The sequence below is a fragment of the Meleagris gallopavo genome, chromosome 31 (genome assembly GCF_905368555.1).
Source record: "Meleagris gallopavo chromosome 31, MGAL_WU_HG_1.1, whole genome shotgun sequence".
In the NCBI taxonomy this organism is placed as follows: Eukaryota; Metazoa; Chordata; class Aves; order Galliformes; family Phasianidae; genus Meleagris; species Meleagris gallopavo.
Genome location: NC_139434.1, coordinates 2232519 through 2469901, shown reverse-complemented (window position 1 = coordinate 2469901; position 237383 = coordinate 2232519). Strand labels below are relative to the sequence as shown.

General features: G+C 60.5%; 16 protein-coding genes and 2 long non-coding RNA genes across 41 annotated transcripts; 8 read left to right on the top strand and 10 right to left on the bottom strand.

Moving 5' to 3' along the window:
• Window positions 1–34810: 34810 nt before the first annotated feature.
• SMUG1 (single-strand-selective monofunctional uracil-DNA glycosylase 1) lies at window positions 34811–38024 on the bottom strand. Its single transcript, XM_085212094.1, has 3 exons — window positions 37877–38024; window positions 36904–37188; window positions 34811–36208 (listed from the first exon to the last, which is right to left on the bottom strand). The coding sequence occupies exons 1-3, from the start codon at window positions 37949–37951 to the stop codon at window positions 35618–35620; spliced, it is 951 nt and encodes a 316-aa protein (XP_085068220.1). The 5' UTR covers window positions 37952–38024; the 3' UTR covers window positions 34811–35617.
• Window positions 38025–38810: 786 nt separating this feature from the next.
• CBX5 (chromobox 5) lies at window positions 38811–44152 on the bottom strand. Of its 5 annotated transcripts, none has more exons than XM_085212099.1 (5): window positions 43934–44152; window positions 40660–40837; window positions 40368–40551; window positions 39621–39718; window positions 38811–39446 (listed from the first exon to the last, which is right to left on the bottom strand). In XM_085212099.1, exons 2-5 carry the CDS (start codon window positions 40794–40796, stop codon window positions 39296–39298), a joined length of 570 nt encoding a protein of 189 aa, XP_085068225.1. In that variant the 5' UTR covers window positions 40797–40837; window positions 43934–44152; the 3' UTR covers window positions 38811–39295. The 5 variants fall into 5 exon arrangements, with proteins under 5 accessions (XP_085068225.1, XP_085068222.1, XP_085068223.1 ...); XM_085212096.1 differs by having other exon boundaries at window positions 43966–44146; XM_085212097.1 differs by lacking the exon at window positions 43934–44152 and adding an exon at window positions 43763–43919.
• A 252-nt stretch (window positions 44153–44404) lies between these two features.
• Window positions 44405–53287, top strand: HNRNPA1 (heterogeneous nuclear ribonucleoprotein A1). 5 transcript variants are annotated; one of them, XM_085212090.1, is made up of 11 exons: window positions 44409–44580; window positions 45691–45807; window positions 46074–46220; window positions 46374–46584; window positions 46655–46747; window positions 46829–46921; window positions 47204–47275; window positions 47442–47615; window positions 52443–52653; window positions 52811–52875; window positions 52967–53287. In XM_085212090.1, the coding sequence occupies exons 1-11, from the start codon at window positions 44566–44568 to the stop codon at window positions 52978–52980; spliced, it is 1212 nt and encodes a 403-aa protein (XP_085068216.1). In that variant the 5' UTR covers window positions 44409–44565; the 3' UTR covers window positions 52981–53287. The 5 variants fall into 5 exon arrangements, with proteins under 5 accessions (XP_085068215.1, XP_085068217.1, XP_085068216.1 ...); XM_085212092.1 differs by having other exon boundaries at window positions 44412–44580; window positions 52443–52571; XM_085212089.1 differs by having other exon boundaries at window positions 44405–44580; window positions 46655–46921.
• A 2879-nt stretch (window positions 53288–56166) lies between these two features.
• Window positions 56167–59171, bottom strand: LOC146542462 (uncharacterized). Its single transcript, XR_014880247.1, has 3 exons — window positions 58687–59171; window positions 56907–56967; window positions 56167–56539 (listed from the first exon to the last, which is right to left on the bottom strand). It is a non-coding gene; the product is annotated as an uncharacterized LOC146542462 (long non-coding RNA).
• A 347-nt stretch (window positions 59172–59518) lies between these two features.
• COPZ1 (coat protein complex I subunit zeta 1) lies at window positions 59519–63756 on the top strand. Its single transcript, XM_085212100.1, has 9 exons — window positions 59519–59654; window positions 61036–61104; window positions 61385–61466; window positions 62238–62329; window positions 62727–62782; window positions 62898–62975; window positions 63125–63176; window positions 63313–63351; window positions 63656–63756. Exons 1-9 carry the CDS (start codon window positions 59637–59639, stop codon window positions 63701–63703), a joined length of 534 nt encoding a protein of 177 aa, XP_085068226.1. The 5' UTR covers window positions 59519–59636; the 3' UTR covers window positions 63704–63756.
• Window positions 63757–65567: 1811 nt separating this feature from the next.
• Window positions 65568–73788, bottom strand: ZNF385A (zinc finger protein 385A). 3 transcript variants are annotated; one of them, XM_085212401.1, is made up of 9 exons: window positions 73771–73788; window positions 73005–73092; window positions 69899–70006; window positions 68798–68896; window positions 68100–68253; window positions 67725–67949; window positions 67278–67444; window positions 66595–66687; window positions 65568–66118 (listed from the first exon to the last, which is right to left on the bottom strand). In XM_085212401.1, the coding sequence occupies exons 3-9, from the start codon at window positions 69995–69997 to the stop codon at window positions 65888–65890; spliced, it is 1068 nt and encodes a 355-aa protein (XP_085068527.1). In that variant the 5' UTR covers window positions 69998–70006; window positions 73005–73092; window positions 73771–73788; the 3' UTR covers window positions 65568–65887. The 3 variants fall into 3 exon arrangements, with proteins under 3 accessions (XP_085068527.1, XP_085068526.1, XP_085068528.1); XM_085212400.1 differs by lacking the exons at window positions 73005–73092; window positions 73771–73788 and adding an exon at window positions 71409–71914; XM_085212402.1 differs by lacking the exons at window positions 69899–70006; window positions 73005–73092; window positions 73771–73788 and adding an exon at window positions 68979–69762.
• A 2468-nt stretch (window positions 73789–76256) lies between these two features.
• ITGA5 (integrin subunit alpha 5) lies at window positions 76257–98892 on the bottom strand. The gene is given in 32 exon segments (XM_085212082.1): window positions 76257–77220; window positions 77782–77904; window positions 78330–78431; window positions 79273–79386; window positions 79505–79591; window positions 80681–80833; window positions 81438–81543; window positions 81620–81700; window positions 82644–82723; window positions 82824–82916; window positions 84056–84090; window positions 84093–84205; window positions 84314–84381; window positions 85074–85126; window positions 85129–85210; window positions 86155–86306; window positions 86393–86448; window positions 87797–87904; window positions 87992–88037; window positions 89763–89968; window positions 91791–92018; window positions 92134–92186; window positions 93366–93422; window positions 93533–93576; window positions 93677–93721; window positions 95289–95414; window positions 95656–95701; window positions 96005–96066; window positions 96456–96579; window positions 96680–96798; window positions 97586–97713; window positions 98546–98892. Coding segments are annotated over 32 exon segments (3171 nt in total). The 5' UTR covers window positions 98743–98892; the 3' UTR covers window positions 76257–77136.
• Window positions 98893–103546: 4654 nt separating this feature from the next.
• On the bottom strand, window positions 103547–108078 carry GTSF1 (gametocyte specific factor 1). 6 transcript variants are annotated; one of them, XM_085212140.1, is made up of 11 exons: window positions 107859–108074; window positions 107634–107760; window positions 107462–107551; window positions 107304–107379; window positions 107023–107221; window positions 106441–106587; window positions 105799–105846; window positions 105030–105119; window positions 104812–104897; window positions 104250–104434; window positions 103547–104013 (listed from the first exon to the last, which is right to left on the bottom strand). In XM_085212140.1, exons 1-5 carry the CDS (start codon window positions 107949–107951, stop codon window positions 107065–107067), a joined length of 543 nt encoding a protein of 180 aa, XP_085068266.1. In that variant the 5' UTR covers window positions 107952–108074; the 3' UTR covers window positions 103547–104013; window positions 104250–104434; window positions 104812–104897; window positions 105030–105119; window positions 105799–105846; window positions 106441–106587; window positions 107023–107064. The 6 variants fall into 6 exon arrangements, with proteins under 6 accessions (XP_085068266.1, XP_085068265.1, XP_031413553.2 ...); XM_085212139.1 differs by having other exon boundaries at window positions 106441–107221; XM_031557693.2 differs by lacking the exons at window positions 107304–107379; window positions 107462–107551; window positions 107634–107760; window positions 107859–108074 and adding an exon at window positions 105586–105674 and having other exon boundaries at window positions 106441–107068.
• Window positions 108079–108129: 51 nt separating this feature from the next.
• Window positions 108130–117828, top strand: NCKAP1L (NCK associated protein 1 like). Its single transcript, XM_085212136.1, has 31 exons — window positions 108130–109197; window positions 109293–109403; window positions 109623–109715; window positions 109795–109851; window positions 109990–110132; window positions 110214–110304; window positions 110404–110541; window positions 110641–110689; window positions 110766–110922; window positions 111023–111079; window positions 111328–111424; window positions 111638–111747; window positions 111834–111966; window positions 112048–112129; window positions 112422–112480; window positions 112741–112886; window positions 113115–113247; window positions 113483–113602; window positions 113755–113894; window positions 114060–114191; window positions 114280–114498; window positions 114606–114736; window positions 114820–114917; window positions 115147–115240; window positions 115327–115409; window positions 115502–115582; window positions 115783–115876; window positions 116089–116205; window positions 116336–116445; window positions 116530–116619; window positions 116997–117828. The coding sequence occupies exons 1-31, from the start codon at window positions 109096–109098 to the stop codon at window positions 117120–117122; spliced, it is 3393 nt and encodes a 1130-aa protein (XP_085068262.1). The 5' UTR covers window positions 108130–109095; the 3' UTR covers window positions 117123–117828.
• A 142-nt stretch (window positions 117829–117970) lies between these two features.
• On the top strand, window positions 117971–133913 carry PDE1B (phosphodiesterase 1B). Of its 3 annotated transcripts, XM_085212137.1 has the most exons (17): window positions 117971–118386; window positions 119757–120042; window positions 120553–120687; window positions 125549–125662; window positions 126633–126815; window positions 127528–127594; window positions 129385–129501; window positions 129584–129724; window positions 130114–130214; window positions 130742–130867; window positions 131126–131227; window positions 131309–131429; window positions 131507–131588; window positions 131678–131804; window positions 131976–132112; window positions 132362–132470; window positions 132553–133913. In XM_085212137.1, exons 3-16 carry the CDS (start codon window positions 120557–120559, stop codon window positions 132457–132459), a joined length of 1647 nt encoding a protein of 548 aa, XP_085068263.1. In that variant the 5' UTR covers window positions 117971–118386; window positions 119757–120042; window positions 120553–120556; the 3' UTR covers window positions 132460–132470; window positions 132553–133913. The 3 variants fall into 3 exon arrangements, with proteins under 3 accessions (XP_085068263.1, XP_085068264.1, XP_019466381.2); XM_085212138.1 differs by lacking the exons at window positions 117971–118386; window positions 119757–120042 and adding an exon at window positions 120825–120927 and having other exon boundaries at window positions 120552–120687; XM_019610836.3 differs by lacking the exons at window positions 117971–118386; window positions 119757–120042; window positions 120553–120687 and having other exon boundaries at window positions 125070–125662.
• Window positions 133914–134019: 106 nt separating this feature from the next.
• PPP1R1A (protein phosphatase 1 regulatory inhibitor subunit 1A) lies at window positions 134020–141520 on the bottom strand. Its single transcript, XM_085212144.1, has 7 exons — window positions 140794–141520; window positions 136540–136600; window positions 135766–135803; window positions 135624–135687; window positions 135175–135372; window positions 134999–135084; window positions 134020–134547 (listed from the first exon to the last, which is right to left on the bottom strand). The coding sequence occupies exons 1-6, from the start codon at window positions 140872–140874 to the stop codon at window positions 134999–135001; spliced, it is 528 nt and encodes a 175-aa protein (XP_085068270.1). The 5' UTR covers window positions 140875–141520; the 3' UTR covers window positions 134020–134547.
• Window positions 141521–144312: 2792 nt separating this feature from the next.
• TESPA1 (thymocyte expressed, positive selection associated 1) lies at window positions 144313–155791 on the top strand. The gene is given in 14 exon segments (XM_085212411.1): window positions 144313–144556; window positions 145088–145213; window positions 147037–147219; window positions 147484–147526; window positions 147865–147914; window positions 148010–148063; window positions 148277–148313; window positions 148428–148511; window positions 149715–149923; window positions 150852–151007; window positions 151010–151066; window positions 151069–151766; window positions 151897–151984; window positions 152074–155791. Coding segments are annotated over 12 exon segments (1722 nt in total). The 5' UTR covers window positions 144313–144556; window positions 145088–145213; window positions 147037–147053; the 3' UTR covers window positions 152154–155791.
• Window positions 154784–155791, top strand: LOC146542459 (uncharacterized). 2 transcript variants are annotated; one of them, XM_085212413.1, is made up of 4 exons: window positions 154784–154918; window positions 155050–155082; window positions 155355–155483; window positions 155598–155791. In XM_085212413.1, exons 1-4 carry the CDS (start codon window positions 154858–154860, stop codon window positions 155600–155602), a joined length of 228 nt encoding a protein of 75 aa, XP_085068539.1. In that variant the 5' UTR covers window positions 154784–154857; the 3' UTR covers window positions 155603–155791. The 2 variants fall into 2 exon arrangements, with proteins under 2 accessions (XP_085068539.1, XP_085068538.1); XM_085212412.1 differs by having other exon boundaries at window positions 155355–155791.
• Window positions 155792–168793: 13002 nt separating this feature from the next.
• NEUROD4 (neuronal differentiation 4) lies at window positions 168794–169786 on the top strand. The gene has a single exon (XM_085212163.1). The coding sequence runs from the start codon at window positions 168794–168796 to the stop codon at window positions 169784–169786; it is 993 nt and encodes a 330-aa protein (XP_085068289.1).
• A 10150-nt stretch (window positions 169787–179936) lies between these two features.
• On the bottom strand, window positions 179937–184111 carry ENDOU (endonuclease, poly(U) specific). Its single transcript, XM_085212164.1, is given in 7 exon segments — window positions 179937–180343; window positions 180540–180682; window positions 180969–181075; window positions 181286–181399; window positions 181478–181677; window positions 182414–182585; window positions 182865–184111. Coding segments are annotated over 7 exon segments (1359 nt in total). The 5' UTR covers window positions 183373–184111; the 3' UTR covers window positions 179937–180228.
• A 4809-nt stretch (window positions 184112–188920) lies between these two features.
• RAPGEF3 (Rap guanine nucleotide exchange factor 3) lies at window positions 188921–202470 on the bottom strand. Of its 3 annotated transcripts, none has more exons than XM_085212084.1 (27): window positions 201996–202470; window positions 197237–197290; window positions 196867–196973; window positions 196642–196763; window positions 196391–196565; window positions 196077–196161; window positions 195840–195900; window positions 195516–195592; window positions 195249–195395; window positions 194627–194736; window positions 194388–194476; window positions 193894–193972; window positions 193528–193678; window positions 193369–193445; window positions 193135–193174; window positions 192951–193032; window positions 192731–192877; window positions 192556–192653; window positions 191887–192012; window positions 191605–191786; window positions 191439–191529; window positions 190812–190862; window positions 190451–190598; window positions 190290–190354; window positions 190037–190091; window positions 189878–189949; window positions 188921–189241 (listed from the first exon to the last, which is right to left on the bottom strand). In XM_085212084.1, the coding sequence occupies exons 1-27, from the start codon at window positions 202299–202301 to the stop codon at window positions 189123–189125; spliced, it is 2916 nt and encodes a 971-aa protein (XP_085068210.1). In that variant the 5' UTR covers window positions 202302–202470; the 3' UTR covers window positions 188921–189122. The 3 variants fall into 3 exon arrangements, with proteins under 3 accessions (XP_085068210.1, XP_085068211.1, XP_085068212.1); XM_085212085.1 differs by having other exon boundaries at window positions 190451–190538; window positions 201996–202468; XM_085212086.1 differs by lacking the exon at window positions 190812–190862 and having other exon boundaries at window positions 190451–190538; window positions 201996–202469.
• A 2587-nt stretch (window positions 202471–205057) lies between these two features.
• On the bottom strand, window positions 205058–212181 carry LOC146542458 (uncharacterized). Of its 3 annotated transcripts, XR_014880245.1 has the most exons (3): window positions 212152–212181; window positions 205847–211109; window positions 205058–205372 (listed from the first exon to the last, which is right to left on the bottom strand). It is a non-coding gene; the product is annotated as an uncharacterized LOC146542458 (long non-coding RNA). The 3 variants fall into 3 exon arrangements; XR_014880243.1 differs by lacking the exon at window positions 212152–212181 and having other exon boundaries at window positions 205847–211751; XR_014880244.1 differs by lacking the exon at window positions 212152–212181 and having other exon boundaries at window positions 205997–211751.
• Window positions 212182–212228: 47 nt separating this feature from the next.
• On the top strand, window positions 212229–223611 carry SLC48A1 (solute carrier family 48 member 1). Of its 2 annotated transcripts, none has more exons than XM_085212087.1 (3): window positions 212229–212429; window positions 221192–221362; window positions 222205–223611. In XM_085212087.1, exons 1-3 carry the CDS (start codon window positions 212291–212293, stop codon window positions 222339–222341), a joined length of 447 nt encoding a protein of 148 aa, XP_085068213.1. In that variant the 5' UTR covers window positions 212229–212290; the 3' UTR covers window positions 222342–223611. The 2 variants fall into 2 exon arrangements, with proteins under 2 accessions (XP_085068213.1, XP_085068214.1); XM_085212088.1 differs by having other exon boundaries at window positions 212230–212429; window positions 221195–221362.
• The last annotated feature ends 13772 nt before the right edge of the window (window positions 223612–237383 follow it).

Here is a 237383-nt window from a genome sequence, read left to right as displayed (position 1 = left end):
TGTTGTTCCTCGCATCGCTTTGCCATCTTGCGGCTCTCGGGAAGGAGGGGCCTCACCCCGCGCTCACCCCCATCCATCACCCCGACAGCCCGCGCTCGTGGGGCCTCTCACCCTTTTCATCTCCCTGGTTGTGTGCGGCCGCCCGCTGCAGCCCCGCACAATGCGGCCCCGCAGCATCCCCAGCCCGGCTGCAGCCCAGATCCTGCATCCTGCATCCCACGTCCTGCATCCCACGTCCTGCATCCCACGTCCTGCATCCTGCATCCCACGTCCTGCATCCCACATCCTGCATCCCACGTCTTGCATCCCACGTCCTGCATCCCACGTCCTGCATCCTGCATCCCATATCCTGCATCCCACATCCTGCATCCCATGTCTTGCATCCCACGTCTTGCATCCCACATCCTGCATCCCATATTCTGCATCCTGCATCCCACATCCTGCATCCCACGTCCTGCATCCCACGTCTTGCATCCCACGTCTTGCATCCCATGTCCTGCATCCCACATCCTGCATCCCACATCCTGCATCCCACGTCCTGCATCCTGCATCCCATATCCTGCATCCTGCATCCCATGTCCTGCATCCCATATCCTGCATCCCATGTCCTGCATCCCACGTCCTGCATCCCACATCCTGCATCCCACGTCCTGCATCCCATATCCTGCATCCTACATCCCGCATCCCACGTCCCACATCCTGCATCTGACATCTTAGATCCCATATCCTGCATCCTACATCCTGCATCCTACATCACGAATCCCAAATCCTACACCCTGCATCCTGAATCCCAAATCCTAAATCTTGCGTTCTTCATCCTTCATTCTACATCCTGAATCCCAGACGCTGCCCTCCACACCCAAATCCCACATCCTGCATCCCATATCCCACAGCCTGTATCCCATCCCCTGCATCCCACATCCTTCCTCTCGCACCCCACTTCTCACACCCCACATCTCACATCCCACATCCCCGATCCCAAATCCTGCATCCCACATGCTTTAATCTACATCCTCGGTTCCCCATCCCATTCCCAACCCCACATCCCACACCCCACATGGGGAGCCATGGGGTTGCACATCCTCGCACCGTATTCCCACATCCTTGCACAGCTTTGCACGTCCTTGCAGACCTTTGGATGCAACCTTGCACACCCTTGCACACCTTTGCACACCCTTGCAAACCCCTATACACCCTTGCACACCCTTGCACACCTTTGCACACCCTTGCAAACCCCTATACACCTCTGCACACCCTTGCACATCCCTGCACATCCTTGCACACCCTTGCACATCCTTGCAAACCCCTATACAACCTTGCACATCCTTGCACATCCTTGCAAACCCCTACACACCCTTGCACACCCGTGCACACCTTTGCACATCCTTGCACACCCGTGCACACCTTTGCACACCCTTGCACACCCTTGCACATCCTTGCAGACCTTTGCACACCCTTGCAACCCCCTACACACCTTTGCACACCCTTGCACACCTCTGCACACCCTTGCACACCTTTGCACACCCTTGCACACCCTTGCACATCCTTGCTAACCCCCACATACCCTTGCACATCCTTTCACACCCTTGCAAACCCCCGCACACCCTTGCACACCCGTGCACACCTTTGCACATCGTTGCACACCCTTGCAACCCCCCGCACACCCTTGCACAGCTTTGCACACCTTTGCACACCATTGTCTGCCCTCACACACCCTTGCAGACCTTTGCACACCCATGCAAATCACGCACCCTTGCACATCTTTGCGCGGCCTTGCAGACCGTTGCGCATCACTGCACACCCTCGCACGCCCTTGCACACCTTCGCACAGCAGCGCGCCAAGGGCTCTGTGCGTGCACAGACTGCGTGGCTGTGCACAGATGCAATTCACCCGGGGGACTCACGACCAAAGGGGTGCGATTGGATGGGCTGGGAGTTGCCTCTCCGCAAAGAAGCACCGCCAAAGCTTTGCAGGCTCAGGAGCAGATTTCTGGGGGCACAGCAGCGAGCTTTGGCCTCATCGCTGGCCCAGAACAGCCTGGCCCTTTGCCTTTGCCGGTATCCAATTTGGAACAGCCCAGGGACCGCTCACCCTCAGCGTTTTGGACACCCCCAGCTGCAAATCCTCCTGCTCCGTTCTCCGTCCCCTCCACCACCGCATCCCAGCAGCACGGCGCCGCCGCAGAACAAAGCGCCGTCAATAAACAAACACCTCATTTCCACCCTCCTTTTTTTCCCATCATTTTTTTTTTTTTCCCCCAGAACCCCAACCCCCCAACCCCCCCTCCCCCATACCTTGCCTATAACCCCCCCCAACCCCCCCCCATCTCCATGCATTAACATGCAAGGCGCCCGCTGACCTTTCTTTGCACTGCGTGTTGGGGAGGAGCGCAGCGCAGCGCGGGCTGCGGGCGGAGGGGACGGCGATGCAGATTCTAATTTTGCCATTACTGTCACGGGGCCATTTGTCACCCAGCCCGGGGAGACTCCATGCATGGACAGACATCAGCCCTTCCGATGCTCCTGGTGCTGCCCTCATTGAAATTGGGTGTGTGTGTGTGTGTGTGTGTGGGGGATTTACCAGCGTGTGAAGGGTGGGCAGTGGGTTTCAATCACGGTGCTGAGCCATAAAGGGGAGAAACGACCCCAAAGCGCCGCCGACATCCACCCACCACCATGCAACCCGATTGCATTTTGGGGATAAAGCAAGACGGATGGTGCATCCCTGGGTGCCCCCCCTCCCCCGTCTGCAGAGCAGAAGCGATCGCCCTCCATCCAGATATTAATTCTCCTATTAAATTAAATAACGCCAAGGGTTGTGCTGCTTTCATTACGCGTCGTGGGCGAGCGAGCTGCCTGCAGCCTCTGCCTCCTCCTCGCCTCCTGCCAGCAGAGCACTAATTAGCAACAGGCAGGAGAGATGCTCGTCTGCCTCCTGCCCTTATTAATTGCTGTGAGTAATAAATAGACTTCTGGGGCTCGGGGCGCTGAGAGTTGCGGCCCCTCATCCCCGGGGTCCAGAATGGTGAGAGGAGGTGATGGGGCACCTCGTGGAGGAGAGGAGAGGTAACGGGGCACCCCATTTTGGGGGAAAAATACTCTCAAACTGGGGGTTAATTTGTCCTACTGATGAGGGTGGGATCAGTGGGGTGGGAGGGGGTGGGAAGCCCTGTCCTGGTGGTGCCGATGGAGGATTCTCTGGGGGGGCAACATGGGAATCTCAGTGCATCCCTGGGAAAGGCCATGTGGGGCACAACCCCCTCCCTGGAGTTGGATCCGATGCCATGTGGGGCACAAACCCACCCTTGGGGTCGGATCCGGTGCCATGTGGGGCACAAACCCACCCCTGGGGTCGGATCCGGTGCCATGTGGGGCACAAACCCACCCATGGAGTTGGATCCGGAGCCATGTGGGGCACAAACCCACCCTTGGGGTCGGATCCGGTGCCATGTGGGGCACAAACCCACCCCTGGGGTCGGATCCGGTGCCATGTGGGGCACAAACCCACCCATGGAGTTGGATCCGGAGCCATGTGGGGCACAAACCCACCCTTGGGGTCGGATCCGGTGCCATGTGGGGCACAAACCCACCCCTGGGGTCGGATCCGGTGCCATGTGGGGCACAAACCCACCCATGGAGTTGGATCCGGAGCCATGTGGGGCACAAACCCACCCCTGGGGTCGGACCCGGTGCCATGTGGGGCACAAACCCACCCTTGGGGTTGGATCTGGTGCCATGTGGGGCACAAACTCATCCTTGGGGTCGGACCCGGTGCCATGTGGGGCACAAACCCACCCCTGGGGTCGGACCCGGTGCCCTCTGAGGGTCCTTTGCAACCCAATTTGTTCTACCCTCCGCTCTCTGCCCATCCCGACTCCCTCTGGAGTCAATGGAGAGAACTGGCACAGATCCCCCACGGGTGGGAACCCCCCCAAACCATCCCGACCCCTTCCCACGATGTAACACTCAGCTCATCCCATCTGGAAGGACGCTGCTTAAAAGCACATCTCGAGGGCTCATTAAGCAGCATCGCCTTTCCGGGCTGCGCTCATCTCTCCATCCTTCACCACCACGAGATTGATTTAAAACCCCGAGCTCCGCACCCAGCATCCTTCCTACAGGAGCCACGCTGCTCGTTAGGTTAATTGCTTTTGCTCGCTCTGCTGGCAATCCCAGACAGGCAGCTCACAGCCCCAGCCCTGCGTGGGGGAACTCAGCCCTGCTTGTGGATTATTGGATTTCACACTGAACTTTAGGAGGGCTCAACTATTTTCCACCCTTTTCCTCACCGAGGTTTGGTTTCGGCGCCGTGCTGCTTTGCTTCATCCCTCCTTGTTTTTTGGCTGCTCTGTCCCAGAAGGGATTTGCTGCTGCTCATGCCCACTGGCTTTTATCATCAAAGGCCCAAATTCCCCCCATTGGCATTTCTCTGGTGGCAGAGAACAGCAGTGCCACCCAATGTGACACAGCTCCAAACCAGGAGGATTTTTTTTGTGGCATTTTGGCACGCCCCAAGCCACATATTTCAAGAGGGCACTCATTCCAAGCTCAGCTCTTTGGGCTTTAAGCCCAACTTGTGGCACTCAGCTCATTTTAACACCGCGCCTCTATTTTGCAACACCGGTGGGGCTCTGCAGCTCCTGCACGGCCACCAGCCCACCCTGCAAACAAAGGCTGCAGGACGCCGTGCGTTTTATCCAAGCAGACTTTTCCCTTCTCCTCCCATCCCTGCTGTCTCTCAGCATCTTGCACTGCACTGCCCGGCCTCCTCCCAGGGCTGGGAATTGCAGCGCTGCATCCCGTAAAGCCAAAGATGCTCTTCCCAGCTCGGTTCTGCTCAGCAACCTGCGGGAAGGGAGAGATGGATTCTGCCCCAACTGCCAAGGGAGCAGCAGTAAATCACCTCCCATTGACTGAGGAGTGCTTTCGTTCCGAGCAGAGTGCACTTTGCATGCATTTTGCATGCACTTCCAGTGCACTTTAAATTAATGCACTTTCAACTCAAAGCCTCCACTAATTCAGATTTCCCTGCACGAGTGTTCTCCTGTAGATGTGTTCCCGACCCAAAGCCCTTCGCAGATGGGCGGAGAGCCTCCACGTGGTCCTCTTCTCTCATCCCAGGGCTAAATTAACTGAGCTAATTGCCCTTACAGCCACGCATGGGGTGTGGGGGACGCAGCGAACGCATCCTGCCAGGCTGACCCACCCCAAAGCTCGCCCTATAGCACCCTGCCTGCGGGTTGCGGGGCAGCTCTGGGCTCTGCCCTCCGCCTCCCAGAGGGAAATAATTCATCTCGCTGCCCTCCTGCTGACTCTCTCCTGCATTGATCCATTGCCAATTGGCTGCTCTGCGAGAGGAGAGAGGATGGAGGCTGCAGGATTTCGCTGTCAGGACAGAGTCAAGGGGATGTGTTGTTCTGAGCAAAATATCCAGGCTGATTTTGGGGAGAGGGGATGTTTGGGGGCTGGACGCTGCGTGATCTCACGTGGATGATGCTCTAGATGTGGGATGTGTTGGAATTTCCTCTCGACCCCCCTCCGCACGTTGAGAAGGCTGGGAGGTAATGATGGCCCTGTCCTCATTTTGAACCAGAGGAGTGAGATGGAATGGCACTAATTAGTTGTGTGCACTTTCCATCTGCACAGTGTTAGCCATTCAATAGGTGTGCCTAAATAAGGAGCTTCGTGCCCCAAATTCTCTGCGCTCGGTGGGTAGAAATCAGCACCTTCAGGTCTACACCGCGGTGCTAATTGCAAACCCACCAGGAATCATCCACTGAGGAGAGGGGGAAACCTTCATGAAGTGCCCCAAATGCGTCTCCTCTCTTGAAACGGATCATTGGACTCAACCCAACGTTGGTTTGTTGGCAGAGCTGGGGAGGTGCTGCCCTTTGACCATGGGACGGAACAGTTTGACTCAACCCAACGCTTATTGGTTGGCAAGACCAGAAGGATGCTGTACTTCTATGCTGGAATGGAAAGTGGGACTCAACCCAGCACTGAGTGGTTGGTAAGATCAGATGGGTGCTGCCCTTTGACAACGAAACGGAGCTGTTTGACTCAACCCAATGCGTATCTGTTGGCAAGATCGGATGGATGCTGTCTTCAATACTGGAATGGAACATGGCACTCCACCCAACATCGTTTTGCTAGAAAACTGAACGGATGCTGCCCTTAGAGAAAGCAGTTGAAGCTCAGCTGTAGCATTGCCTGGGAAATGAGAGCTCGTGCTGCTGGTGCAGGTCATGAGGTGGATGGCTCTGGTTGCTGCCATGCCATAAATCCTCTCTGTGGTGCTTCAGCTGCCAGGCGAGCCCGGCGGCACCGAGAGGTACCCACAAAGAGACATCCATCAGTGTTAACCCAAATCAACCTTTAAAACGGATTAGCCAGAGCATAGAAAACCCCGTTCTGAACACTTATCCAGAATTAGAGTCGGTTTAATTCACTTTAGCTTAATTCGCAAAGCTAAACCGAATTAAGGCCGGCTGCGTTCGGAACGAGCAGCTCCACGCGTGGAGTTTAATGTGATTTACATCGCCTGCTCTCGATCCACACCTCTGGGTGATCTATGTGCCACCGGGGAGCAGAGCTGGCAGGGAATGCAGGGTAAGAATTACGGCTCCCAGCCGTGCTCGGCCGCTTCAAGATGCTCAGCTGCCAACCTGAGTTGTGGCCGCGCCGAGGGCTCCCGTGCCACATCCAGCAGTGATGTGAGAGCGGATGATGTGCAAGGACAGGGCTGGGGGAGAGAGCTGGGAATTCATCCTCGGGGTTCTGGTAGCGGCTGGGACCACCGGCGCAGCTCCTGCACCCGGTGCTGGGGATGGGTGCAGATGAATGGGGTGGGAAATGCGACGTCCCGATGGATTTTGGATCTTCGCATCCCGAGGTGGGGTTTCTAGAGCTGATCAGGATGGGACAGGAGTTTGGAAGTGTTGGTAGGAATGCATTCGGCGTTCCCCTCTGTCTCCCCAAGCAGAACGAGGCCCTGGGAAGCAGCCTGTGCTGGGAAGCTGACCCCACTGCAATCCCTGCCCGCAGTGCCGTCATGCGCAAAGCACGGGCTCTGCAGCACAGTTCCTCCCTCCCCACCAGTCCCGCTGCGGATCCGCCTCGCCAGACCCCCATTTCCTCTGTTTTCCTCCCAAGAATGTCACCGAACCGCTGCCAAACATCACTGCAGGGTCACCGAGTCCTGGAGCAGGACGGAGGGAGGAGACATTTCCAGATCTCTTCTCGCAGCGGCAGGAGGGATGGAAGGGACCCTCAACCCCCCGATGAAATTATATCTACGGCGGCGATCGCGCTGGAATTCGGCTCTCATTGACCCCATCAAACCAAGGAAATGCCTCCGTTGGGGCTTTGAGGAGGTTTCTTGTCTTCTCCTTATTAATCACAGGCAAGAAAGCAGGTCCCTTCCCCTCCCATAAATCTTGCTGCAGCGTTGGCCGGACGCTTGGCTCGCTGCCTCCGCGCTCTGCTTCTACAGGGGATGAACTGGGGAGGAAGAAGGGAGTTCCTGCACTGCTGTGTGCGGCTCTGGGCTCCTGCGGGGTGCTAAGCACACACTTAATGCTGAGCAAATGTTTCCACGCTTCGTTGAGCCCGGGCATTAAAATCGTAAGGTTTGCTTTAAACTTCTGCCCTGAATTTTCTCGAGCCTAAGGATTTATGGGTGGGGTTTGTGTAGATGAGGAGAAATTTTATCTGTTTGGGGAAAAATGAGGCTCTCGTCCTCCCCACTCTGACCGAAGCCCGCTGGTAACTTGCTGAGAAACCCCGAAACAATGAACCTGGGGGGAATTATGACCATTTTTGTTACCCACAAAGCCTATTCAGCATCTGTAACCCTGATGGACCATCCGAAGTGGAAACCCAACGACCACCAACCCGACCTCTCCCCGTTTGTCAGTGATGGAGGCGATGGTCTCCGCTTCCCATCAGCACACTTTGTCTTATGGCACGTTTGGCTTCCGTCCGTACCCACCTGGGACGAAAGGAGGGGAAAATGTGGGGCGTGGAGATGGGGAAGGGGCTGGCAACGCTCCCTGTGCCCCCACCTCTTCCAAATCATCTCCAATCCCTTCAGGTCTCCGAAACGTCTCCTTTCCATTAGTGGATGGGCACCTATTGAAGGATCTCAGCAGAGGGAATTCAAATGGTTCTAAGGCGAACCGCTCTCGAGGCAACCATTATGATCCCTTAAAAACATTTTATTATGAAGGTGTTTTAGCAATACTCAGATGGCTCCTTAGTGTCATGTTTATCCCGGGCCGGGCGCTTCTCAGAATGAATGAGTTGATGAGATCCAAGTTCTCCCTTTGTTTAATGGACTTTAAGTTGTTTAAATCATCGGCTTCACTTAAACCTCGCACTTAAAACAGGGTGGTCTATTTCTCTCCATTAAAAGGTCATCCATCACAGAGTGACTCTTTCCGGAAAGCCCCAATGGAGAACCAAAGGATCCACGCCACGTCGAAGCCCAGGTTGGGTGTTTTCACACGGAGTGAACAATTTCCTGGCAGAAGGGGCCCAAAATCACCACCTCGGGTAGCGGGGTTGGTGTTGCACCAAGTGGTGACACCCTGGGTTTTGCGTGGGTTGAAATGTGGGATAAGAGTTGGACCTGAGAGCACATGAAACCCAACCAATGTGACGACACGTGGTGGCTTCTCCATCCACAGTCACTGTTAAATCCAAGGGCTGTCTTCTAAAACATGTCCCCAACCATGAAACCCGGGGGCTTTCCTCTCAAATACATCCCCAACCATGAAACCTGAAGGCTTTCCTCTCAAATACATCCCCAGCCATGAAACCTGAAGGCTTTCCTCTCAAATACATCCCCAGCCATGAAACCTGAAGGCTTTCCTCTCAAATACATCCCCAACCATGAAACCTGAAGGCTTTCCTCTCAAATACATCCCCAGCCATGAAACCTGAAGGCTTTCCTCTCAAATACATCCCCAGCCATGAAACCTGAAGGCTTTCCTCTCAAATACATCCCCAACCATGAAACCCAAGGGCTTTCCTCTCAAATACATCCCCAACCATGAAACCCGAGGGCTTTCCTCTCAAACACATCCCCAGCCATGAAACCCAAGGGCTTTCCTCTCAAATACATCCCCAGCCATGAAACCTGAAGGCTTTCCTCTCAAATACATCCCCAACCATGAAACCTGAAGGCTTTCCTCTCAAATACATCCCCAGCCATGAAACCTGAAGGCTTTCCTCTCAAATACATCCCCAGCCATGAAACCTGAAGGCTTTCCTCTCAAACACATCCCCAGCCATGAAACCTGAAGGCTTTCCTCTCAAATACATCCCCAGCCATGAAACCCGAGGGCTTTCCTCTCAAATACATCCCCAGCCATGAAACCTGAAGGCTTTCCTCTCAAATACATCCCCAACCATGAAACCTGAAGGCTTTCCTCTCAAATACATCCCCAACCATGAAACCCAAGGGCTTTCCTCTCAAATACATCCCCAGCCATGAAACCTGAAGGCTTTCCTCTCAAATACATCCCCAGCCATGAAACCCAAGGGCTTTCCTCTCAAATACATCCCCAACCATGAAACCTGAAGGCTTTCCTCTCAAATACATCCCCAGCCATGAAACCCAAGGGCTTTCCTCTCAAATACATCCCCAGCCATGAAACCCGAGGGCTTTCCTCTCTGATACGCCCCCAGCCACGAAATCCCAGCCATGTCCTCACACGTACATCCCTTGGCTCAGACCTGGGAAGCCACGAAGCTCAACCACGACGATTACCATCACCCCTTCCGTTCCCTTTTACGCCCACGAAGCTCAGAGTTGCCCCCCACCACCCCCAGAGCCCCCGGCAGTGACCCATTGCCGGCTGACTTTGTGTTCTCCTTGCGATACCCGTGCGCGCGCGGCGCAGATGTAAATACATCCCTGCTGTCCTGCTTTGATTCATGCTTTGGTATCGGATGGCGTGTGCCTCCCTGGACGCCATAAATCTCCTCGGGGTAACTCCACCTGAATTGCTCTTTGTGTGCGTTGCAGGTCGGGATGAAGAACTGCTCTGCAGGGGAGCCGCTCGCCAGCGCCGTGTTTCCATTTGCCCGCACGGATCGACGTCTGCAGTGGGAGGGAATTGGGGTAGGGGCAGCCCAAGGTCTCCGGTGTGGAGCTTGGAGGGAGATAAAAAAAAGTGCTTTTTCGGGACTTGATGTGTTACAAATCAAAAATCTCATTGTCCCACCCTGGTGGGGAGCAGGAACGGGGTCAGAGCAGCGTGTGGCCGAATGTCTCCTTGCATTCGCCATCGCCCTGCAGCAGCTGGAATCATTTGGCTGAGCAGATGATGAGGCACCCACCTGACGTGGATGCTTGCGGTCCCACAAAGCCAACAAAACCCAACCAGCCCAGAGCCCTGTGAGCACCTCAGAGCCACCTCAGGGCTCGCACGGTGCCGTGGGAGCACCTCAAGGTGTGCCGGGATACCCTCACGTGGACACAGAGCTTGGTCTCGGTCAGCAGCGGTCCTCCAGGCTCGCAATGCCACGAGATGGGATGCCACATCTCCGGGATGTAGTGGGAGATCCTCCTACAGACATGGAACCCGGTCTTGGCCAACAGTGGCTCTCCAGGCTTGACACCATGGGAGCACTTCTGGGACATACTGGGACATCCTCATGTGAGCATGGGGACACTCGGCCACAGCAACCGGTGCCAACGTCCCCAACCCGGAACACAGAGAGAAGAGGCCACATCCCGCCTGAAACCACCACCCTCTCCACCCATCCACTCCTTCAGCTCCAGAAATACGCTGACACGGAGCACTTTGCATCCCAGAGCTCTGCCTCCAACCATCCACAACACCATGGAGCAAAGCCTTGCTGAGAAACACGTCCGGATAGGGCTGAGCTCACAGCTCAGGGAGCGTGCCAGCAAAAAGAAGGGATTATTTTTCGGAATCCTGGAGGAAAGAAGGGAACGCAGCACTCATGGACTCCTGAGAAGAGTGAGATCGGCACCGCACGAACCGATCACAGCGCACAAAGCCCTCAGTGCCTTTCATTGCATCCACAGAATTAAAAGACGTGGAGCGAGCGTTGAGAATCCACCGGCTTGATAACAGAAGTCAAAAGTTGTTAATCTGGCACGTGACCCTATAAAATAAAGGGAATAATTGAAAAGATATCTAATTTATCTATTGAATGCCTCCAACGCTCTCTTTATCACCGAGATGGACAGAATATAATTGGTGCGGTGAAAGCCATCAATCTTAGGAAGTGGGCTTTCTGTACAAGATACAACTATTACTGTCATATTATGACACCATAATATCAAGATCAATGACATTTTAAACGCACTCCAGTTATGGGCAATTGGTGACAATAAAAACAGTGACAAATTGATGAAACAAGCGCCAAATGATCCGGCGTCTAAAATAAACCATAAATAATCTTCTTAAAAATATATAAATACCCACCAAACCGGCTGTGGTTGGGGGCGGGGGGCGGTGATTCCTTCCACCCAAAGTCTCCAATGGGCCACGATTTCCTAGAAGGGGAAACTTCCCCCTTTTGATTTAGGGGTCATTCCCATGCGGTTTAATAATGTTATCGTTAGCATAATTGTTGCCATAAAAAGGAAGGTTATGGTTTTGAAGGGCTGAAGAGCCAAGGTGGTAAACAGCGGCACGATTTTTAAATCTTATGGAACCAGGATGGTGATTTTCCCTCAGGGCCCTCCGTGGTCCTTAAATAAAAATAATAACGACGACAGCCATTGTGTCTGGAGCTCTGCAGAGCGCTCTGCTTGCAGTCAGCCCCGCTATGGGGACAGCATTTGGGTTTTTCTTATAGAAGGGGGAGATGGGGGTCGGGGAGGCTGAAATCCTACGGATCCATGAAACCCGATGGAGTCGCTGAGGTTGGAAACGACCTCGAAGACCAACATCACAACCCCAACCCAGCCCCACCGTTGCTCACTCATCAAATCAAGGAGTCATTAAGGTTGGAAAAGATCTCCGGGACCAACAGCCCAACCCCAACCCATTCTCACCATACCTACTCATCAGATCATGGACTCGTCGCGGTTGGAAAAGACCCAACCCATGCCCCCATGCTCACTCATCAAATCGAGGAGTCATTAAGGTTGGAAAAGGTCCCTCATTAAGGTTGGAAAAGGTCCCTCATTAAGGTTGGAAAAGGTCTCTGAGGCCAACAATCCAACCCCAGCCCACTCCCACCATGCCCACCAAAACAAGGCTTTGTGTCTTGCTGCACCCAATGGAGCCGTGCGCTGGGGACGTGGCTCTGCCCAATGGCCTCCGTTCTCCTGTGGCTGAGCACTGAGCCCACATACTCTGAAAATAATGATGAAAATAGTAATAATTTTTTTTTTAAAGTGGAGAAAACGGGGAAAATCTCTCCAGTTTATGAATAAGCATCCCCCCAAAAGAGGAAAGCAAATGCAGAGGACATCCTCAGCGCTGCTGGGGTGGGTGTAGGGGAGTGAAACTGCTTGGTTCTGCCTCAGACTCGCTCCTTCTTCTCTATATTTGATAATAACCCCCAAATCAACACCACAATGCAGTGAAAAATGGCTCAGAAATGGAAAACTCCCCCAAAGCCACACTCTGCTGGGATTCTTTTGGGATGAATTTGTGCCAGAACCATCCTGGCTTTCAGCAGCTCGTTCCCCCGCGGCTCCACGTGTCTTTGCCAACCACTTGTGGTCCTCAGCCTCAGTCTGGGGTGAATTGTCCCAAAAAATGCCTGCAGGGACTCAGCACGGAGCCTCGGGGTGGGGAGAGATGGAAAATCCCACCTCTCTGAGCCAGAGGGGATTTCAGGGCTGGGTCGGTGCTGGGATAAGAATTGGGGTCTCAGCAGGAAGACGTGAGGTGGGGGAAAGCTGTGCTTTGTGTGCAGGGAGCAACCTGAGGGGAAACTGAGGCAGGGTTCAGTGGTGTTCCTAAGGGGAAACTGAGGCACAGCTGTGTCCCGCAGGGGAAAGTGAAGCAGGGAAGTGGATGGGGAGGATGAAGGGGGGCTGCAGCCCTCCACCCCACTCCTCTGCCTCACCTCCATCAGAAGCCCCCCCTGAGCTCCCCTCCCCTTCCCAGCATCCTCAATGACCATCCCTAAGGAGCAGCTGAAGCTCCAGCAGAATTAAACACCAGGAGACGGAGCACCAAAGCATCTCATTGCTGGCATCACTCAGCCCACGCTGATAGCGAGCGGCTCTAATACTGAAATATGCGCCGTTTAGGGAAGCCAACCCATCTCCCTGCAAAAAAAAAATAATAAATAAATAAAAATAATCCAACAACTTGCAGCTTGATAAAAGATACTCCGGGTAAATACATTAATAGGAGGTAATTGAAAACTGGTGGGTGATCTTTAAGCAATCACGAGGCTGAGCTGGCGGTGGATGTACGGACGGCGCCGTTTTACAAATCACAGCCCGGGTGTTTTATGGGGTTGGGTCTCCGAGTGGAACAGTGGTGTCATATTTAGATTTCTAATTATATTTCGAGATGCTCCAGCGGCTCTCCCCGCCGTGCAGCACGTGGGGCTGAACAAAGGGGGAATTGCAGCCATAAAAGAGAGAGAGGACAAGGCATCACCGGATGGAAGAGATAAAGATGTTCCCTCTCCTCTTCCTGAGCCGGCTGATATTAATAGGACAGGAGGCTCTCTGCTCCTGGGCACGGATGAGAAGGCTGCAGCGTGGTTTTTTAATGCTGCTTTGCAATTTGCTTTCATTCTCTGGCCCCAAAGCAGCCATCCGTGGCAGCTCCAGCGGTGCTCTCCTTGCTCAGCATCACCCGCATCCCAAATCCCATCCTTGGGGTGTGAGCCTGTGGGTCCTGTGCTCCCATTGCACGGGGGCGAGGGGATCCCACGGTGCTGCGCTCCTTTGCACGGGGATGTGGGGATGGAATTGGGGTGATTCGGTGCTGAGAAGGAGGGACAATGCACCCCACGCCCCCCATTGCTGAAGGGCATTGCTTTGGGGTCAGGGATGGTTGCGGTCCGTCTGTCCCCGCCGTCCATCTCTCCATCACCTCTTTCAGGTGACATTCCCCATTCCCACGCTGTGCCGATGTCCCACCCACAGAGCTGAGACCCTCGGACGGGGCTGAGCCCCCCTCCCCACCCCCAGACCATCCTCTCAGCGGGCTCAGATTGGACCCCAACTCCGACATCTCTGCTCTAGGGCTGCGGTCCCCGCCTGGACGGACAGACAGACGGATGGGTGCCCTCTCCCTGCACATCCCCTCCCCTCTCCGTGTGCAGGCAGCAGGATGTAAATCTCGAGGTCACATTTAATACCCACAAACAAGCAGTGCTGCTTGTAGGTGATTGCCAGGGGTTCTTTATAAGGCTCCTGCAGACGGATGGGCAGCCCAGGGCCGTAAATACACCCATCCACAGCCTTCTGCCTGCAGCACTGCACTCTGCTCGCCTGTGATTCCCCACCTGGGGCCGCAGGGAGGGAGGTGGGTGAGCTCAGAGCCCCCACTCTATTTGGGACATTGTGCCAATGTTGTGCTGGGGGTGTGCAATGCAACCCTCCCCCTGCGTGGGTACCGATTTCTCAGCATCCCTCCGGTGTGGGGCGAGGAAAACGCGATGGGGAAAACAAACCCAGCTCAGCTCGGGAATTCCCTCTGCGAAAGGGGTTTCTTCCCATTGGGTTTTGGTTGTAGCAAAATCGCACGGATTCTTTTCCTGTATTTTTTTTTTTAAATGATTTTCCCTAAATTTGGCCCGGGTTGAGCCCCCTAAGGAGCAGCAATGAAACGCCGTGCCCTGATTTGCATGAATGGAAGATTAGAGCTGAGCTTGGTACCCAGAGAGCCTCTTTTCCTTCTTTTAAGACACCCTGAAGAGATTCTCATCTATAGAAACCCATTACTACCTTTAATTAGCCTAAGCTTTAATTAACCTTAGGGTCCAGCACCCTGCTACCGTTATCCCACGGCTGGTGGCCCCTCCTGTGCAGAGTGCAAAAGCGTGGACAAGGAGAAGACGCAGGGATGTGGGATGCAGAGGTGGGAGGGGGGACCCCAAGAGCCACCTATGGGGGTGGGGAAAATGGGTCAAAAAGCAACAACCCTCCCTCCCCCCTAAAAAAAAACCCAACAAACCAACACACCCAGGCTGCTCCTTGTGCAGCATCTCCCCAATCCTCCCAATAGAAGGAACTTCCTTGGATGGGACCATACCTGCAGCCCCCGTGCTTGGGAATGAGGACACGGAGACCCAAAGCATCCCCCCGAACCCCCCCCAAATCCCCTCAGGATCACCAGACCCTGAGATTTCCCGTTGTCGGGCGGCCCCAGACGATTCCCTGCCCCACCGCCCGCCCTTTGAGACGCCAAACAAATAAATAAAGCCAAGAGAGAAAGGCTGAGCTGACAGATCGCCCCGGAGGGAGCCCAGCCTGAGCTCGGGAGCACAAAGGCGATATTCTCACCCTGTGCAAAATGCATTATGGCCCCGTGCAACCACTCCTTGTGTAAATACCAGCAATTTATGGCTGCTTCTCTCCCTGTAGCCCAACGGATGGTATTTGGATGGAGGAGAGGAGGGCAGAATGCGTCCCTGCATCCTCTGAACTCCAGCGAGGGCTCGGGGTGAAGCAGAGTTTGCGGTGTCTTTCCAGGGAGTGGGAATAAATACAGAAAGGTGGGGGAGGAAGGGATCGTAATTCTTTCGTGGGGATGGGATGGAGACGGTGGTTGGCGTGGGAGTGCTCTGTCCTCAGGGAAGAGAAGGGGAATGGGATGGGGGGAGAGGGGCTGGGGGCTCCGGATGGGGAATGAGGTGTGAGTATGGGAGAAATACTTGGGGTGGACGTGGGGATCTCAATGGGGAAAGGCTGCAGGCTTGGACAGATGGACAGACACAGGAAGAATTGGTTGGTGCAATCACAGTGATGCTTTGCTGGCTGCAGGGTTGATGGGAATGGTGAAAATCCTGATGGAGAGCCCTTGGGAAAGGGAAAACTGAGGAAACGTGGCTTCGTGCTCCAGGGCGGCCGCACCTCATTGGTTTCCTTGGGATGGTTGGGTGCAGGCTGGGGTTGGTAGGGCCACAGCCAAGCTCAGCTGTTGGGTTATGGCCAAACTCAACCACTGGGTTATGGCCAAGATCAAGCGTTGGGTTATGGCCAAGCTCATCTATTGGGTTGTGGTCAACCTCAACCATTGGGTTATGGCCAAGCTCATCTATTGGGTTATGGCCAACCTCAACCATTGGGTTATGGCCAAGCTCATCTATTGGGTTATGGCCAACCTCAACCACTGGGTTATGGCCAACCTCAACCATTGGTTGTGGCCAACCTCAACCATTGGGTTATGGCCAACCTCAACCATTGGGTTGTGGCCAACCTCCACCACTGGGTTGTGGCCAACCTCCACCATTGGGTTGTGGCCAACCTCCACCATTGGGTTGTGGCCAACCTCCACCATTGGGTTGTGGCCAACCTCCACCATTGGGTTGTGGCCAACCTCCATCACTGGGTTGTGGCCAACCTCCATCACTGGGTTGTGGCCAACCTCCACCATTGGGTTGTGGCCAACCTCCACCACTGGGTTGTGGCCAACCTCCACCACTGGGTTGTGGCCAACCTCCACCATTGGGTTGTGGCCAACCTCCATCACTGGGTTGTGGCCAACCTCCACCACTGGGTTGTGGCCAACCTCCACCACTGGGTTGTGGCCAACCTCCACCATTGGGTTGTGGCCAACCTCCACCATTGGGTTGTGGCCAACCTCATCCAGTGGGTTACAACCAAACTCAGCCGTTGGGTTGTGCCCAAGCTCAACCATCGTGTTGGACCCCAACCCAATAGCAAAGTCACGGCGTGAGGTGGCACCCAACCACCCAACCACCATCCGACCACACTGATGCAGACTTGCTCCTTGCTCTCAGCAGTCCAGCTTCTCGTTTCCATTGCTGAGGCTGCAGCCCGGTGCCCACGTTTGCCCTTTGGCTCCTAAGGATTTTGGGGACAAGCTGGGGAAAAGGACCTTTGTGCAAAGCGATCTTCCAGGTGGATTTTGCACGCAGAGATAACCAAGGGTGATTTCCAGCTCTCCTCCAGCTGTGACAAGGATGCAGCCAGCCGCAAAAAAAACGAGCGGTTGCTGTACGAGCAATCTGGAAGCTTGCTTGAATAAGGGAAAACGAGGATGCTTCGGCTCACGGGAAGACATGGGAACAGAGCTGCGATTGCAAATATGGCCAAGGTTGTAACAACAAGGCCGGCAAGTCGTTAGCGAGGAGGAGCAGGGAGCGATGCTGCAGTGGGGAGGAATTAAGGCAAGCAGCAGGCGTGACGCCGGCACCTGGGAGCCACTGGGGGTGTGCATGGGGAGGGGGTCCTGGCAGGGAACCCATTTGTGAGGATGCTGTAGGAGAGATGGAGCCGTCCTTACGGCGCAGCCGTACACTTGGGGAGCTGGGAGCACTGGGGGGTGTTTTTGTGTTTAATCCCCAACCCATCCTCTCTCGGGGCGGATCAGAGCCATTTGTGCACCATCACATTAACTTTTATAGGGGGAAATGTCTGCCTTCAACAGATTCCTTTTTCTGTACGCCGAGGATGCGCCGCAGCCCAACACTCCGTCAGCCCCTAACGAGGATGGGAAACCCTTCCAACACCTCCGCCAGCGCAGAGCAAAGCTACAAATAAACCACTCAAACGGACGGCTCTTCTCCTAATCACCCCATAAAACGTATTTAAGCAGCTAGCCTGAGACTTTCCAGGGCTTTATTTATCTCTTTATTATTGCAGCTGACCGGAGAATCCTTCTCCTAAAGAGCCTGGTGCCAAAAGCCTTGAGTTATGCAAAGGGGCGGTGGGGGATTGCTGTGCTGCCGCCCCCGTTGGATTTGGGGGGGCAATGGGGCACCCCAGGGTGGGCTGCTGCTCTCCGGGGGGGCTCTGGGGTTCCAAAATGGGGGTGACTGGGGGTCAGGTGGTTGTCACCTTGCTGATTTGTTTGCAGTTGCAAATAGGGGTGGGCTGCTGCAATTTGGAGGCGTCCCTCTGCCATTTAGGGGATAGGGCTGCAAGGTGGGGGCTGATGTTCCTCCCTCTTATCGGGGATACGATTGCAATGGTGGGGGTTTGGGTGGCAGACTGGGGGACGTGAGAGCAACGCGGGGGAGTGATGTTCCTCCCTCCTATGGGGGATGCAGTTGTAATTTGGAGGACGCAGCTGCAACGTGAGGTGATGCAGCTGCAACGTGAGGTGATGCAGCTGCAATGTGGGGCAATGAGCTGCAATGTGAGGCGATGCAGCTGCAATGTGGGGCAAGGAGCTGCAATGGGGGGCGATGCAGCTGCAATGTGAGGCGATGCAGCTGCAATGTGGGGCAATGAGCTGCAATGGGGGCCGATGCAGCTGCAATGTGAGGCGATGCAGCTGCAATGTGAGGTGATGCAGCTGCAATGGGGGCCGATGCAGCTGCAATGTGAGGCGATGCAGCTGCAATGTGGGGCAATGAGCTGCAATGGGGGCCGATGCAGCTGCAATGTGAGGCGATGCAGCTGCAATGGGGGCCGATGCAGCTGCAATGTGAGGTGATGCAGCTGCAATGGGGGCCGATGCAGCTGCAATGGGGGCCGATGCAGCTGCAATGTGAGGCGATGCAGCTGCAATGTGAGGTGATGCAGCTGCAATGTGAGGTGATGCAGCTGCAATGTGGGGCAATGAGCTGCAATGTGAGGCGATGCAGCTGCAATGTGGGGCGATGCAGCTGCAATGTGAGGTGATGCAGCTGCAATGTGAGGCGATGCAGCTGCAATGTGGGGCAATGAGCTGCAATGTGAGGCGATGCAGCTGCAATGTGGGGCGATGCAGCTGCAATGTGAGGTGATGCAGCTGCAATGTGGGGCAGTGAGCTGCAATGTGAAGTGATGCAGCTGCAGTGTGAGGTGATGCAGCTGCAATGAGGGGCAATGAGCTGCAATGTGAGGTGATGCAGCTGCAGTGTGAGGTGATGCAGCTGCAATGAGGGGCAATGAGCTGCAACGTGAGGTGATGCAGCTGCAATTTGGGGCAATGAGCTGCAACGTGAGGTGATGCAGCTGCAATGAGGGGCAATGAGCTGCAATGTGAGGTGATGCAGCTGCAATGTGAGGTGATGCAGCTGCAATTTGGGGCAATGAGCTGCAACGTGAGGTGATGCAGCTGCAGCGTGAGGTGATGCAGCTGCAATTTGGGGCAATGAGCTGCAATGTGAGGCGATGCAGCTGCAATGTGGGGCAATGAGCTGCAATGGGGGGCGATGCAGCTGCAATGTGGGGCAATGAGCTGCAATGGGGGGCGATGCAGCTGCAATGGGGGGCGATGCAGCTGCAGTGTGGGGCAATGAGCTGCAATGGGGGGCGATGCAGCTGCAGTGTGAGGTGATGCAGCTGCAATGTGAGGCGATGCAGCTGCAATGTGAGGCGATGCAGCTGCAATGTGGGGCAAGGAGCTGCAATGGGGGGCGATGCAGCTGCAATGTGGGGCAATGAGCTGCAATGTGGGGCGATGCAGCTGCAATGTGGGGCAATGAGCTGCAATGTGAGGCGATGCAGCTGCAACGTGGGGCGATGCAGCCGCAATTTGGGGCAATGAACCTCAAGCTTGGGGCCATTTCAACCTCACCCCCCCCCATTAGCAGAGGGGCTGCACGGATCCCCCCATACTCCCTCCCATCACACCCCTCCCTCCCCCCCCAGCCCAGCTCCCCACCAGGCCCTGCGGTTGCTCCAGGTTGTCCCCAGCAGCCAAACCCCAGCACTGCTCACCTCTGCTCCTTCCGCTCTTATCTCAACCCCCGCAGCCTCTGCAGTGCCTCCTTTGCACGCCCTTTTCCTCTGAACCCCTTCCAAGGCAGTAATTACACCCCTGCGAGCCTCTCAGCCAGGTGTGACGGCGCCAGGACCACAGAGGGAGAAGCAAAACCCCGTCAGAGCAGCGCTGCAAGGCAAGGGGTGGCAACAGGAGACCCCTCAGGGCTCCCAGAGCTGCAGTTTGCGGGGTCAGATTGCAATCTGTGGGATGCCAGAGCAAGCCAGGGGGTGCATTTTGGGGACGGGATTGCATTTTGGGGACAGGGTTGCAGTTTGGGGACGGGATTGCATTTTGGGGACGGGGTTGCAGTTTGGGGATGGGATTGCAATTTGGGGACGGGATTGCAGTTTGGGGATGGGATTGCAGTTTGGGGATGGGGTTGCATTTTGGGGACGGGGTTGCAGTTTGGGGACGGGGTTGCAGTTTGGGGACAGGATTGCATTTGGGGACGGGGTTACAATTTGGGGACGGGGTTGCAATTTGGGGACGGGGTTGCAGTTTGGGGATGGGGTTGCAGTTTGGGGACAGGATTGCATTTGGGGACGGGGTTGCAATTTGGGGACAGGGTTGCAGTTTGGGGACGGGGTTGCAATTTGGGGACGGGGTTGCAGTTTGGGGATGGGGTTGCAGTTTGGGGACAGGATTGCATTTGGGGACGGGGTTGCAGTTTGGGGACGGGGTTGCAATTTGGGGACAGGGTTGCAGTTTGGGGACGGGGTTGCAATTTGGGGACGGGGTTGCAGTTTGGGGACAGGGTTGCAGTTTGGGGACGGGGTTGCATTTTGGGGACGGGGTTGCATCTTGAGGGGGGGATGCACGTGCAATCTGGGGGATGCACTCGCAGCCTAAGGGACGCAATTGCAACCTGGTGAGGCGATGGCACTTTGGGGATGCAGCGATGCCACGGCAGCCCCCCCTTATCCCCAGCACCCATGGGTGGCCCCGGGCAGAAGCAGCTCCTGCTGCTGATCCAGCCGACAACGAGCCACGCAGGCGCCCCGAAAAAAAAGTGTGTTTTGAGCTCCATCCCCTCTGCTGAAGCTGAAGGATGGATAATTCGGGTGCAGGACGCGCTGCAAGGAGGGCGGGTTGTTAAAAAGCTGCCAGCTCAGCTCGGCTTCAAAGCCCTAAAAACATCATAGAAATGGGGCAGGTCCCCAAGCAGGGCAGGGAATGAGCTGAACCCCAGCAGCAAAAGGCGAAGAGTTGGATCTCAGAGCACGGGGTTCCCTTTCCCCCCCCCTTTCTCCGCTCTGCATACCCACAGCCTTCCTCCCACCCTCCTCATCCTCTCCCTACCCCCCCACCCCCCTCCCCCCGGCCCCATTTCGACCCCGCGGCCATAAATCAGAGCTCAGTGGGACGCTGACAGATGGGAGCAACGCCGTCCTGATGGATTCCGGCGGCGGAGCGACGCTCCATAAAATCAATAGAGGGGATGCGAGGTGTAAATCTTTTATTCGGGGCTCCGGCGAGGAGATAAAAGCGGGGGGGGGGAGGAGGGGGGGTTCCAATAGGATGGAGGTATTGAGGGTGCGATGTCCTGGAAAAGAGGGGGGAAAAATGGGGAGGGGATGGGAATGGAGGTGGGAATGGGGGGGGTCGGGGGGGGCGCAGAGCCTGTCCTAAAGGAGAAGCGCTCCTCTGCTCGTCCCACGTTAACGAGAAGGAATTGTTAGCGCCAATTAACCTGGAGTCGTTCCTTTATCGGTGGTAATTGGGATTAATTAGTACTCCGGGGGGGGGAGGAGGGGGGTTCAGCGCTGCTCAGCCTTCGCTTCTCCTCATTTTCCCGTTTCCGTGCTTTTTTAGCCCAAAATGGGGAGAAGGTTCCATCCTCTGCGGCGCCCACGGCTGGGATTCTGCATTGTCCCCCCCCCCAAATCCACTGCCCCCCTCCTTAAAGGCAAAGAGACCCCAATGGGAGCCCCCAGAGATGGATGGGGGGGGGGGGGGCTAAAATGCACTTTTTTGGGTGTTGTTTTCTATGCAGAGGTGGAGGGAGGAGCGGGGGGGGGAAGTTTGGTGTTTGGGATGTGGAGATGAGGGAAATAAAGGGGGAATGGGGGAAAGAGGAGGGGATGAGGGGAGGAAAAGGAAACGGGGGGGGAAGGCGAGAGAAAAGGAAAGAGGGAAAAGGGAGAAAAAAGGAGAAGGGCGGGGAAGAAGAAAAAAGGAAAGATAAGGGGGGAGAGAGGGAGGAAAAAGGGGGGGAAGGAGGGAAGAAAAGAGGGGAAGAGAGAGGAAAAGAACCAGAAAGATAAAGGAAAAGAAGAAGAAAAAGGAGGAAGGCGGCAGAAGAGCGAAAGTGAAGGGAAAAGAAAAAGAAAAAGAGAAACTGAGGACGATTCTCACCTGCGGCCGCGGCTCCGACGGAGCGGACGGACCTCGGGGGGGGATGCGGGGGGGTCCCGGCGGTGTCGCGGTTCCGGGCCATGCGGGGGGTGTGGGGGGGTTGGCGGGATGTGGGGTTGTTCCGCTGTGGGTCCCAACAGCTTCGGAGCGGAACCGCCGCGCACCTCCAGCGCTCCGCACCCAAACCCGCGGCGCTGCCCCCCCCCCTCCGCCCCCCCCCAACCCCGTGGGGGTCCCGTCGAGGACGGCCATTGGTCCGTACCGCCCACGTGACCACCCCCGGATCCAATTTCTTTTTTTTTCTTTTTGGCTTTTTCTGCCTTTTTTTCTTCTTTCTCCCCCCCCCCCCGCCCCCCCCCCCATCTCCATCCCATTCCCGTATTTTTCGGCCCGGATGAGAGAGAGCGTCCCGAACCCACGGAGCCCCCAGCCCCCCCCCCCCCCAATGGAACCCCCCCCCCCCCGGAACCGCCCTACGGAGCCCCCGGGACCCTCCGACGGACCCCCCCCTCTCCCCCCCCCACGGAGAAGTTCGAGAGGAGCGGCTGCAGAGAGGTGAGAATCAAAGAGCTGCGACCCCCGGAATGGGCTGAGCCCCCTCCTCACCCCCACACCGACCTGAGCCCCCCCCCCAGGAGGGATCTGAGCCCCCCCAGGATTGAGCTGAGACCCCCAGGAGTGGTGTGAATCCACCCGACCGACCTGAAGCCCCCCAGATCAATCTGAGCCCCCCCCCCCAGACTGACATGAGCCCCCCCAGGGGCGATCTGAGACCCCCAGCAATGATCCGAGCCCCCCCAGACCGAACTGAGCCCCCCCAGAGGCAGTCTGAACCCCACGAGTCATCTGAGTCCCCCTGACCCACCTGAACCCCCCCAGGAGATGTCTGAGCCCCCCCCGATCAAACTGAGCCCCCCCCGATCTATCTGAGCCCCCCCCCCCCCAGACCAATCTGAGCCCCCCCCCCAGATCAAACTGAGCCCCTCCAGACCGAACCGAGCCCCCCCAGAAGATGTCTGAGCCCCCTTCCCCCCCAGATCAATCGGAGCCCCCCAAGATTGAGATGAGCCCCCCCAGCAATGATCCGAGCCCCCCCCAGACCGAACTGAGCCCCCCCAGAAGCGGTCTGAACCCCACGAGTCATCTGAGTCCCCCTGACTGATCTGAACCCCCCCGGCCCCCAGATCAATCTGAGCCCCCCCAGATCAAACTGAGCCCCCCAGACCCAGCTGAGCCTCCCCCCCCCCCCAGACCAATCTCCCCCTCCCCCAGTAGTGGTCTGAGCCCCACAGACCAATCTGAGCCCCCCCCCCCCACCCCATCACTGTCTATAGGGAGGTGGAGTGGGGTGCAGGTACCTATGGGGCCCTATTGGTCCTATAGGATACATGGCCCTGTTGGTGTAGGGTTATTATGGGGCGCATGGGGGGGCAGAGCTGAGTCTACGGGGCTTTGATTAAATACAGCCCCTATATGTGATCTGATTCCCGGTGCTGTGGGCTGAGCTGGCTGTGGGGTTTGGGGATGGGCCATATGTGGTCCCTATAGGGTCCTTATAGGGCCTATAGACCCTGTAGGGGCCCATAGGCTTCATGTGGGTATATGGGTGCCTGTAGGGTCCCCCAGGATGGATCTGAGCCCCCCAGGAAGGGTCTGAGCCCCCCAAAGAAGGTCTGAGCCCCCCAGAATGGATCTGAGCCCCCCAGGATGGATCTGAGCCCCTCAGGAAGGATCTGAGCCCCCCCAGAATGGATCTGAGCCCCCCTGGAAGGATCTGAGCCCCCCAGAATGGATCTGAGCCCCCCAGGAAGGGTCTGAGCCCCCCAGAATGGATCTGAGCCCCCCAGAATGGATCTGAGCCCCCCAGGAAGGGTCTGAGCCCCCCAGAATGGATCTGAGCCCCCCAGAATGGATCTGAGCCCCCCAGAATGGATCTGAGACCCCCAGGACGGATCTGAGCCCCCCAGAATGGATCTGAGCCCCCCCAGGACGGATCTGAGCCCCCCAGAATGGATCTGAGACCCCCAGGAAGGGTCTGAGCCCCCCCAGAAAGGATCTGAGTCCCCCAGAATGGATCTGAGACCCCCAGGAAGGGTCTGAGCCCCCCCAGAAAGGATCTGAGCCCCCCAGGACGGATCTGAGACCCCCAGAATGGATCCGAACCCCCCCCGGATGGATCTGAGCCCCCAGAACGAACATCCCCTCGGGGATCCCCACCGGCCGCAGGTCCTGGCAGGTCACAGCAGCGATCCGTCCCGACCCCGTTCTGCCCCCCCCGCCCCCCCCCCCCGGTGCCCTTTTCACCCCAATCCGCCCGAGGCCAACCGTGACCCTTTCACCCCCCCCCCCCCCCCCAACCCCCCCCGGTCCGCTCCATCGCTGTCCGTCATTAACGCCGAGCGGCGGATCCGGAGCCGCTTTGATAAATGGGAATTTGGGGGGGGGGGGGGGGAGGAAAAAAAAAAGGCGCTGCGCCAACCGGGAGCGAACGGGGAGCGGCGATCCGTCATCAGAGCTGAGCCGTGCAGGAATGAGGGGGGATTTGGGGGGGGGGAAAGGAGGAAGGGGAAAAAATGAGGGAGGGGGGAAGGAGGGAAAAGGAGGGGGGAGAAAAGGGAGAAAAGGGGGGAAAAGGGGGAGAAATGAATAAAGGGGGGAGAAAGGGGGGGAGGATGGAAAAGGGGGGAAAAGGGGTGGAAAAGGATGGGGAGAAATGAGGGGAAATGGGGGGGAGGAGGAAAAAAGGAGAAAATGGGGGGAGAAATGAATAGAGGGGAAAAAGGGGGGGAAAGGATGGGAAAGAAGGAGGGGAAAAGGGGGGGGAAGGAGGGAAGAGGGAGAAAAGGATGGGGAGAAATGAGGGGAAATGGGGGGAATGGATGGAAAAGAAGGAATGAAAGGGGAAAGGAGAGAAAAGAGGAGAAAACGGAAAGGAAGGGAAAAATGGCTGAGGAGGGAGGAGGGAAAAGGGGAGGAAAGGAGGAGGAAATTGGGAGAAAAAGGGGAAAAGAGAAAAAATGGTGGGAAGGAGGAAAAAGGAAATAATAGGAGGGAAACAGGATGGAAAAGGAGGGAAAAAAAGGAGGAAAAGGGAAATAAATGAGAGGGAAAGGAGGAAAAAGGGGCAGAAAAGGAGCAGAGAAATTTGGAAAGAAATGGATGGAAAAGGGAGGGGAAAAAAGAGAGAAAAAAAGAATAGAAGAGGAAAAAAATGAAAAGGAGGAAATGAAACAAATGGGAAAAGGGGGGAAAAAAAGAATGAAAAAGATGAGGAAATGAAATAAGGAGGAAAAAAGGGAAATGAGAAAAGGAAACAAAAATGGAGACAAAAGTAAAGAGAAAAAGATGAAATAAGGAGGAAATTGAGGTAAAATAAAAAGGTCAAAACGGGGGAGAATAAAAGGGAAGAAAATCTAAAAAGAGAGGAAAAATATTTGAAAACATGGGATAAAAAGGGAGAAAAAAGGGGAGAGATTCAAAAAGGGGAAAAGAAGAAAAAAAGAATAAAAAAAATCTTAAAAAAACGGAGAAAATGTGTTGAAAGACGAAAAGGTGTCAAAAAAAGGAAGAAAATGTACAAAAAAAGGAATTTGGTTTGAAAAGGGAAAACAAAAACGAACGAGGAAAGGTTTCAGAAAGGAGAGAAATGGAAAAAGTGAGGAAAAAGATCCCAAGCCCCAAAGTGACCCCAAATCCCCCCCACCCCAACCCCACAGCACCCAAACCCACAGCACCCAAACCCCACAGCACCCAAACCCCACAGCACCCAAACCCCCCATCCACACCCTACAGCACCCAAACCCCACAGCACCCAAACCCCACAGCACCCAAACCCCACAGCACCCAAACCCACAGCACCCAAACCCCACAGCACCCAAACCCCACAGCACCCAAACCCCACAGCACCCAAATCCCACCCCACCCCAACCCCACCCCACCCCAAACCCCCCATCCACACCCTACAGCACCCAAACCCACAGCACCCGAACCCACAGCACCCAAACCCCACAGCACCCAAACCCCACAGCACCCAAACCCACAGCACCCAAACCCTACAGCATCCCCAGCCTCTTATTGTCCCAACCCCCAGCCATCCCCAACCCCAAAGCATCTCCAATCCCAAAGTTTCCAAACACCCACCCCAAACCCACGCCTTCCCCCATCCCACAGCATCCCAAAACCCACAGTGACCCCAATCCCACAGCATCCCAAACCCCACAGCATCCCCAGCCCCAACAGCACCCCCACCCCACCCCAACCCCACAGCACCCAAACCCCACAGTGACCCCAAACCCACCCCATCCCAAACCCCACAGCATCCCCAACCCCCAGACCACCCCAAACCCACCCCATCCCCATCCCGAAATCCCACAGTGACCCCAATCCCACAGCATCCCAAACCCCACAGCATCTCCAATCCCAAAGTTTCCCAACCCCCACCCCACTCCAAACCCACCCCATCCGGATCCCACACCACCCTATACCCTGCATCCCCCTCAACCCCCACAGCACCCCAAATTTCCCCCATCCCCAAAACCCAGCCCTCCCCCCCCCGAATTTCCCTCTCCTCCCCCCCCCCCCCCCCATCCCGGCTCTGTGCGGTCCCGGCTGCGGCTCTCTGCCTCCCCCTAGCGGCTCCTCCCCGCACTGCAGCTCCGGTACGGCCCGGTATGGCTATGGGGTGCGGGGGAGGAAGGAGGGATGTGGGGATACGGGGATGGGGGATGGGGGGATGGGGGATGGGGGATGGAGGATGGAAGGATGTGGGGATGAAGGGATTCGGGATGGAGGATGGAGGGATGGAGGACAGAGGGATGAGGAATGTGGGGATGGAGGATGGAGGGATGGGGGATGTGGGGATGAGAGGATACAGAGATGGGGGATGAAGGGATGGGGGATGGAAGATGGAGGGATGGGGGATGTGGGGATGTGGGGATGAAAGGATGGAGGATGGAGGGATGGGGGATGTGGGGATGGAGGATGCAGAGGTGTAAGGAAGGGATAAAGGGTGAAGGGAGGCAGAGAGACGGCATATGGGGCTGCAGGGCCGAAGGATGGAGGATGCAGGGATGGAGGGTGTGGGGATGGGGGATATGGAGATGGAGATGGAGGGATGAGGGGATACAGGGATGAAGGATGCAGGGGGGGAAGATATGGGGGTGAGGAATGTGGAGATGTGGGAAGGGGGATGGGGGGCAGGGAGAGAGGGAGGGAAGGAGGAAGGAAATAAGGGAGGGATGGAGGAAGACGCTTCGCTCCGGGGTTGCGCAGGGGGAGGAAGGAGAGGCCGAGCGCAGGGGAAGATTGAATTGAAGCCACGGGGCCATTAACCCGCTGCCCTGGCCCAACTCCAGCTGCAGTAATTACATTCGCCCTGATTAAAAATTTCCCCTTCGTTTTCAATTAGCTTCGTCGTCCTTCTTCGCTTCCCTCCTCCCGAAGCTCAGCGCTGTGCGGCTCCGCAGTGCGGCTGCTCCGCAAAGGGGAAACTGAGGCACGGAGAGCTGGGGGCTGGGGGGCTGGGGGGCCTGGTGGCAAACGTGGGGCACAAACAAGAGGGGAGGAACCACATTCTCCCAACCTGACGCAGCGATGAGGTTAATGAACCAAAAAAGGGGTTTTTGGTGTGCTCCAAAACCACCCAGGTGAAGGCGCAGTGCTGGCAGGAATACGGGGGTGTGGGGGGTGGATCTTATCTCACCCCATCAGTCTGTCTGTCCGTCCCGCTGGCTCCCCTGTGTTTATCTTTCCTATCTCCCAGCTGATCTCACTCCTTTCCGTGCTCTCTCTGTTCCCCACACTGTTTATTTTGCTGCCCATTGCTGTGCTTTCCTTGGGCCTTTCTGCTCCTCTGCCTCTCTCCAGTCAATGGTTTCCATTTGATGGCTGAAAGGAGAAAACCCACTCAGCCCTTCCTTTCCCTTCCCTTCCCTTCCCTCATGTTCCCTTGCCTTCCCTTCCCTTCCCTTCCCTTCCCTTCCCTTCCCTTCCCTTCCCTTCCCTTCCCTTCCCTTCCCTTCCCTTCCCTTCCCTTCCCTTCCCTTCCCTTCCCTTCCCTTCCCTTCCCTTCCCTTCCCTTCCCTTCCCTCCCCTTCCCTTCCCTCCCTTCCCCTTCCCTCCCCTTCCCTCCCCTTCCCTTCCCTTCCCCTTCCCCAAATGTTCAGCTCTCTTACACCCATGGTCTGAGCCACAAACCCTTCCCATCCCTCTTCCATCCCTCCCCATTTCCCCCTCCTTCCATCCTGTCGACCACCTCCGCCCTTCCATCTCTCTTCCATCCCTCCCACATTCTCTCCATCCTTCTATCCTTCATCCTTCCACCTCTTTTCCCTCATCCTTCCACCCTCCAACCTTTCTCCATCTCTCCACCATTCCTCCACCCTTCCATCCTTCCATCCCTCCTTCTTCCATCCTTCATCCCTCATCCCTCCCTCTCCCCTCCTTCTCCCCTCCCTCCATCCTCCTCCGCCCTTCCATCTCTCTTCCATCCCTCCAACCTCTCTCCATCTCTCCATCCTTCTCCCATCCTTCCATCCCTCCTTCCTTCATCCCTCCATCCCTGATCCCTCCACCGCTTTTTCCTTCTTCCATCCCTCCTCCATCCCTCCTTCTCCCCTCTTTCTTCCATCCCTCCATCCTCCTCCACCCTTCCATCTCTCTTCCATCCCTCCATCCTCCTCCACCCTTCCATCTCTCTTCCATCCCTCCAACCTCTCTCCATCTCTCCATCCTTCTCCCATCCTTCCATCTCTCCTTCCTTCCTCCCTCATCCCTCCCCCTTCCCTCCTTCTCCCCTCCCTCCATCCTCCTCCTCCCTTCCATCTCTCTTCCACTCCTCCATCCTTCCTCCATCCCTCCATCCTTCTTCAATCCTCCATCCCCCCCCTTTCCCTCCCTCACCTCCATCTCCCCACCGCTGCCTCCCTCTCCCCACACCCCCCACCCCCCCACCCCCCACCAGCCGCCCCCCCTCCCCGCAGGACCCGCACAAAACCCCAAAACTGAACACGGCCAGCCATCCTCATTTACCCCCCCCCTCCCCCCTCCCACGGGTTGGAGGTGGGGGAAGGAAATTAACGAGCCCCAATCCTAAAAGGTCTCCAATATTTGAGCAGCCATTTGGCGTCCTGACAGCGACGCGGGGGGAAGGCGAGGCGGTCAGATATGACAACAGCCTTGAAATACGGAGGCGCTCCGTAATATATGGACTGCATTCCCTGTAAAAATTATTTATTAGGAACTTTTAGTTACTAAGTGGCGCGGTGATGGAGTGCCCTGGGAGGGGGGTTGGTGGGGGGGGGGGATGGGTGGGGGGTGTGTGTGTGTGGGGGGGGGGAGGGGGGGTCCATCCCCATTGCATTCACGCTGCAGTGCAGCTCCGGAGCCGTCTGGGCGCACTCGAGGACGAGCCATAAAGCTGTCAGAGCTGCAGTAAATCAGGGATGCCTGAGGCTCCAGGAATTCCCTCCGACAGCTTTGGGCCATATGGGGAGAAATGGGGAAGGGGGGGGGAGGTTGGGGGTGGGGAGTTGAGGGGTGGGGGGTTGGGGGTGGGGGGGAAGTGAGATGTGTGGGGCTGGAGGGGGGTGGGGAGGGCTGAGGATGGGATTCTATGCATGGGGGGTTGTGGGGTATAGGGGGGGTCTGACATGTAGGAGTGACCCCCAATCACCACCCCCCCAGACTACATTTCCCATGCTGCATCTCGTGGTCATGTGGGCAGCCCCCTCCCCCCCCCCCCCCGGTGCATTATGGGAGATGTAGTCCCCAGCAGTGGAACTCTGGCACTATGAGGACCTTTTCTGACCCAAAAATGGAGGGGAAAAAAGAGAAAAGCAGAGCTGCAAGAAGCACCAAAATTCCTCCTGTGTCCCACAGCCCCTTCCTGCCCCACGGCTGCCCCCGGGGGGCTGCTGAGCCCCACAACCCCTCTGCTCACCACGTCCCCCAGCAAACATTCCTCTCCAAGGTGCACCCTTCCAAGTCCCCACGTCTCCATCCATCCCCTATTCCCCATCCATGCCCCACATTCCCATCCATTCCCCAATCCCACTTCCCCTTCCGTCCCCCATACCTCCATCCATCCCCCATTCCCCCTCCATCCCCAAATATCCACCTAACCCCCCCTCCATCCCCCATTCCCCATCCATCCCCCACATCCCCACCCAACCCCCATCCCATTCCCATTTCCTTTCCATCCCCACATCCCCATCCATCCCCCATTGCCCCTCCATCCCCCATATATCCATCCAACCCCCCCTCCACCCCCCTTCTCCCCTCCATCCCCCATTCACCGTCCATCCCCCACATCCCAACCCAACCCCCATCCCATCTCCATTTCCCATCCATCCTAATGCCCCCATCCATCCCCCATTCCCTCTCCATCCTCCATACCCCCCTCCATCCCCCTTCTCCCCTCCAAATCCCCCATTCCCCGTCCATCCCCCACATCCCCACCCAACTCCCCATCCATCCCCATTTCCCTTCCATCCCCATACATCCCAATGCCCCCACCCACCCCACGTCCCTCTCCATCCTCCATCCATCCCCCTCGTCCCCATCCATCCCCCATTCCCCATCCATCCCCCATATACCCATCCAACCCCCCCTCCATCCCCCTTCTCCCATCCATCCCCCCTTCTCCGTCCGTCCCCCACATCCCCACCCAACCCCCATCCCATTCCCATTTCCCTTCCATCCCCACATCCCCATCCATCCCCCATTGCCCCTCCACCCCCCATATACCCATCCAACCCCCCCTCCACCCCCCTTCTCCCCTCCATCCCCCACATCCCCACCCAACCCCCATCCCATTCCCATTCCCATCCATCCCCCATTCCCCCCTCCATCCCCCTTCTCCCATCCAAATCCCCCCTTCTCCGTCCGTCCCCCACACCCCTACCCAACCCCCCACCCATCCCCACCCCCCCACCCCCCATCCATCCCGATGCCCCCCCCGACCCCCCTGTCCCCCTCCATCATCCCCACCCCGTGTCTCTGTCACTGGTGGTGCCGGGGATCGGCGCCGGCCCTCGAGGTGTCCGTCCTTTGGGTATTTAATGGCCCTGTTACCGTAAAGATGCTGATTCATTAATGGCTGAATTAATTACGCCTCGTAATTTGTCAGGGACGTGTCGGTTGGTGCCCAGACACATTAGGGCTGGGAACGCTTTCCAAGTGCAAAAAAATAGACAAAAATCCAAGCAGGATTTTTCCAGAGACACCCGTCCCCATTGTGCCAAAGGACCCCAATGTCCCCCCCACACCCCAATACCCCCCCATGCTGGTCCCATTGGGTGATTTCTGCTCTGAGCTTCATTTTAGGCCAAAAAAAAAACCCCAAACCAACCAATTTTAGCCCCACTTTTAGCTCCAACCCCCCCATGGAGGCACTGCTGGGGAGACACCCCCAAAGCCACCCCTGCACCGCTCCCCATCTCCAACACAGGACCCCAAACCCGACCTCATCCCACCCGGGGTCCAGAGGCCAGGGGTCGCTTCTCGTCCTGCTCCAATTTAATTTAAAACCCATCTTTGCTTTAAATTCCCAAATGCAGCTCCCCGCCGTAATAATGATAAAGCAGGAAGCAGCCGAGCCGGACAGCGCAGATTTTTCTTGTTGACACCAAATTCCCGATTAACGGCGACCAAACATAAATCCTTCTTCAGCAGAGCTGCCCCATGCAGTGCAGGGACAAATCCCCCCCCCCCAGGGCATGGGGAGACCCCCGGGACCCCAACGGATGGGGCACGGCACCCACTGGGACCCCCATGTCCCCTGGGTTCCTGCTTTGGGATGTTGAGCAGCGTTGTGGGGTGGATTTGGGGTCTGAGTGCACACCCAGGGTTTGGGTTTGGGGTCTAAGTTCACCCCCAAGGTTTGGGTCTGGGGTCTCAACTGCACCCCAGGGTTTCGGTTTGGGGTCTGAGTGCACACCCAGGATTTGGGGTCTAAGTGTGTCCCCAGGGTTTGGGTCTGGGGTCCAAGTGCAACTCCAGGGTATGGGTTGGGGTCTCAGCAGACCCCAGGGTTTTGGGTTTGGGGTCTGAGTGCACACCCAGGGTTTGGGTTTGGGGTCTAAGTTCACCCCCAAGGTTTGGGTCTGGGGTCTCAACTGCACCCCAGGGTTTCAGTTTGGGGTCTGAGTGCACACCCAGAGTTTGGGGTCTAAGTGTGCCCCCAAGGTTTGGGTCTGGGGTCTCAAGTGCACCCCAGGGTTTGGGTTTGGGGTCTGAGTGCACACCCAGGGTTTGGGTTTGGGGTCTAAGCACACCTCAAGGTTTGGGTCTGGGATCTTAAGTGCACCCCAGGGTTTGGGTCTGGGGTCTTAAGTGCACCCCAAGGTTTGGGGTCTGAAGTGCACACCCAGAGTTTGGGTTTGGGGTCTAAGTGTGCCCCCAGGGTTTGGCTTTGGGGTCTCAACTGCACCCCAGGGTTTAGGTTTGGGGTCTGAGTGCACACTCAGGGTTTGGGGTCTAAGTTCACCCCCAAGGTTTGGGTCTGGGGTCCAAGTGCACCTCCAGGGTATGGGTTTGGGGTCTGAGTGCACACTCAGGGTTTGGGGTCTGAGTGTGCCCCCAAGGTTTGGGTCTGGGGTCTTAAGTGCACTCCAGGGTTTGGGTTTGGGGTCTGAGTGCACACCCAGGGTTTGGGGTCTGAGTGTGCCCCCAAGGTTTGGGTCTGGGGTCTTAAGTGCACCACAGGGTTTGGGTTTAGGGTTTAAGTGCACCCCCAGTGTTTGGGATTGGGGGTCAAAGCGCACCTCAGGATTTAGGTTCGGAGTCTAAATGCATCCCTAAGGTTTGGGTCTGGGGTCTCAGTGCACCCCCAGGGTATGGGATATTTTAGGGTGGATGTAGGGGTACAAAAAGCCCCATAGGATCCATCCAGCCCCCCCAGGTTCCCAAACAGGGACCCCAAAGGCTGCAGGAAGATGGCGCTGGGAAGCAACGCTGCAGCGACCCCAAAGGGAAGGGCAGAAGTTTCACCCCCCACATCCCTATGGGGTCCCTCAGGGCTGCTGCCCACCCCCACCCCATCCCCCCCCCCCCGAAGGAATGAAACAGTGGGCTGGGCTGGGGCTGAGCTGCAGGGGCAATAAATCAACACCTGGAGCTGCACGCTGGAATTATTTGGCTGCATCCACGCCGGGAAGCATCTGTGCTGCAGCCGCCCGGGGGCCCCCGCCCATAGACCCCCCCCCACCTCCAACCCACCCCCCCACGTCCCTTTGTCACCACGCAACCCCCTCTCAATAGTCCTGAGTTCATGAACCCGGCAGCAGCTGGGGAACCACACAACAAAGGCAGCCTCAGCCCCCCCCCCTCCCCCCCCAGGCCGCGTCGTTCTGGGGGTGGGGGTTTGGGGAGACCCTCCCTCCGTTCTGCCCCCCCCCCCCCCCCCCCAACCTTCCACCGACCCCAAAATGTGGGGTTGTTGTAGGGGAGGGGGGTGGGAGGGGTCCCCCCGTTCTTCCTTCCCTAAACGACACACACACAGCACGCCCAGGGCCTCTGGGGGGGGGGGGGGGGCTGGGTGGGGATACAGGGGTGCCCCCCACCCAACCCAAGTACCCGACGTGGGGGTAAATCAAGCTGGGGGGCAGAGGATGGGGGAGACGGGGGGGGAGTGATGGGGACTGAGGACCCCCGCGTCTTTATCTTGGGGTATTGCCATCGCCCGCCGCCCCAAAAAGGGGTGGTACCCACAAACAGGGCTGTACCCCATCCTATAACCCCAAACAAGGCTGTGCCCCCATCCTATAACCCCAAATAGGGCTGTACCCCCATCCTGTACCCGCAAACAGGGATGTACCCCATCCTATAACCCCAAATAGGGCTGTACCTCCATCCTATAACCCCAAATAGGGCTGTACCTCCATCCTATAACCCCAAATAGGGCTGTACCTCCATCCTATAACCCCAAATAGGGCTGTATCCCATCCTATAACCCCAAATAGGGCTGTACCTCCATCCTATAACCCCAAACAGGGCTGTACCTCCATCCTATAACCCCAAATAGGGCTGTACCTCCATCCCATAACCCCAAATAGGGCTGTACCCCATCCTATTACCCCAAACAGGGATGTACCCCCATCCTATAGCCCCAAACAGGGCTGTACCCCCATCCTGTACCCACAAACAGGGATGTACCCCCATCCTATAACCCCAAACAGGGCTGTACCCCCATCCTATAACCCCAAATAGGGCTGTACCCCCACCCTGTACCCCCAAACAAGGATGTACCCCCATCCTATAACCCCAAATAGGGATGTACCCCCATCCTATAACCCCAAACAGAGATGTACCCCCATCTTGTACCCCCAAACAGGGCTGTACCCCCATCCTATAACCCCAAATAGGGCTGTACCTCCATCCTATAACCCCAAACAGGGCTGTGCCCCCAAAACGTGGATACGCCCCCATCTTTCAGCCCCAAACCGAGCCCTGCCTCCATCCTGCACCCCCAGATCAGTGCTCCCAGCCACCCCACAACCCCAAATTGGGGGTGGACCCCCCCCAGACCATCACTGCAGGGGGACACACGTGGTGACATCCACACGTGGTGACATCCACACGTGGTGACATCCCAAGGATGACACGAAACCCACCGCCATGGGACACAGCGTTTATTGGGGGCGGGGGAAACTGAGGCACACGTGGGGACACGGGGAGCTGTCACCCTAACGATGTCGCTGTCCCCACTCCGCGTCCCCCCCCCGTGCCTCAGTTTCCCCTGCTAGGAGCAAGGGGGGCCGTTGGGCCCCTGAATGAAGTGTTGGCTAAAAAAAACCGTACCCAAAATCGAGGGATTTCAGTGGAAATAAAGGGGTGAAAAACCCCAAAGTTGAGCGGGGGCCGAGAGCTGGGCTGCCAGGCTGCTCGTGGGGGAAACTGAGGCACTGCTCTGTGTGTGGGGGGGGGCGGGGGGACACACACACACACACACACTCACTGCCCCCCCACTGAGCCTCAGCCCATTTAGTGTTACACCATTCAGACTGGGGAAACTGGAAGCTGCTGGTTTGGGTCCCCAGGCAAAGTCCATCCTGGGCTTGGGGTCCTCCCTTCTGTGAGGGGAAACTGAGGCGCGGGGTGGGGGCGCGGTGGGGCAGCACGAAATGAGACCCTGAGCTGGGGGGGGGAAAAGAGGGGGAGGATGAGTGAAGATCCGCCCCCTTCCCCTTCCTAAAGGGAACTCAGCCTTTCCTAACGAGGGAAACTGAGGCACGGAGCCGCCCTTTGCCACCCCCAAAAAAAAACCCCAACCCACCTCTTCACGGGGGCACACGTGAGGCTGCACCCCCCCCCCTCCCCCACCACCACCCAAGTGGAGAAACCGAGGCACAGACCCACACCCTCCCCCCTCCTAACCCAACCCACCCGGCCCTCCAGAGGGGAAACTGAGGCACGGACCCTCTCTAATCCTCCTCCACCTCCTCCTTTATGACCAACGGCCTCTCGGATCCGCCTGGCGACCCCCCCTCCTCCCGAAACAGCTCCAGCACCCCCAGCTCCCCCAGCCTCGCCCTCGCCTGCTCCTCCCAGCCCTTATTGGCGCGGGCGCTGCGGGGCGAAGGATGCGGGAAGCCTTCGATCCTTACGGTCACTCCGGCAGCAGCCAAAGCCCTGCGAGCTCTTTGCTCAGCAAAACGCCCAACGCCCACCACCATCTGCACCCCCAGCAGCCCCACGGCCCGTGCCAGAGCCCGGTCACAAAGCCCCATCAGTTGGACACGTTGGGCGGGGGGCAGCTCGCTCGGAGCCAGGTTGCGACCGCTGGAGGCGAGGAAGAGGAGGGGGCAATGATTGTGGACGAAGCAGTGACGAAAAAAGACGTGGGGGTCCGGGCAGAGGGTCCGAACCAGCCCCCAGAAACGGGTGCCGCTCACCTCTGCCCTCTTGCAGGTCAGACCCAACACCGGACGCTTGGGGTGCTCTGATGGTGGTTTCCCCACCTCGCCGCTGACACCCAGCCACTCGCGGACGTGCCGGGTTTCACCAAACGGGACCTGCGGGGACAGGGAGAGGGGTGAGAGGGGACAGGCGATTCCTGTGCTGCGCTGGTCCCACGTCTGGCTCCGGGAGGGGGGGCACAGCCGCCCCCGAAGCAGCACGGGGATGTTCCAGCTTCAAATCCCCTTCCACGTGAGTGCGTGGGGACGGCGCGCAGCACCCACTGGCACCCCGCAGCATCCCTGCGTGTCTCCTGGTCCCACCTTGCCTCGCTTTTCTCCCCCATAGTTTCTATTGGAGGCTCTGCACGCATCCCCCATGGGTACAGCCGCCCCACAGCGCCTCTGGAGCTGCCCCAGTCTCATCGTGCCTCAGTTTCCCTGCCCTCCGGCTCCACGGGGACAGCATGCAGCGCCTCTGTGCTTCAGCTTCTCCCTTTCAGCTCCACAAAGCCCTGTAAACACCACCCCCTTGGGCAGAGCCGCTCTCAACCAGCCCAGAGCTCTCCGTTTCCCCACCTGCACGATGGCAGAGGAGGACAGCACACACTGCACACCCCTCACGCTCATGCCTCAGTTTCCCCCTCATCTCCACGAGGACGCACAGACTCCCCATAAACCCCCCCCCCCCACCCCCACAGCCACATCCACACCTCAGTTTCCCCTTCCCACCAGCCCTCAGGCGGCACAGACGGAAAGCAAACCTCCTCCCACCCCCTCCCCACGCCGTGCCTCAGTTTCCCCAGCCGCACCCCAGTCTGGGCCATGCCGAAGGGGCCGGGGTTCATGCCGAGGAAGAGGACTCTCTTGGGGCCGCGGCAATAGCGGCGCACGAAGTCACGGTGAGGCTCCCAGGCGTAATCCAGGGGGCTGTAAACGTGGCTGACGGGGGCCCCGAAGGGCGGCAGCTCCCTCAGCAGCGAGTTGTGTTCCCGTTCCAGTTGTAGGAAACGCTCCGCTAATCCCTCCGCCTCCGTTTTGGTCACCGCCGATTCCGGATGCTCCTCCATGCTGCCATCAGCCGCCGGCTGCTGCGCCTGGGGACACAAAGGGGAGGTGACAGGGAGGTGACAGTGCCATCCCGACGGCGTCCCCCAGAGCCTGGGGGAGGGGACACGGAGGGGCTGCAGGGGGGGGTATGGGACAGGGCACCGTGGGGCACGTGGGGAGGGAAGAAGGAATGGGGGCAGCCCCAGAGGCTCAGAATCCTCCCCTTAACACAGCAGCCCCCACTCCTAATTGCCCCCCAGACCCCCAGCTGCCCCCCAGGCTCCTAAGTGCCCCCCTAAGATCCCCATAATTGCCCTCCCGGGCCCCACCAACCGTCCCCCCACCCCTAAGTGCCCCTTAATCGCTCTGCTAAGCCCTCCCACCCCCCAGCTGCCCCCCTCAGAGCCTCCCTACCCCTCAATCGCCCCCCAAACGCCCCTCAGGGCCCCCTAACTGCCCCCACGCCCCCAACCGCCGCCCTTAAAACCTCAGCATCGCCCACCTCGTTCCCCCCCAGCCCCCTTACCCCCAACTGCCCCCTCGGGGCCCCCTAAGTGCCCCCCCACCCCCAAACCCTCCCTCAGGACCCCCCCAGCTGCCTCCTCCTTGCCCTTAAATACCCCCCACACCCCCCCACTCCCCCCATCATTACCCCCTCGCCCCCCGCGGGACCCCCCTCCCCATGACGTCACGTTACGTCACGGCCCCCCCCCCCCCGCATCCACCCGGGCCTACCTGCGCCGCACCGGGCCCCGCTGCCGCCCCCTGACCCCGCCCCCTGACCCCGCCCCTTGACCCCGCGCAAGGCATGCTGGGACTTGGAGTTCCCGCCGAGCCTTTGTCTGCGAGGGGCGCGCGGTGCACTATGGGAGTTTTCCCGCCTGGCTTTGCGCCGCCCCCACCCCCTAACGCAAGACGTAGGGGGCGTGGCCTGACGTCGCCCCGCCCCTCGTGGGGGGCGGTGGGTGGTGCTGCGCGGGTTGCGGCGGCACAAGGGCGACCCCTGGCGGCGGAGGGCGGAACTGAGCGCCGTGTGTCACCCCCGTCCCCAAAGCCACCACAAAGCCACCGATATCCCCGTGTCACCAACGTCCCTAAGGCCACCAGGTGTCCTCTAAGCCAACACTGCCTCTGAGCCATCAGTGTTCCCCGGGCCAACAACATCTCTGTAATACCGGCATCCCCAGGGCCACCACGGATCCCCATAATCACGGCTCTCCCTGAGCCATTAGTGTCCCCAGAGCCACCAAGTGTCCCCAGCTCTATTGCTGTCACCTCCCCGGTGCCTGCAGTGCTTTGAGGCACACACACTGTCCCCAAGGGTCGCACCCCACGTGTCACCCCTCCACCTTGAGGCTGGGGACCTCCATTAAGGCACGTGCGGGGGTAGCCAGGTGTCACCACGCGGTGTCGCCCCCCCGTCTGGTGTCACCTCCCCCATCTGGTGTCACCACGCGGTGTCACCACCCCTTTGCTGTCACTCCCACCCCCCCTAGAAGCGTCCCCACACTGCAATACCGCGTCGCGACCACCAGGTGGCGCCAAAGGTGAGGCCACGGAGGGGACACCGCCACTCCCCTCCCCCCCGACCCCCCCCCCATTCAGGCTGTTTGCCCCCACCCCCCCTCTGTGTTTCACGCCCCCCCACCCCGACAAACCATCCGACTCCTGAAAAGTGACCCTTTATTGGAAGGAAATAAAAGGTAGGGGCACAGGGACACCCCGGGATGGGGGGAGGCCCAGGTTAAAAACATCAACGTTAGAAAAAGAGCAAATACAGGGTTTTTTTTTGTTTTTTTTTTTGTTGTTTTTTTTTTGCTCCCCCCCACCCCCCCCCCCCATCCCTTCACCCCTCCCTCCCTTCCCCCTCCCCTCAGACCCGGCCCCCTCCCCATGGCTAAAGGGGAGGACACAGGGCAGGGGGCAACGCAGAGACCCCACCGGGGTCCGTCCTTCACCAAAGGTCCTCAGTGTTTTGTCAGCGCAGGGACACCCCCCCAATTCCCACCCTCCCCTCCCCCAGGGTAGAACCGCATCCCCTCTGCCGCCCCCGGGGACGGGCAGGGCACACCCTGGGGACACGGAGAGGGAGGGGATGTGACCGGAGGGGCTGGGGGGGGGGTGGGCTATGTACAGCAGGGCCCCAGGGCTGCCTTAGCTCTTGGCAGCCTCGCGCTCTTTGCTGTCCGTGTCCTCGGGGTACGCGTGCCAGGTCAGTCTCTCCTCATAAAATGCGATGACAATTTGGGGACATTTCAGATTCGCTTCCTTTGCCAGCACCAGGTCGGCTTCATCCGTGTCCTTCCTGCAGGGATTGGGGGGAGGGCGGCAGAGAGAGAAGCTGTTCAGGCAGAACCCACCGCCCCGCACCAACTTCTCTAGAAATAACCCCCAAAAATCCACCCTGGATCTACAGGGAGGGGGGGGGGGACAAAGCAGCCAGGCATCCACGTGGGGGGGGGACACACAGCATCCTCACCACTTCATGAGGAACATGAGGTCTCCACAGGAGTCGGTGGCCCCGATGATCTTCTCGGGCTCCAGGCCCCGCTCAAAGCCCCTGGCGATGTCGTTGCTCTGTGGATTTGGGGTAAAAAATAAATAAATCAATAGGTTTCGAGGGGTTGTGGTGCTTCAGTCACGCTTGGGGGGGGGGCAGGGAGGGGGGTGTAACCCCACCCTGTGCCACTCGTAGGGTCGCGGGGTTGGGGACGCCCTCCTGGCTCCCATCACTCGGCTGCCTGGCCCCACTGGGGCGACATTTGGCGCCCGGCCCCATCACTGTGGGACAACCTGTCCTCGCTGTGCAGATGCCGCGTTCCCGTCCCCATCGCTGTGCGTTGCTGACAAGCTGCCTGTCCCCATCGTAAGGACATGGGGCTCCTGTCCCCACCGCTGGATTCCTGTCCCCACGGAGGCGAGATCGCATTCCTGTCCCCCTCACTGCTTTCCTGTCCCCGCCAAAGTGACACTGGGCTCCTGTTCCCACCGCTGGGTGCCCGTCCCCCGTGTCGCTGCCGCTTTCCATCACGGCAACGTCAGCTTTCTGTCCCCACTGAGGCGCCACTGCCTTCCTGTCCCCATCACTGGTCACCTGTCCCCATCCAGGCGGTGCTGCTTCATTCCTGCCCCCATCGTAGTGACGTTGGCTTCCCGTCCCCACCGTAGGGATGTCAGATTCTTGTCCCCATTGCTGCATTCCACCCCCCCCCCCACCCCCTCTCACCTCCCTCTTCTTCTTGGCCTTGATATCCTCAGCACTGGCGGGCAGCCCTTTCCTTTTGCCGCTCTCTGCCTTCTCCCTTGCTTTGTTTCCATCCCCCTCCTTCATCTTTTTGTACTTTTTCATAAACTCTGAGATAAGCTCGGGACAATCCAGGTTCTTCTCCGGCTCCCAGGTGTTGTGCTCCCTACAAAACCATCACCATCAGGCCAAAAACTCACCGTCAGTCAACAGAGAAAAAATAATAAAATAAAAAATAAAGTAGATTTCTAGAAGGGGGGAAAGAAAAACTTACTCGGAGAAGCCTTTCCACTTGAGCAGATACTCCACCTGGCCCTTCACCACTCGCCTGTCCAGCACTCTCTCCACCACATACTCCTCCTCGTCTTCAGAGGACGAACTGTCTGCTGTCCTCTTGCTTTTCTTGCCCATAGCGCAGCACCGGGCGCCCACGCACCGACGCGACCCAAACCCTGCGGGAGGCGAAGGGACAGCAGTCAGCGTGGATAAACCCCCCCCCCCCACACCTCCAGCTGAATTTGGGGTTAACCCCCCCCCCAAAGACCCCCGGCAGCGCCCGAAAACACCCCGACTCACAAAGGATCGGCGAAAAGCTCAGCCAACCCCGTGTTTCCTCCCCTTCTCCTCAAGGAGCTTCAAATCCCACGGAGGAAAAACGGGGGTCAAAACCCGCTTCCAACCCACCCCGGGGGGCTCACGCGACATCTCAGGGTTCGATTCGCTCTTTATCGGCACCGGCTTCTAAGTGTTGAATCCCCCCAAGTGTGGCCCAGGTGTTGGCCTCAGCGTGGGGGGGGGGAAGGAAAAAAAAACCCCAACCCAACCAACCCCAAAATAATCACTTGTAGGACGAATCCCACGCGGGGCACGCGGCCAGGAGGTGTTGTTGTAACCTTGGGTCGAAGGCTTTGCTTTTCGCACAGAGGCATCTATTACGATTTATTTTATTTTATTTTTTTTTCTTCTTTTTTTTTTTTTAAAGATTAAACCCAAAGAAAACGGAGCCCGAGCGAGAAGCCAGGAAATTCCTCGTCCACCCCATTCCCTGCTCGGTATTTCCTGCTGCTGCCCAAAGCCAAATGCATCACCTCTCTCCCACCCCCCCAAAGCCCACCCAACCCCCCCTTGTGACGGTGTGATTTCTTGGCGAAGGTTTTGGGTGGAAAAGGGGTGATTTTGGGAAGAAAAAACCCAGTGCCCCCATGCTGCTCGCCTCCCTTGGAGGGGCAGCGGTTCCTGGGAGCGCCGCGTGTCGGAGTTCTGTCCTGGAGGAACAAAAGAAAAGAACGGGGCTGGTTTGGAAAGGGACTTTTGGAGGCAAAAAGGGACGTTTTGAGGCAAAGAAAAAAAGACAAAAAAGAGGTGGTGCGATTTGCTTCGCTCTCCCGTCCTGGGGTGGGAAAGGGATTCGATTAAACGCCTCTGTTGTGACGGTCGGGGATGCAGGCAGACACCAAACAGCTCCAAAGGCACCAAAACGCAGCTTTTAACCCCAAAACGGCTAAAAAGGAGGAGGGGGAGGGGATGTGGGGGGGGAAGGGGAGGGGGGGGGGTTTGGAGCTGGCGCCACGAAGCCACAATGATGCCCCCCCCCCCGGAGTGATTTATGGAGCCGAGCTGGCGGAGCTGGGGGCCCTGGGAAAAGGCAGGAACAACACCGAGAGCTGCGGCGGACAGACGGACGCGGCTGTGGGTCCCAGGGGATCCCAACCCGCTGAAAATAAACCCACTGGCTCCTTTTTGGGGGGCTGCCCCACACGGGGGTTCCGCCTCGTTACACCTCTGCGTGTTCGTGATAGAAACCAGCCTGATGCTGGAGACGAAACGAAATGAACCCAAAACAGCCCCGAGTTCTCCTCCACTCCATCCAACTCGGGGTCTCCCTGGTAGCTCCGCTCCCACTCGTCCCATTCCCCTGCAATTCTTCTCCCCTGGCAATTTAAGAGCTGTAAAGGAACGCAGTGGGTGATGACAGGAGAAACAAACGGCACCAAAGCTGCTGAGCCTCGCTGGGGCCTCTGAGCATCCCCACCGACGGCTGAGGGTGAGTTACAGCCCCACATCACGGAAGCACAGAATCGCAGGGGTTGGGAGGGACCTCCAGAGATCGTCGAGTCCAACCCCCTGCCAAAGCAGCTCCCTACAGGTCACACAAGTCGGTGTGCAGGTGGGTGTTGAATATCTGCGCGGAAGGAGATTCCACAACTTCCAGCGTGGAGTTCCAGCGCTCCACCACCCGCACTGTTAAAGAAATTCTTGCCCACATTTGTGCACAACTTCCTATGCTCCGTTTCTGGCCGTTTCCCCTCCTCCTGACCCCACACGCTGCTGAGAACAGTCTGGCCTCGCCGCTCTGCCCCCCAACACCTCAGATATTTACAGACCTGGATCAGGTCCCCTCTCGGTCTTCTTTTCTCAAGGCTGAACAGACCCGGTTCGCTCAGCCTTTCTTCATAGGGGAGATGCTCCAGGCCCTTCACCATCTTTGTGGCCCTCCGCTGGACTCTTCCCAAGAGATCCCTGTCTTTATTTGTACTGAGGAGCCCAGAACCGGACACGGCACTCCAGCACATCGCCATCACCACACACTTGGGGGGGCCGCCCGGCTCCCAAACGGGTCCAGATGGACCCCAAATCTCAACCTCCCCTCCCCGAGAGGGGAAACAAACAGACGGGGGAAACAAGCAACGGGCGCGGGGTGAAGGGAAGCCTTGGGGGGGCTCTATGGGGCTGAGGAGGGGGTCACACCCCCACCCCCACCCCAGGGATGGGGCAGAGCCCTCCTAAGGCCCGGCTCGGCCTGTGGGGGCAGCAGCCAAGGGAACGCAGCCCGACCAGGCCTCGGCGCAGAGCTCAGGAAGGCCGCACCGCGCAGAGCCGGGCCTGAAGGGGGTTCCGGGCGGGCGCAGCCGCCTCGAGGCCCCCGAGGCTGCTCAGCGAGCTCCTGCCCGCCCTCAGACCGCCACCGCCGCCCCCCAAAGCCCCCTTAAGGCCGCCCTCAGGCCCGGCCCGAGCACCGCCGCTCCGCACACGACGCTGCCCTGAAGAGAAAGGCGGCGCAGCCTCAGCGAGTCCCCCTATTGGCTGCCGCCACTTTGCGCCTCCACCCCCCCGCGCTCCCATTGGTTGGGCGCGCTGTCACTCAGCGCCGACTGTTAACACCTGCTTATACGCCGCCACGCCCCCGCCTCGCTCCTATTGGCCGAGCGCGCCGTCGCTCCTCGCCGAAGCCCTCCCCTCCTCCGTCGCCATTGGATGAGTTTCCCGCTACTCGCCCCCGCCCCCCGCTGCTGCCATTGGTCCGCGCCGCTGCCAATTCCTTAGCCGGAGCCCGCCCCCAGCCTGCCCCCCATTCATCCGCCGCCTGCCGCCGCTACCTGCCCGGGGAGCGGCACCAGAGCGGCTCCGTCCGCCGCGCTCTCACCGCCCCTCCGAGCCGCCGCCGCTCCGCGCTCCGCCCGCCAAAACCCGGCCGCAGCGCGCAGGCGCCGCCAACCCCGCAGCGCGCATGCGCCCTTCATCCCCTCCTCGACTCCCCCCACCCCCACCTCAAGCTGCGCATGCGCTGAGCGCGGTGCACCTTGGGCGCTGCCGGGCGGGCGGCCCCCGCTCGCCGCCGATGCCGGGAGTCACCGCCGATGCCGCCCGCCGCGCTGCGCAGTGCTCGCTGACCTCCGCCGGTCCCGCCGCGGGGCAGCGCTGAGTGACGGCGGGGCCGGCCAATGAGAATCTAGCCGCCGCCGCGCTAGCCAATGAGCGGGAGGCGAGAGGTGGGACCGCCAGCGAGAGAGCAAATCGGAGGAGAGCTGGGGAGTCTCCGGGTCGGAGCGGGAAAAGGAGCGCGGGGCGGAGCCGTGCCAGCCTCGTCCAATCGACGAGGAGCAGAGGCGGGATCTCCCTCCTCCCCACCAATTAGAGGTGGCGGCGCAGGCGGAGCGACCGAACGCAACCAATGAGCCCGCAGCGCTCCCTCCTGCCGCCCAATGGGAAGCGGCGCGGGGGCGCGGGACGACGGGCGCCGCCCAATGGGAGCGGCCGGGGGGCGGGCGTTCGGCGGGGGCGGCGGAGTGAGGCGGCGGCGCTCGCTTCGCTCGGCCCCTTTCTGTGTCGGCGCCTCGCAGAGGGAGCATCGCGCGCCGAGCCGCCCGCCGCCCAGCCCTCCCGGCCCCGCACCGCCGCCATGGCCAAGTCGGAGGTGAGTTCCCCTCTTTTCTTTTCCCCGCTCCGCTCCGCCGCCCCTCTGCGGCCTTCCCCGCCCCCGCCGCTCCTCTCGGCGCCGCGCGGGCCTCGCTCACTGCGCCTGCGCGGGCCTGCCGCCCGTCGCCCCGTGCGCATGCGCTGACTGCCCGCCTCGCGCCGGGGGGCCTCGGTGGCGCATGCGCAGCGCTCTCCTTCCCTCTCTCCCCCCCCTCTCCCCCCTCCCCGACCCGCAGCGCCCCGCGCGCCGCGCCACGTGCGCGCCTTTGTGCTCGGGGTGGGCGATGGCGGCCGCTGCGCATGCGCGGTGCGCAGGTCGGGTTCAGTGCAGCGCCGTTTATTGGGGGGGTCTCGAGGGGGGGGCTGTCTTATAGGGCCCGGCATCACTAATGGGTCGGGATGAGGGGGGGTCTGAGCGTCCCCTGGAAGGAGTTGAGGGGGTTCGGAGGGGTGGGGTGGTTGTTTGTGGGGGTTGTGGGTCGCGCTGGGCGCTGGGAATGGAGGGTGGGGCTTTGCTGGGGTGTCAGGAGCCCCGTGGGATTCATCAGTGGGTGGGGGGTTAACGTGAGAGTTGGTGGGAGGTGTCTGGGGCTGGGGGGGCGGCTGTAGGAGTGGGTGGGACCGTAGGAAAGGTTTGGGGGATGTAAGTGGGTGAGGGCCACCCTTATAGAATTAATTTGGGGCTGGGAGATCTTTTGAGGAGTGAGTGGCATCATATGAAGGGCCTGGGGGGGGGTAAGAGAACGAGGATATGTGTAGAATTCAGTGAGGAGGGTTGGGGTGCCTGTAGGAGTGGGTGTGCCCATAGAAATGGTCTTGTTGGGGGGAGGACCCTCCCGTGGGGTTCACATGGGGGTCAGCAGTGTCTATAGGGGCGCTTAGGACTGTTGGAAAGATCTGTAGGGAACAGAGGAAGAGGGCAGCGCAGGGAGGCTCTCAAGGAGGGGATTTGGGTACAGAAATCCCCACTGGGGCTGTGGGGATAACGGGGCCTGTGTGAGGTGGGGAGAAGGGTGGGGGGTCCTATGGGATGGGGGGGGTGCTGAGGTGTCCCTTAGGGTTGGGGTTGCCCTGTGGCGCTCACCTCAACGCTTCTGCCTTCCTGCAGTCTCCAAAGGAGCCGGAGCAGCTCCGCAAGCTCTTCATCGGCGGCCTCAGCTTCGAAACCACAGACGAGAGCCTCCGCAGCCACTTTGAGCAATGGGGCACCCTGACCGACTGCGTGGTGAGCTCTGCGGGCTGCCAGAGGGGTGGGCAGCTTCCTCGCACCCCCCGTGGGGACACTGCGGGGCCGTTGTCACCGCTCAGCCTCACGGGTGACACAGCAGCGGGCTCTGAGGGGGTGGGGTGGGTTGTGGGGATGGAGATGGGTCCCCAGAGCAGCCCTGAACGTCCCCAGGATGAGGCGGAGGGGCACCCTGAGGTGTGGGGGTGGTCCGTGGGCCCCTCAGTTGCATTCTTCTGTGTTGTAACGGGGCTCTGTCCTGCCAGGTGATGAGGGACCCAAACACCAAGCGCTCCCGCGGCTTCGGCTTCGTCACGTATTCATCAGTGGAAGAAGTCGATGCTGCCATGAACGCACGGCCACACAAAGTGGACGGCAGAGTCGTTGAACCAAAGAGAGCGGTGTCCAGAGAGGTAGGGAGGGAGCTGCTGCCGTAACCGAAGCGTTCCAGGCCGAGCTGTGCCCGTTCTGCAGAGCCCAAGCAAAGCTCAGCCGTTGCCTCAGCTCAGCCACGCAGAGCTGGGACGCCCCAGGGCTCCAAACCCACGCCGCGTTCTCCCCCGCAGGATTCGCAGCGACCCGGAGCTCACCTCACAGTCAAGAAGATCTTTGTGGGCGGCATAAAGGAAGATACAGAAGAGCATCACTTGAGAGACTATTTTGGCCAATATGGCAAAATTGAAGTCATTGAGATCATGACAGACCGTGGCAGCGGCAAGAAGAGGGGCTTCGCCTTCGTTACCTTTGACGACCACGACTCTGTCGACAAGATTGTCAGTAAGTGCAGAGCTCTGGGGGGGCCGGGGCTCGCTCCCGTCGCCCCGTAACCCCCCCTCCATCCCTGCAGTTCAGAAATACCACACTGTGAACGGCCACAACTGCGAGGTGAGGAAAGCCCTCTCGAAGCAGGAGATGGCCAGCGCCTCAGCCAGCCAGCGAGGTGAGCGCATCCACAGCCTCGCTGCTGCCGCGGCTCAGCCCGCTCCGTTCCTAAAGGCCATTTTCTCCCCCCCCTTTTTAGGCCGCAGCGGTTCCGGGAACTTCGGAGGCGGCCGCGGAGGTGGATTCGGTGGCAACGACAACTTCAGCCGCGGCGGCAACTTCGGTGGCCGTGGTAAGTGGCTCGGGGGGGGGCAGCCCCCAGCCGCAGGGACGCCGTCGGCCCGACCCAGAGTTCACACGTAGCCCAAATGCCGCCCGCCGCTTCGGCTGCCACCACCACCACCACCACCACCACCACCACCACCACCCCCCCCGGCTGCCCGCCGGAGCTCCTCTCCTCCCTCCACGCCGAGATTTGGCCGTCCGAATTTTCACTCCGGCAACTTAAACCGCCGTCTTCCCCCCTTCCCCAAGGTTCTGGAACGGATTGAACACAACGGTTTGTTCTTTTCAGGTGGGTTTGGTGGCAGCCGCGGTGGCGGTTATGGCGGCGGCGGAGACGGCTATAATGGATTTGGCAATGACGGTAAGGCCAGAGCGGGATCTTGCCACGAGCCGAGGACGCCAGCCGGCCCCGTGGCCTGGCCCACACCGCGGACGCAGCCGACCGCACTGCCGAACCCGGAGCCCGGCCTCCAAGCGCCCGCAGGGACGGCCGGCAGAGCTCAGCGCCCTCCTTCCTCTCCCACCAGGTTACGGCGGCAGCGGTCCCGGTTATTCCGGTGGCAACCGGGGTTACGGAGGCAGCAGCACCTACGACGGCTACAACAACGGCGGGGGGGGATTCGGGGGCGGCAGCGGAGGCCGTCGTCCTGCCCGGGGACCCGCGCTGGCTGTGCGGAACGGCCTCTCTGAAGCTGGCACAGGTGAGCCCCGCAGCCACGCTCCATCCCTGCCTTCTGCTTTAAGGCATTAAGGCACCTCCGGCCCTGGGCTGGCTCTTCGCTCCCTGTTAAGCTCCAGCTATAGGGCACGGCTGCCTCTGCACTCCCTGTCGTGTCCCAGCTATAGGGCACACTGCCTTTAGATTCCCTGTCATGTCCCAGCTATAGGGCATGCTGCCTTTAGATTCCCTGTCGTGTCCCAGCTATAGGGCACGCTGCCTTTAGATTCCCTGTCGTGTCCCAGCTATAGGGCACGCTGCCTTTAGATTCCCAATCATGTCCCAGCCATAGGGCACGCTGCCTTTAGATTCCCTGTCGTGTCCCAGCCATAGGGCACGCTGCCTTTAGATTCCCTGTCATGTCCCAGCTATAGGGCACGCTGCCTTTAGATTCCCTGTCGTGTCCCAGCTATAGGGCACGCTGCCTTTAGATTCCCTGTCGTGTCCCAGCCATAGGGCACGCTGCCTTTAGATTCCCTGTCATGTCCCAGCTATAGGGCACGCTGCCTTTAGATTCCCTGTCGTGTCCCAGCTATAGGGCACGCTGCCTTTAGATTCCCTGTCGTGTCCCAGCCATAGGGCACGCTGCCTTTAGATTCCCTGTCGTGTCCCAGCTATAGGGCACGCTGCCTTTAGATTCCCTGTCGTGTCCCAGCTATAGGGCACGCTGCCTTTAGATTCCCTGTCGTGTCCCAGCTATAGGGCACGCTGCCTTTAGATTCCCTGTCGTGTCCCAGCTATAGGGCACGCTGCCTTTAGATTCCCTGTCGTGTCCCAGCCATAGGGCACGCTGCCTTTAGATTCCCTGTCGTGTCCCAGCCATAGGGCACGCTGCCTTTAGATTCCCTGTCGTGTCCCAGCCATAGGGCACGCTGCCTTTAGATTCCCTGTCGTGTCCCAGCCATAGGGCACGCTGCCTTTAGATTCCCTGTCGTGTCCCAGCTATAGGGCACGCTGCCTTTAGATTCCCTGTCGTGTCCCAGCTATAGGGCACGCTGCCTTTAGATTCCCTGTCGTGTCCCAGCTATAGGGCACGCTGCCTTTAGATTCCCTGTCGTGTCCCAGCTATAGGGCACGCTGCCTTTAGATTCCCTGTCGTGTCCCAGCCATAGGGCACGCTGCCTTTAGATTCCCTGTCGTGTCCCAGCCATAGGGCACGCTGCCTTTAGATTCCCTGTCGTGTCCCAGCTATAGGGCACGCTGCCTCTCCACTCCCTGTTGTGTCCCAGCTATAGGGCACGCTGCCTTTAGATTCCCAATCATGTCCCAGCCATAGGGCACGCTGCCTTTAGATTCCCTGTCGTGTCCCAGCCATAGGGCACGCTGCCTTTAGATTCCCTGTCGTGTCCCAGCTATAGGGCACACTGCCTTTAGATTCCCTGTCGTGTCCCAGCTATAGGGCACGCTGCCTCTCCACTCCCTGTTGTGTCCCAGCTATAGGGCACACTGCCTTTAGATTCCCTGTCATGTCCCAGCTATAGGGCATGCTGCCTTTAGATTCCCCGTCATGTCCCAGCTATAGGGCATGCTGCCTTTAGATTCCCTGTCATGTCCCAGCTATAGGGCACGTTGCCTTTAGATTCCCTGTCGTGTCCCAGCTATAGGGCAGACTGCCTCTACACTCCCTGTCATGTCCCAGCTATAGGGCACGCTGCCTTTAGATTCCCTGTCGTGTCCCAGCTATAGGGCAAACTGCCTCTACACTCCCTGTTAAATTCCAGCTATAGGGCAGGCTCTGCTCCTTCAGAATAGCTGGCCTTGTTCAGCCTGGAGAAAAGAAGGCTGCCTCTGCACTCCCTGTTATGTCCCATCTATAGGGTACACTGCCTTTAGATTCCCTGTCGTGTCCCAGCTATAGGGCACGCTGCCTTTGCACTCCCTGTTAAGTTCCAGCTATAGGGCACAGCTGTCTCTGCATTCCCTGTCATGTCCCAGCTATAGGGTACACTGCCTTTAGATTCCCTATCATGTCCCATCTATAGGGCACAGCTACCTCTGCATTCCCTGTTGTGTCCCAGCTATAGGGCAAACTGCCTCTACACTCCCTGTCATGTCCCAGCTATAGGGCACGGCTGCCTTTGCACTCCCTGTTAAGTTCCAGCTATAGGGCACAGCTGTCTCTGCATTCCCTGTTGTGTCCCACCTATAGGGCACAGCTGTCTCTGTACTCCCTGTTAAGTTCCAGCTATAGGGCACAGCTGTCTCTGCATTCCCTGTTATGTCCCACCTATAGGGCACAGCTGTCTCTGTACTCCCTGTTAAGCTCCAGCTGTAGGGCACACTGCATCTGCGTTCCCTATCACGTCCCACCTATAGGGCACGCTGCCTTTCCTCCCCCTGTCACGCCCCAGCTGTAGGGCGCTTCCATTCTACCCGTTTTACCCTTTTATCCACAGTCTTCTCCCATTCTGACCGTTGAATCCCTTCTAGCTGCAGTGTGCCTGCAGGTTTCTCCTTAAATCCCAGTCTTGAGGTGCCTCTGTGCTCCCTCTAGGCCCCCTGTGGCCATGGGGTGCCTTTGGGCTCCCTGTTAAGCCTTCCATCCATGGGGTGCTCCAGGTTGGCCACTGAACCTTTCTCCAGAAACAGTGCCTTTCCAGGCTCCCCATTAAATTGCAGTTTTGGGGCGCCTCCAGGCTTCCCATCCATCCTGGTCCCATTAAACTTGCAGCCCCGTGGTGCCTTTAGGCTCCCTCCTTAGCCATGAGGAATCTTTGGGATCTCTGTTAAACCTCAGTTATGGGGTGCCCTCAAACTCCCTATTGAACTCCCTCCAGCCACGGTGCACCTCCAGATTTCCCGTCACAGCCCAGTTGTGGGGCTGTGGCTTCATATTGCACCATGCTTGTGGGGTTGTGGGGTACCTGCAGGCTTACCTGGTACATCCTGGTTCTGAAGTACCTCAGGGCTTCTTCCCATCCCATCCCAGTTCTGAGGTACCTCCAGGTTTCCCATCCCACTTGTAGGGTGTCTCCCTGCTCCCCTCACCCCCTTGTAGGGGATCTCCCTGCTTCCCTCCCCCCCTTGTAGGGTGTCTCCCTCCTCCCCTCACCCCCTTGTAGGGTGTCTCCCTCCTCCCCTCACCCTCTTGTAGGGTGTCTCCCTGCTCCCCTCACCCCCCACTTGTAGGGTGTCTCCCTGCTCCCCTCACCCACTTGTAGGGGATCTCCCTCCTCCCCTCCCCCACTTGTAGGGTGTCTCCCTGCTCCCCTCCCCCACTTGTAGGGGATCTCCCTGCTCCCCTCCCCCACTTGTAGGGGATCTCCCTCCTCCCCTCCCCCACTTGTAGGGTGTCTCCCTCCTCCCCTCCCCCACTTGTAGGGGATCTCCCTCCTCCCCTCACCCCCTTGTAGGGTGTCTCCCTCCTCCCCTCCCCTACTTGTAGGGTGTCTCCCTGCTCCCCTCACCCCCCACTTGTAGGGTGTCTCCCTGCTCCCCTCACCCCCCACTTGTAGGGTGTCTCCCTGCTCCCCTCCCCCACTTGTAGGGTGTCTCCCTCCTCCCCTCACCCCCCACTTGTAGGGTGTCTCCCTGCTCCCCTCACCCCCCACTTGTAGGGTGTCTCCCTGCTCCCCTCACCCCCCACTTGTAGGGTGTCTCCCTGCTCCCCTCACCCCCCACTTGTAGGGTGTCTCCCTGCTCCCCTCCCCCACTTGTAGGGTGTCTCCCTCCTCCCCTCACCCCCCACTTGTAGGGTGTCTCCCTGCTCCCCTCACCCCCCACTTGTAGGGTGTCTCCCTGCTCCCCTCCCCCACTTGTAGGGTGTCTCCCTCCTCCCCTCACCCCCTTGTAGGGTGTCTCCCTGCTCCCCTCCCCCACTTGTAGGGTGTCTCCCTGCTCCCCTCACCCCCCACTTGTAGGGTGTCTCCCTGCTCCCCTCACCCCCCACTTGTAGGGTGTCTCCCTGCTCCCCTCCCCCACTTGTAGGGTGTCTCCCTGCTCCCCTCACCCCCCACTTGTAGGGTGTCTCCCTGCTCCCCTCCCCCACTTGTAGGGTGTCTCCCTGCTTCCCTCACCCCCCACTTGTAGGGTGTCTCCCTCCTCCCCTCCCCCACTTGTAGGGTGTCTCCCTGCTCCCCTCCCCCACTTGTAGGGTGTCTCCCTCCTCCCCTCACCCCCTTGTAGGGTGTCTCCCTGCTCCCCTCCCCCACTTGTAGGGTGTCTCCCTGCTCCCCTCCCCCACTTGTAGGGTGTCTCCATGCCTCCCCTCACCCCCCACTTGTAGGGTGTCTCCCTGCTCCCCTCACCCCCCACTTGTAGGGTGTCTCCCTGCTCCCCTCCCCCACTTGTAGGGTGTCTCCCTGCTCCCCTCACCCCCTTGTAGGGTGTCTCCCTGCTCCCCTCACCCCCCACTTGTAGGGGATCTCCCTGCTCCCCTCACCCCCCACTTGTAGGGGATCTCCCTGCTCCCCTCACCCCCCACTTGTAGGGGATCTCCCTGCTCCCCTCACCCCCCACTTGTAGGGGATCTCCCTGCTCCCCTCACCCCCTTGTAGGGTGTCTCCCTGCTCCCCTCCCCCACTTGTAGGGTGTCTCCCTGCTCCCCTCCCCCACTTGTAGGGTGTCTCCCTGCTCCCCTCACCCACTTGTAGGGTGTCTCCCTGCTCCCCTCACCCAGCTGTGGGGCTGTGGGACCCCTCAGCCCTCCCACGAACCCCAGTGGCCTCAGATTCCCCTATACCTCATCTCCCCCATGCCGTCGGGCGCCGGCAGCCCCGGAGACACCCTCCATCTCCTCCCACATCCCCAATCCTCCATCCCACCCCCTCCTAACCCTCCCTCCTTCCCCCCCTCCCTTTCCCCATTCCAGGCAGCAATTTCGGCGGCGGCGGCGGCGGCAACTACAACGATTTCGGCAGTTACAACAACCAGTCGTCCAACTTCGGTCCCATGAAAGGGGGAAACTTCGGGGGCCGGAGCTCGGGGCCGTACGGCGGCGGTGAGTCACCCCGCGGGCTCCGTGCTCCCCGGGGCGGGTGCACCCCGACGCCGCTCTCCTTGGAGCATTTCCGACCACCCAGGTCCGCGGGGCTCCTCGGCGGGGGCCGGGCGCGCGCCCCAAACCCTCCCGTAGTGCCGAGCTGCCATTGACCCCCTTTTTTTTGTTGTTGTTGTTGTTGTTCTTTTTGCCCCCCCTCCCTCCTTTCTATCCCTTCCCGTTCTGTGTCTCCTTGCCAGGCGGTTACGGCAGCTCGAGCGGCGGCGGCAGCTACGGCGGAGGGAGGAGGTTCTGACGCCCGCAGGTAAGCTTGGGGCCGACGCGGAGCCAAAAAACACCATTGGGGTCGGGCGGAAAGGCGCCGTAGCTTAACTCTATTCCGTGTTATCCAACAGGAAACAAAGCTTAGCAGGAGAGGAGAGCCGGAGAGGAGGGACAGGGAAGCTGCAGGTTACCCGAGTTGTGAACTCAGCCAAATCGCAGTTGTGGCGGGGGGTGGCTGCGACCCGAAGACATGTATTAGACAGAAGTCTCCTTTGCGAACAGGACTGTAATTGTGACTAATTGTATAACAGGTTCTTTTAGTTTTCTGTGCCGTGGAAGCATTCCTTAACGAGGCCTCCCGGGAGCCTCGGTTTTATTTGCGCACCCGTGCTGTCGATCGCTGACTGTAACAGAAAAATGACGCTGAATAAATGTGTCTTTTTTTTTTTTAACCTCTGCTGTCTGAGCCCCTCTGGTGTCGGTCGCTGCGGAGCCACCGGCGCAGCCCCACGGCGCAGCATAGCTCAGGTCCTCCCCCTCCCCATTTCACACGCAGACCCCCCCCTTCCTTTCCATTTCCCACCCCTCACCTCCACTCCAGCCCTTCACGGGCCGCTCTCCCCTCACTTTGCCCCCCAATTTGGGGCTCTCTCATCCCCCCCCCCGCCTGCCTGCCCCACATCCCGCCGCCCCCCTGGGGTGCTCCCCGTGTCCCGTTGCCCCCTTACCACCAGCCCCCCCAGGACCCCCCTGCGGCACCGCAGAGCACAGCTAAGCCAGGGCAGGGATGCTGTAGGTAAGAGCAGCTTTTTCCTTCCGCCCCCCCTCATATCCTCACGCCAGCAGAGGATGGTCCCCATCTCCCCCCACACTGCCCCTAATTCCCCCCCCCACCCACTAACGTCTGCCCTTCGCTTTTCTAGGAGCTGCTGGATAAGGGAGAGGAGCCCGTGGGTCACCATGGGGCTGCAGGCGGAGGTGAGCAGCGGGGGAGACGTGGGACCGTGGGGGTGGGATTTGGGAATGGCCCCACTCACAGCTCTCCCTTTCTTGCAGTGCCACGGGAGCCCCAGGAGCTCATGGGACGTGTGGTTGGCACCGGGATTTTGTAAATAAAGAAAAGGGTATTTTTGTAACCCGTGTCCCACGTGTGGCTGCAGGGGGGCGAAGGGGGTGGAGGACGACACAGATTGGTGGCACAGGGTTGGGATGGAGGGACTGCAGTGGGGTGGAGCAGAGTGGGAGAGGATGGGGACAGAGGGGAGCTGGTGGGGCTGGGGGACAGAGTGGGACTGGGGACAGAGCTGGGGATGCTGTGGGGCCGGGAGTGGGGACGGCACGTGGAGCAAAGTGATGGAGCTGGGGATGGAGACAGGAAGGGATGGAGCTTGAAGGGCACAGTCTGAGACCTCAGGAGTGGCAGCAGGGCTGCAGGGTGTCACCTTTGGGGTGACAGAGCACAAGGTGACAGATGTGGGGCTGATGGTGGCGCAGGGATAATGGGGTCGCGTCACATGGGGTTGACAGACAGTGGGGACAACGTGGGGTGACGGAGCAACGCGTGCCGGTGGCCTTTGCCTGGGTTTATTTCAGTGTACAGTGGTGGCAGTGGGGAACAGTGCTGTCCCCAGAGTGTCACCCATCGCCCTGGGTGACGGCACAGGAAAGGACACAGCTGGCACAGGGGCACTGCTGGGCTCTGTGGGGTGCAAAATGGCACCATGGGCACTGGAGGACCCCATAACTCTCTTAAGGGATGCAGGAGGTACCCAAGGGTGCCCTGGGGTGGCCACTGGCCCCGTTGCTCCCTATGGGGTGCAAGATAACTCTACGGCCACCCAGCAGCCCCACTGATCCCCATGGGGTTCAGGGATCACTTCATGGTGCCGTTGGGCTCCACGGGGTGCAGGATGGAACAGTGGCCCCCATTGCTCCCCATGGGGTTCAAGGATCACTTAAGGACCCCACTGCTCCCCATGGGGCTCAAGGATCACTTAAGGACCCCACTGCTCCCCGTGGGGCTCAAGGATCTCTCAGTGGCCCCACTGTTCCCCATGGGCTCAAGGATCACTTAAGGACCCCACTGTTCCCCATGGGGTTCAGGGATCACTTAAGGACCCCACTGCTCCCCATGGGGTTCAAGGATCACTTAAGGACCCCACTGCTCCCCGTGGAGCTCAAGGATCACTTAAGGACCCCACTGTTCCCCATGGGGTTCAAGGATCACTTAAGGGACCCCACTGTTCCCCATGGGCTCAAGGATCACTGAAGGACCCCACTGTTCCCCATGGGGCTCAAGGATCTCTCAGTGGCCCCACTGTTCCCCATGGGGCTCAGGGATCACTTAAGGACCCCACTGTTCCCCATGGGGCTCAGGGATCACTTCAGTCCCCCATTGGGCTCCACGCAGTGCAGAACATCAGCACCCCCCTCCTCGCTCCCCCCTTCCCCAAACCCCACGCCCTCTTCCACCTTCACCCCCAGCCCCTCAGTGGCTGCCCCATAGATATGGGGCTGATCCCCCCCTCCATCCCTCAGCGTTCCCAACACCTGAGCAGTGATGTGAGCCAGGTCCCTCCGTAACGCCCCCAGCGCCCGCTCAGCTTGGCCCCTGGCCCTCAGCAGCCTCTCTCTTTCCCTCCCCAGTCTCCCCAGTTCCTCCTGCAGCCCGGCGATGGCTTCTAATTTCCGACGTCGGCATTTTTGGGCAGCTACTTTGTTCTTGCCCCGACGGCGGATATCTCGAGCCAAAGCCAATTCAGCGCCGGACAGATGAGAGCGACCCAGGAGAGCGTTGAAATCCTCTGCTGGGAGGTTGATGATGGCATCGGGACCGATGGGCAACGAGAGAGCCAAAGCGCGGCGGGCATCGCGGCTGCTGCGGGTGGGGGGGACGGGGGGGGCGGGGGGAGGAGGGGCTGGGGGGTAATGGGGGGTGGGGGGAGGGCACGGAGGGGTGGGGAATGGGGGGAGGAAATGAGGGGGGAATGGGGGGGTTGGGGGGATGGGAGGGGGGAGGGGTTGAAGGGGGTAAAGGGGGGTGGGGGGGGGGGAGGGGGCAGAATTGGGGGTCGTAGGAGGGGTCGGCGGCCACGTCGAGGCCCTGTGAGGAGAGGGAGGGGTGTGGGGTGAGGGGTGGCACTCGACGGCCCCATTGCTCCCTTGTGGGGTTCAGGGATCGCTGAATGGGGACATCCTGGGGGGAGGAGGAAGGATGGAAGGGGGGGGAGTGACACTGGGAAGTGCTGTGGGGGTCTTTTGTGGTGGGGGGAGTGAAGATGGAGCAATGAGGGATGGGGCGGTGGGGGGGGGCGTGCAATGAGGGGGTTCCAGGGTGGAGAGATGTGAATGGGGGGGGTCCCAGGGCTGTGAGGTGCAATGGGAGAGTGCTCAGGAGGTCACCGGGAGGCACAGCTGGGATGGGGGGGGTCCCGGGGTGACGGAGAGATTATGGGGGGAGATGCGTCGCGTGCTGCCGGCAGGGGGCGCTGCAGCACCGCGCAGGTGGAGGGGGGCGTGGTCAACGAGGGGCGTGGCTTTTATACGGGGCGTGGCCTATAAGGGGCGTGGTCCACCTGCAGCTCGCTGAGCGAGAGGATCTCCTGCCACGTGACCTCCACCTCCGTGGGACCCGGCGGGGGCGGGGCGATGGGCGGGGTCAGGATGTGGCCCCGCCCCCCGAACTCTCCCAGCGTCGTCAGCGTCTGCGGGACAGCGCCTCTGATTGGCTGCGGGCCCTTAGCCCCGCCCCAACGACCCCCCCCCCAACCCCAGCATCCCTTATCCCCCCCAGGCTTCCCCATCCCCCCCACACCCTATTGGACCCCCAGCTCCCTCCCCTATCCCCATCCCTTGGCACCCCTCAGCCCCGCACTTTCCCTCCCCAGGACCCCCCCCAGCCCCCTAAATCCCCCCCCAACCCCAAAACCTCCCCAAACCCCTCACTGCCTCCCTCCATAACCTCCATGCCCCCCCCCCCTTGTCCCCATGATCCCCCTTTTGTCCCCCTTCCATGTCCCCACATCCCCCCTACGTCCCCACTTTGCCCACCCCCCTTCCCCCCCCACTCACCTCAGCCGCTCCCCGCATCCCTCCAGGTTCCCCCATCCCGCAGCCGGGGCTCCCGCTCCTCCTGCAGCCCCAGATAAAGGATTATCACCCACAGCAGCTCCGTGCCTCAGTTTCCCCATCCAAACTGTAGGGAGGAGCGACACCTTCCCACGTGACCCTTTTGGAGGGGGGCACCCCCAGCCAATCCCACCCCCCCACCCCCTTTTGGGCTCCCACTTCTGCTTTCAGGGTGTGGCTGTGGGTTCCCCCCGGTGCCCCGGCGTTGCTTCATCCCGTTGCCCAACGCTGCGGGGCGTTGCAAAAGGCTCAACTGGCACCTCTGTGGGGTGGGGGTCACAACACAGCGCCGGGGAGACCCTACAATAACACAAACTCCGAGAGACCCTACAGTAACGCGGCACTGGGAGACCCTACAGCAACACATCACTGGCAGACCCTATAAGAACGTGGTGCCAAAAGACCCTACAATAACCTGGTGCCAGGGTTCACACAATAACGTGGCGCCTTCAGGCCCTATAACAATACGGAACCAGGAGACCCTACAATAACGCAGTGCCAGGGCCGTACAATAATGCAGAACTTAGGGACTCCGCAATAACACAGCTCCTACAGACCCTATAACACCAGGAGGCCCTACAGTAACACAGCGCTGAGAGACCCTACAACGACAAGCTGCCCTAAAACCTACGTTATCGCAGCCCCTACAATAACACGAACCCAGGAGACCCCCAATAACAGCGGGACCCCACAGCAGCTCAGTGCCATCCGCTGTGGGGCCGTTGGGGCCGTTTCCGCCCATTCCCCCCCTTCCTCCCCCCCTTCGTTCCTGGAGGGGTCGAACCGCAGAGCTCTGGGGCCGTTATCGGCCCTACCGGCCCTGATGGCAGCCGGCCAGGGATGGCGTGCTGTGCCCTGCCCTAAGCCTGTCCCAAATGTGCCCCAATCCTGCCTGGATCCTGCCCCAAATCTGCCCCAGATCTGCTCAGATCCTGCCCCAATCCTGCCCCAAACCTGTCCCAATCCTGCCCCAGATCTGCTCAGATCTTGCCCCAAAACCTGCCCCAAATCTGCACCAGATCTGCTCAGATCTTGTCCCAAAACCTGACCCAAATCTGCCCCAGATCTGCTCAGATCCTGCCCCAGTCCTGCCCCAAACCTGTCCCAATCCTGCCCCAAATCTGCTCAGATCCTGACCCAAAACCTGCCCCAGATCTACTCAGACCCTCCCCCAAACCTGCCCCAAATCTGCTCAGATCCTGCCCCAAACCTGCCCCAAACCTGCCCAGATCCTCCCCCAATCCTGCCCCAGATCTGCTCAGATCCTGCCCCAATCCTGCCCCAGATCTGCCCCAATCCTGCCCCAAACCTGCCCCAAATCTGCTCAAATCCTGCTCAGATCCTGCCCCAGATCTGCTTGGATCCTGCCCCAAACCTGCCCCAATCCTGCCCCAGATCTGCTCAGATCCTGCCCCAAACCCACCCAAACCTCCCTCTCGTTTATCTACACTCGCAGTGGCTTCGCACCCCTACTTGCACCCACACGTGCACTGACACAGGCAGAAGCACACACAGCGACGTGTGTGCACCCACCCCTTGCACACGCACGCACGGATCCCCAGCTGTGCCCGCACACCGACCCCCAGGCACACAGGGATGTGCGAACACCAAGCACACAGCTGGCACAGAGAGCCCTGCGTTTGACCCAGGTGTGAACACACCAACACAAGTGTGTAAATACACACGTGCCCACCCCTTGCACACGCGTGTGCCGAGCACCCACCTGGTGTCCCTGCGCTCAGAGCAGGGCCATGCTGGGGATAAAGGGAGCGGGGATGGGGGAAGTCCCCACAGTGCCAACCTCAGGGCGGGGACACCCCTGGGAGGGGAAGAGCTGGGGGGGTGATGGGGACACAAGGAGGAGGGCACAGGGTTTGGGGACAGGAAATGGGGGCGCAAATGGGGTGCAGGGGGCGGGAACACACAGAGATGGGGACATTGGGGGGGGGCTCAGAGGGAAACGGGTGACGAATGTGACACCCCCACGGCTGGGTGTTATCAGTGGGGCACAGGACATCCGCTCCCGGCCGCAGCGGGCGGCCTGCTTCCCTCTGGGGTGACAAAGTGACAGCGCTCCCAGGGGGCACCCATGGACCCCCCCCCCCACCTTCCCTTGGGCGCCATGGGGGGGGGCTGTGTTTGTCCCCCTGCTCTGACCCCATCCCAATGTCTGTATTACACATCTCCCCGTGGCCCCTCGCTGGTCCCCATGTCCCCCACTGCGTCCCCAGGTCCCCAAAGCCCCGAACTGATTCTGGAGAAGCCAAAGGTCAAAGGTGATGACCCCAGACGGGGGTCATGACCCCATTACAGGTGAAGCCACGCACGCTGAGGGGACACTTCCGGTCATGTGGTTGCGGAGCCAGCCAATCACAGAGGGCGGCTAGAAGGCTGGTGACGTCAGCGCTTCCCCGGTCACCATGGGAACTGTGCCGGCCCCCCGACTTCCGGGAATGGAGAGCGGTGATGATTGACGGATCAAATATCCAGTCATCAGCGAGATAGGAAAAGATGGCACGCCCAATGAGCGAGGCCTCGCAACGATTGGTCAGTTTATCGCCAGGCGCACTCAATGAGACAGGCGGGGCGGAGCTCGGCGGCGTGATTGGCAGCGGAGCAGCCAATCAGCAGCGGCGGCTCTTCCGGCTCCACGTCGGCAGCGGCGAGCGCAAAATGGAGGCGCTGATTCTGGTAGGGGCGGCCGGGGGGGGGCGGGGGAGGCGGAAAGGGGGAAAGTGGGGGAAAATGGGGGCGGTTGGGGGGATGGGGAGCTGCCGTGGCTGTTAATGGGGGGGGATGGGAAGAGAGGGGCGGTGAGGGGGTGCGTGGAGGCAATGGGGGTTGCGGGGGGGCGTGGGGGGTTCTATGGGGGCACCGTTAAAAAGGAGGAGGAGAATTGTAGGTAAGTGGGGGGCTGTGGGGGGCAATGGCTTCAGTGGGGCTCAGTATGGGGGGGTGGGGGTACATGGGGGGCTCTAAAGGGGGGAGGGTCAGTGGGGCTCCATTGGGGGTCGGGGGCACCAGTGAGGGGTCACTGGGGGGGGGGGCTTTGGGGGCAATGGGAGTAAATGAAGAGCGGCAGTGGGGGTAAATGGGAGGGGGAATGGGGGGCTGCAATGGGGGGCAGCGGGGGGGTGGTGAGGGGTTCAGTACGGGTCTGTGTGGGGCAATGGGGGGTTAAAGTAGGGGTTAAAGTGGCTGCAATGGGGGTAACTGGGGAGGGGGAAAGGGGATAAAGTGGGAGGGGGCAGTGGGGGGAAATAGGGGTAAATGGGGTTTTCAGTGGGGGTTAAAAGGGGGGGCTCAATGGGGGGGCTTCAGTGGGATCAGTAGTGGGTAATGGAAGTACGCTGTGGGGCTCCTTTGGGGGATAAATAGGGGGTTCCTATGGGGTCAAATGTGGGGCTCTGTTGGGGGGGCAGTGGGGTCAAATCGAGCGCTCCAGAGGGGGGTTTAAACTGGGGGGGGGTCAGTGGGGATAACGGGGTCAATTGGGGGCTGAAACGAGAGGCAGTGGGGGGGGTCCTATGGGGCTGCCAGTGGGGGGCGGGCAATTGGGGGGGGTTCGTTGGGGGGAGCAGCCCCCCAGTGGTTAAGGGGGTTCAGTGGGGGGCTGTCAATGGAGGGCTTCAGTGGGGCTGCCAGGAGGGGTCACTGGGGGAGGTAATGGGGGTTTCTGTGGGCTCCATTGGGGGTGGGGGGGGGGCTTTGTCCTGTCCATGGGTGCCCACCCCCACGGCGGTGGCCTGGCAGCACCCGGGCCGAGGTTCTGTCCTACACTCCGGCTGTGGCTATGGGCAGTCAGTGCATCACAGAACTTGGTCCCGGGAGCTCGGCAGCGACGGGGACGACGTGGGGACATTGGCAAAGCTCACCTGTGGGCACAGCAGTGTCACCTCCACGGCCACCAGCGATGGCTGTGATGTCCCCACAGGGGGAGGGACAGCTCCCCCTCAGTGTCCTCGGTGCCACCGTGGTCCTGATGGGGTGGTGAGAGGTGAGGGGGTGCCACGGTGACCTCACGGTGTTGGGTTTGGGGTGGCACGGTGTGACGGTGGCTGTGCCCCCATAGGAACCGTCTTTGTACACGGTCAAAGCTGTCATCATCCTGGATAACGATGGAGATCGGCTCTTCGCCAAGGTGAGGGGGGTGGTGACAGGGATGGGGACAAAGAGGTGGGACTGGGGGGCGTGGGGATGGGGACACAGAACGGAGGGGAAGGAGTTGTGGACGCTGAGGGACAAAGGGACAGGGACGGGGAGGACACCAAAGTGGGGACAGATGTAAAGGGACAAGGATGTGGGCACGGGGAGGGCACACAGATGGGGACACAGGGCGGTGGGACACACAGACCCCTTTGGTGACCCACTGCAGGGTGGTTGGGCCCTTTGGGTGCTTCACATCCCCACTGTCCCCGCAGTACTACGACGACACGTACCCCAGCGTCAAGGAGCAGAAAGCCTTCGAGAAGAACATCTTCAACAAGACCCACCGCACAGACAGTGCGTGTCCTGGGGATGGGGGGGGAGGGGGGTCTGTCCCTCCCCCTGTGGGGACATCACAGCCATAACCCTTACCCTTACCCCATACCCCTAACCCTTACCCTTACCCCTTACCCCTAACCCCTACCCCTAACCCCTAACCCTAACCCCTACCCCTAACCCTAACCCTACCCCTAACCCTTACCCCTAACCCCTACCCCTAACCCTTACCCCTAACCCTTACCCCTAACCCTTACCCCTAACCCCTACCCCTACCCCTACCCCTTACCCCTACCCCTAACCCCTACCCCTTACCCCTACCCCTTACCCCTACCCCTTACCCCTACCCCTAACCCCTACCCCTTACCCCTAACCCCTACCCCTAACCCTTACCCCTTACCCCTACCCCTTACCCCTACCCCTTACCCCTACCCCTAACCCCTACCCCTTACCCCTACCCCTTACCCCTACCCCTAACCCCTACCCCTAACCCCTACCCCTTACCCCTACCCCTTACCCCTACCCCTTACCCCTACCCCTACCCCTTACCCCTACCCCTACCCCTTACCCCTACCCCTACCCCTTACCCCTACCCCTACCCTTACCCCTACCCCTAACCCTTACCCCTAACCCTAACCCTAGTACCCCTAGCCCTACCCTAAGTCAGTCCCCCTAACCCTACCCTAGCCCTAGTCCCCCTAACCCTAACCCTACCCTAAGTCAGCCCTAACCCTAAGTCCCCCTAACCCTAAGTCCCTGGTGGCCGTGGAGGTGACACTGCTGTGCCCACAGGTGAGATTGCTCTGCTGGAGGGACTCACTGTTGTCTACAAGAGCAGCATCGACCTCTACTTCTACGTCATCGGCAGCTCCCATGAGAATGAGGTGGGATGGGGATGGGGGGGGGGTGACAGGATGGGGGCATGGGGGCACCCAGGGGTGCTTGGACAGGAGGGATGTGTGGGGTGATGGGGGTCGGGGAGGACACTGGGTTGGCACATTGGGGGCATCTGGGGTGCCGGGGCAGGGTGGGGACAGTGGGGTGACAACTGGGGACGTGGGGAGGGGGCACAGAGGTGGGGGATGCCAGGGGAGGGGCTGACAGCAAGGGTGGGAGCTTGGGGTCATAGGGGACAAAAGAAGGGGACGTTTTGGGCCGCCGGGGCTGGGGGACACAGAGAAAGGATGCAGAAGGGGCCACCTTTGGGTGCCAGGCCCTGGGGGGGAGGGCGAAGGGGGGGTTCCCTTTTTGTGCCACCGTGTGACACCGCTGTCCCCACAGCTGATGCTCACAGCCGTCCTCAACTGCCTCTTCGACTCGCTCAGCCAGATGCTGCGGTATGAGGGGCCGGGGGGGGGCACCCATGGGTGCTGGGGGGGCTGTAGGGTGGGTTCCTTTTCCAGGGTGGGGGGTGCTGAGCCTGTGTGTGCCCCCTCCCCCCCCCCCCTTCAGAAAGAACGTGGAGAAGCGAGCGCTGCTGGAGAACATGGAGGGGCTCTTCTTGGCCGTGGATGAGATTGTGGATGGAGGGTGAGCACCTGTGTGCCCCCCCACCCCCCCTTGGTGTTCCCCCCTCCCCGGGGTGCCGAGGGCTGGTGGGGGGGGAGGTGGGGGGGGTGCTGACAGCGCTCTGCTCCCCCTCCCATCTTGATTCTTTCTTCTTTTTCCCCCCCCCCCAGTGTTGTCCTGGAGAGCGACCCACAGCAAGTGGTGCATCGTGTGGCAGTGCGGGTACGGGGGGGGCAGAGGGGTGGGCAGCACTGGGGGGGGGGGGGGGGGTGATGGGGGGGCAGTGAGGAAATGGGGGGCAGTGTGTTCCCACCCCCATCCCCCCCCCCCAGTAACTACAGCGTTCTGTGCACTGCAGGGTGAGGATGTCCCCCTCACGGAGCAGACAGTTTCTCAGGTAGGCCCCCCCCCGTGGGGCATTTCCCCCCCCCCCCAAGAAGCACCTCTGGGTGCCCCCAAGTCCCTTTGTCACCCCCTCCTCCGCCATGTCCCCCCCCCCCCCCCCAAAGGTGCCCCCTCAGTGTCACCTGGGAGCTCCCGAGGTTCCCCCCCTTGTCCCCAAAGCCATCCCTGTGCCCCCCATTTTCCAGAGACACCCCCAGGCCACCTCCCACCGTTTCTCCTTCTCCCCCCCCCAACCCCTCCCAGCACCCATGGGTGCCCCCATCTTGACTCTGCCCCCCCCCTCCCCATTTCCACAGGTGCTGCAGTCAGCAAAGGAGCAGATCAAGTGGTCGTTATTGCGCTAACGGGGCCCCCCCCGCCCCCTCCTGCACCCCAAAAAACACACCGTGCCCCCCCACTTCTGTGTGCTGCATCGTTTCTGCCTGTGCCATCCTCCCCCCCCCCCCCCAAGTGACACAGACTTGGGGCAATGGGGGCCACCACAGACCCGGGGGGGGCGGGCTTTGTGTCACCTCCTCCCCCCTCTCCCCTCCCCCCCCCCCCCAAAATACGAGTCCAGGCTCAAACCTCGTCCGTTTATTGGGGCAAAGCGGGGTGGGGGACGGACAGACAGATGTGGGGAGGGTGACAGCTGCTGTCCCCCCACCCCTGCAACAAAAAACAACCAACAACAAAACACCAAAAACCGTTCACTCCCCCCCCCCCCCCCCGCCCCCCCAGGCCTGCTATTGCTTTGCTTATATCACAGTATTGACTTAGAGGAGGGGGGGTGGGAGCAATAAAAATGGGGGGGGGGCAGTGTGCCAAGTGGGGGTGATAAGGAAGGGGGGAGCACAGTGAGAGTTGTGGGGCAGTAAGGATGGGGGGGGGGACAGTGCCAAGTGGGGGGCAGTAGTGAATTGGGGGGGGGGGGCACAGTGATGGGCAGTAAGGCTATGGGGGGGGGGGGGCCACAGTGATAGCAGGGAAAGTGAGAAGGGGGTGTTGGGGTGGGGGGGGTCACAGTGATGGGGGCACAGTGCTAGTGGGGGGCAGTGAGGGGTGGGAAGCAATGGGGTGGGGGGGGGGGGCACAGTGCTGGCGGGGCTTTACCAGAGCTGGGAACGGAATTATTTACAGGGTGGGGGGTGCCCCAGCCCCCCCCCGCATTATTGCAATGGGCTGTGCCCAGTGGGGGGGTCCTGGGGGGTAAGGATGGGTGCCCCCCTCCACCCCCCAGGGTGTGTGCGGGGCTCGCTGCCCTCAGTGCAAGAGGTCATGGCTTGGGGGGGGGGGGGTGGGATGACACCGTGGGGGGGTGGGAAGCAACCCGGGGCGGGGGGGGGCTCCCTTCCCTGCGAGCCATCACTGATTGCTTAGCGGTTCCCTGAGGTACCGGGGGGTGTTTTGGGGACCCCCCCCCGGACCCCCCTACCCTGCCCCCGGGGGGTGGGGGGGGTGGGTGCTGGGGGTCCCCGTCCCCATGGGAGTTGTGCAGTGGGGCCGGGGGGCTGAGAGGGGCAAGGGGGGGGGAGGGGAGGAGGGGGCTCATCTTTTTCCTGCCAAATATCCCGATTCCAGTTAAAAAACGATCGCTGAGCCCAAAAAGCAGGGATGGGGGGGGTTGAGGGGGAGTTTGCCAGGCGTGGGTGCTGGGGGCGGTTGCTGGGTGCAGCTCCTGGGTGCAGCCCGTTGCTATGGACCGTTGCCATGGAGATGGGCCGGATGCTGTTGCCAGGTGCCGTCGCTGTGGGGTGGTTGTAGGGCTCAGTCGCTGGGTGCAGCTGCCAGGGGCTGTTGCCAGGTCCCTTTGTCACGTGACGGTTGCCAGGCAACCGCTGCCGCGTACCACTGATGCGCACGGTTGCTAGGCAACCGCTGCCGAGTACCGTTGCCAGGTAACCAATGCCGGGTACCGCTGCAGGGTGTGCAGTTGCTGGCTCCCGTTGCCAGGTAACCGTTGTCACTGCTGGGTCCCGCTGCCGGGTACGGTTGCTAAGCAACCGTTGCCAGGTGGATTTGTAGGGTCTCGTTGCCAGGCAACTGTTGCTGGGTCCCGTTGCTGGGTAAACATCACCGAGGGATTCACCGGCCCGCGGCCAGGTGCTGGTTGCTGGGTAAACACTGCCGAGGGTTGCTAAGCAACTGTTGCTAGGTGCCGTTACCAGGCAGGATGCCGGTCCTGTTGCTAGGTAACCATTGCCAGGGAGGTCTCTAAGCAGGATGCAGGGTGCGTTGCCAGGTAACCGTTGCCAGGCAGCTTGCTGGGTTCCTTTGCTGGGTAACCATTGCTGGTTGCTAGGGAACCGTTGCTAGGTAACCGTTCCGGGGTGATTGACACATTCGGTTGCCAGGCAACCGTTGCTGGGTTGTGCTGGAGGAGAACTGCTGCGTGGGCGCCCGGTAACCACGGCTGAGCAACCATCGCCGGGTGGTTGCCAGGTAACGGTTGCTAGGCAACAGCCGTCGGGTGACAGCTGGGTACCAATTGCTGGGTGGTTGCCAGGCGACGGTTGCCAGGCGACGGTTGCAGGGATGGGGGGGGTGGGTCAGTATGGGGAGAAGAGGAGGGGGGCATGGGCAGGACGGAGGGGTCCTGGGGCGGGACGCAGCAGGGCGGGTGCCAGGGGGGGGCCGGGCAGGAGGGGGGGTCCTGGGGGGCGCAGTGCCAGCGGGGGGGCGGCCATGGCGGCGGCGGCGGCTGCCAGGGCCAGGGGGGGAGGCAGCAGCCCCCCGCCTGCCAGCGCCTTCGGCAGTTCCTTGGGGAAGGGCAGCGGCGCCTGCGGGGGCAGGGAGGGGGTCAGTACTGCCCCATACGCCCTCACGTGCGCCCCACAACCTCCCCCCCTCCCGCTTCCAACCCCTCCAGATCCACAGGGACACCCTGGAGCATCCCCCACCTCCAGGGTCCCCCCTGCAGACACCCTCCATACACCCCCAGGCCTGCTCCAAGCACCCTACGTAAGCCTCTGATCACCCTATAGGTAGTTGTGAGCACCCCTCTGCCCCACAGGGCACCTCCAGGGTATCCCCAGCCCCCTCAGCTCCATGAGATACACCCTAAAATACAGTGAGGCACCCTACAGACACCCCAAGGCGCTTCGCTCTTCCATAAAGACGCCCCCGCCCCATGAGGTACCTCCCAGACACATATGGATATCCCCAGACACTCCCCTGCCCCATAACACACTTCCAGGATGCCCTATAGACACCTCTGCCCCATAGCATGCCCCACAGATGCCCCCATCCCGCTCACCAGCTCTGGGGGGCTCCGGGGCTTCTTGTGGCGGCTCAGCAGTGGGTTGGGTTTTCCAGCCACCCCATCCCGGTGTCGCCGACTGGAGATGTGCTGGAAGGAGGAGGATGGGACACAGAGGGGCTGAGCAGCAATTATGGGATGTGGGACTCACGTCAAGGGCGTGAGGGGGAAGCTCAGGAGGCTCTGGGAGGCTTATAGGGGACGTGGAGCTGTCTGGGGGCAGCTCCAAAAAGCATTTGTGGGAGAGGCTGAAGTCTCAGGGGGAATGGGGATGGTGCTGTGGGGTCCTCAGGGATCACAATGGGCTCAGGAGAGCTTGGGGGAGATCCATGAAGGTCGAATGGAGCCCCAGATGGGGTCAGAAAGGCTTGAGGAAGGGTCTCAGAAAGGTTTGGAGTAGTTCTGTAGGGTCCTCGGGGGTCTCAATGGAGTCAGGAAGGTCTGGGAGAGATCCATGAGGGTTCAGGGGTCCCAGGGGACTCAGGCTGGGGAGGTCCTGGGGGGGGGGGCAGTCCTCAGTGTGTTCCTATGGGGTGTCAGAAGGGTCTGAGTGATCCTATGGAACCCTTGACCATCTCACAGCATTCTGGGGAGGGGCAGCGGGGTTGGGAGAGCATGAATGAATTTGGGAGGGTCCTGAAGGAATTGGGGGGGGGGGGCGCGTGGAGGGGTTGTTGTACCTGCTTGAGCTGGAGCTCGGAGTTGAGGCGGACGTTGCAGATCTGGCAGTGGAAGGAGCGCTCGGGGGCTTCGTCCGGGGGGGTCCCTGTGCCACCCCCCAGGCGTGGGAAGGCGCGGATGGGTCCCAGCCCACTGCGTGCCTCCACCAATGTCTTGTGCTTTGTCCCTGCATGCACACAGTGTCACCTGGGGACCCCCATCACCTACAGACCCCTCCCTGAACCTCTGAGACCCCCACTCCCCCACCAGTGCCCCCCCCCCCAAAGTACTACTTGATGTCCCGTAGTTCTTGTTTCTATCTCCATAACACCCCGATGTCACCACAGTGTCACTGTGCCCACGGGAGCCCCCGGGTTCCCCAGTGCCCCCCCAGACCTCCTGTGTCCCCACATCCCCCTCAACATCTTCCTGTCCCCCTCCCCATCCCTATGTCCCCCTTTGCCCACCTTTATTGTGTGCCTCGAGCTGGGACAGGGAGTTGACAGCCACCTTGCAGAGGGCACAGTAAAGCAGCCGCTTGGCCTTCGCCTTCTCCTCCTCCTCCTCCCCCTCCGTTGCACCCCCAGATCCCCCCCGTGTCCCCCCCGCTGCCTCTGTGGCCACAGCTGGGGGATCAGGGGGGGAAGGGGGCCCGGGGGCACTGGGAGCTGCGGGTGCTGGGGGCTGCTCGCCTGCAGGCACACAGAGAGTCAATCGGGACCCCCCCCAAACACACCTCACCCCGGAGAGGAGGGGGTTGGACAGAAGAGACCCAAGCAGGCAAACATCACCCTGGGTTGACACGAGGACACGCGGGGACACCTCGAGGTGCAGAGACCCACCTTTACGCTCAGGCGTCTCCCCCGTCGGGTTGGGGGTGGGTGCAGGGGGGTCCTGGCTGTCCCCGCCGTCCCCCCCACGACGAGCACGGGCGGCCTCCAGCCCCTTCAGGCGCCGTGCGTGCCGGTTCCCCTGGTAGTGTGCTGCTGCCTGGCTCTGGGGACACGGGGGTCAGCGCTGCAGCCACCCCTGGGGGGCACACGGCACCACCCCACACATCCCCACCCTGGGGACGTGGGTCATTTTGGGGACACGGTGTCTAAGGAAACCCCCACACAGCCCAGGAGGCGTGGGACGTCATGGTGACACCCGATGCTGGTGACAGAGCACCCAAAGGGCTCCCACCCCACAGACACCACACCCTTGGGACAAGGGATGCCCCAGAGATGTCCATGCGGGAGAGACACGGGATGCTCTTATGACATGGGACACCCGCGGACCTCCACTTTGGGGACACCCCGGGGACATGGAGCACCCCAAAGACCCCCACCCAGGGGGTCGCCCTGATGCGGGACACCACGGGGACACCCATCACGGGAACATGGGACGCCATGGGGACACGGGACATCCCGTGGATGCGGGTCTCAGCTGAGAAGCACACCCAGCTCTCGGCCACTGCGCCCCACAGTGGGGCAGGACCCGGTATGTGTGCGTACGGGGGGGGGGTCCCAAGTTTTGGGGGAAGGGGGGGGGGTCTCACCTCAGAGTTGAAGCGGATCTGGCAGACGCTGCAGGCGATGACAGGACGCCGGGGTTTGGCCAGCGCCGCTCCCAGCACCGCTTTGGGCACCGGCTCCATCTGCAACATGGGGCAGTGTGTGCGTGTTCGTATGGGGGGGGTCACATCCTGCACCTCAAACCCACTCTCAGGAATCTCTTACCTCCCGGACCACTCCTCCAACCCCTCCAAATCATCCTCCCTGTACTTTGGGTGCTCTGGGAGGGGCTGGGGGTGCTGTGGGTCAACCCAAACTGTGGGTCAACCCAAACTGTGGGTCAACCCCGTGCCGTGGGTCGGCCCAAACTGTGGGTCAGCCCAAACTGTGGGTCAACCCCGTGCCGTGGGTCGGCCCAAACTGTGGGTCAGCCCAAACTGTGGGTCAACCCCGTGCTGTGGGTCGGCCCAAACTGTGGGTCGGCCCCGTGCCGTGGGTCGGCCCCCCCATCAGCCACCCCCGCCCCATTCCGTAGCTCCTCAGGAATCTCTCCCAACCCAAACCCCGGGGATGGGACCCCGCCTGTTGTTCAGCCACAGCCCGGCCTTCGTGTCACTGCTTTGGGACAACCCCAAAATCGGGATTGCGGAGCTCAGGGAAGCCGTCCCTGCGTCCGTCCCACAGCCAAGGCCCGCAGCGGGGCAGCTGACCGGGATTGTCGCCAGGGCCATGGCTCCCATGGGGATGAAGGCGCGTGGCCGCCGAGGGCCGGCAGGTCCGGAGGCACGGAACGGCACGGGTCGGGCACGGGGCCCGGGCAGAGGCCCAGCGGGGACGCGGCCGCCCGAGGCCGCACTTGGAGCCGGGATTCCCCTTCCCCCCCCCCAACTTTCACCCCTTCGGGTTCCTCAAGGAACGGTGGTTATTGTGGGGGGCAGCCACGAGGTGCACAGGACCCCCCCGGCCGTACCCCCATAAGGCTGAACGGCCCCCCTGGGCCCACCGCGACCCCCCGGGCCCACCCGGCCCCTCCAGGCCCGTTCCCGTCACCATGGCAACGCCGCGGGGCTCCCCGTGTCCCCTCCCGGCTACCGTAGCGCGCTCCCCTCTCTCCAGCCGGTCGCCCCCCCCCCATGTCGGCTCACCCCCGGTAACGGCGGCAGAAGGCGGAGAGCGGCGGCGGCGGCGTCGGGCAGAAGGAGGCGGCCGTGGGGCGGCCCCAACGGGCACGGGGCCCGCAGCATGGCCCGGCCCTGGGGGAGGGAGGGAGGCGGGTGGGCCGGGGGCCGCCCACGGCTGAGGGCGACCTCTGACCTTTGACCTCTGACCTACCTGACCTCTGACCTACCTCCCCCCCCCCCGTAGAGTTCGGGGGTGGGGGGGCAGAGCCATGCAAGAGACACACAGCGCGTTATAGGGGAGGAGATTGGATATATGGGGGGGGTCCCGGAGGGGTCTAAAAGCACTGGGAGGGGTCCTAAAGGGGATGGGGGGGGTCCTAAGGGTGCTGGGGGGGGGGGTCCTAAGGCTGCAGGAGGGGTTCTGAAGGTGCTGGAGGTTCTAAAAGCACTGGAGGGGGGTCTTAAAGGGGATGGAGGGGTTCTAAAGGTGCTGGGGGGGGTCCTGAAGGTGCTGAGGGGATTCTAAAAGCACTGGGGGGGGGGTCTTAAAGGGGATGGGGGTTTCTAAGGGTGCTGGGGGGGGGTCCTGGTGGTGCTGGGGAGTATTAAAGGGGCTGGGGGGGTCCTGAATGTGTTGAGGGGAGTTCTAAGGGGGCTAGGGGGTCCTAAGGGAGCTGGGGGGGTCCTGAATGTGCTGGGGAGGGGGATCCTAAGGGGGCCGGGAGGGGTCTTAAACGGGCTGGGGGGGGTCCTAAGGGTGCTGGGGGGTTCCTGAAGGGGCTGGGGGTTCCTGAAGATACTGGGGGGGTCCTAAGGCTGCAGCGGGGTCCTGAAGGTGCTGTCAGGCACTAAGGGTGCTGAGTGGGGGGCAGGGAATTGGAAGGGGGGGGGGTCAAGACCATGCAGGAGAGCTGTAAGGACATTGGAAGGGGATGGTGGCCATAATGGGGGGGTCCTGAAGGTGCTGGGGGGGGGGGTCCTAAGGGTGCTGAGGGGGAGGGATAGAGAATTAGACGGGGGGGCCATAGGGATGCTCGAGGGGGGGGCCACGGCCATGCAGGAAAGCTGTAAGGACATTGGAGGAGGATGTTGGACGTAATGGAGGGGGGGTGGGGGGGGGGGTTGTCTGTTTGTGCTGGGGGGCAGCGGTCACGGCGAGGGGGGGGTCAGCCATAAGGGGGGGTCACGGGGTGTGTGTGGGGGGGGGGTGGTGATGCTGCAGGGCCACGGTGCTGCAGGAGACCCGTAGGCACGGTGCGGGATGGGGGGGGAGGGGGAAATCAGCCTTATGAGGGGGGGTGAAGGGGTCCCGGGGGGGTGGGACAAAGATGCTGGGGGGTCACAGCCGTGCACGGCAGCGGTGGGGAGGGGGGGATGCGGCTATAAGGGGGGGGGGGGGGGGGCCGGAGGCACTGCAGAGGTGGGGGGGGGGCACAGCGGCTGCGGTGCTGCAGCCACCGGGGGAGGAAACGCGGCAGGAGAAGGGAAGGGAATGGAGGAGGAGGAGGGGGGGGGAGAGGGGGGGAATTTTTACCTGCGGGGCCCCCCCGGCCCCGGTGGCGGCGGCTGTCCGTGTCGCCGTGCCCCCCCCGGTGTGTCCGTGTCCGTGTGTGTGTGTGTGTGCCCGTGTTCCCCCCCCCCCCCCCCGCACAGCGCAGCCAATGGCGCCGCGCAGAAGTGGGGCAGCCGCACCGCGGGGGGGCCCGGCCCCCCCAACCCCCCCCCCCGATCCTCCTCCCACGGGGTTTGGGGACAACCGGGGTCGGGGAGCGATTTCCCATTGGGTCCCGGGACCCCCAGGTGTCGGGTCCCCTCCTGGTGGCACCTGGGGACACCTGGATCTGCCCACCCCCCCGACCCCCCCTCCCATCACCGTGGGGGCTTCGGGGTACCCACGTCCCCTGTTCCCGGTGGGTCGGGGGGGCACCAGGATGCCCATTTTCCCTTTCTGGTGGTCCCAGGGGACACCTCTGTGCTGGGTCCCTTCTTCCCATAGGGTTTGGGGACACCCCCCCCTTCCCACCCCCCCCAAACTTCCTGATGGGCCCTAGAGCTGAAATCCCTTCCTGGTGGCACATGGGGACCCCCCCCCCCCCCCCCCCCACATGTCCCCTCCCAACGGATCCTGGGGACACCCAGACCGGGGTCCTTCATTGGGTCCTGGGGACACCGGGGGACCGTCCTGATGGGTCATGGGGACACCTGGATTGGGGACACCGGGATGATCAGGTCCCCTCCTGATGGCCTTTGGGGACATGGGGGTGTTGGGTCCCTCCTTCCCATGGGGCTGTGGGGACACCAGGACCTGGGTCCCCCAAGGGGTCCTGGGTCCTCCAGGGGGTCCTGGAGACACTGAGATCTGGGTCCTCCAAGAGGACTTAGGGACACCAAGACCGGGGTCCTCCAAGGGGTCCGGGGTCCTCCAAGGGGTCCTGGGTCCTCCAAGGAGTTTTAGGGACACCGGGGCCTGGGTCCTCCAAGGGGTCTTAGGGACACTGAGATCTGGGTCCTCCAAGGGGTCCTGGAGACACCAAGACCTGGGTCCTCCAAGGGGTCTTAGGGACACCGAGATCTGGGTCCTCCAAGGGGTCTTAGGGACACCGAGATCTGGGTCCTCCAAGGGGTCTTAGGGACACCGAGATCTGGGTCCTCCAAGGGGTCTTAGGGACACCGAGATCTGGGTCCTCCAACGGGGTCCTGGGTCCTCCAAGAGGTTTTAGGGACACCGGGGCCTGGGTCCTCCAAGGGGTCTTAGGGACACCGAGATCTGGGTCCTCCAAGGGGTCTTAGGGACACCGAGATCTGGGTCCTCCAATGGGTCCTGGAGACACCAAGACCAGGGTCCTCCAAGGAGTTTTAGGGACACTGAGATCTGGGTCCTCCAAGGGGTCCTGGGTCCTCCAAGAGGTTTTAGGGACAATGGGATTTGGGTCCTCCAAGGGGTCCTGGAGCCACCATGACGCCCACATCCTCCTGGTGGCCCTCGGTGACACCCAGACCTGCTCCCGCCCCCCCCCCATCCCTCACATCCCCCCACAGCCCCACGTGCGTGCGACACACGTGTGCAAGGACACACGTGTCCAAGGTGACGCGTGTGCAAGGCCTCGCACACTCCTCCCCGGTCACTCACGTGTCCCCGTGTGCGTCCTCCCCCAACTCGACCACGCGTGTCCCCGGCGGCTCCGGCCTCGCGCCGCACACGCCAGCAGCTCACACGCCTGCGCACACGTCAGGACACGCGTGTGCAAGGCGGGGGCGGGCGGCTGCCATGGGAACGGAGCCCCCACCCCGCCACGCCTGCACCCACGCCCGCCCCAGGGCCTAAGGTGGGGCACCAGGCCCCGTGCAAGAGCCTTGCACGACTGCGCCAACCCCGCACGCTGCCATGCGCATCCATTGCACGGATTTGCACCCGGCTTGCACGACTGCGCGCCGTTTGCACGCCCGCCGTGCGAAACCCTCGCGCCAACACCGCGCCACTGTGCTGCCCTCGTGCGAAACTTTTGCCCCCTCCGTTGCACAAGGGTCTCTCGTGCAAGACCCTTGCACCAACGCTGCACGCTGCTGCACGCACCCCTTTGCACACCCACCGTGCACAGCACCACGCAGCCCCCCCCACCTCCCAAGTGTTGCTCTTTGCACCCCCACCCCCGTGCAAAACCCCTATGGGCACAAACGCTCCTCTGCCTTGCACGCCTTGCACGCCTTGCACACCTGCACTCCCTGTTTGCACACCCCACCGCCCCCCCGGAGAAAAGCCGTGCACGGCCGCCCCCCATTTTTGCATCTCCTCCCCCCCCCTCCCCATTTTTCCCCGGGTGCTTCTCTCCCATTTGCACCCCCCCCATTTGCACCCCCCCCATTTGCACACACACACAAAAACTCCTCCGCCTGACCTCGGCCGGAGGGGTTGGGGTGCGCGCAGGGCTGCAGCGGGCACGCGCATTGACCCCCCCCCTCCCCAAGAAACCCTCCGTCTCTGCGCATGCGCCGACCCCCCAAAGCGCGCGCCCGCCAGCTGCTGCGTCACGTGACGGGGGAAGCGCGCACGTGGGGTTGGGGGGGGGGGGGCAGCATGGGGTCCTATGGGGGCTGTGGGTGCAGTTCATAGGCTGGGAGGGGTTGGGGGCGTAATGCGTGGGGGGGGACAAGGGGTGCAGTGATGGGTCCTATGGGTGCTGGGGGGGTCCTGTGGGTGCTGGGGGGGTGCTGAAGGGGGGGGGGGCTCTGCGGGTGCTTTTTGGGTAATGGGAGGGGGTCCTGTGCATGGGGGGGGGGGAGGGGGATGCAAAGGGGGGCAGCGTGCAGGGATCTCCATAGCAGGGCTCTTGGGGGGGGGGGGCGCTGGGTGTCGGAGTTTCCCCTCCCCTGTGCAGGATAAGCGGTGCAGTGAGGGGGAACGGGAGCTGGGGGGGGGGGGGGGGTGTTTGGGAGGGCGGGGGGGGGGCATAAATAATTGAGAGGCGACGCTTCCCGGCTGCTAATGGCCGCGGTAATGGATGTCACCGAAACCTGAGCCGGCAGCAGCGATGCCAGAGCCACCCGTGTGCACCCAACTGTGCACCCCCCCCAACCCCCCCCCTTACAGCACCCATTGCACGCAGCAGTGGGCAGGACGCGTTTATTGGGGCCCCCCCCCGTAGCCCCCTCCCCCCCTTAATTAAATACAAACCGAAGCTGCCCACCCTCCCCCTCCCCCGCCCCCCTTCTCAGGTCCGCCTGTGGCCCCCCCCCCCCCCTCCCCCCTCCGCGCTGCTGTAGTGCAATCGGCCCCCGGGAGGGGGGGACACCCCCGGGGGGGGGAGGATGGGAGGGGGGGCAAATCTGTGTGTGTGTGTGCCCCCCCCCCCCCCCCACCCAAGCTGTGGGGCGCGGGCTCAGTGCAAAGTGAGGTGCCCGCGGTGGGGGGCACCAGCAGTGCAGAGCGTGGCACTGTGACAACGTCCGGGTGGTCCGGGGTGATGTGGGGACAGGGTTGGCACAGCAGTGCCATTGTGGTGACATCCAGCACGGTGACAGGGTTGGTACAGCAGTGCCATCGTGGTGACATCCATTGTGGTAACAGGGGTGGCACAGCGGTGCCATCGTGGTGACATCCAGCATGGTGACAGTGTTGGCACAGCGGTGCCATCATGGTGATGCCCAGCATGGTGCTGGTAGAGGTACAGCTGTCGTGGTGACACCCGTCGCTGTGACACTGTTGGCACAGTACTGCTGTCATGGTGATGCCCATCATGGTGACAGCGTTGGCACAGAGGTGCCATCATAATGATGCTCATCGTGGTGACAGTGTTGGCACAGCAGTGCCATGGCGGTGGTACCCATCACGGTGACAGCATTGGCACAGCGGTGCCATCGTGGGGATGTCCATCACGGTGACACTGTAGGCACAGCAGTGCCATCACGGTGATGTCCATCACGGTGACACTGTAGGCACAGCAGTGCCATCACGGTGATGTCCATCACGGTGACACTGTAGGCACAGCAGTGCCATCACGGTGATGTCCATCACGGTGACACTGTAGGCACAGCAGTGCCATCACGGTGATGTCCATCATGGTGACAGAGTTGGCACAGCAGTGCCATGGCAGTGGTACCCATCACGGTGACAGCATTGGCACAGCGGTGCCATCGTGGTGATGCTCATCGTAGTGACAGTGTTGTCACAACGGTGCCATGGCAGTGGTACCCATCATGGTGATATTGTAGTCACAGTGATGCCATCATGGTGATGCTCATCGTGGTGACAGTGTTGTCACAACGGTGCCATGGCAGTGGTACCCATCATGGTGATATTGTAGTCACAGTGATGCCATCATGGTGATGCTCATCGTGGTGACAGTGTTGGCACAGCGGTGCCATGGCGGTGGTACCCATCATGGTGATATTGTAGTCACAGTGATGCCATCATGGTGATGCTCATCGTGGTGACAGTGTTGGCACAGCAGTGCCATGGTGGTGGTACCCATCATGGTGACAGCGTTGGCACAGCAGTGCCATCACAGTGATGCTCATCGTAGTGACAGCGTTGGCACAGCAGTGCCATGGCAGTGGTACCCATCATGGTGACAGCGTTGGCACAGCAGTGCCATCACGGTGACCCCCATCGCGGTGACAGTGTTGGTACAGTGGTACCATCATGGTGATGCTCATCATGGTGACAGTGTTGGCATAGCAGTGCCATCATGGTGACATCCGTCGCTGTGATCGCCTTGGCACAGCGGTGCCATCATGGTGACATCCATCACGGTGACAGCGTTGGCACAGCAGTGCTGCCACGGTGACAGCCGTTGCAGTGACAGTGTTGGCACAGCAGTGCCATGGCAGTGCTACCCATCATGGTGACGCTGTAGGCACAGCAGTGCCATCACGGTGACGTCCATCACGGTGACAGTGTTGGTACAGTGGTACCATCACGGTGATGCTCATCATGGTGACAGTGTTGGCACAGCGGTGCCATGGCGGTGGTACCCATCACGGTGACAGTGTTGGCACAGCAGTGCCATCATGGTGACATCCATCGCTGTGATCGCCTTGGCACAGCGGTGCCATCACGGTGACATCCATCACGGTGACAGTGTTGGCACAGCAGTGCCATGGCAGTGCTACCCATCACGGTGACGCTGTAGGCACAGCAGTGCCATCACGGTGACGTCCATCACGGTGACAGTGTTGGTACAGTGGTACCATCACGGTGATGCTCATCATGGTGACACTGTAGGCACAGCAGTGCCATCACGGTGACATCCATCGCTGTGATCGCCTTGGCACAGTGGTGCCATCACGGTGACATCCATCACGGTGACAGCCGTTGCAGTGACAGCGTTGGCACAGCGGTGCCATGGCAGTGCTACCCATCATGGTGACAGCGTTGGCACAGCGGTGCCATGGCAGTGGTACCCATCATGGTGACAGCGTTGGCACAGCGGTGCCATGGCAGTGCTACCCATCATGGTGACAGCGTTGGCACAGCGGTGCCATCACGGTGACCCCCATCGCGGTGCCGCTGTGGGCGCAGCGCTGCCCATCACGGTGCCATCACCCACGGCAGCGTCGTCCCCTGCACGGCGGCGGTGCCCAACAGGGACAGCTCTGGCGCTGCCGCTCGTGCCGGTGGTGCCCACCCCGGTGCCATCCAGCGGTGCCGCCGGGTTCGGTGCTCCCGGTCCGGTGCTGCCATCTGTCCCAGCTGTTGGCACCCGCTGTAGCCGTGCCCGGTATGACGGCGCCGTCCGGGTGACGCCGGCGGTGCGGGGACCCTTTCAGGCCTCCGAGGCCGCCTGGGGTTTCAGCTGTGCCTTCTCCATGGCTGTGCCGTAGGGCATCGAGCGCTTGAAGAAGCCCAGCTGGGGGGATGAAGGGGGGGTCAGGGGGTGGCCCGCGCCCCCACATCCCCTGTGCCACCCCCATGCATCCCCTGGTGTCGCTTGGAGACCCCACAGCCCCGTGCCGCCCCTATGCCCTGGGGTCTTCCCTGCCCCCGCGTCCCCCATGTTCCTTCCTGGCACTTGGAGACCCCACGACCCCCCCCCATATCCTGGGGTCTCCCATGCCCCTATGACCCCCAAATCCTCCCGTGTCCCCTGTGCCCCCCACATCCCCTGTGCTTTCCGTGCCCCTGCGTCTCCCATGTCCCTTGGAGACCCCATGTCCCCCCCAATGCCACCATCTACCCTGGGGTCTCCCGTGGCCCTGCGTCCCCCACATCCCCCCACGTCCCCAGTGCCACCCACATGCCCACCCATGGCCCCACGTCCCCCACGTCCTTCGATATCCCCCACGCCTCTTGGAGACCCCACAACCCCTATGCCCCCCACGTCCCCTGCTGCCCCCACGGCCCCATACCCTCTACGCTCTCCCATATCCCCTCTGCCCCCCGTGTCCCCCCCCCACTCCCCCAGACCCACCTTGTAGAGGCCGTAGCTGAGCAGGGCGAGCAGCAGCAGCCCCAGCAGCACCGCCAGCACCACCACCCACACCGGGACCCCCGCGCTGCTCTCGGCGCGCGCCCACTGCAGCCCCGTCACCACCTGCAGCCCAGAGAGACACCCGTGGGGTCACCCCACAGCACCACCCCCCAGCACCACCCCCGACGTCATCCCTGGGGTCACACCACGGCATCACCCATTGGGGCCACCCATAGCGTCACCTGTGGGGTCACCCCGTGGAGTCATCCAGCGTCACCCCACGGCATCGCCCCCGGTGTCACCCGTGGGGTCATCACTCCACAGCACCCCCCCCAAAGTGTCACCCATGGGATCGCCCCGCAGGGCCGTCTGTGGGGTCACCCTGGAGGGTCCCCCCCCAGCATCACCCGTGGGCTCCCACCCCCAGCCCAGCCCCAGCCTTGCATAGCATCACCCGTGGGCTCACCGTGGGGCCGCCCCCAACCCCCCACCCACCCCACAGCCCCATCACTGCCCCCCGACCCCCTCTCCCATGGGTGCCCCCTCACCTGCAGACGCTGGCTGGGGTAATGGGGGGGCCGCACCCGGTATGGCAGCCGCAGCACCCGGTACTCAGCATCGCAGCGCAGCGCCTGCGCCCGCACCTCCCGCTGCAGCAGCACGAGTGTCAGCACCCATGGGTGTCGCCGACACACGTGGGCACCCGGAACCTGCTGCCACCCGTGGGTGCCCACCCACCCGCAGCCACGGATTCCTACTGACACCCACGGGTGCCCACCCTCATCTCTATGGGTACCCACCCAATGACGCCCATGGGTGCCCACCCACACCTACAGGCACCCATGGGAACCCACAGGGAACAGTGGGGACCCCCCCCACCTGGCACCCACCCTGGGGTGCCGTGACAATGTGCTTACTGAGCACCCACAGCCCCGGGGGAGGGGGAAGGGGGGAGGGGGAGGCAGTGGACCCCCAAATTCACACCCACAGGAATCCGGGGGCACCCATGGGAGACCACGACGCCCCCAGGGGACTGTGGCACATGGGTGTTATGGAGCAGGGGATGCTGGGGGGGGGGGGGGGCGATATGAGGGTCCCAGCGAAGTGACAGGGTGCTGGGGGGGGGGGATAGGGGTGTTGAGGGTCCCTATGGGCAGATGGGCTGTTGGGGGGAGGGATGGGGATTGCAGGGGGCACAGGGGGACCCAGGGGGCTGCTGGGGGGCTCTATGGGGGTCCCTGAAAGGTGCCAGGCTGCTGAGAGGGGGGATAGGGGCACTGGGGGGGGTCTTGGTGGGCTGTGGTGCTCGTGGGGGGGGGGAATGGGGATGGGGGGGTCGTTGAGGAATCCTGGGGAGTCTCAGGGGGATCTGGGGCGTCTGGGGATCCCAGGGGGTGATGGGGGGGTCCTCAAGGGGAATCGTAGGGGGGGGGTGGGGTCAGGGGGGTTTTGGGGTATCCGGGGGGGGTTTGAGGGGGGGTCCCAGCTGACCTGCAGGAAGGATTGTGCCCACAGTCGGGCGCTGAGGTGCAGAATCGCCCGCTGCTGCTTCTCCAACCCCCCCATGGGGCAGCTCAGCCTGAAGCACTCCGCCTCGGGGCAGCCCTGCGGACCCCCCCCACGGTGTCACCGGCGACGGCACCCACAGGTGGCACCCGAGGACAGCACCCAAAGGGCGATGGCACGCGTCCCAGGGTGGGGACGTGGGGATGGGGGCACTCACCAGAGTGCTGGGGGGGCCGGGAGGACCGACCCCCCCCCGCGTGTCCCGGCGCTGCAGTGCGTGGCTGTGCTGGCTCTGCTCCTGCTCCTATGGGTGGGGGGCGGGTTGGGGACCGTGCTGCGTCCCCCCCCACCCCCCGGTGCCATCCCTGCCACCTCCAGGTGACACCGCTGTCCCCTCCCATGATGCTCCTCGTTTCCCACTGCCACTCCATGTCCCCAGTGCCACCCAGTGCCACCCAGGGTCACCCAATGTCCCCAGCACCCATCTCTCATTGTCACCCAGTGCCCCCCAGTGCCACTCAGTGCCCATTTCTCATTGCTCCCCGCTGTCACCACCCAGTGCCACCCAGTGTCACCCAGTGTCACCCAGTATCCCCAGTAATCCCAGTACTCAACCCTTGGTGCCACCCAGTGACACCCAATGTCCCCCGTGACCATCTCTCACTGCTACCCAGTGCCACCCACTGTCCCCAGCACTCATTGTCACCCAGTGCCACCCAGTGCCCCCAGTGCCACCCAGTGTCCCCAGGACTCACATCTCATTGCCACCCAGTGCCACCCAGTGCCCATTTCTCATTTCTCCCCACTGTCACCCAATGTCACTCAATGCCACCCAATGTCCCCAGTGCCTCTAGTGCCACCCAGAGTCACTTAGTGCCCCCAGTGTCCATCTCTCATTGTCACCCAGTGCCACCTAGTGTCACCCAGTGTCCCCAGTAATCCCAGTATCCATCCCTTGGTGCCACCCAGTGACACCCAATGTTCCCTGTGCCCATCTCTCATTGTCACCCAATGCCACCCAGTGCCACCCAGTGCCTCCAGTGCCACCCAGTGCCACCCAGTGTCCCCAGTGCCCATCTCCCACTGCTACCCAGTGCCACCCAGTGCCACCCAGTGTCCCCAGTGCCCATCTCCCACTGCTACCCAGTGCCACCCAGTGTCCCCAGTGCCCATCTCCCACTGCTACCCAGTGCCACCCAGTGCCACCCAGTGTCCCCAGTGCCCATCTCCCACTGCCACCCAGTGCCACCCAGTGCCTCCAGTGCCACCCAGTGCCACCCAGTGCCTCCAGTGCCACCCAGTGTCCCCAGTGCCCATCTCCCACTGCCACCCAGTGCCACCCAGTGTTCCCAGTGCCCATCTCTCTTTGTCACCCCCATCCCCACGGCCTCACCGCCAGCTGCAGTCTGTCCAGGCCGTGGCTGGCACTGCAGTTCCGTGGCCCCGAATGGCCGACGATGTAAAGCACGGGTCGGTCACCGAGCATCAGGGGGCAGCTGAGCTCCAGCGTGCCGTGGCTGATGGCACTGGGACCCTCATTCACCACCTGGGGACACCGGGGGGGGGGGGGACATCGTGGAGTTGGGGCTTGGAGACATCGCAGCTGGGGTCGGGGATATGGGGGACGTTGGGTTGGGGATGTGGGGCTCCTGTCTCCAACCGTGGGACCTGCAGGACTGGGGATACGGACACCATCGGGATTGGAGACATGGGGACCCGCAGGGTTGGGGACATGGGGACCCTCGGGGACGTGGATGCCACTAGGACTGGGGACGTGCGTCTCCCCGTGGTTGGAGACATGGGGACCCGCAAGACTGGGGACATGGGGACCCCCAGAGTTCATGGGGACACCTGTGGGATTAGGGACCCTCGGGGATGGGGACATGAAGGGTTGGGGACATGGGGGGCCATCGAGATTCACGGGGACATCCATGGAGCCGTGGAACATCTGTAGGATCGGGGACACGGGACCCCCAGGGTTGGGGGCATGGACACTACTGGGACTGGGGACACGGGGACCCCCAGGGTTTGGGATGTGGGGACCCGCAGGACTGGGGACGACAGTGGGACCACTGGGATCGGGGACACGGGGACCCAAAGGTTTGGGGACATGGGGGGCCACCCCTGGACTTGGTGACATCCCCACCCACCTCATAGACGAACTCCACCGGCGGTCCGATGTCCTCCAGGTGCCGGGGGGGCTGTGGGGGCACCCAGCCAGGCTCAGGGACGGTGACAACTTCAGGTCGTGACACCCTGGGGTGGGGGGGAGAGGCTCAGCCCCACGTCCCCCCCCCCGCCTTGGTGCCCCCCCCCAAATGGTGTCACTCACCCAAAGGCAGAGAGGCGCGTGGCTGCGCGCACCTCCAGCAGCAGTGCCACCACTTCGCTCTGGGAGTTGTTGGCGTTTTTGCTGGTGGCAAATTGGGGAGGGGTCACTCACAGCCCCCCCCCCCTCTCCCTGCCCCACCACCATCTCACCACGGAGAGCTGGGGGGGGGGTCACATCTACACCCCTGCAGGACCCCCACCCACTCAATGGCCGCGGATCGGAGCCCTCTCGGTGCGTCACCCCAACCCCCAAAAATGGGACCCCCCCCTTCTGGGGACCCCCCCCCCCACCCACCCACCCACCCTGAGGTGCCTCCCATGCAGGACCCCCCCCCAGAAATGGGACTCCACCCTTTGGGGACCCCCCCCCTTTTGGAGACACCCCCCCCCCACCACCCTGAGGTGCCTCCCATGCAGGACCCCCCCCCAGAAATGGGACCCCACCCTTTTGGGGACCCCCCCCTTTTGGGGACAACCCCCCCACCCACCCTGAGGTGCCTCCCATGCAGGACCCCCCCCCAGAAATGGGACCCCACCCTTTTGGGACCCCCCCCTCTTTTGGGGACACCCCCCCCCCCCACCCACCCTGAGGTGCCTCCCATGCAGGACCCCCCCCCCCCCACCCAATGGCTGCAGATTGGATTCCTCATCATTCCCCTCCCCCCCCCCCCCAAAAATGGGACCCCCCCACCTTCTTTGAGACCCCCTCTCCACAACCCCCGAGTGACCCCCCCCCCTCCCACCCCAAGATGCCACCAAATGAGACCCCCCCTCATTACCCCCAGTTGGGATCCCCCCCCAACCCACCCCCCCACAAAGGGAATTTTCCTGCCCCCCACCCCTCCATCCAGGACACCCCCCCAGGATCCTAAATGACCCCCCCACCCCAAAGCATCACCAAAAGGGACCCCCCCAACACCGCCCCCCACTTGGTGGGATTCTCCCCATCCCCCCCCCATCCCTGGGGACCCAACTGGGACCCCCCCCAAATTCCCCTCCCCCCCCCACAACCTCCCCCCCCCCACCTGCGGATCTGCAGCTCAAAGCGGACGTTTTTGCCACTGTCACTGAGGTGGGGGATCGTGAAGCGCAGCCCCCCCCAGATCTGTGGGGACAGAAGGAGGTCGCACTGTGCCCCCTGTACCCCCCCCCACCCCCCCTTCAGTGCCCCCCCCCCCACTTTCAGTGCCCCCCCCCCCACTCACGTTGGCCCCTGCCTTCATGGGGTTGCCCAGGTCGCAGACGAGGGGGCTCGAGCCGTTGCCCCCCCCCAGCTCACAGCTCAGTGCTGAGAAGTTCTGGGGAAAATGGGGTTGGGGGGGGGGGTGGAAGGGGGGGGGGGCATCAGCGGTGCTGCCACCTCAGGGTGCCGTGGGGCAGCCCCCCAACCATAGGCACCCCGCACCTGGGGGCACCCCCACGTCCCAACCCGATCCCTGGGGTCCCCTCCCCGTACCCAGAAACCCCCCACTCAAAACTCATGGACCCTCTTCTGCTCCCCCCCCCCCAACACCCAAAGATCCCCACCCCATACTCACAGACCCCCATATAAACCCACCCACACTCGAGGTGTCCCACCCCAGGGCCCCCCCCCCCACACCTTGGGGACATCCCTATGCCTCCCCCATACCCAGGGACCCCCACCCACACCCTCCGACCCCCCCGTGTCCCCCCCATACCCAGTGACCCCCACCCACACCCTCAGACCCCCCCGTGTCCCCCCCATACCCAAGGACCCCCACCCCACACCCTTAGACCCCCCCCATACCCCCCCAATACTCAGAGACCCCCACCCCCACCCTCAGACCCCCTCATGTCCCCCCCATACCCAGAGACCCCCACCCCCCACCCTCAGACCCCCTCATGTCCCCCTTCCCCCATACCCAGGGACCCCCACCTCACATCCTCAGACCCCCCCCATGTCCCCCCCATACCCAGGGACCCCCACCCCACCCCCTCAGACCCCCCTGTGTCCCCCCCATACCCAAGGACCCCCACCCCACACCCTTAGACCCCCCCCATACCCCCCCAATACTCAGAGACCCCCACCCCCTACCCTCAGACCCCCCCGTGTCCCCCCCATACCCAGAGACCCCCACCCCACACCCTCAGACCCCCCTGTGTCCCCCCCATACCCAGGGACCCCCACCCCACACCCTCAGACCCCCCTGTGTCCCCCCCATACCCAAGGACCCCCACCCACACCCTCAGACCCCCCCATGTCCCCCCCATACCCAGAGACCCCCACCCCACACCCTCAGACCCCCTCATGTCCCCCTTCCCCCATACCCAGAGACCCCCACCCCACCCCCTCAGACCCCCCCATGTCCCCCCCATACCCAGAGACCCCCACCCCATACCACGGGGACACCCCAACGTCCCCCCGTAGCCAAGACCCCCCTCAGCTCGGTGCCCCCCCCCCCCCCCCATTACGTACCCCATGGGGGTGCAGCACCCCGGTGTACTGTGCGTGGGGGGGGGCCGCACGTGCAGCTCGGCTTCGTAAGCCCCCCCCTCACCCTGGTTGCGGGCGATGAAGGTCAGGTTGAGGCTGTTGCGGTCCCCCAGGTACACAGCACGGCGGTCCCTATGGACACCCACAGCCCTTTGGGACCCCCCCCCCGCAGACGGACCCCCAGCCCATGGAGCCCTATTGCCCCCCATGCCCCCCCCCCTTTCCCCCCCCCGCCCTTACGTGAATGCTTCCAGCTGCAGGTCAGGCACGCAGACGTTGTCCTCACCGCAGTCCAACTGGATGTGAGCCTGGGGGGGGCAATGGGGACAGTTGGGGACAGTTGGGGACAGTTGGGGGCAATTAGGGATGGAGGATGAATAGAGGACAACAGAAGTAATGGGGCACAGTGGGGATGGGGGAATTGGGGTAGGGGGAACGAATGGGGACACGAGGACAATGGAGGACAGCGGGGATAATGGGGGGTGGGGGACGATAGGGGACAATGGGGACATGGGGACAATAGGGACAGTGGGGACGGGGGATGATAGGGGACAACGGGGGCGATGGGGACTGGGGGAAAATTGGGGGGATGGGGGGACAATGAGGACAATGGGGGACAATGAGGATGAGGGGATGTGGGGGGGGTGATAGAGGACAACGGGGCACATGGGGACAGTGGGGGACAATCAAGGACATAAGGGGACGTGGGGGGAATGTAGGGAGGTGGGGGTTGATAGGGGACAATGGGGGACACGGGGACAATGGGGATGGGGGATGATAGGGGACAATAGGGGACAACGGGGATGGAGGGGACATGGGGGGATAATAGGGGACAATGGGGGGATATGGGGACAATGGGGGGGTATGGGGACAATGGGGGATGTGGGCGATGGGGACACAAGAGGTGATGGGGACGATGGCACCATGGGGTGGCACCGGGTGCACTGGTCGCCGTGGGATGGCACTGGGAGCCGCGGGGTGACAGTGGGTGACAACACACCTTGGCCTCCAGGCGGGTCCGTGTGGTGGCTGCCAGCACTGGGTGCAGCCCGTGGGCATCGGGGGGGCATGGGGGTCCAGGGCGAAGCTCAGCCCCACAGTGATGGGCGACAGCTTATCTCGGAACTCCGACTCGTTCTGCGGAGGGGGGATGGGAGCAGAGCTGTGGGGTGCATCCATGAGCCCCCACCCCCCATCTGCGCCGTGCGCCCCACCCCATACCCAGGGATCCCCATCCCATACCCAGGGACCCCCATCCCGTACCCAGGGACCCCCACCCCGTACCCAGGGATCCCCATCCCTACCCAGGGACCCCCACCCCGTACCCAGGGACCCCCACCCCGTACCCAGGGACCCCCACCCCATACCCAGAGATCCACTCCCCATACCCAGGGGCCCCCACCCCATACCCAGGGGCCTCCACCCCATACCTAGGGACCCCCACCCCATACCAGGGACTCCCATATATGCACATCTTAGACCCAGGATCCCATCCCCAGGGATCCCCAAATGCACTGTTCCCATTCTCAGGGTCCCTGCCCCATATCCAGGGACCCCCATACGCACCCACCCCATCCCCAGGGACCCCATATGAACCAACCCCGTCCCCAGGGACCCCCACCTCCCACCTAGGGACCCCCAAACGCACTTAACCCATTCCTAAGGACCCCCACCCCATTCCCAGGGACCCCCATACGCACCCACCCCATACCCAAGGACCCCCATATGAACCAACCCCATTCCCAAGGACCCCCACCCCATACCCAGGGACCTCTATATGAACCAACCCCATTCCCAAGGACCCCCACCCCATACCCAGGGACCCCTATATGAACCAACCCCATCCCCAAGGACCCCCACCCCATACCCAGGGACCCCTATATGAACCAACCCCTTTCCCAAGGACCCCCACCCCATACCCAGGGACCCCCATATGCACCCACCCCATCCCCAGGGACCCCCATAAGAACCAACCCCATACCCAAGGACCCCCCCCCCCATCCCCGGGACCCCCATACGCACCCACCCCATCCCCAGGTACCCCACCCCCACTCAGGACCCCCAGCCCCCCCACCCCATACCCGTAGGAACACAGCCATGCTGTGGCACCGTGCGCCCGCTCCGTTGGGGACGGGGACAGCGAGGGTCAGGGTGGGCTCCCGGCCCCCCAGGAACAGCGCCCGCCGCCCCCCTGGAGCCTTCAGCCCGTCCAGGGTCAGCTCCACTGCAAAGCCTGGGGGGGTGGGGGGGGGACACATACAGTGTTGGGGTTCGGTGTCCCCCAGTGTCCCCTCAGCGCCCCCCACCCCAAGCACTCACCAATAGGACCGGGGACGTGGCGGCCCGAAGCGTTGAGGCAGAAGCTGACGTTGATGCTGGGGGGGTGGGACACAGCGGGGGCACCCATGGGACCTCCCCTCCCCTTCCTCACATCGTCCCCTGCGTGTCGGTGGTCCCCCCCCCAGAGCACCCACCCCACACCTTGAGACCCCCATCCCATACCCAAAGACCCCCACCTCACGCCCAGGGATCCCCATATGCACCCATTCCGTTCCCAGGGACCCCCATATGTACACATCCCATACCCAGGGACCCCCGCCCCATATCCAAGGACCCCCATATGTACACATCCCATACCAGGGACCCCCACCCCATATCCAAAGACCCCCATATGTACACATCCCATACCCAGGGACCCCCACCCCATATCCAAGGACCCCCATATGTACACATCCCATACCCAGGGACCCCCGCCCCATATCCAAGGACCCCCATATGTACACATCCCATACCAGAGACCCCCACCCCATATCCAAGGATCCCCATATGTACACATCCCATACCCAGGGACCCCCGCCCCATATCCAAGGATCCCCATATTTACACATCCCATACCCAGGAACCCCTGCCCCATATCCAAAGACCCCCATATGTACACATCCCATACCAGGGACCCCCACCCCATATCCAGAGACCCCCATATGTACACATCCCATACCCAGGGACCCCCGCCCCATATCCAAGGACCCCCACCCCTTTGTCTTCTGGGCATCCCCACATCCCCTGGGTGTCCCCAAGCCCCCCCACGCCCCCCAGTGCCACCCACTGTCACCCCACCACCCAAGACCCCCAAATACCCCTCACCCCCCATCTCCTGTGTGTCCCCAAACCCCTCCATGCCCTTCAGTGCCACCCACCCCTCTGTCTCCTGGGCATCCCCACTGTCCCTTGGATGTCCCCAAGCCCCCCATGCCCCCCAGATGCCTCTCACCCCACTGTTCCCTGTGTGTCCCCAAGTCCCCGGTGACCCCAGTGCCCCCCAGTGCCACCCACTGTCACCACACCACCCAAGATCCCCAAATACCCCCCACCCCCCATCCCCTGTGTGTCCCCAAGCCCCCCACGCCCCCCAGTGCCACCCAAATACCCCCCACCCCCCTGTCTCCTGGGTGTCCCTGCATTCCCTGTGTGTCCCCAAGCCCCGGTGACCCCAGGCCCCCCAGTGCCACCCATTGTCACCACACCACCCAAGACCCCCAAATACCCCCCACCCCTTTGTCTCCTGGGCATCCCCGTCTCCTGTGTGTCCCCAAGCCCCTCCATGCCCTTCAGTGCCACCCACTGTCACCCCTCTACCCAAGTCTCCCAAATGGCCTTCACCCCGCATCCCCTGGGTGTCCCCAAGCCCCCCCCCGCCCCCCAGTGCCACCCCCTGTCACCCACCATGGCACGTGGACGTCGGTGCCCTCCAGGACGCAGCCTCGCTCTTCGGGGTTGAACATGGTGGGCACAACGGCGAGCGAAGCGCCGGCATGGACAATGGGGCGACCCCTGGGGACAGCGTGTCAGGAACAGGGGGGGCACCCAAGGGACACCCAGGGGACGCCCCCCACCCCCCGGCTGGGTGATGGCACCCACCTGAACACCACGGCCGTGTCCACCCCAAAGGCGCCCACCAGGAGGTCTGTGGGGAGAGGGTGAGGTGGGGTCAGCATGTGGGTGGTGGCACTGGGCTGTGGGCACCCATGGGTGGCACTGCCGGGGGGTGGTGGGTGTCCCCAACCCATGGGGTGGCACTGCTGGGGGGTGGGTGCCCAACCCATGGGGTGGCACTGCTGGGGGGTGGGTGCCCAACCCTATGGGGTGGCACTGCTGGGGGGTGGGTGTCCCTATGTCCCTATCTATGGGGTGGCAACGTTGTGGGGTGGGTGCCCATGGCTATGGGGTGGCACTGCCATGGGGTGGGTGCCCCTATCTATGGGGTGGCACTGCCATGGGGTGGGGTGTCCCTATCTATGGGGTGGCACCGCCATGGGGTGGGTGTCCCTGTGTCCCTATCCATGGGGTGGCAATGCTGTAGGGTGGGTGCCCATGGCTATGGGGTGGCACTGCTGGGGGGTGGGTGTCCCTATGTCCCTATCCATGGGGTGGCAACGCTGTGGGGTGGCTGCCCATGGCTATGGGGTGGTGGAGTGGGTGTCTCCAGCCATGGGGTGGCAATGCTGTGGGGTGGGTGTCCCTATCTATGGGGTGGCACTGCCATGGGGTGGGTGCCCATGGCTATGGGCTGGCACTGCTGGGGGGTGGTGGGTGTCCCCAACCCATGGGGTGGCACTGCTGGGGGGTGGGTGCCCTATCTATGGGGTGGCAACGTTGTGGGGTGGCTGCCCATGGCTATGGGGTGGCACTGCTGGGGGGTGGGTGTCCCTATGTCCCTATCCATGGGGTGGCAACGCTGTGGGGTGGGTGCCCATGGCTATGGGGTGGCACTGCCATGGGGTGGGTGTCCCTGTCTATGGGGTGGCAATGCTGTGGGGTGAGTGTCCATGGGGTGGCAATGTTGTGGGGTCCATGGCTATGGAGTGGCAATGCTGTGGGGTGGGTGCCCCTGTGTCCCTATCTATGGAGTGGCAATGCTGTGGGGTGGGTGTCCCTATCTATGGGGTGGCACCGCCATGGGGTGGGTGTCCCTGTGTCCCTATCCATGGGGTGGCAATGCTGTAGGGTGGGTGCCCATGGCTATGGGGTGGCACTGCCATGGTGTGGGTGTCCCTATGTCCCTATCCATGGGGTGGCAACGCTGTGGGGTGGGTGCCCATGGCTATGGGGTGGTGGAGTGGGTGTCTCCAGCCATGGGGTGGCACTGCCATGGGATGGGTGTCCCTATCTATGGGGTGGCACTTCCATGGGGTGGGTATCAATGGCCATGGGGTGGCAACGTTGTGGGGTGGGTGCCCATGGCTATGGAGTGGCAATGCTGTGGGGTGGGTGTCCCTGTGCCCCTATCCATGGGGTGGCAATGCTGTGGGGTGGGTGCCCATGGCTATGGGGTGGCACTGCCATGGGGTGGGTGTCCCTGTGCCCCTATCCATGGGGTGGCAATGCTGTGGGGTGGGTGTCCCTGGCTATGGGGTGGCAATGCTGTGGGGTGGGTGTCCCTGTGCCCCTATCCATGGGGTGGCACTACAGTGGGGCGGATGTCCCTGGTCATGGGGTGGCACAGATGGGGCCGGGTGCCCCACATTACTGATGGGACAACTGGGATGGGACGTCCCCACCCACGGACACCTGTGGGGTGGCACCAATGGGGCCGGGTGCCCCCTAAGATCTATAGGGCTCCTGGAGCTGGCTGTCCCCGCTCATAGGGTGACAACCACGGGTGACGTCGCTTTACCCCACATCTCCTCACCCGGGTATCCGTTGCCATCCAGGTCGGTGTCCCCACGTAGGGCGGCCCCAAAGAAGTCGGGGTTCCGGCCGGGCGCCCACTGCCCCCTCAACACCTGGGCAGGGTGGGGGTGCAGCCCGGCCCCCCTCCCGCTGTAGATGTACACCAAACCCCGGCGATCCTCGGCCCCCAGCGGGGCCCCCACCGCCACATCTGGACACCCCCCCCCCCCCCAGCACCGTCAGTGGAGCTGTAAGGTGGGGAGGGGGTCCTCTGTGCCACCCAACCCCCCTGAGCATCCCATGCATCCGCCCCCAAAGCCCACGTACCCCATGTACACCCCCCCATGGCACCCTACAGCCCTGTGCCCCCCCCAGTAACCAAGGTACCCCATGAACACCCCCCCATGGCACCCTACAGCCCTGTGCCCCCCCCAATAACCAAGGTACCCCATGAACACCCCCCCATGGCACCCTACAGCCCTGTGCCCCCCCCAGTAACCAAGGTACCCCATGAACACCCCCCCATGGCACCCTACAGCCCTGTGCCCCCCCCAATAACCAAGGTACCCCATGAACACCCCCCATGGCACCCTACAGCCCTGTGCCCCCCCAATAACCAAGGTACCCCATGAACACCCCCCATGGCACCCTACAGCCCTGTGCCCCCCCCCAATAACCAAGTACCCCCATGAACACCCCCCATGGCACCCTACAGCCCTGTGCCCCCCCCAATAACCAAGGTACCCCCATGCAGCCCCCCCATGGCACCCTACAGCCCTGTGCCCCCCCCAATAACCAAGGTACCCCATGAACACCCCCCATGGCACCCTACAGCCCTGTGCCCCCCCCAATAACCAAGGTACCCCATGAACACCCCCCATGGCACCCTACAGCCCTGTGCCCCCCCCCAAATACCCAGATCCCCCCCCTGCAGCCCCCCCATGGCACCCTACAGCCCTGTGCCCCCCCCCCAATAACCAAGGTACCCCATGAACACCCCCCCATGGCACCCTACAGCCCCGTGCCCCCCCCCCCAATAACCAAGATACCCCCTGCAGCCCCCCCATGGCACCCTACAGCCCTGTGCCCCCCCCCAATAACCATAGTACCCCATGAACACCCCCCCATGGCACCCTAAGCCCTGTGCCCCCCCACAATAACCAAGGTACCCCTGAGACAACACCCCCCATGGCACCCTACAGCCCTGTGCCCCCCCCAATAACCAAGGTACCCCATGAACACCCCCCCATGGCACCCTACAGCCCTGTGCCCCCCCCAATAACCAAGGTACCCCATGAACACCCCCCCATGGCACCCTACAGCCCTGTGCCCCCCCCAATAACCAAGGTACCCCCTGCAGCCCCCCCATGGCACCCTACAGCCCTGTGCCCCCCCCAATAACCAAGGTACCCCATGAACACCCCCCCATGGCACCCTACAGCCGTGTGCCCCCCCCAATAACCAAGGTACCCCATGAACACCCCCCATGGCACCCTACAGCCCTGTGCCCCCCCCCCAATAACCAAGATACCCCCTGCAGCCCCCCCATGGCACCCTACAGCCCTGTGCCCCCCCCCCAATAACCAAGGTACCCCATGAACACCCCCCCATGGCCACCTACAGCCCTGTGCCCCCCCCCCCCATAACCAAGATACCCCCTGCAGCCCCCCCATGGCACCCTACAGCCCTGTGCCCCCCCCCATAACCAAGGTACCCCATGAACACCCCCCCATGGCACCCTACAGCCCTGTGCCCCCCCCCCATAACCCAGGCACCCCCACGAACCCCCCCCATGGCACCCAATGACACGGTCACCTCCCTGTACCACCCACAGCACAGGGACCCCTGCAGCCCCCCCCCCACCTCCCCCTATTCCCCCCCCCATGCCCCCAGCACTCCTTTATACCCCCCAGCCCCCCCCCAACCTGTGTCCCACTGCCCCCAGTGCCCCCACCTCCCCCCATCACCATACACCATGGGTCCCCCCCCGCCCCCCATCCCCCATCCTCCCCCCCCTTGACCCCCCACCCCCCCCCCCCCCCACCACCTGAATCCATCCAGGTCGAGGTCCCCCAGCGCAGCGATGGCGCTTCCAAAGCGCCCGAATTCCTGGGGTCCGGTGAGGGCCATGGTGGGGGTGGGGGGCATGGAGGGGGGGGTGGGCAGGGGTGGACCCCCCCCCTGCAGGTACAGGTACACCCTGCCCACCTCCTGCACTCGCCCGTCCCCCGTGCGCTCCATAAAGAGGGGGGCCCCCACCAGGAGGTCGCTCAGCCTGCAAGGGTCAGCGCTCAGGTTTTTTTGGGGGGGGGGGGGAGGGGGGGGGGGTCCCAGCACCCACATAGGGTGGGAGTTGGGGGGCTGGGGGGGGGGGGGGGGCCACGACTCACCCATCATTGTTCACATCTGTGGCTGCCACCGCGTAGCCAAAGTACGCTGCCATCTGTTGGGGGGGTGACGGAGGGGAGCCTAAGGAGTGCCCCCCCCCCACTATGCAGGGTGCCCCCCCCTGCCCCCCCCACTATGCAGGGTGCCCCCCCCTGCCCCCCCCCCACTATGCAGGTGCCCCCCTGCCCCCCCCCCACTATGCAGGGTGCCCCCCCCTGCCCCCCCCACTATACAAGGTGCCCCCCCTGCCCCCCCCCACTATGCAGGGTGCCCCCCCCTGCCCCCCCCCACTATACAAGGTGCCCCCCCCTGCCCCCCCCACTATGCAGGGTGCCCCCCCCTGCCCCCCCCCCACTATACAAGGTGCCCCCCCCTGCCCCCCCCCACTATGCAGGGTGCCCCCCCCTGCCCCCCCCCCACTATACAAGGTGCCCCCCCCCTGCCCCCCCCCAATATGCAGGGTGCCCCCCCCCCCCCAACTCTAATCTGCCCAGGGGGGTTCCCATTGTGCACCCCCCCCCCCCCCGGACCCCTATGGGTGCTCTCATCCTATACAGCTGCTCCCCAACGTGCATAGGTACCCCCCCCCGCCCCCCCCCCATGGGTGCTTCCGCTTCACATCGGGGGGTGACCCCAGACCCACATGGGTGCCCCCCCACCTTGCACAACCCACCCCCCTCCCAGCACTCCCATTCAGGGATCCTATGGGGCCCCCATCCCCCCCCCTCACCCCAAACCCCCACAACCCCAAACCCCCAGCATCCCCCCCCAGCACCCCCCCCAAACCCCCAACCCCCCCCAAACCCCCATCCTCCCCCCCTCAAACCCCCATCAACCCCCCCAAACCCTCATCACCCCCCCACAATCCCCCCCCAGCACCCCCCCCAACCCACACAACCCCCCAAACCCCCACCCCCCCCAAAGCCCCAACCCCCCCCCAAACCCCCATCACCCCCCCAACCCTCACAACCCCTCCCCCAGCACCCCCCCAAACTCCCACAACCCCCCCAAACCCCCACACTCCCCCCAGCCCCCCCCCAACTCCCCCCCCCCAAACCCCCATCACCCCCCAAACCCTCACAACCCCCTCCCCCACCATCCCCCCCCATCACCCCTCCCCCAAATCCCCCCTCCCCCCCCCCCCAGCACCTCCCTTACACCCAGGGATCCTATGGGCTCCCCCCCCCCCCCCATGGACCCCCCCCACCCCCAAAGCCCCCCCCCCCCCACCCACCTGCTCCCCTGAGAAGTTGTACAGCGACTTCATGTTGGTGCCATTGAGGATGGTGACCTGGGGGGGGGACACAGATGGGGGACACTGAGGCACAGGGAACCCCACAGCATCCCCTGTCCCGCCCCCCCCCCAAAAAACCCCCCCCCACGCCCCCCCTTCAGCCTTACGTAGCCATAGGTGAGGTTGCCCTTGGGGACACCGGCCACAAAGTCTGCAAAGGGACAAAGTGACAACATGAATCCATGTCACACCCAGCTGGGGGGGGACACTGTGCTGTCCCCCCCTCCCCCCCCCCCCATCACAGCACCCACCTTGCGTTGTGTCCCCGCTGAACTCCCCAACTGCCACCGAATACCCTGTGGGGTCAGAGGTGTCACTGGTGTCCCCACCCCTCGTGCCCCACAGCCCCCACGCCACCAAACAGTGTCCCCTCCCCGCCTCCCCACGTCCCTTCCCATCCCTGATGTCCCCCATGTCACCACGTCCATCTCATGTCTGTCTGTCTGTCCCCACGTCCCCATACACCACCCCGTCTCTGATGTCCCCCACGTCCATCTCATGTCCGTCTGTCCCCATGTCCTTGTCCCCATGTCCCCACACACATCTCTATCCCTGACATCCCCATGTCACCACGTCCATCTCATGTCCGTCTGTCCCCATGTCCCCACGTCCCCAAACACCACCCCATCAGTGATGTCCCCCATGTCACCACGTCCATCCCATGTCCATCTGTCCCCATGTTCTCATCCCCATGTCCTCGTCCCCATGTCCCCACACACACCCCCATCCCTGACATCCCCATGTCACCATGTCCATCTCATGTCCGTCTGTCCCCACGTCCTTGTCCCCATGTCCTTGTCCCCATGTCCTTGTCCCCATGTCCCCACACACACCCCCATCCCTGACATCCCCATGTCACCATGTCCATCTCATGTCCGTCTGTCCCCACGTCCTTGTCCCCATGTCCTTGTCCCCATGTCCTTGTCCCCATGTCCCCACACACACCCCCATCCCTGACATCCCCATGTCACCATGTCCATCTCATGTCCGTCTGTCCCCACGTCCTTGTCCCCATGTCCTTGTCCCCATGTCCTTGTCCCCATGTCCCCACACACACCCCCATCCCTGACATCCCCATGTCACCATGTCCATCTCATGTCCGTCTGTCCCCATGTCCTTGTCCCCATGTCCTTGTGCCCATGTCCTTGTTCCCATGTCCCCACACACACCCCCATCCCTGACATCCCCATGTCACCATGTCCATCCCATGTCCCCCATGTCCCCATGTCCCCAAACACCACCCCATCAATGACGTCCCCCATGTCACCACGTCCATCTCATGTTTGTCTGTCTGTCCCCATGTCCCCAAACACCACCCCATCAGTGATGTCCCCCATGTCACCACGTCCATCTCATGTCCGTCTGTCCCCACGTCCTTGTCCCCATGTCCCCAAACACCACCCCATCAATGACGTCCCCATGTCACCACGTCCATCTCATGTCCGTCTGTCCCCACGTCCTTGTCCCCATGTCCTTGTGCCCATGTCTTTGTCCCCATGTCCCCACACACATCCCCATCCCTGACATCCCCATGTCACCACGTCCATCTCATGTCTGTCTGTCCCCATGTCCCCATGTCCCCAAACACCACCCCATCAGTGATGTCCCCCATGTCACCACGTCCATCCCATGTCCATCTGTCCCCATGTCCCCCACCCCATCAGTGATGTCCCCCATGTCACCACGTCCATCTCATGCCCATCCGTCCCCACATCCTTGTCCCCATGTCCCCACCCCCCCCCCATCCCTGACGTCCCCATCTCCCCACATCACTGTGTCTGTCTCACACCCACCTGTCCCCACGCCTTCGCCTCAATGTCCCCCCTGTCCCCATGTCCCCCGTCCCCCCCCGCCCCCACCTACCCATATAACTGTCATCATAGGTGGCGGCCGCCTGGCGAGTCTGCAGCTGCCCAGCCACGTCCTGGATGAAGTATTCGGGGTAATGTGAGGCAGCAATTTGCTCCTGCGTCGCCGACATCACCTGCCCTGGGGGGGGACGGGGGGGACAGGACACCTCAGCACCCATGGGTGGTGGTGGTGGGGGGGGGGTATTTATTTGGGGGGTCATGAGGGCATTAAGGGGGACACGGAAGGGTACAGGAGGGGGTTTGGGGTGTGTTTCGGGGCAGCTGGGGGTGTTGGGGGGGGGTTGGGGGCAGGCAGGGGTACCTGGGGGGGTATTTAGGAGCTTGGAGGGGTATTTGGGGGTTTTGGGGGGGGGTCTCACCTTGCCAGAAGTAACTGCCAGGGCCCCCCAGGAGCACACGTCCAGTCTGCAGAGACACAGCTGCTCAGCCCAAGGACCCCCAGTGCCCCCCCACTATACGCCCCCCCACCCACATACACCCCAACACCCCCCTGCACCCCCCCACTGCCCCAACACACCCCCCTTTAACCCCATCACACTCTGCCCCCCCCAGAGCTGGGGGTCCAGGGACCCCCATCCCCACAATACCCCCCATATTCCCCTATAGCCCCCCACCCCATACCCCCCATATTCCCCTATAGCCCCCTACCCCATACCCCCCATATTCCCCTATAGCCCCCCATCCCCCCCCCACCCCCTGTGCCCCCACCTGGGTGAACTCCGCACTGAACCCCCCCTGGCAGTAGCCCTGCCCAGCTTCAGAGTTCAGGTCTGTGGGGAGAGAAATGGGGGGGGGGGGGGGGGGCAGTCAGGACTTTGGGGGGGGTGTTGGGGTCCCATGGGCCAGGAGGTGCCACCCCTCTGGGTGTGGGGCTGTCCAGGGTCCCATGGGTGTCACCCCCCCAAATCTCAGGCATAGGGGATACTTAGGGGGTGGTCCCACGGGTGCTGGGGGGGTCCCAACAGTGAGGGGTCACCCCAGGGTGGAGGGGGGGGTCACCCGTGGGTAGTGGGGATGCTTGGGGGGGGGTCCATGCGGGTGTCACCTCCTGATGTCAGGCTTGGTGTGGGGGAGGAGGGGAGGCAGCGGGTGGGGGGAGGGGTCCCATGGGTGCGGGGGGGTCCCATTGCGGGGGGGGTCCCATGGGTGGGGGTCCCACCTGAGCGGCAGGGCGCGTACTCAACGAACTTGGAGAAGTTGCCGATGGAAAGGAAGCAGGTGCCCACCGGGTCCCGCCCCCCCTCGTCTTTTATGGGACGCCAGCTGTACAGGGGGGCACAGGCCTGGGGGGGGTGGGGGGCGCAGGTAAGCGTGGGGCACAAGGAGGGCTCTGCATACGTATGCATACAGTGCCCCCCCCCCCCTTACAACCCCCCCCCATACCAGGATGGATGCGTTGTGCGCCCGCACCGTGGCCCCGAACCACTGCAGGGATTTGTACTCCATGGGGTCGGGGTTCTCAGTGTTGTTGCCCCCAAAATCATTGGGGTGGCTGCGGGTCCCTGCGGGGGGAGGGGGGGGGGAGCACACACATAGGGGTCAAACCCAACCCCCCCCCCCCCCCCTCCCCCCAGCTCAGAACCCCAACCTCAGCTGCACACCCCCCCCCCCTCCCGAAGTGCCCCTGGGTTTATGGTTAACCAAGCGGGCACCGCTCAGCCATGGGGCCAAGGCCACAGCAGGGGGGGGACAACGTGGGGGGCACAAAGCTGTGGGGGGGGGGCAGAGGGGTGCTGGGGTTACGTGGCTCTGCCCCCTGGACGCGCTGGCCCCGTGCCTGCAGCTCCTGCCCCCAGCTGCGCCCGTCCCCATACCTGGCTGTGCCCTGTCCCTCTATCCTGTCCCTGTGCCACCCCACAGCTGATCACATCCCGGCCCCACACCCAGTGTCTTCTGTCCCCAAACCCAGCTGCGCTCTGTCCCCTGTCCCCGTGTCATCCTCACAGCCATCCCCACCCCACGGCATTGTCCCATCCTTGTTCACATCTCCGTCCCCATCGCCAACCCCACACCCCCGTGCTCAGCCATCCCCATCCCTGCCCCCAAATCCTCTCCCTGTGCTTCGTCCCTCCCCACCCCATGGCTTCGTCCCATCCTTGTCCCCATCCCTGTCCCCATTGCCAACCCCAGATCCTTCTCCCCATCCCCATCTCTGTCCATATTATTTGCCCCCATCGCTGCCCCCACCCTCGTGCCCACCCCCATCCCATCCCATCCCATCCCATCCCATCCCATCCCATCCCATCCCATCCCATCCCATCCCATCCCCATCCCATCCCCATCCCTTACCAATATGGTCGAAGTCAATGGGGGTGCACTCAGTGCTGGGGGGCCACGGGCAGTGGTAGACGGCCCCCCCCTGGGTGACGTTGGGTTGGCTCGTGTTGGCTTTGGGGGCCCCCACCAGGATGCTGACACTTTGGGGGGGGGGAGGGGGGACAGGAACACAGTCAGGGAGGGTCACCGCATGGGAATGTGGGGACGTGGGAATTCCCATGGGAATTGTGGGGACCCGGGGGTGTCCCGTCGGGGGGGGTCACGGCTCTGAGTCACCAAAACCACCGACGGTCGGGGGGGGGGTGGGGGTGGGACGGGACACGTGGGGGAGGAGGGGGCACGGGGGTGGCTGGGACCCGCAAAGACGGGAAATGGGGACCCTCAGCACTGCGGTGGGATGGAGGAGAGGGGTCCCCAAAAACACCCGGGGGGGGGGGGCGGGTGGGATGTGTGGCGCCCTGAGGGCCCCATCACCGCCAGCCCGGGTCGGGGGGGTCCGGCCGAGCTCCTTCACAGCTCCCCCCCTCCCCGAGGCCGTTCCAGGCTCCGGTTACAGGAAGCGCTCCGGGACCCCCGGCGGGGGGTGGGGGTTCGCCTCGGTGGGGCCGCCGGGGGTCCGGGACGGAGCTCAGCCCCCCCGCCCTCCTTCCGTTTCCCGGTTCCCGCTCCCCATCCCGTTCCCGTTACTCATTCCCGCTTCCCCATCCCGTCCCCTTTTCCCGTCCCGTCCCCCGGATCCGCTTCCCGTTCCCCATTCCCCGTCCCACTCCCGTTCCCCGCCCCACTCCCGGTTCCCCATCCCCGCTCCCCGTTCCCCGCTCCCATTCCCCGCCCCGGGGCCGCCTCCCATCCCTTTGGGGCCGCTCCCTCCCGCCCCCGTTCCCCGTTCCCGTCTCCCCGTCCCGTTTCCCCCCGCCCCGTTCCCGCTGTCCGCCCCGTCGGGCGGTGCCGGTTCCGCCCCATTCCCGGTACCTGTGGGGTCGGGGCAGGTAAAAATCCAACGCGAAACCGAAGAGGGACCCGGGGGACCCCCGGAAAGCGAAGGGCCGCGACGTCTCCAGGTTGAAAGCGACGGCGGACGGCAGCAGCAGCGACAGCAGCACCGGGAGCAGCGCCCGGTAACGGAACCGGCAGCACCGGGGCCGTCGCGGCGGGGCCGGGGGGGTCATGGCGGAGCGGGGCTGCCCGGCTCAGCGCTGCCGCCCGCTTCGGAGTCCCCTCGGAAAGTGCCCGGGGGGGTCCGGGCCGCCCCCGCCCCGCCCCGTCGTGACTCACCGGGGAGGAGCCACGGCCCCAAAGCACCGGGACCGGCACCGGAGCGGCTGCGAGGGGGGGACGGGGACAGAGGGACCCCGGGATTGGGGACACCGGGAACGGGGACAGACCGGGGGGGAGGGGGGGGGGGCAGGAATTCCCCGGGGGGACACCGGGATGACGGGGCACCACGAGGGGACACGGGGATGGAGCAGCGGGATTCCCCGGGGGGGGGACGGACACTGGGAGAAGGGATACGGAGCTGGGACAGCCCGAGGGATGGGGAAAGTAAGGGGGACATCGGGAACGGGGACATCGGGCAATGGGACAACCCAGGGGACAGTGGGAAAGTTCGGTAGGATGGGGACAGTGGGATGGGGACACTTCAGTGTGGGGACGGGGACGTTGAGCACTGAGAACGGGGATATTCCAGTGGGACACTGGGGAGCAAAGGGGTGGGGAGACAGGAAATGGATGGGAATATGGGATGTAGGGACATTGGGACACGGGGATATGGGGACATTGGGGACATCGGGACGTGGGACATGGGGATATGGGGATATAGGGATGTGGGACATGGGGATACGGGGACATTGGGATCATTGGGACGTGGGGATGTGGGACATGGGGATATGGGGAGATGGGGATATGGGGACATTGGGGACACTGGGACGTGGGGATATGGGACACGGGGATATGGAGATATAGGGATGTGGGACATGGGGATATAGGGACATTGGGATCATTGGGACGTGGGGAGGTGGGACACGGGGATATGGGGATATAGGGATGTGGGACATGGGGATACGGGGACATTGGGGACACTGGGACGTGGGGATATGGGATACGGGGATATGGGGACATAGGGACATTGGGGACATTGGGATGTGGGGATATGGGACATGGCGATATAGGATATAGGAATATGGGGATATGGAGACAAGGGGATATGGGGACAAAGGGGATACAGGATATGGGGATATGGGATATGAGACATGGGTCACTGGTGGGGGGAGTGGGGCAGGAGGGTGAGAGCCCAGGGAACACAATGTGGGGACATGGGGGCACTGTGGCAGGGAGGGGACAAAAGGGACGCTGCAGCTGGGGGACAGTGGGGGGGGGGGGGGGGGGGGGGGCACAGGGCAGGAAGCAGACGTGAGTGGGACAGTGAGGGGACACCGCGCCGGGAGGGCCGGAGCCGCTTCCAGGAAGGAAATGGTGGAAACGGAGCTGAAGCCGTTCCCATACGACTGTGCTGGGGGGGCTGGGAACCCCCCCGGACCCCTCCCCAAAAGGGGGCAGTGCCCGAATGCAGGGTCGTTGTGCAAGGGGTGCCGTTACCCCTCTGTGCAAAGGGCGGCAGCTGGGGACCTGCGCTTGGCCAGTGTGCAAATGCGTCTCCCAGTGTGTGCGGGTGGGTGGGTGGGTGGGTGGGTGTGCAAATCCGCCCCCCCCGATGTGCAAGCGTGCAAATACGACCCCAACGTGCGAGTGTGCAAATGCCCGCCCGCCTCCCTCCGCCCGCGTGTGCAAATCCGCACGTTTCCCCACCGCGCAAAAAGCGCTGAGCGTCGGCTGTCTGAGCGTGCAAGGTTTGCACGTTTCTCCCCCCTCTACTCGTGCAAGAGGTGCCCCCCCCCCGCAGGGCCCCGTGCGAGGGGCCGCGGTGGGAGGGGGGCCGTGCAAGAGGGGGGGTTGGGGGGGGGGGTCGGGGCCTCGCACGGCTGCTGCGGGGCCGCCGCATTCCTGCGCCGCTGATGCAATGGCGGCCGGCGCAGCTGGGCAGGGGGTCCGGGGGATTTGGGGTCGGGGGGGGGGGGGGAGACACGTGAGGGGACGTGGGGGGACGTGGGGGTGTCCCTTTGTCCCCTGTGGTGTGGATGGGACGGGAGCCCCCTGCCCACTGCGCAGCAGTGCATGGGGTGCTGCTCCCACCTTTGGGTGCTGAGCGTGGGGGGGTTTGCACACGCGCGTGTGTGTGTGTGTGTGGGGGGGGGGGGTGTTTGTGCCCCCACGGTGCCTGTGGGGACAATGGGGACATTTCCGTGGTTGGGGACGGGGAAGTGACGGCGGGTGCTGAACAATGCGCTGGCGCCGGAGCCCTTCCTGCCCTCTCAACGCCAGGCCCCACGTTGGCCTGTGCCCCTGGTGCACACGCGTGTGCAAGGCACCGCCCGCTGTGCACGCTCACCCCGTGTCAGCACCGCGCATCGCACACAACGTGCCTCAGTTTCCCCTCTGTTCTGTTTCCCGTGGAGATCCTGGGCCTGGTGCCCCCACCCTTCCCCTCCCCCCCCCCCACAGTGCCTCTCCCTGCACCCCCAGCCCCATTTCTGCCCCCCATTCCAGGACACCCCCACAGCCCCCTCCGTCTCCACGGTCCCACCTCGGGGTCACCCCATGGCTGCCATCCCCCACAGCCCCCACTCCCTGTGCTCTCCCCACCCCCCCATCTCCCCACCCCCATCCTGCAGACACCCCACGGATGCCATCTTTGTGGCCCCCATCCCTCCACCCACCCCCCATTCTCAGAAAAGCCCTACACCCCTCCTCTGGGGGGGGGGGCACCCAGCGGCCTCCCACCTCCCCCTACCCCACTCCAGGACCCCTCATGGCCCTCCTGCCTCCGCAGCCCCCCTCCCCACAGACACCCCACCCTTGCATCCCACCCCCCCAAAGGACACCCCGTGGGTCCCCCATCTGCGCTGGGGACACCCCCAGCCCCACCCAGGGATGCCGATGCCGGGGTCAGGGCGCGGGTGCCCCCGGCTAAGTATGGCCAGGGCGTCCCTGAGTCACTGCAGGGCCTGGGGGGGGGGGGCCGTGGGGGGCCCCAAGCCTGACTCACCGCCGCCGCCAGCCCCTATATAGCCTGGGCCTGCAGCGGGGCCACGTCACCCCCTGCCCCCTCCCTCTGCTGGGGCACAGCAGCGTTTGGGGGGGCCGGGATGGGAAAAGCACGCGGGTGGCCGAGGGGAAACGTCCCCATGGGGAGCACAGGGAGACACGGGGGCACCTCAGGGTGGGGAAGGGGGTGGGAGTGGGGAGGGGGGGGCGCAGAGCTCGGTGACCCCGGGGGCACAGACGTGTGCCGGGGGTTCGGTGCTGCCGCGCAGGGGGTGCAGGGAACGCAGCCATCCCAGGGCTGGCGCGGGGCCCGGTGCCGTGCAGTGCAGCCCCACGCGCCGACTGCTTCCCAAAAAGGCACTGGAGCTGCAGGCGGTGGGGAGAGCACACAGCCGGGAAGGGGGGCAGCGGGTTGGGGGGAGGGGGGGACACGGGGACAAGCAGGGAGACGGGAATGCGTGGGGACACGGGCAGGGACGTGGGTAGAAATGCAGGTGGAAATGCTGAGGGACGCGGGCACGGGAACGGGCAGGGCTGCGGGCCAAGGGCTGGGGCACAGGGGCACAGGCAGAGCACGGCCAGAAGCAGGGATGCAGGGAGGGATGTGGGCACGGCGCTGAGCAGGGATCAGGGAAACACAGGGATGTGGGCACGGCGAGGACTGGGGACACCTGACGCAGCCACGGAGGTGGCACTGCAGGGACACACACACACGCACACACACACACACACACACGTGTACCCGGAGGCCCCACCGGGCCAGGAAAACACACACAGTGTGCAAACATCTGCACACACACCTGCACGCCGCCAGCCGTGCCCCATTTGGGTGCCAGCCCCCCCCCACTGCCAGCCCTCTCAGCTCAGCCCCACCGCAACCCTCTGACGTTGTGCAAAACCCCCCGGCACAGTGACACAGGCGGTCACAAAGCACAGAGGATGATGAGGGTGGCAGAGACGTGCCTTCCCAAGGCCGGTGTGGCAGCCCAGCCCCTAATTCCTCGGTGCATTGGGAAAAACATCCGGCCTCAATGCAGGAAAACCCCCCTCGCATGCACACGGACCCCCCGGAGCGACGCAGTGCTTGTGCTAAAACCACCCGTGAGCACTGGAAGGGCACGAGCTTCAGCTTCAGCACCGTGCGGTGACACGGACGCAGCGCTGCCCTCCTCACCCAGCCCCGCTGCTTTGGGCCATTTGTTGTTTTTCCACCCGATTTCCCGTTTTAACGAGCCCAGCTCGCCGCGCAGAGGCCAAGCCGTGCCCACGGAGCTGCGAGCTTTGGGGCAGGGAAAGTCCTCACCCCGAGCTCTGCTTTGTGCCCGGATTTCCCCCCCGTGTGGGGCTGTGAGCACAGCAGGGCACGCCCTGCAGGAGGAAGGAAGCTGCTCCCCGCTTCGTGGCCGCCCTGGCAGCGCTCAGCCCCGATTTTAGCAGCAGGAGGGGGACAGGTAGAGCTGCAGAACCAGCCTGGTGCTGGGATCTCATCACCGAGCCGAAAGCCAAAGTGCCAAAACTCCTCCAGAAGCTGCAAAGGGAGCGATTCCTTCGGGGAATCCCCCGGGGCTGAGCCTCACACCTCCCTGGGTGCCCAGCAGACACTCCGCAGACGCAGAACCTGCGGGATGCATCTCACAGCCAGCGACTTCAAAGCGCTCCCGGCCCTTCGGTGAGGGCAGACAGAGCTGCTTTATGGCCGGGGCCTCTTTGCTGCCATTTGCCTACAACTGCCAGACGTTCGTTAGCTGCTGCCCTCCTCCTCTTCCTGCCTCTTTCAGGAGCAGTTTGATGGGAAATTATTGGTTGATTTTTTTCCCCCCTCATCCGCCTTCACCGGGCCGGACGGCGGTGAATCACAGCAGGGAGATGGTGTGAGTTAAGGCGAGGGGAATTTTTAATGGCTGTCGTGCAGAAGAGCTCACGCTGCGCTGCCAGCGTGGCCAGGTACTCACTGCTCACATCCCCAGGGGGCCGCTGGCACCTTTGGGTGGGGGGCTCAGAGCCCTCGGTGCAGGTTGGGTGCCTCTGCTGGTCCAGGCGCTTGTGGCACACGTGGTGTTTCATCACCCCATGGAAGAGAACAGGGAGAAATGGTTGAAGAGGTTGAAGTACTCGGGGTTGGGGTTAGAGATATTGGGGTTGGGGACGGCAAGGCAACACCGAACAAGCAGGAAATCACCCCAAAATAGAGCGTAGAAGAGCCACCACGTTTTCTCCAAAGCACAGCAGGCTCCGTCTGCTCTACACAGGCGGTCACAAAGCACAGAGGATGATGAGGGTGGCAGAGATGTGCCTTCCCAAGGCCGGTGTGGCAGCCCAGCCCCTAATTCCTCCGTGCACTGGGAAAAACATCCGGCCTCAATGCAGGAAAACCCCCCTCGCATGCACACGGGAGCCATCTCAGCCATCCCAGCAGCTCCCTCCTGCCCTCAGCCCACAGCTGTCAGCTAGCAGCACCCTGCAAACGGCTTTTCACACCCTGGAGCGACCCAGATGGGAGCTGCAGAGCCTCTGCCTGCGTGCTGGAAGCAGGCGGTGATGCTCACTGTCCAAAACCCAGCCCGTTCCTCCCTACCTCCTCATGCCCTCCTTGGCCGCGGCCCAGGCAAAAGGAAAATCCGACGCTCCGACAGCTCTGCCAGGAGCAGCAGAAGTGGTGGCTGAGGAGCAGAGGCTTTGCAGAGAGGTGCAAAGGGAATTCTCCCTGCACGTGCGGGAGGAAACCGAGGATCCGACGCCGGATGGGCAACTGCTGCTTTGCTGCGGGGCGTCAAAGCGGAAAGCAAAGTCACTGCGTGCTGCTGCCTCCCCCAGCCCCACAGCTACACAGCTTCACCAAGGCCACGGTGTGGGGCGCAGCCCCGGGTGCAGTTCTGGGGTCTGCTGAGGGGTGGCTGACAAGCAAGCATCCCCCACGTGGGATTCAGAGCACCCCAGGGCGCCCCGTGGAGCTTTTTGGGACCCCGCTGCACGGCGAGGGCTGCAGTTCCCCCAGCATCGCTCCTCTGAGCGCACGGTGAGGATCCACAACTGCTTTCAACGGGGCAAAATAGGTGGAAAAAGGGGGGCGAAGGGGGGGAACGCCTGTCATTGACCATTCATTTCCCTGACAAAAATAACCCATTCCTTCAACCTACCCTGCTGGATCCACCCTCTGAGCAAAACTCTCGGCAAGTGTTGCAACGCCGTTGTTGGCACGGTTCAAAGCACACATGAAACTGCTCTGCAAAACCACAGGGGAGAGATGTCAAGCAAATCCGAAGCAGTCAGATGCTTTTAAACAAGCGAGGCACAAAGCCGGAGAAATTCCTCTTTAACCCTTGAGGAGCAGGGAGGGATTGGGTCGGATTTCCACCTGCGGGGCAGCGCTGTGAGGTGGGAGCAGGGGAAGAGGTTCCGCTGTGCGGCGTGGGATGGCAGCACGGGCAGCGGGGAGTGGGGAATGCTGGGGAGGAAAAGAGGAGATAAAGTCAGGAGGGAGGCCCGGTTCTCCCCGTGCAGGTGTTTATCAGAGAGTTAACCCCCCCCGTAAACTCAAAAAATAGGTTTTAAAGGCGTTCTCTGGGAAAGAAAACTGGGAGCTCAGGCGAAGGTAGGTTAAATCCTAACGAGGAGACGGGAGGAAGGAGCTCCTCCTGCTCAGCGATGAGGATTCAGACTCTGGATAGGAGATTGAGAGAGGAAAAGAGTCTCCCAGATGGGCCGAGCCCAGGATGTGCAGATTCTGCCAGATGTACATTAAAAGGAGTTATTAGCTGTATAAAAAGCGCTCTGCAGCTGCAATTCTGGCACCGGCGAGGGAGGAATTAATTGCAACACCAGATCACTCCTCCTCTGCCCAGCCAGGAGGGACGGACGCGACCCCGCCTGCGTGCTCCCCCCAGCCAAAGGGGGAAGGATAAATAGCTGACCTCTCTGTGAACTGCTGCAAAAAGCAGGATTTCCCCCCAAACTGAGCCCCGCGGGGTCCCCACGACTGCCTTCGGTGAGATTGTCCTGGCTGGCGTGGGTTAAAGCGTGCTGGGGGTGGGTGGGAGCCCGGCCAGGGGAGGCAGAGTGACACAGACATTCCCATTTCCATCCGTCCCGCCCCAAATCCGGCGCCTCCTCCGACTTCTCCTCACCTTCTGGCAGAGCCGGGGATCTGTGGGTTCCCCCCACCCAGAAACATCCTGTGTGAAAGAAAAAATAGAGGGGGGAGAAATTAGGGAGCGGGGTGGAGGATTGGGGGGGACACTCAGAGCTGCTCATGGGCTGGCTGGTGTCACAGGGGACGTGGGGGACACTCAGAGCTGCTCATGGGCTGGCTGGTGTCATAGGGGACGTGGGGGACACTCAGAGCTGCTCATGGGCTGGCTGGTGTCATAGGGGACGTGGGGGACACTCAGAGCTGCTCATGGGCTGGCTGGTGTCACAGGGGACGTGGTGACACATCTTTTGGAGGATCGTGCAGGGTGGGGGCTAACGAGGCTTCCTTCATTAACCCCCCCCCCCCTCCCCTGGGGTGGGGAAACCCATGGCCTGACTGCCCTGGTGATGCAGCCTGAGCACGAGGTGTCCAAATTGTGTAAGAGGCACTAAAAAATAAAACCCCGAGCTCAAAATCTGGGCAGCACCCAATGGTAGCAGGCTGCAAATGTTTCATTTGGTCCGGTGGGGGGGGGAGGCTGAAAGGGGGTGATCTGGTGCACCAAGGGGGGGTGGGCAGCAGACCCTACATGTCAGGGGAGGGGGTGCGAGTGGGAGCTGGGGGGGGTTGGGGTTACCTGGAGCCATTTTGGCCATGCCGGATGGTTCTGGACGTCCTTTTCAGTGCTGTCCCCATCTCAGATAAGGGGACAGGCTGAGGGGGGTAGCGGGGCACCAGTGACCTGGGGACACACTGCTGAGGGACTGGGATGTTATGGAGGCACCTGGGGACACAGGGATGCTATGGGGGGCAGTGTTGGAACGCAGGCTGGCCGTGGGGATGTACTGTGGGGGGTATGGAGACGTGGGCTGGCCCCAAAATGCAACTGCTGCTCCCCCTCCCCTACTGACTGTGCCACAAGCAGGAGCTGCACGGAACACACTGAGAGCACAGCCAAGCAGTGCAGGGGACAAGCAACACGGTGGACCCACGACATGCTCACACCAGGGGATCCTCTTTGTCCCCATCCTTCAACTCTCATCCTACTGGAACCCCCTTCCCCAACCCACCATGGTCCCCATTTTGCTGCTGTCCCCTATCAGCAAGGCCAAGCAGTTCCCCTCCCCAAAAGCGACAGGACACCATGCATGCTCACAAACCACATATTTCCAAAACGTTTTTAAAACCTATTCCTACAACCATTCCCTGCAGCGGATACCAAGCAGGCGCTGCCCTTGCTTGCACCGTGGTTCCCCTGGTCCTAGTGGGGAGGCGGGCACCACCTCGGCTGTGCCACCACCCTCCTTAGTCTGTTCTGCTCCTGCTGGCCCGGCCCCTTCACGAGGAGTCCTGTTGTCACCGTCGCTGCAGCAGGACCCACATCTTCGCTCCAGTTTGGGGGTGCAGTCAGAGCAGTGCTGGGGAGGAAAGAGAGCAAGACAAAGGGGTCAGGGTGGGCAGCACCTCGTGGAGGGCACTCTCTGCTCCACACACTCCTACCTGTCTCCTTGGAGGGGCAGCTCACTGACACTGGTGTTGAGGATAAAGGGTGCAGCTTCCTCCAGTTCACTGACCTCTGCAAAGGGTAACGAGACAGGGCTGTGCCAGCCTTGGGTGGGCCCGGGGGAGGCACCACTTGGCACCCTAAGGACACTCACCTGCCTCCCAGTCCTCTTGGCACGGGGGGGCCTGCCAGGCCACGGGGACCTTGGGTTGCTTTGCCTGGTCACCGGTGCACATAGACGACCCTTTGGACACAGAGAGCACAGTGGGGACGTGTGTCTGAGTGAGGGGGTCCGAGCTGCAGCGGGGGAGTGGCTGGCCGTGTACCCTGAGAGTCGAAGATCAGGCGCTGGTCGGGGCAGCAGGCAATGTGCCTCTGCAGCTCGGCCCGTGGGATCCTGTGCCTGGCGTTGAAAGGGCAGATCTCCATCGAGCGAGCCACCTGCGGGTTGTTCTGGGGGAAGCGAAGGAGGAGAAGGCGCTGAGCGCGTGAAGGGGGGCAGGGCCTACATCGCGCCTCACGGCCCCGCGGCGCCCCGGGGCCCCGCTCACCCGCTGGCACTTGACGAGATGGTAAGGCAGCCGGGACACCCGGATCTGGTGCGCCTTGTCGTAGGGACACTGGACGAGCGCCTCGGGGTCCATCTTTGGCTCCGCGTCAGACTCCAGCGGCCTCCTACCGGCCACCAAGCCCCGCGCTCCCACCCCCGAACGGCCCCGCTCATCGCCATGGCAACGCGGCCTAACTTCCGCCGCAGCCTGCGCCGCTCCGCTTCCGCCGCTGGGGTCGCCATGGCAACGCGGCCTAACTTCCGCCGCAGCCTGCGCCGCTCCACTTCCGCCGCCGCGGTCGCCATGGCAACGCGGCCTAACGTCCGCCTCGGCGCCGGGTGGGGGCACCTGAGCCTTGTCTTAGGGCTCTGGTGGGATTACAGGGCTCTGAGTAGTGCTGTGTAGGCGCTGGAGGGCGTTCTGCGAGTCTGCAGGGTGTAATGTGGGCCTGAAGGGTGTTACATAGCCCTGGGTGGGGTTTCTTAGGGTCTAGGTTGTGTTATGGGACCCTGTGTGGTGTAGAGTGGGCCCTGCAGGGTGTTACGGGGCCCCAGAGGGCGTTATGTGGGTGCTGGAGGGTCTTATAGGACCCTGTGTGGTGTTTTGTGCATCACATGTGTTGGTATATAGTGCTGGGCAGTGTTATAGGGCCCTGTGTGATGCTATGTGAGTCCTGGGTGGTGCCGTATGTATCCTGCAGGGTGTTGTGTGCAACCTACGGGTGGCTGTATGGGTCCTGGAAGGCTCTGTGTGAGCGTTGCAAGGAGTTATTAGGGCCTTGAGGGCTTAGTATAGGGGTCTGTGTAGTGTTATACGGTCCTGGACACTGTCCTATGGGCCCTGAATGGTGTTATATGGCTTTGGATTATGTCATATGAACCTACATAGGGCTCTGGATGTTACTGTATCGCTGTGAGCAGTGGCCCAGGATGATGACACAGGGCTGAGGCTGGTGTTAAAAGACCATGGCGGATGCCGTGTGGCCCTGGCCGGCGCTACGTGGCTGTGATCAGCGTCACACAGCGATGGCCTTCACTCAGGCAGAGTTACAGGGTCACAGCCAGTGCTACACGTCACCAGCTTTGGTGGCATCCCACAGCAGCGGCGTCACACGTCGGTGGCGTCACGTGGCCGTGGCCACAGCCCAGGAAGTTGAAGAAGGGGAAGTTGGTGCTGGGGGTGAGGGGCAGATCAGGGAGAAGGGGACACGGGGTGGCCCCCCCCGCACGCTGCCGGCATGTCGCTGCCCTCCGCCTACCAGAACAAGTTTGCTGAGAAGCTGACGATCCTCAATGACAGAGGCCGGGGTGTCCTCGTCCGCATCTACAACATCAAGAAGGTGTGGGGTGGGGCCGTAAAGAAATGGAGGCTGCTGGGCTGCGGCGGGGGGTGTGGTGGGGTTGTGGGGGCTCTAACTTTAGGATATCCCTGCAGACCTGCTCTGACCCCAAGACGCGGCCGTCCTTCCTGTGTGACAAAGCTATGGAGCCCTCTGTCAAGTTCATCAACAAGAAGTTTCCAAACCTGGACGTGAGGAGCAGCACGGTGAGGGACGCTGCTGCCCCAACCCTGTGTCACATCCATCCTGATTGTTCTTTTGTCATGTGTCACTTCCTTGTCGTGCCCCCGTGTCACCCTGCTTTGAGTCGCCCCGTTTTGTGTCATCGCTGCTTGGCTTCTCCTCCATCCCTGTCCCTGTGTCACCCCACCCTTTGTGTCCCCACTGTGTCACCCTACCTGGATGTTCCCTTCTATCCCTTGCAGCAACACCTGGGACCGGTGCACAAGGATAAGGGGGACATTGTCCGCGCGCTGGGACCCTATTACTACTCCTTTGTGGATGTCCTGGAATTCAGGGTGAGCTGTGGGGTGCTGGCGGGCAGTGCTGGCATTTCAGACTGGGGGGACAGCAGTGACGTTGTTGTGTCCCTGTCAGGACCACGTCTACGAGTTACTGAACACCATTGATGCCAACCAGTGCTTCTTTGACATTGTGAGTGCTACCCGGGGGGTGCCAGGAGGGCTCCTCAGGGGAGTTTGAGGTGCTCGCAGGGTTTATGGGGTGCACTTGGGGGGGTGATTGGTGCAGCCCGTAGCGATGGCCGTATCCTCACAGTTTCCTTGTCCCTAGCACGTCAACTATGACTTCACCAAGAGCTACCTGGACCTGATTGTCACCTACGTGTCCCTCATCCTGCTGCTGGCTCGCACCGAGGACCGCCGGCTGCTCATTGGCATGTACCACTGTGCTCATGAGATGAGCCATGGTGCCAGGTGAGCTGGCCGTCCCTGTGGGCTGTCCCCCCTGGGGCTGTCACTGAGGACTGTCCCCAACGTGTGTCATTATCTCTGCAGTGATTCCAGCTTTGCCCGCCTGGGCCAGATGGTGTTGGAATACGACCACCCCCTTAAGAAGCTGACAGAGGAGTTTGGACCACACACCAAGGTGGGCTGGGAGCTCCTGAGGGTTCTGCAAGCCAGCAGGGCCACATCCGTCCCCTACACCGGGCCCTGACCCATCCTATGATGTCCCCCTGTCCTCCAGGCCGTCACCAGTGCACTCCTGTCCCTCCATTTCCTCTTTGCACGGAGGAACCAGGGCTCTGAGCAGTGGCGCAGTGACCAGCTCCTCAGCCTGCTCAGCACTGCTGGCGCCATGCTGAGCCCTGCCAGCTCCGACACCGTGAGTGCCACCGCTCCGTGGGGACGTTGGTGCCATGGGATGCCACCTCGGGGAGGGTGCGGGAGGGCAGAGTGGTGACACCAGTGCCTGCGTCCCCAGATGGCCTGCGAGTACCTTTCCCTGGAGGTGATGGAACGCTGGATCCTGAGTGAGTCCTCGCAGTGCCCGCAGATCCCCCGTGTTCTCGTGGTGTCTGACTGTTCTCTGACATCTGTGCCCAACAGTGGGGTTCCTGGTGTGCCCGGGGGCTCTGGGGGCGTCCCCACAGTGCCTGGAGCTGTGGAGGTTGGCGCTGCAGGGCTCGCTCTACATCACTCTCCTCCGTGACGAGGCCCTACAGATCCACAAGGTCACCGAGGAGCTGCTCAGCAGCCTCAAGGGGTAAGTGGCTGCCCCCGGGGCTGGGGTCTCCAATGGGGGCTCTGCTGGGCACCAGAGGCTGTCTCGTACGTGGCACTGCCCAGCTGTGTTCCTTTTGCAGCTATGGGAAGCGGGTGGCTGATCTCAAGGAGTGCAAGGAACACGCCGTGGCTCACAGGTTAGGGGGCTCAGGGGGCTGGGGAGGGTCCCAGAGTGATGGAAGGCCCCATGACACCCCAAAGGTTTGGAAGGACCCGAGGGTCCCAACACATCCCAGAGAGCTGAGCGTGGCAGGGGATCACCGGGATCCCAATCTGTATTGACCCCATAGCACAGCTCCCACCTTTGCAATATCCCTGCTGGGTGAGCGGGGTGGCTGGAGGGGTGGTGGTGGGGGGTCTGAGCCCCACTGCGACCCTCCCACAGTGGATCCCTGCACCGGGGCCGGCGGGTTTACCTGCGTGGGGCCGTGCGTGAGCTTGAGGCACTGCTGGAGGATCAGCCTGGGCTGCTGGGACCCAAGGTGAGCACAAGGGGAAGGGGACAGCGTAGGGGGACGGGTAGAGGGGAACGCTGTCACGGAGATGGGTGGCTGCGAGGGACACGGTGAGGCACGGGGTGGGTGTCAGAGCTCTGTGGTTACATTTCGGGTCTGCGTGCAGCGCTGCGTGTTGGTAGTGCTCAGGGGTGTTGGTGGCAGCACCACGTGCCCCCTAACAGGGCCTGCTGTGCCCAGGCTCTCTTCGTCTTCATGGCACTCTCATTCTGCCGAGATGAGGTGAGCTGGCTGGTGAGGCACGCTGAGCACGTCACCAAAACCAAGACGCCGGAGGACTTTGCTGACAAGTAAGCGTGGTGCTGGGAGGCTGCAGGCAGCAGTGTGCGAATTTGGGGGTTTTTGCCCCTGTTCTGATGGGCATCTTTGGTGGCAGCCATATTGCAGAGATCCTTTTCCTCATGGAGCAGCTGCGGAGCCTGGTGCGGCGGCAGGTGGGCGTGCTGCGGCGTTACCACGTCCAGTACCTGGCCCGCTTCGATGCTCTGGTGCTCAGTGAAATCATCCAGGTACCACAGAACGCCATGCCTGGGGCTCTCCCTGCCCTATCCTGCTTGTCCCTGATCCAGCCCCTGTCTCTGTCCCTGCAGAACCTCTCTGTGTGCCCCGAGGAGGAGTCCATCATCCTATCGTCCTTTGTCAGTTCCCTTTCTTCTCTCTCTGACAAGGGAGGTAAGGACCCTGAACCTGCTGTGTGTCCCCGGGGACTGATGTTCTCCTGCCCTGCAGCCCAGCAGCAGTCCTGGAGCTATGCTGGGCACCCAGCTGCAGTCCCCTGGGGGCAGTGGGGAGACAGCAGCTCCTGGGGGTCCTGTGGGGTGGAACAGTGGCACCCCCAGCTGGCATCCACCAGTGTGATGCATCCAGACTGGCACCCCCTGGATCTATACCTCCCAGTCAGCACAAGCAACCTGAAGCTCACCCAGCCTGCCTCCCTCAGCAGTGTTTTCCTGTTTTCCTGCAGTCGATGATAAGGAGCAGTTTGATTTCACACCGCTCCGCCTGGACTGGTTCCGGCTGCAGGTGCTGTGCCCATCTCAATTCCCATCCCTGTCCTCGCTGCTATCCCTGTGCCAATCCCTCTCCTGTCTTCCCATCTCAATCCATGCCCCTATTTCCTTCCCTTCCCTACTGCTGTCCCCAGCCTTGTCCCTATCCCCGTCCTCATTCCCTTTTCCATCCTTCTCCCCATCCCTCACCATTCCACCATCATTGGACCCCATCCCTGTCACCCCCCCATCCCCAGTGCCCCCAGCTGTGCCCTGAGCCCTCTGTCCCCCTAGGCCTACACCAGTGTGGCCAAGGCTGTGCTGCCACTGAGCACCAACCCCGACGTGGGTCGCATCATGAACCTCATCGTCTTCCACACCAAACTGCTTGATTCCCTGGAGGAGCTGCTGGCCGAGGCCTCTGACCTCTCCAGTCTGTGGTGAGCTCCAGAGTTACAGGGGTCACCTTGGCTGCCTCCTGCCCCTCAGCACACGTGGGGAGATGCCCATGTGTTACGGGGGAGGCTGGGCAAGGTGAGGCGATGTGGACTCAGAGAATGTGGACACACAGGCGTGGGGGACGAGGACGACACACGCGATAGAGGAGCAAAGGTGCTGACAGACCCACTGACCCGTTTGTTCTGCCCCTCTGCCTCCCATCCCTGCAGCTTCTTCCCTCGCCCCATAGAGAAAATGTTTGTGGCAACGATGGAGGAGCCCTCGATGCTGCGTTACAGCATCGCCTTCCCTCTGCTCTGCAACCACTTCTCCCGCTGCGTCCACCCCATGTGTCCGGAGGAGGTGAGCCCTGCTGCCCAGGGTGACGACGTGGGGACGTGGGCACTGTGCCTGGATGCACAGTGGAAGGGGCCAGGCGCCTCTGGTGGCTTGTGGCATGGGATGGAGGATGGGGACGTGACCTCGGGTGACTGGTGGCACGCTGTGGATGATGTGACCGTGGCCTTTGTGCCGTGTGCCTGCAGGATGTCCCACGGTGGGGCCACGTTGTGACAATGCTGTGGATTTTCCTTTGCAGTATCCCCAGCTCCAGGCCACGGCGTTGGGGCTGTGCAACAAATTCCTGGAGGAGATGGCCCGGCAGGCCTGCGCCTGCATCATGGATGCCTGTGCTGAGCAGCACAACCTCAGTGAGCAGGTGAGGGCCTCCGGGGTCTCTGTCCACGTTCTCCTCAACCTTGGGACACCAGAGGCCGTGTGGGACAGATGCGATGTCCCTGATTCAACCTTGGGGATGGTGGCTGCTGGTTCTGGAGGCTCTGATCGTAACCTTCTGCCCGTGGCCACCAGCTGCTGCCCAAGCACTGCGCCTCCACCGTCAGCAAGGCTCGTAACAAGAAGACCCTGAAGCATCCATCCAAGAAAGGGGAACCTGAGCGAGGCAAACCAGGGGCTGAGAGCCAGAGGAAGGACCGGACCGTGACCACCAAGTGAGAGCAGGGCCGAGAGGGTGGGCACGGGCTGTGGGAGTGCAGAGCTGTGAGCACGGGGGTGGTGGGTGCCAGGTGTTGGGTGTGAGCGTGACGTGCCCACGATGGCGATGGGGACGGCCCCACGGGGCCGTGGTGAAGCTGACGGCATCTGTCCCCCCCCAGCATGGACAAGCTGCACCTGACGCTGGCCGAGCTGACCCTGAGCCTCAACCACGTGCCCAACTTCACTGTCTTCGAGCACACGGTGACGCCGGCTGAGTACCTCAGCAGCCACCTGGAGGCACGCTTCACCAAGTAGGCTGTGGGACACAGGGCCGCGTGCCGGGCAGTGGTGGGGAGGAGATCTTTGGGCCCGGATCTACAGCCCATCCTGTGCCTGCAGGGCCATCGTGGCCATGGCATGCTACAGCCAGGCCACGCAGGAGGTGGCTCGTCCCTCAGAGGTGCTGGCGGGTCTGGGTGCCTACATCACCTTCATCCAGTCACTGACACACTTTGTGGGCCTGGACACGGCGCGCATCATCCGCAGCGTCCTCCTGCAGCAGACTCAGCCCCGTGATGCCAGCGGGGAGCAGACCCTCACCACCATCTACACCAACTGGTGGGTGCCAGCACCCCCGGGTGCCCGGGTTATGTCCCACGTGGGATGTAGATCTCTGGTGCTGTGGGTCCTGGTTTGTCAGTGTCAGCACAGTTGGATGCTTGCAGGTACCTGGAGGCTCTGCTGCGCCAGGCCAGCACTGGGGCCATTGTCCTGGCACCTGCCCTGCAGGCCTTCACCACGGTGCCCCGTGAGGGCGAGCCATCCTTCAGTGCTGCTGAGTTCTCCGATGTTTCAGGTGAGGAATGTGGAGGGGACAGCGTGGGGGTTCATCCCCTCTGTCCCCCTATGATGTCCCCATCCTTGTTTCCATCCCCGCAGAGATGCGAGCGTTGGCTGAACTCATCGGGCCGTATGGCATGAAGTTCCTCAGTGACAATCTCATGTGGCATGTGAGCTCCCAGGTCGCTGAGCTGAAGGTAGGTTTGGGGCGTTGGGGCCAGGTTTGATGTGCTGACACCAGGCTTGTGGTCCTGGGACCAGGCTCAGGGTGCTAGGACTGGGTGTTGGAGCACCAGGGCGGGCAGTTCCACCCTGGGGACCATCCCAGCTCCTTGTCTACCCCTTGGGCTTGCTAACGAGGGCCAAGCTGGGGCAGAAAGCACCAGGACAGCGTTCCCACTGCTGTGAGGCCCCCGTCCATTGCAGAAACTGGTCAACGAGAACATGGACACGCTGGTCCAGCTGCGCTCCAGCTCCTGCAAACCTGAGCAGATGGCAGCTCTGCTGCCTCGGCTGACCTGTGAGTCTTGGCCTGTACGCAGACAGGCTTGCACGTTTGCACGCTTGTGCACACACACATCTCTGCTGACCCCTTTTCCCCCGCAGCAGCCGACAATGTCCTGAAGAGGATGACCATCATCGGTGAGATCCTGAGCTTCCGTGCCATGGCACAGCAGGGCCTGCGGGAGGTGGGTGCCCCCCGTGCCCCTCAGAATGGACGTGAGCCCCGCGGGCATCACCTTGGGTCCTACTTCACAGACTGAGCACTCTCTCCCTGCAGGTCTTCTCCCACCACTGCCCCTTCCTCATGGGCCCTATTGAGTGCCTGACAGACGTGGTCACCCCTGACACCGACATCCAGGTGGGCGCTGAGTGGGACAGGGACGGGGTGGCACCTCCTGTGCTTGGGACAGCTGTCCCCATGGAGGGCTTGGCTGTTTCTGCCTGGCACAACGCTGTCGGCACATCACGGTGCTGTGGGGCACTGCGTGGCGTTTCGTGAGACAGTGTGACTTTACATGGGGCTGTGTGCTCCAGCCTGGCATGTCTTTGTCCTCCCAGGTCACCCTAAGCATCTTCGAGCTGGCCTCGGCTGCGGGGATCCCCTGTGAGATCGACCCTGCCCTGGTGAACGTCCTCGCTGGCAGCAAGATGGGTACTGTGGGGTCTGCGGGGTCCTGGGGGGCCGTCCTTGAGATCCTCCACCAGCAGCATGTCACAGCCCCCCAGCTGCAACCACCCCCCCTGGGATGTCTCTCTGGGTGCCCGCTGTCTCCCCCCCTGGGACCCCCACCTTGTGTCACCTCCCTGGGGTCTCCGAGGTTTCCTCCTTGGACCCCTGACTGATGTCAGCTCCCTCTTGGGCAGATGGCTCACCCTCAGAGGAGGACTACAAAGTGGCCTGCCTGCTGCTGGTCTTTGTGGCTGTGTCCCTGCCCCTGCTGGCCTCCGACCCGGCGTCCGTCTACAACACCGAGATGGACGGTGAGGCTTGGCCGCGCCCAGCTGTGTCCCCACTCTCCCTTAGTGTGTGCCGAGACCCCCGAGGTCCCACAGCTGCAGCTGAAGGTCAGTGGGGACAGCAGGACCGTCCCCAACCCCGCTGTGTCCCCAGGCTACAACAACAACATCCACTGCCTGGCCAAGGCCATCATCCACGTGTCAGCCGCGCTCTTCACCCTCCACAATAAGAACATCGAGACCCACCTGAAGGAGTTCCTGCTGGTGAGGGAGGGAGGGAGGGAGGGAGAGCAGCCCTTCGTGCTGGAGGTGAACACGGCCCGGTGCTGATCAGGATCCATCCCTCAGTTGGCCTCCGTGAGCCTCCTGCAGCTGGGCCAGGAGTCGGACAAGCTGCGCGCCAGGAACCGCGACGCCGTCTCTCTGCTCATGCAGTTGGTGAGCGCTGGAAGGGACAAGAGGTCCTGGGGGGCTTCTGGAGGGTCCTTGAGGGGCCGCTGGGCTCCTGCTGCACCCAGCTTGCATGCAGCAGCCCCCAGCCTGCAGCTGCTTTGGGGTTCCGAGCCCTCAGCCCGCTCCTGTCTCCATCTGGGGGGCTGGATGTGGGGGCTGTGCACCCCCCGCCCTGGATTGGTATTCAGGGAGCGATCGCCCTGCGCTGCAAAGCAATTTAAATGCAAATGTTTCAATCTGTAGCTCGGGCTCGGAGGCATCCGGGGAGGGAGCACCCAGCTCTGCCTGCTTGGGGCAAAAGGAGAAACTGAGGCACGAGGGGAGGGAGGAAGCTGTTAACATCACATCCCTTACCTCTCCAGATTGTGGCGGAGTCGTCCTTCCTGACGGTGGACATGCTGGAGAGCTGCTTCCCCTACGTGCTGCTCCGCAATGCCTACAGGGAGGTGTGCAGGGAGAACCTGCTCAGCAGGCTCCCACCCCACTGAGGGCATCCCACCCATCCCCAGGGCTCACCCCCTCCCTCACACACCGCCCCGCCGCCCTCCGCTTTGCACCCACCTGCTGCTGGGTGCCCCCACATCCCATCCCCAGCATCACCTCCTTCACTGGGTGTCCCCACATCCCATCCCAGCATCACCTCCTTCACTGGGTGTCCCCACATCCCATCCCAGCATCACCTCCTTCACTGGGTGCCCCCACATCCCATCCCCAGCATCACCTCCTTCACTGGGTGTCCCCACATCCCATCCCAGCATCACCTCCTTCACTGGGTGTCCCCACATCCCATCCCAGCATCACCTCCTTCACTGGGTGTCCCCACATCCCATCCCCAGCATCACCTCCTTCACTGGGTGTCCCCACATCCCATCCCAGCATCACCTCCTTCACTGGGTGTCCCCACATCCCATCCCAGCATCACCTCCTTCACTGGGTGTCCCCACATCCCATCCCAGCATCACCTCCTTCACTGGGTGTCCCCACATCCCATCCCCAGCATCACCTCCTTCACTAAACGGTGTTTTCCTGGTGACTTCGTGATGCCCAGGCGGCCCTGGGGATGCAGGTCCTCGTGGGGGGCACTGAGAGGGGGATTCAATTGTGTCCCCCACTCTTTAGGGAACCCATCCACCGCGGGATCGATCAGCTTGAATTAAAGCTGCTGCTTCTTGCAGCCCCCAAAGCCCCCCAGCAGCCGATGCCTCAGTTTCCCTTTGTCTTTCCAGGCTGGCGACGTTTCAAATCACGTTTCATCCCCTCCTTCTCCCCATCTCACGGTGTTTATTTCTCGTTTTGGGAGGGGACTGGGGAGAGGGGGGGGAGGAGGGGGGAAGGAATTAATGGGGCGAGGGAAGGAGGCGCCCGGGCGGCCGTTTCCATTCAGCTCACGGCCGGCTGCTCCGGGATGAGTCACCAGGAGATGGCACCGGCAGCTCCGACACCCCGGGGGTTCAGCTGTGCCCACCCCCCCTTGGGGCTGTGAACGGCCCGAAGCTCCGCATCCCCACAGCCCCGAGGTGGCAGCGAACCTCAACCCGCCGTTAATTGCTTTATTAATTCAAGCAGGGCCGGTGGCAGCAGGGCTGGAGGTGACGTCTCCCCGCGGGTCTCATCCCCCCTCTGCTCTGCTCTGCTCTGCTCTGCTCTGCTCCGCTCCGCTCCTCTCCCCCGGATTCACGCTCTCAACGTGCCCAATTATTCCACATTGCTGCAAAAGTCTATTTTGGCGCTCATCAATCACGAGATGAAGCAGTAAGGAGCTGCCGCCAGCGCGCCTTTGTCTCGCACTCATCCCTGCCCACGGCCCCTCCCACCCCCCCCCCCCTCCAGACCCCTCTTTTGGGGTCCCCCCCCCCGTTCCATCCCTGCGCCCAGCTTCCCTCTAAGCCCCCCCCATAACTTTAGCCCCCTCCCCCCCCCCCCCGTTGCCCCCCTGCAGGGTAGGTTGCAGCTCTCCCTGCTGCACGTGGTGGGCCCACGCACCCAAGAGCAGCAGGGGACCCCCAAGGCTCAGCCCCCCCCCCCGCTTTAGGATGGGCTTCAGCACCCATGGGTGCAAGCACCGGAGAGGACCATCCCAGCAGGGCTGAAGCAGCCGTGGGTGCTGCGACCCCCTTCGACCCCCCCCCCCCCCACCAAAAGGACCCCCCCCTGTGCAGGTGGGCGCAGCGCACACCTCCAGTCCTTACGTAAGGGCTGATTAATATTCCCCGGGGGCTGCAGATCTGCGTGGGCTGTGCGAGGCAGCGTGGGGGCTGTGTGTTCCCCCCCCCCCCCTCCACCCCCCCCAACCTTGCCAGGGCGCACCTGGAGCTGTGACACCCCCAAAAATCCCCCTTGGGTGTACCTGGAGACCCCCAGACCCCCGGCGCTGGCTGCTGTAGCCCTGAGATTCATCTCAGTGGGGACGTGGATGGGGTGGGGGGGCACAAGATGGAGGCAGGATGTGGCCCCCCCCTCAAGATGGCTGCCCCCAGCCCCTTTGCCACCTGCATCACCTGTCCTGGAAAGTCCTAACGAGCACATAAACGCTCTGGCTGTGTTAGAGTAGGTCCTACATTATGTCCAGGGCTGCAGTTGCCTTGCAGTTTGGGGGGGTGGGGGGGAGGGAGGGGGGGGGGGTCTGCTCCTGATGCCCCCCAGCCACGCCTGGCCTTGGTGATGTGTTACAAATGGTGCAGGTCTCAGCTGCAGCCCCTCTGTGTGGGGCATTGGGGGGGGGGGGAGGGTCTCAGGCCTCTTCCCACACTGCCAAGCCCTGTGACCCCCCCTTAAGATCCTTGGGGGGGGGGGGGAGTTGCCCCCTTCATAGCCCCACCGGCGCCCACTCTGCCATTTCTACATAGGGGTCCCGGGATACAAACCCATATCCCTATGGGGGTAAACGCCCCCCCCCATAACCCTATAGGATGCTGTGTTCCCCCCCACCCCCCCCTCGGTCTATAGGGGTGGTGGGGTGGTGGGGTACCCCACCATAGCCCCACAAGACTACAATTGCACCCCAACCCCCACAGCCCCATAGTGGTCCTGGGATACCCCTCCCATAACAGCCCCACGGGGGCATGGATTGTCCCCCCAAAAAACTCCACGGGGGTCCACGAATACTTTCCCATAACCCATAGGATTCCAAGGCTACTCCCCCACAACCCCACGGGGGTCCCTGGGTTACCCCAACCCCAACGTGGGTCCGTGCCCGCCGCTGGGCGCGTCCCGGTGCCCCCGCCTCCGGTTCCCCCCGCCCCTCCCCGCCCTCCCTCCCGCCGGTGTCGGCTCCGGGAAAGTTGCGGCGAACCCCGAGAGCTCCGAGAGCGGCACTGAAGCGGAGGCAGCGCCGGGAGCTCCGGGGCAGCGGAGCACGGGGGCAGCGGGGCACGGCAGCAGCGGAGCTTCGCGGCTGAGCATCCCCGGGTAGGAGCGCGCAGCATCCCCAGCTCCTCCCCATCCCTGGCGCTTCCCATTCCCGGTGCAACCCCGCTTCTCCCCATCCCCTGTCCTCCCCAACCCCGCTTCTCCCCATCCCCTGTCCTCCCCAACCCCGCTTCTCCCCATCCCCGGTGCTCCCCATCCCCTCTTCTCCCCGCGCTCCCCATCCCCGTTACGTCCCCTTCCCGGTTCTCCCCATTCCCGGCGCTCCCCATCGCCGGTCCTCCCCACCCCCTGTTCTCCCCACTGCCCGTTCTCTCCATCCCCGGTGCCCCCCATCTCCGCTGCATTCCATCCCTGTTCTCCCACCCCCGGTACCCGGTGCCATCTTAGCTCCGTCGCCCGGACCGGTGTTGCTTTTCTTGCGCAGCCTCCGGGTACCGGGCGGGGGGAGGCGGCTGCGGGGCGGTACCGGCGCTGCTCGTTCTCTGCCCGCCCGTCGGGCCGGGCCCGGTGCCGGTAGGGCCGGGGCTGAGCGCGGTGCCGGTGCCGCAGGGCCATGGAGGCACCGCGGAGCCTCCCGGGGCTGCAGCCCGACCGCGACGCGCTGGACCCGGCCGGAGGATGCCCGTCCCCCCTGGAGATCAAATCGGCCCCCAGCAAGAAGATCTGGGTCAAACTGCGGGCTCTGTGAGTCACCCCATAAACCGGGACCCCCCTTATAAACAGGGACACCCCCTCCCCCCATAAACCGGGACCCTTTATGGACCGGACCCACCCCCCCCATAGCTGGGACACCCCACAAACTGAGACCCTTCCATGAACAGGGTTCTCCCCAAAGCCAGGAGCCTGCAACCCCCCTCATCAGCAAAGACAGGACCCCTGAAAAGACGGGGCCCCCTCCCAAAACCAGGACCCCATCCCTAAATTGTAAGTGCCTCTCACACACCAGACACCTCCCTCGAAAAGCAGAACCTCCCCCCAGATCAGGACCCCTTCCTCAATCTGTGAAACCCCCACATAAACCAGTTCCCCCCCCCCAAGAATAAACAAATCCAAACCGCCCAGGATGATCCCTCAGAAAATCAGCTCTCCCCCCAAAAAAAACCAATTAAACCACCCCATAAATCAGGACACCCCCCTATAAACCAGGTTATCTGCCATAACACAAAAACCAGGACCCCCCCCTCCTCCCAAACAAGAGATTCCCCCCCTGGAACCCTCAGCTGCTGCCCCACACCCCCCTAAATTCTCTCTACCCCCTTCTCCCAAACACCCCCCAACCCCAGAACCACCCTCAGCACTCAAAGTGGGGGCTCCAGGACCCCCCTTGGGGACAGAATACACCCGGGGGGGTGGAGGGGGGGGGGGGGGGAGAGTTGCCAGGGCTGGGCGAGGGTCTCAGGTGCCCCGAAATCCGTGTTTGTGGGGGGGGGGGGGTGGGGGACGCGTGGGGTGACAATGTCACCATCCCCACCGGAGGAGCCCACGTGCGGCGGTGCCCACGCGTGTGCTCACGTATGAGCTTCGAGCCCTCGTGCCCCCCGGTGCACACGTGGGTGTGCTCTGCTGCACGTGCACACGTGGGTGCGAAGGTGCTCACAGCTGTGCACGTGTGTGTGAGCAGTGGGGGGGGACGGGGGGGGGGGGGAAGAGTGACGGAGCCCTACGTTGCACCCCAGCTGGGTTAGAAGCTGCGGGGTGCGTGTGAGCACAAACGGCCGCGCGTGCAAATGGCTGCGTGTGCAAATGGCTGCGCGTGCAAATGGCCGCGCGTGCAAATGGCTGCGCGTGCAAATGGCTGCGTGTGCAAATGGCTGCGCGTGCAAATGGCTGCGTGTGCAAGCACCTGGCGGCAGCGGGGGAGGGCAGCTGTGTGCACTGTGCACACGTGGTGACGCGTGGGTGCGCGTGCACCTGAGCGAGCGCTGCGTGCGCACAGGTGTGCAACTGTGTGGGCTGTGCCACCGCCGCCCCCTCCCCAAATTGTCCCCTTCCCACCCCCCCCTCGTGTTCACTGCCATCCCCCCATCCCGGTGCTGCTGTCCCCTTGTGGGTGGTGGGGACACGTGGGTGTCCTCAGGGTGGGATGCAGGGGGCTGAGCTGCGCTGTGTTGGTGACACGGGGGGGTCCAGAGCGCTGGGGTGGCCCTGGGGACAGTGGTGTCACTTCGGGGATTTGTGTCCCTCCGGTGGGTGGTGGGCACAGGTTGTGGCTGTGTGACAGTGGTGGTGGCCGTGTCACATGGTGGTGGCCTTCCCTGTGCTCTGCTTGGGACGCTCAGCTTCGTCCACAAAGGGTGGTGACACGGGGGTCCCGCGTCGCCGTGCCACAACGACAGCGTGCGTCCCCAAAGGGAAGCGTCCCCAAGGCGGGGCGTCCCCATGGATCAGTGTCCCCGGGGGGGGGGAAGGTGCCCCCACAGATCAGTGCCCCCACATTTCAGTGCCCCCACAGATCAGCGTCCCCACATTTCAGCGTCCCCAGGGCTGTGTGGCCGAGCAGGGAAGGCGCTGCCTGCCGTCCCCAAGGTCACATTCCCCCGCAGCTCTCCAGCTTGAAAGCTCTGAGCGTGACGTCTGGCAGCCCCCCTCCATGCCCCCCCCCCGCTCTGTCACCGCCGTCACTGTCACCTCACAGGGACACGGTGGCCCCCACTGCTGGGCACGGGGCGCGCAGTGCTGTACGTGTGCATCGCACGCTTGCATTGACTCATACCTGCTTGTGCGTGCTTGCACGTGCACACCTGCAAATAGCCACAGCTGCGCGTGTGTTTCCACATGTATGTGTGCTTGCACACGCGTGTGTTTGTGCGTGCTTGTGGGCTCACACGTGCAGCCATCGGTGCACACGTGTGTGAGCGCAGGGGGGTGGGTGGCAGCGCTCTGCTCGTGCGCACACGCGTGTGCACGTGCTGTCACACCACAGGGAGGGGGGACACGTGCCCCCCCCCCAAAGCCGGGCTGGGGGAGGACGCTAACGAGGCTCCAAACCTCATTAAGAGCAGGGTGAGATGGGTGCGGGGGGGTTGAAAGGGGGGAGTGTGGGACCAGGGGGTGGCACTGAGGGATTTGGGGATGTGGTGCTGGGTCCCCCCCGGCGGTGCTGGCGGCGTCCTCGTGCTCCCCCCATGCTGTCCCACGGCCCCGATGGCCCCGCGTGGTCCCAGAGCTGGTGGCAATCAGTGTGGGGTCACAGCTCTGTCCTCCCTTGTGCTGCTGCAGCACACGTCCCTCCTGCTGGACTTGAAGCCTTTGCAACCTCGTGCGACCGCGAGCACGAGCAGCCTGGTGCGGCCTTGCACAAGCGCGTGCAACCCTGCGCAGCTTCGCACGGCCACGTGCGGCCTCGTGGAGCCTTGCACCACCGCACGCAGTCTTGCACACCCGTGCACAGCTGTGCACGCAGCCCCGGGTGCTGCCTCGGGCCGTGCCGTGCGCCCGCTGCCAGCTCTCATTAGAGCTAACGAGGCCGAGGGCTGCCAGGGAGCGGGCGGCCGGAGGAGCCGGCAGGAAGCTGCCACCGCTGCTTTCTTAATCAGCCTTTAATTAAATCGTGGCCATCCCTCGGGGCCGAGCTGGGCCCCACGCCAGGACCCACAGCCGGAGGTGACGCGCGTCGGGGTCCCCGTCTGGGAATCGTCCCCGTGTGACGGCCGTGGGAGCGGGGCTGCCATGGGGCGGTCACCTCCCCGAGGTGTCCCCAAGGCCTGGGGGGGGGGTGGCAGTGTCGTGGGAATGTGGTGGCCCTGGGGGTGGCTGTCACCTACCTTGGGGACCGCGTGCTGCCCGGGGAGTGGGGATGTGGTGGCATCGGGTGGTGGTGGTTGGAGATGTGGTCGGTGCCCCCATAGGGATCTGGTGGGTGGTGGGGGGAATGGTGGTCACCTGGTGGCACTGATGGGGACCTGGGGGTACCTGTGGGGTCTTGATTGGTGGCACTGATGGGGACCTGGTGGCAACCAGGTGGCACTGATGGGACCCAGGGCACCTATGGGGTCTTGATTGGTGGCGCTGATGGGAACCTGGTGGCACTAGGAGGCACTGATGGGGACCTGGGGGTACCTATGGGGTTTTGATTGGTGGTGCTGATGGGAGCCTGGTGGCACCAGGTGGTACTGATGGGACCCGGAGGTACCTATGGGGTCCTGGTTGGTGCCTGGTGGCACTGATGGGGACCTGGAGGGTTCCTATGGGTATTTATGGGGTCCTGATTGGTGCCAGGGAGCAGTGATGGAGACTTGGGGGGTACCTCTGGGTACCTGGTTGGGTGGCAATGGAGGGGGTGACATCAGGTATGGGTGACAGTGACGTGGTGGGTATCAGTGGGACCCTGGTTGGTGCTGGGTGGCACTGATGGGGACCTGGTGGCACCAGACGGTACTGATGGTGACCTGGGGGTACATGTGGGGTTCCTTGGTAGAACCTGGTGGCACTGATGGGGACCTGTTGGCACCGGGTGACAGCGATGGGGACCCAATGGGGGACCAGGGGACGCCAGGGGCAGCGACAGAGTGGCCGTGATGGCCAAGAGGGCTGACCCAGGGGCAGTGTGACGCGTCCCCCCCTCTGTCCCCATCCCCATCCCCGTGCCAGCAGACAGCGCAGCGCAGGCAGCGGATGGCAGATGGGATTTCCCCCCCCCCCCCCCCCCGCGCAGCACCGCCCCCGTCCTCACCACGACAGACACACGGACACACAGACAGACGGCCGGGGGCTGCGCGTGTGACAGACGGGGAGGTTTCACCATCTGGGGGGCTGGGGAGGTGCCACGGCTTTGTGCACGCACACGCGTGTGCTGCGTTGGATAAGCACGCCGTGCGTGTGCACCGGGGTGAATAATTAATTGCACGTGTGCACACGAGTGGTGAGTGGGTGTGCATCATACGTGTGAGTTTGGGCGTGCATGTGCCCACACACGCCTGTTTGCACGCCCATGGGTGCAGGATGCTGAGCCCTGGGGAGGGGGGGTGTTGAGGTTTTGGGGGTGCAGAAGTGCAGGGGGGTGGAGGTGCAGAGCTCCGTGTGCTGGGGCTGCGGGCTGTGGGGGATGCAGAGAGCTCAGGGGTGCAGAGTTTTGGGGTGCAGGGTTTGGAGGGATACAGACTTTAAGGGTGCAGATTTTGGGGCTGCAGGATTTTGAGGGGTGCAGGGTTTGAGGGTTCAGGATTTTGGGGGGTGCGGTGTTTGGGGGTGGAAGATTTGAGGGGTGCAGGGTTTTAGGGGTGCAGGGTTTGAGGCTGCGGAGTCTTAGGGGTGCAGAGTTTTAGAGGTGCTGGCTTTTAGGGGTGCAGGGAGTTGGGCTGCAGAGTTTTAGGGGTTCAAGTTTTGAGGGGTGCAAAGTTTTAGGGATGTGGGGTTTGGAGGTGCGGGGTTTTGGGGACGCAGGGTGCTCCAGCTCAGCCTTCACCCCCAGTACTCAGCACTGGGTGCCCCCAGGACCCCCCCTCCTATCCCCCCATCTCGTCCCATCCACGCCCCCTCTCACTGCCCCATTCGGTGCAGTGCTGGGGGTCACAGCGGGGTTCCAGCTGCCCCCCACCCCACTCAGGCTCCGCTACATGGTGAAGCAGCTGGAAACGGGAGAGGTGAACGTGGAGGAGCTGAAGAGGAACCTGGAGTACACAGCATCGCTGCTGGAGGCCGTCTACATCGATGAGACCAGGTGTGGGGCGAGGTGGGAGGGGAGACGTATGGACAGATGGATGGGTGCGTGGGTGGATGGACAGATGGATGGACGGGTGGGTGGACGGGTGGATGGGTGGATGAATGGATGGGTGGATGAATAGATGGATGGATGGACGGAGGGATGGATGGATGGACAGGTGGATGGATGGACGGGTGGATGGATGGATGGATGGACAGATGGATGGACGGATGGGTGGACGGGTGGATGGATGGACAAATGGATGGATGGATGGGTGGATGGATGGGTGGATGGATGGATGGACAAATGGATGGATGGGTGGATGGAGGGATGGATGGACGGAGGGATGGATGGACAGGTGGATGGATGGATGGATGGACAGATGGATAGATGGGTGGACGGACAGATGGATGGACGGATGGGTGGAAGGGGGAAGGATGGATGAATGGATGGGTGGATGAATAGATGGATGGGTGGACGGGTGGATGGATGGATGGACAGATGGATGGGCAGATGGATGGATGGGTGGATGGAGGGATGGATGGACGGATGGACAGATGGATGGACAGATGGATGGGCAAATGGATGGACAGATGGATGGATGGACAGATAGGTGGATGGATGGACAGATGGATAGACAGATGGGTGGACGGACGGATGGATGGACGGACGGGTGGATGGACAGATGCATGTATGGATAGACAGATGGGTGCATGAATGGATGGACAGATGGATTGGTGAGTGGGTGGATGGGTGGATGGACGGATGGATGGACAGATGGATAGATGGATGGATGGATGGATTGGTGAGTGGGTGGATGGGTGGATGGACGGATGGACTGATGGACAGATGGAAGTATGGATAGACAGATGGATGGACGGATGGACGGATGGATGTACAGTTATATGGACGAATGGTTGGATAGGCGGACAGATGGATGGTGTGGGGGTGCGGTGACGTCCCCCGATGTCACCTCCTGTCCCTGCAGGCAGATGCTGGACACGGAGGATGAGCTGCGGGAGATGCGCTCGGACGCGGTGCCCTCGGAGGTGCGGGACTGGCTGGCTGCCACCTTCACCCAGCAGGCGCGTGCCAAGGGGCGGCGGGCGGAGGAGAAACCCAAATTCCGCAGCATTGTGCACGCAGTGCAGGCCGGCATCTTCGTGGAGAGGTGGGGATGTGATGGGTGAGGGGGTGGGGGAGGGCTGAGCTCCCACGTGGGTCCCCAGAAGCAGAGCAGTCCCCACTAAACCAAGCGGGTCTCCAGGAACTCAGCTTGGACCCCAAGAAGCTCCACGGGTTCCCAAGAGCTCAGGTGGGTCCCCGAAGATCCCGTTGCCCAGGTGTGACCCCAAGGAGCCAGGTGACCCCACAGATCTGTTCCCAAGGATCCATGTGGGTCCCCAGAACTCAGGATGGTCCCTGAGTCTCAGCATCCATACGGGTCCCCAAGCACCAGATCAATCCCTAAGAAACTACAGGTCCCCAGTACTCAGGTGGGTCCCTGAGCAACCAGGTGTGTTCCCAAGCATTGGCTCAGTACCCAAGAACCTACGAGGGTCCCCAAGAAGCCAGGTGGGTCTCCAGTATCCAGGTGGGCCCCAAAGAGCCAAATCGCTCCCCAGTAGCCCAGATGGATCCCCAAGAACTCCACTGGGTCCCTGAGCATTCATGAAGGCCCCCAGTATCCAGGTGGGTCCCCAAGCTCCAGATCAGCCCCAAATGGGGCCGCAAGGAGCCATATGGATCCCTAAGAACTCAGCTGGGTCTTTTGGCATCCGCGTGGGTCCCCAGCACTCATGTCTGTTTCTGAGCACTCGGCTCAGTCCCTGTCCTCGTTGCTGTCCCCTGGTGCCCACCAGCCCTCTCCCTGCCCCTTGCAGGATGTTCCGCCGGACGTACACAGCCGTGGGGCCCAGCTACTCCACCTCTGTCCTCAACTGCCTGAAGGTACTGGGGAGGGGACAGCACCCCGAGGACCCCCACCAAAGGCGGCTGTGCAGAGGGGTTCAGTGTGGGATGTGTGGGAGAGGTGGCATGGTGGTGTCACTGGCATCGCTGGGCACTGCAGGGCATCACTGGGCATTGCAGTGGGCTTTAGTGGGCATCACTGGATGGCGCTGGGCACTACTGGCCATTGCTGGGCATTGCTGGGGATCACTGGGTATCACTGGGGTCACTGGGCATCACTGGGTGTTGCTGAGCTTTATTGGGCATCGCTGGGCATCACCTGCCATATTGGACATCTCTGGGCATCACTGGGCATCACTGCCATATGGGGCATCTCTGGGCATCGCTGGGCATCACTGCCATATGGGGCATCTCTGGGCATCGCTGGGCATCACTGCCATACGGGGCATCTCTGGGCATTGCTGGGCATCACTGCCATATGGGGCATCTCTGGGCATCACTGGGCATCATTGCCATATTGGACATCTCTGGGCATCACTGGGCATCACTGCCATACGGGGCATCTCTGGGCATCACTGGGCATCACTGCCATACGGGGCATCTCTGGGCATCACTGGGCATCACTGCCATATGGGGCATCTCTGGGCATCACTGGGCATCACTGCCATATGGGGCATCTCTGGGCATCGCTGGGCATCACTGCCATACGGGGCATCTCTGGGCATCGCTGGGCATCACTGCCATATGGGGCATCTCTGGGCATCACTGGGCATCACTGCCATATGGGGCATCTCTGGGCATCACTGGGCATCACTGCCATATTGGACATCTCTGGGCATCACTGGGCATCACTGCCATATGGGGCATCTCTGGGCATCGCTGGGCATCACTGCCATACGGGGCATCTCTGGGCATCACTGGGCATCACTGCCATACGGGGCATCTCTGGGCATCGCTGGGCATCACTGCCATATGGGGCATCTCTGGGCATCACTGGGCATCACTGCCATATGGGGCATCTCTGGGCATCACTGGGCATCACTGCCATATTGGACATCTCTGGGCATTGCTGGGCATCACTGCCATATGGGGCATCTCTGGGCATCACTGGGCATCACTGCCATATTGGACATCTCTGGGCATCACTGGGCATCACTGCCATATGGGGCATCTCTGAGCATCGCTGGGCATCACTGCCATATTGGACATCTCTGGGCATCACTGGGCATCACTGCCATATGGGGCATCTCTGAGCATCGCTGGGCATCACTGCCATATTGGACATCTCTGGGCATCTCTGGGCATCACTGGGCATCACTGCCATACGGGGCATCTCTGGGCATCACTGGGCATCACTGCCATATTGGACATCTCTGGGCATCTCTGGGCATCACTGGGCATCACTGCCATATGGGGCATCTCTGGGCATCACTGGGCATCACTGCCATATGGGGCATCTCTGAGCATCGCTGGGCATCACTGCCATATGGGGCATCTCTGGGCATCACTGGGCATCACTGCCATACAGGGCATCTCTGGGCATCGCTGGGCATCATTGCCATATTGGACATCTCTGGGCATCACTGGGCATCACTGCCATACAGGGCATCTCTGGGCATCGCTGGGCATCACTGCCATACGGGGCATCTCTGAGCATCGCTGGGCATCACTGCCATATTGGACATCTCTGGGCATCGCTGGGCATCACTGCCATATGGGGCATCTCTGGGCATCACTGGGCATCACTGCCATACGGGGCATCTCTGGGCATCTCCAGGCACCACTGAGTCCCTCTGTGTGCCCCTGGGCTGTGTCCCATCCTCCCACAGAGCCTCGACCTGTGGTGCTTCGACGTCTTCGCTCTGAACCGCGTGACGGAGGAGCACTCGCTGCGCACCATCGTCTACGAGCTCTTCACCCGACACAACCTCAACAGTCGCTTCAAGGTGCGCCCACCCCGTCCCCAGGCACGTCCCCTGGCTGCTATTCCCTTTTGCACGAGCGTGACACGCGCGTGTGTCCCCGCAGATCCCCGCCGTGTTCCTCACCACGCTGCTGGACGCGCTGGAGGTTGGCTACGGGAAGTACCGCAACCCCTACCACAACCAGGCGCACGCTGCTGATGTCACCCAGACTGTCCACTGCTTCCTGCTCCGCACTGGCATGCTGGTATGGGGACAGCGTGGGGACACTGTGGGGACACTGAGGGGACAGGGGTCCCCTGGGCTTTTTTGGCCCAGGGATGCTTGTTGTCACGGAGGCAGCACCGCCTAGCGACTCGGTTGTCACCGTGGAAACGCTGTGAGGATGCAGGGGGTCGGGGTCACCCCCGGTTGAGGGAGCAGGAGGGGACACCTCGTGCTGTCACCCCAGCTTGGTTGTCACGTGCACTTTGTGGGGTCACACTCTGCCACTGGGACACAGGCGTTGTCACGCGCAGCTGTGGGGTTGCACACACACTCAGTGTGCTCCCTGCCCCCTCGCTGGGTGGCACTGGGCTGTCCCTGTCCCTTTTTGGGGTGTGTGTCCCCTTCCAGCCCTCACCCCATGTCCCCCAGCACTACCTGACGGAGATTGAGGTCCTGGCCATCATCTTTGCTGCCGCCATCCACGACTACGAGCACACGGGCACCACCAACAGCTTCCACATCCAGACCAAGTGAGGGATGTGCACAGCACGGGGGTGTGGGAGGGCATGGGGATGTGGCAGAGTATGGGGACATGGCACAGCACGGGGGTGTGGGAGGGCATGGGGACGTGACGCTGCGTGGGGACACAGCATGGCACGGGGATGTGGGATGGCACAGGGATGTGGCACTGCCTGGAGGTGTGGCACAGCATGGGGACATGGCGTGGCACAGGGATGTGGGATGGCACAGGGATGTGGCAGAGTATGGGGACGTGGCACGGCACGGGGATGTGGGATGGCATGGGGACATGGCATGGGCACAGAGAGCAGAACAGGGGACCCATTGTGGGGACACGTGGGACACTTTGGGGCACGGAAGTGCTGCTCATCAACCCCATGGTCATGGGACATGCTGGCACCGTGGGGCCACCAGTACGGCCCAGATAGAGATGTTCTGACACTGTGGGGCCAGCAGTCACAGGTCACAGACGCACTGACGCTGCCATGCGGGACACCGAGCAGTGCCACCACGTGTCCCCACTGTCCCCTCCACCCAGGTCAGACTGTGCCATCCTCTACAACGACCGCTCGGTGCTGGAGAACCACCACATCAGCGCCGTCTTCCGCATGATGCAGGACGATGAGATGAACATCTTCGTCAACCTCACCAAGGATGAATTCGTGTGAGTCCCCATCCCCACCATCCCCGTTGTCCCCATTGTCCCCGCTATCCCCACCATCCCCATCATTCCCGCCATCCCCACTGTCCCCACTGACCCCCTTGTTTCCATTGCCCCCATTGCCCTCACCATCCCCATTGACCCCGTTGTCCTCATTGTCCCCGTTGTCCTTGCTGTCTCCGTTGTCCCCCTTGCCCCCACCATCCCCCTTGTCCCCGCTGTCCCCGTGATCCCTGACAGCGCCGTCCCCTCTTGGCACAGGGAGCTGCGGGCTCTGGTCATCGAGATGGTCCTGGCCACCGACATGTCCTGCCACTTCCAGCAGGTGAAGTCCATGAAGACGGCGCTGCAGCAGCTGGAGCGGTGAGTGCGGGCTCTGGGGACGTGGCACCGGGGAGGGGACACGTTTTGGGGCCAGTGTTGAGCCCTGGATGCCCTCCCCAGGATTGACAAATCCAAGGTGCTGTCGCTGCTGCTGCACGCGGCCGACATCAGCCACCCCACCAAGCAGTGGGCGGTGCACAGCCGCTGGACCAAAGCGCTGATGGAGGAGTTCTTCAGGCAGGTACGGCCCCCGTGTCCCCTGGGGCTGGGGGGGAGGACCCCCACACGGCTCTTTGGGGACACTTCGTGCCTCGGCAGGGTGACAAGGAGGCTGAGCTGGGGCTGCCCTTCTCGCCCCTCTGCGACCGCACCTCCACGCTGGTGGCCCAGTCCCAGATTGGTGAGCGCTGGTCGCATCCCCAGCCCTGTCCCCAGCCCTGGGGTGACGCAGCCCCCACCCCACATCGCCGTGCCCTCTCTCCACCCCAGGTTTCATTGACTTCATCGTGGAGCCCACCTTCTCTGTGCTGACCGACGTGGCCGAGAAGATGGTGCTGCCCCAGAATGAGGATGGCTCCAAAGCCAAGGGCAACCCGGCGGGCGGCCAGCAGGCCAGGTTGGGGGCCAGCAGCCACCCCTCATCTATCCACCAGGCTCAGCTGTGTGGTTGTGCCTCAGTTTCCCCTTCTCCTGAGTGGTGGGGCTCAGTCTGGAAGGGGGAACCCGTCGCATTTGGGGTACGGGGAGGCATAGGGTGGGGGTAACACTGGTGGCTCTGCCCCCACAGCTCACAGTGGCGACAGACATCCCTGGATGAGCACCTGGAGCTTGGGGACATCAAGGCTGACCTGGCCAGCTTCCGCTCCACCTGGACCAAATACATCCAGGAGAACAAGCAGAAGTGGAAGGAGAGGGCGGCCAGCGGTAGGTGACAGCTGACAGCCACCAGAGCCACCAAGCATCCTTTGGTGGTGTCCCATGGGATGGTGACCCATGGGGAGGTGACTTCCAGAGGTGGCCCGTGGGATGGGCACCCGTGGGATGGTGACCCATGGAGAGGTGGCCTATGGGATGGTGACCCACAGAGAATCAACCCATTGGAGGTGACTCCCGAAGAAGATGGGTTTTGCTCATCCTTGGGGACCCCCTGAGCGTCCCCGTGTCACCCCACAGGCATCACCAACCAAGTGTCCATCGAGGAGCTGTCACCCTACGAGGAGGAGCCCCCGGTGCCCCCCACCCAGCACAAGCACAATGGCGAGGTGGAATAGCACATGGCGAGGTGGGCACCCAAAGCATGGGGGCACCCTGGGGGGGCTGCAGCTCGTTTCAGCCCTGACCAAAGGTCCCCTTTGGGGTGGCAGGTCTTCATCCAACCCAGTGATGCCGTTCAGTCCAAAGTCTTTGATGCCATCGACTTCAGCACCATTCGCAGGGAAGGAGCCGCCGGGGTCTGTGCCAAGAGCATCCCCGATGGCAGCGCCGGGTCCTGGGGGGCCGGGACCCCTGGGATTCCCCCCCCATCCTGTGCCAAATCGTCCGCCAAGCCGTGTGGTGCTGATCCACGGGTGATGGTGATGCTGAGCCTCTCACTGCCGCGCCGGCGGGATTTGTCCTTATGGCTTTTTAGAAACCTGCTTCTCGCCCCACAGGGGATCCAGGTGTTGGGGAAGGGGGTGGCACTGTGGGGGAGGCAGGGGACTGAAGGATGGAGGAACTGTAAGGGGTTTGTTGTCGCTTCAGGGGTCACTGTGGGCCCCCCTTTTTCTCGCTGGGTCTGTGCTCAGGCTGCCGGGTGTCCCCAGGTGTCCCCCTGTGCTGTCCCCATCCCGCCCCACCTGTGGGGAGACGGCAGATGCTGAGATCTGTCCCCGCGTGGAGCACTGACGTGGCTTCTGAGTTATGGCTCTCCGCCACTCCAGGCTTGGGGACACTCCGCTGTGGGGTCCGGCCCCGGGGACACCCCAAGGCCAGGGAGCTGGGAGCTGGGGCCAGCTGAGGGAGGGCAAAATTGGTACCCACAGTGGCCCTGAGGTTCTTCCAGCACCCCCAGTTCTGCGCCTCCAGCCCCTATAGCTGCAGTGTGCTGCATGCACTGCTGCCCCTGGTGGATTTCCAGTCCTCCCCCTGCCCCCCAGCTCCAAAACACCCCCAGAAGACCCCACTCCCTCCGGCATCCCGGCACCAGCGTGCTTCAGCATCCTCCAGCGTCCCAAGCTCTGGCGTGCTCAAGCATCCTCTGCATCTGGGCTCCACCGTGCTCGAGAATCTCCAGCATCCTGGGTCCAGTGTGCTCCAGAACCCCAAACTGTTGCCCTCCAGAACCTGAATTGGAGTGCTCCAGCATCTCCTGCATCCTGGCTCCGGTGTGCTCAAGAATCTCCAGCATCCTGGCTCCAACATCCTCCAGAACCCCAAACTGGAGCTCTCCAGCACCCCCTGCACGGCGGTTCTGCTGAGCTCCGTTCTGCCCCATTTCCAGCAACCTGGAGCATCTTCCAGCTCTGTTCTCCTCCCCCTCCGTGGTGCCTGGATCACCCCACGGCTCCGGCCCAGCACTGTACATAGCCCAGCACACAGCTGTGTGTCTTTGTACTTTTCTACCATGCGGTCACGTCGTGCCTCCATCACTGCTGGCACAGCTCCGCCTCGCGCCCGCCCGCACACGCATGTGAAACCAAGAGCAGCTGCTAACGAGCAATTAATAAACCGTACGCCGCCGCCAGCCCGAGCTCTGAGCCGCGAGGGGAGCCGTGCTGAAGGGTTGGGGGTGCAATGGGGGGTCCTGGGCTTTTCATGCACCCACCCTGTGCTGAGCAAGGAGGAGACGCTGCGGAAAGGATCCGTTTAATGGTGTGGGTGCGCTCAGCTCTGCGTGCACTCGCGTGTGCACGTGTGTTCACGTGTGTTCACGTGTGTTCACGTGTGTCCATCCGTGCCCACGGCGGCGGCGCGCATGCAGAGCACGTGTGTAAAGTGCGCGGATGCGTTGCACGTGCGTGTGTGTGTGTGTGTGCACAGGAGGGTGGGTGTGCAAATGCCTGTGCGCAAAGCCACGTGCACAGCTGTGTGCGCAGTGCAGCACCGGTGTGCCGTCATCCTCCCCCCCCCCCCCAACAAGGAGCTGTGCCCCCAGAATGGAGCGAGGGGAGACCGGGGGGGGTCCTGGGGTCACCCCGGTGGTGGCAGTGGGGACACAGAGGGGGTTTTGTCCCCATTGCGGAGAGGGGTGGGAAAGGGGGGGGGTGGGGAGGGGGTGGGAGATAAAAAAAATCCGTCGCGAACGCCGTCGGAATCTTAGAAAATGATTGATAGAAAAAAAGCATGCGGCGCTTCGGCTCCAATGGGGACAGCAGCACCTGGGGACAGAGGGACAGAGGGACAGAGGGATGGAGGGGAGTGTGGGGACAGGGACAGCAGGGGGGGTGCAGCCACTTCGCTGTCTGCTGTCACCCCCCCCGCTGCCACGCTCTCCCTGTGCGCTGGATCAGTGTCCCCACAGTGTCCCCAGTACGGACACACAGCATCCCAGTCTGCAACCCCAGAGTCCCAGTACGCACCCAGAACATCCCAGTACGCTCTCACGGCATCCCAGTATGCACCCAAGTGTCCCAGTACACAACCCACATCCCAGTATGCACCCCCAGCCCCCCAGCATGCTACCCCACTGGGTGCCCCACTGTGCACCCAGAGCATCCCGGTATGCGCTCACAGCATCCCAGGATGCACCCAAGTGTCCCAGTGTGCACCCAGAGCGTCCCAGTACGCAGCTCACATCCCAGTATGCGCCCCCAGCCCCCCAGCACGTACCTACAGGCCGCCAGCAGCACCCTTTCCCCCCGGTGCTATATGAGTGCCCTCATCACCCGGACTTCGCCGCTCATCCCCGTGGGTCCCTGCGGCGCAAATTGGGGTGGGTGAGCGCAGACCCCAAACCCCCACCCCCTTCAGCTCCAGGGAAGAGGACGCTGGTGATGGCTACTCACTGTCACCGGGGCCTGGGCCACCCTGCTGTGTTGGCTGAGCCTGGGCCAGCGGGCAGCTGCCCCCAGGGCTGTGGCTGTGCTCGGCGTCACCGTGGTGGCAGCAGCCTGGGCTGTGCTCCTGGGCTCCAGCAGCCACCTCCTCGTCCTCCTCGCCCCGCGCCTGCTTGCACAGGTGGTGCTCCACCATCATCTGCAGCTCTGCGAGGCAGGGAGCGTGGCTGTGTCCCTGAGCCCTCACGATGTCCCCTCTCTGTCCCCACCGGCGAGCTGGGCAGCCACCTGCCCCCTTTGGTGGCACCTGCACGCCGTGGCCCTGCATCCCCGTGTCCCCAGCTGTGCTCCTGCCCCTTTGGATCCTCTGTGCCACCGAGGAGGTGGCATCACAACTTGGCCACCCACGTGTCCCCCGTGGCACCCAGGGAGATGTCACCTGATGTCACCTCAGGTACCTTTCACGGTGGGGGTGGTGCAGTACACCTTCTTCCTCTGCCGGGGGGACATGGCCAGACCCGACTGCAAAGCAAGCAGAGGGGGGGTGATGCGGTGGGGGGACACCTCGGGGTGTCGGGGACACCTCAGGTCATCGCCTACCTTCAGCAGGGCGTTGGGGAGTCGGTCCTCATCGATCTCTGGGGACAGCATAGGGACAGAAGGAGCGGGTGGTTAGGGGTGGTGTCACCCATGGGTGCTTGGTGACCCCTGGAGCACCCGCATGGGGACATACGGGGATGGGGACAGCGCTGCTCCGGGAGCCACTCAGCATCAGGAACAAAGCATAGTGGCAACCAACACCTCGTCCCCATCCCTCTGAGGGTGACACGGCAGGGTGGGGGTCCCACAGCTCCCCCCATGCTGTGGGATCGGGCTGGCAGGGGCCGCATCCTGACCCTATTTTGGTTGTCCCAGTGCTGTGATGAAACTCAGCCCCGTGGTGCGTCCGCATTGCTGTCCCCAAAGTACTCAGGGACAGCATTTGGGAACGCGGTGTCCCAGCCACCCCAAAACAAGAGAAATCGAGCCACCCCATGAGAAGAGACGGATGGGGCAGGAAGCCGGCAGGGTCACATCCCGTCCCCAAAGGCCAGGCGGGGGAGGGGGGCAGTGAAGCTCTCAAATATCACCTCTGCTCCGCCTCCCCCCTCCACGCCCAACCCCGGGGACGTGCGGGCATCCCGGGGAGGGCGCAGAGCGGGGGGGACGCGCGTCACCAACAGCTGCTTCCCCTGGAGATGGATGGGCTGAAGCCCGGAGCGCGACGCAGCGCAGCGCACGGTCACCGCTGTCCCCCCGCGGTGCGCCTTCATTGCCACCCGGAGATCCCCGGCCGGAGCCCGAGGTGACACCGCGACACAAACGGGGACCCACCTGGGGACGATTGGTCGCTGCTCAGCACCAGGCTGGCCGGCGTCGGTCGGCGTCGACGGATCTGTAAAGCGGGGACAAAAGTCGGGAACGCCCCAAACTCCATCCCGACCCACATCCCCCGGCACCGCGGCGTCGCCCGCCCGTGTCCTTGTCCCCAAACGGGAGGCGGTGGCTCCTTGGGGACGCTGCCCTGCCCGGCGGCTGAGGGACGCAGGTGGCTTTTACATCAACATCTCCTTAACGACAAACGGGAGCTAATTATACCGCCGTGCCGGGAAGAGCGTGGGGACAGAGCGGCCGTGACAGCGCCGGGGCTCTGCCCTTCCTCGGGGACAGCGCTTGTCACCGTGTCCTTGCCCAAGGTCACCTGCAGCATCCCGCCCCACGCATCGCGGGGTGCCCCCCCGGTGGTCCCGTTGGGGGGCTCGGGGGCCCTTTTGAGAGGGTTTGCTGACACCTTTGAGGGGTTTGGTGACCCCTTTTGGGGGGTTTGGTGGCCCTGTCACCCTGCTTGGTGCCATGCAGTGGCACCGTGTCCCGCTGCTGCTCGCCCTGCTTCCCCGCTGACCCACTGACTGAGTAGCACCGAATTTCCCGGGGAGGATTCCCTAATGAGCTGCGCCGCCTTAATGAGATGCTGATGAGATGCTAACGAACAGGCAGCGAAGGAAGCCCCCTCCCCAGCCCCAGCCCCGGCCCCAGCCCACCCTGCGGCCCCATCGCCGCTTCAGCCCCCCCTCCCCGCATCCTCCCGGTTGCCATAGAAACCCGCGATCTGGATTTTAAACGGAGATTAAAGGGAGACCAAAATCGCCCCCTCCCCATCACCCACCGCTCCCGGCCCACAGCCCCATCGCCGGTCCTTTGTCACCTCTACCCCCCCCCTCCCCCCCATCACCTCCTCTGCCCCAGGGCTCGGGGTGACAGCGATGGAGCGATGGGATGGGATCTCAGGACTGAATCTGGGTCATGGGATCCCATAGCGTAACCCCAAGGCACCCCCGGGCTGCTCGAGCACCCTAAACGCCCCCCATGGGGACGGAGCCACTGTCACCCCCAGGACAGGGCGGGGGACAGAGGGGTGACCCACTCAAGGTCACACAGACACAGCTGAGAACCACAGAGCGACTGCACCCCAATCCCTGCTCAGGGATGGACTCACAGCCCTCCCCATCCCAGCACTCTGGGGTGCTCCAGTCCCGAGTCCTGGAGGGTTCTCTGCTCCCCAGCCCTATAGGATGCCCCATTCCCTGACCCCACGGAGGGACACTCCGTTCCCCAGCCCCACAGAGGGACACTCAGGTCCACAACCCCATAGGATGCTCCATTCCCTGACACTAGAGGGATGCTCTCGTCCCCAGCCCTATGGGACACTCGATTCCCCAGCCCCACAGAAGGACACTCAGGTCCCAGCCCTATAGGATGCTCCATTCCCTGACCCCCAAGAGGGACGCTTCATTTCCCAGTCCCAAAGATGGATGCTCAGCTCTTCAGCCTTATGGGATGCTCCGTTCCCCAACCCCCATAGACAGACACTCCATTTCCCAGCCCCATAGAGGGATGCTTAGGTCCCAGCCCTATAGGATGCTCCATTCCCTGACCCCATAGACAGACATTCCATTTCTCAGCCCCACACAGGGATGCTCAGATCCTCAGCCCTATAGGATGCTCCATTCCCCACCCCCCACAAAGGGATGCTCCATTCCCCAGCCCCACAGAGGAACACTCATGTCCCGGCCCTATAGGGTATTCCATTTCCTGACCCCACAGAGGGACACTCTGTTCCCCAACCCCCACAAAGGGGTGCTCCATTCCCCAGCCCCACAGAGGGACCCTCATGTCCCAGCCCTATAGGACACTCCATTCCCTGACCCCACAGAGGGACACTCCATTCTCCAGCCCCGCAGAGGGACGCTCAGGTCCCAGCCCTATAGGATGCTCCATCCCCCGGCCCCACAGGGGATGCTGGGATCCCCCACCTCTCCGCTCTCCTACCCAGCCTATTTTTAGAGCATCGATTCAGAGCTGCAGCAGCCGAGCCCAGCAGCATCATCCCACCATGGGGACGGCATCGCTGTGGGGCTCAGTGGGGCCGGGGGTCCTTCGCACCCCTCCCATCCTATAGGGCTGATGTATGGGGGCTAAAGAAAGGGATCGAGGGGCAGAAAGGAGCCGGAAACCGAATGGGATTTGGGAGCAGCTCTACTGGGCGGATCCAGCCCAGCCCTGAGCATGACAGAGCAAAGCACAGGGACAGCCCTGCAGGGCATGGGGACACCCAGAGGAGGGCAGCCCCAAATCCTCCCCACAGACCCCACAGAGCGTTAAACCATTCCCTGAGGGGACACCCCCAAAAATTAACCCAAGGAGGTGATGCAGAGGGTGATGCTGAACCAGCAGGGATTCAGACATCAGTTGAAGAACCAATAGATGAGTTCAGCAAAAGGAATCCGTGAGTGATGGCCCTACAACTTTCCATCCCAGCTTTATGGGGTGAAGGCTCTCATTTCCCTCGATAATTTCGCACCGGGGACACAATAGAAGACTTTTATCTCCTGCACCCACCGTGGGTGTGGATACCTTCCACAGATCCCACACAGATTGCTTTAAAAGCTGTGGCCCAACGAGTGACGGGAGTGTTCCAAATTAAAGGAAAACTCATTAAAGGGGTCGGGAAAACGGGGAGGGGGGAAGCGAGCACCCAACCACCCCTAAAAGCTACGGGTCCCTATGGTGAAGAACAAAGGACCTCCTCCTGGATTTGGGGTGGCAGAGGGGATGTTGGCACCCCAAGCAGCGGTGCCGTGACCCCCATCCCTGCCCCCTCGCACCGGGATGGGGCACTGGGGGCATTGGGGGGCACTGGGGGCATTGGGGGGCACTGGGGGCAATGGGGCAGTGGGTGCAGGGGGGGCTGAGGTCAATTTTAGGTCCAAATAGGATCCAATGGGACGCAGCCAAACTCAGCTGGAAGGGCAAACTGAGGCAGGGATGGGCACTGGACTCCCAACCCCCCCCCCCTTCCCATTGTGTCCCTCAACCCAAGGTGGGTTTGGGGGCCCTTCTCTGAGCCCCCCCCCATCCCTGAGCTGCTGCTCTGCCCCCAGATGGTGCTTGGACCCCATTTATCTGGGGAGGGGAGAGGTAGGGACCCCCCCCCCTATTTATTCCAGTTGCCTCGCAGAGCTCCTCATACCCAGATGCTGAGGGCACGTGGTCACCCAAAACCCTTTATATGGTCCCCCCAACCCCTTCCATGGTCCCCCCCAACCCTTTCCATGGTCCCCCCCAACCCTTTCCATGGTCCCCCCCAACCCTTTCCATGGTTCCCCCCCAACCCTTTGCTTTGCCTTAAGGACTCCCAGCCCGACCCTAAGTTGGGACCCTAAAGTCTCAGCCCATAGGATTTGGGGCTGGAGGAACTCCTGAGGGCTGCACGGTGCTGGAGGTGTGTTTGGAGGAGGGGGGGGGGGTCAGGGGGGGGTTGTACCCACGTTGCCAGCTCTGGGACATGCAATACCTGCTGCTATTTTGGGGCCGCACGCTGAGCCAAAAAGGTTTGGCAATGTGCTCAGAACCCGAATTTGGGTTCTGGGTTCTGCCAGCTGTGGGGTGCTGCCGGCCAACCCGTGTCACCCCCCTCTCCCCCTCCACCGTGTCACCCTATAGAGCCAGAGGGCAGGCAAGGGGGGGTGGGGGCGGGGGGGGACACCGCCCTGCAGCCACCCCCCCTCCTGCTGGATCCCCTCCAGGGGTTGAGCAACACGGGGGTGGTTGTAGGGCCGTGGGGTCCGGGTAACCCTACACCCCCCCCCCCCCCCCACGGCAACCCAAAGGCCAACACACAGCTCCATAGCGGAGGGACCCCCAGTGCTGACCCCCTGCCCCCCCCCCCCCCCCGTGGGTCCTATGCCGGTATTGGGGTCACTGCACCCCCCTCCCCAACCCTGTGCACCCCAAAACGGTGCGGGGACCCCACGCAGAGCCCCCACCACGCTGCTGCACGGCATCGGGGAGGGGGGGGGGCTGTCACAGAGTGGTCCCCCTCCCCCCCACAGACCTCGGGATGTACGGATTACAGGGGGAGGAGGAGGGGGGGCGGCTCACCCCATACCCGTGCGGTTGCCCCTTGGGGGTCCCTCCCCTATTGCAAAGCCCCCCCCCCCCCTTTCCTCCCCTCGTTGCCCCTTGGGGGTCTGCAGAGCAGCATCCCCCCCCCCCCCCCCTCCTCCTCTCCCCTCCCGCTGTCCCCACCTGCTCCGCCGCCTCCGGGTCGAGGTGCGGCTCCAGCAGCGGTACGGTGAATTGGATTTTACGGGGTCCGTTGGGTTCCATGGCGGGCAGCTCCTCCGGTGCCGTTCCCGGTGCTCACCGGCGGCTCCCGGTGCCGCCCCGCCCCGCCCCGCCCCGGTTCTGCTCCGCTCCTCCGCCGCCGCCGCCGCTCCCGGTCCCGAACGCCGCACCGCTCCGCCCCACAGCGCGGCCCCATTGGTTGGAAGAGGCCCCGGGAGGGGAACGGGGCGGACGGACGGACGGACGGACGGACGGACGGGGAGAGGCAGAGAGCGCGGCGGGGATGGGCAGGTGGAGCGGAGAGCAGAGAGAGGGAACGGACACGTGGACAGAAGGACGGACGCACGGGCAGAAGGATGGGTGGATGGATGGATGGATGGATGGATGGATGGGCAGAAGGACGGACACACGGACAGAAGGGCGGACACACGGACAGAAGGGCGGACACACGGACAGCGGGGTGGACATACGGGCAGAAGGGCAGAAACGGAGGCAAAAAGACAGGCAGACAGAAAGACTGAGGGACAGACAGGCACACGGGACGCAAAGATGGACACACGGACAGACACAAGGACACACGGCACAAAGGCAGACAAACGGACTTTGGGACGGACGCACGGACAGGGTGACCCGCGGGGACGGGAGCGGGGGAGGGGGAGGGAGAGAGAACACAAGAGGACGCACAGCGCCAGGACGCACGGACACGTGGAGCGGACCCCTGAGCACGGGACGCAGGGACAGACGGACACACGGACACGTTGCACACACGTGGGCAATGCGCGTGCAAAGTCCGCACGTGCTGCGCCCCGGCACCGCTGCCCTCGGTGCAAATTCCCCCTCGCTGCATCGATCGCCCGCACCGCTCCTCCCCGTCCCCGCAGGGCACGGCGACCCACAGCGGCGGCCCCATGAGTTATAGGGCGATGTGGGGCGCGGTGTCGTCGTCCCCCCCCCAGCCCCCGTGGTGGTGGATGGGACGGAGATTGGCAGCTCTCCCTGGTTACAGCCCTATAAACGAGGACGGACGGTTCAAGGATGGAGACCCCCGGTGCCACCCTAATGTGGGCTGTGAGGCTGCCACGCTGCAGCCCCCCGCCCCCCCCGGGGTGGTGGTGGTGGGGGGGGAAGCATTTCCGTGTGCCCCCACCCCACAGGGGACTCAGTGACCCCCAGCTCTGACCTCCAGCCCGGCAGCTGCTGCTGTTGGGCGTTGGGGAGGATTAATCTGGAGCTGGTGAGAAAGAGCCCCTCCCGCAGCACATCGTAATTAAAACCCAACCCCCCCCCTCCAATTAATCCCCCCCCCCCCTCCATTAATCCACTCTGTGTCCCCAAACGGGCGCTGCCAGCCCCCCTGCTGCCATAGGACTCCACAGAACTCTGCACCCCCCCGTGCAAGGTGTGACACCCCAGGGTGGGCGCAGGGGCACGCTCAGGTGTCCTTTGCTCTGCATCATCCGTCCCTGGCATCTGGTGGGGTCTGTGGGGCACCAGGCCCATCCACTGGCCCTATTCCCACATCTCCCATCCCATTCCCTCCCCTTTGTCCCCTGTCCATCCACTGTTCCCTATCCCTTGTTCCCTGCCCTTTTTCCCCTCTCCCTTTTCCCCCTATCTCCTGTCCCCATCCCCTCTTCCCTGTCCCCTGCCCCCCGTTCCCCATTTCTGCCCCTATCCCATGTCCCTTTTTCTCTACTCCCTGTCCCCAATCCCTTGTCCCGTGTCCCTTTTTCTCTACTCCCTGTCTCCAATCCCTTGTCCCCTGTCTCCCATCCCTGTTCAGCCCCCCATCCCCTGCCCACCGTCCCCTTTCCCTGCCCCCCGTTCCCCATCTCTGTCCCCTGTTCCCTGTTCAGCCCCCCACCCCCTGCCCCCGTCCCCCTGCCCTGCACATCCCCTGTGCTTGAGCTGCTACATTTTGGTGTTCCACCACCCTCAGTGCCCCCAGGAGCCCATGGCCATATGGCTCCTTCCCCAAAGCCACCCAGGTCCCCTCCTGGGTAGCCCAGCTGCGCTCCTTCCACCATCACACCCCCATATGGGGAATCCCATTTCCACCTACTATAGGGCAACAGAGGGCCCTGAGGGACACAAACCCCAAACCGCGGCGATCCCAAAGGCCCCAGATCCTGGATCCCAACCTTCCAGGCTGTGGGGATGCAGTGGGGCAGTGCTGCAGCCGCCCGGTCTGTCACGGAGCTGCCATCACTTATTCATGGCTACGGCAGCAGGAATCTGTTAAGTAGGTCAGGAGGGGGGGGGTTGTGGGGCTGCTTAATCCCCCCCCGCCCCGCCGGGTGCTGGGCTGGGCTCTCCGTGTCCCCCAGGTTTGTAGGGTGATGGAACAGAGGTGGGATGCGTCCCCAAGGTGGGCTGTGTGACCCGGGGGGGACGGCAGTGGGGTGGATGCTGTGGGTCTGGGGGGAAGGGGGGGGGGGGGAGGTGATGCCGGCATCCCTTTGTCTCATGGGTTGTGTTCTCCACCCTCACCAGAATAGGGTGGGGAAAAAATCCGCCAGGATTGCCCAAATCCGCGTGTGCCCTCGACCCCCCCATTTCCTTTGGGACCGTGGCAGAGCCGTGTCCCTCTCTGATGTCACGCAGAGTGAATTATTGATGCCCAAAGCACCCGTGTGCCATCAGCTCCCCATCCCTGTGATGCTGCAGTGGGGTCGGTGACCCCGAGAGGGCTGTGCCCCATCCTGGGGTTCAGTGCTGCACCCCCACAGCGCTGCCCCAGATGTTATGGGGTGCGGTGTGTGATGCTCCTGCTGATTCGGGGTCCATCTCTCTCAACGGGGAACAACGGGTCACCCCCGTTGCACCCTGCACTCTTCTGCCCCGTAGGCACGTGGGTGCAGACCCACAGCTGGGGGACCTCGTTAGTGCTGTCGGCAATTAACTGCCAATCTGCAGGTCGTCCCCATGCTGCTCCTCGCCAGGCTTTGACTGGGAAACGCCGCCCAGCTTCCATCCATCCCATCAACCCAATGGGATCGGAGAGGATGCCAAGGCGTTGAGGGGGGGGAGCGAGGGGGGAGCGGGGATTGGGGCATCCCCAGTGGCGACGGTGTTGGGGTGGGACCCGGGGATGCCCTGCGTCCCTAAATAATTTGTCCCCATGCCCTGAAATCCCTGGGTCACCCCACACCGGGGTGGGGATGGAGGATGCTGGATGGGACCCAGGGCTGAAAGCTCTCAGAGTCGGTCGGAGCCGAAAGAGAGGAGATTGCTTTGTGCTCTGGGCCTGGAGAGGAGCCAGAGGAGGGACGTGAGCCGGGCAGAGCCATTCGCTGCCCTCCGCAGAGCTGCGCCCACTGATCCAAGGGCAGTGGGGCAGGGAACGGGGCTTGAAAACACCTGAAAACGGCGCTCTGGGGTGGGACAAAGCAATGGTTAAATCAGGGCTCCATCCACAAACAGTCCCGGGCTAAAAATATCCCTCCTCTGGGCAGCACCATTCCAGGAGAGCACTCCCAGAGCATCGACTCGTTGCCTTTTTTGAAGGGATCGTGGCTTTGATAGAGCCGCACGGGACGGGGTTCCCCCACAGCCGCTCCTCTCTTGGCTGGGAAAAGCCAGCGACGTGGAGCTGGGGAGGAAAGGGTTAAAGCCGTCTTCATCCCAGCGCTCTTCCTCGGCCCCTCCGTCCTTCACTTCCTCCATCCCGTTGGGTTTGGTGGTCCATAGGTCCGGATTGGTGGCTGCGGTGTCTGTATTAGAGGTGAGTGTCCCCATGCTGCCCCTGTCCCTCTGTCCCTCTGTCCCTCTGTCCCTGCGCTGTCCCCAGGTGCTCTCAGCCCAGCCCTGGAGAAGATGCTGCAAGGTGAGGATGTGGAGATGCTGTCAATCACACGGATCACGCCGGAAAAAAGGGATTTGGGGACCAAACCTGCGCTCTACCAACCACACCTTCACCCCCGTGCTGCTGATCCTGGTCCCCTCCCAGCCCCTTACTGGGGTTTGGGTGCTGATAACAGCCTGCATCTCTTTATCAGCACAGGGGCACCCGCAGCTTGGCACAGCACATCAGGCTTTAGGATCCTCAGCCTCCCCCAGACCCCAAAGCCATTTGGGTCCCCGGTTGCTCCATCCCCTTATGAAGCCCTCATTGAGTGCCGGGTTTTAATTAGCACCCCCCACGTCAGAGCCTCATTAAGTTTTTCCCGTTGCGGCGGCGGATGTGGGTCAACGTTTGAGGTTTGGCTGTTGATGTTGGGTTGTTGTTTTTTTTTTTATTTCCTCTTCCAAACAGATGAATTTCCTCCCTCCCTGCTGACGACAGATGCTGGCAGGGGCCGGGCGCAGTGGCGGGGCAGGGGGGACGCAGACGATGGACCCTCAGTAGGGTGAGGGAGCACCCTGTGCCCCCCCGGTGCGGGTGAGTGATGGGGGGATGGGTGTGGGGTTGTGGCCAATGGGGAGCCGGTGGGGGTTGGGGGGGGGTGCTGTGGGTTGGAGGGTGGGAGATGGGGGTGGGTGGTGGTGGGTTTGGGGGTGGAGGTGGAGGTGGTGGGTGATGGAGAGGTGCTTCCTTGGAGAGAGCACAGAGCTCTGTGCTGGGGGATGGAGAGGGGCTGGGGGACAGGAGGGTGGTGGGGACAGGAGGGTGAGGGGGACAGGAGGGGGAGGTGGGGACAAGAGGGGGTGGTGGGGATGGGGTCAGGGGTGGCACAGTTTGGAGTGGGGAAGCTCCGGCAAGCAATAGGGAGGAAGGAGCCACGTTGGACCTCCGATCTTCGTGCCATGTGCTGGAGATCCCTTCTGTGCCATCCAGTGCCCCTTTGTTCCATGGGGATGGGAAGTCTGGGGGCTGGGGGTGGTTCTGGAGGGGTTCTGGGGGGGTCACAGCATCGCCCTGTAGTTTCTGGGTGACTCGTATGGGGAAGGGCCCGGCCACGTGTCTCCGCTCAGGTTGGGTGTGCTGAGCCTCCAGCTATGGGGCTGCTGCTTGTGAGCCCCCCATCACCCCATCCCGTGGCCTGGCCCCATATGGGGGGGTCCAGGATCTGACCCTGTGCAGCTGGAGGTGCCTGGAGGGGGGGGGGATCATGCTGGCCCTGCACCCAGCCTGGTGGGAGGTGAAATGGGGAAATGGTGACATGGTGACACGGTGACATGAATGTGCTGCGTTCGCATCCTCCCTCCTCTGGGGACTTTCAGCACAGCTGCAGCTCCGGAGGCATTGGGGGGAGGGGGGGTACAGTTATTGCCACCCAGAGATGGAATCGTGGCTCCTTCACCCATGGGTGCAGGGAGATCAATGGCTGCTGGGGTGGGGGGGGCTGCTGGGGGGCTCTGAACACAGTCAGGATTGGTGCCATGGCAGAGGGAGAGGGGATGAGAGACCCTATGGGTGACGCAGTGGGGCACGGGGTGGGCAGCATCTGCAGGGCAGAAACAGCTGGGAACATCTGGATGGGAAATGGGGGAGGGGGGTAAGGGAGGGCTGTGGGGACACTGAGTGGTGATGAACACACAGGGTGGGGGTGGGGGTGGGGGTGGGAATGGGATGGGGGTTGGAACAGGGATGGGATGGGGTGGGATGGGGATGGGGATGGGGTGGGGATGGGGATGGGATGGGGTGGGATGGGGATGGGATGGGGATGGGATGGGAGTTGGAACAGGGATGGGGATGGGGATGGGGATGGGGATGGGATGGGATGGGGACGGGATGGAATGGGGATGGGGATGGGATGGGGATGGGGATGGGGATGGGGTGGGATGGGGATGGGATGGGGGTTGGAACAGGGATGGGATGGGGATGGGGATGGGATGGGGAGGGGATGGGGTGGGATGGGGTGGAACGGGATGGGGATGGGGATGGGGATGGGGATGGGGATGGGGTGGGATGGGGATGGGATGGGGGTTGGGATGGGGATGGGATGGGGAGGGGGATGGGGTCGGGATGGGGTGGGATGGGGTGGGATGGGGATGGGGATGGGATGGGATGGGGTGGGATGGGGATGGCAACGAGGGTGAGGATGGAAAGGGTGTTGCTTGAGGACTGAATGGGATATGGGTAGGATGGGAAAGCTCTTTCCTATGGGAAGTGCCAGGCTCTAAAAAACCCCCAAGGGGATCCCAAAAGAGTCGCTTTCTGGTGCTGTGCAGCTTACCTCAAGACGTTGCGCTGGTGCAGCGGGGCTGCTGTGCAAAACGGGTGAGGAATGCCCCAACTTCAGGGCTCCCCTCTCCCCGCAGGGTCTCCTGGTGCTGCCATGGAGGGGTCCTCAGTGCTCAGCCCCTCCTCGTGGGAGAAACGACGCGCCTGGGCCCGGCAGAGCCGCTGCTGGAGGACCACAGTGGTGGAGGAGGAGGCGGCTGCAGCCATGCAGGACATCCCGGAGCTGCAGTCACCCCACCTGGACGACGTCTTCCTCGAAGGTCCGCGATGCCCATGAGCATGCGTGCAAATGGGGGTCTGCGCACGGGATGTGTGCATGCAGAGGGATGTGTGCTCACACGCGGATCATTTCACGTGCTGACACATCTGCGAGTGTGTGTGTGTGTGTGTGCAGTGCACATCAGTGCTTGCAAGCAGCTGTGCACATCCCTCAGCTTGGCAGCCAGCTCTGCACCACGCCGAGTTGGTGACCACAGCAAACCCGGCTCCCTCGTGCCGCTTTATCTCATCTCTGCTCCCCGCAGGAAGCTCCTCCAGTAAGATAGAGACGTGGCTGCAGGACTGCGGGTGAGCTGCGGGGCCATGGGGTGCACAATGCCTCCCTGTCTGTTCCCCGGGGCTTTCTGCACCCGGGGGGGGGATGCTGGAGCTGCACAGGAGCTGCAGGGATGCACGCATCGTGCAGAAGGCTCTGCTGGCCCTTCGCTCCGTGCTCAGCCACTCTTGGCAGCAGCGGCGCTGTGCTCACCCTCTGAGCATCCCCCCGCCACACCGTCCAACCCAGCCTCATCCCCATCCCTCAACCCTCATCCCACCCTGCTCAAATCCCCCTTTCCCACCCCCGCGCCCCCAGCACAGTGCAGTGTAGCACTGCTGGACCTCACGGGGTTTTGCTTCGGGTTCAGGTCATCCTTGGAGGCGCTGCCGGAGGAGTTGTGCTCACTGGGTCCCTACGGTACGTGGGTGCTCTGTGGGCACAGCATGGAGGGGCTGAGGGTGGGGGTCTCCCCTCTGATCCCCGTTGCCCCTCGGGGCGATGCTGTCTTGCAGGCTGTGGGAGCAGCAGCACCAGCTTTGAGGACGACCTGACGCTGGGAGCTGAAGGTAGCAGCCACCCCCGGGGGTCCCTTCCTTTTCCCAAAGCTCTGAGCATCCCTGGAGGATGCGGGGACAGGGAGCACAGCGATGGGGAGAGGCTGTTTGTCCCGGATGGTTTCGCTGCGGTCATAGGATGGGGCTGCAGACACAGGGCCTGTCCCCAAAGCTCCCCAGATGTCCCCTCCCATTCCCTGCCACCTCTCTGCTTCCTTTTTGCAGCTCTTCTGCTACCAGGGAACGATAAAACCTTGGGCAGGTGAGAGCCGGATCCCATCCCTGCACTTTCCCACCTCTCAGCCCCAGCCGCCAGCACTGCTCTGTCCCCAGGGCTCCCCCAGGCTGTGACACCCCGTGGCATCTCTCCATGCAGGGCTCTGCAGGGCAGACGCCTCAGCCTGGGGCACAGCATGGCATCCAGCGCGCCCTCCGGCCTCACCAACCGGACCAGCTCCAGGTGGGGACCCCGATGGCTGCGGGGGTCGTCCTCTCATGAGAGCCGACACCCGAACCCTACACCCACCCTACACCCAACCCTACGTCCATCCTTTATCTAACCCTAAGCCTATAACCACCTACATGTAACCCTAACCCCACATCCAGCCTACATCCAGCCTACATCCAGCCTACACTCAACCCTACATCCACCCTACATACACCCTGTACCAAACCCCACATCCAACCCTCATCCACCCCACATCCAACCCTACATCCACCCCATATCCACCCTACACCCAACCCTACACCCAACCCTACATCCACCCTACATCCACCCTACACCCAACCCTACACCCAACCCTACACCCAAGCCTACATCCAACCCTACACCCAACCCTACATCCACCCTACATCAACCCTACATCCAGCCCTACATCCACCCTACACTCAACCCTACATCCAACCCTACATCCACCCTACACTCAACCCTACATCCACCCTACACCCAACCCTACATCCAACCCTACACCCAACCCTACACCCAACCCTACACCCAACCCTACATCCACCCTACACCCAACCCTACATCCAACCCTACATCCAACCCTATACCCAACCCTACATCCAACCCTACATCCAACCCTACATCCAACCCTACACCCAACCCTACATCCAACCCTACATCCACCCTACATCCAACCCTACACCCAACCCCACATCCACCCTACACCCAACCCTACATCCAACCCTATACCCAACCCTACACCCAACCCTACACCCCCCTACACCCAACCCTACATCCAACCCTACACCCAACCCTACACCCAACCCTACATCCAGCCCTACATCCACCCTACACCCAACCCTACACCCAACCCTACACCCAACCCTACATCCACCCTACACCCAACCCCGCATCCACCCACATCCACCCTACACCCAACCCTACATCCAACCCTATACCCACCCTACACCCAACCCTACATCCAACCCTACACCCAACCCTACATCCACCCTACATCCAACCCTACACCCAACCCTACATCCAACCCTACATCCACCCTACACCCAACCCTACATCCAACCCTACACCCAACCCTACACCCACATCCACCCTACACCCAACCCTACATCCAACCCCACATCCACCCTACACCCAACCCTACATCCACCCCACAGCCACCCTACACCCATCCCTCACCCTACACCCGTCCCCCCGCAGCATCTCCGAGGTTCTCGATTGGTGCCAGGTGGACGCTGAGGAGATCCTCTACAATTTGGGATTCGTGCAGCCGGGGCCGGGCGCTGTGACTCGCATCCCTTCACGCTTCTTCTCCTCCCCATCCCGAGCCAAAGGCATCGACTTCCAGCTCTTCCTGAAGGCTCAGGTGCAGCGCCTGGAGATGGAGGATCCCTGCCTGATGCTGGCCAGTGAGTGGCACCGGGGGGACGACGATACGGGGGGAGGAGGGGGCTGCGTTCTGCGCTTGTCCCCCTGCCCCGTCTGATGGAGCTGGGGTTGATCTGCTGAGCTGCGCTTTGTTCTGTGGGGGTGGTGGTACAGCTCCCCGTACAAAGGTGGTGGTCCCATAGAAATTGGGAACGGTGGTCTCACACATCACTTCCCCCATAGAAACTGGGAAATCGGGGTTTCATGCCTCAGTTTCCCCATACAAACTGGGAGCTGTGGTCCTGTGTGTCTGTCCCCCCATAGAAACTGGGAGCTGTGGTGCTGTGTGTCTGTCCCCGCATACAAACTGGGAGCTGTGGTGCTGTGTGTCTGTCCCCCCATAGAAACTGGGAGCTGTGGTGCTGTGTGTCTGTCCCCCCATAGAAACTGGGAGCTGTGGTGCTGTGTGTCTGTCCCCGCCATACAAACTGGGAGCTGTGGTGCTGTGTGTCTGTCCCCCCATAGAAACTGGGAGCTGTGGTGCTGTGTGTCTGTCCCCCCATAGAAACTGGGAGCTGTGGTGCTGTGTGTCTGTCCCCCCATAGAAACTGGGAACAGTGCACCCATGTATCACCCATACATGGGAAATTGTGGTCCTCTGCCTCAGTTTCCCCGTGGAAACTGGGAGCTGTGGTCCTGTGTGTCTGTTCCCCCATAGAAAGTGGGAATGGTGGTGGTCCCATGCCTTGGTTCCCCCATAGAAATTGGAGATGGTTGTCCCATGCTCCAGTTCCCCTACAGAAAGTGGGGAATCGAGGTCCTGTGCCTCAGTTTCCCCACGGAAGCAGAGTGTTGCTCCATTTTCCCAGCTGATCAGAGCACGGCCAGCTGTCAGGGCCCACCTAAAGCCCCTCCCCCCTCCCCAATCTCCCTCCCCCCTTTCCCTTACCCCCTTCCTGTCCTCCCCAGGTCGCTTCCAGCAGGTCCAGGCTCTGGCTGCCACAGCAGACGCTTTCTTCTGCCTCTATTCCTACGTCTCCAAGACCCCCCTGCAGCGCATCTCCCCTTCACACCTCGCCTGGACCGACCCCGGCATCCCCGAAATCCGCATCCCCCCCCCCCAACCCCCACCCTCTCACCTGCAGAGCGTCTGAGGGCGGCCGTGTCCAAAATGTGTCTGTATGCCCCCCCCGGGCCGGGGGTTCCCTGGGCAGGGTGGTGCGGGAGGTGCTGGAGCGCAGCCGGGGGGAGAGGTTTTGCTTTGATCCCGATGATGTGGAAAGGTTGGGGGGGGTTGCTGGTTGTGGGGTGGCTGTTGGGACGTCGCCACGTGGAGGTGGGGGGTCCTCGTGGTTTGATCAGGGGGTCCCCATGTGCCACCATCAGCGAGGGATGGAGATGGCTGTGGGACGTGGCCAAAACTCCACGGTGGGGGCTCTGCTGGGGGCGGGGGATGCTCCGTGCCCCCCAGGAACAGGACGGGGTGACACAGAGGATGGACAGCCACGGGTGAATGTCACCTCATCCCCAACGCTGGGTGCAGTGGCCACCAACGACAGCTGGCTGTGTGCCCCCCCTGCACAGCTGGGTCACAACGGGGACTCAGAGACCTCACCCAGGGGGACGAAAGGGGGGCAGCACCCAGGAGAGCCCCCACACCCCCACGGGGCACCACCCCACTGCGCAGCGGGTGGAGACCAACGGGGTCAGCAGAGCAGAGGACGGAGCAGAGGATGGCACTGGCTGGGTGACGCTGACTGGCAGCAGAGCGACGCAGCGGGGCTGCAGACCCCAGGGAAGGGTCCCACTGCAGGGAGCTTCGTGTCCCACCACCCCAACTGGGCTGAGACCAACGAAGCCGTGGATTCCTTCGAGATGGAAGAGGTGAGGGGGGCAGTGCTGCTGCTGGGGAGGGGGCTGCAGGTGGGCAGCGGGGCGGGCAGGAGGATTTACACACGTGCTCCAGCCCCTCTTTGGCACAACCAACTCACTGCGCCCTGCTGTGTTTGTGCAGGTGATGAGCGACAGCGACGACGGTGATGATGATGATGATGATGATGATGATGAAGAAGAAACCAGCTGCTCTGTGAGGTTCCGCAGAAGTAAGCCGTGGCTCTTTCCACCCGCGCACACAGGTTGAGGGGTTTGTGGAGGGTGCAGAGGTGCAATGCATCCCATCCCCACCCTCCAGGTTTGATGCTCTATGGGGTCGGTGGGCACTCGGACAGCAGCGGCTTCGTGGAGGAGCCCCTTCCTGAGCAGACGGAGTGAACCCACCCGGGGGTCTCCTGCCCTGCACCCCCCCCAGCTGCTGCTCCAGCACCGGAGTGCAACACTGGGTGCGGGAAAGTTTGCACCGCTGCACTTCAGGCAATGGAGCCCATCCTCAGCACAGAGCTGAGCACCGCGTGGACACTGTGTGTGTGTGTGTGTGTGTGTGTGCAGCGTGCAAACGCATGCACAAGAATGTTGGATGCACCCAAAACTCAGGACTGGCACCTGCACAACACCCCTCCCTCCCCCCCCCCAGCCCCATTTCCTCGGGGCTTCACTTGCACTTTGGAGTCAGCTGCTCCCCCGGCGCTTGGAACACTAGGATGGGGGTTTGCTGGGGGAATAGCTGACAGCACACTGGAAATAAAGGTCCCAATGGGATCAGGCCGTGTCCCTGCACTGCTGGGGGGTCCCAAGGATGTGGGTGAGGGCTGTGTGTGGCTCTCAGGGTGTGCAAAGTCGGAGGAGGTGCTGCCTTTGGGCATGACTCATGCAGCGCTCGCTGTTCAGGGTTTATTTTGCTCTCCATCTCTTCTCACCCCTCCGAAGCCTCTCTCTCCTGTTTCCTTATCTGGGTGCTTTATGGCTCCGGGCCTGTTCTTCATCTTCCTGCCACCTTATCTTTATGGCTCCGCTGTTCTTCCTCTCCTTGCAGCTCTGGCATCCGAACGAAACCGCAGTGATGCTCTGCAGGACTGCAGCCTTAACCCCTCCCGCTCTGCTTCCCACGGGGCAACCAAACATGGGGGGCACAGTCCCAAACTGGGGGCAGGGTGACCTTGGCACTTCCCGCTCCCAACTCTTCCCATCCCCATCTCTTCCCATCCCCAAATTTCCCAACCCTTTTTATTCCCTGGGTTGATGGAAGCTGACCCCCTTCTCTCTGCTCCATCCCACCCAGGGCCACCTCCCCATCCCCAGAGGGTCCCACCCGTGTCCTCCCCACTCCCCGTGGGCCACCAGCCCTACTTACACGCCATGAACGCCCTTCAGCAGGAAGAGAAGTGGTGCCAATGGCCTTTGGATGGGAAGGAAGGCTCCAGCCCCCCAGGCATCAGCGCTGGAATTAATGGGGAGGGAAAGTCCTCGTGGGTAAACAACCCAAAGACTTCCCAGTGGAGCACAGCCAAGGATGGGATTATCCTGGATTAACCACCAGCCCCTCCAGCACCGGGTCTGGCTCTCACCACAGCCCTACCCTGCGGGATCTGTATGGGATCTGTATGGGAACCCCAACCTGGGGGGTGCACAGAGGGGGTTGGGATCCCCCCTTGGTCATCACCCCACTCCCCTCGCTCTGCCTGGTCCTGGTTCCCGGGCTGTAGATGGGATTACATCTCCACCAGCCCCAGGATTTGTCCTGGATGGGGCTGTGCAAAGCCATGGGGACACACATGGGCACCTCATCCCAACCAGTGGTCATCGGGGCCGGGCTGGAAAGCAGCACACAGCACCGGGAGCCAGCAGCTGGTGTTGGGGACCAGGCAGGGGACACACAGTGACACCTCCATGCTGCAGAGCCCAGGGCAGCAGGAGCTGCACATCATTACATTCCATGCATACATTGCAGCCCTCGGTGCTGCCAAGACCCAAAGTGGGGGTTTTGGAGCTGGTGCTGAGTTAATTCAGTGGGATGGAGCATCCTGTAAGAGGTGTCTTAAAATCAAGAAGCTCCTCTTGGAATGGAGGAACAACACTGAAGTGGTGGTGGGAGGGGATCCCGGGGGTCTTTTATCCAAACCCTGCACTGAGCTCCACTGCAAAGGGGCTGAGACATTTTGGAGACCCCCCCGAGCAGCACCAAAAGGGTTTTGCAGCACAGAGAAGAAGGAAACCAGGACTGCATGGAGCAGAGGCGCAGCACGGGTGTACATTTGGGAACACACAACCATCACTTGGTTCCTTTGCTCTCCACCCACCCCGCAGCCCCAAACCTTTTCCCATCCCCTCCCCACCCCCAACTCCTCCAGAAGTTTCCCTGCTTTCTCCTGCATTATTTTCCTGCAATTTCAGCCCCGTTTTCTCCAGTTCTGCTGGAGATCTGAGTGCACTCAGGTGGATCCTGACGGGCCACGCTCCGCTGCCTCCATCCCAGCACGACGTGAGGATGGAGCTGATCGCTGCGGGTGGGATGCTGCCCTGCAGCTGTCTGAAACACGAAGCAAATCCCTTCCTCCCCAGTGCACACTCACTCCTGGACACGAAGCAGCGTGGGGAGATAATTCATTCACCTCCCCCCTGTGCTCGCGCCCTTCCCTCGGTGCATCAGCGTTCCCCAGGCGTTTTAATGGGGGAAGATGCTCTGAGCTCCGTCCACATCCCCAGAATGGGATGGAGAGATGCTCTGCCCCACGCCAAGGGGCATAATGGGAGAGTGTGGGGTCTTCTGGGGGGGGGTGTATGGGGTGCCCTGAGTATGCAGGTAGCAGCCACCCAATGTTTTGTGTCTTTGGCACACTCTGGAATTGCTCCCACACGTGCAGCCCTGGGGGACCAGGAGGTTTTGGGTCGGGTCCATCCGCTCCGTGCTCCCCCAGGAGCTGCGGGGCTGATCCCTGCTAATCCCACACTGGCCCAGTGCCCGGGCTCAGCACCTTCCTACCACCCCATCCCCTCCGATTGGTGCCTGCTGCCTTCATAAGAGACAGAACGGAGCCTGGGCTCATCCTGGGGCTGCGGTCACCACCTGAGCTCCGTGGGGATGATGAAGTTCTACGCAGTGCTGCTGCTGGCTGGGCTGGCCTGCTGCCTGGCTGCAGGCTGTGAGTAGGACAGGACCCCAGTGGGGCGGGATGTCCCTTAGGGGATGCCTGTCCCACCTGTGGGGTGGGCTGTCCCCGTGCCCAAACCCCTCAGCCTGGGGTTGCTCACACTGTGTCTCTTCCATTCGCAGTGCCCGTCAACGAGACGCCGACCGTGGGGCAGGGTAAGCGGGGGTCCTGTGTGGGGATCTGTGGGGCTGGGGGCTGAGATTTCACTAGGAACTCTCCGAGCATCCCAATCATACAGAGAACTCTTCTGGGGCTTCTCCTTTGCTCTGTAAGTGGGTGAGTGATGCTCCCTCATCCCTCCCTGCCCTCCAAAGTGTGGGATCTGAGCCCCCTGCAGCACGAAGCAGCTCTGGGGATGGGGCAGGGGGACCCGTGCAGGCACAGCTCACGGAGGGGGCAGCTCCCAGACCCCCATTTCTCCCCACAGATGTGAAGGTGAGCGTCAGAGCTGCCGAAGGAGCGCTGGTGGATTTGGCAGACGTGGTGGAAAGCCTCCTGCGCTCCCTGGGAGACACCCTGGCCGGGGTGGTCAGACTGCTGATAGGGGGAAAAGCGAGTGAGAGGGGATCAGGGTGGGAGGATTTGGGGGCTGCGGTGCTGAGGGGCTCCCACAGCCCCCCCTGTCTGGGATGGGGACATATCTCACCTCTCTGCTCCTCTCTCCTAACAGAATAGCGAGCAGCCGGCGTGGTGAGCGCTGCCCTCCCTGCTGGGGGGACATGGGGACGTGGGGACACGGTGCTCTGCCCATGGGCTCCGCTCCATTCCAAGGTGCCATCAGTGCCACCAGCTCACCCTGCAGCCCTTCCCGTGTGAACACAGCTCCAAACAAAGCTTCCAATAAAGCAAACTGCTAATTGCTGCCTGTCCTGTCCCTCCTGCTGCTTGCCCATAGAGGCTGCGCTCTGACCCGGGTGCTTTCCTGCTCCCATCTCCCTCGGATGAGTGGGGTCTTCCCAACCAAAGACCCAATTCCAGCATTTGGTGGCTGAGTCCCAGGGGTTCCTTGTGCTTTTGTAGCAAAGCCACATCCTGGCACTGTCACACAGAACCACAGAGCTGCAGGGGTTGGAAGGGACTTCTGGAAACTCACTGAGTCCAGATGCGTCGCTAAACCAGGTTCCCTATGTCAGGTCTCACAGGTGGGCATCCACGCAGGGCATCTTGGGCATCTCCAGAGAAGGAGAGTCCACCACCTCTTTGAACAGCCCGTTCCAATGCTCTGTCACTCTGATAGCAAAGTTTTCCTGGTGATAGTGTGGAATTTCCTGTGTCCCGTTTTCTGCCCTTTGCCCCTTGTTCTACCGTTGCTCAGCACCAAAAAGAGCCCACCCCCGTTGGCTCCTATGTGTGGTGCTCCTACCATGCCCACCAACCCTATGGTCAATGTCTGCAGTCCTTTCTCCACTCTGGAGACCACCCCACTGCTGCACCCCCACCCAAACCTGTCCTGCAGACAGACCCCAAACCCCCAACCGACCCTTCTTTCCCATCATCTCATGTGCTGGCTGCTCAGTCCATGACATCCTCCATCCCCGTGTCCCATCACTTGGGTGACATTCTTGGCGACATCCAGAAGGCACCACAGCTCATTTCCATCCTCTACTGGACTCCTCAGCCCCATGGCACGGCTGTGGGGTGACTCAGTGGGATCTGGGTGCTCAGAGGAAGTTTGGAACACATAGGAGGGTTTTGCCCGTGCCTTGAGCTGTGGGGTCAGGCTGCTTTCTCACTGTGGGACACTGGGGCTGTGCTGGTGATGGAGAGCAGTCTCCAAGCACAGCTTCTCTTTTGGGATCTCATGGGAGCATCCTATGGGTCCCAGGAGGCGACATGGGCCATAACCTCGTGCTCCTGGTGTTGTTACCTTCAAGCAGTGCCTGCAGGTCCTGCACCCTTCCCTGTGCCCCTCACTGCAAATCCCCACCTGGTTTTGGTGCAGCTCCTGGAGCGGTATTTGCTCAGTGGGGTTCCTGACCCCCAAATGGATGAAGGGAACTGGGATGTTTAGTGGGGTGGGTATGGATCCGGCCCCAGCTCAGACACCTTTCAGAGCCAATTTGGCCGATCCGTTGTGGTCCAACCCTGTGCCAGGACCCCTCCCACCCGGATGCCCCCTGGGTTATTTCCCTTCCTGGAATTCCCCTCTCATTAGCAGAGTTCGTTAACTCCAGAAGGCTTTTCTCAGCCCTTTGCAGTCTCACTCACCCACTCTGCTGGCAGGACGGCTCTGGGCCCTTCCAATGCCCCCATTCGGGGGGATATGGCACTCTGGGGTGCCCTGGATACAAGGAGGGCTGGTGGCCTTTGGGGACACAGAGTGTCACAGGGTGGTGGTGCACAGGGTGGGACCACCTCCTGCCTCCTCCTTGGTGCCACATCCCACACCCTTCTGCCATCCCCTTCGGGGCTGATGGGGTTCCCCTTTCCCCCTGCTCAGCCCCCAGGGGTTGGACCATTTCTCCCTCATCTCCGACCGTTGATGTTCCCATTGCAGCACCCACCACCAACCCCATCTCCACCACTCTGCGAGCGTCCCTGCACCACCCACCCATACACCAAAGGGTTTTTCTGGGCATGGGATGTGACAGAGATGACTTAAACGCTTCTGCTGTGCTGGAGAAATCCACGCTGGGCTCCCACTCCCAGCAGTGCCCATCACAGGAGAGTGGGCACCATCCCTGGGTGCTCTCCTGATTCATTTCCCATCTCTTTCCCTTCTGATGCCTTCTGCTTGGGGTAGGAGCTTTGGTCTTCAAGCTCGACAGCAGCTGGCGTCTCCCATCCGAAATAAAGCCCCATCCATGAGCTCCTCCCCACTTTCTTCACAGCCCAACCTTGCGTGGGGGGCTCAGGGTGTCAAATGTGCAGCGCTGACACCCCGCTGTGCCGAAAACAGCCGGGGGGTGCTGGGTTGCCATGGCGATGAGGATGATGCTGGCAGCGCCGTGGGAGGATGCTGATCTACCCAGGAGTGGGGGAGAAGATTCTTGTCTTCTTCTTGGAGCCGTGGATCTGTCCCAGAGCACAGGGAAAGAGCAGAGTGGTGGTGAGCAGGGGTTGGTCCCATGGGGACGTACCCCAAAAGCTGTGTGTGAGCAGGGGGTCGTGCTGGGAAAGCAAAGCAGAGCCTTCTGGTGTCCCTGACCTCCACCCCAATGCTTTTTGGTGTCCCACACCAACAAACCAATGCTCCCTGGTGTCCCAAACCAAGACTCAGTGCCTTCTGGTGTCCCTCCTGTGGATCCTATGGGAATCCTCATGGATTTGCTGAACTTTGCTTCAGCTTGGAGCATTAAGGGATAGGAAGATGGACAAAAGTTGTCCACCACCAGTGCATTTCAAAGCCTTTTCTCCAGCAGTGTGGGGATGACCTAAGAGCAGGCGGTGGCAATGCCTGACATTCCCTGGAGCAGATTCTTTGCAGGAAAGCAGACCTGGGCATGCAGGTGCAGAGGACAAATGGCTCATCCTTGTTTGCTGAGCTGCCTTCAGCTCCCATCACAGAATCACAGAACCATAGAATCATAGAACTATGGAATGGTTGGGTTGGAGGGACCTGAAAGATCACAGAGCCATGAGACCATTGGGTTGGAAGGGACCTGAAAGATCACAGAGCCATGAGAAGGTTGGGTTTGGGTTGGAAGGGACCTGAAAGATCACAGAGCCATGGGATGGTTGGGTTGGAAGGGACCTGAAAGATCACAGAGCCATGGGATGGTTGGGTTGGAAGGGACCTGAAAGATCACAGAGCCATGGGATGGTTGGGTTGGAAGGGACCTGAAAGATCACAGAGCCATGGATGGTTGGGTTGGAAGGGACCTGAAAGATCACAGAGCCATGGGATGGTTGGGTTGGAAGGGACCTGAAAGATCACAGAGCCATGGGATGGTTGGGTTGGAAGGACCCGAAACATCACAGAGCCATGGGATGGTTGGGTTGGAAGGGACCTGAAAGATCACAGAGCCATGAGATGGTTGGGTTGGAAGGACCTGAAAGATCACAGAGCCATGGGATGGTTGGGTTGGAAGGGACCAGCACCTTCCAGCACTTCTGGGCAGCTCAGAGCACCCAGCTGTGCTGTGCACCCACGCAGCAGTGCTCTGAATGCACATTCCCCCCTCTGCACCAGCCAAGGAAAGCACAGGGGGTGGATAAATGTATGCACGGACAACAGCAGCACCGCCAGCAGCAGCTCCCACCTCCAATGTGCCACCTCAGGTGAGAAAAGTCTCATCGTGCAGTGAGAAGTGTGCCGTGTTTTGCTGACAGAAGGGCTGCTGGGAGCTGCCAGAGAGTGGGATGTCCTCGGGGAGATGGCACACACCATCCTGCTTGTTCTCTGAGGTGGGTTATGGCGTCAGCAGCCATAGGTTTGCTTGGGGTGGAGTGAAGCCTGAAGGAGGCTGTGGCTGACAGAGCTCTGGTGGTTGCACAGAGCACAGAGCGGGGTGGATTTGTCCCCAAATCGTGGGGATTGACCTTAAAAAGGTGACACTTTTGGCACCAAAGCACAGAGTGAGGATGCTCGCAGCAGGCGGTGGAGATGGGGATGGGGCACCCGTGGTGCTGGTACCCAGTGACAGCAGGATGCTGAGCCCCCAAAGGTCCCCAAAGGACTGAGAGGGGGCACTGGGGGTTACGAGGTGCCCTGCAGCCACCACGAGAGGTTGCACCTCCACCACTGCACCCCTCCATCCCTACAGAGGGTCTGAATTCCACCCCAGCAACCTCAACACGAAGCTCTGAGCCATCCTGGCATCCCATTACCTGGAGATGCAGCAGCTCTGGGCGCCGATGGGTTTGGATGTCACCCAAACATGAGCACACCTCGTTTACCCCCACCCTTCCGAGGAGCACCAGGAGGGGACGCAGCCCCCCAAGGCATCACCTCTTGCTGCACTCTCTGCTGTTTCCAAGCTGGGCCAATTCAGGAGCCTGGAGCTGACCCAGCTGGCTGCAAGGATCTCAGTTAACTCAATTCACTGCTATTACTGTCAGTCAGACCTAACGACCCGACGCGGAGTATCAGCCCTTCGAGGACCCGTTTCTAATTAATGCCAGCTCATAAACTAATTAATGGATTTGCTTGTAAATTCTAAAATCCACACTCCCTGCAAAGAGCAATCCTTTCTCTTCGGGGAGAACGCGCCGTGAGGACGCTCAGATCCAACCCCAGCCAACATCCCCCTGCTTTGCTCTCCAGCAGCCTGGAAAAATCACCCTTGGCCGGGTCCAGGTGCCCGCGCTGGGTCCCAGCTCCTTTTCCCTGGGGCTGCTTTCCTCTGAGCAGCGCAGGGCTGGGCAATCTTCACGCCTGGCCGGGGTTTGGGTCGGGGCCAGCTGGACCGGGACCGCGGCCGTTCCTGGGGGCGGTTGTGGGGCTGGGGGGGAGGCAGCTGTGCCAGGAGGCTGCCAAGCGGGCAGGGAGCGCAGCCATGCCCGCAGCGCAACATCTGGGGCCCACCACGGCCAGCCAGGCAGCAGTGTCCTCATCTGTGCCAAGGAACACTCCTCCTCCTCCTCCCCTCCTCCTCCTCCTCTTCTTCCTCTCCTCCTCATCCTCCTCCTCCCCTCCTCCCCCCCTTCTTCCTCTCTTCCTCCCTCTCTCCTTCCTCTCCTCCTCCTCCTCGCCTTCTCCCACTCCATTTTTTCCCCTTCTCCTCCTCTTCTTCCTCTCCTCCTCCTCTCCTCCCCTTCCCCCTCCATCCTGCCCAAGGCAGGGGACTGAGGACAAACCTCCTCCATCCTCTGGGGACTTCTGCACAGGCTCTTCTTGGGATGAATCCAATCCCAAGAGCCACGGCCACCTCGCAGGGATCCTTCTATTCCCACTGTGGTGGCTGAAGGGGTCAGAAGTGGCCTCCGAGGCACCCAGGAATTGGGGCTGAGCGTTAGATCCCAACTTCCTGAGCACTGAGGCTGTGTGCTGCCCCATGCTCTGCCCCCACAGCCTGTCCTGCATCCCCTGCCCCACGCAGCAGGCGGTGCTCAGGATTACACGACCTCTCCAGCTTGGGGACCTCAGCGCCCAGCAGCTCCCAGTGCCCCCAGTTCGCACCGGTGCCCCAATCCTGGGATGGAGAGCATCCAGCCGCGGGACACGGACACCCAGAGGGCTGTTGAGTGTTCTTACCAGCAGATGTCAGCTCCCGCTCGGGGATGCGCATCCAGCTCACACAGCCGGCACCGCTCGGAACTTTGCAGTGCGTGCCTTGGGGTTCCTTTTCCTATGGGGCAGCGCACTGCCTGGGTTCCCCACGCTGATCCCAAGTCGGGTGCCGATGCTCTGAACTCACAGCTCCCGCAGGCTGCACACAACCGGGTGATGCTCCACGGGGATGCGGTGGTGACTGTGAGTGCCGGGACACCGGGAGCTTTGGAGCATCGGGTCGTGCGGAGCAAAATTAAAAACATTTCTGGACGGAAGGGGAAAGATGGGGGGTAAACGCCATGTGCTGAGCATCCAGGGGAGGGTTTGGAGATAGGAAGAGGAGCAACTGGGGGGGATGGAGCCTGGGCTGTGCCCCCACTTCGGGAGCAAAGGAGAGGGGATGGAAGCAGCGCCTGTGCTGCTACGAGCAGATGTCGGAGCTCGCGGCCCCGCATCCCCTCCGCCGAACGGATGGACTTCGGAGGTGCATTGAGATGCAAAGCAGGCTGGCACGGGGCCGGGATGAGCACCGACTGTTCCCCCCAGCAGCAACACCCTTTCTGGGGATCCCATTACGGGGATGGGGTTCTGCCCTCCCCCACGCTGAGTGGGACCACGGGTGTCACTCACCGCCCCCTACGTGCGCTGTGTCTGCTCCTAACGGGGACAACCCCCGCTTGGGGACGTCCCCAACCCCTCTCTCAGGGGCTCAGCAGCTCGGGATGATGCCCAGCATCCCTGCCAGCTCCGCGGGGCCGCGGGCGACGGGGAGCGAAGCTGGGATTTCCCAGCTGTGCCATCAGGCGTCTTGCAGGCAGCCAAGAGTGGAGCGAGCCAGAGCGTGTGCTGGCCCTGCGCCCCGTGTGCTGCACAGGGGGTCACTCCCGGGGACAGCAGTGCTGGGTGCTGAGCCCATCTGTGCCTCCAGACCCCATCTGAGCCCGCGGGCAGCGTCCCAGCCATCCCAGCCTCTCCTGCCCGCCCTACGGGGGCCGTTCGGTGCACGGTGGGGGAAACTGAGGCGGGGAGCCACGCGAAAGGACTCAGCAACTCCTGCACGAGGGTTTGCGTGCCCACGAGTGTGGGTTCTCCTCGTCCTTGCATCCTCATCTCCAGGAGCTCTTGGGATGAGCATCCCCGACACGGGAACACTTCCCAAGGGACGCAGATGATCCCTTCTCACTGCCACCGTGCTGCGACAGCCCCCAGACCCACACTGGGACTGGAGAGACCCCCATGGCCGAGCCCTTGGGGACCCCTTTGTCACACAGCTCATCTCCCCCCCCCCTCCCCACCGCCCCAGTCCCCGGTGCCACCATCGCTCAATGTGACAAACACGGGTCAGTGAGCGCCGGCCGGGGCTGTTCCCCCCTTTGCCACAGCCCAGCCGGGCTCCCCAGCCCTGATTTCGCTTTAATTGCATTCCCCAATGTCATGCAAATCAGGCTGCCTCGGCGCAGCTGTCAGGATTAAATTAGACCCCGTTAATAGGCGGTAATTGCGTTTCCGAACTGGCCCAGGAATTCCAGCCCGGGCGATGGGCAGCGGGGCCGGGGCAGCCGTGTGCTTTCACAATATTTACTCTGGCAATTACTCTCCCTTCCAGGCCACGGCCCTGCAGAGGGGATCAGATTATGGGATGGAGAGAAGTGCCGGGACCGAGGCTGGTCCGTGGTTTGGGCACGCGGGGGGCTTTTGTCCTCCCCTTTACTCAGTGTGCTCTGCTCTGAGCTGTGGGATGCTGGCATCCCCCTCTCCCTGCCGAACCCCAAATGCAGCCCCCGGTCCTTTTCAGCGCATTGTGCAGCTCCAGGTGTCCCCAAATCCCCCAACCCCACAAATAGGATCCTGCGGGGCTGTGGCTTCACCACAGTGCAGGGGTGGGGGCACCTGAGAAGGAGCACTGGGGGGAGGTGTCCCAGCAGAGGATGGGAATGGGAAGGGGTCAGGGAGTGGCATTGGGGTGGGGGACATCTCCAGTGCCACCAACAGATGGGGTGACGTGGAAATGGACCTGCTGCCTCCACTCCAGGTGTCGTCGGGGTGGGGGAATCTGTTCCTGCTGGGCTGCAGCGGAGGGAAACCGAGGCACGGGGATGGGATGTGCAGTGGGATGGGGACACATCGTGCCAAGCTCTGACATTGATGCCTGGGGAACGGAGATGTGGGGATGGATATTGGGTGGCGGGGAGAGTGCATGGGTGATGGGAGGGGTGGGGTGGCACTGGGGTGGGGGCCCCACAGGGGAGGGGAAGGAGATGGGGTGATGTGAGGACGTGGGGTGAGGAGGAGGGGGGGGAGATGGGGTAAATGGAGGGATGGAGGAGAGCTGGGGGGGATGGATATGGCCGTGAAGGGATGGAGGACATCATGAAGCAGAGGATATCGCTGTGAGGGGACAGAAGAAACCTTGGGGGTGTGGAAGATGCCATGAATGGATGGAGGGAATGGGAAGGCACACTGTGTACAGGAGGACACGCAGGGCTGTGGGGCTCTGGGGGAGGACAGCTGGCCATAGATTGGCTGCAGGCAGCCCAAGCATCGCTGCGCTTTGCCATGGGGCAGCTCCTCTCCTCCCAGTGCTCCCGCAGCCCCATGTTATCAGTGGGAACTCCCAGCAGAGCATCACCCACTCGGGATACGAGGGTCTCCAATCCCATCGCAGCCCTCACCACCCTCCCTACATCCAATCCCCCATCCCAGCCCTCCCGTGGGCTCACTGCCAGTGGAGCGGGAAGGGGAACATCTTGCACGAGAGATCCCGGGGGGGGGGGGGGGGCTCCGAGCCGCCGTAACCCCGAACAGATGCAAAGCCCCCTCACAATGGGATTAACGTACGGCACGTGGACGGCCCCGGAGCGGCGCTGAAAGGCAGCAGACAAAGCGCCCTGCCCGGATCCGGGGGTCAGCCGTGCTCCCAAGCTTGGGGGGCCACCGTTGTCTCCATGTGTGGGGATGTGGCCGTGTCCCCCCAGCGTGGTCCGCTGTCCCTTTTGTGCATCCGAACCTGTTGGAGCCATCTGTCAGGGAGGGGACGGTGTAGCAACAGGCAGATTTATTGGCTGCAATCTGTTTCCCCCCAACGCCCTGACCGGCCCGGCCCGGCGCTGGGAAGTAAGCCATGAAGCCACTAATGAATTAATTAGTATTCCCCGTAATCCCAGGCTGCCAAGGATGTGATTGTGAGAGCTCTAAATGAGTGTGAAGGGTCCTCCGTGGAGGCGTGTGCTGGGGAAGCCCCATGTAGTGATGGTCAGCAGGGGTGGGGTTGGAGATGGGATGGGGATGAAGATGGGGTGGGATGGGATGGGGTGGGGATGGGGATAGAGATGGAGATGGGGATGGGGATGGGATGGGATGGGGATAGAGATGGGATAGGATAGAGATAGGATGGGGACAGGGATGGGGATGGGATGGAGATGGAAATGGATCGGATGAAATAGGATGGGATGGGATGGGGATGGAGATGGGATAGGATGGGATGGGATGGGGATGGAGATGGGATAGGATGGAATAGGATGGGGATGGGATGGGATGAGATGGATAGGGAATGGGATGGGATGAGCATGGGGATGGTGGGCATGGGCATAGGGGGTGGATTTGGGGTGCCACTGCAGTTCCTCCTTTCACCCCCCATGCTGAGCGGGAGCTCAGCCTCTTACCTGGGTGTCTGCATCCCTCTGGGCAGAGGAGGTGAGTGATAGGTTCAGCAATCAGGGGATGAATAAGGAAACCAACAGCTGTGTGGTCTGTACTGGTGAGCACTGGGAAAGAGGGAAACTGATGGTGGAGAAGGCAGCATCTGTCCCAGGTAGAGACTGGGGCCAGCCCTGCTCTGCTCCATGCAAGGCTCCCCATCTCTCTCTTCCTTAATTAATCTATTCTACTTTTTCTCCATTGCCCCCTCCCACTGCCCAGAGCCAGACCTGGAGGCAGGAGCCCTGGGCCCCTTCTCTTGTCTGACAGCAGTAATCTCAGACGGGCCCCTTCTGGCCACACCAGCAATTAATTACTCCCCCTTGCACTCTCATTACAATCAGGAGGGAGACGCAGCCGCCGTGCCCGTCCCGAGCACCTGGGGCAGAGCCAGCAGCACCCAAGGCTGTGCTCTGCTGGATGGGAATCTCTCTGTGGAGAGAGGACTGTCCTGGTGCTGGGAAACTGGGGAGGATGTCCAGTGGTGCCCTTCCAGGAGTACCCATAGCGGGGTGCCCATCTGGGGGTGCCCATCCAGGGGTGCACATCCAGTGGTGCTCATCCAGGGGTACCCATCGAGGGGTGCCCATCCAGGAGTACCCATACGGGGTTCCCCATAGAGGGGTACTCATCTGGGGGTGCCCATCCAGTGGTGCCCATCCAGGAGTACCCATAGCGGGGTGCCCATCTGAGGGTGCCCATCCAGGGGTACCCATCCAGTGGTGCCCATCCAGGAGTACCCATAGCAGGGTGCCCATCCAGGGGTGCTCATCCAGTGGTGCTCATCCAGGGGTACCCAAGAGGGGTGCCCATCTGGGGGTGCCCATCCGGGGGTTCACATAGAGGGGTACTCATCTGGTGGTGCCCATCCAGTGGTGCCCATCTAGGGGTACCCATAGTGGGGTGCCCATCTGAGGGTGCCCATCCAGGGGTGCTCATCCAGTGGTGCTCATCCAGGGGTACCCATAGAGGGGTGCCCATCTGGGGGTCCCATCTGGGGGTACCCATAATGGGGTACCCATCCGGGGGGTGCTGATAGAGGGGTACCCATCTGGGGGTCCTCATCCAGTGGTGCCCATCCAAAGGTGCTCATCTGGGGTTGCTCATCCCAGGGTGCTTTTCTGGGGGTGCCCGTCCCACAGTGCCCATCTGGTGTCGTTCATCTGAGGCTGTTCATCTCAGGGTACCCATCGAAGGGTGTCTTTCCAGAGGTGCTGATCTGGGGGTGTTCATATGGGGATATTTACCCCATAGTGCCTATCTGGAGATGCCCATTCAGGGTCACTCATCCAAAGGAGCTCATCCAGGAGGTGCCCATCCAGCAGGTGCTCATCTGAGGATGCTCACCTTGGGTTACCCACCTGGAGGTGTCCATCCACGGGTTCCAATCGAGGGGTGCCCATCCGAGGGTACCCATCTGAGGCTGCTCACCTGGAGGTGCCCACCCAGTGATGTCCATCCTGAGGAACCCATTCTCATCCCCATCCGAGGCGCACCCACCCGGGGTCGCTCGGGGTGCCCACCCCGGAGCACCCACCCCACCCGTGCTTTGCCGTCGGGGCTCCGTCGGGCAGCGGGAGGAGCCGGGATCGGTCACCTCCCCCCGGAGGAGGAGTCACGGGGGAGCGGCGGCACTGCAGGAGCCGCGGGCAACGAGGAGCTCTCAAAACCGCCCCGAGAGCGGAGCCGAGCGCTGCCGGTGCCGTCCGCACCTCCGAGGCTGCAGCCAGCATGAGCGAGTGACAGCGGGGAAATCGCTCCGGTGCCCAGGTAAGGGCGGACCGGGACCCCCGGGAACACCACGACCCCTCCGATGGGGGCTCCGCGCCCGGCTCCGTGCGTCCCCGACGGCGGGACAGCGGGGCGGTTACCGCCATCTGCCCCAAGGCAGCACCCTGGAGTGCGCGGCCCCAGCTGGTCCCCCCCTCCCCGGTCCCTCTGCCTCCCAGCTGAGGCCCCAGAGCCGGACTGGGACCCCCCCATCACGTCGGGGCTGAGCCGATGCTTGGGCTGCAGGTGATGGAGGTGAGGGGATGTGCCCCAGCCGACGGCTTTTGTTCCTCAGCTCTCGGATAGGGGCCCACAAAGTCTCCCCATCCCCACCTGCAGTGCTGCATCCCGAGGCCAGGCTGAATTTAATGGATGAAAGCACCCCCATCTTCCCTTCACTTTTTCATGGGTGCAGGGATGCCCTTGAGCAGATTTCCCTCCTCCAAAATCCACTGCATCCCCTCTTCTCTGTCCCTGCTTGGCTGAGGAGGGGACTGGGACCGAGAGTGAGACCAAGAGTGGGATTGGGGCTGCAGGAGCTCCTGGGTCCTGGACTCGGTGACAACGGTGCTCCCACGGCCATCCCATGGCCACGCTGGGGCTGAAGGAGCAGCATCTCTCAATGGGAGCTGCTGAGTTTTCTGCAGGCTGTGTTTGTGTACAGCTGGACCACATCCTGATGAGTTCCTGGGCAGGATGCAGCACAGGGCTGTTGAGTAAATTCTAATTTTCGTGCTCCTCCCGTGGGTGTTTTGTTCCTCCTGCCCTGATCTGTGATGTTTCCGTTTTGTGCCTGGTTTTCACACCAGCATCCTCCCAGGACCCTTTTCCCCAGGGTTTCTTCTGCTTTGGGTGGTCCCGTTTGGGGTCAGGGTCTTCACTCCAGGGGCTGTGCACTTCTTTGTCCTGAACTCTTGGGAGCAAGGGCTGAAATCCAATTCCTGGTCCTGCAGGAATGGAGTAGGAGTGGAACCCTCTTATTTTGGGGTGAGAGCTCAGTGCCTGGGAACACAATGAGAGAGCGAGGAGCACACAGGAGAGCTGAGCCGTTGCAAATTGGAGATTGAGGTTTAGTTTGAACAGGCTTGCTCCTGCAGTGGGTTTTGTTTGGTGTTTGGTTCAGATAATATGGGATGGAGACATCCAAAACCAAAGGTATCCAAACAAAACAGGCTGGAAGGGTTCCCTTTTCACAATGGGCTCCCAGTTCTCCTTCTCCTCTTTGACAAACTGGGAAGCAACCACAATGACTTCATCAGGCACTTCCCTCCTCGTCTACTTTTTTTTTTTTTTTTTTTTTAATATTCTGCAGGAATAAAAGAGAGCAAAGTCTCTAAAACTGCAAATTGGAAACCGTTTCCCTTCTCCAAAGGGGCACAGAGAGCAGCGCTGGGGCTCACAGCCCCAACGCTTTGCTGGTGGTCCCACCAGGATGCAGGCAGGACCAGCTCCATCCCAGCCAGATGTTCCATCAGCACCTCCCCTCACCAGATTTCAAAGCATCTGATGGTCTCCTATCCTACTGCTCCACCTGAGAGTTAATTGGGGCCACGTGGTCCTCCTGGGATACGGTGGCCGTGCGCAGTAATTAACACCCTAATCCAGCCTGCCGGCCCCACCTCTCGTATTAAAAGTGGGATTTTCCACGTGGGGTGGGTGGGGTGGTGGACCCAGGGCTTGGGCAGCGCACTTTCAGCAAAGCTGCTTAGATGTTAAGCTTTATTAAATGAGTCGGGCACGGTGACAGGATCTGCGGGGCTGATGGACGTGAAACCACGGCTGGGCTCTTAGGGCAGAGGTAAAGGATGTGCCGATAAAACGTGCTCAGGTTGGAGGAGATGGGGAGGTCAGGCTCCAAGCCAAACTCATGGGTGAGAGTAACCCCAAATAACCCCAAATAACCTCACGTAAGTTGAGTTCCTAAGAAAAGCCCCTAGGAAAATTCTTCCTTGGCTCCCGGTGCAGTGTGTTGGAGGAGAGTGGATTACTACCCCTTAATGTTGTCCAAAACTCAACCTTTTAGGGAAAATCGTGCTTGGGGTGCTGCGTGCCCCATACTGCAGCAGCGACTCCACCGTAAAACCCACTGGAGGTAATTGTAGAGACAGACAGACAGATGCTGTAGGTACCACTGATGGGCAGAAAGCAGTCGGTACCTCTGGGGGGCTGATTTTAGTTCCTCATGGACTCTGTGTTCCTGCTGGATTTGGTTAACGTCTCCTGTGCCCTCGTTGCAGAGCTGAGAGATGACGAAGGCATACACCAAGCCCAAGGAAATGGCAGAGCTGGTGGGCAGCCAGGGCTGGATGGACGATGCGCTGAGCTCTAAGGATGAGCTGAAGGCAGAGAACGGCAGGCAAGGACCTTTCGGGTTGGTGCCGGGCTTGAACGAAGAGCACGACAGCATTGAGGAGGAAGAGGAGGAAGAGGATGATGGGGAGAAGCCGAAGAGAAGAGGACCAAAGAAGAAGAAGATGACCAAGGCCAGGTTGGAGAGGTTCAGGGCTCGGCGGGTGAAAGCCAACGCTCGGGAGCGCACACGGATGCACGGACTGAACGATGCCCTGGACAACCTGCGGAGGGTGATGCCCTGCTACTCCAAAACCCAGAAGCTGTCCAAGATCGAGACGTTGAGGTTGGCCAGGAATTACATCTGGGCTCTGTCTGAGGTGCTCGAAACGGGGCAGACTCCGGAAGGGAAGAGCTTCGTGGAAATGCTCTGCAAAGGTTTATCCCAGCCCACCAGCAACCTGGTGGCCGGCTGCCTGCAGCTGGGGCCGCAGACCTTATTCCTGGAGAAGCACGAGGAGAAGACCCCCGGGTGCGAGTCGGCCATTTCCAGCCACTCCTTCACCTACCAGTCCCCGGGGCTGCCCAGCCCGCCCTACGGCTCGATGGAAACCCACCTGCTGCACCTAAAGCCCCCCGCCTTCAAGAGTTTGGTGGATGCTTCTTTTGGGAACCCCCCCGACTGCACCACTCCCCCGTACGAGGGTCCCCTCACGCCTCCCCTGAGCATCAGTGGGAACTTCTCCTTGAAGCAGGACGGCTCTCCAGACCTGGATAAGCCCTACGCCTTCATGGCTCACTACCCTTCGGTCAGCCTGGCGGGGGCACACGGACATCCCACCCACTTCCAAAACGCAGTGCCCCGCTATGAGATCCCCATAGACATGAGCTATGAGTCCTACCCTCACCACGTGGCCGGGCCTCAGCTCAATGCCATCTTCAACGAGTAGTAAAGCGGGGTCGGAGCCAAACTCTTGGCACAGAGATCGGCCACGTTGAGGAGCTCTTTTGTGAGGAAATCACTGCTGTGGGGCAGTGTGGTGGACTCCTGAGCATCCCCATGGGACGTCCCCATGGCCCTCCTGTCCCCTCCCACTCGTGTCACCGTGCTGCTGTTCAGAGCCACCCCCAGGAGCCATGCGAACCCTTCCTGAGAGCACTGCGGAGTCCCACACCTGCACTGAACATCACACCTTTCCGTGGGGGGATGTGGGTTTAGAAGCAGAACCAGCTCTGAGGAGTGATTGTATCTGTGGGTCTTCTCCCCCAGAAGCTGAACCCATTTGGGATGGAAGAGCCTGGAGGTCGTATCCCCATTCCCCATCCCCCAGTGATGCTCGTGGAGGAGCCTTTGCCCCACAGCGCTTTCCAACTTTGCTCCACGGGATCCTACTCCACATCTCTGGTTTACCACATGGCCCCAGCTCCATCCTTGGGTAGTGGGATGCTGTGTGTGATGTGTCCTGCACCAGGTGGGCTCCAGCCCGTGTCCCTTCCCCACCCCCCACTGGTGCTGCGGTTCCCCCATGGGCTCTCAGGATTGCCTGCAGAATCCAATGGGATTTTTCCTCCACGATGCTCCCCACTCAACAGAGAACCCCACCATCCAGGCTCACACCGTCCTCAGCTCCATCCCAACCTCAGGGAGCAACGGAGGTAGACGCAGACTCTTGGGGCAGAGAGATCAGCCGCAGTGTGGGGCTCTTTCTATAAGAGATGCAACCAGAGTGATGGCATCGTGGGGTCAGGTGGGAAACTGCTGAGCATCATTTTAGGACTCCATCCTCCTCCTGAGCATCATTTTAGGACTCCATCCTCCTCCTGAGCATCATTTTAGGACTCCATCCTCCCCTTGAGGATCATTTTAGGACTCCATCCTCCCCTTGAGGATCATTTTAGGACTTCATCCTCCTCCTGAGCTCCACTCCTCACTTGTGGTCCCTCGGTTGGGATCGCGGGTGCACAGATGTGATGCCTTCATGGGTGCCCATCCCTGGGCTGAGCCCCGACCCTGGCTGTACCTGAAGACATCCAGCCCAAAGAAGTGCATCTTCTTCTTCCCCTCTTTTATTTATTATTTACTCGGGGTGCAGATGATTTATTTCCTTGCCCCCCCCTCCTCCCTTCCTCCTTTCCCATCTCCATCCCGGTGCGTTGCTGGGGGGTTCACATCGTGCTTTCTGCCACTCTGGGATTATTTATTAGCCATTATTTATTTAATTTATTTTCCCCCTGCCCCGACGATCCGTTTTCCACTGAGTAATCCCAGCCCCCAACCCCAGGGTTACTCATCATCACGGTGAGCTCTGTATTTAATGCTGATACTTCTTGTCCTTTGGACGGTGCCCAGCAGCTCCCAGCTCATCCCTGATTATTTCCGTGAGCAATAACTTTGAAGGCTATGCAATACTTTGTGTTCTTCGTGAAAATCCAGGCCGCTATTTTTGAAATCCCATTGGCCTGGTGAGCCCGGCTGGCCAAACCTCGCCGTCATACAGAGGTGTTCTGTATCGAGGTAGGAATTTGGAGGTCCCTGTCCACCAACCCCCCACCCCTCCAGATCCCTTTTGTACGGAGAGAAAATGTTTATCCTTTTGTAAAGAAAGCAGAATTGGGTTTTTAGCTCAAATAATAAAGTTGTGGTCTTGTTTGAAGCAGCATCGCCCTGGGGCTGTCGCTTTCCCTGTCAGCGTGGTGATGGGGGGACCGATGGGAGGTGTGATCCCAAAGGTGAAGTGTTGGGGTTTGGGGGGGGGGGGGGTCTTTGAGTGGGGGGTGGGCTGGGGTGAGGATGGGCTCAAGAGGGTCCCCAGGGGGGATAACAACGGGGTGAGGGGCTCTGGGTGCTGCTGGGGTGAGGATGGGCCCAGAAGGGTCCCCAGGGGGGATAACAATGGGGTGAGGGGCTCTGGGTGCTGCTGGGGTGAGGATGGGCCCAGAAGGGTCCCCAGGGGGGATAACAATGGGGTGAGGGGCTCTGGGTGCTGCTGGGGTGAGGATGGGCCCAGAAGGGTCCCCAGGGGGGATAACAATGGGGTGAGGGGCTCTGGGTGCTGCTGGGGTGAGGATGGGCCCAGGAGGGTCCCCATGGGGGGTGGTGATGGAGGGGTGAGGGCGGTGGCATCTGACCCCCAGCTCTGCCCCAGGGCTTTGCCCCTTGTCACCTGCACTGGGGTGCTCATAGGGTGCTCAGCACAGCCACGCTCACACTCGTGTGCACATCCACACGCATGTAGGGTCGCGCACAGACCTGCCCACGCACACCCCACGTGCAGGCAGCACTTTGCATGGGTCCTCTTGCACTCTCCTATACAGATCTGCACACACTCACTCGTGAGCACACACAGGTGTGCATGCACAAGTGTCCCAGCCCCCCCCCCCCCCTTCCGCCCTCAGGGTGTGCATTGCACTGATGCTCAGCGCATTTCTCCCACAGCCCCGTGCCCCACAGCTGTCCCCAAAACCTGGAGCAACTCCTGGCTGCCATGGGGACATCTCCTCCCTCCATCCCCCAGTGTGGGGCTGTGCCACGTGTCCCCATGCAGCTCTGGGCCTCCCTGTCCCCCCCAGCCCCACGCCGGCTGCTGCGCTGAGCCCAATGGGAGCCACTGAGTGTCACATCCCTGCAAGCTGTGCACGGTGAGGGGCTCTCCGGGGGCGCCCGCAGCTGCAGCTTCTCTGCAAAGGGATGGGGGACGTGTGATGGGGGATCCCCTACGCCCCCAACTCAGAGGGGGACATGGGCGGGCGTGGGGGTGCACAGCTGGGATGGAGCAGCGCACACATGGGGTGCTTGCAGAGGTGAGGATGACCTTCCCGGTGCGGGTGCAGAAATTATGCACACGTTTTGTAACACAGTGACACACGGATCTGCATGTAGGCAGGGGTGTGGGCACGTGTGTGTGTGTACGTGTGCGCGCACACTCGCAGCCTCCTGCACTGCTGTGTGTTGCACACATACAGATGCACGTGTGCGCAGACCCACAAACCTGTGGTCCTGGGTCGTGGCAGACATGTACACGCATGTACACACCTATGCATGTGCATGCACACACGTGTTCATGCATGCACACACCTATGCGCATGCATGCGCGCACACAGCCAAACAGACACGATCCTATGTGACAACCACCCCTGGGTATGCAGCAGGGAGATCCTTTGGGTGCTCCTTTGGGTGCTCCCGGAGGGTCCCACCCCCAAATCGCCCCTCTTCCCCCTATGGGGTGGCTGTATAATTTCTAAGCCTCTGTAAAACCCGGCTTTAAAAGCTGTAATTCTGATATTGTTTGTAATCTGATAACGCCGTGAGCCACTGAGCTCCTAATGTGGCCAGCTTGGGAAACCACGAGGATTTTCCCACTAAGCCGAAATATCAGACTGCTGGTTCTCGAGTTAATCGTCTTTCCCCCCCCCCGGGGAGGGGACAGCAGATTTTGGCAGCTCGCTTTCTTGCTGGTCAGCGTGGTCCCATGGGTGAGGAGCTGTGCGTGGTCCCCAAGGGGACACCGTGGTGGCACTGAGGACAGCAGCTGGGGATGTGGGGTGTGCTGGGACGTCTGCTCAGCATCAATTAGGTTAAATGGGGTTAAAATGGGGTGGTGCAAAGCTGGGACCATGGGTACACGCGTGGCACAACACCCAACCCATCCTTGGCACAGTCTCAGGGAGCAGCTCTTCCTTCCATGGTGCTGGAGATGGACGTGGGTTTGGGTAGAGCCCCTCGATCCCCTCTGCCCAGGATCTGAGTTGCAGACGTGTCCCCAAATGGTGGAGGATGCCCGCAGATGCAAAGGAGGTAAAGGCAGAGGGGTTTGGGATCAGATCACCCCCTGAGCAACCTCATTCCCATTGGTCTGAGGGCATGGAAACTACCCATATCTCCTCAGGGCAGCACTCTCCAACCCCACACTCACTCGTTGTTACCTCTCCCCATGCCCTACCGGGGGCCAGGAGACCGGGGCAGAGCCAGCCCCCTCCCCATATCCCCACAGCCCCACTGAGCTGGGCCAGGCCCCCCATCCCACAGCACAGAGTTGGGAATTCACCTAAATCCCAGCGCTGGCTCCAGGAAGCCCCTAAGCTCCATGCTGCGCTCCAGATCAGCCGTGCTTCAATCTGTTTGCAAAGCTGTACAGAGTGTTTACGCAGCGGGGCCGGGGCCAGGGGATTAGGGCCGGCGTTCCCCCGGCATCTGCTCCATCCATCCTGCATCTGGAGTGTCCCACATCTCCAGAGCATCCCACATCTCTGGAGTATCCCACATCTCCGGACATCTCCAGAGCATCTCACAGCAACAAAGCGTTCCGTGTCTCCAAAATATTCATCATCTCTGGAGCATCCCATGTCTCCAGAACATCCCTCATCTCCAGAACACCCCACATCCTAGGGCCAATCCCAGGAGCAATCCTACATCCTGTGTCTGGAACATCCCACATCTCTGGAGCATTCCATACCTCCAGAACATTCAGCATCTCTGGAGCATCCCGCATCTCTGGAGGATTCCATACCTCTGGAGCATTCCACATCTACCTCCAGAACACCCCACATCCCAGGGCCAACCCACTTCCCAAGGAAATCCCACATCCTACATCTGGAGCATCCCACATTTCCGAACATCTCCGGAGCACCCCGCATCTCCAGAACATTCAGCATCTATGGAGCATCCCACGTCTCCAAATCATCCCCTATCTCTGTAGCATCACATATCTCCAGAACATCCCCCATCTCCAGAACACCCCACACCCCAGGGCCATCCCAGCACAGCCACCGTTCCCAGCCCCACTGAGAGTGGGGAACAGCCTGCCACGGGATCCAGGGAGCTCTGAAGATGCCACGGGTCCACCTGGCACCTCAGGGAACATCCCTGCCAGGGGTCAGCGTGGCCTTTCCCTGGCCCTGGTGAGGCTGTCTGACCTCGGGATGCTCTGGATGGGTGTGCAGGATGAGGAGGGACCAAACCCCACCTCGCACCCTGATATGGGGCACTCAGATCTCATGCTTGGGCCACAAAAGACATTTTTTGGGTGCCACCAGGGCTCAGCTCTGTGCTCCCCATAGAGCAACACGGACAGGGCAGCCCCAGCCCTGGCTGCGAGGCAGTACTGGCTCCCAGCACACGTTCCTTTTTTTCCCCTTTTTCTTTCTTTTTGTTTGCAAAAATACTATTATAATACAAGTTCAGGGACCTCCCTGCTTAATCCCCACCAGATAAACTAACAGCAGAGAGATTTGGAGTTATTGACGAAGTCTTGCTGCTCGGGCTAGATTAGAGCTCCGCTTAATCTTGTAGCAGGAGGGCTTGGGGACGGTTTAATCAGAATTTGTACAGGAATAATCCTGTCTTTAAACTCGTCCCCATCCCAATCCCCCCCCCCCCCCCCCAGGTCGCAATCAGGGGGCGGCTCTCTGATGAAGAGCCCCAAGGGGGGGGAAAGGAAAAAGAGGGGGGGGGGTTTCTAGGCTTGTGGAATCCCACAGGGATGCACGGAGCTGAGGGGAGGTTGGAACTGAAGGCTTTGCACGCACTCCTGGGTGCATCCCCCACCCAGATGGGGAAACTGAGGCACTGAGCTTCAATGTAGGGGGCAAAGCACAGAGCTTGGGGGCTCACTGGGGCACTGGGGCCACGGAGAACCCACCAAGGGACCCCCAGCTCCAAGAGGAAATAGAAAGCACCCACAAACCAGCATGCATCCATAGGGCCATGCGTTCTGCTCCCCAAACCCAACCTGGTGCTGCTTCCTTCGCCCCTCCGTGCCTCAGTTTCCCCCCCCCTCTCCCCCCCCAGGGAAATGGGGAGCACCGCAGCCTCAGCGGCCGCTTTTGTGCACCGCTGTCCCTTTCAGGGAGCACAAAGACGGGACCCGGCGGCACAGATGGACCCTTTCAGAGGGGAGAGCTCTCCTTTCTCCGTCTGCCACCGGCCTCTGCCTTCCGTCGCAATCCCCCTTAATTGAATCCGCACTTTCATAGCTCATTACCCCCCTGATGGATTGGATTAGCCAGGGCTGCGGCCCGCCGGCCTCAGCGGGGAACAGTTGGCTGCTCCGCGTCCCCACGGGGTGTCCCTCACCGGGGGGGGGGTGGGGGGACATGGGGAGAGGGGACACAGTCAGCCCTGGCCGTTGGTCACAGCTCATGGCAACTGCTGTGGCCCTGTGTGGCTCTGCAACGGCTGCAGACAGCTGTGGGTCAGCAGCAACATCCCATCAACGTGTCTGATCCACACCCGCTGCTCTGTGATGGGAGGGATGGGGGGGGGGGATGCATGGTGGGGGGGTGGAGGGGGCAGGAGGGGTGTGGGGAGGATTTGGGGAGGATGCATGGTGGGATGTAGGGGGGATGCGGGGAAGATGCATGGGGGATGAAGGAGGGGTGCAGGAGGGGTGCAGGAGGGGTGCAGGAGGATCAGGAGGGATACGGGGGGGGTTCAGGGAGGATATGGGGGGGATGCAGGAGGGATGTAGAGAGATGCAGGGGGGGATGCAATGGGGAGTGAATGGGAGGTGGAGGGGGGATGCAGGGATGATGCAGGAGGGGTGCAGGAGGGATGTAGGAGGGGCACATGGGGGATGCAGAGGGGATGCAGGGGGAATGCAGGAAAGATGTAGGGGGGATGCAGGGGGAGGCAAGAAGGACACGTGGGGGATGAAGAAGGGATGCAGGGGGATGCAGGGGGGGTGGCTCTGAGCATCTCCGTAGTTGGACCATCACTGCCCTCGCACTGGAACGGAGTCTGCAGCTGTGAGAAGTGATGGAGAAGAGGGAGCTCTGACCGAACGCCTCCAGGATCCCGGCACGCGTCTCTCCCCGCTCACGTGCCCATATGTGCTAACGGCCGCGCTGTGGGGCTGCGCTCGTTAACCCGGCGCTGAGCACAGCCCCCAGCCCAGCTGCCAGCAATGCCCCCTCAGGAGGGGCTCTGGGTTCGCAGCCCAGAGGGAAACATGAGCTGTGAAAGGAGGATTCGTGGTGACCGGAGCCTGGCAGCAGGATTCAGCCCCACACCCACATCCCCAAACGAACGCGGGGAGAACGGAGCACAGCCACCGGGTCTGTTCTAGGATGCTCGAGGAGCACCTGAGCTTATCTGGGGTCATTTCCTCCACTCAGGGCAGGGGTAGCAGCTTTCTGAACCCCCTCCTGCTCTCCCCGTCCTCGGGACAGCATCTCCCTCCTTGGCACAGAGCCGAGCGTTGCAGCGCAGGGCGGAGCGCAGGGTTGGCGCTGGAAGGGCGGGGGGCTGCTGGGGGGCATTTCTGCCACAGCACCGAGCATAGGGAGCAGGACGGCAGGTGGCTGCATGACGTGGGGCTCTTTGCACGGGACACGAAGCGAGGAGGGGGGCCTCCGAGGTGCCGCGTGCCCAGATGGAGCCGCAGCTCCGACATCTGATCGCCGCCGAGAGAACAGCGCCCGCGGCGTAAATGGTTTATCCTGTCCCCCTCTGCATCCTCATCCTCTTAGCGCAGCGCCGTGCCGGGCAGCCCCGTGGGCTGTGTGACCAGATGTGGTCGGAGTCCCATCGGGGCATTTAGGGCCGTATCGCTTACGGAAGGGGATTAGAGCCTCCACTCAGCGTCCCACTCCCCGCGGCCTCTGGGATTAGGATGTCACACACACACACAGGGCTCGTGGGGAGATGGGACCCTCCTCGTCCTCACTCTGCAAAGCTCCCGTGGGGACGGTGTGGCACCCAGGGTCTGGTTGTGAGGTGTAGGGGTGACCCATGGGGTGCGGGTCAGACCCATGGGGTGTGGGGCAGACCCATGCCACTGTCATCCCTGAGGATGAGAACCTTTCTGGGGGTCTCTTGCCCACCTTTGGAGCCACTCAGCTTACCCAGGGGAATAATTTGGGGATGCAGACGTGGTGCCCTGCATAGAGGTGCTCACCGCATCCCGCAGCCCCTCTGCACGATGCCCATCACCTTTGCACATCCCCCAAAGCCACGTTTCAGGGCTGCTCTCTCACCTCGCCTCGCATAACCCTGACTGTAGGAGGGGGCACATCTGCCAGGCGAGTTTCTGTGGGGCACCGCGGGGACAGCCCCGTTCCTCCTGGGTGCAGCCCCCCGCCTCCCCCACACTCCCTCTCAGCCCCACATCCCCGACTGCGCTCAGGTGGGGGATGTGGCCGCGTGTCCCCCCGAGATTGAGCATCATCCCCATCAGACGCAGCTCTGGGGGGGGGGCCCGAGTCCCCAAGCTGGCAACAGATGGCTGGAGGCAGCTTGCTGACACCTGCCCCTCCTCTCCGCCCCGCTTCTGCCCTTCCCTTTCTTCTCCGCTTGTTTTGTTTCATTTCCCAACACTTTCTGGGGGTTCCTCTCCTCTCTGCAGAGTCTGTCCCCAGGACAGGGAGACGGGGAGGGATGGAGTGACCCTGGGGAAGGTCTTAGGGTCCCTTCCAGCAGTGCACAGGGTGCCGGACCCCAAAGGATCTTCAAGGTCCTTGGCCACGTCCCTGTGGATGCTGTGGGTCGAGGCTGGAGCAGGGACTGTGCCCACACTGACCCTCTGGCTGTGCTCTGCTGCTGGGTGTTACCTGCAGCCTTCAGGTCCTGGCTGCCAGCTTCCAGCCCAAGCTGATTCCCAGGGACATGCCCTTCTCCTTCCTTCTTGCACCTCCAGAGCCTGCAGCAACGAGGGAACGTCCTTCTGGATGCAGCCAAAGTAAATAAAAGCTCCCCAGCATCCCCCAAGCATCTCTCAGCACTTCATCCCATCCCCATCGCAGCAGAATGGCAGCGAGGTGGGTGAGCTGTTCCTGCTGGGGTTTTGCCTCCATTCACCCCAGAAATGGCTGCAGGAAAATCAGCCCTGGGTGCCCTGCAGCTGCAAAGGGCAGAGCTGCACCCTCCGTGGTGCTGGGATCCTTCTGGATGGACAGGAAAGGGCAGTTGGGCATCATGGGGAGGATATCTGAGGTGGGCACGTGGAGGATGGGGTTGGGGAGGAGGAGCTGGGTGCTGTGCCAGGGCAGCCCTGCGACAAGCAGCCGCCACCAGCTGCCTTGATAGCTCCGCCAGAAAGCTTTAGGGTGGCTCCAGCAAGCAGATACGCGGGGCATCATCATCCCCATGTGCTCTGCCCTGTGCAATCTGCCCCCTGCAAACCCACCCCAGCAGGAGAGCATCCCCCCGCAGCTCCTGGGCTGCTGCATGCGCCTGGCTGCATGGCACAGAGCTGGGGAAAGAGAGAGATGCACCCCCTCCAACCCTGCACCCACCCGTCCCGCCCCCCACCCCCCCGACACGCTCCCCAGTGCATCCCTATAAATCACGCTCTGGCATGCCCCCTCCCCTTCGGCGGGGTTTGGGGGTCACCTGTGACCCCTGGCAGATGGCGCGGGGACGCCCAGCCCTCCGCCAGGAACTGTTGCAGCCGCCATCTGTCGGGAAGCTCCAATCTCAGCAGCGCTGCCCGCCAGAGCAGCATCCCCACCCTGGGACCCCGTGCAAAAGGGGGGAAGGGAGGAGGATGTAAATAGGGGGGGGGGGGATGTAAATAGGGTGGGACGCACACATATACACACATAAAGTTGCCCTGCTGCTGGTGGCACCCGAAATCCTCAGGAGAGGAGGAGAGGGTGTACGTGTGGGGCTGAGCACGGGGAGGAACGCTTTGAGGGGGCTCAGCAGACTTTTTGGGGTCTTTGTCACCCCCAGAGTGTGAGGACTTTGTGGGGATCTGGGGGATGGAGTTACGATGGGTGTTGTCTCCTTTGGACAAGCTGCACACGGGGCTCCCGGGTTTGTGCTCTGTGCTGGGGGGCACTGGGGAGAGCTGGGGGTCTCTGGGGAGAGTTCAGCTGGGCTTCGGTGCAGGCAGCCCCCATTTCCCCTGTGATGGTCCTCGGGGGGAGGACACAGCCTCAGGGACACAGCTTGAGGACACAGCAGCTCAGAGGGCCCCAGTGGGGCAATTCCTTGGGGCAGGAATTAGCCTGTTAGCACCCAGCTGGCTGCAGGGCTGGGAGAAGGAGAGGTGGAGGGGGGACAATTTTTGGGGTGCTGTTCCAGATGGACGAGCAGCACAGAGGCCCCCGAACCCACCCTGACCCACAGCAGTGAGGAACTGAACGCATTCCCTTCCAGCATCAGTATTTATTCCACTTGAGGTTGCTTCTGTCCACTGCAAATCCCTCACAGCCCCCCGGCTCTCCTGCTGCCAGCAGGCAATGCCACACTCGATGGCACTGGGGCTGCCACCTCCATCCCCCCACAGCCTCCACATGGGCTGCCCTGCTCCACACCAGTCCTGTGGCCATCCGTCTCCCAGGGCAGGACCAGTCCTGCCCCATATGGGGGGCCGTGCTGTGGGGCAGCCCACGGCCCCGGAGCAGAGGGGCTGCAGAAGCCCCATTCCTCTTGGCCGGGATGTGGGTGGGCTCAGGGTGAGATGATATAGGCAGTAGCGATGTATTTCTTGCCGTGGCCGTAGGTGGACTTGGTCCAGGTGTAGGTCTGGATGCTGACGCCGTGGCCACCCAAGCTCAGGTGACATCTGTGGGGACACACAGCTCTGCTCCACCCCATCACCTCCATAGGGTGTCCCCACGTCCCCAACCCCACCCCAAAGCTGAGGACAGTGGGACCTGGCTCAGCTGTTCCATAGGGTTTCCCAAATCCAGAATGGGGACAGGAGGACACCGCTGGCACCGTGGCCAGAGGACGGACAGACGGACGGATGCAGTACTTACGCCCTCCCAGGTCGAGCAATGAAGCACAACGTGTAGATGCCAAACTCAAACTCGGGGCTGCAGCCAATGAATGCAGAGCCCACCTCCTTGTAGAAGCCGTCCCAGCTGAACTGCAGCCCCAGTACATCAGGGTAGGCGTCCCACTGGAAGCAGCAGAAGGGAGTTTGGGAATGAGATCCTCCAGGATCCCGTGCAAAGCCTGGCTGCACCCCAAGCAGCGCACTCCCAGCCCCACATCTGCCCCATTCGCCCATTGCAGTGAGACCTGCCCACCCTGCTTCCATCCCAAGGTCCCTATTGGGGATGTAGCAGGCTGAGTAACTCTGCCCCACATCCTGGGGGTCTTTGTTTCCCTCCTAGGGATGCAGCTGATGGAGGGGGGTCAGCACTCCCTGCCCAAATCCTACATCGCTCCATAGGATGGCTCACCGGCCCATCAAAGTTGTGGCTGAAGTAGTTGACCAGTCCCTGCTTTTCCAGGAGGTAGAAGCGGATCCAGTTGTGAAATCCACTCACTTTCCCTTTTTTAATCTCCCCTAAACGCAAAGGAGAATCGAGGTGAGCTGGGCACCCCCACCCCAAATCCCCCAGCTTTGCCCCCCTAAACGAGGGATGTGCTCAGATGAGGCCGAACGCCCCAGATCCCAGCTCTGCTCCACGGTGCTGCCCCCAACCCAACCCAAATCCCCCACCCAGGACCCCAAGGAGCCGCCCCACATTCCCCACCCTCCTGGGGTGCAGTCCACCTGAGAAGACGTGCTCGAAGCCGCTGGAGTCCTTCTCTCCATCACCTCGGGAGTAGAGCCCAAACCACATCTCCTTCAGATCCTGCAGGAATTCCTCCTCGGAGCCGTAACGATCTGCATGCGGAGGGAAGGAGCTGCTAGATCAGCACACGGACCCCATCGCGGCCAGCCCCGGCCTTGATCCACGCTCACTTTTTTTATGGAGGAAAGCAAAAAGTTTCTTCATGAGCTCCGTCTTCATCACCTCCTGGAGGAAGACGTTCTGCTCCTGCAGCTCCTCGGCCGTCACCTCCTCCTCACGGCCCGTTGCCCGCTGGTAGTTGTCCAGCAAACGGATGAAGCTGGCGTAGGTGGGTTTGGAGAAGAGCTTCTCGTTGACGTATGCATAGAGCCTGGGAGAGAGCGGGACCTGAGTTGGGGAGGAGAGGGGTAGGGAGGTCCTACAGAGGGGTCTGGGTGGGCTGAATCCGTGGGTTGAAGTCAATGGAATGAGGTTCAATAAGACCAAGTGCAGCACTTGGGTCATAAAAACCACCAGGAAAGACGTGGAGGTGCTGGAATGTGTCCAGAGAGGGGAATGGAGCTGGGAGGGGTCTGGAGCACAAATCTGATGGGGACTGGGATGGCTCAGTCTTGAGAAGGGAGGATCAGGGATGACATTATTGCTCTCAACAGCGCCCTGAAAGGAGGTTGGGGTGAGGATGGGATGAGAGGTGACGGCCTTAGGTTGCACCAGGGGAGCTTCACGTTGGATATTACGAACAATTTCTTCTCCAAAAGAGTGGTAATGCATTGGCATGGACCGCCCAGGGCGGTGGTGGGGCCACCAACCCAGGAGGGGACAAGGAATGGCAAGGATGTGGCACTTGGGGACGCGGTCAGTGGGCACGGGGGGATGGGCTGGGGTTGGACCTCGAGATCTTGGAGGTCTTTTCCAACCTGAACGATTCCATGATTCTACAGCTCTATGAGTAGAGATCCCACGTGAAAACCATCCTCCCCCCAACCCAGGTGTTCGGGTCCTGACCACGGCATCCCCTTGGAACCATAGAACCACTATGGGCTGGAAAAGCCCTTTAAGACCATCCAACCCAACCTCCTGGCCACGCACTGATGAAACACACTCACGGCTCAGGGGAGAGATCCTCCTGGAGCCCCGTTTGGTCGGGGGCAGCCCGGTGCTGTGGGTTGATGGCGATGTCGTTGGGTTGAGCCTTGTTGTGATCCGCCCCATAGAGCTGCTCGGAAACGTGGAGCAGCTCCTCATCGCTGATGGCATCGTGGCTGCTGGAGAAGTGCTCTGAGGAGAGAGATGGGTGCTGGGGGGCATGGCATGACCCCGGAGCATGGAGGGGTGCTCCCAGCCAGCACCAAGCCCTCCCTTTTTGGGTAAAAGCCTTCAGGTGTGATGCTGCTCCCCGCAATCCCTATGGGGTGATGCTGCTCACCTTCAGCACGTCTGTGCACCGCTTCCTCACCTGCACGGAGCCAAGAGAAGAGCTCAGGGTGAAGGAGCTGTGCCCAGGACCGTGCACCCAGCTGCAAAGCAGCGCAGGTGGGTGCATTCAGCCCTCTGCACCCCATTACTGGGTGCTGCCCACCCATCCATGCTTACCCGCCCCGCAGTGCTCCAGGTAATCCCAGCAGCAGCTGTTGCGGCTCTGGCAGCCGGCGTCACAGTGGCACTCATCTTCGTGGCTGTAGGGTTCATCGCAGCGTCCCCTGCAGGAGTCGGGGTCCGTGTACAGGGCTTTGGGGGAGAGGAACAACAGTGTGGTTCTGTGGGGCGGGCCGGCAGCCCTGCTCCATCCAGACCCAAATCCGGGAGCGGATCTTCCTTCTGGGTCCTGGTGGACAGCGTGGGGACAAAGGGACAGCGTGGGGACAATGGAACAGCATGGGGACAGCCACACTGGGGGTGTCCAGGGGGGGAGAAGAGGAACTCTGGCTACTGTGGGGCTGAGGAGCCCCTCAATCTGCAGCATCCCAGTGCCCAGAGTGCTGGCTGTGCGTTCCGGCACCATTCCCTCCTCACTTTGGCAGAGCAAAATGGACCAAGCTCCGAGGCTGGAGCTACTCGGGAACATTTGGGATGGATGAGTTGGGTTTGGGTCAGATGAGTCCTCAGGACAACTTCTCTGTGGTCATTCAGCCACAGGGACATCGCAGTCACTTGGCACCAGGAAGGACCGTCGTGGCTCCTTCATTCATTCCTGCCCTGATTCACCCATTAATGCCCGTCTCAGCCCTTGCCCAGAGGAGCACCACATTCCAGACGCCTTTATTTGCAATTTGCAATGAAAACTTGGGACTCCTTCCTGAGCTATTTATACCATCCGTGCATCATGCATCTCCATTACACACCTAAAATTAGAGCAGAGCCCCAAGCTGTGCTATGAGTGGTGCTGACGTCGTGCCCCAAAAGGACAAGGGGCACTCGCAGGGTGCTGTATGGCACCAAGGTGGGAGACAACATTGGCAAACCCATTGCTGTGACCTCTGAGTGTTGCACTGAGTGATTTCTCCCTCCAACCACATTCATTGCTCAGTCGTCGTGCGTTTCGCCCCAGTTCTGCTTTTTGAAGCTGCCAAACTACAGGTGGTGGTGGGAGGGAAGAATTTCTTTGCTCAGCAGCCCCATTTGGGCACTGCTGAGTGCTGCTTGGCTTCCTGGGATGCTCCTGGGGGAGATTTGCCCATGGTTCTACTTTGTCTCATCCAGTAGTTTGAGGTGAGTGCTGCTCCATCTGCCCCCAGGTCACCCAGCTGAGCAGGTTTGGAGCCCCAGTGGGGATGAGCAGCAGCAATCCCCGTCTTGTTTCCATCCCTCTCACTCCCAAGGCAGCAGTGGGGATCTGTCAGCCCGAATGACACATCCAGGCTCGTTTTCCAGCTGCAGCCCTGGGGGGATTGCACAAGGCAGGAACTGCCCACGCATGGGTCAGCGCTGAGAAGTTCCCTGAGCATGTTATGGCAAAGCCCAGCACTGGGATGCACTGCAGCTCAGCAGGGCTGGGAGCTGCACAGAGCCTTCAGAGAGAGCTCAGCATCGGCCATTCCCTTCCAAGGCTCAGGTGCAAGAAGAGCTGCAGCATTCCAGATTTTTCCCTGCAGTGGGATGGCTGCAGGAGGATGCCTGCTCACCAGGTTTGAACCTAAATACAGCTATAGGGCAGCCTGCAACTCTTCATGGTTATGTTAGAGCTGCTGGAACTCTTTGGGGAGAGGAACCAAAGGGAGAGCTGGCAGTGCTGGAGGAGGTCAGGAGGAGAGGGATGTGTCCTGCAGTGCTCAGCACAGCAGCTGTGCAATGCTGTGCCCAAAGGATGCTGTGCCCAAAGGATGCTGTGCCCATGGGATGCTGTGCCCAAATGCTGTTCCCATAGGATGCTGTGCCCAGGGGATGCTGTGCCCAGGGGATGCTGTGCCCAGAGGATGCTGGGGATCTGTGTGGAAGGACCTGGGCTCATCCTTCTGCCCTCATCTCTGACCCATCACTCCCCTACACACGACTCAAGCTTCCTGCCCTCCCCCAGCAGAATCCTCTCCCTATGGTTGCCAAATGAGGCAAGTTGAGGACAGATGTGGTTTTAGCAGCCAAATCCTCAGAATGGCCCCAAAACAACGATGGAGTCTGCACTGAGCTTGTGCCAAGATCAGTGGATACTCTGCCTGTACGGAGCCAAACAGCTCTTCAGCTCCTCAGCCAGAGCTGTGCTTCCTAATGAGGGTCATTAATCAGGATGAGAATGTGGTGACTCCTCACGGGCAGCCCAATGTGGAAGCAGCTCCTCTCACCCCTTGGCCTTGCAAAATTCCTCACTGCTCATCCTGGGTTGAGCTGCCTGCTTCTGGAGCGTCAGGTACAGCTCACAGCATCAGAATGGTGATGAAACTCCTTTACTCGAGGACAGACCACAGGTCCACACTTCATGCAAGAATGCAGCAATGGCAGCAGCTCATCACGTGCAGCATGTCGATGAGCAGAGCCAAAAGCACGATGCTCAGATGCTCCTTATTGCAGCAGCCATCCCTGCCCATGCAGCCTTTGAGCCCTGCTCTGCCCCATCTCTCAAACCCTTTTTTTTCATGTGCATTGCATTGCATGCAGCTCCTGGCCACACAGAGCGGGGCTGAGCCCTCTAACTCATCAACAACATAACCAACAGCTGCCAGGATGGTCCCTGAGCTCCACAAGCACCTCTTGTGTGACCGATGGGGTGACCAAACCCGCTGCCACCAGACCTGTCCCACAGGTGCTGCCCTGTTGACCCAGGATGCTCGCAGCTCTGGAAGCTGCCGGCAGTTCTGGTGATGCACAGGGAGGTGATGACAGCTTTCACACTGCCTGAGGTGTGAGCTGGCTCAAGGTGAAGCCAGGTGAGAGCCCGGGGTGCTGGGAGCCCCAGGGCATCCCAGTGTGCTTCCAGTCTGAGCGCTGGAGCTGTGCTGGTGTGGCTGTGTGGCTGAGTTGTGCTCTCTGGGAGCTTTGGCTGGTGCTTGACATGGGCAAAACACCCAAATTCGTGTCGTGCCTCGCAACCGCTGGGCTCCACCACCCTGATCCAACAGCAAGAAGGAGGTTTGTGGGTAAGGAAGTGGAGAAATCACCCTCAGTGCTCCCCCAGGATGAAGGAGCAGAGGGAAGGTGGGTTTGCAGGAGGAGAGCACAGCAGCATGCCCAAACCCAGCCAAGAGAAGGACAGCCCCCACTCCATCACCAGCAGAAACCCCAGGGAAACCCTCCAGCATGGAAATATCCCCCACTCTTTGGGAAGGATCCGACCCCATTCCGATCATCTGGTGCACCTGAGCTCCCCACTCCCCAAATCCCCCCTTCCTTCAGCCCAGTGCAGCCCCCTCCCCACGCAGAAGCTCTGGTACTCACAGCCCAAGGCCATTCCCACCCCGAGGAAGAGGATGAAGGCCTTCATCACCCCGGTGCTTCGCAGCATCTCAGCTCTCTGGCAGTGATGTGGGTGCTGCTGAGCTCTCTCTGCTATATGCGGGTCCCCAGAGCTGAGGGAGGAGCCTGGTGAAACCCAGGACCTCACTGCAGGCTGCACCCCAACTTCACCAGAACTCGTTATGTGTGCGTCCTAATTACAGCCTGCCCAAAGTGGGAGGAGGGCTGGTAATTCCAGCTCCTGAGATTGCTCCACTTCTCTGTCTGCACCTCCCCAGGGTGACGGTTGTGGAGCAAAGGGAAAGCATCTTGGGGGGATGGGGGGAGGGTCCTCACCTCCATGGGGGATCAGGGTGGGTATTGGTGTCATTGGGTGCTGCATCCCCCTGCCTGTGCTTCCCCAGAGAGCCCCACCACAAGCCCTGCACGCAGCCCTGGGAGCTGCATTTTCTTTCTGCCCATCCCCTCTTCATCACCACCAGCAGGATCCACAACCCCCCCCTGCAAACCCCAAGCAGACATCCCTGCTCTGAGCAGCACCCAGCCCAGTGGATGCAATCTGTGACCCCTCCAGCAGCACCCATCCTGCCCACACACCCCACAGCACCCCTTGGCACACAGCTGAGCAGTTCCACGAGGAAAAGGTTTGGCGTCCTTCTCACCCCTCTGTCATTTCCTATCTTCCTCCCCGAGCTGCTGACCCCGCTGACACGTCCGTGCTGACAGCAGTTTTGTTTTCTGGGATGATTTGGTGTCATCATGAGCTGAGTGTGCACGGGTTGCCTCTCACACCCTGCACATGACCAAGCTGGGAGATGCTGGGAGATTTGGGATTTTCTCATGCCTGTAATTGCTTTGGGACTAGCTTGCCATCAGCCTGAGGCACCCGGCGTGGGTTGGGCTCTGATTAATGCCAGTTGTTCAACACTGATGGGGAAAATGCCCAACAAAGAGCAAAGGTGGAGGAAACAGGGAAAAGAAAGAAAGATTCCTGGTTGCAAGAAGTGAGAGCGATACCATGGCACTGGGTTTTGGCTGCAGCCATGGGGCGTCCATTCTGCTCCTCTCCGGGATGCTGGGGTGGGGAGTGGGTCCTTCAGCCCCACGGGAGGAAGAGGAGGAGATGTTGGGATGTGGAGCAGCCCCACGGAGGAGGTGGGAGCCCAGCACCTGCCCTCTTGTACCCAGAGCTTCTCCCCATGGAACACAGTGAACTTGTGGGGCTTCTGCTCCCCATGGGAACTGCTGGTGGGATGGGATCTAAAGGAGGAGGTGCTCCTGGGGAAACCCCAGTGTGGGTTTAGCTTATGGAAAGTGTGTGGAATGGGGGGCGCTTGAACCAAGGGAAGCAGACAGGGCTCAGCTTTTCCACTCGAGCAGAGATGTCTGCAGCCAAGCCTGATGTTGGGGCCAGCATCGTGTCTGCAGGAGGAAGGGAGAAGCCCTGGGACACAACCACGGGCCCCAGGCAGCAGATCTGCAGGCTGAAGGTAATCCGCAGGCTGGGATCCAGCTGGAAAGCACAGAGCTCCCACTTAACCCTTCCTTCCCCAAAACGAGCTCCTCCACATCAGGGCTCCTTGAAGGCAAGGAACCTGGAGAAAGTGATGGAAGGAGCTCTGGGCTGCCTGGTTTGGGGCCACATGGCTGGAAATCACTGCTCTGCTTTGCCCCAGCTCACCTGGATGTGTTCAGGAGTTGGAGCCCAAAACCAGGGGGACACGGGGTGATAAGAGCTGGTCCCAGCTTTCCAAATGGGGATGTTTAGCAGAGCGGGACTTGCTCCAGCACTGACACTGTGCTGTGCCCTGTGCTGTCAACCCAAGGGCAAACACCTCAAGAGTGTTTTGGGGAGTGCAGAGGCTGCTGAGCATTGGGGGCTGAGAGCTGGGCTGGTTGGCTGCGTGTGGCTGCAGGAGGATGGCCCTATGGCAGAGCTGAGGACAGTGCCCAGCACTGCCCAGATCTGTGCGGGTCACACCTGGATCCCAAATGGTTCACAGGGGGAAATGCTTCACTCAGGAACCAAGGAAAATGGGAACCGGACCCCATGCCCACCCCACTGGTGGAACAACCCCAGAACCAAGGAGCAGAGGATCCCAAGGGCCATGGCATGGACACAGGGGGGTCCCAGGACCCCATGTCCCATCCTGGAGCTGGCTGCAACATTTGAATCTTCTCTTAGCTGTGATGGGGAATTTTATTGTAAGCAACCCAACCCCATGGACTGTGAGGTGGAACTCAGCAGTGCTCTGGTCCTTTGGTACCCTGCAAAAATGGGAAGACTTTGGGGGCAGGGATCAGCCCTGAAGCCCACAGCCCCATTCCTCCTGCTTATAGCACTGGGACAATCATTGCTCCATGTACAGCCAGAGGGGCAGGGAGGGGTGGGTGAGGGCTTGGGAACAGCTTGATCTGATCCCCGTCTCCATCACTTCCTCCCACCACAACAGATGCTGTCGCATCTCTGCTGCTGTTCTTCCCCTGTCCATGTAGGGAAACTGAGGCACGCAGGTGGCTGAGCTTAGCCCAAGCTGTGCTCCTGGGTCCATGCAGCTCCAGAGAGCTGAGATGGAGGACACAGCACATCCCAGGGGGCAAACAGGACAGAGGGATGGAGCGCAGCACCCCCAGAGCTGGCAGCGTTGGTGCTGGGGGCATCCAGGGCACCCCGACAGTGCAAGGAGCGAATGCTGGCTGCTGCATGGAGAAATAAGGTGAGCACAGCCTTGCATACAAAAATACCTCTATTGCTCACTGCGTGGGGGCTGCAGACCCTGCTGTCCATGGCCTCACCTGCCCACAGCCCCCCGTGGGCTCCCGACTGCACGGACAGGTCTGGCTCCCATAGCAGAGCCACGGGCTGCTGTGCCATCAGGACACACAGTGCCACGTCCCTGCTGAGTCCTTGCTCCCTTTCCCTCCTGCCCATCAGGACTCCAGGTCTCGAGAGAGCCGCAGCAGCTCCTTCTGGCTGTCGATGGCTTTCAGGTGCTGCAGATACGCCCAGGTGGAGACGGGGCTCCGCACGCTCAGCGACTGCTCCGAGCCTGCAGGGTGAGGGATGGGCTCCGTGAGACCCCCCTCCTCATTGCTCACATCCCCATCTCTGCCTCCAGCCCGACCCTCCTCTGTCCCCCCCCAAGCTGGGTTTGTGGGTCCTCCTAAACTGCCCACCTCACTGCAATTCCCTTCATCACCCCAACTTGGTTCATGGATCCTCCCTCTCGCCCAGATCGTTGGAACTCCCTCCGTCATCTCCAGTTGGGTTCTTGGGTCCCCCCTCTTGCTCAGCTCACTGAAATCCCCTCCATCTTCTCCACTGTGGCTCTCTGACTCCCCTCCGTCACCCTTAGCTCAGCCCACTGAACCCTCTTTGTGTGGCTCATGGATCCCCTCTATTCCCTACTGCCCATCTCAACGAAATCCCCCCAACACCTCTATGGTTTCAGTTCCAGGACCTCCCACCCCTCCCTTTGGCACTAAAGGAACAGAAGAAAATGGGAACAGGTGTGTTCCATGGGGCAAAGTGATGCCCAGCTGGAAATGCCAAGGCACCAACAGCACCATCCCAGTGTTCGCATCTCTCCACTTTTAAAGAACAACAGGCACACCAGTGGACCCCATTCATGCACTTAATGAGTAAACCTCATTAAGAACCCAGGGTCTCCCAGCCCCACACCTACATGTGCTGATCCTGACGGCCCTGGCATCCTCTGGTCGGTGTGGGGAGCGATTCCGCAGTGGGGACAGCGGAGCTGGGTGCATACAGAAAGCAGGAGCTGAGCGACAGCCCACCAGCCCCACGACACCCCCAGCCCCACGACACCCCCAGCCCCACTCACCATGTGCCTGGCCCCGGCAGCGCTGCAGGACGCGCACCGTCTTCGCCATCATGTGCTGTGGGCAGTTGCACAGAGGTGACTCGCTGCCACCCAGCACCATTTTGCTCCCAGCTGGGAAAACACCCTGCAGCTTCAGCAGAAACTGCCCTCCCCACCCACACCGTGGAGCACGGCTGATGCTGCGTGGATGCTCTGGGCCAAGCAGTGCCCCCAAAGGGTGGTCCAAGGGGAGAAGCCCCCCACCACCACTCACCATCTTCTCAAAGTTGATGAGGTTCTCAGCCAGCGTGCGGTTGCCCTCGTGGATGAAGGTCAAGTCTGTAACAGGAGGGGATGGGGGTGTGGGGTAGGGGTTGGGGTGAGCCCTGGGTTTGGTTTCTCAGTCCCCTGCGTGCACAAAGCTGTGGTACGCACCTTTAAGGAGGAGGGGGACGAAGGGGATGATGGGGGGGCTCAGCTTGGCGACGGCCAGACGATAGACCCGGTGATTCCATGATGGGTCCTGGGGACAGGCAGAGGGATCGGGGCTGATGGAACAGCAGAGATGCGGGGAGGGGGTGCCCTGGAACAGCACATCCCAAATGTGGGAGCACACGTTGCACCACCTCCGTGCCATCCCTGTGACTCTGTGTATTAGGGGAAGCAGGGGCAGCAGGGAGTGGCAGTAAACCCAGAGATATGGGGCAGGCACAGACCCCCCGGCTCTGCTTCCTGACCCCTAAACCCCATCCCATCACTGAGACCCTCCAGCTCCATGGGAAGCAGCTGCACTCACCAGCATCCGCTCCAGCGCCGCGTGCAGCTTACGGATCTTATGGGGCAGCCTCTGCACAGAGAGGAGGTCAGGATGGCCCCACAAACCACCGTGCTCAACCCCCCTAAATCTCCATGCACCTCCAAGCCCCCCATCCCAATAGCCCTCTTTGGGATCTGTGATGTTGCTTGCTCTGGGTGCTTGGCAGCAACGGTCCTTCCAGCCCAACCATCCCATGGTTCCATGATCTTTAAGGTCCCTTCCAACCCAACCATCCCATGGTTCCATGATCTTTAAGGACCCTTCCAACCCAACCATCCCATGGTTCCATGACCTTTAAGGACCCTTCCAACCCAACCATCCCATGGTTCCATGATCTTTAAGGTCCCTTCCAACCCAACCATCCCATGGTTCCATGACCTTTAAGGACCCTTCCAACCCAACCATCCCATGATTCCATGATCTTTAAGGTCCCTTCCAACAGTTGCATCCTGATCTTCATGGGAAATGCGCTCCCCGCCTCCCCAGGCCTCGGGGTGCAGCTCATGTAGGAACCCAGCAGCTTGGCCACCCCTGATCTTTGTCATGGAGACTTGGATCTGTCACTGCAGAGCCCAGGGGAGGTGGCAGGAGCCCATGGGCTGTTACCTCCCAGGTCTTGGCAAGGCGGCTCACGGCTGTGTTGCTCACACCAAACATCACCGCGAAGAAGGAATTCAGATTCTTCTGCTCCTTGAGGCTGCGGCCATGGGATGAGGTGAGCGGGGAAGCCACCAACGTGTCCCAGTGGGGAGGGGACGTTGGGGACACTCACTGTGCAGCCAGCTTGATGAACTTGCGCAGCAGTTGGGCTCTCCTGGCCAGCTCAGGGCAGAGGCACAGCTCGGTGGCCACCCAGTACTGCAGCTCGTTGAAACGCCGCATCATTCGCTCCAGGTTGGCTGTCGTCACCTCGTGGAACTTCTGCGGCCCCACGATGTAGTGGATCATCTCCACCTGGCGTGGCAGAGGATGGGTGGGGATGTGACAGGGGGACCCCCAGAATCACCCTGGAGGATTTAAGCCCCCTACCTCGGCATCCAGGTGCAGCCCTTACCTGGTGGATGCTCTTGAAGAGGTTCCAGTCGTGGTCGGTGAGGTGGCTGGCCAGGTCCTTGGAGCTGATGAGATCCAACGTGTCCGAGGAGCCAACGTGGGGGCCCAACTGCTCAGGGTGGGGGGTCTGCGCACAGAATGGGGGTGATGGACACCCCAACCCAGAGCCAGGATCAGAGCCTATAGCTGGGCTCACCATGGCCCTCCATCACCTCCACTTGGTTCATGGGTCCCCCTCTACTGCCCAGTTATTGAAATCCCCTCCATCCTCTCCATTGTGTTTCATGGCTCCCCCTATTGCTCAGCTCACTGAAATCACCTCCTCCAGCGGGATTCATGCCCCCCCTACCGCCCGGCTCACTGAAATCCCCTTCATCCTCTCCATCGTGGCTCTCTGATCCCCTTCCCTCACTCATCAAACCCTCTCCATTCTGGCTCATGGGTCTCCCTCTATTCCCTCCTGCCCAGCTCACTGAACTCCCACCCATCGCCTCTATCTCAGCTCACAGGTGCCCCACATCTCCTCACAGACCCCCCTGGAGCTGAAGGACCAGAAGCAATGCCGGCAGCTGTGCTACATGGAGCAAAGCGACGCCCAACCCAGCTCCAGAACCACAACACGAGGATTCCCCCCAGCACCTCCCATCCCATGCCCACCCCCCCGGCTCACCAAACTGCTCAGCTCCTCCACGCTGACAGCAAAGAGCCGCTCGTTGAGCCCCAGCGAGGTGAACACCCCCACGGTGTCCAGCTGCAGCCCCACTTTATCTGCAGGAGATGGGAGGATGGGTGCAGGGCTGCTGCAAAGCTCAGGGACCCTGGAGTGCCCCGGGACCACCGCTCACCTCCGGATGAATTCACCTTCACCAGGAGATGCTCTCCATCCCATCCCAGCTGTGGAGCGAGGGACTGCAGCACATCCCGCACCGATGCGTTGACGGGCAGCACCGTCACCAGGCACGAATGGTCAGCTCTGTAGATCTCGTAGGGCACTGTCAGGGTGGAGGTGTCAGCACTGTGACCACATCCAGAGCGTGGCCATGGGTGTGCCCGCAGTCCCTGTACCTTTATCCTGGGCTCTTAAGGCACAGCTGCTGCTCAAAGCCGCCTCGTCTTGGCTGGAGAGCCAGCTCATGGAGCTCCGAGACTGCAGCGAGAGAGGGGAGAGTAGGAAGCATGGCACCCCCCTGATACCCCGCTTCTGGGGGTCCCATCTCCCTGTTCCTGACACCCTCAGGGCTGACCCTACCTTGGGCTGGGGAGAAATGCTGCTGTCCCCATTCTCCATCCTGCACCAAGAGGAGGAAAGGCGGTGTTAAGAGGGCGGCAGCGCTTAGGATGCCGCCCTCAGGGGGCACAAGCATGGAGGTGGCACCGGGTCATTATGGGATGGAGATGTCTGCAGTCACCCCGAGGGCACAAGGACCCAACGGACAGAGGTGGCACTAGATCATTATGGGATGGAGACGCCCATGGCACTCACGCTCGGGGCCGCCGCCGCTCCTGCTCCTGCACCATGGCCCCCAGCCGAGGGTCCTGGCTCACCAGGTCAGCGAGGTTCTACGGGAGGACAAGGGGGAGCACTCAGTGTGACACAGAGGTGACATGGGGACCCCAAGGGGCTGCCCCGTGCTCCCAGTACCTGCAGCAGAGCCGTGGTGCTGCGGTCGCCCTGCAGCAGCCGCCCGTAGAGCAGCACCCACTGGCTCACCAGGCGCAGGATCTTGCGGCGCTTGTGCAGGCAGTAGGTGGCTTTCTCCTGCTCTGAGCCATCCAGTGGCTCTGCGCGGAAACTGGGACCAGTTAAGGGCACCAGTATGGAGGATGTGGGTGAAGGCAGCGAGCGGACCCCTCTCCCCACAAGGACAGGGAATGGGGATGCGCCCTTCGCTTGGAGATTTGGGGTTCCCACCGCCATCCCGATGTCCCATTAAGGGGACAGGGACCAAGGTGGTCCCTGCAGGAGGGGCTGCATGCCACGGGCCCCCCATCAGCAGCAGAAGGATATTGATGCAGCAGAGCCCTGCAGAGCTGCGAGGTCGGCATGAACACAGTGTAGGTCAGCAGGAAATCCCCCAGCAGTGTGTCTGGAAGAGAGCAGACAGCCCCGCTGTGCTGCGCCCGCACCGGGCTGGGGACGTCCCTGTGGGGTTGCCATGGGGTCTTCCACCTCACAGCTCCCACTGGGTCACGTTTTGCTTCTAAAGGCCGAGGAAAGGGCTGAGAAGAATGCGGAGATAAATATATTATTTTTTTTGGAATGAAGGGAAAGGCTTTTTGGAACGGAAATCATAAAAAGTTGGGCGGGGGGAGGAGGTTGGATGCTGGTTCTGCAGTTCTGATTTTTTACCCGCTGGGGACATCTCCTGGCTCCCGGCTCTCCCTGTTCTGCAGCTCTGCATGGGGGGTGTGGGGACGTGGGAGAGGAGGGAGGAGACGCTCTGCAGTTCTCCCAGCCCAAAGGAGGGATTTGATGGAGAGAAAAGGGCAGCCCCCACCTACCCACGGGGTCGTAGAGCGTGGCGTCGAGCCTCATGAACTCCAGCAGATGCTCCAGGATCTTCTCCGGTGTCCCAGCCATCACCAGGTACCTGAAGTGCATCAAGGACCCGGCGCTCAGAACGGCTTTGGCATCGCCGCTGCCACGATTCTCCCCCAAATTCCTCCAAGAGAAGGCTCAGGGAAAGGCCAGCAGTGTGCCTGCAGCAGGAGGGATGGCGATGGGCAGCTGTTGCTGTCACCTGCTGCTCCGCGTCGTGGCCGGCTGGCTGCTGCCTCCCTGCAGGTTCTTCTGCAGCACCAGCACCACCTTCCCGTGCTCCTTCAGGCGCATGGTGTTGGCTTCCACGTCCTAAATGGGGAAAGCAGCCTTCAGCCTGGCTTGGTGACCACAGCCTGTCCTCTCCAGGCTGATCCCTGGGCAAAGCCAGCTGTCAGCAAGCAGCACGGGCTGCAGTGCATTGCTCACACAGCTTCTTGCACCCCAGCACTCCATTGGCACTGCATGGCAGCTCAGTGCACCCCAGCACCTTGCTGGCACTGCATTGTTGTTCGTTGCATCCCAGCACCCTGCTGGCACTGCATGGTGGTTCATTGCACCCCAGCACCCTGCTGGCACTGCATGGTGGTTCATTGCACCCCAGCACCCTGCTGGCACTGCATGGTGGTTCGTTGCATCCCAGCACCCTGCTGGCACTGCATGGTGGTTCGTTGCACCCCAGCACCCTGCTGCCACTGCATGGTGGTTCGTTGCACCCCATCCCCCTGCAACCACCACACTCTGCACATCCCAGAGCAAACCCCACGTCCCACAGCCACAGGAAGGTCCTGGGATGGTGAGGAGATCCCATCCCAGCTGCCCACCTTGAGGATGCGGTTGAAGTCCTGCTTGTCCACCCGCAGGAAGTGGCAGTTGTCTTCCCTCAGGATGATGCTGGCTGCTCGGGGAGCGTCGTTCACAAGTGCCAACTGCCCAAAATCGTCCCCTTCGTGCAATGTGGCCACCAAGCCCTGCAAGGGGACAGGGCTAATCCAAACCTGAACCTGACCCAGGCCAGATTGGAGAAACGGGGTGCACCTTGGCACCAAGGTGACAGCACGGATGGGGTGGAGGCGTGGGGACGCACCTACCTTGCCATGGGTGACCACGTTCACCGAACCCTTCCAGACAATGTACCACGAGGTGCCTTTATCCCCTTGGCTGAACACTGCGGGGGAAACAGTGGTGTGAGTGAGACCCAGAGCATCCCTCGTCAGCCCCCATCCCAACAACAACCCACAGCCAGATGGGTGAGACCCCAAAGTACCTTCATCCGCCCCATCCCACCCATCCACCCCTACTCCTATGGAGCCAGCAGGAGCATCCGCACGGACAGCAATGCCCACCCAACCTGGGGATGCTGTCCTAGGGGCCATCCCATCCCCCAGCACATGGAATTCAGTGGGCACACTCACACACGGTGCCGGCTCTCTGGTGCGACTCGAACATCAGCACAGACGCCAGCTCTCGCTTCACCTGCAGCAAGGGGCAGCCACCCTCAGCATGGAGGGGACACGCAGGGTGACAACTCAGGGGTGGTTGCGAAGGGCCAGGAGAGCAGGAGGATGCGTGGAGGGGAGGCAGTGGGATGCAGGAGGGCTTGGAGGGGATGGATGCAGGCACGAGGGCAGCAGGGTGCAGCCCACACTCACCGAGTTGGAGAGGTGAGCCACGGCTTTAATGTGGAGCAGCTCCTCAAAAATGAGTTCCAGCTCATCCTCTGTGCGCTGGGCAGGTCTGGGAGGGGGACAGGGGTGATAAGTGGCCACTGAGAGCATCTCAAAGTCCTGGATTCCCTCCTGCATCCTCTCCAGTTCCAGAGGGGGAAAGGATGCTCAGGATGCCCTATCTGCAGCACCTCCAGCTGTGATTGGAGCAGGATGGAAGCGAGCCACCAGGACCCCCAGGAGTACCCAGGAGCCCCCAGGAGCACCTAGAAGCCCCCCAGGAGCCCCCCAGCACTCACGGTTTGCGCAGGGCCATGGTGAGCAGTGCATCAGGCCCCAGCTGTGCCAGGAAGGTCACCGCCTCCAGCAGCTCCTCCGCATCCCGCAGCCCCATGCGGGGTTCGGGGTTCAGCTCCAACTCAGCAAAGCGATAGAACTGGGTGTCCTTGTCCTGGAAATGCCACTCCTGTTTCACTGAGGGGAGGGAAGAGCACATGAGCCGGGGTGTGGACCCATGGGTGAGCCGGGATGCCCTCGGGGACCCCCTCACCGTGCGTCAGGACCCCGCCGTCCACCAACACCTGCCCCACGCCGATGGCTTGGCTCCGTGTCTGGATGCCCAGCTCTGCATTCAGCATCCAGTCCACCAGCTCCTTCCCAGAGCAGCACCTCCTGCAAAGAGAGGGAAGCATGAGGAAAACGCCCACAATGAGGCTGCAGCATCCGGGAGCCCCCCGAGGGTCCCCAAGGGTGGGGTGGGTGCTGGAGGTCCCACCTGTGGTGCCGCAGGTGATGCTTATGGTCCCGGATGAGGCTGGGTCTGGTGCTGTTGAGGTAGGTGAAGAGGAGCTTTCCAGCTCTCCAGATCTTCTCCGAGGATGCCTGGAGGGGAATTGAGGTTCTATGGTGCATGGAGGGTGTGGGCAGTGCGAGCTTCTTGCACCCCTTTGTGCTGAACCTGCTCAGCGCCCATCTTCAGCCCATCCCAGCACCTCAGGATCTCCATCCTCAGTCCCAGGAATGGCTGATCCCAAAGGATCACTGTCCCGACATGCCTCCCCACCCCCCACCACAGCCTTCCTTTTGTTTCTCCCCCCATCAGCCTTTCTCTGAATGCCACACTCGTGTCTCTGCAGCATTCTCACCTGGGTAAGGCTGTGTCCATAGTCCAGGGAGGATTCAGCATCCAAAAGCGGGGTCTGGAAAAGCAAAAAGAAGGTGTTGATGGCCCCCAAAAGAAGGGGAAATGCAATGAAATGCAATGAAATCCACAACAGTGCACTGCAGAGCAACGGAATGCAACGTAAACCTAACCCTGACCTTAGCCCTACCCCTAACTGCTAACCCTAACCACTAACCTAACCCAATGCAGAGCAATGCAGTGCAACCCTAGTCCTAAATTTAACCCTAACCCAAATGCAGTGCTATGGAATGCAATGAAAGCAGCGCAGTGCAGTGCAATGCAATGAAAGCAATGCAGTGCAATGGAACCCTAACTCCCAACTCCCTTCCTGCACACTCCCCGCACCACTCAGCCCCACCTGCTCTGCACCAGGAGAAGGTGCACACACCTCCCTGAGCCCCCACCAGCACCGTCCTCCTGAAACCATGGCAAAGCCTCTGTTCTGCCCACCCCTCCGACACCTGCATCCACAAACCACCCACTTCCAGCTCTATTTTGGCCCATTTCAGCCACACCAACACGGAATGCCCAGCGTGCGTCAGGGAGAACAATTCAGACACTGCTGGAAACCAGCAAGGAGGAGCTGGGATGGAGGTGGCTCAATGCATCCCACATCTCTGCACTGCAGCAACCCTCACGTGCACAGCGAGGACCCAACCCTGCAACCTGCCCTGCAGCCACGTTTCACTCCGGGATGGGGAGAGGGCGCCGAAGGGAGAGAGGTGGGAGATGAAAGGATGAAAGGAGGAAGTTTAAAGCAAAGCCTTTGCACGAAGGGATCAAAGGCACCGATGGGAGACACACAGCGAGTGCTCACTGCTGGCAGAGGACATCAGAGCGACCTGCGGGAAGGGCAGGGCGAGGGAAAGCCCCGAGCTTCTCCTCCAGCTTTGAAGCCTCATCCAGCAGAGGAGGATGGAAAAGACGTCAGATTCCAGCAGAAGGGCCCAGGGATGCTGCTCTGCACGCTGCAAACTTGAGCAGCTCGTGTTCAACCACAAGGGATATTCCATCCGAATGACAACGACTGTGATGCTCAGCCCTCTCCATGGCCACATCTGCGTCCTCCACCACTGCTCTTCCTTTTGGCCATTGCCATCAGCAATGCTTTTTTTTCCTCCTAATTCTGCTTTCTCTGCTGTCTTCTCCCTTTTTTGCTGTGCCACCAGCTCCCAACAGCCCTTCATCGTGCACTGAAGGCAGCTGGAGCGTGAGCTCTATGGCACGACATGGAGCATCCTTCTGGGAGCATCTCCAGAGCAAGGCTTTGTGCCCTCAGGTTGTTTGTGGAGGATTTGAAAGCCTCCCTGGGAACATCCTGCAGCACTCAGGGCTGGTGGAGGTGCTCAAAAGGCCATTTTGGGAAACGCTCATACGCGATTTTGGGAATTCAGAGTCTTCTGGGCCAGATCTTCTGCGTACCTGAACTGGTAAAGAAGCTTTGAGCAACTCCACTGAGAGGCACAAAGCAACTGAAAACCTCAGAGCAGGAATCCAAGGCGGAGCAGCTGCAGAATCCTCCTCAACAAATGAATTTAATGCAAAATAAAACTGCTTTGCAGGGAGCTGAGGGGACCCCGCACCGCCTGGGTGCAGACAGGTGCTGGAGGCGGGCACCCACCGCTGGGTGCTCTCAGGCTGCTCCATCTTCTCCAGCCCTTTCCGCACCTCAAAGCCTCCCTCTTTCTCCTCCTCCTCCTCCTCTTCCTCTTCCCCGGGCTCACGGCAGCCCTTTGCAAGAGGCTCAGGAAGGGGCAGAAGTAAAGGAGCTCAGGAGCGCAGCGGTCTCCGGCCACATCCGCAGCCTCCCGCTGTCACCAATGCGGGGACGCCTCCTCTTACTCACTCAGCAAACTTTCCCCGTGCCGCGTGACGCCCCGCCGAGCAGGAAACGCACCGACGGTTGTCGAGCAAATGTTTGCAAACCCGGAGCCGGGCTGCAGCCGGAGCTGCGGGACCCGCAGGGCGATGCCACCCACTGCGCCCGTCCCCAAGCGGAGCCGCCTCCGCCGTCACCCCGTCACCCCGCTCCGTCCTTGGGGCAGAGAGCCAAGACGTGCCACGGTGCTGCTCCAAGCAAGGACGGCCAAGGAGGCTGAGAAACCCGCCCAAGGACGGCTGCTCGCTGAGGTTTCTCCCCACCAGCTCCCCTTCCCACGCCATGGCACCCCGTGGTTCCCAGGTCCGGCCCCGCAGGATGTCCCCCCCCCCATCTCCTTCCCAGCCCCCCGATGGCTGCAGCCCCGCAGCCGCCGTCTCCAAAGCGTTTCCGAAGGAGTTGCCTGTTTCCATCTTCCTGCTTACGGGACAGGAGGGATCCTGGTGGGCTCCAGAAATCCGGCAGCCGTGGGCGAGCGGCCAAGGCCGGCAGTGAGCATTTTGCTTTGTTTGGGATCCCGGGGAAAAACAACAAGGAGCTATTTTGGGTTTTACGGCTCCAGAGAAAGTCCTCGCCCATCCGCAGGCTCTGAAGGAGAGGCACCAGGCCAGGGGCTCAGTTGTCCCCATGACCCCCGCTGGGAGGGGTCTGTCCCCTCAATGCAATGATGGCACACATGGGGTGACCATGGCACACGTGGGGTGACAATGACCGTGGCACATGTGGGGTGACAGTGGCATACATGGAGTGACAATGACCGTGGCACGTATGGGGTGACAGTGGCACACATGTGGTGACAATGACCATGGCACACATGGGGTGACCATGGCACATATGGGGTGACAATGACCATGGCACACATCGGGTGACCATGGCACACATGGGGTGACAATGACCGTGGCACACATGGGATGGTAGTGGCACATGTGGGGTGACAATGTCCGTGGCACATATGGGGTGACAATGACCATGGCACACATGGGGTGACCATGGCACATATGGGGTGACCATGGCACATATGGGGTGACAATGACCATGGCACACATGGGGTGACCATGGCACATATGGGGTGACCATGGCACATATGGGGTGACAATGACCGTGGCACACATGGGATGGTGGTGGCACATGTGGGGTGACAATGACCATGGCACACATGGGGTGACCATGGCACACATGGGGTGACCATGGCACATATAGGGTGACAATGACCGTGGCACACATGGGATGGTGGTGGCACACATGGGGTGACAATGACCATGGCACACGTGGGGTGACCATGGCACATATGGGGTGATTGGGGTGACTGTGGCACACGTGGGGTGAGTGCAGCCATTGGGGACGGTGGTTGGTGCCACCCCACTGAGCTGGGAGACATTCGGTGCCAGGGAGATCCCTGGAGAGGTGGGGGGCAGTGACACAGAGCCGTGCACCAGGAGCTGCAGCAATGGAGAGGAGGGATGTGGCATCCCCAGGGCGCAGCCAACCCAACCCTCATTCCTGCTCCCTGCCCCAGCACCCTCCTAACTGCAAACACTGGGGAAAATGTCCCTTCTGTCCCCTTCCCCACAAATGGCCCGGAGGTGTCCCCAAGCACCACACAGAGAGGGGGAGGGGGGCACAATTCTGCCATGCTGTTCGTGCCACCACGCTTCACATTTTGCTCTATTTTGCCCAATTTCTGCCAGTCCAGCACTTTAAAGCAGAAGTGCTGCAATGTGCTGCTGCCCTGTGCTTCTCAGAGAGCAAACACCCAACATGGAGTCCCCAAACCCTTAAAGTTCGGGGGAGGAAAGCATCAAGGATAGGGAAAAAATAAAAGTCTGTGTTGGGGGGAGGGGGAGAGGGACAGAAAGTCAGAGAGGTTTCTGTTGTTCCATTGCAGCGGGGGGAGCTTTTTGCTTTGGGAAGGAGGTTGTACAGGAATGCAAACAGACGGAATAAAGCAATTTCCTTTTGTTCCTTAAGGTTTGTCCTCGGCCAGGCTGTGTGAAGGTGAACGGCTGCAGCCTCCCCCCCCCCCCCCCGTCCCAGCACTGAGGGGGCAGCAAAGGGATGTTTTACCCCGTAGGGAAACGCAGAGGGTTGGGGCTGTGGCGGTGTGCACCAAACTGCTGCCAAGCGACCGGTTTCTCCTGTAAGCAACGGCCTGAGCTGCTGGGGAGGGAATGTATGGAAGCTGGGGTTGGGTGTGGGGAAGGTGTTTCCTGCTGGCAGTGGGTTGGGGTGCTCTGCCCGGGCGCTGTGCGCTGGAGCACGGTGGCACCTGGTTCGTTCTGTGCTTTGCTGCCAAATCTGCCCGGGGTTGGGGCTGAAGGCTGCACAACTGAGCTCACAGCCAAGGAATGGGAACAGGGAAGCACAGCACAGACTTCAGGGCACCGGGAAGGCGGGGAAGGGCAGAGGGTTGCATCCAGCATGGGGGTCCCGCTCGGCTCCACCTCCCCCAGTCCCTGGGTGCTGGGTGGGATGTTCCTGTAAAGTGCTTTCCCTCTTTTTCCTTCAGGTTTGTCCCACTGTGGGTAAGGGCCACCCCCCAGCACGGAGGGGACAGCGTGGGGCTGGCACGGGGGACATTTGTCCAGCAGGTGCCAACAGCTCTTGGCAAAGGGACGTGGAATGGGATGGGGGCAGAGGGGTGGGGGGGGTTGGGGATGTTCCTTCTGATGAGGGACGCAGAGGTGGGGGGCAGGCAGCATGCAAGATCCTGTATGTGGGGTCAGCACCCGTGGTCCCTGCTCTCCCCATGTCCCCATACCCACTGTCCCCACTGCCCCACAACCCCGTATCCCACCTCCCTCGTGTCCCCGTAACCCACAGCCCCCGCTGTCCCCGCACTCACCCAGCGGATGCCCTGGATGCGGGGCAGGCTCCCCCCCTCTCCCTCCAGCCTGATCTCGTAGCTGGAGCTCCGGAACAAGTGCATCTTCTTCAGCAGCACCGACAGCCGCTTATTGTCCCCACCGGAACCACCGGGTGACACCGGCGGCGGCGCTGGGGGGGGGACAGCCCCGAGACAGCGCTCCAGCCCGGTCCGTCGGCAGTGGGTCCCCAGCGGAGCCGCTCCCCGCCGCTCCGCCTCCCCCTCGCTGCCGATCCCGGTCCCGGTTCCGGTGGCGATGGCGGTCCCGGCCCCGCGCACCTTCATGCGGCGGCTCCGCGGGGCCGGGCCGGGCCGGGCTGGGCTCGGGATCGGTGCCGGTACCGCCGCCGCCGCGCTCCGCCCCGGAGAGAGAACGGATGGGAGGAGGGAACGGGGCCGTCCTCGCACCCCGCCCCGCCCCGAATGCCTCGATCCCCCGTTCCCAAGCGGACCCAGAGCGCTGCGCACCTCGGGGACCTTTTTATGGACAGCCCATCCCCAAAGCTCCCATCTCCACGGGCCGCCCCCGGCCCCGAGCTCAGCCCCATCCCTCAGCACCGCGGTGTCCCCACGCGTCCCCGTCCCTCCTGGGACGTTCTGTCCCTTTTCCCACTGTGACACACCCGAAGCCCCCCGGTATCCAAAGGTTTAGGGCAGAGGAGGGGACCTGGAACACGGCCCAGGGATCCTGGGAGTGCAGGCACAGGGGCTTTGGGCCAGAAAGCAAAGGTTTGCTGCCAAAGTGAGCTGTCACTTTTGAAATTAACCTTTTTTTTTTTTTCCTATTAAAATCTATATTTAAACAGCCCCACAGCCCAACCAGCAGGGAGGAACGTCAGCTAAAGGCAGCAGTCTGCAGGCACTGTGCTGCTGGCAGCCACCCCAGGGGCTGTGGGGTCACACTGGGCTCCTCAGCACCGTCACCACCCTGGAGCTGTCGTGTAGGATGGGGAGCTGCAATCCTTCCTCCCACCATCCGAGTGCTGGATCGTCTGCAGCTCTGCCTTCATGCCCCTGAACGCGGGCTGTGCCTGGAGGTGCAGCTCCTCCTGGCCCCCAAAGAGGCCTCCTAACCCCCAGTGCTTCCTTCCTTTGCAGCAGGAACCATGCCCTTTCCTAAGAAAACACCAGTGCCACATTTCCTGCCCCACACCGTGGGCACAGACTGCAGCAGTCGTGGTGCTTTGTGGGCATCTCTCCATCCATGTGTGCATCTCCTCATCTGTGTGTGCATCTCCTCGTGTGCACCTCTGCCTCCAGGTGTGCATTTCCCCATCCATGTGTGCATCTCCTCATGTGCATCTCCCCATCCATGTGTGCATCTCTGCATCCATGTGTGCATTTCCCCATCCATGTGTGCATCTCCCCATCATGTGTGCATCTCCTCATGTGCATCTCCCCATCCATGTGTGCACCTCCCCATCCATGTGTGCACCTCCTTGTGTGCATCTCTGCCTCCATGTGTGCATCTCCCCATCCATGTGTGCACCTCCCCATCTCTCCCCATCCGCATGTGCACCTCTGCATCCACATATGCAACTCCTCATCCACGTGTGCATCTCTGCATCCATGTGTGCAACTTCCCATCCACGTGTGCATCTTCCCATCTCTCCTCATCCACACGTACATCTCCCCATCCACGTGTTCATCCCCTCGTCCACGTGTGCATCCCCCCATTCACACACTGCACTCTCTGGCCACAAACCTCCCTTTTGCTCAGTTGCTTTTTGACCACTGGCAGCTGGGAGCAATTCGGAGCTGCTCCTGCTCTCGAGGAGCTGATGCTGTAGTGGAAACGCTGCTGCTCACAGCCAGGAATCGGCCCCAGTGCTGCACGCAGGGAGGATGCTGGCTCGGTTGCTTCAGGGAGGAACCTTTGGAAAGTTCCCCAGCCCGATGGAAGGCTCTGAACTGCTTTGTGCTCTGCACAAGGAGGATCTGCTCACCTCTGACCGGCCCCTGGGTCCCTGCTGACGTGCACCAGAGGTCCCTGTGCCGTGCAGGCACGTCCCCGTGCAGATTAGAGAGAATTAAGTGTGGGTGGGGAAGGAGGAAGAGGTGTGAGGAAGGTCTGGAGCCTTCGGGAGAAGCCTCACCCCTCCAATGACCTCTCCCTCTTCCTGCAGCTCATCCCACCTCCCCACAACCCCGGCCCTGGGCTGCCCCACCAGCAGCCCCAAGGAGCTCTCCCTGCCGCTCTCCTCCCTTCCTCCCATCCCTCATTCCTGGGAACCTCTTGAAGGCTGTGGCTGTCCCAGCTGTGCTGGTTGGTGGCTCTCTTTGCTCCCTTGGGGGTGCAGCACCCGCAGGAATGAGGGCAAACTGTGCCCAGGATGGCTCCCAACATTGCACTCCATTGTCCCACCTTCACTGGACCACTAAGAGATGCTCCAGGCTGGGGAATGAGAGCATCCTGCAGCAATGCTGCCCCTGCTGCATCCTTGCAGGACAAGATGAACACGGATACAGCAGGGCTCTGGGGGTCTCACCAATCTGATGGCCTCTACCAGCACTGCCCAAAGCACAGAAACCCCAGCACTGTGCACCCAGCAGCCCTGAGTGCATCCAGAATTTGCTTTTCCAACTTCAAACCAAGCACAGGAATGTCAGAACATTGCAACCCCACTGCTGCCAGCATAGGGTCACACATCCCCAAAGGCTGTAACAGCCACCAGAGCCCGGTTAGCAGAGAGCAGCTCCTGCCTGCCATAAAATGCAAACAGAGCAGCTCTGCTTTATCTGAGCCTTTATCACTGCATTTAACTTGCTCGCTTTATCAGCACTTGAATAATAATTAATCTCCTGCAGCAGGCAGGCCTGGCCCAGTGGCAATGTGCCTTTCCTGGGAGCGGGGTGGTTTGCAGAGGGGTGGCCATGGGTTGGGTCCCACTTGGATCTCAGCACAGCAGCAGTGTGGGATGGGGGCAACCAGCCTCCCAAAGGGGTTGGTGGGGTTTTTTGTTTGTTTGTTTTGTTTTTTTTGCTCTGTGTTTCAGGGATGGTTTAGTGGCAAAAGAAAGCAAAGCACGCATGCAACAAAACCAACAACAAAACCTGTTTTTATGGGCAGTTCAGGGCACAAACAGCTCGCTCCTGCAATATAAACAAGGCCACCACTGAGCCCCTCCATCCACAGGCTCTTCCATAAATCATGCTGGGGATAAAATAGCATTTCAGGAATGCAGTGAGCCGGTCTTGGTGCTCTGTGGGAAAAGCAGTGCTGCACAGTGCTGGTGGCACATCAGGCTGCTGCTCCTTATAGCTCCAGGGCTGCCCTTTCCCACAGAGCACCAGGCTGTGGGTCCCAGGGGTTGCATTCTGGCTGCAGCAAAGCTGATCATTGGCTCAGGTGTCCCCTGAATGGAAGAAAAAACCAACCCAAACAGATTTGGGTTTGATTTGCAGAGCCTGACTGCACTGCACGCCTCCTGCATCCCTCTGCATCCTGCATCCTTTGCACCACACGCATCCTGCATCCCTCTGCATCCCTGGGTTCATTTGCAAAACCCAACTGCACTGAGTGCATCCTGCATCCCTTCATCTCTAGGTTTGTTTTGCAGAGTCCAACTGCACCACATGCAGCCTGCATCCCTCTGCATCTTGCATCCCTCTGCATCCTCCTCCACACCTCTGCATCCTGCATCCCCCAGCACCCACATGCATCCTGCATCCCTTCATCTCTAGGTTTGATTTGCAGAGTCCAATTGCACCACGTGCATCCTGCATCTCTCAGCATCTTGCATCCCTCTGCATCCCCCACACCTCTGCATCCCCCACACCTCTGCATCCCCCACACCTCTGCATCCCCCACACCTCTGCATCCCCCACACCTCTGCATCATCCTCCAGGCTGAGCACGCAGAGCAGGGAAGTGGTGACAACCGTGTCCCAAAGGCTGTGCTTGGGAAGTTTTATTTCCCTTGGATGAAAAACCAACTGCTGCTGCTTGCAGAGTGCAAACCTCTGCCCTGCTCCACTCACATGCATGCTCCAGATTTGTCCCAGCTCTTGCTCAGCCTGCAAGCACAGATTTCCCAGAGCATGGAGAGACCGAATTGCAGCCTCAGGGATGGTGCAGTGCTGAGGGTGATGCACAGTGCAGCAATTCCAGCTCTCTCATCCAAATCTACACCCATTCCTCACTGCCTTCTCCATTTGAGGATCGTTTCAGGGTCTTCTGGTGTGTTTGCATGGAAGATTCTGAACAAGAAGCAGCTCAGCTCTTCGTACCAGGGATGAGAATGCCTGCTGGCATGTGGCTGTCAAAGAGATTTTAGTATTTATCACCTCTTGGGCTTAACAGGATAATAAATCGGTGTTGAAAATATGATTGTGAGGAAAATGGCTCTAAATTACAGCTCTCTGAGCACACTGCTTTATCCCTCAGCATTGGTGCTTTATGTATTTCTTGTCCTCAAACCATATTTTGCCCCTTTTTACCAGCACAGCCTTTCCTAATTTACACCATCATTACTTTGAGGGATATCACTTCCATTATTATTACCATTATTCTCCCAGTGCAGTTTCATGAGTGCCTCTCTGCAACACCCAGCATTAAATAACCTTCGGGTTTAGCCTGCATGATTTGTAATTTAATCAGCATTTTGCTTCCTAATTGGTGCAGAACGAAGCACTCCCCATGAATTAACACAAGCTATGCCCTTTTTTTGGGAGGAAACCATCTCCTGGTATCCCTTCCTCACAGCCTTTGCTTATGGTGATGGAGCCTTCCTGATGGTTTGGGATCACTGGAGGGATGCTGCTACTTGGGGAAGGATCCCAAAGGCAATCAGTGCTCCTTAATTAATGCCTGGGGAGCGTGATGGGTCTTGCTCAGCATTTCCATATCCAGTTTGTTTCTCTTGATTTTTCCTGTAAGGCGATGCCCAGATTTGCATCTCCATAGACATGCAAACGTGGATCTGAACCAGCGAGGGCTTCTTATCACCCACCAGGAAACAACCGCTCTTGCTTTCCTTCCCAGTCCAAATACCCCCAAATCCCCAGTGAGCACTGCTATGGATGGACGAGAACGGGGAGATTTCACTCTGAAAAAGCAAATTAAAAGGAATTGCAGAAAGAATTGCACAGGGACTGCAGCCACGGGGATGGATGGACGTGAAGGGCTGCAGCATCCTTAGCACCACAATATGGCGATGCTGAGCCGCAGACCCCAAACTGTGCAGACATTGGGGCAGATTTGGGTGAACTGAATCCGCAGGACTGGGCTCTGCCCTGAGCTCTGTGGGAGGAGAGGGAAAACAATGGTTTTCCCAACGGGCTGCTTTAAGGAAGCCTCAGGAACTCCTCCCTTTACCAGGAAGGGTTGGGACCTCCTCATTCCCTTCACTTTTCCTCCTTCCGTGTTTGTGCTTCAATATTCATGGGGTTGAAATCATTTTTCCTGGTTGTTCATGCAGCTGAAACTTTTACATTCTTCTGCGAAGGTTAAAAACAAAAACAAACCCTCAAGGACGGCTTCTCAAGCAGCGAGTGGGATGGCATCCAGCTCTCTGCAGACCAGCAGGGCTGCCCACATCTTGATGGATTTTCCTCCTTTTGCTCCTGGATTCAGTCCCTATGCAGCTTTCCCTGCATGTGGCATATGGGGAGGAGGAGGAAGGCAATGTTGCCAAACTCCAGCTGTTGCAGTGACTTCAGCCTTGCTCCCTGCAACCTGGTGGCAGGGAAAATGTCCAAGGTTCAAAGCTCAACAAGAAGCGGTGCTCATATGGGTGGAAAAAAAAACCCATCCGGGGCTGTTCCAGGGTTGATTGTTGTTACGGATATTGCCAACGAGTGGGGAAACCCATTTTGTGACAACAGATGGAAAAACACCATTGGGTTGAGTTGTATTGAGAAATTAGGATCATTGGGCTGAGAAGTTGGAGTTTTTGGGTCGATAAGTTGGGGTTTGGGGGTTGAGAAGTTGGGTTCATTGGGTTGAGAAGCTGAGATCATAGGGTTGAGGAATTGGGTTTGTTGGGTTGAGAAGTTGGGTTTGTTGGGTTGAAAAGATGGGGGTTTTAGGTTCAGAAGTTGGGTTTGTTGGGTTGAGAAGCTGAGATCACAGGGTTGAGGAATTGGGTTTGTTGGGTTGAGAAGTTGGGTTTGTTGGGTTGAAAAGATGGGGGTTTTGGGTTGAGAAGTTGGGTTTGTTGGGTTGAGGAGTTGGGTTTGTTGGGTTGAGAAGATGGGGGTTTGGGGTTAAGAAGTTGAGTTTGTTGGGTTTGTTGGGTTGATGAGTTGGGGTCATTGGATTGAGAAGTCCATCCAGTGCCAAAAGTGAGAAGTATCTGTGTCGGCATCACAGGTTTCTCTCCTTGCTCAAAATGAACAACTCTGCCCTAAATTGGGTCCTAAACCCCCGGCTGCTCCCATCCATTTTCTGTGGGATGGTCCCACAGGACTCAGCTCCTATCGCAGCCCGTGAGAGCAGAGATCTTCTACGTGGGGGATGTGAATCATGCCCTGAAACGTGACCCAGGGCAGCCACAGGGAAATGCTGAGCACGGGGCGGCTGCTCAGGCTGTGTCTCGTTGTGTCTGCTCAGTGAATCTTTAATTAGGCTACGCAAATCCCAGCAGCTTCTAATTGTCCTAATCCCAAGGTTGCTCTTGCTTCCAATGTTTTGGTGGTTGCTTTCTCTTCTGCTGGGCTGAGGATGCTCCGAACTCATCTCACATCCCGAGGTGGAAAAGGTCATTCCTCCCCACATCTCTCTCCTCCATTTTATGGGTCCTAACCCAAAAAGGCCCAAAAAATCCGGGCCCACCTGCAAGCCACATGGCCCTCTTGTCTGAGGAAGGACAGAGCTGTGCACCAAGGCGATGCTGAATGGGAACAGCAGGAGACACATCTCTCACTGAGCATCCCAAGGGATGCCGCACTTGTGCAGTGATCGCATCAGTCTTGGTACATCTGGGCAAGGAAGGAGGATCGTGGGCTGCACACTCAGCTGCCATTAACAGGAGACTGGGGCTTTGTTGCTCCATGGATGGTGCCCGGATCCTGTTTTCTTAGGGGATGGTTCTCAGACCCCATTTGCTTAGGGGTGCTGTTTGCAGCAGCGCTGCCTTTCCACGAGGATCAGCGCATTCTTGCGCTCTGACTGCGAGACACTCAAAAAGCACTGACCCAAAGCAGACTCCTCCAGCATCGGGGTGCAGCTCCTGCCAGCACCCAGCCCAGCCTTCGTGGTTCTGGCAGGGGATGAGGGTGAGATCTCTCCTTGGGCTCAGTTCCCCTGAGCTGGCGGAGATCTTCGCCTGGGGATGAGGTGACTCACAGCCTGCAGTGCCCAGTGCCTCCCGCTGCTGCCCCGACACGCACGGCTGCACACAGCAATGATGTCAGCCCCTATGGGATGCGGATCACAGACAGCATCGTCTCATCCCCATCAAAGGGACACGCTTTATTCCCTCCTTCCCTGGGTATAAAGCTATTCCTGTGCAGTGGTTCTGCTCCTGAGTCCTCCCACGCATCAGAGCTTGGACCCACACCTCTGAGCCATGCACCCATCCTGGTGGATCCCTTTGAAGCCCCCAGCTTTGGCTGTGAGCTCCACGCTTTCCCCAGCTCGTGCTGGAGGCAGCTGGATGAATACCCGGCCCCACTCCCGTCATCATGCAAAGCTTCCTTATCTTTGTTATGGATCTGCTGTTGTTTCAGGCATGAAACCACATTTTCCTGCCCTGCTGCTGAGCGTTGTCTGCTTTCCCATCTCAGGAGCCCCGTGAAATCCCACTGCCCAGAATCCAACCCTCTCCCTTTGGGCTTTTCATCACTTCTAGGTATAGGGAGATACCCTGCGTGTGGAATTCTGCCTTCTGATGCTCTTCTGGTGGGTGGTTAACACATGGCAATGGATTTCTGCAGAAGCCAATGTGCACTGCGTCCTCAAGGCCACGTTATCCACTTGTCTCCATCCAAGGCAGCTCAGTCTTTATGTGAGTCACTGTCCCACTGTTTTCTATGGAAACAACCCAAGGTCTCCCAAATCCATTGACACGACGATCCGATTCAACCTTGCTCGTTCACAAATAGCAAACTTTCCCATTTCTGATGGGCTCAGGGAGGTTTTTCTGTCCGGAAAAAAGACGGTTCTGCAAAATCTCTTTGGTTTCTCCCCCAGCGCAGTTGGGCTGAGGATGTGGAAATCATCTCCGAATTTCTGCTGGATTATTTGCACACCACACAGGTGTGAGCAGCCAGAAAGAACAGCGGTGGAGCTGATTTTATCTGCTTTGACACAGGATAGCTGCCTGGCATTTGCTGACACCGCTTATTGCTCTTCCAGGTGTGCGCCTGAAGCACCTGAATGCCTGTGACTGCTGGAGAAGGTGCCAGAAAAGGTGGCTTTTTTTGCAGCCTTCAAGTCTTTCCCAGTAAAAACAAAACCCAAAGGCCGTCACAGCACATCCACACGCACACAGAACATCAGGCTGATCTCTGCTGCTTATTCCCAAGGGTTTTATTAATGCCCCCTGAGGGCTGCACCCATCCCTGGGCACTGGGCTGAAGCTCAGCACTGCCGAACCCAAGTGAGATGTGGGATTGTCCCACACCAGAGGTCTCATTTCTCAGAGTTCTCATTTTCCAGCTCTTCAGCCAAGAATTCATTAAGGCTTCATGTGTTGGTCACACTTCGTTGGTGTCTTCTGTGCTTTCTGGTGCCCCGGTGGAGCCAAAACCTCAACCACATCCATCAGCCCCAGTGAGCATCTATAGGGAGCTCGTGGAAGTCCGGATGGAGATAAATGACAGTGGTGTCCCTCAGGGGTCAGTGCTGGGACCGACACTAATTAATATGCTCATTAATGACATGGGAAGTGGGTCAGACCCCCACAGCTCTAAATAGGAAAGGTTTGATGGTTGCAAAGTCATACCCAGAGCGTGGTGGCCAATGGGCCAATGGATGGAGATTGGTGACAGTGCTGTCCCTCAGGGTGGGTAGTGGGACCACCCACCTTTAATATCTTCATCATTGACACCTTCAGCCATTTGTGGGTGACACCAAGCTGTGTGGTGTGGTGACATGTGGGGATGGGATGCCATCCAGAGAGGATTGTGAGCAAGGGCAGCAGAAGATGCTCTGGGTGCGAAGAGAAGGGCTGGGATGAGGAGAAGCTGGAGGAATGGGATTTGTGCAACCCCAAGAGGAGAACAGCTTTGCAGGCACCTCCGGGGACACTTTTGGGGACACTTTGGAGGCAACAGCTATAGGGAGAGGACAAAGGCAGGGGGCTGAAAGGGTTTGGAGGAATTCCCATTGCATCTAAGGAGAAACTCTGAGTAGCGCTCCTCGGAGGGACGCAGGGAAGGGGAGATGACGTTTGGGTGTCTCAGCACAGAAGGGAAAGGGGCTGCTGCCACCTAGAGCAGGGACTGCCCAGCCTGCAGCCTGCACGCAGCTCGGGGATAGGGTTGAACCCGTGTGTCCCCTCCTCCCGTTGTCACCTCCCCCCTGTCCCCAACCCCCCGGTGTCATCATGTCCCTCAGCCACACGCGGCCCCATACGGACATCGCCCTGCGTCCCTTTGCCTCCCGTTTCTTCCCACGTCCCTACATCCCCTTTGTCCCATGTCCCCCATGACCCCATATCCCCACAGCTGCCGTATTCCCTTTGTCCCTACACCCTCACAGCCCCCATGTCCCTCTCCTGTCCCAGTGTCTCAGCGTCCCCGACCCCTCCATGTCCCCTACACGCTTCCATGTCCCCACCACCCTGCACATCCCCTGTTCCCATACCTCCCTCACATCCCCACATCCCCCATTGTCCCCATTGTCCCCTTTGCCCTCCACACCCCCACATCTCCACAACCCCCACTGTGCCACCTCACATTCCCTTCATGTCCCTGTGGCCCCACGTCCCCTTTGTCCTCTACATCTCCCCATCACCCCCTGTGATCCCTATCTCCCCCTCAGATCCCCACATCCCCCATGTCCCTACTCCCTCCCGGCGCCTTCATACCCCCTACCACGCCCCCTATACCTCCTCGTGTCCCACGTCCCCCTCATCTCCCTCCATCCTCCACGTCCTCTACACCCTCGGTGACCCCACTTTCCCTACGTCCCCCCCCCCCCGTACCTCCCACGCCCCCTCCCCACGCGTCCTCCATGCGTCCCGACCCACCCCTTCAGTCCTCCGGGCCGCAAGGGGGCGCTCAGCAAAGGGGCGGTACCAAGTAGGCGCGACCGATGGGCGTATCCGTGGGCGGGGCCTGGCTGGGGGCGGTGGGCGGGGCTTCGGGCGGTGGCGGCGGAGCGCTCCGATGGCGGTGAGCCGGGCGCTCGCTGTACGCTTGGCCTACGCGGCCGCCGGAGCCCTCATGGGCTTCTCGGCCTTCTTCACCTGGAGCCTGGCGCCCGCTTTCCGCCAGCCCGCCACGGCCGCGGCCGGGGGGCTCTCGGGTACGCTGGGATGGCGGTTGGGGGGTGGTCGGGGTGGACTGTGTGAGGTGACCCCCCCCCCCCCTTCTTTTGATGACCCCCCCCCCCCCCGAATTGAATCCCTCCCTTCTGGAGGTGACACCCCCCCCCCCCGGTGATTCCCCCAACCCCAAATGAACCCCCCCTCCTGAGGTGGGGGACCCGAGGTGACCCCCTTTGAGGTGACACCCCCTGAATTGAACCCCCCTCTTTCTGGGGATGACCCCCCCCCACTCCGAGGTGACCCCCCCAGGTGATCCCCCCAGCCCCAGTATGAACCCTCCTCCTGAGGTGATCCCTCCCTCGCCCCCCCCGCCCCCCCCGAGGTGACCCCTCCTGAGGTGACCTCCCCCCCTTCTTGTGATGACCCCCCCCCCCTTCTGGAGATGACCTCTCCCCCTGAGGTGACCCCCCCGCAGATGAACCCCCCTCTTCTGGACATAAACCCCCCTCTCCGTGATGCCCCCCCACCCCGAGGTGACCCCTTTGGAGGTGACCCCCCTTCTTGTGATGATCCCCTCCATATGAGGTGACCCCCCCCCGAATCAAATCCCCCTTTTGGACATGAACCCCCTCCCTGAGATGACCCCCCTTCTCCCCCTAAGGTGCCACCCCCCACAGAGGTCAGCCTCCCCCCCACCCCCAGGTGATCCCCCCACCTCTGACCTGAACCCCCCTCCTGAGGTGACCCCCCCCCTTCCTGTGCTGATCACCCCCCTCCTGAGATGCCACCCCCCGAGGTGAACCCCCCCCCCTGAGGTGTTCCCCCATCCCCAGGGTGCTAACTCCCCCCGACCCTGAGGTCACCCCCCCCTGAGGTGACCCCCCCCCCATGTGGACCCCCCTTGATGTGACCCCAGAGCTGGCAGCCTCCCCCACACCCAGCTTTGTGCCCCTCCCCACAGGCCCTAGAGCATCCCCAAAATACCCTGGGTACCCTCCTGCCCTGTGCATCTCTGCTTCCCCCACTGCTTGGGGGCACAGTGGGGGGGGGGAGGGGGGCAAAAGGTGGGTGGGTGTTTGCCTTAAATCTAAATGGGAGAGGGGGGCAAAGCCGGGGCTGGTGGGGAGAACGAGACTGCAGGAGGGGATGGGGACAGGTGGGTTTTGGGGCACACTGTGGTGTTTTGGGTGCTCTCCGCAGCTCCTGGTGTTACTGAGGAAGTGGCTTTGGCCAGAAGCTGTTGGGGTTGCAGCTTGCAGGCTGTGTTTGCAGCTGGGAATGCCAGGGCTCGCAGCGTCTGCGTGTGCGTGCAGTGAGCCCCCACGTGCCAGCCAGCTTCGTTACCCACAGGAGGATTTTATTGCAGGCTTAACGTTGGCTTTGCTAGGGAAATTCAGGTCTGGAAAGCAGCGTTCAGGTGTGCTCCGTGTTTTTAGGGAAGGAAAAGGAAAGTGAAACCTCCCGAGGTTTGTACCCACGGGGGGACATCTGGGTAGGTGCTCTGACACAGGCGTGTGAGCTGCTTGTCTTGCAGGGCTCAGGCTGTAAGAAGCACGCTGAAATCGCAGAGATTTGGTGGCCAGAACGGATTTGTGGATCTTCGTTAAGGGTTGGGTTGGAGGAGATCGTAGCCCTGTCTCACTTTGTTTGCTGAGCAGCTCAGGGCTTTTATGGGGCCGAATGCAAGTGAGCACCTGGAGGAAGAGCACAGAGCGATGAGCGGTGCCAGCTCTGCCCTGTGCAAAACGTGTCGTGCCGTCAGGTTGGCTGCGATGCACACAGTTGTTCTACGTTTCCTATTCAGTTCTCCCAGCTTCTTCACTCTCTTCCAAAAAAAAAAGCTTTAATTCCAGCTGGAATTGGAGTTAAGCTGAGCGAATCCAATTGCTTGTCTTGCTTTAGTCGGTGCTGTAGGGCCTGAGCAATGCCCTGCAACGATTTCCCTCCAAAGCAGGGAAAGAAGTCGTGTTTTACACGTCTTTGTGTTCACAGAGGGGTTTCTGGAGGAAAAGGAAGCTGGTGAGAAAGCAGAGAGAGAAAGCATCCTGTGGTGCTGGAGTCACTTAGGTTGTTATCTGCAGGGAGGAGGAGGTTTGTGTGCTGATTAGTTACCAGGTAATTCGAGCTGGTTAAGGTAATAGGGGCTGAAGGTAAGCAGAAGAAAAAAAAAAGGGATAAAAAGCAAGTGGTCCTTTGCTGGTTCGTGTACACTGTGTACACACAGACATGAAATGTCCGTAGGGAGAGTCTCAGTGGGATCTCGAAGCCTGAGAAAAGCATTAAGGAAAGTCAGAAAGGCTTCCAGTGTGTTCTGCTGTTGTGACAAAGCTGTTTCAGGAGCTTCCTTCCCTCTTACATTCTTGGCTGCTTTTTCCTGCCTTCTCTGCTTCCCTCCTGGTGTTTCAGGAGGTGGGATTCTCTCCCCATGTTGTTGCAGTGAGATTTCAGCTTTACGTTCCTGCTCCTTGTTCTTGTGTAGCATTCTGTCTCAAGGCAGGGGCCGGGAAGGAACGGGAGCAGCCACGCATGTATGGAGAGGACCTCTGAAACCTGTGCTCCTGCCAGGCAAACACCGAAGTCCAGCTGTGCCCTCGGCTCCGTGCTCACCATCACAGCACTTCCACTCATGGCACAGCACAGCGGGCACCTGCGTGGTTGCAGAGGAGCGAACTTCCCAAAAAGGAAGGCCTGTCCTTCGTTAATTTCCTCCATTTGAAAATTGAGGTTGTGTCGGAGGCAGTGCAGTGTCGTGGTTGGGCACTTAGGTGAGCGCGGAGTCCGCTTGGCTTGCTTCTGCCATGCATTTTAATCATCGTGCACTGACTAAACGTGTTTCCACCGGCAGGAAAGGAAGAGGATGAGCTGCTGAAAGTTCCTGCAGCGTGGGCACAGCAGAGCTCGGTGCAGGCATCGCTTGGTGCCCTTCGTGCTGCGCGGGGCAGTGCGGGTGGGATGGCAGCTTCTCCCCCATCTGTGGGGCACAGCACAGCTCAAGCGTCCAAGGTGTGGGGAGAGCAGAGAGCAGCGCCTGCTGCCCTCCGTGGGCTCACTGCCTTCCAAACACACGTTTGGTTTCGGGCCCTTTTCTGTCGTTGCTCGGGTCTGAGCTCGGAGGTGTGAGCTGCAGGATACAGGGGGGAGAAGACGTTTCGGGCTGCTGTGATTGGCAGCTTTGCAGAAGCTCCTAATTGCTGTAGTTCCCACGAAGGGGAGGCTTTGCCTGCCAACCTTTTCCATGGCTCTGCTTGGACGCACTCCTCTGGTTCTGACCATCTTCCTGGTTCCCCCATTGCCTCTTGTTTGCTTGTTTTCTCCTTCTGTGTGCTTGCGGGCTGCGGTCCACCCTACTGAAGGCTTTCCTGATGTGCTCTTGGTTGGTTGGGGGTGTTCTTTTCTGGGATGTCTCTGCATGCTTCCCTTCTTCCTTGCTGTCTTCTCCTCTGCTTTAATCTTTCCATTTAAGTTCAATTACCTCTCACTAGGAAACCAGCAGCAGGCAATTGAAGATGCTGAGCAGCCACCTTTCCAGTCTTTCTGGTTGTCTTTTGTAATAACAGCAACCCCCCACCCCCTCCACGCACAGCACCGAGGAACATCGGCTCCCTGATCTTCACAGAGCAAATCTCAGCACCTGCAGGGTGGTTCCTGAGTTCATGCTGGCCATCTCAGTGCTCTGCTGTTCCATTCTGAGCCGCTCCAGGAGACGTTATGGGCTGTTCCCAAGCTGCTCAGTTGTTTCTGGCCAAACGGAGAGCTTGTGCTTGGAGAATGCAGAGCGGAGCAGGTAGCAAAGAGGATGCAGAGGAGATGAAAGCTGAAATGTGCTTTTTCAGATGCTCAGAACCTTGAGGATATAAATGAAAGTGGCAGGAGGTGGTTTGAGCTGAGCCGCGCTGCGCACAGAGGTGGTGATGCTCTCACAGCTCATCTCACCCGCATTTTGCAGGTAAACGAAGGCAGGTTGGCTTGTTCCCAGCCCAGGGTGAGAGCAGCACGTGCAGAAAGCGTGGTGAAAAAGTGGAACAGAGCCTGGCCAGGTGGTGGGATTCATACACAGAGTGCTGCACGTTGTTGAGTCCTGCCTCGTGCTTCTTCTGTTCCTTTGTCTTAAATGGGGGACGGCACACTGAGGGGGGCCCAGGGTTCTGCTGAGTGCTGAGGGGTGAGCTGGGTCCCTTCAGGTGCTGCTGGAGGGCTGGAAAATGTGATGTTGGTTTTGTCTTAGATGCCCTTTTTCGCACCGTGCTGCTCTGTCTGCTTTCCTCCAAGCAGAAATAAATCGTAAAGCACGTGCCCGTGGGGAGGGTTTGCAAATGAAAGCCAGTTGGCACTCGGATACTCCATAGACTCCTCTCATTTGAGAGCTGCTTGCCTAAAATATTTCCCTGTTGATCCTCAGCTATTTTGGCAGAAGAGCCGGGCAGGGAAAACCCATTTTTAACCTCTGACGCTGCACTCGCTTGGCTGGGACCCCAGGAAGAAACATTTCACCCTTTCTGGGAACCAACCAGAGAAGGCAAAGCTTTCCTAGCACAGAAGGGACAGAAGGAACCGCGGTGGAGAAGCACGGGCTCCTTTTGGGGTGGGAACTCCTGGGACTGAGTGCAGTTTGCAGATGCAAAGCGACTGACACCATCGGCTTCGTGTTTTCCAGGACCATTCGGGCACCCTTTCGTGTCTGCTTTGTTTTGTTTTCTTTCGCTTTGCTTGTTTTTGTTTTTTTTTTTCTCATCGTTTGCCGTCAGCTGCTGCCTTCCAGCGCCTGTTTCGAGCCCCAGGAAGAGGAAAGCTGGCTGCAGAGCAGCTCCCCTGTGTGTGCACATGCTTCTCCTTGGCCTCACGCCGTTGTTGTTTTGTCCCTGGGATCCACACCACCCATCCGTGCTGTACACGGCGTCCTGGCAGCCTGCAGCCTGCTCTGAGCTCAGGGAAGCAGCTGCACTGCTGCTGGCTGCCAGCAGCACTGCTTGCCTCACCAGGAGCAGTGGGGAAACCTCTTCATAGAGTCACAGCATGGTTGGGTTGGAAGGGAGCTCAAGGATCACGGAGCTCCAACCCCCCTGCGCCACGCGGGGCCACCAACCTCCACATTTAATAGCAGGGCCCCATCCTTGCTGGCCTCGAACACCTCCAGGGATGGACGGGGATCCACAGCCTCTCTGGGCAGCTGTTCCAGCACCTCCCCACTCTCACAGCAAACAACTTCCCCCTGACAGCCAACCTCCATCTGCCCTCCCTCACCTTCCAACCATTTCCCCTCGTCCTGCTGTTTCTCCCCTTCCCAAGAGCTGATCCCCTCCTGTCTGCAGGCTGCACTCAGCTCCCCCCCAGCCTTCTCTTCTCCAGGCTGAACGAGCCCAGCTCCCTCAGCCTGGCTTTGCAGGGAGGTGCTGCAGCCCCTGCTCATCTTCGTGGCTGCTCTGGACCCTCTCCAACGGCCCCCTGTCCTTCTTGTGCTGGGGGCTCCAGCCCTGGACACAGATGGGGCCTCACAAAGCAGAGCAGAGGGGGACAACCACCTCCCTGGCCTCTGCTCGGGCTCTTCTGATGCAGCCCAGGATCCCATTTGCTTTCCAAGCTTTAATCACACACTGCTGGCTCACGGTCAGCTTTTAACCCCCCAGGACCCCCAGGTCCTTCTCTGCAGGGCTGCTCTCAAGAGCTGCTCCTCCCACTCTGTATACACGCTGTGTTGATGCTTGTCAGCACTGTCCTGTGCCAGGCTGCGAGCTGGGGTCGGTCCAGCTGTGAATTTGCCTTTTTAGAGCTTCTTTAAACTCCATCCAAGTGCACTGTAGGTGCACTCCTGGACTTAAAATACGAATTAAAAGCGCCGTCAAAACTCCTGCTAACCAGCATTAAAGAAAACAACCAGCAGTCCCCATTGCTTCAGATGTCCCGGTGCTTGTTGGACCATTTCCTTTTCCTGGAGCTTTGTGTGCTTTGGGCAATGAGTTTCTGGTTTTGTTGCACTTCACTGTTTGCTCCAGGTCGGAAATCCCTCCATTGTGTTTTATTCAGCAGCTCTCGTTGCAGACGCAGAACTTGGGGCGAATCCACCAGCCTTGCTCCGAAAGGCTGTGGAGCTTCTGATGTTCTTTCCAGCAGGTGCTGCAATGGGAGCTGACGAGCTGCACTGCTTCTCCACTGCTGCAGGTGCTGCTTTTCCCTCTGCATGAATGCAGAATGCAGTTCTGCTGGAGAGCAGAGGTGCAGGTCTGGAGAGGAGCAGATTTTGGGGAGGTGGAGGTGAAGGAGAGGAGCTGAACGCGCCGCAAGTCATTTCAGGCGTGCAACTTTTATTTCCCATTCCAGCAAAAAAAAAAAAAAAAAAGCGTTCAAAAAGGCACTTTTTGAAGTGGCACAGCTGGGGGAGTGAGCTGTAATGCTACAGTTCGGGTTAAACACGCAGGCTTTTTGCTCTGGGGCTTTTCCAAAGCAGAGCCCTGCTCCGCTTCCTCCTGCCTGCCTCTCCTTGTGCCGCTGCAGATGCTGATTCAAACAGCTCTGAGTGCTCATTTAGCTGCTTGGAACACTTTTTGGAGAAGAAAACAAGCTGGGGAAGGGGGGAAGAAAAGACACCTCGTGCTCTGCCATTGCTTCACTGAAGGATCTGAGTGACCCTGGAGGGCAGGGGACAGGCGGGCATCACATGGCCGGAGCTGGCCGAGCCTCCTTCCCCTCTGCTTCATGTGACAACGTGCTTTCTGCTGGCTGAGCTCTGGCTGAAAGGATTCCCTGTGCTGAAGGGCCTCATGACCCAGCTTTGCGCGCCCTGGTGCTGTCAGCAGGCTTCTCTTCTTCGGGAAGTGCTTGGTGTGGGGTTGGGGATAAGCTGAGCTTCCTTCCCAGCGCTGTGTCAGGCATCGGGCTGGGCTCAGGCTTGCTGACGGCTCACGTGCTGCCTCTTCTCACTGCATTGCTTTCGGGGCGTTGACTCAGCAGTTCAGCTCATTTCTGCTGACTCATCTGAAAGCCTGCAGGGTTGCTGCATGTTTTGCCAGCTGCAAAGCCACAGCTCCCCTCTCATCAGCAGCTTCAAGGCTGAGAAATACCAGGAGGAGCTGAAGCTTTTGCTTTGGCTGTTACGGGTTTTATCTTCTGCAGGCTGGCTTTTATCTCCCCGAAACCACCTGGCTGCACTTTGAGTTTTCTATGGCTCTCTGCAGAGGGCATTTTAACCCCTTCCACCCCACCCAAGACCCCAAGAAGATAAAAACCACCGCCGGGTTTCCTAGCTCAGAGCTGCCCTTGTGGAGGTTCGGCTTCCTTTGAGATCAGAAAGGCTGCAAGCAAGGAGCTGCAAAGCAAAGCCAGCAAAGCGCTGCTGCTGGCAGCGGTGCTCAGCTGCCATCCTCCCCTCTGCTGTTTTGCTCAGTGCCACAATGCCCTCTTTGAAGCCTGGAGAAGCTCTGCGTGAGCGATGAGCGGGAGGAGCGTGCTGCAGGCTGGGATTGGAGCAGTGCTGTCGTCCCGTTGTCCTGTCTGTTTGTCCTTCCTCTGCTCTGTTCCTTAAGACAGGGCGTGGAGATGAAGGAGAGCAGCAACGAGGGCTCGTTTGGATGGCAGCAGTGCCAGATTCAGGCACTCCCAGGTGCTCCTTGGTGGTGCTGTGGCAGTGATGCGAGCTTTGCTCACGCTGCTGTGACTTCAGCAGAGGGAAAGCTGCTCCAAATGCTGTGCACTCCTCACTGGGAAAGCAGCAAACAGCCCAGATCTGAGGGCTGGAGGGGCTCGAAGTGTCGTCTTCCTCAAAAGGTGGCAGTTTTTAGAATAAGAATAAGGGAGGGATGCGTTGTCTTTCTGTCGGAAGCTGCTGGCAACTGTGATGTGGATGCTTTGGGGCCTTTTTATCTCCCTTTTCTTCCCTTCTGACAGTGAAACGTGGTGATGGAAAGGACACCCAAGCCCAGGAAGTGCCTTTTGCTGCTCTTTGACCGATCCTTTCATCAACAAATAAAAAAAGAACAAACTCTGCCTGCTCAGATATTACTCTGGTTGTGTAATCCAGACCCAGAAGTGCTGAGCTGGATTTAATCCACTTTACACACTGCACGAGAGTGCTTTGCTCCAAATGGGAGCCGTGTGCACGCTGACATCAGCTGGGAGCTGCGATCTGCGCCCCTTCGCTTCCAGAAATCCCATCAGAAATGTCCCAGTCTTTTGAAAACAGGCCCAATTTAACATCGGTGTTGTGGGCTTGGGTTTCTTTTTCCTAGCAGCTCAAGTGTGAAAGAGTTGGGTCGTCATTGCTGGCTGTCAGAGCACTTTCAGGACGGCTTGGGAAGGCAGAGATTCCTGCTCAGCCATCTGAAAGCACAGATAATGATGGAGCGAGCAGTGGGGCTGCGTGGTGGTTGGGTGCACCCTGACTTAAACTTGTTCCAACCGGGGCAACGTGTTTGCTCACATCCCTGCAGTCGTGGTCCTCACCTCGTGGTAATTCAGTGCCTGGGAAGTTGTTTGTGCTGCAGACGAAGGGCTGTGCAGCAAATGGGGCCGTGCTGGCAGCGGCTGATGGAGCAGATCGATGGCATGGGTGTCACCGGGGCCAGCAGGAGGGCTGTTTGCTGGGGCTGGGGGTGACAGAAATCAGCCACACTGCTCCATCCCCACCTCAGAGTCTCCTTCCTGTGTGGCTCCTGGAGCACGGTAGCAGTGGGAGCTGTTATCTCTGGGTCTCTGGAGGCGTTCAGAGGGGGATGTGTGCGAGGTGGAGGTGGTCCTGCTGTGTTTGTTCGTGGCCTTGGTGCTGCAGCGTGCTGCGTGCTCTACTGACTGCCCTTGCTGTCTGATCAAGCAGGTGTTCTGGCGCTCTGGGCCCTAATCACGCATGTGATGTATGTGCAGGATTACTGGAGGACCTGGTTAAAAGGGCTGAGGTTCTTCCTCTTCATCGGGATCCTCTTCTCAGCTCTCTCCGTGGTGGGATTCTGCACATTCCTCGTCCTGGCCATCACTCAGCATCAGTGTGAGTACTTGGGTTGCAGAAGGCAGCGGGTTGGAGCTGCCAGCAGCGCTGGGACTGCTGAGTTTGGGTCTGGAGGAGCAGAGAGGGCAGAGCTGGGGCCGGAGCCTGGGGAGGTGTTCATAGGATCATAGAATGGCCTGGGTTGAAAAGGACCACAATAATCATCCAGTTCCAACCCCCTGCCGTGTGCAGGTCGCCAACCAGCAGCCCAGGCTGCCCAGAGCCACATCCAGCCTGGCCTGGGATGGGGATCCACAGCCTCCTTGGGCGACCTGTTGGAGGCTTCTGGGGAGGGGCTGCAGGGATGCCATTGCTTTTCAGTTTCCTGCTGCTCTGTGCTGATGGCACGAGAGCAGTTCTGTTCTCTGATGGGTCCCACTCCATTGGGGCAGTGCCCATCTTCCTGTATTCCACATCTGCACTGTCAGACCTCGTCATGCAGCCCACGTCTTCCAGTTTGGTCTCCTGCAGAAACCAGAATGTACTTAACATGTATGACAAATCAGAGGAGTGCTCTTAAACACTGCTTCTTCAGCACTCCCAAAGCAGGTGGGTGAGGGTTTGGAAACCTCACTGCACATCAGCAGGGTGAAAATGCCTTCTGACCTGAGTCAGCATGTGAAGCTTCCTGCTGTGAATATACTGCTGTCATAAGAGCTGATGTAATGACTCCCAGTATCTGCTGGGCAGAGGATGAAAGGCAGAAAGTCTGGGTGGGTTTTTTTTGGGGGGGGGGGTTTGAGGGCTGCGTTTCTGTGTGTGCTTTTGTTTGGGGTCGAGGTGGATTCAGACCGTGTGAGGGACAAACAGGATTTTGAAATATGTCCCTTTTTCTCTCCTAGCCCTGACTGATCCCAGAAGCTACTACCTGTCGTGTGTCTGGAGCTTCATCTCCTTGAAATGGGCTTTCCTGCTCAGCCTCTACGCCTACCGGTACAGGAATGAGTTTGCAGACATCAGTATCCTCAGTGACTTCTGACACTGGGACTTTGCTCCTGTCTGAAGGTGCTGGATGTCTGAGCTGCCCCCCAGTGGTACGTGCAAGAGGCATACAGGAGGCAGAGAAGGAAGCCACCCAGTGCTGCTTGGTTTGTCTGTCTGCAGTAGGGGTTTTTCCTAATTGCTTTTACTCAACCATTTAAAGTTTGGCTAACGCTGTCGATCCGTTCCTTCTGTCACTTTCCTGTGTCTGGCAGTGAGCTGAAAGGCTCCATCTGCTCACAGACAGCAGGCCTGCACCCACGCCCTCGTCGCCCTGGGGTCCCTGGGGCTCACGTGGGTCAGCAGCCCCCAGGTGGGGGGCTGTGGGTTGATGCCTTGAGGATGCAGCCCCCGAGGGAGGGAGCTGCCAGCTCGCTCCAGGTGTGCATAGCAAAGAACCCTGCTGAGTGCAAGGCAGCTCCTTCTTGCACTGCTCTGCCCCATGGAGAGAAAGGGAAGGGAGCCCCTGGGTACCCCCAGCACCCCACATCTTCCAGGATTTTCTGCAGTGTGGCACAGCTGAGATCAAGCAACACCTTTGGGTCAGCGTGCACAGCAAAGCAGCAGGCAGCTCTGCCAGGACGCCGGCTGGGGGTCACCAAAGCCAGACATCACTAAAGCCAGACAGAGTCCACGTGTGTGGAACACACTTAGGAGCTTTAATGCTCAGGCTTTTAAATACTAAACCCTCCCTTCCTGCTGGCTGCCAGCACTGGCAGGAGGTGCAGTGCTGATCCCTGCCCACCGTGGAGTCTGCAAGTGCTTTTACACAGGCTGTCCTAACCCATCTCACACCTTCCTCCAACACAACACTGCCCGTGGGTTTGCTGCCTGAGTGCTGTTCCCAGCTCTGGAAACTGCTGGTGGTCCCTTCCCATCACTGAGTGAAATCACAGCAGGGGCACATATCCAAAACTCCCGTCAGTTTTTTTCCCCCCGGAGGTTTTTAAACTTTATTTTTGTGGTGGTGAATTTGCCCACAGACAGCTCGCTGAACCTGACCCCTGTTTTCTCTCTGACATCTTTTAGCTCTGGACTTTATACTCGTGTCTCAGCTTTTTAAAAGATGGTGTATGTAAATATATAATATATTTTTACATTGTTTGTGCTTCGGTTGCACGCTTGGTGTAAGACCTGGCCCTGCAGCAGGATGGTAATTCACAGCAGAGCTCATTTGTGTGTATCCCAGCATCTCCTTGTACTAAACCACACTGTAACTCGTATGTGATGCCACAATAAGAGCAGAAATACAGTCTCTTTCTCACCAATCCAGCGCCTGTAGTCACTGCTCCACAAAATTATTAAATCCTGTCTCCCTCCTTTGGTGCCAGAGTGAAAGGAGCTTCACTATGGGGGAGGGACAGGGGCTGCTTGTATGACACACTCGGTGCTTTGGGGGTGATGTGGGGCTGCTGCAGTTCTCTTTGGGGGAGGGAGGACTCATCTTCCTGTGATAAACGACCTCACTGTTGTCCTGTGCAGAGGTGCTGAGTGTTTTTCTCCTCTCTGGGACTCCCAGATTTGGGTTTTGCTGTCAGACAACCCCGGCTTCCTTCAGCCCTCTTGCTGTCTCAGAAGGTTTGGGGTTAAGCCACTGAGAAGCTGAAGCCTCTGGAGACCCTTTGAGGGATTTCAGGGGTATTTGGCTGCTGGGAGAGCTCAGCGCCAATCCAGAAGGGAGGGGAGGGCTGGATATGGTCTGAAAAGCCCCCCAAGATAGGAGGAGTGGAGAATTCCTGCACCCACAGTGGAGATTTCCAAACCTTTCTCTTCCTCTGGGTGCAGCAGATTTCCTTCTGGGCTTCTCCTTCTGCTGTTGTTGCACTGGATAAGCAGGGGAAGATGGAAGGGGAAGGAGAAGGGGAGAGGAAGGGGAAGGAAGGGGGAGGGGGAGGGGAAGGAAGGGGAGAGGAGGCGAGGGGAAGGGAAAGGGGAGGGAAGGGAAGGGAAGGGAAGGGAAGGGAAGGGAAGGGAAGGGAAGGGAAGGGAAGGGAAGGGAAGGGAAGGGAAGGGAAGGGAAGGGAAGGGAAGGGAAGGGAAGGGAAGGGAAGGGAAGGGAAGGGAAGGGAAGGGAAGGGAAGGGAAGGGAAGGGAAGGGAAGGGAAGGGAAGGGAAGGGAAGGGAAGGGAAGGGAAGGGAAGGGAAGGGAAGAAACCCATCGACTGATGGAGCCGGGGGATCGGCACCCATGGGTGCAGGGTGGGCTTTGGCCGGCGGGGGGCAGCAGCGAGCTGCCTTGGGGTGAGCGGCGCAGCTGGGAGGGACGGAGCTGGGTGCCCCCCGCCTCCCCCCCAGCAGCGGAGTCCTTCAGCACCAGCACGTCCCAGCCAAGCCCACCCTGGGGGCTGCACTGAGCCGGCTCCCACCTCGCAGACCCACCCTCCTGCAAGCTGAAGGCTGCCGAAGTCTTCATTTCATCCCCAGGGGTCTGATGGGGAGGTGGGATGCACCGAGGGGGGGTTTATTTTAATGGATGCGAGTGGATCTGGGAGCTGCTGTGTGCTGGGAGGTCCCTCCTGGCATCCCTTCCAGTTTGCTCACACGGAAATCCCAGCTGGTTTTGTTCTCCCCAGCGATGGGGATGCGATGATGTGATGGGGCTGACAGATGGTGACTGTGCTGGAAACCCTCTGGGGCCCCACCCCCTATGTTGGGCTGGGGGTACAGCAATGCCAGCAATGCTCGGGGACATTGGTGCCCAATGGGGTCTTTTTACCCACCAGGCAGTGCCAGTGCTGCTCCCAGCCATGGGCACAGCATTGCTGTGTGACCCACTGTCCTTCCTGGACCCAGTGGCTGTACTGTGTGGCTCTGTGGCCAAAGCATCCTGCAGGGGCTGAGGACAGGGAGCTGATGTCCCTTCTCATTTCGGTTTGCAGAAGGGATCATGGTTCCCTGGGCCATGCTCTGCCCTGTGCTATGGGATGGGTTTTGCAGCTCGTTGGATCCAGATTTCAGCAAAGCGAAAGCAGAGCAGCCCTTGGTTGCCCCTCTCAGGATGGGGAAAACCTTCTCAATGGGGCAGAGACCCAACCCCTCCTCTACACCAAACATCAGAGCCTGAAGGTTGGACCCATCCCTCTGGCACCGGGATTCAAGGGGAGCAGAGCTTCGTGTGGCTCTGAAGGGCAAACGCAAACCCACCACTTTGCACGAGTCTCCTTCCTCAGGGCAGACCGACCTTTACCACCCAGCAGGATGGATGGTTTCGTGCCATCCCCCCTCTTCACCTCACAGGATGTGCTGCAGCCCTTGCACTTATTGGCTCTTTGGCCACTCTTTAGAAATGGGGCAGCGTCCGCTGAGCTCAGCACCTCTGTGCCCTGGGGCTGCAGAGGAGTCCTGGTGCAGCAAGGAGAGTTCCACAAAGCACAGCCCCACGGGGTGTCAGCCTCCAGCACCTTCTGATCCCCATCGCTGGGTCTCAGCACCTTCACAGGCAGCGTGAGGAGGGCCTGGGGGGGGGATCCCACCCTCCTGCCTGAGCAATGCTTGAAGACGTTCAAAGCAACGTTCACGAAAACAACAGATTTTTTGCATTTGAGCAATCTGCTTTCAAGATGTGGGGAGGACGGAAGCGGCGTTTCAAAGGCTCTGAGCAACCCAGCCCTGCTGGAGCTGCAGGATCCAACCCTCAGAGAGGTGTTCTGGGAGGAGGAGGAGGAGGAGGAGGAAGATGCTCAGCGCCTTCTGCCCATGGCGATGTCACCCGTCGTGCTCTGAGTCCATCCAACCTGCTTGAGTTTCCCCTATACGGGTTCTGAGGTCACCCTTAGGGCTGTCCACGCTCCTGGGCACCTGGTGCTCTGCAGATACGTGGTGCTGTGCCATGCTGTGCCAACTGCTTCCAATGCCTGCTTTGCTGCAAGCGTTCTCCCCAGCCTCACATCCGGCCCACCCTGTGAGCAGGGAGCCGACTCAGCACCTATTTGCTCTTTGTTTACTGGCTGTTGCTTGTAAGAATAAAAATAAATTAACATTTATAATTAAAAAAAAAAAAAAAAAAGAAAATGCCTCAAATGCCATTTTCGTAACATCCACCCTCGCACACAACATCCCCATCAGAGCAAGGGGAGCTGGATGCCATCGTGAGCTGTGATGGGGCAGTGGGTGGCCCTGGGCACAGAGGGGCAGTGCTGGTGCAGGGACAGGGCAGGATGAGGTCATGGCAGGGATGGGATGTTGGGTTATGGTGGGCTGTGATGGGTTCAGGAGGCAGTGGTTGTGGTGTGGTGGATGGGGATTGGGATGATGTGGATGGGGTGGATGGGGTTGGATGGGGATGAGGTGGATGGGGTGGATGGGGATAGGGAGAATGGGGTGGATGGGGTTGGATGGGGTTGGATGGGGATGGGGTGGATGGGGTTGGATGGGGATGGGATGGATGGGGTTGGATAGGGTTGGATGGGGATGGAGTGGGTGGGGAGGCGTGGATGGGGTGGATGGGGATGGGGTGGATGGGATGGATGGGGATAGGGTGGGTGAGGTTGGATAGGGATGGGGTGGATGGGGAGGGGTGGATGGGGTGGATGGGGATGGAGTGGATGGGGATGTGGCTTGATGGGGTGAGTGAGGGTGGGGATGCTGTTTGGTGGAATGGATGGGGATTGGGATATAGTTTGATAGGCTGGATGAGGATGGGGATGCTGTCTGCTGGGGTAGATGAGGATGGGGATGATGGCGAATGAGGGTGGGTGGGGACGGAGGTGTTTTTTGGTGAGGTGGACGGGGATACTGTTGGATGGGGTGGATGGGGGGGTAGGGATACCCCCCCATTTGGATGGATTTGGATGCAGACTGGGGTGCTGGACCCAAGGACTCAAAGCCTGGCCAAGTTCTTCAGCTCATCACCTTCATCACTCACTGGTGATGGCTCTCCATGGGCTGTCGACCCTCTGTGCTTTGGGACCATGCAATTTATCCTCTCCCTTGGCTACGTACCAGAGAGAAAGGCTTCAGATGAGGTTTGAGAGTGCTGAGCTGAGCACCAAGTCCCACCGTGACAAAGGGATCCGTGATCCTGCGGATCTCAGAGCCAAAAGGCAGAGGTGGGTGGTGGTAAAAATCAACATGGGATTAAAAGTCCCCAGTGGAATGCATTTAGTGCTGGGATAAGAAAAGCACAGACAGGGCTGGGAGGCAGCCATGGTCCTATGGGGGAGGGGGGGGGGGGGGAGAGAGGGAGGCTGAGCATCACACACAGAACTGGGAATAGTTATTTTTAGGACATCTTTCAGTTTGGAGAAGAACCAAGCCAGTAAAATGGTTCAATATGGTTCCAATATCAAACAAAAAAAAAAAAAAAAAGAAGAAAGAAAGAAAGAAAGAAAGAAAGAAAGAAAAGAAGAGGCTGAAAATTGCCATTGGGTTGAAGTTTTGTATCTGGGAAGAGCCTTTGAGGAGAGATAAGATTGATGGGGAGCAGTGATGTGCAACAGTACTTTGCTGAGGGGTTACTGACCGATCCTGGCACAGCTGGGGTGTCCCCACTGTTGGCATTTGGGTTTGGGGTCCTGTGCCACAGCTCCGTGCTTTGAAGGCTGTGCGGGGAGGATTATTCTGGGAATAATTACAGCAAAAATCACACGGCTTGGAGTTGGGTCCCAAATAAAGGTTTAATTCTCCCCAGGCAGGAAGATGGAGCTGCTCTGGGGGGGCTGATGCGCCCCAAATCCCACCGTGATGCTGCGCGCTCTTCCTCCTTTCCAAATCTCAAAATCTGTAGGTTTTTTTTTTTTTTTTAATTCCTATAGTTTTCCAGCCTGGGGAAGGTTTGCACAATGGGATGAGATCCGCTGGGCTCCATCTGGGAGCAGTTTCACTCACAGAGGGGGCTGAATGTAAACGGAGGGAAGGATTCATCCAGAGGATATTCGCGTCTCCGTGTGCTGCGTCCGTGTTGGATCCAGTCCCATCTTTGCCACCTTCATCTTTTGGCACGGCCGGATCTCACAGATTCAGATCCTCTTTCCCTGCACCGTGCATGACGTGGTGTTGCCAGCAAATTGCTTTTACCTTCCTGATGGTCTCTGGGGAGCACAAAGGCTGTCCCCAACCATTCCATGGGGGACATCAAGTTGGTGTCGGTCCCTCTTCCACAGCATCCCCTCACCCCATCCCACCTCCCTCCGCTTTAACAAATCCATTCCTATGGAGCAATTCATCAGAAGTGTTAATGAAGTCCAGACAGAGGAGATCTACAGCGTGGCCTCTGTTGGGAAAATAATTTGTGATCAAAGACAATTATCGGGTGAGCCCAAGGTGTGCCGTTCTTATCCAATTATCCCCCTGTCTTTGATAGCTTTTCCCTTCCAGATTTCCTCCCAGCCCTCAGGTCACGCTCGTTGCCTTCCTCACCCTCCTGGCAATAAAAGCTCTGTATTTATTTACCATCGTCCTTCCATCGGTTGTATTTTCCACCCAGTCCCAGTATTTATTACCAATGGGGGCTGCTGGGATGGGGTCTGGTGCTTCACCTTCAGTCCCATGAGCTCCTCTTCCTCCTTACCCAGAGGAGTGCTTTGGGTGATGTCCAAATTCACTCTCAGCTCACAGAGGTAATTATTTACCCTTTTTACCCCTTTTTCTTATGTACACAGCTGAAGGGTTTCCCTGTTGGACATCCTCAGCCAGCTCTGATCCCACCCAGCACGGGGCAATTCTGACTTCATCCCTACACCTCTGCAGGTGATGGAGGGGAAGGGAAGGATGGAGGACAAACCCTTGCTGGAGGACTCATCCCTTGGGTTGGTTCCCAATGTGTGACCCCACATCTCAGTTCTTCCTCCCAGAGCTTTCCACCCTGACCATTTTCTCATTGCTTTGTCCAGCTCCGCTCAACCCCACGTGGCTGCACCCACCAGTGATGGCAGAGTCCTGCAGGAAGCAATGGGGACGGCCGAGCTGCAAGGATGGCATTCCTGGGAGGTCACAATGGATGACTCTAAATGGGACTTTGGGGTTGCTTTGGAGAAGGCATCCGGAGGAAACCACCGTCTTTGGGGTCTGATTGAAGGGGGAGGGGAGCAATCAGTTCTTCCTGCCCAGTTCAAGGAATGGGCTTCAACTGCAGCAGAGAGGTTGGTCAGGGCTGGGGGGGTGAGTGGTACCGACAGCCCCCAGGCTCTGCTCAGCTCGGGTTTGATGCTGGCTGATCCCTTCTCTCCCTCCAATGCCTCCCTTGTTTTAATCAACGTCTTGAATCCATCTCAAGATCGTGCCGCCCGTGCCCTTGCCGTTCCCTCCTTTAAATCTTGCTTGGAAGCTTTTAGCTGATGCATTAGCCCAATAAAGCCCAAGAATTGGAGAGAAACCCAACCCTACCCCCACCCCACCCCCTCCTCCTCCTCTGAGATCAAACGGGTTTTAATCAGAATAGAATTTCCTCTGACAAAATGAGGAAAATCTGTCGCTCACGTCGGCCCCATCGGCCGTTCCCCACTGCTGGGCTGTGTGCAGGACCCAGCATCTCCTCTTTGTGTCCTCGGGGGGTTTTGTCAGCTTACCCAAGGGATGGTGTCACCCTGGGCTTGGTGACAAAGGGTTTTGTCAGCCTCAACCTGTGCGTATTGGGGGCATAGGGAGGGTGTGAGCGAGAGCATCACCATCACTGCATCCCCTGTGCCTGGGGACGGGGACACGCTGACATCTCAGCCATCTGCTCCCGTGTCCCATCAGCAAAATCCCCGTGCAAATGAAAGCTCCTTGCTGCGGTGCTCAGGAAATGGGCCTCAGCCCCATCTCCAAAGCACCAGAACTCATTCCAGGCGCGGAGAGAAACGTTTCCTTTCATCTCAGGCCAGGAGTGGAAGCAGCCCTTTCTTCCCCCCCCTTCCCACCCCCTCATCACAGACGGAGCTTTGAAGGCTCGCAGGGCCCTCCCACATGTGCTGCTGGGGCTGTGAGCGGTGTCTGCTGTGGGACAGGAGGGAGCAGAGGGTGGGGAGCAGCCCCATGGAGCTCTGCCCTCGAAGGTGCCCAAACGGGGCCGTGATCCCACAGCCCACCCCTCCCCAGACCCATCACCAGGCATGGGGGCATCTATGGGATGGAGGGCAGTGGGACCACTGCAGACATCTCCTGTCTGCTTGGGGTTTCTGTGGTCTTTTCTTCCTCAGCAGGGAGGTCTTTTGGGATGCAGGTGGAGTGGCTGCCATTCGCTGTGTGATGTCTTCAGGGTTTGGGTTTTTGGAGTTTTTTGGGGGGTTTTTTTGGTCTTGCTGCCCAAGAGGCTGTGGGGAGGGTTAGGGTTAGGGTTAAGATTGTAGGGATGGATGTTCTCAAGGGCAAAGAAGTGTCATAGAGCCATAGAGTCCCCCAGGCTGGAAGGAACCCATGAGGATCATTGAGTCCAACTCCTGCCTGCTGGTGTTGGTGGGGTGGGGAAGGGTCCTCGCCCTGCAGCCCTCCAGCCCACTGCTCACTGTCCCCCTCTCCCCCAAATTCTTCCTCTTCTTTCCATCCCGTTTATTGATAACAGCAACGGATGGCGATGCCCATGAGGCAGTGGGAGGAACTTCACCCCATCCTCTCCCATCCCACTGCAATCCAAGATACTGCCCCAAATGGGCCACGGGAGGGAGGACCCAGGACCTTTCCTCCATTCCTGGTGCCGGCGCAGCTCTAGTTTGGCCCAGAGCTCGAAGGGAGGAGATGCAGAGCACTGAGTCAGCTGTGAGCGTCTGCAAAGTTGCTCATATAAAAATAACTCGGCGTTCTTTGGGACGTGCATCATCAGCATCACCCGACTGTCTGTCTGCTCTGCGCTTTGTGGCCTTATCCCACTGGTAGGCTTTGAGATAACAGCCTGAGGAAAGCCATACACCGCGCCGGTTTGTTGGTGCCTTCCTTTTTCTCTACCCTGGATGGGTCCCATCCAGCTCTGCTTGCCATTGGGAAGGGAGAAATATATTGAATTTCCCTTCAATATTCTCCCTCCCAGTTCCAACCTCTATAGGGAACATCCCGGGGCAGTTTTGCTCCCTGCAATTCCAGCACCTTATTTATTGCTCAGCTTTTGCCAGGAGCAGATGAAGCAAATCCTCCCATAAATGCCTTCCTTGCTGCTGACTGCTTTGCCCTCCCACAGACATCAGAGCTGATGCAGAAGGACTGAGTGGATCTCTGCATGGGGATGGCTGGGGGTCGGGGTGGTTTGGAGCTGTGTGCAGGCAGAGGAAACTGCACAGACATGGACACATCACCTCGGCTCTGTTCCTTGGGAAGTAGGAGGTTTGGTTGTGTGCGTGGTGGAGAAAAGAGGATTGACTCCTTATTGGCTTTGCTGGGATTTTAGGATGGTGGGAGAGAGGAGGGACAAAGCGCATGGAACAACAGGGAGAGGGCGGGTGAAGGATGGGCGAGCAGAGAGCTGTGGGGGTGCAGGGGGTGGATGCTGTGAGCACAAACAGCAGGATGGGAACCAATGGGGCTGGGATGGAGCCCTGCGTGGAGAAGCTCCAGAGGCTCTGTGTTTGTGGGCTGGTATCTGAGGAGCTTTGCCTCTTCCTTTGTGGGCAGGCAGTGCGTGCATGCGGACAGGATGAAGCCACGAGGCTTCCAACGAGCAGAAGACAACCGAGCCTCTGCTTTGCATCCCACAGCGCAGCATCTCCTGCTGGAAGTGATTCATTGCCGTGCACAGCAGGATGGAGCTGAGTCACCAACATCCAGTCCTGGCGCAAGGCTGGGGCCGGCTGGGATATACTGGGAGCACTGGGATGGAGCTCCCTGCCATCGCCTGCAAAGTGAAACACAAGGCGAGGAGTTATAGGATGGAAGGGTTTATTGGGGTTTGCTCCTGGCCAGGAGGTGTTTGGCAAAAGGGTGAAGTTTGCAGGGATTGGAGCGTGGAGATGTGATGCTGTGGTGGTTGGGGAGAGGAGGAAGAGGAAGAAGAAGGAGGAGGAGGAAGAAAAAGGAGAAGGAAAAGTGAAAAAGAAGTAGAGAAATGTGAAGAAGAGGTAAAAGAAGAAATTAAAAGGGAAAAGAAGGGAAGAGGAAGAGAAAGAAGGGGGAAAATGGGAAAAATGAAGAGAAAAGAAGAAAAGGGGAAAAAGCAAAAAGGGGAAAGGAGGAAAAAAGTGAAAAGAGTGGGGAAAAAAAAAGAGAAAAGAATGGGGAAAAAAGAAAAAGGAGAGGAAAAGGGGAAAAAGGAGAAAAAGGAAAAAGGAAAAAGGAAAAAGGAAAAAGGAGAAAGGAGAAAGGACAAAGGAGAAAGGAAAAGGAAAAGGAAAAGGAAAAGGAAAAGGAAAAGGAAAAGGAAAAGGAAAAGGAAAAGGAAAAGGAAAAGGAAAAGGAAAAGGAAAAGGAAAAGGAAAAAAAAAGAAAAGGAAAAAAAGAAAAAAGGAAGAAAATAGGAATAATTAAAAAAAAAAAGATAATTAAAAAAACAAAAAAGGAAAAAAAAATAGGAAAAGAAAGGAAAAAAGAAGCAAAGGAAAGAAAAGGCGGCCGCGATGACCCCCGCGAGGCTCCTGCCGCGCTGCGACCCCCCGGCCGCGCTGCCCTCCCGCTGCCCCCCACTCGGGGGTCCCCCATCCCCTCCATCACCGCTCGACCCCCCAACCGCCCCCTCCACCTTTGGTTGCTGGGAGGGAGTGGAGGCGGTAAGGATGGGGTTTTTTGTGGGGGGGGAGGGAGGAACATCTTTTCGCTCTTAAAAACTCCGCGCAGTTCCAGGAACGCGAAATCACCGCGAGGAGGAAACGAGCGGCTCGGGGCGGCCAGCAGCGCTGCGGGGCGCGGATCAAAGCCGCCCGCAGCCGCGGCCCCGCGCCGCCCCCCGGCCCGCCGTCACCGCGGTAACGGCACGCGGCCGCGGATGCTTCGCATTTCTCCTCTCCTCGCATCTGTTTCCACTCTCGGGTCGCGATAACGAGAAAAAGCTGCGAAACCGGAGCTGCTCCCCCCGGCCTCCAGGGGCAGCGGCTGTTCCCGGCTGCCTTTAATGTCGGCGATTTATTAGGTTGATTCTCCTTTTATTTTGCTTTGTTTTATTTTATTTTATTTTATTTTATTTTATTTTATTTTATTTTATTCCATCCCATCTCATCCCATCCCATCCCATCCCATCCCACCCATCCCATCCCACTCCACCATCCCATCCCCATCTCCATCCCATCCCATCCCATCCCATCCCATCCATCCATCCATCCCATCCCATCCCATCCCATCCCATCCCATCCCATCCCATCCACCCATCCCATCCCATCCCATCCCATCCCATCCCATCCCATCCCATCCCATCCCATCCCATCCCATCCCATCCCACTCCATCCATCCCATCCCATCCCATCCCATCCCATCCCATCCCATCCCATCCCATCCCATCCCATCCCACTCCCATCCCATCCCACTCCATCCCATCCCACTCCATCCCATCCCATCCCATCCCACTCCATCCCATCCCATCCCATCCCATCCCATCCCATCCCATCCCATCCCATCCCATCCCATCCCATCCCATCCCATTCCACCCCACCCAATCCCATTTATTTCATGCATGGTGAAAATGGAGGTCACTGTCAGCCCCTCTGACAAAGGAAAAAGAGCCTGCCAAAAATAAAATAACATAAAATAATAAATAATGATAACAGAACTCAACACCAAAAAGAACCTCACCGTCGAGGTTCGGTCTCTGATTTTGTGCCTGGAATCGTTTGCAGGCGCCATCAAAGCAACGCTGTGGGCTCACACATGGAGTGCGTTATCCCACAGGTTCACAGCCCGGGGTTGAGAAGCACAGAGAGGGGAGGGGGCAATTTTTAACCCCCAATTGGATTTGCACATGGTTTTGAGTGTTCTGTCCCAGCCCCACTCTGTGCAGGGCTGTTCGGTTGGCCATCCGCGCTCTACGCCATCAGGTCAGGATGCTGCCCTGGGATAGGGCCAGAATTATGGGATCAGAGCTCGGGGATGCAAAAGTCTTCTTATTTTTTACGGTGGAGGAGCATCAACTCCGTGCCGAGCTCCTCATTGGCATGTGTGCACCCAGTGAGATTTTGGGCACTCTTTCAGCAGGATCTGTGCAGCTGTTGGTGCTCAGAAAAGCCGAAAGATGTGGCATTCCCCAGGGAGTGAGGAGCAAATTGCTGTAAGCATTTAATATCTGAGATCTCAGGGTGTGGGTCCTGTGGGTGGGACACCAGGAGGTGGACCCAGAGGTACAACGGTGTCACTCTGTTAGGCAGTGCCATCCCTTCTGACCCAACAACTCTATGGTTCTATGACCTCCAAGGACCCTCCCAACCAAAACCACCCTATGGTTCCATGATCTTTAAGGACCCTTCCATCCCAACCATCCCATGGTTCCATGATCTTCAAAGACCCTTCCAACCCAACCATCCCATGGTTCCATGATCTTCAAGGACCCTTCCATCCCAACCATCCCATAGTTCTATGATCTTCAAGGACCCTTCCAACCCAACCATCCCATGGTTCTATGATCTTCAAGGACCCTTCCATCCCAACCATCCCATAGTTCTATGATCTTCAAGGACCCTTCCAACCCAACCATCGCATGGTTCTATGATCTTCAAGGACCCTTCCATCCCAACCATCCCATGGTTCTATGATCTTCAAGGACCCTTCCATCCCAACCATCCCATGGTTCTATGATCTTCAAGGACCCTTCCATCCCAACCATCCCATGGTTCTATGATCTTCAAGGATCCTTCCATCCCAACCATCCCATGGTTCTATGATCTTCAAGGACCCTTCCATCCCAACCATCCCATGGTTCTATGATCTTCAAGGACCCTTCCAACCCAACCATCCCATGGTTCTATGATCTTCTAAGGAAAACTCATCTCAATTGCCTCATTTGGTGGTACTTCTTTCTTTCCTCTTTTAATTTCTTTCTTTCCAAAGTGCTGAGCAGTTCCCACCACCCCAACAACCCAACCCCAGGACATCCACATCCTGCCCCCAAAAAGCCCCCAAGTGGAGTGGATGGGAGCAAGGGGAGCTGGGCAGAGGCAGAGGGTTTGGACAGAGTGAGAAATCCAAACTTTCTCCCATCTGATGGCATCTCACTGAAACCAACGATCCAGGCTTCTTTTTCTTCCTTCCTTTCTTTCTTTCTTTCTTTTTTTTTTTTCTCTCTCTGCATTTTTAAGGTCTGAAACAAGAGCTGTAAAACCCCCAGCGAGCTGAAAAGAGAACCAAAGTTCTCGAAACTGGTTTGGCAACGCGTGACCTTCCCATGAACAGTTCATACCAAGGCTCTTCTAGCGGCATGCACTGAAAGAACAAGCTCAAATGTTCGAGGGGAAAACAATCTCGCCACAGATCTCCAACCGGGGGTGAAAAATCCCCACTGAGCAGCTCAGGGTGCAGCGCTGGTTGTCCCCATCTATCAAAGCGCATCGATATCCATTCGCTCAGGGATATCAGCAGCTCTGCAGGAGATTGAAGCAGAATTAAGCTTATTCTGAGAAAAATAATAATAATAATAATAATTAAAAAATAAATTAATGAATAAAAGCCAGGCACAAGCCCGTGCCCCAGCTGGTGTCAATTGGCTGCCATCCCATCCCTGCCGAGCTCAGCCGGTTCCTCCAAGCGCGGGATCAGAGGAGCTGGGATCTGCCTCAATTCTCCCCTCCCTGGGGGGATTTTTCTCTCGCCCTTTGTTTTCTCTTGCTTTCCCAGGCCCCTCTGATCTATTGTCTTCCCGCATTAGGAACAGCTGATATTGGCTGCTGTCTTTGACAACGCTCGCGTGTGAGCGGCGTTGAGCCCTACCCAGCAAAGCCATTGGGCTCCATCCCATCGGCTGCTCCTCTCCCAGCATGTCCCCTCCCCTTTTCTTTCTTCTTCTTCTTCTTCTTCTTCTTCTTCTTCTTTTTTTTTTTAAAGCAATTTGGGCGTTTTTAAAACTGTGATCTGCTGGCTCCCATCCAAATGATTTTTTTTTGGGAGGGGGGGAGAAATTTGTGGAAGGATGTGAAAACTCCTTAAAACAGAGAAAAACATCCCTACAGTGTATATGTGAATGAAAAGGCAGAATTTTGATGGGGTTCATTGGGAAACCAAGGGGATGGAAGGAGTTTTGCTGTGAAGGCTGCTGGGTTTGGGCATGCCTGCACGGGCAGATTGAATTGAGGTTTTCTTCTGCGAATCTGTACCTTCCTTGAGCAAACATGAAAGCTGTTTAAGAAACGGGGAGATGTGGCACTCGGGGACATTGTTAGTGGGCATGGTGAGGTTGGGTTGGGGTTGGATTGTTGGTCTTGGAGGTCTTTTCCAACTTTAATGGCTCCATGATCTGACGAGTGGGCATGGTGGGGATGCCCACTCCCACTACTAATAGGACATGATTTTCCCTGGAAATCAGGAGCTGAACTGGTTGTGGATCCAGCCAGGAGCAGGTTCTGGACCTATCAACCCCTCCCTGCCTGCAAAAACTGCCAGAAGCAATGGGCAAGGAAGCCAACCCACACCCAACAGGAAGTCTGGTGCCTTCAGAAGGGGATTTACGACCCAGAAACACAAAGCTGAGCTCAGCAAGCCACAAATCCCCGCATTTCACTCCTCTGTCACCTTGCTGACCCTATAGATCTTGCTCTCCTCTCACTCTGCATCTTGGGCCCCATGCACGAGCCGAGCTGACTGAGGGCTTTAACCACAGGGTGTTCACATCATCTCCTCCCTGCTCCATGGTGTGCACAGAAACCCAAGCTCAGCTACATGCCAGGGCTCTGCGGGGTACAGGGCCGGTGGGGAGATGCTGACGGAGGCTCCTCAAGACTCAGGTGGATGCATGGAAAGACTCTGTCCTGTCCCTTATCTCAGAGGGACGCGGTGCAGGATGATATCACGTCGTATCTATATAATGAGGGCTACACAGGACTCCTAGAACTGTAGATGGAGGAAGATAATGGGTGGGTGAATGGGTGGATGGGTGAATAGGTGCCAACTCAAGCCCTGTTTGGGTTTGGTACTATTTCTTAAGAGCAGTGGATGCCCAACAGTGTCACGTCTTCCATTGGGTTAAGAGTACATCAATTGCTCACTGGGGCATCCATTGCTCCACACT

Bases quoted from the DNA above. Each gene is read 5' to 3' on its own strand.
- SMUG1 (XM_085212094.1), bottom strand. From the start codon at position 37,951: ATGCCTTGCGCGGGGTCAAGGGGCGGGGTCAGGGGGCGGGGTCAGGGG. The intron at 37,189-37,876 runs GTAGGCCCGGGT...TTGTGTCCCCAG, and splicing joins CGGGGCCCGGTGCGGCGCAG to GCGCAGCAGCCGGCGGCTGA. The intron at 36,209-36,903 runs GTGCGGCTGGGG...CTGTCCCCGCAG, and splicing joins TCGGCATGGCCCAGACTGGG to GTCCCGTTTGGTGAAACCCG.
- CBX5 (XM_085212099.1), bottom strand. From the start codon at position 40,796: ATGGGCAAGAAAAGCAAGAGGACAGCAGACAGTTCGTCCTCTGAAGAC. The intron at 40,552-40,659 runs GTAAGTTTTTCT...ATGGTTTTGTAG, and splicing joins AAGTGGAAAGGCTTCTCCGA to GGAGCACAACACCTGGGAGC. The intron at 39,447-39,620 runs GTGAGGATGCTG...CAATCCCTGCAG, and splicing joins CTCATGTTCCTCATGAAGTG to GAAGGACACGGATGAAGCCG.
- HNRNPA1 (XM_085212089.1), top strand. The intron at 45,808-46,073 runs GTGAGCTCTGCG...CTGTCCTGCCAG, and splicing joins GCACCCTGACCGACTGCGTG to GTGATGAGGGACCCAAACAC. The intron at 46,221-46,373 runs GTAGGGAGGGAG...TCTCCCCCGCAG, and splicing joins AGAGAGCGGTGTCCAGAGAG to GATTCGCAGCGACCCGGAGC.
- COPZ1 (XM_085212100.1), top strand. The intron at 62,783-62,897 runs GTATGAGGGGCC...CCCCCCCTTCAG, and splicing joins TCGCTCAGCCAGATGCTGCG to AAAGAACGTGGAGAAGCGAG. The intron at 63,352-63,655 runs GTAGGCCCCCCC...CCATTTCCACAG, and splicing joins CGGAGCAGACAGTTTCTCAG to GTGCTGCAGTCAGCAAAGGA.
- ZNF385A (XM_085212400.1), bottom strand. From the start codon at position 71,813: ATGGGCATCCTGGTGCCCCCCCGACCCACCGGGAACAGGGGACGTGGG. The intron at 67,950-68,099 runs GTGGGTCTCTGC...GTGTGCCTGCAG, and splicing joins GGAGACGCCTGAGCGTAAAG to GCGAGCAGCCCCCAGCACCC. The intron at 67,445-67,724 runs GTGGGCAAAGGG...GTGTGCATGCAG, and splicing joins GCTCGAGGCACACAATAAAG to GGACAAAGCACAAGACATTG.
- GTSF1 (XM_085212139.1), bottom strand. From the start codon at position 107,951: ATGGACCCCGAGGCGCTCGTCCAGTGTCCCTACGACAAGGCGCACCAG. The intron at 107,761-107,858 runs GTGAGCGGGGCC...CGCTTCCCCCAG, and splicing joins ATCTCGTCAAGTGCCAGCGG to AACAACCCGCAGGTGGCTCG. The intron at 107,380-107,461 runs GTGAGTGTCCTT...TACCCTTTGCAG, and splicing joins CCAAGAGGACTGGGAGGCAG to AGGTCAGTGAACTGGAGGAA.
- NCKAP1L (XM_085212136.1), top strand. From the start codon at position 109,096: ATGTCGCTGCCCTCCGCCTACCAGAACAAGTTTGCTGAGAAGCTGACG. The intron at 109,716-109,794 runs GTGAGCTGTGGG...TGTCCCTGTCAG, and splicing joins TGGATGTCCTGGAATTCAGG to GACCACGTCTACGAGTTACT. The intron at 113,895-114,059 runs GTGAGAGCAGGG...GTCCCCCCCCAG, and splicing joins GACCGGACCGTGACCACCAA to CATGGACAAGCTGCACCTGA.
- PDE1B (XM_019610836.3), top strand. From the start codon at position 125,349: ATGTGGGGTTTGGAGGTGCGGGGTTTTGGGGACGCAGGGTGCTCCAGC. The intron at 131,805-131,975 runs GTTGGGGGCCAG...CTGCCCCCACAG, and splicing joins GCGGGCGGCCAGCAGGCCAG to CTCACAGTGGCGACAGACAT. The intron at 132,113-132,361 runs GTAGGTGACAGC...GTCACCCCACAG, and splicing joins GAAGGAGAGGGCGGCCAGCG to GCATCACCAACCAAGTGTCC.
- PPP1R1A (XM_085212144.1), bottom strand. From the start codon at position 140,874: ATGGAACCCAACGGACCCCGTAAAATCCAATTCACCGTACCGCTGCTG. The intron at 135,688-135,765 runs GTAGGCGATGAC...CTTGCTTTGCAG, and splicing joins TCCCCAACGCCCTGCTGAAG to TCGGGTCTGGCCATGTCCCC. The intron at 135,085-135,174 runs GTGAGTAGCCAT...TTTGCGCCGCAG, and splicing joins TGGCCCAGGCCCCGGTGACA to GGACCCACGGGGATGAGCGG.
- LOC146542459 (XM_085212412.1), top strand. From the start codon at position 154,858: ATGATGAAGTTCTACGCAGTGCTGCTGCTGGCTGGGCTGGCCTGCTGC. The intron at 154,919-155,049 runs GTGAGTAGGACA...TTCCATTCGCAG, and splicing joins CTGCTGCCTGGCTGCAGGCT to TGCCCGTCAACGAGACGCCG. The intron at 155,083-155,354 runs GTAAGCGGGGGT...TTCTCCCCACAG, and splicing joins GACGCCGACCGTGGGGCAGG to ATGTGAAGGTGAGCGTCAGA.
- NEUROD4 (XM_085212163.1), top strand. From the start codon at position 168,794: ATGACGAAGGCATACACCAAGCCCAAGGAAATGGCAGAGCTGGTGGGC.
- RAPGEF3 (XM_085212084.1), bottom strand. From the start codon at position 202,301: ATGAAGGTGCGCGGGGCCGGGACCGCCATCGCCACCGGAACCGGGACC. The intron at 192,878-192,950 runs GTACAGGGACTG...CCACCCTGACAG, and splicing joins CTTAAGAGCCCAGGATAAAG to TGCCCTACGAGATCTACAGA. The intron at 191,787-191,886 runs GTAAGGGCTGCA...CTGCCACGCCAG, and splicing joins TCTTCAAGAGCATCCACCAG to GTGGAGATGATCCACTACAT.
- SLC48A1 (XM_085212087.1), top strand. From the start codon at position 212,291: ATGGCGGTGAGCCGGGCGCTCGCTGTACGCTTGGCCTACGCGGCCGCC. The intron at 212,430-221,191 runs GTACGCTGGGAT...TGTCTGATCAAG, and splicing joins CGCGGCCGGGGGGCTCTCGG to CAGGTGTTCTGGCGCTCTGG. The intron at 221,363-222,204 runs GTGAGTACTTGG...TTTCTCTCCTAG, and splicing joins GGCCATCACTCAGCATCAGT to CCCTGACTGATCCCAGAAGC.